Source organism: Parasteatoda tepidariorum, chromosome 4 (assembly GCF_982258835.1).
Source record: "Parasteatoda tepidariorum strain Cologne lab strain chromosome 4, Ptep-v5.0, whole genome shotgun sequence".
Classification (NCBI taxonomy): domain Eukaryota; kingdom Metazoa; phylum Arthropoda; class Arachnida; order Araneae; family Theridiidae; genus Parasteatoda; species Parasteatoda tepidariorum.
The window spans coordinates 74403503-74691860 of record NC_141758.1 but is presented as its reverse complement, the minus strand read 5'-3'; the positions used below and the strand labels follow the sequence as shown (position 1 = coordinate 74691860).

Sequence of the window (288358 nt, the reverse complement as noted above, 5' to 3'; positions counted from 1 at the left end):
AATTGTATTTAGCAACTAATAAAAAAAGTTCAATTTGAATATCTTAAAAATTTAAAAAGTTTCAAGTAATTTTCTAGGTAGTTTTTGAACTTATTAATATAAACTCAAAATGATAAGGGGTTTCCTACAAATATTGTTTTGTATCATAAGCCAAAATTAAATAAAAATGATAATACCTAAGCAATAAACGTTCTTACACTAAAATATGATTGCATTAGGTAAGAAAACTTGTGAAAGAAATGATACTTTTATAGAAGACCGTTCCCAAGAATGCTGGTGTCATTTTTAATAAATCTTATTTAATAGCACAAATAAAATTTTTGATTAATATCTCATAATTTTGAGCTTTCTTTTTAAAAATATGAAGATTATTTAAAAAATTGCCTAAAACTTCATTAATTTTTAAGCAATTCAAATTTGATTCTGTTTATTAGTTGTCAAATTTGATTCACTATAAAATTAGGAAAAAACAAAATTAAATTTTTCTCGTGTTTGCACAATATAAAATAACTACTTTAATTACTCATATCTTGTACAGTTTCAAACAACTTTTTTTCAAATTTTAAAGCAATAATTTGGCACTCAATTTTAAGCTACTCCATAAGTTTTGTTTAATTTTATTAAATATTTTAAAGTTATGGCAAAAAAAAATTTAAGACAAAAAATTATAGTTTTTTTTTAAAAATAAAAATGCCCAATGTCTAGGCAAATTTTTAAGTTACGTTTACGCAATTTTATGCAATTATTGCATAGAATAACCAAAATAATTGTTATAAGTTACAAAGTTATTGATAAATTTTTTGGCATAGGGTGTTCAAAAACACTATTTTCTGATTGTAACTTATTATTGGTCCTTCAAACCTCTAAAAGCTTTAAACTTCAACGATAAGAATGAGAAATCGCATATCCTAAACACTTCATATTATAAAATGATACTTTCAGTATTTTTTGAGGAAGATCAAAAAAGGTGTTAGCATAGATATGTTTCCATTATTTTGCCCCACCCCTGTATATAACAATAAATTAACCAGTGTATTTTTATCTAGTGACTGGTAGTATAACTTTCATTACAAAATATAAACGTAAATGATTTCCAAAATGATAGCGTATACTTTATCCTACATAGCCTAAAGTGAAAAACAATTTTAATAAAGCACAAATCAAGTTCCGAAATGGAGATACTATAATTTCACTTCCCTAAACAAGAACCTTCCTCAGTGTCTAGACAACAAATGACATTAGAAAAGTAAAGAGATTAACATGCATAAAATTGTTTAACCAAACAAGACAGAGAAACAAGTTTGAATAAGATAATAAAAAGAAGGGTAATACAGAACAGGTGTAAAGAGATTTCCCTCCAACCCCAGAAAGCTAAAGATTCCATACATTGAATATCCCATGCATTAGAATAGGTTTCCATACATTGAGAAAAGGGTGAAATACCAATGCAAGATCATTAATAAAAATACTAGAATTTTCACAATAAGGAATGACTCTTACAAATCAAGCTTGATAGATGAAGAGCAGCGTAGAATGACTTCAGCAAGAGGAAACTTAAACCAATGATTAGAATTCCAACTATGTAGGGTGATTGAAGATCGTTAATATCCCATCCATCTTTAATATCCCATCCTTTCAGAAAAATGATTTCTCCTTAATATGAATTACATGGTTTATTAATAAATGTCGTAGTTTAAAACTTTTATTACACTCATAACAAAACAGATTTTAACTCTGATGGAAGGAAGGATGAGCTTTCAATGCATCCATCGTCATGACACTAGTTTCTTTTTGCATATACTACAGAGAAAAAGCTTTTCTTTCAAGTTTTGACAAATACACGCATTTCTTAATTTGTTTCGTTATACATTTCAAAACAAAATAAATAGTTTCAAAAAAATTTCAACATATAAACTCGCTAAGTTCTTTGAAAAGGCATTTTGTAGAAAAACGCTACATTATAATATAGAATAGAACTCACTTATAATGGTCTTAGGTTTAACAAGATATAGGATTTTATGAGAAAAACAGAATCTTTTGGTGGTTTATATGTTAATTATGAGTTAAAGTGATTTCTTTTAATAAGGAATTTTTTTCCTGCTTTAATGAGGTAACTAACTTTGCAAGCATGATGCAATTTCAGAATTAATAAAAAAAAATTATTACAAAATTTAGAGCAGCTTTTTTTAAGTAATAAAAATTAAAAATGCATTAGCATTTTAAGGCAAAAATTAAATCTGCAAGCAATCTCTTTTAAATTTTTTATGCTTTATTTTTACCTATTATCTTTACATTTTTAGATTTAGATACCTTTTCCATATTATCCAGGCTCCTTGCTAAATATGGGTCCTTCATCAGGTTCACTTTCAGAATGAACAATTAATGCATAATTGCTGAATGAGCATTAGGAAACACTCCACAATTAAAGTATTATTGCTCATTTACTTTAAAATATTAATGTGTTGTGAACAGGTGAAAAAAATAAGTTTTGTTTTTAATTTTTAGTGCCGACTCTGAATTTAGATCAAGAGAACATTAATCGGGAAGCTTGTTAAATACAGATCCTACTTTCTTATGTGAACTACCAGAATAAGCAATTAAGAGTAATAATAAATGAGTAATAATGCCTTATTACTCATTCACGAAGCACACTGCAATTTATGCATCATTGCTAATTCACCTTAAAATATTAAGGCATTAGTGTTTTAAGGCAAAATTATTTCTATAAATAATTTGCAGTTAACTGTTTCTTTAATTTCTTTAACTATTTTTGAATTTTGATTAAGATTCTGTTTCCATATTACCAAGGCTCTTTGTTAAATAAGGGTCCTACTTCATTAGGTTCAGTTCTGGAAAAGGTGAATGACCAATTAAAGCATAAATGCATTGAATGTTTTAAAACAAACATTAAATCTGCAAAAACCGTTAGTTGTTTTTTGGTGCTTAATTTATTTGTTCTAACTTCAAATTTGTATCAAAAGTCCATTTGATTAAAATTCAGGTTCCTCATTAAGTGAGAGTTCTACTTTGACAGGCTTGTTTTAAGAATGAGCGATTAATGAGTGCCTTTTTAATGAGTGACTAGCAGTAAAACTCTTACCACAAAGTGTACATTCAAATGGTTTTTCCTGTGTATGAACAATGCTATGTCTTTTTAATGAATGCACTAATTTAAAACTTTTGTTGCATACATCACACGAATAAGGTCGTAGGTCTGAATGCGATAAAGAGTGAGTTTTTAATACATCCTTTGTCGCAAATCCCTTATTACATATGCTACAGAGAAAAGGTTTTACTTTGAGGTGGTGACGCATATGTATTGTCAAAATTTTTTTGCTATTATAACTTTTCTTACACACGTGACACATGTGCTTTAAGTTGGAATGACAAATAGAATGTTGTCTTAAACAACTATGTGTTTTGAAACTTTTTTTGCATGTTCCACAATAATAGGGTTTTTCTTCAGTATGGACAGTTAAATGCGCTTTTAATAGTCCCACACGTTTAAAACTTTTGCTACAAATATGACATTTATGAGGTTTTACTTCGCAATGAGCACTTTTAAAGTGTCTTATTAAAAAACTTTCAGTAGGATAACTTCTATTGCATATGTCACATGAAAATAGCCTTTCATTATGAACGTACTTATGTTCTTTGAATCTACTATATGTAGAGAAACTTTGGTCACATTGATCGCAGGGATATTTTTTAATTTCAAAATGAGTGTCTAAATGAACATTTAGACTTTCAAATCTGTTATAAGATTTACTACATACATGACAAGAAAATTGTTTCTCCTGAAAATGACAAGCATAATGTTTTTTTAGAGATCTTTCTAACGAAAAGCTTTTTTCACAGACATGACATTTATGAGGTTTTTCTTCGCTGTGAACAGAAGCATGATGTTTGTCAAAATATAGTTTATTGGAAAAAGACTTGAAGCAGATAGAACATATATGATTTTCTTTAACATGCGTAAGGGAATGCCCTTTTAAATGAGCTTGTGTAAGGAAACCTTTGTTGCACTCATTGCATCGGAAAGGTCTTATGTCAGAATGAATTGATTTAGAATGGTATCTTAATTGATCACATGTTCTGAAAGTTTTATCACATAAATTACATAAATATGGCTTTTCGAGAGTGTGAAGACGGTAGTGAACTTTTAAATCATTATAACGAGTATAACTTTTGTTACAAACAGTACAGGAAAAAACTTGTCTTTCTAAATGAGTTTTTGAATGTCTATTTAAAGAGCTCTTAAAACCAAAACATTTATCACAAATTGGACAAATAAATGATCTTTCTTTAGTGTGAACGACGTTATGCTCTCTTAAATTGGCTTGTGTTCTGAAACTTTTGTTGCACACACTACATGAATAAGGTTTTTCCCCACTGTGAATACGTGAATGCTTTATTAATTCCTTATTAGTCTTAAAACACTTATTACACGCAATACATTGATAGCTCATTTTTTTTATTTCTTAAAAATTATCTAAATTTTGCTTTCAATTGGAAATAGATTGTTGACATTGTTTTCATTTTTTGGGGAACAAAGTAAACGTCTATAACTGCTTATTTCTGTTACTTTGAATACTTCTCTGAAACACCTTGACGAGCAAATTTATATTAAAACTATTCTAAATGTATGGCAACGCTCAAACTGAAGAACGAAACTTTCGTCTGTTTTGTTTTCTTGTGGATGTTGATTAATTTAATGAGTACATGTAAATTTATGATTCAATAATGTGAAAAACTATCGTTCATATTAAAAAGTCATGACCTCTTTTGTTCCAACAGTCTTTAACTTCGAGATGTTATTTTCTAATCGCAACATTTTTCTATCAATGGAAAAATTGTATATCAATTTATATTCTTCAATAGTTATCTTTGGGTGTAGATAGTTGCCTCGTGTTTTCTGCTTATAATATACAACGATACGATAATGAGATGAATCTTTTCAACTCTGCAGATTTGTTTTTACATATTTCTCGATATGACATATTACAGTCATTTGACTTGTGATATTCACTTTGGACGATGGCTCAAGTGCGTCTTATAAACTTATAATTTTTTAATCATTTCTTTTATAAATATTTCTGTTAATTAATTTAACAAAGGAGTCTAATTAAGAGGGTAATTGTTAATGTTAAAATGTAGAAATAAATCTATATTTTGTAAGAAATACTCATATTTTTCCTTAAGACATATACTCTCTATTTTCCTCATTTTTTGATTTTATTGTAATTCACATAATTGTTACTCATTCCTATGGAATCAAATATGCCTACTTAATTCCAATATAAACGTTTTAAAATGAAAAAGCAAATTTGAAAGCTCTCCATACATAAAATCATTTTCTCAAAAGTGAAACAGTTTTTAGTTAAAGCATTTTTTATTAATTAAGATATTAAAAAAAAAGACAGAACTCTGATTTTTAATCAAAAATCTGCTATTTCAATAATTTATGAATAAAAACGATGAAATTGACTTGTCTGAATGTAATTTAAAAAAGGAAAGAAATCAGCATTGCGAAACTCATAATTCAGTATAATGTAATCTAGTGTCAATTATTCAAATTTCGCTTTTCCATGTTTTTTTCAGAACATAAGTTAACAAGTTCCAGAACTTAACAAAAATGAGTAAAAACTATTTTTAATAATGTATATAAAAAAAAATATGATTATAGATTATCCTTCATTAAATCTATTAAAATTTTCCCCATAAAGGAACTTAGCCGAAAATTTTCTTTAAAGTTTTGTTATAATTTTACCTACATATATCTGCTGATGTGTGTGTGTGTTTTTTTCTGCACTAGAAAATTATACATCCCCTGTAAGTATTTTGGTTTATGAGCCGAATCACTGAATATGGTATATCATTTTCCCCATTTCTTTTATGGAAGCAGAGATTTTGGTACTTTCACCAACATATGATATCTGCTTAGAAAATTTAAGACATTTGTTGTCCTAAATCATTTACAAACTTTAAAAAAAAGTATCTATTTAAAATTTTAAATAACATTAAGAAAAAATATGAATGATTCCTTTAGACCAATAAAGTTTGAATTTTTTTATACTAGAACAAAGCTTAAAGTACTTTTAATCGCATACAGGGAACCTCAACACTAATTGTTAATTAATTCATAGCATGTTTTTGGCAAACTAAAAAAAAAAGAAAAGAAACTTACTGTGAACAAGTTTGTTAATGAGATATATTTTTATTTAATATATTAATAAAAATACTTTAAATATTCTAGGTGAAAGTGGGCATGGTCATGGTTAGTGATGGTAAAAGTCGTCCTCAACCAATGAGATTGCAGTTAAGCAACACTATGCTAGTTTTACAAAAGGAAGAAATGGTTCCTGTAGGTTTGCCTCCAGCTTCCACTTCTGGTCCAATCTCACATGATAGTATTGATGCACAAGTACTTTGCATAATTTACCTCATTTTTTCTTCACGTTCATGCATGCCTTATTCTATACTTATCTATTCAAATCTGTAACAAATAAATTTTATCTTTTATAAATATTTGCTTAATAAATTTTGTTAGGGTATTATGGTGCAGGCAGAGTGAATAATAATGGTTGATGCTAAGGATGAGGTTAACAAAAATTAAGCCAGCCATAAATTATGTCAAAGCTTTCAGCGGAGAGAATTTTTAAAATTATAACATAGGGTAAAGAGAAGTTACCAAGAAGTGTGACCTTCACATTTTGGTTAAAATTAAAGCATTTAAAATCAGCAGATTTTAAATGTTTTAATTTTATTGTTATTATGGCATTATTGTTATTATGCTCACAAATATCATTAAAACACAAAATTTATAGATAAAAATTAAAATATTATCTACAGCTTGTAATTTGTTTTTGAACTGCTTACTTAAGTTTTCATAATATAGTACAACATGTGACAAGAGAGTAAGGTAAAGCATGACAAAAGGTAGAAGGGGTCAAAAAATTGAAAAAAAGTGTGACATCATTTATAGATAGCCTCAGTGATTAACTTAAAGAATGTATTTGACTCAGTATTAAATATTAATTCGCAATATTTAACATGTATTGTAGTACCCTAATTTTAGATTGAAAAGTTTGAGTACTTTTGGGATTATGATTCTTTCTTATGAGTTATGACAAAATTTTTGCAGCGAAAAATAATTGCTTTATCGCTAACTATGTGTTCTCTCGTTAATGAAATAATATTATTTGGCTTTCAGCATTGAGCATAGTATAGTTATTACTCAAAGAATGCATTTTAAAATATGGCTTTAAATAAAAAATTCTGAGACATGAAGCAATTTCTTTCCAACATAAATAAGTCTGGGTTAGAGATAACATAAAAATGGATTTCTCACTTCTGAAACATGTAGCTGATTCATTCACATATTGCTTAATTTGTCCACAATTTTGTCTTAAAATTCTCTGTAGTAAAATTTTATACAAGTGTTTTATTACTTAGCTATGGAAGAAATTTTGCCTCCTTGTACAAATTAATCTCTCTTCTTCTCCTTCTCAAGAAGTTTTTTCTATGCTACTTCATGAAAGTGTTCTCCAGTTATTTTACTGCACTTATAATTGATCTTTTTATAGGCTAGCTTATGAAATCAAATTCAATCAGCCTTTTCTTTAAGTATCTGTTTGTTTGTTTTTATCAACAAGAAGAAAAAAAACTTCAATTTTTTATTGAAGAACATTAGAACACAATATTTGATTCCACCAAGATAACAAAAGTTAACTGTTTAGAAAAAGTTAATAAATTTTTTTGACAGTTTCTGTATTGGAAGTGTAATATTGTTATGAAAAAAGTCTCCTTCATAAAAATATCGCAACATTTTACTGCTAAAACTTGTTGAAACATTTTTTAGGATAAATGTGTTGCTCTGTGGCATTAGTAATGTTCTCTGGAGCTAACATTCAAGAAAATGGGCAGAGTAATCTTTTTCCCCTCTGATGAAACTCCAATGGGGTTGCAAGATCAAAACAAAAAGGATAACATTTCTTGCACTTTAAAATCTGCTACAACCAGCCCTGTGTTATGGAAATATTTGCTTAATTTGGTTTCATTGTTATATTTATGATTTCTTGATTTGGATATATATTTTAATAAGTTACTGTTGTTTTGTTGCAGGAACGAATTGTTAAAGTCATAAGACAAGAAGTTGGAGGCTTAGGTCTGAGCATTAAGGTAAAGTATATGTATCAAATTGAAGTTCTTGTTTAAAAAAAAAATCTGAATTTTCTTGTAAAAATAAGTTCAGTTTTCAGAAGCGCTTCAATTTTGTACATTGTTCATTAAAATTTGTTCTGCTTGGTCAGTGTGAAAAATGTAACCATAAGGATTTATTTATTGAAATTTATAATTTAATATAAAATTCTATAAATTTATAAGGAATGGAATATGAAATGGAGTTCAAATTTTTAAGTTAAAGGAAAAGATCATAGATATATTTATGTTTGTTGCAGGGTTGGAGTTTTTGCCGGCAAAAAGGGGTTTTTGCCAGGACAGTGGCAAAAACCTGGTAAAAACCGGCAAAAACTGGAAAAAACCGGCAAAAACCAAATTATCTAAATTGCTGATTAAATATTATTACAAAATAATTTAAACAAATTTAAATCAATCATAAGGAATAATAATTTTGATATATTACATGAAAAAATTATTTTTAACATATTAATAATTAATATAAGGGTAATAATTTTTAAAAGATGGAAAGTTTTTGATCTCCTTTCATTTTAGAATCCTAAAATATGTTTTTTTACAAATAAATATTATTATTTGTATAATATTATTTATTATAAGAAATTATTATTTGTACAATAATTAACTACACATGTTGATAAGATATTTCATGCTTTAAATTATAGTTATATTAATTTAAAATAAGTTTATTTCACTGGAAAAAAGAGAATAATCACAAATTTCCCAATCAATAATGTTTTAAACTACTAAAATGTAAAATTATTACATTATCATTTAATTATGGAATAATAATTTTGTTAATTTTTTTGTAACTATTTATATTCATAAAATATATTTCAATTTTAGGAATAATTTTGTATCAAAAATGTGTTTTTGTCCTCTCATCTTGGAAAATATAGGTTTTTGCCACTTTTTGCCAATTTGCTTGGCAAAAACCTGTTTTTGCCAGGACGGTTTTTACCGGTATTTACCATGGTTTTTTCCACCTGCGGCAAAATCTTGCCAACCCTGGTTTGTTGTTAGATCTATTTTATTTTAATTTGTTTTATTAGTAATTAATGTGTGATTTTAATTTGATTGTATTTGTTAATAACGTTTGTGTGTTGATTGATATGAATTAATTATGTTATGATTACTGAATGCCCTAACCATTTTATTTATTTATTTTTTCACTATTAGAAAAATTATTACAGAAATTGTGCATATTATTACAGAATATATATAATTCTGCTTGCAGTTTTAAAAGTTACATGTACATGTTAGTGGGATTCAAATTATTTGAGAATAAGTATGCTTAATTTTTTTTATTTCAATTTTTTTTAAAAATTAATATCAAAATGTAAGAAAAACATTCATTAGTGAATTAAAATTTCATGAATTATTTTTGAAAATTTGTAACACTTAATTGCTTTATTTTTAAAAACGTTTCCATGAGTCTTAATCAAAACCATCAGTGTACCATCAGTCTTAATCAAAACCATCATCCAATGGCTATCTAATTCTTTATTCTCAGAAACATCTATTTTTTGTTTGACAGGTGGGCCTGTAACTGACTTAGTAGGAATCAACCTTTGTTAAACTGTGTTTGAATACTGACAATATGCAGCCCCAACAGGAAGTAGTTCTACTTGGGGAAATGTGTTTAAATACCCCTGTGTCATACTATCTTCCCCTACATTTGGTTAAGTCATGTCCCATGATTTATCTGGTTGTTAATTTGCTATCTTATTGAAGCACTTTTTAAATACTTCTTTTAAATGCATTGGTTCATCATCATTCATTGCCATAAAAACCTTTTAATATAAAAAGCAAATTAAACATCAATTCTAAAATATATGTATAATTTTTATAATCATTAACTAAATATTTCAAGAATTGTGTTTATTATTGAGGCTCTTATACCATTATAGGAGCAATATGTATGATTTTATTTACAGGGTGCGACAAAGAAACTTGGACTAAGTTGTATCATAGAATAGGAGTCAACTAATTACTTTTTAATTAGCGTATTCATTTCTTTTTGTGTAATGCTTTATTTATAAAATATTTTATAATATATCTCATATTGTTTTTTTATGTGGTTTTTTTATTCCAGGAATTCCCTTGTCTTCTAGATTGGTTCAAAATTACAAGGCTATGGAGTTGAACATTAGTAATCGTATACCCATAAAATTGGGTCGGCTGTTCAACGACGGTTATAAAAATGTAAAGCAAAAGATCTTCTATTTTAGAGTTGTTTAAACAGGAAAAATGACCATGTGAAATTTTTGGTTTCATCTGTGCACAATAGTTTTACATTAAAGTTTGAACTCTCTAAAGCGATCATTTTGTTGGGAATGTGATAGATTGCAGGTGGAAGATTTGGGGCTTAATGCTGAAATTTTTAATTAATTTTTTAATGAAGTCATATTAAAAATTGCTTGCTCGACCTTTTTTTTGCCATATCCTGTACAGTTACTTTATAGTATGTGATCATATGTCCACAATGTATTTTGCATTTCCTCTTTTGAAAATGTTGTTTCCTTTTTTCACTTAGGGTGGAGCAGAAAATAAACTACCAATTTTGATATCAAGAATATTTAAGGATCAAGCTGGTGAGTTATAAAAACAAAAGATTTTTGAACTTGTTTGTAGCTGCAGAAACTACATTTCTTGCAAGTTTCGAATTAAGCAGAAAAATATGTTCATGAAAAACAATTTTATTATCTAAATAACATTTAGTATTTATGTATATGACTCTTTAAACTTTATTTTAGCTGACCAGACTGGTGATCTCTTTGTTGGGGATGCTATTCTTAAAGTAAGTCATATATTGTTAGCCAAATCTTTTAAATAAAAAATCTTGAATATTTTGTTAATTAACATGATATATGATGTATATCAATTCAATAACTAGTAAATGACCCCTAATTCAAACAAGATTTGTAGCATAATGGTGAGAGTTAAGTAAATTTTTAGTGCTTTATACTATAACTATAAATTTTACTGTTTTTTACTCTTTAAATTATTTTTACGTTTTAGCAGTTTACCCACTTTTATCAATGCTTAAAAATGCCTTCATATGTTATTTAGAGAGGTATAAGGTAAACTTAGTTTCCTTAAAATATTTTTCTTACTATTAAAAACAATCCCTTTACATTTTCCAAAACTGCCCATTGTATACTATTTAAACTAGAATTGAAATTTGATATTCTGACATATCTGATTTGATATAAAGACATGAAAAATACCTAATTTTAACTTTATTTTAGTAATGAAACTGTTCAGTAATAACTAGTTTTTCATTTCTGATCGGGGCTAATCTTAAGTGAGACCATCAGTGGATGCAATAAAAATGTTTTTTTTGTTAAGCTTTAAGCACTTTACGAAATCACAAATATTTAATAATAATCTATCATTTCTTGAAATGAATATTCATTGTCACAGTCATTAAAAGTTGAAGGGTGAAGGGAAAAATTATAAAAAATAAATTCTCTCTTTTTATTCTAAACATTTTTTTCACAAATTTTTTCTTTTGGTATTCAACTTAATTTCTTTTTTTTTTTTAATTTTGAAAATGAGTACGAACAGAATCTTCCAATGAAATTTTTTTCGCCTAAAAAGGGTTAAGTAGTGACAATATTTTGAAAGTAGTTTTTAATCAATAAATTTTTTAAAAAAATAATAGCTGTAATTTTCCACAAAAGAATAGTAGTTTTTCTGATCACTGATTTCTTTTCATTAAAAACTTTTGTAGGTGAATGATATAAGTCTTGAGCATGTCAATCATGATGATGCTGTGAATGTTTTAAGAACTGCTGGAGATGAAGTGACATTACGGGTGAAACATTATAAACCAGCTCTTCCTTTCTTAGCAAAAACTTGTAAGTTATCTTTCAAATTCAAAAACTTATTTTAGCAACATGCTATTGTAACTTAAAATTGATTTCTAGCTTTTATTATATTTAAAAGCTACTGTTAATTTTAGAGCTTCAGTTTTACTTCGTATAATCTTGATTTTAAAATATTTTGTAATTAGGCAATGAATTTAAAGTTAGAAAATTTTAAAAACCGTTTTTCATGGACTGACTGAATCCCATTACTTATTCTTTCGTAAATTTAATAATACTAGTGGGCTGCGACCCCTGCTCGCTAACGCTCGCCAATCCCCGAAAATTGCTATGCAATCTTATATGGTTTGCTTCGCAAACCAAGCTCGCTTCGCTTTGCTACTAACTTAGGTACATTGCAATTGCACAAAATTCTAAAAATTCAAAATAATCATTCAAATTCATGTAAAAACTTTTTTTTAAAAAAATTACATCTTTTTAGTAAATACTAAGTCATTAAAATAAATTTGAATTTAAATAAGTGACATGTAATTCGTTAAACCTGTTAGAAATGTGCTATAGTATAATTCGTAATATAAATAAAAAATCATCAAATAAATTCGTAATACATAAATTCGTGAAAAAAAGCGCTTTCGACATAATACTAGATCTATCAACAAAGACTACTCACTTCTGCCTTAGCTTAATAGTATGAGTTTGCCGCAGCTGATGCTCTCTGGTTATTTCAGTTTCCGTTTTTAAAAGCGCTATATGTTGAGCCACCTCAGCTAGATTTGGCATGTGACAATTTTAGCGGCAATCATTTGTTGATTCGCCGTGTAAGAGAAATGGTAACATAAACAAAGCAAAGTGAACATTGCCACCGGCGGAAAAGAAATACAGCCGAAATTTGGGAGCCACATAAGAGAATTATATATATTAGATTAATCTCTATTAAGTATACATTCTTTGAAGCATAAGTTTAAAAATATATTTGTTTTCTTTTTTTTTTCAATTTTTTCAGTGCAAAAACCTAAGGAGAGGCCTGTTTCAGGAGAAGATCCAACGTATAAATTAAAGGATGATGATGATGATTGGAAAGTGGTAGGATAAATTCTGATGATTTCAATTTTCACACTTATTCATCATTGAAATATTTTGTTTTTTTAAAATTTATTTCCTTATAAGCCTTGTAGTAGGGCTTGTTGATTTAATTCGCTAAATTTAAATGAACTTATTTTGTTTTAAAAAATCATTGAGTGAATTCAAATAACTTTTTTTTAAGAACTTATTGATTCATAAACTTTCCAATTGATTTACTACAAGATAATTTAATTTTTTTAAATTTCATTGTAAGTATACGATTGCGTTATTAAGTTTCAATTATCAAAATTACATTAGTAACTTTCTGTGAATTGAGTCACGGCACTTTTAAACTAACATGTTAAAAATCATATGATTCTCGATGGTTTATCAGAATTTAAGCTAAGAACAATGGGAACATTTATTGAAGTTATTGAATCTGGATTTTTTTAAGTTTAACAACAAAATATTAGGAAAATTAAATTTTGCCTTTTTTAGCCTATTATTTAGATATAAATAATGATACATTTCTATTCATTTTTTAAAAAGATTGAATCATACATTCTCAAGCATTAAATAATTTTTAATGCAGTATTATGTTTTGAAATGCATTGTTATGATTTATTTTTAATAATATTTTAATTATATTTATAATATTTAGTTAATTATAAACTGAAGTTCTTAAAGTATCTTCCAAAGAAATAAAAAAAATTGATCTAATTTTTAAAAAATCCGATTTGAATTAAATTTTTTTATTTGTTATAAAAAATTAATTTGCTTTAAAGTCATCTATTCAAACCCCTTTTTTATTTTCATTTTCAGTTGCAATGACTTATATTTTATTGTTGATGGGTTAAAATTATATCTTCAAAAAATGTTGTTTTTAAGGGCCAGAAAAGTCCAAAAACACCTCAAGGGGCTTCCAGAATGGAAAGAAGATGGGTTGATGTTATGACTATCAACTTATTAATGGCTTATTTAACCCGATATATGCTGGATACTGATAAGCTAAGGTAATTTGATTTTAGTGTTCAATTTTAAGAACTTTTCTTTTACAAATTATGTAATATATTTTCAGTACATAAATTCTGTCTTTTTTCACTGTAAAAAGGCATTTATTATTTTTTCTGTCATTCTCTTATAAAATAAAATAAAAAGTCACAACCTCATATTTACTTATATTATAAGGTTTAATTTGTGAAATATTTTTACAATTATTTTCATTTGACAATATCAAATTAATGGTTTTTTGCTTTCTAAATCTATATTATTTAATTATTATTATTTTTATGATTCTAAAATTTAGGTTATCAAACTATACAATAAATAAATTTAATAATATAAGCCTTTAAGAGAGCAAAAAAATATATAAATTTTCTCAAAAGCTGGAATATCGATTTAAATTCTTATCTGTGCTAAGAAATAAGTTAATTAATTTAGGTGTTATACATTTATAATAATTGGAAAAAACAAGCAAATTACTATTTAGGTCAAGCACTTTGATTGACACATTTAACTTTATTCAAGGAACTCTTTCAATTTTCGTGCCAAATGGCAGAAATCTTCCCATTGGATTCTTTTGGTTTTACGGTTTCTGTTGTGTTGAATATTATTGACTGAGATAGGATCTGCCAATTTTGTTCTGCAAATTTGGCATTCTGATTCTTTATTCAAATTTGTAATATTTTTGAAGAAAAAAACTTAATTTATGAGGTGATGCATTGTATTTCTTGCCCGACAATCGCAGATGTAGTTGAAGAGGTTTGGGGGAGAAAAAACTCACCTTATGAACTTTTTTTTTCATTGCCCAATATGTACTTAATAATGTGTTTTGCGAGATTTGTTAAGAAAAACTAATCCATTGATCAGGAGGGGATTTTGAGTTAAAAAATAACTAGTCATCCTGTGTGTAAGATGTATAATGTTTTATTTTCATTTTCTTTGATAATCTATCTTCATTAATTTTGTGATCTTTTGTAGCATTTTCCTAAGAATTAATGAAATAAATTAAATTCAAAAGTGTGTAACTACTTAATATTTGTGCTTCTAGAAATAAAGTGTAACATATGACCTTTTGAATAGATATGACTAAATTTACAGAAAGTATTTGGCCATTTTTGTGTTTAGTCAATCACGCATTTGCTCTCTCTCTCCTAACACATGGCATGGATTGAAATTAAACTGGAAAAAGAATATTTTTCCTTTTTCTAAACAAATGGCTTTACATCTTATATGTAAGGCAATTTATATATTGTTGAAATTACTTTATATCCTACTTTTAAAATAAATTTTTCATTTGTTAAATAAAAGATAGTGTTTAATTTAACAAAATGTATGTTGCAATCACATGTATGCTTTCTCTCTCCTACCCTATGGCTCAGATAGGAATTAAATTAGAAAAAAAAATTCCAATTTATTTCTTATTGATATTACTTTCCATCCTACTTTTAAACTCACTCATCAACTCTCCCCTTTGTTAAATCAAAGTTTCAGAATCTACAAACTCGAATCAGCATTGATTGAAAGATTGATTTAAATGAGAGAAGCAGATCCATGAATCATTCATTAATCATACATTTCAAAATGCAAAATAAATGTTATTAATTATATAGATTGTTTAACTGAATGTGAGTACTATACTTCAAATAATTTGTAAATACCAGAACATTTTTTTCTTTAAATGCATAAAATATTTTAATCATCTTACAAATGCTTAATTCATGATGTATTGGCATAATTAATTTATGTATTTTCAGACCCAATGCCTTTGAAATTCGAAGTCAGGAGGGAAAACCATCTGCAGTTGTTCATTGTGATGATGCAAATATGTTATCAGAGTGGATAAAACATATTTCAACCAATATACTTCAATTAACCGCACAACAAGTATGTTCATAACTATGTTTGATTTTTTTAAATAAGAATTCTGAGTTACTTACTAACTGTAAAATATTAATGAGCAAATAGTTTGGAATGCATTGATAGTTCTGTAAAGTTTGAATTCTCACAGTTCATTTGCATTTTTTTTCTAAGATTTTTTGTAGGGGTGTTATTTTTTTCTGATTACAGTAAGCCTCGATTATCTGAGCTAATTGGGACCGCTAGTACCTCGGATATCGGAAATCTCGGTTAATAGAAACCATGTATAATAACCCTCCGTGTTTGCGAATTTAGCTACTTTTAAAGTAAAAAGCTATAGAACGTTTTTTAAATGATAAAAATAAACATAGATGAACTTATGTTTCACAGCTGAAAAGATTTAAAAAGGAAATCAACTCTCGTAGTAAATTTTAAAAAGTAAAATGGAATTTTTTTAACTATACTTAGTTAAATATCGAAAGACGCATTTTCAAAAATAACACAAATCTCAAGAAAATATTGTATTTTTAAAATTTACATGATTAAACTTACAGGTCACATGACCACTGTTAGCAAAGCATTCATAGATGTTGTCTTCTCAGGGTGTAATATTTCTTTAAAGTTCAGTGCTTTTGTGGGGAAGAAGTGCCTGTAACACGGACAACGAACTGAAATATGTATCATTTTTTCCAAGCTCATTTTGGAAAGGAGAAAAAAAAATTAAGACTTCACTATTGCTTCGGTTAACAGAAACCTCGGTTAATCGAGGTTCTACTGTATATATTTTACTCCTTAATGTCATGGAAATTGAAAAAGTTATTTGCAAGTAGAGGGATAAACATAATTTAAAAATGCAAAAAACAATAATCAATTTTATCATTATATTAGTTTTATTAAATTGTTGCATTAGTTCGATTAAACAGTGCTTGATTTTTTTAGCATATTATTTTTTATTGAGTAATTTATAATTCTATCATTATTGCTTAGATTGAAATAGTTTTTGCTCAATGAAAAAATATACATAGTATGTGTAATTCAAAGATGCTAGAGTATAAACATTATTTTTGTCACTATACATTTTTAATGAAACAAATAGTTCAGTTTAAAAGTTTTTGATCTTAAGCTTATTGGTGGGTTTTTTGCTAATTGTATTCAAAATGCTATGCATTATAAATGCTTAAGTGTTGAAATTATCATTGTCAAATAACTTATTATTAATTTAATTATGCATGTAAGTATATATTTTTAACTGTCTGACTTTTGCAAAAATACCCATAAATGTCAAATTATAATGTGTGTTAGTCCATTTAAAAAAAAAAAAGGTAAGGAGTGAGCAAGAAAATGACTATGAGCAGGAAAATATCTTTGTGCGGATGAGAACTTCCTTACACACTAATTTCAAAATTAACTTTTCAAAGGTTTTTTTTTATGAAAGTTTAAAGGTAGATATTCTAATTCTTTAATGAACAATTTCTTTTAAATCAGTTTTAGATTTAATGTATTAAATCAACTTTCATTTTAATTAAAAATTCGTTGTGTGTTGTATTAGATGATTAATTAATAGTAACTTATACTATATTTGCTTTGGTCTCTAAATATTTTCTGTTATTTTATATGTTTCAAGATAGTAGGAAAAAAATAGTTTACATGCATCTATACAATTTTCTATTTTGAATTTGTGTCAGTATTATTGTTTTATACTTTAACACTGAAATTGGAACTTTTTTTTTCTAGATTAAAACTTTTAATGAATCATTCCCTCAACCTGATCAGGTAATGTGATATTTTATACGCATATTCGTATATTTTTGAAATTATGATTATCACTTTGTAATATTAACCTTGATACAAATTTATAAACGCTTAACTTTTATTTTGTTTTCAAGATTTCATATATGGGTTGGGTTACTGAAGGAACTCCTGCCCCTCAGCCTTGGTACAAATGGCAACCTCGCTTCCTAGCTCTTAAAGGAGCAGAATTGTTTTTATTTGAATCTCCCCCTGTAAGTACTCTTAACTTTTGTAAAAACTATTATCTTTTTATATTTTGATTAGCGGTTATTATATTGCTGTAAACTTTGTCTAAGGTGAACAAATTATTATAAAGAATTATAATTTTTCTTATTATTTTAAAGTATTTATTTATTAATTTAAAATATGGTGTAATAATTCTTTTACTCTCTGAATCTTGAAAGAATTATTATTTTTATTAATTTAAAGTATGGCATATTAAGACTCTATTTTGCCATAATAGTTTAAGTAATGCATTGTCTGTAAGTTTTAAGTAAAATAAAGTTTAATTGTTGAGTTTTTCTGCACTTTTGCATCAGATGAGAAATATTTTATGAAGTCGAAAATTTTTGGTAGTATTTGACTTTATTTTTTAAAAAAATATATAAATTTTAATTATGTTTCAGTGCTATAACTTAAGTATTACAAACTTATAATTTTTTTTCAGTATTTAGGAAGTATTTATATTCTTTGTTATATTTCCTGTTTCTTGCTTATATTCCCTGTTATATTTCCTGTTTCTTGCTTATATTTCCTGTTATATTTTGTACCTTGTATATTTATTTTGTTTGACACTCTGCTTTATTTCAGAGTAGTGTACAGTCCTTGTCGAGTTGTCCAAATGTGTTCAAAGTTTATCAAGCTATGTTAAAAATTTTAAAAGTAAGGCACATACAGATTTTTTTAAATTAATTGATAATCAAGAGAAATACTAAACTGAATTTTTAGCATTATGTTAGTTAACCGATAACATAGCGTTAAGTCTGTAGAGTTGATCAGTAATTACTGAATTATTTGTTTGGTAATAAATAAATTAGAAGTGTAGTAATCATAATCTTTAATTTCAATATATTGTCTTGTATAATTTCTATCATTAAAACACTTAAACTAAAACAACCATTCCATTTATGACAAAGTTTAAATTAATTCCAAAAAAATAATCTGTTTGTTTTTATTTATAAACACCTTTGTTAACATCAAACAGAGATTTCATCAACTTCATATAAGTTTCAAAAAAATATCTGTAAAAGTTTTTTTGTAAATATGCATTATAAGATTTACTGTGATTCAATATACCTTTGAATTCTAACATATTTCAAAATATAGTCAAAAACCATTTTTGACTTCAACTTTAGTTTTAAGAAGAATTTGGCAATGTTAGGGTTTTTAAAGTATTATTAATATGACTTATTCAAATACTTTTAACATCCTTTTTTGTGCTACCTTAAGTAAAATTTTAACAAACGTTATCTATTAAGGTTTATATATACTGTGGTTGGATTAATTCAAGCTTCATTTTACTTATTCATCAATTTAATGTATTACTTCACTGTAACTTACTCCTTAACAATTATGCTTGATATTTTAAATTTTATATCATATATTTTAAATTTTATAGTTATATAAAATTTTTAAAAAGTAGGAATTTGATTTTTAGAGGGTTAGTACGAAATACTATTTGAAATAATTGCAGAATTTTATGTACTATTACTGTTAAATTTATCTGCCAAACTTTGCTCTGCTATTAAAATTACATTTTTATTTTGTTATTATTAAAATTTCATTTTTATTTTGTGGAGAAATTTCCCTTTGCCTTTTTCTTTATTGGTTTACAAATTTTACTTAATTTATAAATATTACTCAACAAATGCAATTCTTGTATTTTCATCAAAATAGACATTATATTTTTATTTCTAGTTTTAAAAATATATGCATTAGTTAACCTTTTAGCTTTAATGTTAAAATTCATAACAGTTTACTCAGAAAATAATATTTCAGAAATTTATTTTGTTTATAAAGTTTCACTTCCTTAAATAATAAATGGCATTGATCTGCTTAGCATCCTTCCAATTTTATCAATGGCCTAATTATTGTATTGAAGTCTTCATATAATATGAACTTTTCTTATTTTGCAGGATACTGAATACATAGATGAGCGTCAAAATTGTTTCATGCTCCACACGGGTGCATCAGATACTCATTACATGTGCTCAGAAACTAAATCAGAATTATTAAGGATAGAAAATGGATGGCATAGAGCTACTTACAATGCAGTCACTAGATTAGGAGTAAATTATTTACTTTATCTCTCTTCCTGTATTCAGTTCATCATGTCTGTATCTCCTTTTTCATATAGGAATTTGTGTGAACATTGATATTTAATTTTACAGTGTTTCCTGATTCAGATTTGAGAAAATGTTGTCTTTCCACTTTTTTTAAAATTTGTTTAGTTTTTATTTTTCAGTTATTAATTTTATCAATTATTTATTGTTTTAATAATTGTTGTCTTTACTGGGACAAATATTTTTTAAATATTTACCTTCATATTCAATTTTGGTATTTCAGAAAAAACAAACAATTTAAAAATAAAAAAAATTTCTATAATGTCCTCCAAGCAAAAATAAAAACTTCAATACTAAGTTGATATGTTATGAAATTAAGAAATAATGCAAATAGTCAATCCGAAATTGAATTTTTTTTTTTTACGTATTTTGACATTTTCATGTTATAAAACAAATTTTGTAAATACTTTAATAGATTAACAAATAAATTGTTTTTATTAATTTAAAATGAAGGCATTACTCCATGAGCTCCATTCACAACTTGTTCAGAAGTATGTTTATGGCACAAAATACTACAACATTTATGCCAACAATAAGATATTTCTCTATGTCTTGTTGTTATACTGTTGAAATTCGAGAATCTACCAAAATAAATGTCTGAAAACAATACTAAAAACCTGTTTGATATTAAAATGTCAGTTTTGAAAAACAAAAGTAGCTTATTTTTATGGGCTGCAGGTTTAAAGGCATCTTTATACTTTGTAAACAATCTGTTTAAATAGAACTGTATTTATTCACTCTTGAAGAATCATGGCACTGAGGAGATTTCTTCATGGAACCTTGTGACTCTGTGGAAGAGTTAAAGAGGTTCCGAGACTTAGAAGTTCTTTTTTTACCAGTTATAGTTTTAAAATGTTTAATTTTATTTAAATCTAATCAATAATCCACTATCTATTTAATATTTATTGTCTTTATGAAATTAATAAAAGTGGAAGCCAATGAACAAGAAATGGAGAATTTTTTTTCAATAAATAATTTCCATTGTAACAATATATTGAAATAAATATGAAAAAGACATTCATTTATAAAAAATTGCATGAATATTTCTTATTCAATTTTTCTAATCAAAATTGAATAACTGAATTTACAAATAGCAAGATGTGTTTTCCTAATAACTAACCATTTTCTTCCTTTTTAATTTTCGTTTCATAGGAAGCCTTAATTGTGCTTATTTTATTCATTTCCAGCTTTTATATATGCATTGGAGACAAATCCATTACAAAACTAGCTAAAATTCCAGGACTGCAAATTTAACTGTGGGTCCTAAAATCTAACTTAAGATATTTAAAGATAAAATGCTGAAAACAAAATCCAATCCTCTAATTAAATGTTTTTAAAATAAAATAATATTTCATTGGTTTATATATTTGCAATTATCTTCATATAATTTATTTATTTGGTTATTAAATCATTTTAGGTTCCTAATCATTTTAAGTTCCATAGCCGGAAAAAATTGGGAACCGCTGTTTTAAAGAATGTAGATTTTATTTATGACATTTTTGTGCCGTTTTAAAATTGCACAATTTCATTTCAAGCTCTAAAAATTCTTTTTTTTTAAAAAAGAAAACTTCATTCATATTAATATAATGTTCAAGATTGTTTCATTTTTGTATTTCATGTAAAAAAAAATAATGGTGCATTCTATTCTCTCTATAGTTTCTGACCTTGTATAAAAATGTGTTAATCCAAATTTATGCTAAACAACATGATGCTCAATTAAATTTATTTAAAAATTTTATCTTCAAGTTGCATTGTGATCTTGAATTTTCTTATTACTTTCGTAGGATTTAATATTAACACGTATTTTGCTTCAGTGAACCTTAGTGGCATTATTTCATATTAACCCCTCCCCTCTAAATCTGAAATTTACTTTGATATTCTAACAAACAACTGACCACCTGACCGGAACATCTGCTCCTGCACCCCAGAGCCCAAGGTCAAGAAAACTGAGATGGGCACAGTAGGCCTTGGCCCGCAAGGGCTGTCGCAATGCTGAGTTTAGTTTATTCTAACGAACAACTTTGGTTTTTTTTGGCAAAAATCTGATGGAAACCTCAGTTTTATTTAACTCTAAAATTTTTTAATTTCCATCTATTGATGTTGCTGTACTATGAAATGAGTAAAAGTTCTTGTATATCTTGTAACATTAAGCATAAGTAAAGTTTTTTTTTCTGATGGATATTAAAATTCATTATAATTGTTCTTTGTTCATAGGAAATTTACTTTCATTATTCACGGATTTTACTTTTTTTATTTTCAGAGTAAAACATTTTCTGTTGTATATAAGGGAAAAACTGGAGGTTTAACTCTAGATTGGAATATGGGATTTGCTCTCTATGATACTGAGGCAAAGGTAAATTTCTTTTTGCCATGTGTCTAATTAATTTTTGAACATTTTATAAAAATTTGAATATTTTATAAAAATATATATTGATTTTATACTTTTGATAAAATTGGGGTGGAATAATAGTTTATTTTGTAGACTGTAATTAAAATTTAATTTATAAAATACATAAATATATATAAATTAATACATAAATTAGAAATTTATAAATTTCATGCTTCATGATTAAAATTAATGAAATCTGTAATTAAGTAATTCTATAAATGCAATTGTATTGTAATCAATGTTTTTCTTTTTAATTTATCGTGAAGCTAATGAATTGTTTTTAAGTATGTGAGATAATTTTAAAATTATTGTTGAATGTTGTCATTTGACAAAGAAATTTACTAAACCTACTAAGGTTCTAAGTTATCCACGTTGCTAGAAGCTTCACAAAAAGAGAGTATTAAAATGGCCCACCCTGGCACTAGTGTTATCTAAAAAAAATTTTTTAGATTTCCCTTATCTTAATTTTTGAAGAGTGAAGTTTAAAAATACAGGAGTATGTTTCAATTAAATTATGCTTGTAAATTTCTGAATTTTTTTTAACAAAGATTACATTATAAATGAATACTTGAATGAATTACTTGAATTTTTACTTAAATATTTAATCAAATAATATTGTTTTTAATTATTAGCTCTATTTTTTGGTAAATCAAACCAAGGTTTCTAAAACACACAAAATTTATTAGTAAGATAAATGAAATTTAAATTTGTGTGAACTTTCTTTTTTATTTACACAATTTTTTGGCTTGCTCTAAATATATGCCTTTATGACTGGGTTGTTTACAAAACAATCTGGAAACGAAGCTATTTTTCAGATGTTATTTATTTTGGTTGCAAAACCTCCTTTATAAGCAATTTCCACTTGATAGATGGTTTTAGTTAATATCGACCATATTACCTGTTTTTTAAAATGAGTAGGCTTTAAACCTCACTGAGAAGCTGGTGATTGCCAGACAGTAGCTATTAGCGGTGCTAGACCAATTGCAGTTTCCTGAATTCAGGATCCATGCAGATGTCTGGACACATACTCAGGAAGAGATGTCATTATCATCCTTTCTACTCTCACTAATCTGATTGAATTTTATAGGAATTGTCTTTTTCAATAACACGTAAAAAAAAAAACTTACAATTTTAACTAAAACTTTACAAGAAGTTTCTCTTCCTGGTAAAATTTTTGAGGTGTGAAGCTTAAATCCAGTGCATGTCTAGATTTTGTATTGGTAAATTATGCCTGGCATCATGTATTCTTTTTTTTCTTTCTTTTTTTTGCCAAGTGTAACTGGAAAATGCTTACATTTTTTAGCGTTCTATTTTAATGTTGAATTGTTAACTTTATATCAAGTATTTTGCATCTAAACTTTTCAATATTTACCTATTTACTAAAAATTACGTAATTTGCTTTGTATTTACTTAATCCCATTCAGTTTTTCTGAGACTCTAATCAAATTTGAACTCTTAAGTTGTTAAATCAAACTAATTGTTAACTTAAAAATTTTCTTTTTTGAAGTTTTTGATTTTATATTTTCAGTGTTATGCATGGCGATATAAATTTTCCCAACTGAAGGGTTCATCAGATGATGGAAAAAGTAAATTGACTCTAAACTTCCAGGATCCTGAAAAAAAGGAAGTAGAATCAGAGGTATTTACCAGCTTTCATTATTCTCTACTATACATTAAAAAAACATTGAGTTTAATTATTTACATATTCAACAAACTATGCTTTTTCTAGCTACTGTATTATTTACCATTTAATCACTGTTACTATTTCATAAACTACTGGTTTGAATAAATAACTATGCTATTCCCATTTTTATTACGCTTAGTCTTAACTAAGTCTTAACTAAGTCCATGGATTGGCACCTCTTTAAAAATTTTATTTTTAAATGATTAGTTGTAGTGTGTCATTTAATGGGTTACCATCCCTCAATTTTTGTTTGATATCTTACTTCTATAGCCAAATTAGTGTTTATGACTAAGTTAGGTCAAATGATCTAGTGCAAAAGCATTGACCAAAGATCTCAGTACCTGGTGAAAGGCCAAGGCCAAAAACGTTAAAAATGAACCAGGGCCTGGTCATCCTTTTGTAACCTTTAGTATTAGCGAGAAACATTTATGCAGTCTGGAGCATGTAACCTAAGCACCTAATGGGAGAGGAGGGGTAAAAACAATGCTTACAGTAGATACTTAAATTCTTGCACTATCATAAGTTTTAAATGCAAAAAAGAATGTTACACAAAATTTCTAATTAAGAATTAAATTTCTGAAAAAAAATTTCAAAAAGCTTCAGTGTTTCCAGAGTTTTAACAACAGTATGAAAATACAAGAGATTTCTTAATATTGGACTCCAATTTATATGAAATGAATTAAAATGTAAATTTTGTTTTGTGTAAAGTTAGACCTTTTATTTAAATTTGATCCTAAAATTGGATAACTATAATAAAGGTAAATGTTAATGCAAAAAGAGGGATACTGCGATTTTCTTACATAAACATGAATGGGGTTAGTGATTTGCGAATTTTAGCTGACAATGGGGAGTCTAAAATTGCCAAAAATATTCTTATGTAAGATTTAAACGGCTTCTTTCTTCGAACATGTGTTAGTTCCTACTCCTCTTTCTGGTTTTGTAATTGACAGTTTCTCATTTATTTCATTTGCTAGAATGAACGCGTTTAGTTTATTTTCAAAAAGAGGGTGCAGGGATTAAATCTGTTAAGAAACCAAATTTATTTTCTATAAATATTTTCCAAGATATTAATATGTTATATCTTAACAACATTGCAGGAGTTAGAATGCCAATTATTGTCAGCTCTTCTATATTGTATGCATGCCTTTTTAACCGCTAAAGTTGCCTCTGTGGATCCAGCCTTTCTGCGTACTACTTGAGCATCAGTGATAAAATCGTTTGTTTTTAAATATCAGCTAGGTGACCTTGCTGCTGCCAGTATAGGGCCCAAGTTTGTTGCCTCATCATAGCATATCTCTAATAGGAATTTCTCATTGCACTCATAAAAACTCTCACAACCATTGGTATATGGTAAGTTCCATTACAAGTTGAAAGTGTTTGTGTATACATGTAATTGTATCGAAAGAAAACTTTGAGCTCTAACTTTATCTGCACTTTGTATTATTTGATGAAAGTGAGGATCAAATGTTGGAGGATATGATAATGTGTTCATCGAAATAAATATTTTATTAGAACTTTGTAATGTAATTAAATTATTGTACTTAGCCTTTATAGGATAAGTTGAGGGAAAAAAGTTCAAATTATGTAAATGTTTATTATTTCAATTGTTTTTATAAGAAAAATTATAGTTTACTCCCTATGTCATAATGTATTTTTATTTTATTAATAGTAAGTTTTTGATGTAATTAAAGAAGTGTCAAGTTTTATAAAGCATTTATTGAATTTAAGTTGTTAACAAGATCTTAGTTGAAATCATAAATTTTTTAAAAATAATATGTTTGAAATTTTTTTTTGGTCTTTAAAGTAAAAGAAGTAATTAAATTTGTATTTTAAAAGTACAATAGGTATATTTTCATATTCATTTTCTACTATGACATTGATTTTACAAACAATGATAGTGCATGCTTTTTGCTTTTAATGTGTAAAATAAAACTTCTCAGGTGCTGTTGATTAGAAAAGTTTACATTGTTCTGTAGTACTCAGTCTGATATGCTATTCAGTAAACAGAGTAAACAAGCATAGTGTTAAAAAAATTTGCATGAATATAAATTTTGAAGATTGGAAGAACCCATTTTTTAATGATTTCTTATTTTCTTGTACTTTTTTTTTCAATTTGTGAACGAGTTTTAGTACTAGTTACTTTTTTCATATTTTAGAGAAAATCATATTTTTAAGCAAATATATAAGCTCATTTATTCATTCAATAAAGAAGTTTGACGTGATATCAACAATCCTCTTCTAAACTTTTTCTTCAATTTTTATGCAAATAAATAGATTGAAACTTATTTTATTGTTTGAACAAAATATCCTTTAAATATGGTAGAATCCTGAATATCTAACATCCAATGATATGACACTTTGTATTTAAACCACCCTTTCTATTTTAATGTTCACACTAAATTAGTACTATCAGAAAAGGTCGATGATCTTTCAGATTTTAATTTATTGACTTTGAAAATCAGATCTGGAAAAAAATTTCCTTACTAATCAACCCTTATGGGTTGATATATATCATGAACAACTTAGTGACAACGAAGAACAGATATTTTTTTCTTTATATTTCACCATTATGTAGTATAAAAAACAGTAATTTGTTTATAAATTCTACTGTTCTACTTTACTTGACTCTTGACTGTGGATTCTAAAAGAGTACCGGTCCACGCAAGCGGACACTCCACTCCCTTATCTGTGATGAGCCCTAAGACAACTAGCGTGATAAACTTTTTTTAAAAAATGAAGTAACTAATTGGCAGCTGGAGTTTTTGTCAGTAAAGCTGGTTAAGTCAAGATTTAATTATTGAGAGAAGTATGTGAAAATTTAGACTAAAAATACGAAAGTTAGATGACAGAAAAAACATTGATTGTAGGGCATAATTAAGTTTATATTTAGAGCTGGAACACTCCCAAGTAGAGAATCACCTACTGTTATACTGGTAATTTTGTTCGATGTTTTAAATATTTATTCACTTAAAAAGGTGATCTAGAATAAGCCCCACAACTATGCAATGATTTTAATTTCCTGATCCAGGGTGTCAGTTACTCAGGGTTTATCTTTATTTAAGAAATACTTTATTTTGCAATTTTAATATTGCTTTAAAATGTGCTACATAAAATTATTGAGAAAAAAATAGCACTATAACTAGGACAAAACGTTTAAAAAACTATCTTTCACAAAATTTAGCACAAAAAAAATAGTTCAAAAGTGTGCTTTGATTTTTTTTTCTGTGATACTACCATGAACTTTGTTGATGTTAAGTTTTTATTTGTTTTCTTCTGTAATTAATGATTATTAACAGTGGTGATATTCAAAACTTGTCACCTAGTAAAATATATGTCTATCAGAATGCTTCAAAAATTTGGTTAGCATACCTGTGTGCTTGAAAGATTTGCTAAGCATGCTTAAAAAGTTTGATAAGAATATCAGTATTCTTTGAAAATTTGCTGAACATACAAACATTTATGAATCTCATCACTGATAGTTAGATTTCTTTTATAAAGGATTATATAATTTTCAAAATTACTATAATTATTGATTTTATGTGTCATATATTTAGCCATATTTTATAAACATATTTTTTGTGATATTTTTTCTCTTTATTATAAAGCTTCCTCTAGCCTTTTTGAAAACTATTTTTTATTTATGTTAAAGTGTAATGATTATAGATAATTTTATTATAATGGTTCTTTGTAGAGAAGATATTTTCAAATGTTATTATTTTGTATTGTAAAATTTTAACTAGCTTTATTAGTTTCATTTATTCTAAACTTAACTTAAAAATTGGTTTGATAAACTTATATATACAGAAAACACTACAACTAAGTATTATAATTTGAAGAAATTAACAATTTAGAGAGTTAGGGTTCTAATTATTAATACTTATAGGTAACTTATTAGTCAAACTTTCAAAATTAGTTAAATCATTTATCATCTAGTACTATTGTAATTTTAAATGTTTTTTTTTTTTGAAAAATAAACTAATATTTCTTTTAGAAAGCATATTGTTTTCTAAAAGTGCTTGAAATTTGGTTTGTTTCTGAATATAAAATTGCTATGGGCAGGCACTCTAGAAAGAGACCTTCTCCCTCAAGCACAGGTTTGTATCTCTCGGCATGAATGGATTAAAGATATCTTATTATTTAAATTCGAAAGTTTTAAGTTTTGTATATAGACACAATGTTATACTATATACAAAGTTAAATTAAAATATGAAATATTTGTCTTTACATTAAACTTGAAAAATGGTTTTAAATTTGTTATTTTCTCTACCAAATTATTATCAAATATGTATTGAGATTGAACTAACATTAACTGGAAATAAAGTTATTTAATTTAATTTATTATTATTTAAAAAATTAAATGTGCAATTTTTCTTTACTTTATATAGCTTTTTCTAGTCAAAAATTACTTAATGTTATGAAAATATGATGCCCCAAAATATTTTTAAGTATTTATACGTCTGTAAATAAGTAATTGCTTTTATAATGTTGAGAGGTATTATTACTAAAAAAAATGAGAGAAAATTTTAATTTGTTTGTAATGAAGTTAAGTGTTAAGAATTAAATAAAATTTTAAGATAGTAAATTATTTAAATATTTAAATAACTGAAAATTTTTATAATTTTTTTACTTATGCAACTTTTGATATTTTTAAATGAATTTTAGGCTTTTTAGAAGCAATTAATTGTTTGATTAAAACTTAATACACAAGCTTTTAATGTTTCTTTTTATTTAATCATATGTTAATTTTACTAGATAAATTTACCAAAAATTTTTTTAATTTAAAACTTAATTTTTTAATAGAGTTTATGAAGTTTATTATATTTATTTTCGAACTGCTTATTTGTGTTTTACTGTGAAATATATATATATAATTGCAAGTGTTTTTTTTAAATTTATATATTAAACTTTTATAATTTTTACTCTGTATGCAATTTATGTATGTGTATATTTTATGCATGTATATTTGTTTCTACATTTATTATTATTTTATATTTTTTAAAAGAAGTTAAGTTCTCATATGAGATTCACTTAGAAACATTAATTTTATTTAGGTACTTTTAAACTCATTATCGATATTTCCCCCCATTTTTTAGCTGATTATTAGAATATTATAATTTTATATATAAATAATTTTTACTTGTTATGGATATATATATCTGGAATGTAAAAGATTAATTTCTTCAGTTTCAGATATTGAAACTTCACTGTATATTTTCAAGTAATCAAAAATGACAAGCTAAATTACTGCCATAAATGAAATTATTTTTCTTAAAATTCAAACAATGTTAAAATTTTCTTTGTTAAGAATTTATAATCATAAATCCATTGTTGATTGTTCCATTAAACATATCAAAATGTTATACATTTTTTAATCTTATGAAAAATCAGTTGCTTTTAAGTAATACATTCAGTAAAAAATTTATTGCATAATCTGTAATTGTAATAATAACTGCATAATGTAAAAAGATAAATGTAAAAAAATAATGTTATCGTGCCAGTATTTACTATGCATAACTTGCTCATATTCATCACCTGCCTTAGATGCTATGTAGTCTTACACATGGTACACTAATTCATATTATCATCTGCTATCTTATATACGAGTTTTGTTTATTGCAAAAAATGAAGGACAGATTTCAATGTTTTTCGATTGTGACAGCAATTTTAAATTTTGGAATGTACGTCTTTTATTTACTTTTTAGATTGTTTTGCGTTTCTGTAAAGTTAAAGAAAAATACTTAAAATTATGTTATATTCAATGAGTATTTTGTATTATATGTTTCTACATCAAAATCCTTGTATACTGTCATTGAAAATACTTAATTTACAATATTTATATTTGTTGCTATCATGAACGAAATTATGATGTTTTCTCTGAATTGAAAGAATAATTTTTTTGAAATAATTAATTTTGTTTAATTTTACTGAATAATGATTTAGTAACGCTAAATTCACTTACATTAGTTTTAGAACTGCTTTCATTAGGAAAGCTATAAAAAATTTAAATACTTTTTTTATTGGTTTGTGTTCTTTTAAGTATGTTTGGTGTTTAACATTATTTACTTAAGACACTACAGTACAGTTTACTTAAGACACTACGGATATTCTGTTTTTTTTTAATTTTACTTGTGCAAAAGAATCTTATACCATACTTTTTAAGCTATTGAGATTTATTTTTAAGTATATAAAGATAGATATTAAAATTTTTGACAGTGTTACTTTAAAAAAAGACAACTTTTTAAAAGAAAACTGCAACAATTTTTTTTTTAATTTAAAGCCAAGAAATTAGGGACAAACACTTCACTTGGAGTAAGTGTTTTATGCTTTATTATCTCAGTAAAACTTTGAATATGATTTTACATTGGGTAAAAAGTATTTGACATTATTATTTTTTTTTTCATCTTATATTTTTTCTTTGCCACTCTGACTAGTTTTTTTTTTAATTTTCTTTACTATTATCAATTTCTTTAAACATATTTGTAATGTTTTGTAATGTAATTTTTTATTGTTCTAAATCAAGATTTCATAATCATGTTCTAAATCATAAATTTTAATGTGCCTTTCTAATTTTTTTTAAATGGTTATGCTTTGGAGTACATTACTATATAATTAGATTATTAATTTTTACTAGCTACATAAAAGTGCTTTAAAAATAGTTTGCTTATTTTGATTTCTTTTGTCCGTTGTTTTTTTCTTCAAAGAATACTAATAATAGAATACTTATTCTAGTTGCATTTATTTAAGAATGCATTTTCTTTAAAATTGTTTATTGATTATTTAATAATACTTTTGATAGTTCATAATTCGAAAAAAAAAATTTTGTCATAAATTTCATTCATGATAGTTTATAAAATTAGTGCCGCTTACTTTGACTTATATTTAATCTTATATAATTTTTGTGTGATATAATGTTAACAAAATCAAATGTAATTTTTGGAAAATATGTTTGAGTCAAAATGGTGCCTTTTTGTTTTCCTATCTTGTTCAATGACCTCAGTGCCTTTCCCTGTTGTCAACTTACATTTAATTTCTCTTTTTCATTGATTTTTTATTCAATCTAAGAATGTAAGTTCTATTATCTGACATCATAACTGGTGTATAATTTATTTTTATTGTTAAAACATTTTATGGTACGAAATAAAAGTTTTAGCTGTATGACTTTTTAATTGTACTAAGCAAAAATATGTTTTTTTTAGATTACATGTAAATATGTTAATTGAAAATTAACAATGTTAATATAGATGCAGAATTTTAAGCTAGGAAGTTTTACATAAGATCATTGTTTATAGTATTGTTTCTAATATTTATTAAAGCTGGTATTTTAAAAACTAATAATAACCAACCAATTTTTGAATACACTAGGCCAGAAAATCAAGTAATAAGCTTGTAACTTGTATCGATTATTTTGGTTGTTATTTGCATTAATTACATAGATTTTCGTAAAACTAGCTTTATTCAAGGAAAAATCTACATTATTTTATAAAAAAAGTTTTTTTTTTTTTGTCTTGCATGTTTTTTTTTCCATTATTTCAAAAATATTCTTTATAAATTTGAGGAAAAAAATCGTTAAAAACTGCGCAAGATGTAAGGATTTAAAGTAGTTCTGTTGTTGGCGATCGAAATGGGCTGCAGGTGGCGTGGAGAAGAACTCTCTACCTATGACAGCACCTCCCATGCTTTCCCCATTAGCGTGTAGAGAGTCATAGAGAAAAGAAGTACATTAGTTTCTCTCTTGATTTTCAATAGATTAAAATCTCTTAAGTTGGAAAACTGTATGGAACTGAAAACTGCATTAAACATAGTTCTAAAGAAAAGTATCACGGAAATTTTAAAAAATATTTTTATTAAATAAAAAGGAAAAGTATTACGAAAAGTAGATTCCTATACAACTGAAAACCTATACATAGTACATTCCGATACAACTGAAAAGAGGAGGAGAGGGAAGGGAGAAGGGCCAAAGGCATGAAACCGGTTTCTTCCCAGATGGCGTATTCGAGCATTGCGATCGCCAATACGTTGCATGCTCCAAAAAAAGAAAATTTCTTAAATATATATATATATACTAGGAGGCTCCGCCCCCTGCTCGCTCACGCTCGCCAATCCCCGAGAATTGCTACGCAATCCTATGTGGTTCACGCCGTGAACCATGGCTCGCTGCGCTCGCTCGCCAATGAACACAATGCTCTAGCACAAAGACATAGTATATTATCATCAAAGACATAGTATTTTATCATCAAAGACATAGTATTGTACTTATGTCGAAGAATTCTATCAATGTTCTTATAGAGTTTAAAAAAAGTATATTAGCTATTTAGATTGTACATGGTGAAAAAATCAAAACATTAGCTAAATGAGAAACATATTTGCAAAATAAATGATCAAATATTGCAGTTACTCACCTAAATTCAAGTAAATGTGTATAATAAATTAGTTAATGCTAGAAATTCTGAAAGTTTTAGAAAAAAATTTTATTATTTAAAATACACTGGTTATCATAAATTAAGGAAAAATCACAAAAATAGCGATAACTCTTTCAAAAGTAAGCCAAACCGTGCAAAATTTGCATATGTTGTCCACTAAGAGTAGCTGAGTAAAATTGCAATATGCAAATTAGTGGCGCTGCACTCGGCTTACGTCATCTGCCTGGAGCATAAAAGTCCAAGTTTGAGAGAAAGCACACAAATTTTACTGTGATTGCGACATTGAAAATCTGAGATAGCCAATTCGTAATAATGACCTCTAGGCATCATTTGCCTGAAGAACTACGATGGAGAGCCATCGGGAGACTAGAGGCAGGGCAGAGTCAATCAGAAGTGGCCAGATGGCTAAATGTGAGTCCATCTGTGGTTCATAGACTTTGGAGGCAATTTCAAACCACAGATTCGGCATCTAGGAGGTTCAGTCAAGGACGGCCAACTGTTACGACCAGTGCCGATGACCGATATTTGACATTAAGTGCACGCAGGAATAGAACCGCTACTCCGACACATCTTAGATCCTCTCTTGCTGCAGCCACCGGAAGGTTGGTGTCAACGTCAACTGTGCGCAGAAGGCTCCACGAAGGTGGTCTGTATGCGAGACGACCAGCCATTTGCGTGCCGCTCACATCACGCCATAGGAGAGACCGTTTGCAGTGGGCCCGACAACATGTCCACTGGACGTCAGATCAATGGAGGCCTGTTCTCTTTACGGATGAGTCCAGGTTTAGTCTAGAAAGTGACAGTAGACGTTATTTGATATGGAGAGAACCTGGGACCCGTTATCATCCATCAAACATCCGTGAAAGAGATGCATACGGAAGAGGCAGTGTCTGTGTTTGGGGAGGCATATCCTTAGGAGGGCGCACATACCTCCATGTCTTTCCAAGGGGAACCGTGAATGCTCAGGTTTATCGAGACAACATCCTTGATGCTTATGTGCGCCCATATGCCGGGGCAATTGGTGATTGCTTCCTGTTACAGGACGATAATGCAAGACCACACAGAGCTCGCATTGTTGATGATTATCTTCAACAGGAAACAATTACTCGCATGGAGTGGCCAGCTCGATCCCCGGACTTGAATCCTATCGAGCACGTTTGGGATGCTCTAGGGAGGCGTGTATCTGCCATCAATCCGCCCCCTCAGACCCTTGCCACGCTTGCAACTGCTTTACAAGAGCAATGGCTCTCACTTCCTATTGAACTGATAGACCGCATAATTGAAAGCATCACACATCGCTGTTTGTGCTGTATTGCTTCTAGAGGCAATCATATTCCATATTAAAGGTACTTTTTCTATTGCAAACCGATACTTCCAATTTGTTTATTTTATACATGTGCTAATTTCTATACTACTATTAATGTCTGATAATTTCTTTTTATGTTGTTTAATACCTTACTATGTGTTGTATATTGTGGGTAAGTTTCATAAAATTCCATGTGTAATTTCTTGAGTTATCGCGATTTTTGTGAATTTTCCTTAATTTATGATAACCAGTGTATAAACTTTAAACCCTAACTTTTCCTTGTGAGATAATAACCCTCAAAAAGTCTTTCATTTTCAAGAACACAAAAATTTGTTTTATCGCCAAATGAAATATTTTTTGGTGATCAGCATTATTGAAATCAATTTCTATATTAATTTACATTTGTGATAAAGTACATAACATTTTAGAACAAAATAAGGATGTTTTACATACAATAAATTAAAATGCATGGCTGTTAGCATTACCCGAGAAATAACACGTTGAGGTCGCCATGCTGCATTTCTAATCGGGGAGTTTTGATTTTGGCAGTTCCCCTTGCCTACTGCCAATAGAAGTTTCAATTAAATTTTCTCCAAAAAACATTTTTTTCTGCAAAGCTCTAAGAAATTAACACTAAGCAATTAGAATTTCTTTGAAAACACAATTATAGATTTGGCATCTTGGAGCAATTACTGAAAGGCTGTCAAATGACTTAACTCTTGACAGGCCAACATAAAGTTGTCCATGACTAAATACTTGTTTAGTCAATACTAAACTGATTTTCTCAAAAGTCTGACCTTGTGACATATTTATAGTCACGGAGAAGGCCAGACTAATTAATTCCTAATTGAGTTTAAATTAAATATTATCATGTTTTTAGGGCATGAATCTGAATTGAACAACCTGATAATGCTCACTCTGGTTATTGTTTCCGTTTTTAAAAGCGCTATATGTTGAGCCACCTCATGTGACATTTGCCATGTGACATTTTTAGCCGCAATGATTGGTTGATTTTCTAGCGTTGCCATTCGGGGAGTTGTAATGAGGCTTTTTTTTATCGCCGTGTAAGAGAAATATATATATAGATATATTTCTATATTTTATAGTGAATTGTAATTGATAATTAATAAAAAAAAGTCTGTTTTAAATATCTTATGACTTTCAAGTAATTTTCCAAGTAGTTTTTATACTTTTTAAAATAAATCTCAAAAATATCAAGACTTTTCCACAAATTTTATTTCGTAGCGTTGCTAATTACTTTATCCTATAATAATCTAACTGCAAGATGCTTGTATAAGAGAAGAAAACACATAACATACTTTAATAACGAGTTGGTCCTCCATGTGCTGCAATGACGCTATTAACCCTTCTAGGCATGCTCGGAACAAGATATTGGTATACAGCTGTAGATATTTGCTTCCATTCCTGCTGCAAGAGTGTGGTCAGTTCGGCTTTTGATTAAGAACGCCGTTCTTTGGCTTGTAAACGTCGCTCTAATTCGCCCAGTATATGTTCTATAGAGTTTAGGTCGGAACTCTGAGCCGGCCAGGAAAGACGTTTCACATCCATATCATAATACCACTCCTTGATAGAGCCTGCAACACGGCACGGAGAGTCGTCTCAGAAGTAACTTTGTCATTTTTATGAAATTGCCAGAGGGTATGTAGAATTCGATTATATAGAATATCGTCTATGTTGGTCTCGGTGTCCAACCTACCAGCAACATGCAAAAATCTCAGATCATACCACGAAAAATATCCCCAAACAAGTACACCACCACCTCTGAACTTCACAGTTGGAATTCTACATTCAAGTAAAAGACATTCACCTGGCATTCGCTATATCCAACTACATCCGACTGGAAGAACGCGTAGTAAGACTCATAGCTTCATAAAACAGTTTTTCAGTGGTCTACAGTTTAGTGGCGACGTTGTCTGCACCAAGGCGTCTTTGTTGGACAGATTGATATTGGTTATGAGTTAACGCTTCAATGTACAGGGTCTTTATAATTAAAGTTCCACTTTGAAATGGCTATAAAAATAAAACTACCCGACCAAGTGTCATCAAACTTGGTAAATGTCTATAAGAGGTCATGGGATTTTAGATCCCACAAAAAAAAGAAAAAAAAATAGTTCAAAAATTCACCACCAGCGGAGAATAGCGCTGTATGCAATAGTGTTAAACAGATGTGAAATATGCAAATTTGTTTTACACGTCTTTCACCGGAAATTTGCCGTAAACCTTGCGGTGCCATTGGACCTCGGCGTTTTCCTCTTACAGTACGGAACTTTTGTCAAGCCCTCCATTCATTGCTGTCGCATTCATAGTAACATTTCACAAGCAAAGCACGGTCTTGCATGGTAACAAACATTGTCGACTCAGAACACTGACAGCTCAGACAAGGCGCCTCACTTTTATAACTGCAAAGTCACATGGCGTGTAAAACAAATTTGCATATTTCACATTTGTTTAACACTATTGCATACAGCGCCATTCTCCTCTGCTGGTGAATTTTTGAACTATTTTTTTCCTTCTTTTTTTTCGTTGCGGGAACTAAAATCCCATGACTTCTTATAGACATTTATCAAGTTTGATGACATTTGGTCGGGTAGTTTTATTTTTATAGCCATTTCAAAGTGGAACTTTAATTATAAAGACCCTGTATGTTGAGGGCGTGTAGTTCGTTCCTCAAGTGCACAGTAGCGTCTGTTGAAACTCACTGTTGATAACATGAAGTGGTTTCATGCGGTTCTTGTGAACTTCCCGTATCAGAACGGAGTTTAAGGATCACAGAACGGAGTAGAACCTGATGATCCAATTAACTTACCGGGGACGGCCCACGTGCGCAGTTCGTATCCCAACACCAGTAGTTTTCTACTTTCTTACGATTTTAACAGCAGTTGCCAGTGAATAGGATAAATCAGTCGCTATTTCGCCAATAGAGTTGCCACGTATCATCCAACCCCTTTCAAAATCACTTAAGTTCCAGTCGCTGTGACATATTGTCACAACTTCAAATAGAAACGACTTAACTACTTCACATATCGTATTTATCTTTAATACAGTTGACCTGTGAACACTGGATTTAAATAAATATTGATATGCAGACGGGTTTTATGCAAATCCACTTACGTCTTGGCTGTTAATGCCGGTGTAATTTTTAATCAATCTTGTTTCATAATACGAAGTGAAATTTGTGGAAAACCCCTTATTTTTTTGTGTTTTTTTTCCCCTCATGAAGTACAAAATTGACTTTAAAAAATTGCTTGAAACTTTTTAAAGAAGCTTTTTTTATTTATCAATTTATTCAAATTATCAATCAGATATTCTTTTTTATCGTCACAAATTCTGTTCGACTTGACGTAGAAACAAAATTCAAACTGTTTTAGAAAGAAAACGACAATTTTATTTATATAAAAAACAGAAAAATGATATTTTGCTTAACCCTTTCGCACCGGACGGGACATGTGCTGTCCCAGTCCATGGGTGAAAGCCCTTCTATAGCAAGACGGAAAAGAGAAAAACCTGGAACGTAAAACAATTCATTCCAGCATTATTTTCGAAAAAAAATGAAATATCTGTAACTATCAAGATTTCTTTTATAATTTTGGCATATATATAAAACTGCTTCTTTTCCAAGATAAAGTAGATATTGTTGAAAAATTTAAAAAAAGAATAAGTAAACTCCTCCCCAAAACTAGCTATAACTGAAATGGTTTTACTACCAGCCTTTCCTCTTTTCCGTCTCGCTTTCACCCCTGCTGATTTTTCGCCGTATTGAAAGGGTTAAAGTGGTCGTGGGTACCTTTTCTGTTCTTTTTTCTTTCTTTTTTTTTAGTGATTATGTCTTCTTAAAAATATGTATGTAAACGTTAGGGGGCTATTTTTGAATGATTTTTGACGATAGAAACTAATTTTTAACTCTTAACTTTTTAATAACAGAAAAAAGTGCTGAAATGTTAGCCTACACTTTTTTATAATGGTTGTGAAAAATGTTAAGAGAGGTATTCGCTTATAAAAAGGATTCTAAATTTTTTCAATTTGTTTAAGTTAGACATGGTGGTCAGGGATCGAGCTTTCGCCTCCCAATGAGGTGGCCCAGGTTCGAATCCCTGCAATGGCCAGTCGACACGATTTCCGCACCTGGCTCGCATGGACCACAAAGCTAAAATAGAATAACTCAGTGTTAGACGAGTCATGGATTAAAGTGTCCTTGCCCGTTAGTCTAACCATGAGAGGTTTTCGTGGTTTTTCTCTCCATATAACAAAAATGCGAGTTAGCTCCTTTAAAAAATCTTCTACGAAGGCATATTTCTCGTAGAACTTGATCTAGAAGTTCCCTTGTCTTTCAGATCAGATTCAAAATAACAAGGCTACAAAGTTTATGACATCCCTGTTGATAATTCTGGTTGCAAGAATCGCAGTAGTTGCCTACGAGATATGCCTGGAGTATTGCAGAATGTTCGAATGTCCATGCGCCAGAGGTGTGAGGTGTACATTGGAGCCGGTGGCAGAAACTTCCAACACTTACTTTGGCCCATGTACCATATAATTTTTTCAATGTATTATTATAGCGATTTTTCACTTACGGTCTCTTTTCTTTATGGTGCTTCTGTGTACGTCACCGCTTCAGGAAAGCATTTCCGACCCCACATTGCTATATGATTTCGAGTCCTCAGGATGCCCCCTACCCCTCTTAGAAGTTCTGAGACACCCTGTATATATATATATATATATATATGTATGTATATATATATATATATATATATATATATATATATATATATATATATATATATATATATATATATATATATATATATATATATATATATATATATATATATATATATATAACAAACTCGAATCTTTTTTTCTAACAAGAAAAATTAAAAAAAAGTTTTTAAAAAAAAATTTTTTTTGTTTATCAAAAAAATTTTGAATTTCTATTCAGAAATGTTTATTAGCCATACACGAAGCCTCCGGAATCACGGGGGGGGGGGGCTCCCTTTTTCCGCCTTATATTAACTTCTTTGAAAAGCGGTAAATGAATGTTTTTTAAATGACTAGGGTGCTAGTTCCTAGTTCGCCACCGCTATCCAACCCCGATGATTGCTTCGCAGTAATTGTTGCTTCTTACCAGAAAACAGTTTTTCTACTAAAGTTAAAATTATTCAATTAACTTATTTGTACTAAATTCTGTTTGCTTGTGCGTTCACTTCCCACGTCTAAATATTATTTTCCATTTATATTATAAATATTTAGATCTATTGGTGAACAGAATTTTTTTTTCTAAGTAATCATTTTTTAAAATATTATTTATATTGTTACAACATTATATTGTTCAAACTAATTTGATGAGTTGACAACCGTAATTTAATATATTTGCTTACCAAACGGGCATTTTATCAAATACTAGTTTTGCTTGCATCTCATTGTGCATGAAGCTTATCGTTAAGTTCTAAATCATTTAACAGGTCTCTTTAAATTTAATTTATAACAGCTTATTAATGTTATTTGCACAAAAATACTAATTGTAAAACGGTTAGTAAGATTGAACCACCTTTCTAAATAGCTTTATCTTAAAATGTAGCTCAGAATTACATTATAATAATAAAATGAAATAAAAAACAATTCTCTCAGTTTTAAACTCTTGAATTAAAAGCGTAATTATAGCAGTACATGAAAATAACTTTACAAAAGGGATACAAAAATATTATAAAAACAATACTTTTATGCTGATGACAACCAACACAACATGGAAATGAATGAGGAAAAGCTAGATCCTACCACGTGATTTTCCGGCCAATAAAAATGCACGGTCAACAATGGAAAACTGCAGCATCATTTAATTTTTTATATATGGGTCATTCTCACAAAAACTGTCATTTTTCAGTTCATAAAATCCCAAAAAAGTAAAGTGAATAAAAAGCTCTGAAACCTTTTATATTAATAGAAATATGTAATGGCATTATAAAGAAAGTATATATCCTGTAAATTATACTTAATATTTAAATTAATTAATTTTTTAAATAATTAATTTAAATTAATTAATTTATAATAATTAATTTAATAAATAAATTAATTAATTTAATAAATTAATTTATTAATTTTTTAATTCATTTTTCAAATTAATTAATAAGTAAATTAATTATTTTCACTATTTAAAAAGTGAGGGAATGACACTAATAGTGAGGGAATGATATTTTATTTTAATACATGTTTTTATCTAAGTTACATCTACCTAAAGTTTGAAAATGATAACATACTAAGTATATCTAATATTTATTATAATTTAGTCTTATATATTTAATAGTTTTTACAGGTTTGGGAAATAAAATTTTGATAATATACTCATCTTGAATCATTCCCTCACTTCAGCGTCATTCCCTCACTTTATACACTAGTGAGGGAATGACGAATTCAATAAAATTTAAAAATACCAGTTAGGTCTAATTAATTTCTGAAGTCAATCCCATACAATTATATTCATACAAGAAAGCAGCATGTAATTATCCACTTTCTCGATGAAGTTGTATTTTATTTTACTCTAAAAAATGACATGAGGGAATGACAAATGTAAAAAATTTTACCTGGTTTGATTCATTCAAATTTATTCCACAGCAAAGCTTCTCTAAGTTGAAGATGGAAACATACTGCAATTTTGTTCTATGATGCCAGTTGTAAACTTCTGAAGTTTTTATTAAAATATTTTTATTCTAAGAAGATTGCAGGTGATAAGAACATTGTTGTGAGGGAATGACGCGAAACACTGGGGACAAAGTTTGAAATAGTGCTGTTTTAATATTTTTATCAGAAATTAAATTTAAAATTGATTTTCTGAATTCTATATTTCAGTATTCTAAAATAAAAAACACGAATTTGTAAAAAAAAAATTTTTATTTCAGAAACAATTTTTTTCTTTTTTTAAATCAGCAGTGGGGACAAGTGAGGGAATGACGAATTGGTATATTTTAATTACCTAAAATAAATAAAAAATAAAAATTTATAATTTTATTTTTATTCTATTGTTAGCTTGCATTCTGAAGGACACTTTCCCTGAATTTTTTTTTTTCGTAAGCTGTAAAACAATCATAAAATATACTGGGGACATGAAAATGACTGTTTTTGTGAGAATGACCCATATAGTAAGACTCGTCACTTGTACTTATTTGATTGTTAAACTCGCTCTCTTCATTTATGCCCAATATAGAATTGATACGAATTTGATAACTATTTCTAAAATAATCATAATTAGATTTTTTAGCAATTGGATTGTGGCGATATTTATTGAGTGAAGAGTTTTCGCTTTATTGATTATCGAACGCTATCAGTACTATTTTTTTCCTGTCAATTCTTTCTTTCAATCCTGCCCCCTCCCCCTTTTTTTTTAATTTAAGGAAGAATTCATGAAAAAATAAATCATTGTATTCCGAAGTTAATAATTTCCTGGAAGTCCCGAAAGAGCGGACCCAATATTTTTATTAAGTTCTTATTGTACTTCTCTTCACTGTATTTACTTAGTAAGTTTGAAGAACAACTTCCTCGTCTTTTTCCTTATTTTGGCAGAAATTTTGAGGAGGAAAAAAAAAGATATTCTAATCCAGTTTCTCCGACGTTTCCGATTGTTTGCAGAATTACAAGAGTAGTACGTTATGAGGAAAACATCTGTTCGCTAATACAGGAAGTTCTTTTTCTCTTAATTTTTCTTTCCTACCAGAAATTCCAAAAAGAGAAAATAAATAGAAGTTTGTAAGGGGAATCGTTATTCAGAAGAATTTATTTTTTTCTTCAACACATAGAAGTGTGAAAAATTGTTTTGTATTATTCGATTCGAATGATTTAACTCTTACTTGCAACTGCTTTTGAAATTTGTACAAAACGAAATAGAATAAATTCTTTGAGGTGGAACAAAATTATAGCATTTCATCAAAATAATGTAAAACTCAAAATGAGAAAACTTAATTTTCCTGTTTTACTTCAGAAAATATAAAGGTGACATCAAAATTATAAAATATAACTTGAGTTATAAAAAACATGAATTATAACACGAATTATGTTAATCATGAATTATAAAATGTACTAGAAGAGTTTTTGTGAATAAAAAAACACTATATTTTTCGTTTAGACGTTTCAGAATTTTATTGGCTATTGAAATCGATATCATCTCACAGTTATAAACAGAAAAGAAGAAAAAAAATGTACAAGGTCGAAGAAAATAAAATTTTGAACTTCAGAAATTAAAATTGTTAATACTTAAAAAATTCTTCCAATTTCAAAAAGAATGTATTTTTTTAATGTCATTATTCAAACAATTTATGAGTTTTAATAACAACGCCTTAATTTTAAATATTTATGAGCATATTTCCATTATTATATGCCAGGGTGCGTAGCGTTTTTAAAAAGTGCTTATTTTCAATTTTCGCTTTTTAAAAACTCTTAAAGGTGCTTTTTACATTGGGTGTTTTAAAAAGTGCTTAATTTTCTCCTTTCCAAAATGAGAAATTTTCTTTACCATATAAATTTTTGCCTCGAATTACGCAAAAAGCGTGGTTTCACATTGTTCGATTCATTCATTTTCATAAATCATTCAACCTATTTTGACATACCATCGGTCCGTAGCGTATGAAAGTGCCAATCATTTTGGAAATACTTGTGGGTTCGAATACTGAGGTGGAATCGGTGGGAAGGATTCATGCATTCTCATGAGCAACTCTGCTGAATGTTGCAAGAGAGATGAACTTTTTAAATTACTGTTAAATTAATTATTTATAATTTTGAATAATTTTTTTACATAATTGTGTAAAGTAATTGTTAATTTAAAAAATTGAATGATTCACTCAATATTGAATATATTTTAAATTTTGCTTAATTGTTTTTATGGTAGCTAATATAATCAGGAAAAGAATTCTTTGTCAGAAACTAGTTATTTTATCATAATCATGTAACTTTGAAAATTATTTTGCATTTTGTTAACATATATATATATGAAGAACTTTCAACAATAAGAAGGGGAAAAAAATTATTAGTACGCATATCCTAATTATGATATTTTTTTAAAGGGCTTAAAAATATTTTTTGAGTGCTTAAAAAGTACTTAAAAGGTGCTTATTTTTTGTTGAAAATTTGGCTACGCATCCTGTATGCACAAAAGTTATGTTTTTTTAGTAATTAGCATTTAAGGGTTCTATTTCATAGTGATAATGTAAAAAAAAACTGCTTTTATTTCTATAATATATATATATTATTATTATATATATAATATGTTTTTTCCTCGCCCCGTCTGCAAACTAGTACACTTTTTTGTCCTCAATTTTGACGATTATTTGGAAAATATAACTTAAACACATTAAGAAAAACACTACGCACACTAAAATATTTAAATACACTATATTCGAGTAATATTCGAGGTAGTCTACCGAAAAGATTTCCTTGTCAAAAATATAACTCCTCGTATATTTAAAAACAAACCACAGTCCTAGACCACATTCAATTACCGATTTCATCTGTATGGTAATGAATTCAGCTAAAGGGCTAAATCATTGATTTGAGATAATTTAATTCTTTTGAATTTCGGAGAAGGTCTTCCCTTAAGGGCGTCAATGCCATAAACGTCACCAAGTAAAATAAATTAACTCGAAACTTCAAAAGTGGGGCGAATCAAATTAGATTCCTATTTCTCTCTGTACACGAACTGTCGAAACCGAATAAATGGATTAAATGCATTGGAGGAATTGTTTCATTTCGACTTTTTAAAATACGATAAAGATTTCGGTTTCTTTCATGTATTATTTAATTGGATTTGTGATTTGGAGAAAAAAAATTTAATAAGTCCAAAAATAATATCTGACTTCTTTTCAAATTACTTTTCGTAAACATTTCTTATTCATGACACCGTAAGTTTATTTTAAAAAAAACTACCCTGCTTTTTATTTACCGAAATACGTATTTTATTTTATAACCGTCGTTGAACAGCCGCCCCAATTTTTAGGTTTACGATTGCTAATGCTCAACTCCGTAGCCATGTAATTTTGAACCCAATCCAGAAGACAAAGGAACTCCTGGATCAAGTATTGGAAGAAACTTACCTTCGTGGAGGACTTTTCGATGGAGCTCACCCGCATTTGCGTTGCATGGAGAGGAAGACCAAAAGAAACTTTCACGGTTAGTCTGACGGCAAGGGAACTCTAACCCATGATCCGTCTACCACTGAGGATATTTCACGTCAGCACTGTAGTCGGTGCAAGCCGGATGCGGAATTCGTATCGACCAGCCATCGCAGGGATTCGATCCCGGTTCGCCTCATTGGAAAGATCTATCCCCAGAGCATCGCGGCTCTGTAATACATATTACAAACTTTCGTATGCTGTATTTACATGGGGTAATCAAAACTTTTATTGATTAAAAACTTTATTTCCGTTTTGTTTTCATCATTCAGGTATAGTTTTCTTGAAAATATATATGATGTTGCAGCACTCGAAATCTGTCGACTTTTATCGATTTTCATAATTAAAGATAAGTTTTTGTTAACACTTTAATTTCCTTGAATTTTTTATTTCACTTCAATACGTTATATATATATATATATATATATATATATATATATATATATATATATATATATATATATATATATATATATATATATATATATATTACTCTTCTTAAACATTGATGAATAGATTAGAGTTCGGAATTAAGAAACATTTTCCATCATTTGTAAAATTAGTATGCACTACTTATCGGCGAAAACATCTCTTTCATTCCTAAACTACAAATATTATCATTTTTTTGCATATTTTTTTCTGTGTATTTTTTGTCTATTCTTTATATTGATTTAAAACCCTTTTTTAAAAAATTTGCTTTTACTTGCACTTCAAGAAGAAGATCATGGATCCCCACACATGTAGCTTATGACGTCAGCACCAGCTGATCGTTTATAAGCAAAATGGCGAGTTAAAATTGAGCTAAGTTTCTACACATCAGTTATTATATTAATTAACGTGAAATGAATTAAATACGGCTTCGTATAGCATATCGAAATTGATGAAACGTAATTGTTTCTCGTCTACGCCTTTTACTTAACTTAGATTTATTATTTGTTTACAGATTTTATTGTAACCGGGATATATTTTTGTTTTGTGTGTGTCCCTAGCCTAATTATTTTGTTTATGCTCTACATGGCTTCGTGGTTGTCTTTGTGTTAGGTAAGAAATATGCAGTGAAATAATTTAAATATTTGCGAAAGAATATAGAATGTGTCACTTTAAGGAATCTATACTCGTCTACTCGAAATAGAATGGAAGGAACAGTTGCTAACGTAAACAAATGCCACTTTTCAACAACCTATCAGGATCGATATATATATATATATATATATATATATATATATATATATATATATATATATATATATATATATATATATATATATATATATATATAATTTTATGAGTAAATTTCAAGCCAATTAAAACTCCAACAATACTGTTGCATTTTTATTATACTCTAGAAATTGGTTTTTTACGGCCATTTGAAGATAAAAGTTCCGTAAAATATTGCTTGATTGTGGTAAATTTTAAATATCATGAGTTGGCATCAAGCAGGAAATACTACATTACTAGTGGGCTGCGCCCCCTGTTCGCTAACACTAGCCAACCCCAGAAAATTGCTACGCAATCTTATATGGTTTGCTTCGCAAACCAAGCTCGCCTCGCTCGCTACTAACTTAGGTACATTGCAAATGCACAAAATTCTAAGAATTCAAAACAATCATTCTAATCCATATAACAACTTTAAAAAAAAAAATTACATATTTTTAGTAAATATTAAGTCATTAAAATAAATTTGAATTCAAATAAATGACATGTAATTCGTTAAACCTAATAGAAATGTGCTATAGTATAAAATCTTAAGATAAAATTTCTAAAACTGATATCTCTTTAAAAAGGTTTAAATTTTGGCTATAATCAAGTCCTTTAAAAATTGAAATAAGTGAATTGCAATGGAAAAATCTGCATAAACAAACAAATAAATTCTAGTAAAACAAATAAATTCGCGATCTAAATCAAAAATCGTCAAATAAATTCGTAATATATAAATTCATGAAAAAAAGCGCTTTCGACAAAATAATAAAATAGAGATCTATCGACAAAAACTACTCACTTCTGCCTAGCTTATGTTCACTCTGGTTATTTCAGTTTCCGTTTTTAAAAGCGTTATTATGTTGAGCCACCTCAACCTGATTTGTCATGTGACAGTTTTAGCGGGAATCATTGGTCGATTTTTTAGCGTTGCCATTCGGGGAGTTGTAATTAGGTTTTTTTATCGCCGTGTAAGTTGTTGTTGTTGTAGTTCATTTACGTCGCACTAGAGCTGCACAATGGGCTGTTGGCGACGGTCTGGGAAGCATCCCTGAGGATGATCCGAAGACATGCCATCACAATTTTGATCCTCTGCAGAGGGGATGGCACCCCCGCTTCGGAAGCCCGGTGACCTGCACGCGAAGTCGAGCACTTTACGGTAGAACAGTTTAACGAGGACCAATACCGCTCACCCTCGGTCCCTACGCAGACTGATCCGATGACGGGTGGGTGGTCACCCACCCGCACACTGACCGCAGCCAGTGATGCTCGACTTCGGTTATCTGCTGGGAACCGTGTCTTAACGATCAGTCCACTGCGGGACTGTCGCCGTGTAATAGAAATATATATATAGGTTACGGATGATGCTGAATACAGTTAATCTTTGTTTTGATATTATCAGCTACTAAAAACGTGTTTTGCTAAATTTAATAACTAATAATAATGAATGATAAAGAAAAAAACAATTGGATAATTTTTTATATTAATTGTGGCGTTTTTTGTCTTTTAGTTTCGTGCACGACTTTGTAGTGTTTTTCAGTACGGATTTTTAATATTTTTTTATTCTTTTTTTCACCCGTATGAAGAGAGGGTATTAAGCTAGTATAAAATATAAAGACTTTTCCAACAAAAAATTATCATTTTTATTCCAAATTTTGAAATCTTGCCAATTGGCGGTTTCTGAGGATGAAGTATGGGAAATGTCCCAGATGGTTTTCTAAGATTAATGTTTTCAAATGCTTCACAACTTGGGGAGTGTGATGATTAGGGAATAAAATATTCATGTTTTAAGGATTTCGTTGAAATCTCTCCCGAGAGACATTTATTTCCGCGCTCAACTTTTAAAACTAAAGATTACGAAACCTACGAAGTGATATTAACCAACTTGACGAACGATTACGACTTCAAAAATAATAAATGAAACTCCAGATATTAAATATCTTGATTCACAATTTCCTTTTTTTTTTTATCCAGAATAATGAATTTTTCAAAAATATTTTCTCGTGTCTGGAAATCGAGTAAATCATAACAATTTCCAACTTCGTAGTGTAAAAAAATGTTACTGCATACTTTTAAATGTTTTTCAGATGTGAAAATAGTTCCATTAAAATTAAAAATTTGTTTATTAATGTGTGTAACAAGTAAATAATCCAACGTGTTCTTTCGCCAATATAGCCAAGTTTTTGGTTACAAATAAGTTTTATGATCAAAACGTAATATCTATTTCACTATGCTTATCTTTTAATCTATTTCCCTATTTGTAAAAACTATTTATTTTTACAAAAATATTTTACAATTACTGTTTGCTTTTTTACCAAATGATCGGTAAAAAAATCTCTTTTATAAGATAATCTTAAAATAGTATTTTAAATGAGGTATTCAGTGAAGAAAAATTATTTGTTTTAAGAGATGATAGGTGTTTTTAGTTTACATATACATATAAATACACATATATATACATATATATATACATATATATACATATATATATACATATATATATATACATATATATATGCATATATATATATACGTATATATATATATACATATATATATATATATATATATATATATATATATATATATATATATATATATATATATATATATATATATATATATATATATATATATATATATATATATATATATATATATATATATATATATATATATATATATATATATATATATATATATATATATATATATATATATATATATATATATATATATATATATATATATATATATATATATATATATATATATATATATATATATATACAGTGGTGGCCAAAAGTGTGGACACTTTTTGAACGTTTCATGTTTTTCAACTTTGTGTGCTTGTAGAATATATTAATTTTCGCTTAAATACAAACGTTTATATATCAAATTGAAGGTAATTTAATGTAGAATTTAATAATAAGTACAGTATTACAATATTTGTATTACAAAAAAGGTTATGCAACAAATAGTCAGATCTATCTAAGATTTGCATTTTTTTAAAGTGATACTTACACAATCAATACTTAGTAGGATAACCCTTATTTTTTAAGACAGCTTCACATCGTCTTTTTATCGAGTGAACGAGGGTTTGGAGTTCATCTTTCGTAATCACATGGTGCCAAGAATCAATTATAGCTTCACTTAGTTGTCTTTTATTGGATGGACGTTTTTTTCGTACTAGAAGTTTCAAACGTCTACACAAATTTTCAATTGGATTGAGATCAGGGCTGTTTCCTGGCCATGGTAATATATCTATGACTTTGTTTTGAAAGCATGCTTTGCATTCTTTTGCTGTGTGGCATGGAGCTGAATCCTGCTGAAAAATAAATTGTGCGTTGTTGGGGAAGAGATCCCTGATGGAAGGTATCAATTTTGGTTTCAGGACAGTTTCGATGAATTTTTTGGCATTCAGGCTGCCAAATCAGGCCGAAAAAAATGCACAAGTGCTAGTACCGATAGAAAAATTAAATGGCTATGCCTTCTAGATAGAAAAATGTCATCAGATGCCATTAGATGTGAAATGAATGCAGCTGGTATTGCAGTGAGTTCAAGAACAATAAGAAGAAGGTTATCAGGATTTAGACTACAAGCTAGAATTCCAAAGAAAAAGCCATATTTAAGTCAAACGCAAAGCGAAAAACGAGTTAAGTCGGCAAAAGAACACATTAAATGGTCAGAAAATCAATGGAAGCAAGTAATCTGGAGTGATGAGAGTAAAATATCGCTCTCTGGAAGTGATGGTAGAAAATACGTGAGACGTAGAGTCGGTGATGCGCTTCATCCTGATTGCATTGAAGCAACTACAAAAAATCCAACAAATGTCATGATTTGGGCATGTATGTCTGCAGATGGTGTGGGCCGAATTCAAGTGATTTATGGCATCCTGAATGCCAAAAAATACATCGAAACTGCCCTGAAACCAAAATTGATACATTCAAACAGGAATCTCTTCTCCAACAACGCACCATTTATTTTTCAGCAGGATTCAGCTCCATGCCACAGAGCAAAAGTATGCAAAGCATGCTTTCAAAATAAAGGCATAGATATATTACCATGGCCCGGAAACAGCCCTGATCTCAATCCAATTGAAAATTTGTGGCGACGTTTGAAAATTCCTGTACGAAAAAAAACGTCTATCCAATAAAAGACAACTTATTGAAGCTATAATTGATTCTTCGCGCCATGTGATTACGAAAGATGAACTCCAAACACTCGTTCACTCGATGAAAAGACGCTGTGAAGCTGTCTTAAAATAAGGGTTATCCTACTAAGTATTGATTGTGTAAATATCACTCTAAAAAAATGCAAATCTAAGATGGATCTGACTATTTGTTGCATAACCTTTTTTGTAATACAGATATTGTAATACTGTATTTATTATTAAATTCTACATTAAATTACCTTGAATTTGATATATAAACGTTTGTATTTAAGTGAAAATTATTATATTCTACAAGCACAAAAAGTTGAAAAACATGAAACTTTCAAAAAGTGTCCACACTTTTGGCCACCACTGTATATATATATATATTTCAAAAAATCTCGAAGAATACACTGTTGAAAATTTCTGTTAAAAATGGTTAAATAACAATTTAATATACATATATATACATATATATATATATATATATATATATATATATATAAATATATATATATATATATATATATATATATATATATATATATATATATATATATATATATATATATATATATATATATACATTCACTGAAGAGCCATTTCTTTCTGACCACCCTCCATCTATAACAATGGGCTCGCCCAGGGTTTCATGGTTTCTCGCCCAGGAACAATGTTTTCATGGGACACATTAATACCCATAATCCTCATAGAACAATCCCTGACGTCTGTTAGCTACTTGAACATAGTTGCATACCAGGTTCATGGCAACAGTTTTTTCTGCGAGGGATGGTGTTTACCAACAGGGTAATGCACCGTGCCATAAGGGTCGAATCGTCGAGGAGCATTCCAGTGACTTTCAAGTCATGTCTTGGCCCCCAAATTCACCTGACCTTAATCCAATAGAGCATTTTTGATCCTATTTGGAAAACCAAATTCGTGCTGGGACACTACCCCCTCGCAATGTGAGGGAATTGCAGAACCAGTTGGTGAGAGCTTGGTACCAGATACCACCTATCAGCACCTTGTGGAATCAATGCCACGGTGGGTGCTAGCAATTTTGAGGGCTAAAGGTGGACCTACATGTTATTAGCAGGGTGGTCATAATGTAATGTAATGGCTCTTCGGTGTATATATATATATATATATATATATATATATATATATATATATATATATATATATATATATATATATATATATATATATATATATATATATATATATATATATATATATAAAATGAAACCTTTCGAGAACGACCATTCTCCGTTCCATAGTAAAACGATCGTTGATGGAGATTGGTCATTTGGTCATTCAGTTACCTTCATTATTGACTTCAAAATTTTTATCGAATTTACATGATTTTTCTCAAATTATTTCAATTTTAGTCAGTGTCATTCTTTTTTCTTTTGGTGCGTAAATGTCACTTTTGTTGGCGTCTTGAAAAGGCGAATCTATGAATAAAATTTAGAGTCTATAAAAATGACCCCAATAGATATAATTATGTGTAAAAATAAATTTACCAATTAAGAATGATAAAATTTTAAATAAATAAATAGATATGTTTTTCGTTTCAATTTGAAAATTATTAGAGCTCTCGGCTATAATATGAACCGAGCTGCGATAAAATTCTGGTTGTTTAACTGTAATCGTTGAAAGCAGTTAATAAACTGTTCTTCTCACAGTTAATAGTTTGAATACCACCTTATTTATGGTTATTGGACTGTTTTATTTAAATATGATAAAATAACAATTAAATGTATTGCTATTCAGCCATTTTTTTCCGTGAAATTTCTAACAGAGTATAGTACGATAAATTTACCAGAATTCTTTTCTCCGGGTGAATAAATGTATTTATCAATTCTCCGTAGAGAGAAAAAAAAAGACTTATAACAACCTGTATTATCATGATGAAATTTCTTCAAACATTTACAAAGAAAAACCATTTGGTTATGCGCATAAAAGCCTTATTCCTTTTCCAAAGCGCCACTGATATAAAACGCTTTAGTACTTGAATATATTATATCTTTCTGGCATTTCCAACCAAATGTTGCAGAAAAAAAAAATAGATTTAAAGCATATTTGGGGGAAAAAAGAACATTGAAAGATGCAAAGCTAAGTAAATTCTCCAAAAAAAATATATTTCATAACATCTAAAAAAAGGAAGGAAAAATATATTTCCTTCATAAAATAAAGTGATTCTTTTGGGGAATGTCACTGTTCAAAGATACTTCAACTTATATATTGGATTTGTGAGCTTCAGTTGAAGTGATGTAGTTTTGGCATTGTGGATGATATGTACTATATTAAATTTTTTAAAGCTGTCCTTCAAAAGTTAAATTCAGTGTCCAAAAAGAGGTTCTTACAGTGGAGTATTCGTAAAAGCGTGAACAAAGATTTCATTTATGAAGGCATTTCTTAAAGCTTAAATTTCATATTGCAAAAATAATTTGACTTGCAACCAAATTCATTAAATACTCTTTCAGAAAAATCAGTTTAATATTTTGCTGCAATTGTAATGAGGTGTTTAATAGAGCGCTTCAACAACAAAAATTTTTTAAATTATTACGAGGGTTGCTATTTATATTTCTGGCCTAATAATGAAAAGACTAACATGTAGGATCGAAATTGGTTTTATTGTTTTTCAAAATATTCTCCATGATGATCAATACACTTTTGCATGCGTTTGAACCAATTTTCAAAGCACTTTCTCCAGTCCGATTGAGGTGACTCCAAAACATGCATTTTGAATGCATCAACCGCTTCTTCGGGGGTCGAAAATCGTTGTCCGCGTAATTTATTTTTGATGTGTGGGAATAGGAAGAGGTCATTGGGTGCCAAATCAGGGCAGTACGGTGGATGACCCGTCAGTTCGATCTTTCGCTCCGTCAGAAATGCCTTTGTTTGAGTCGATGTGTGAGAGCTCGCATTGTCACGATGAAGAATGATTCGTCTGTTCTTCTGCTTTTTTCGAATTTCTCCGATGACTTCTGGCAAACAAATGGTCATGTACCATTCAGAATTGACCGTCCTGCATTGCTCTAACGCCACTGTTGCCACATGACCGTTAATGCCGAAGAAGCAGGCAATCATTTGTTTCGATGTGTTTCTTCCTCGAACAACTTTTGTTGGTTTTGCCTCGTCTTGGAAGACCCATACAGTTTATTGCCGTTTTTTTTCAGCTCTTATGCATAGATCCATGATTCGTCACCTGTGTAGATGTTATACACAGACTTTGATGTACCTTGAACGTATTTTTCCAACATTTCCTTGTACCAATCGACAAGAGCCTTTTTTTGAGCGTTTGTCAGATTATGCGGGATCCAACGCGAACAAATTATTTTTACGCTCAAATGCTCATGCAATATTTTATTGATGCTAGTCATACTAATTTTCAAAGACGCCTCTATCTCACGGTATGTCACATGACGATCTTGCTTTATCAGTTCACGCACAGCATCGATCTTTTCTGGCACAACAACGGATTTTGGACGACCTGCACGGGGTTCGTCCTGGATCGAACATCGACCACGATTAAATTCGTTATACCAATTTTTTACAGTGCTGTAGGATGGCGCTTTATCGCTGAATAAAGAATTAAGTTCATCGAAGCACTCTTGTTTTGACAATCCACGTCGAAAGTTATGAAAAATAATGGCACAAAAATGTTCACGATTCAATTCCATTTTTTGAAAGAGAAGAACTTTTCAATTTACTGTCAACAACACAAATGAAGCTATAATGGTAAATCGTCTGCTGAATTTAAGTTTAAAAATATCAAACTTTCGATTAAAATCGTCTGCGGTCGCCTAGCAACCCTTACTGCTGCCAAGGCCAGAAATATAAATAGCAACCCTCGTATATACACCACTTTACACGATTAGAATTTTCATTCTGACAATGCCATAAAATAACCGGCAGCAGTCAGTCCATCCGATTGACTATAAAGTTTATGGTTAGGAACATTTCTTTACATTCACGGTAATCAAACCGTTTACAACTGCTACAGTTAAAATTCCATGAATGCAAAAATATACGGTTTTGTGACCATTTACAACTAGCTTAGTTTCCAAGCAATAAAAATGAAACTTGAAACGAACATTGGAGTTCTGTGGGGTCTGAGAAATTTATGCGTGAATGATAGTTTCGTGTCTAGGATGACCGATTCAAGAGTACAGGATACTAGAAACTTTTTACGTATTGAAGGAATGGAAGAAGTATTGTGGTATCAACGCTGGGATTCGATCTCCTGTTAAGCCGGTCATTACAAATTCAGTTACAAATCTGCGGAGAGTAAGCTAAGAAAAGATGGTAATGCGGAGGATGCATATCTGTAACATCCTTGCTATGTGTGGCCGAGCATAGTCTTGTTGAAAAAAATCCTCTGAGAGACCTGTCATGAGAACATATGTGGCTGAAGGATATCATGAGCGTACCACTTTGCTGCCATGGCGTCGGGGAGTAATTGTGTGTCCTATGCGAAAGCACACAAATGCATCAAACCAGCTGTAGAAGCATAGTGCTGCTTCATAGAGTAGTCATGATTGAGGCCTTTACCAGGCAGCTTCCATACTCGTATACGATGGTCATCATACAATGATGCCCAAAGAAAATCTAGATTTATCACTGAAGAAGACCTGGTTCCATTCGGATAAAGTCCAATGAACCAGGAAATGTCGTTGAAAACGACGCCACTCAATCCTGCTACCACTTGTCAATCCTGCCTACGCAGTACGGCACCACACCGCTTCTAGAACTGGTGTGATGGTATAAGGTGTCATTACATACAACACACGATCACCCCTAATATTTATCCACGGTGCCATGACAGCCCAGCGGTACTTTCATGACATCCTTCGCCAAATGTGCTTTCTCTCTTGGCGGTGCTCCCAGGATCCAATTTTCAACAAGACAAAGCTTGACCGCTTGCAGTAATGTCTTCATCACATTTCTACCCTTTCCTTGACCTCCAGATTTTATCATTGAACGAGCATAGCTGGGACCACTTGGGATGTCAAGTTGGACAACCTCCCGTTTACTTGATTTAGCGGTGTTTATTCCACGGCAACGAGATGCCGCAAAACATCATAAGCAACAATACCTTTTTTGTTGTTGCAATAAATGATAATTTTGCTTTGATTTTACAATCACTTACTTATATAAACGATGTAATTACGTAAGTAAAGATTTGTTTCATTCAAACAGTTCTTTCTAGGTACCTTAATTTTTAAAGCAATGAGTGCATATAGAAATTTATTTACATATTTTATGCACAAAACATACATTATGCAATAAAAAAAAAACAATTATTTATTTTTTATTAATTCGAATTTAGATTTTATATTAGAATTAAAGAGAATTAAGCAATAACTAGTATAATATTAATTATAACAGTTTATTCAAGCAAAATATGCGAATAGACTAATAATGTTTTTGATTTTATGTAGCTTTGAAATCAAAACTTGTATTTTAGATTCTTTTAAGGTACCCGACTACCTTTTTTTGACCAATTTTGACTAAAATATCATATTTCTGTTTCTTATATAAAATAAAATTTTGAACTTTTCTCTTTCCAAAACCGTTTGAGTTTCGTTTTTACGTGAAATAGATCAGAAGTTATGATGGTTTAAAAAAACATTGATTTCGGTTTTGAGCAACCGGAAATGTGAAACTAAAACCGGAAGTAAGCCTTTTTCGCTAGTTTCGTTTTCTAATTTCGACCAAAACCATAAAATAAGTTTTCAAAATATAAAAAACAAATCTGGAAACCACATTTCTTTATTTGTACAATATTATATTTGTTTAAATCTGGCATCACACATGTAAACATTCCATCCTAGGTTGTTTATATTTGAATCTCGTTGATTTGAATTCGATTGCGCTCTTACTTCTTTGCTTTTTATTATCGTTATTTTCGTTGAATTTTCTTTATAATATTTTTGTTAATTTCTTACGTTTACTGTTTCTGTTATATTTTTCTTTTAAGTTGACTGTTAATTTATTGTTACGTTTGTTATTTCTGGCGTTGAAATGCCTCGAAATTCTTCACTGAAACGTAAACGTAAGTTTTATGGGAATAGATTCACGAAAGAAAAAGATGTTTCTTCGGATATAGTTTCTCCTTCAACTGCAAGTGCTTGTAAACTGAAATTGCAAAAAATGAGTGTTATTGGTTCTGAATTGGTGACTGGAAACAGAATTATTGATATAGATATAATCAAGGCTGTTTTTTCTGTGCTCTGTTGTCCCACTTGTTTTTCAACTGGCATTAGCTTAGTTGAAGATAGCAGATATGGACTTTGCTCACACTTTTCTTTAAAATGTGAAGCATGTGATTTTGTAAAGGGATTTGCCTCTTCTACTAAAGAAAATAATGTAGCAGAAATTAATTCCAGGTTTGTGTATGGCTTACGACAAATTGGAAAAGGACACGAATCAGGAAAAAAATTGTGTGCTACACTGAATATGCCTCCACCTCTGAGCAAGAAAGCTTTCAATTCGCATCAGAATAAGATATTTGATGCTGTTTCCAGTGTTTCTCAAAACTCCATGAAAAGAGCAGCTAATGAACTCATTAACACCTGTGCTTCTGTCGCTACTGACTCAGAATGTGGTGTTTCCCTAGATGGGTCCTGGCAGAAACGTGGGTATTCATCTTTGAATGGGTGTGTTGCTGCCCTTTCTATTGATACAGGAAAGGTATTGGATGTGGAAATTCTTTCGTCATATTGCAGAATATGTAGAACCATCGAACGAGAACCAAGGAATATGGTTCAGCTCTCAATGAAAGTTGAGCATGACTGTTCCAAAAACTATTCCGGGTCTGCGTCGCATATGGAAGTTGTTGGCGTCAGCAAAATTTTTGAGCGTTCCGTCAAAAAACACTCTCTGAAATATACTAAATATTTTGGAGATGGAGACTCTAAAGGTTTCAAAAAAGTTAAAGATACGTATGGAGAGGATAGTGTGGTGAAAATGGAGTGCATTGGCCATATTCAAAAGAGAGTAGGTTCTCACTTGCGTAAACTGAAAAGTAAAGTGCCGGGTCTGTCGGGAAAAGGAAAACTCACAGACACCTTTATCGACAGACTCCAAAACTACTATGGGATTGCCATTCGAAGTAATATTGGAGATTTGGAAAAAATGCAGCAGAATACAATTGCAGCATTGTATCATTGTGCCTCAACATCAAAAAAACCAATGCATGGACAATGTCCTATTGGAGAAAATAGTTGGTGCGCATACCAACGATCACTGCATTCAGGTAAACCATTCGTTGAAAAAAACGGTGGTTTATCTGATGCAGTTTTAAACAAGGTGAAGCCAACGTACTGGGCACTTTGTGATAGAGAACTGTTGTTAAAATGCCTCCACGGTAAGACCCAAAATGCAAATGAATCGTTTAATGGTGTGGTGTGGAAGCGAGCTCCCAAAGATGTTTTTATTGGGCTGAAAACATTAAAAACTGCAGCCTATGATGCAGTAATCGAATTTAATGATGGATACATGGGATGTTTGCCTGTTCTAAAAGAACTGAATGTGGAACCGGGGTATTATACCCGAAAAGCTTATGAGCTTTTGGACATGTCCCGTGTAAAAGATGCATCAAGAAAATCCAGCAATTTCGCTAAAAAGCAGCGAAAAATTCTTAAAGCATCTCGCAAAAAGAGAAATACACATTTGGAGAAAAAGGAAGGCATTACATATAAGCCTGGTGGATTTTAACAGACTTCAATTATAAATTTGACTTTTTACGAAATATAAGTTTGTCTAGTGCATTTGCATTTTATCATACCTGTAAAATCATAATATAAAAATATATGAATGTGTGTATTTAAGGTGTTTATCCTACTCTTTGAGTTAAGAGTTATTGCTTTATTGTTACATAATAATTGTTTAATTATTACATAACTAGTGTATATACAAATACAAAATACAATTATACTGTTATTTCGAGTTGATGTAAATAGTTTTATAAAAAAAAAATTTTATCATCTACAAAAATGCAAATATATTTTTTAGAAATTAGAAAGGTCAGATAATATTATTTTAATAATATTTCCTGTTGTATAATGTATTAAATATGGTTACATTGAAAATTTTGTCTTTTTTGTCCATTTTCTCAAAACTAATTTTTCCGATATTTTCCTTCATTCTAAATGCAATATCTCAAAATATATTAGTTCAAATCTCTCTAAATTTTGCATGAATATTTTCTATATATATATCTAGGAAATAGACTATGGAATAGTTAATTCAACTATTATTTTATGTTTTACAGCTAAAATAAAATTAATTAGTAGCAATTTTTGGCTCTTTTTGCCGAATAAATTACGATCTTAGCCCCAAAATTTCTAAATATCAATACTACATCTAATGCATAGTCTATTTCCTTAAAGGAGATTTTATGAGTATTTTTAAGCAAAAATGATGAAAAAATAGTAAATTTTGAGAAAGTTATGTTATTTAAAAAGTTGGTCAATTTTTGCACTTTTTTTACCAGTTTTTCCCCATATTTTCTTAAAAAAAATTTTTTTTTCATAATTTTTTGTTGTCATATTATGTTTTAATATGTAATACACACAAAAATCCAAAAAAGAATTTTCTAAATTTAAAATTTCAGAAATTTGCCACCGAAGGTATTCGGGTACCTTAAGTAAATTTATTATTTTTTACTCAAATTGAAAAAAATTCATACACAATTTTAAATTCAATTTATAACATGAATTAAATAATTATTTATAATAAATTATGAAGTTAATTTATAATCGTAAAAATATTTTATCTATCTATCATTTTAAGCTATGTAATTTTAAATTTCTGAATACGAAATTTAGACGATAAGGATTGAATATTTCTTGAGATAAAGAATTTTTAAACTCTAGCTTTTCTTGAAAGGTCTGTAACTATTTAACTGAACTCAAGTTGGGAATTTTGTCATTTAAAATTAAATAATTTAAGTAGTGTAAAAATTTGAATACTTTAAATTGTTTTATTTTTGTTAAATCTATTAAATGAATTAATATTAAATAATAATTTTTCCACGGGATTACTTTTGGATAAAAGAATATTATATTCGATTTCAGAATCTTCTCTTTTAGTTAAAGTTGTTCAATGTATATCTAAATACGCAGAAAGTAAAATTGACCTTAAGGGGCCCAAAATTTTTACAGCTATCCTATTAAAAATATGCAAAACTATCCGGACCCTTTAAAAGCCCCCCCCCCCTCTGTACTTTGATCATCAAAAATCCAAGCCCATCAACAACAAAAAAGATATGTTTGTACAGAGAAAGCACGCTTTTATGTTTGCATCTCTGACTTAATAGCTAGCACAAATTAATAAGCTTATTTATGGACAGTCTGTCATTAAAATGGGCACCTCGATTGTGAAAATCTATGTATTAGAACAAAAGTTACTTAAGATGACATCTTTTTTATTTAACGAACTGTACGTAAATATACTCACATAATTATTGATTTAGATTCTCCCTTTATTATTATTGCAACAAAAATGATATTTTAACATTTTACTTTAACCAAAATAATATTTCAATCTCTTACTTTATACATTCTTTAAACTCTTATTCAAGCTATAATTTTATACTTTATATCAATTTTTGTGCTTGTCAAGTATCTTTTATAAACGTTGACAGAAATGACATCATACAAAGTAAATGCAACTCAAAACCACTGTCTACATCTATATTTAAACTCGATGTTCATTTGACAACTATGACAGTTTGTCTGGCATTCAATTTGTAAAAAAGGCTTTGTAAGGGTGTATGAATATAACTTTTAAATGTTTTTATTATTCATACTTTTAACATTTTTTATACAAACGAAGAAATACATGCATAATCCAAGTGTTTTAATTTATATAAATACTGTTGCTGTTTTCAGATAAAATCAAGTTCTTTATTTACGCAATGTAACGATTTCATTTTTATGCAACTTAAATTTTTACCTAAAATGAGACATATATAGTTGCTGATATAGATATAACCGGTGTATATTTTGGCAAAAAAAATTAACAATGTTTTTGTTATTTTATGATAAATTTTTTTTAGAAAATAAATAAATAAAAAAGTAGTAAAAAAAAAGTAAGAACGAAAATTATTTGTTAAATTACTGGTATTTTTTTTATTAATTACCAGTATTTATTATAATTAATTACTCTTTATTTATACTAGCAAAAATTTGTTTTATAAAATAGAAATATGTAAGTTTGTAACAGTTTTACTTAAAATGGTTTTTTCAAGAAAGTTTTACGTATATTTTGTAATAACTTTTCCCATTCCATCTGTAAAACTTAAAGAAAACTGTGAAAATCGAAATGAGATTTCCCAGAGTCAAAAAGGTTGGACTTCTACCTATTAGGTCCGCTAAGGTATTTTCATTTCCCGTCTACCACCTAAAGGAAGATCCAATGGATCCCCTGTCTGCCTCCTGGGGACATGCTCTCTAGAGGTTACAGGTCCAAACACAGCACAGTGGAACAGCTCTTTTATCTTTACCAATCAATAATTGACTGTTTTCAAGAAAATCCTCACAAGAAAACTACTACGGTCTTCCTGGACCTATCTGCTGCGTACGACAGGGTTTGAAGGCAGAAACTAGTTGATATTATGATTTTATGAATAGGCATTTCAGGTACCTTATTCATTTGGATAAATAACTTTATGAGATTAAGAAACTTTAAAGTAAATGACACTTTCTCGAAAATCCATCTTACTTTGACAGAAGTACCCCAGGGCTCTGTGCTTAGCCCTCTTCCTTTCCTCCTGTACCTTAATACTATTAACCCACACATCAGCAGGGGGGGGGGTGGGTTAAAATGGCATGCTATGATGTTGACATAGCTGTCTGGCATACGCTCTCAGTCATTCATGTTTCACACGGGATTCTCAACAGCTGCATGAAGGGCATTGAGACCCGGACAAAAGATTTTATGTGCTCACTATAAATCCTAATAAAGCAAACTTCTATTTTTTTTACTGACAGAAAAAAATGGAAATTCTTTCCATCCTGTCATGAATCTATGTGGCTCTATAATTACAAAAATTACACACCCAAATTACCTTGGCTGAATTCTTGATGCAGAACTGAAATTTTCACCACCTCTCACAAATCTCAAATAAATCCTTAAGAAGTCAAAAACTTTTGAAAAGACTGCGTGGCTTACCTTGTAGATCTAGCCTAAAAACTCTCTTCATTGCATATGTCTTTCATGTTAGGCCAATTCTAAAATAAGCCGCTCCAATTTGAACATCAGCTTCTTCTGCAAAAGATGGGATAGATAATGTCCAGTACAGAGCTTTACAAAATCATTATTGGAGTTGTTTCATGTAACAACAACGCTAGAGCAGGTACTGAGTGTAGCCTAACCACCCTAGATAATAGAAGAAAATTAGCAACCATAAGATTTAGAAACAAACTTTGAAGCATAGCAAACTGTCACATTTCCAGCAACAGTTTCAGGCATGGAGAGGTAATTCTAGACTGAAACAATCCTCCACTCTACAATTTGATCATAAAATATGGAAGGATATTGATTTTCAGCATAAAGATGTAGATATTATTTGGAAACCTCTTCTCCTTATCTGTCCTTCTTCATAAGCAATAATCAGTTTAAACGGCTTACAACCTAGTAATAAAAGAAGTCCAATGTTCTGCTGTAGCAGAAATGCATCCACACCATCTAGGATCTTTCGAACTCGAACAGAACCCAAGTAATTGCTTACACGGATGCATCATTTGACCTTGACTCTGACCTTGAAAAAGGTGGTGCTGAAATCTATTTCATTCACCAAAATAGTTAACATGGATCATATAGTACTCCTACAGGAAAAATCTCCTCAAAGCTTTTAGCCATTAGAAGAGCTATGGGTGTCTACTACATCAGGACAATTGAGAGTTCCTGTAGCTTTCTACTGTTCACTGACTCTAGATCAGCTCTCTAGGTAATCCTGAGAGGCAACTTCTATCTGATCCAAGAAATAATTGCCCTTGCAATAATTGCCCTTGGTTGCAGCCCGGAGAGCACGCCTTTGCATTGGATAACGCCCACATAGACATCAACGGAAATGAGCAGGCTGATAAAATAATCAAAGAAGCTCGAAACTCTTCAATTACCTAACCCTTATTGATGCAAAAGCAATAGCCAGATGTAAACTTACCTCCCAACCACCTAAGAAGAATTTTATCAAAGTACTTAACTGCAACCTGGTAGTTTCAAGCCCCAAAGTCAGACTACACGCACGGCACTTTAAAGGAATGAAAATATATCCTGAAGGCCAAAGAAATTACAATACTTGTCCTCACTGTCCTGAAATCCAACTTTCAACAGGTCATAGTTTTTTTTGTCCTTCTACATTGGCTAAAGTCTACAACATAGATCCAAACCCCACAGATTATAAACTACTCTATTCGTCAAAGGTATTTGCAATTGCCAAGACCAAGATAACAATTATAAACGAAAGTAAACTGATTCGGTAAACTAGACTTCCTTGGCCATTAAAATTTTTTGATTATCAATTAAATTCAGGCTAATAATTAAATATACGCTTCCTTTTAGTTTGTGGAATGTTTCTATCATCAATCTGTATGATTTAAATCATTCTATATAGGAATGTTTGAATATAATAAAAATCTAAATGATCTATGTATATTTTATCTTATACAATCTTTTATCTTATACCAAGTTCAATGACAGAAATTACTGATTATAACCAATCTGCTTGAATCTCTAATTTAATTCAATTCAATATATATATATATATATATATATATATATATATATATATATATATATATATATATATATATATATATATATATATATATATATATATATATATATATATATATATATATATATATATATATATATATATATATATTACTCTGATTAAAACTCAATCTATATGAATACATGTTGTATATCAATCAATATTAAACATTGATTTCATTTCATCAGTAAAACTCAGTCATTCAGACTTGTTTCAAAATCAGGACACGAATCGAGGATTACGTACCCAACTCAACGACAAATGTTTTTCAAAAGTTCGAATATTGATAAAGACAAATTATACATGCATTTTACATTAAATTAATTTTAAAAAAAAGCAAATTAAACTGAAAATTTTGAAAAAACTTCAAGAAAATAATTGAATTTCATAGCGAAGAAACTCTTTAAAAAAGTTGTGCTAAAAAGAATAAATTTCCCATAAAATAGTAGACTTAGTTTAAATGGTATTTTCCTTTTAACTCGTAATAAAATAGCACTCCTGAGAAATGAAGGTGTTTTTTCATCTTTTCATACTATATTTCATGTTGCAGGATCTTGATAAAACAAATTTGGGATCCCATGTTGAAACTATATATAGCAGTGAAACTTAAAACAAAGGTATAAAAAGAAATGGCAGTGAATAAAAATGTTTTCCCGGAAGAACTATTCTGTAGAGTTTATTTATAGCTCTTTTATTTCATTCATCTTATTTCGAATGGTTTATTTTCTTTTATCTTTTGTTACGAAAAATCTTTAAAAAGCGGCCGAGGTTTTACATTAAAAAGATTTTACAAGGTTTTAAATGTGCGGTTTTATGGACAAGAGTGTGTTTTTAATGTTTTAGTTTGCAATGCTTTAAAGCTAAAGTAAAACAAAGTACAAAAGATTAAAAAAAATTTTAAAGTTTGTGGAGTAATTTATTTACTAATGTCTTACGCATATAGTGTGAATTTTCTTTTGAAGGAAATATTTCTACCTTAGAATATATTCTCTTCAAAAGTGTGACACCTATAAGTTAAAAAAAAATACAGACTTTCAAATAAAATAAATTATAAAAGTTCGACTATTATTTAAACAAATATGTCGTGTTAGTTCAAACCCTATATACCATAAGGTTAAGTTTTCAAAAGCATGTTATTAATATTACATTAATTTTATTGGATTACTTCATCACATTAGAATTTTTTTCTAATAAATAAATAAAATATTTAATTTATTAGTTAGAAACTAAATTACATTTTTCATAAGGAATAAAATAGAACAATTATATTAGTTATCATAAAAATTAATTAAAATTACTGAAATTTTGAAACTAAGTATCATTGAATCCAAATTTTACTTCTAATAGAAATTTAATGCACGCTTAGTTCAAATTTTTAATTGATTTATCGAAATAAGTAAAACAACTTAAAGTGTTTATGTTGGTCTATTCTTTTTAATGGCACAGAATATAGCACTCTTGTTTCAACAAGCAACATTTTATAGCTTTTTGTTTTCGTTTTCTTACATGATATTCTTGTTCCATATAACATTATATAGTTATTTGTGTACACCAAAAAATGTGGTGTTATACCCACTCGAATTTAGTGTTGAAAAACTCGAAAAATTGTGTGACTGAATACTTTATTTTCTTCCATTTAATACCGAATCGAGCGTTCTTACTCACTTCAAAGAGTGTAGTTAAATCTTAACACCAATTATTTAGTTAATAATTATTATAATATAAAGGTTATAATTAAAATAATATAAAGAAAATAATTTTATTTTTTATTTTATTACCGTCGTTGAACATCCGACCAATTTTGGGCTCACAACTTCAACTCTGTAGCCTTGTAGTTTTAAACTCAATCCAGAAGACAAGGGAACTCATGGATCAAGTATTGGGAGAAATTTGAACTCGCGGAGAACTTTTCTAAGGGAACTAACCCGCACTTGCATTAAATTTAGAGGAAAATCGCGAAAACCTCTCTCTGTCAGCCTGATTTCAAGGGGACTCTAACCCAAGATGCGTCTACCACTGAGGTTATTTTGCGTCAGCATTGTGGTCGGGGCGAGGCGGGTGGGGAAATCATATCTGCCAGGTATCGATGGGATTCGAACCCGGTTCACCTCATTATGATGTGAATGCTCTCAATAGTTCTGCAAATAATTCGGCAATTTCAAGATATTGACAATATGGCATCCAAGATGGCATTATACAAGAAGTGTATTGGTGAAATGAATACAAGCAGTAACAGTTAGGCTGAAAAGTTTGTAGGCTAAAACATAGATGGGGCTACTATTATTAAAAACATATGATTTTTAGTTAGTTCTAACCTTCGAAAGACACGTGTATAAATTTGACAGCTGTCGGACTAACAGTTTGTGAGATATAGTATTTTTAGTGAAGCAACTTTTGTTAGTTTAAAAACAATGGATAAAAAGGAATTTCCCGTGTTTATAAAGCATTGCTTTCTAGCGAAAACAATGCTCTTGAAGCCAAGGCTTGGCTTGAGAAACATTATTCGAACTCTGTACCAGGAAAATCAACCATTGAGAAGTGGTTCGCTAAGTTTAAACGAGGCGAAATGAACACTGACGAAGATGCGCACCGTGGACGCCCCAAAGAGGCTGTTAGTGATGAAAATATCAAAAAAGTCCGCAAAATAATTTTAGATCACCGTAAAGTGAAGTTGATCAAGATATCTGAGACTCTAAAGATATCAAAGGAAAGTGTTATACATATCGTGAATGAATATTTGGGTATGAGAAAGCTCTAGGCAAAGTGGGTGCCGCACGAGCTCACAATTGACCAAAAACAACAACGAATTGATGATTCTGAGCTGTGTTTGAAGCTGTTTAATCGTAATAAATCTGAATTTATGTGGCGATATATGACAATGAATGAAACATGGCTCCATAATTTCACACCGGAGTTCAATCGACAGTCAGCGAGTGAACTGCACGAGAAGAACCAACTCCAAAGCTTGGAAAGATGCAAAAGTCAGCAGGCAAAGTTATGGCGTCAGTATTTTAGAATGCTCATGGTTTAATATTCATTGACTATCTTGAAAAAGGAACAACCATCAACATCGACTATTATATAGCGTTATTGGAGCGTTTGAACTACGAAATAGCAGAAAAACGGCCCCATTTGAAGAAGAAGAAAGTGCTGTTTCATCAAGACAATGCACCATGTCACAAGTCAATGAAAACGATGGCAAAATTATATAAATTATTCTTCGAATTGCTTCCGCATCCACGGTATTCTCCAGATCTGGTCCCCAGCGACTTTTTCCTATTCTCAGACCTCAAGAGAATGCTCGCTGGAAAGAAATTTAGCGCCGATGAAGAAGTAGTCACCGAAACTAAGCCCTATTTTGAGGCTAAAGACAAATCGTAGTACAAAAATGGTTTCGAAAAATTATATGACCGCTATAATCGTTGTATCGCCCTTGAAGGAAACTATATTGAATAATAAAATGAAATTTTATCAAAAAAAAATTTTTCTATGTCAGCCTACGAACTTTTCAGCCCACCTGTTATGTATTGTATGCAAGTAGTGTATTGGGGAAATAAAGAGTTCTGCTGGCCGGATTTGACGAACTGGTCAATAAAAAATATTGATTGCGGCGGATTATTTACCAAGTTATTTCAATCTTCTTTTGGTTAATTGACAAACTACTCATATAAACTGTTATAAAATGCATGTATATTTTTAGTAGCATAATAAAGATATTTATATTCTCCTAAGATTTACATAAAACTATCGATTGTATAAGAGAATTTTATAATATTTGACTTCTATTCCCTTCGGGTTCGCTCGAATCCCTATTAATATTCTGTCTGATCTGCTTGTAGATTTGATTAACATATTTATTTTACTATCAAAATATATAAAAACAAGAAAACACGAAAAAAGTTAAGAAAAACAATAAGTTTCATTTATTGCGCATAAGCTGCAAGTAAACAGAACTCATTAGATAAGTTCAAAATGAAGATAAAACGAATGAAAATTATAGACATATGCAAAAAGGGGGGGGGAAATAATAATGAAAAAAATAACAAACAACTGATTTTAAAGAAAAAAGGATGAAATTTTTCAAACAAACCGGATTAAATCCTCTATTTACACTCAAATTTGATTTTGTTTTCATATTTTGTAATCTGGCAATCTTACTGCGAAAATATTTTTAAATCATTCTTGAAAAATTTCCCGTTCATGTAAGTACATCTGATTTCGCTACTCGCTTTATAGTTTTTGTCTTGTTTTATACTGTTTTTTCTTTTTCTTTTATTTTATTTTCTGTTTTTACGTGTTATTTTTACTTATTGTGTTCTGTTTTATTTGCTGTAATTTTTGTAAAAAAAATTTTTTGAGTGCTCCTTACGCTATTGTATTAATATATTTTGCTTTGGCTATATTGATACAATATCGGAAATCACTCTTTTTTGCGGTTATAGTCTTGTTGGCTGATGAAAAGATCATATCTTTTATTTTCCGGTTTTTTTAAAAAATTTCATCCTTTTTTTTTAAAATCAGTTGCTTGTTATTTTTTTCATTATTATCCTTTCCCTTCTTTTGAATATGTCCATAATTTTCCTTTGCATTATCTTCATTTGATAATATATATGCATATATATATATATATGCACACACATCCTAAATTTATGATTCTTGCTTTCAATTGTATCATCCAAGTAACTTTACTGATTCTTATGTGCATCTTATCTCACCGTCATTATAAATTATAGCATGGTGGCTGCTACTTTATGTCAAGTAGTGTAAAAGAACATTATAGATTTTCCATACATTATGGGTTTTTCATTACACCAGACACAATTCTTAGTTTTGGTGTAGTGGAACACCACCTTGGTGTAAAGTAGTTGCCAGTCACCATTTTTAGATACATGCAGAGTTCAGATACTTGAACATTTTTACAGTATGCTTGTGAAATTTTTAAATCTAATTATGAGTTTGGGTGGATTGTGCGAACTTTTGTGCATTATTTTACTTTTATTTTGAAGGGGCATTTGTTTTATGTCGTTCTTTATTCTGAACAGAGCTGGCCTGACTTAAATCATGATTAAAATCCAAATTTAAATCTGATTTAAATAAAGTGATAATCATTGAATTTTTATTAAAAAAATTTCATTGATTTAAGAAATTATATCAATCTTCGAAATTATCATCGATTTCGATTTTTGATTTTTTTTTAAATAAGTAAGTGGGAAATATAGTTCTAAAATTTTATTTATAAATATAATCTTAATTTGTGATTTGAATCTAATGTTATTTATAATTAAGGTTTTATCGAAAGAAATAATGAAAAGAGGATACATGTAAATTATAATGTTTCAAAATAAACTAATAAAAAAAAAGACTGAATGTGCGGCGAAACTTTTAAATTATAATTTCCCCTTTTTTGCTTTCTAAATTAAAGTAACAGCTTATAATAAACGTATTTCAATTATACCTGTTCAGTTTTAAGTTTAGTTAAATACAAGTGATTATGAAACTTATTAATATTTTATAGTATATAAATGATGAAAAATCTTCCTTTGCTAGATGATTTTTGCTAGATGATTTTTACTAATTTTCTCTTCATTGTATGTTAAACAGATAAATTTCTTCCTTTTTTCAAATTTTTCGTATACTTAGCTTGAACAAAAATAACTATGATTTTATTTATTCAGTGATTAGTTGTAATAATTCAATAATAATTAGGAGCATTTTTTAAAAAAAAATCATAGCTTTATTATTTTTAAGTTATATTTAGTATTATTAATACATTTTATATGATGATTAGGCTGGAAAATTTTAAAGAAACAAAATATCTGATTTTAATAATAAATCCCGTTTTTTAAATTCTTTTAAAAAATTTTGTTTTCTCGCAACCTTAATTATGAATAAAAATTACTATTAGTTATTTTTGAATTACGTTTTTAAAAAAGTTAAGTACTCTAGAAGTAAAAATAATTCTGTCTATAGTATGGTCTAAGTTGCCATAGCATGGGTAATGTAATGACAAAAATGCAAGCAACTATCTCGAATAATTACACATATTTTACTATAAATGAATTAATAACAATTTGCCAGCTAAACAATCCAGCTAAAATTTGTTATAATAAAATTTACATACGTTATGCCTGCATTATGTTTCGTATTATTCCCATTCAAAGTATCAAAAATAATTCATGTGACTATCAACACTTACAACCAGTGTAAGTTGTCCTTATATCTTTAGACATTTTTGTACTTTTAAAAGTTAATACAAGAACATTTTAAAGCACATGTTACTAAAATTTTAGATGTTTAAATAATGAAAATTTAAAAAATTTTATTACAATACTAGGAATGGTCGTTAGATAAAATACTAGTTTTGACAGGTATACACAGTAAACAATTCCGGTTTAAATTACGATATAAAGTACTGACATCATCCTGAGTGCATCATCCGTAACATCCTTTTTACCGTAAAATTAATTTTCATCGTAAAATATTATATCGTGATTTTTACTGTAATATTTTTTTAATTAGAGTGATTCTGTGGCTTGTCGGTAATCAGGAGTGTAAAAATTACGGTATATCAGATTTTTTTTTCTGCCATATTCCGTTAAAAATGGATTTCACGGTAAAATGAACTGACACCCGGAATGCCGGTACTTTTTACCTTAATTTGATCCAGAATTTTTACAGCGTACAACAGGAGGAAAGCGAAGTATTTAACCCATTTTTGTACACAATAAGCAATGCTCTAAAATTAAAAACAATGAAGAAGTAAAATAGATTAGTTATGCTTGTTCATGCCATAAGAACTCAGGAAAAACAGAAAGCAACAAGCGAAAAATATTATGTATTACATGAAAGGAAACACATAAAGCTACTCTTAAAGAAATGAAGTTGCTCATAGAAAATGACATATAATTGGAACTTCACGTTCAATAGTGTGTAAAAGTTACTAAAATCATAATCATCCTATATATTTTTACAGAGCCCGTGCCTAAAGCTCGAAGATAACTGCTGCACATATATATCCTTTTTTCTTTTGATTCCTAAATAGTTTAAAAATGAAACATTTCTCTGAATCAAACTAGTTCCAAGTTTCTCTTCATGTTTTTTGCAATAAAGTGGATTGAAAGGCGTAATGAAATTGAAAAAAGGTTATTAAGAGAAAACAAAATGAAAGAAAATATATTTATCTTTATTAATCATAAGTAGAGAATTTATTTTCCTTTGGAGATTCTTCAACAATCACGTTTGAACTTTCCATCGCTTCGAAAACTGCCAAAAACAAAATTTTATTTTCGCCTTAACATCGATTATCCTCTCAAGCTTCGACGACAAAAAATTGTTATTCTTAATTAATGTTACATCATTAAATCTTTGTAATCTTTAAATCTTTGGAAAAATGTATTTTTCCAAACGCAATAATATAATAAGTCAATGTATTAAAAAGTATTTGGCACATCATCTGAAACAAATGAAATGAATAATATTTATTTCTGTACATATAAGATTTAATTATGATAACTAAATTATTCACTTAAGAATTTTATTAATTTTACTTTCCAAAAGTATTTACAAAATCCAATTGATAAATTTCTACGCGAATTTATTATAAAGTGCTGTTCAAAAAGCTTTTTTTATGCAAGATGACATAATAAAACTGTTTAAAAAATATAAAAAAATCATAACTGCAGAAATACAAAAAAAAATACTACTTATGAAATTAATGCGCGAGTAAAATCAATTTCTATTTCTCAAATGACATGAAAAAACGATGATGCAAAAGAAAAGAATATATTGAAAAGAAAGATCATTTTATGTTCTCGATATTTTTATTACAAATACTTAGTTCTTGAAGTTTTAATTTTTGATGAGGAAAATGTCTCATGTCTTTGGATGACTTTTAAATGCTTTACATTAATTTTAATTAAATGCTTTATGTAACTGATTAAAATTTTAAAAATAGATTTTTTGAATCGATAGTTATTAACTAACGATTAATAAGAATAAGAAAAAATATGCAAAATTATTTAAATTTTTATTGTATCCAAATTTAAATAATTTTGGCATTCTCGCACTTGAAGCATTCTCGCAACAGCGGTAATTTGTGGAGCCTTAACCTCCATAATCCCCTTGTGAGCAAGAGTATTATGGAGCTTAAGGCTAAAGGAGGAGGTTATTTTGTCACTATGGTCAGTACTACGCACAGACCACCTTTACTTCCCAGGCAAACTCTCGTCAATCGATCTAATGGCTGGGCGGGCTCCAATTCGCCTCAGGGGTTCGAACCCCAGTTCTTCAAAATGGCAGTTTAATACCTTAACCATTGAGCATTCTGTGCTCTTTGATTGTATTAAAAGCGAAACAAATATAATTTAAAGTTAAAAAAAATTCACTTAAATTGTATGATGCGAAAAACTACGCTTTTATACAGTATTTAAAAATCCGGATACAAATTATTTTCTCTACAAATAAAATAGAGTGTTTCTTTGAATTTTAAGAGATGGTACCATTTATTTTACCATCAAATTTAAATGAAAAAATAAACAAAAATTTTACATTAACAGTCATTAGTTTATCTGGAGAAAAAAAAATTTCTTCTCCCTTTTTTCGATCACAGAATAAATGTTTTCTTATATTAAGGAATTTCAAGACTTGAATACAGAATTCTGAAATCAATATTTTTTACAACTATATTCAATATTCCTGAAGCGCTTGCATCAGTTGAACGAGATGAGTTAGAGGGATGCATAGCAATGTATACTGAATAAACTCTGCAAACATAAAAAAAAACAGTCTTGGGGTTGAATAAAAATGCAACTCTTCTTCACTCAATCCAGATGAATTTAGATTTTATTCGGATTTTTTGAAACGGTAAGACTTATTTTGAATTACTCAAGAATAAAAATTTTAAACATTGAGGTATTGTTCTCGCTTATCATGAATCAAATTCAATGTTAGATTTGAATTTTTAGTTTTCGATGTTAGATTTAACTTAGCATTTATTACAATTTTTTTGATCAGGCAACGTTTTGATGACAGTGAATTATTTCGGTTTTGATGATATATATGAAATACTAACACAAAAAAAAAGTTTCTAGTAAAATTACCACACTAAGCGATAATGACATTTCTGAAGGAAAAAGAAACATAATTTTGGTTAATAAAACCAAAATATACAATTTTATACCATTCATTCGGAAATTTTTTTGTTCAGATGGTAATGGTTTACCGGAAATTACAGTTCTTATTATCAAACATTTAGAAAAAATATGAAACTTAAAAATAAATTTAACCGAATAAATGGATTTCATGCCATGTTCTAAGGTATCATGATAAAAGTACCTAATTTTACACATTTGCTAATAAAAGCATGGTATTCAAATCAGATTTTATCGTTAATTTTACCGAAATCATTATCAAAGAAATTCGGCAAAAGTAGCCTAGCTTTCTTATGTTCCCATAGAGCCAGATATGCAGGAAATTTTACCATATGCATGTTGACTATGCTGGTAGGTTTGACTATTTAGCACTAAAATCGCGCATAAAACTTTCAAACAAACACCAAGATAAATAATAAAGCTATAATAATTGAAAGTTTTTTTTTATTTATTTATTTGCTGCTGTTATTTTGCCTTTTTTGGTGGATTTACATTACAAGATTAAGCAAATAGCATTCTTAGTAGTTCATCTTATCCAAAAAACGGCAAACTGTATTCAGTATCACCAGGCATAATGCTTTTTATTCAAGGCAATTCATGATATTTAAAATTTACTTCAGTCAAGCTACTTTCTCCCGTACTTATATATTCGAGAGGATTTCAGAAATTTATCAAGAAAATTTATTGGTGCAGCTGTAATCGGTACCAAATTTACTCTAAAATTACGTAGTACCTATATAAGAGTACACTTTGTTCCGATTAAGACTGTACCGATTACCTATTAACAAAATCAAGTATCATTCGTATCAAGAATAGTATGGCGACTTTTTACTGTTCTTTGTAATGAATAAGTATATTTTCTCCATTAAGTTTGCTTTTTTGTTCATAGCATATTTTTTTTGGAAAATTTACATAAACAGTTTTCTTTCCCATTATCTTCAATTATTTGTTCATGAATAAGGATTATAAGTTCTTGTAAAGTATTTAGAAACTTTTTTGTTGCTATAAGGAAATTTTTTACTGCATGTTTAAAACACAACTATCCTTCTTTATTATTATATATAAGAACAAAAATAAATATTTTTTTTAAGCAATTCCGATTATAATTGTCTTATTGTCTTTTGGTATTTTACAATTTAAAATATGACTTAGATCACTTTAAAAGTCTTGAAAAATGATAAATATTAGAATTACTCAAGGAAGTTTATATATTGAACAAAAGTTGACAAATAAATTTCTTAAGTTAAATTAAAATACATGAAACTCGATTTACTAAATGAAAAATTATATCTAAGTTTCTGAAGTTTTAAGAAAATGCACCAAATATTCTACAAACTTATTAGCGTAAATTTAATTTATAAACAAAAGTTCTTAGCGGCAAAGGTAATCTAACTCCTTTAATAAATGCTAAGAATTGGAACATACTTACACAAGTTATTATTTTACCAAAATTGTTTTTGTTCTTAAATATTGTCTAATGTAATTTCTAAATGTTACTTAAAATAAAAATTTATCCAAGCTAAATGAATAACTTTAAACAATGTGTCTAAATTATTTTTTCTCGTTACCCTGAGTTACGGCATACACAAATAAATAAACTACACTCTATGAAAAGAAGGGTTACAAAAACAGAAAAATAATCAACGCTCACTTTCTTTTCACAAGTTTGCTTAATATTGGGTATAATTGTGCTGTAAATGTGCAATTGAGCAATTGAAACCAATGTAATCATTAATTTTAATGATTGAAACTGCTTAATACACTTTTTTAAAGTTAACTTTAATGCCTTATTTGCAAATTGAAAATCTTTCCGATCATTAAATTTACAATTTTTTTATTTTGAAAGTTACAAAGTATTAAATACTTATTAAATAGCCTTAACTCTTTTCATTTTGAGACAATTTAATAATGACGACTATGCATAAAATTTCATTAATAGTTTAAGTAAATATGTATTAAATCTCTTATTTCTACTCTTTTCCTTAAATCTTATGATAGTTACTATTATTTTCTTCATTCATCTAACATAAGAAGCAGGGTGTATTTACATAAAGAAAAGCCATCTCATTGGCAATATCTTTTTTATCGCTATTTATTTAGGCCTTCACTGCATGACTTCTAGCTATTTTTCTTTTCTTCTTATAAAAAGGAATACGAAATCACTCTCGCTTAATATCTTTTATGCTTCTCATTGTTTGTTGTGGCAAAAAAAAGAATGTATTATATAGAAGGTGTTTATTTCATTGTGATTAATTCTTTATTAAATGTTAGATTGATTCATCATTAGGAAAAGATTGTTTTAGTCCTTAAATACAAATTGTATTAATTTTTATTAAAACTACCAATATAAAAAAATTTAATCAATCAAATTCCTTATTATTGATTTCATTAAATCAAATCTATCAAATCCATCAATCAAATTCATTCAAGCATTAGTATTCAATCAAAATGTTAATAAAAAATTAATCAGTACTTATTTCTCAAAAGTACCGAATAATTCTTTGTTAAATTTTTGATTGATTCAACACTAGGAAAAGATCGTTTTTACCCTTTAATGCCAATTATATTTTGATTAATTTTTATTGAAATTAATAATATTAATAAAATTATAATATTTATTGAATATTATAAATTTTATATATATATATATATATATATATATATATATATATATATATATATATATATATATATATATATATATATATATATATGTTTGGTTAATTTTCAGTTTTGTATTTTTCTACTAAGTGTATGATAATCAGAACTATATAATTTTGCTAAGCAGAAACCATTGCCATTTGTACGGAAAAATTATCAAATGGTTGGTTTAAATACCGTATACTTTGGTTATATTAACTAAAATTATGGTTTCTTTTAAATCAAAATTGCCATTACTGTACAATTCGGTAACACTACAGATACATTTTTTCGTGTATGCAAAAATTTGAAGAGAAAAAAAGTGTTTTTGACACTTTCAGCTCGTCCTACATTTATTCAACTTATCTTTCATTAAAGAACGCTTCTAACAATTCTTAGTTTATTTAAATAAACCCTTACTATAAAATCTACGTTGTACTGCAAAAAGATTAAAAACGTATAATTTCCTTCTGCAATAACAATTTACTGCAATAAAGATCTTATTTGATTTACCTCTTACGGTTAATTCGATTAATTCAGACTCTTAAGATTAATTCGAACGCTTCCGCATAGCATAAACTTTCTTTGATCAATTAAAGGTATTCTCAACTCTTGCATTAATTATAGCCTGGGTCACTTCACTAGAAACATGAATCTTATCTACCACAATAAATGAATCTTATCCTCAACAACGTTGGTCATCCAAATGATTCTTAGATTTAAGCTCAAAGTTATTCATAATTAAATATTGCATCAAAATTAACCATTACCACTTCTAGTAAATGTCTTTTCGGCATAATTCCCCCCATAGGTCATTCAGTCTTTATATTTTTCTTTTCATTTTTTAATCATTTTTTTATTTTATTTATGGTGTCTCCCATCTTATTTATTTACATTTTTTTTTGTTGCTTCTGTGATAAGTATTCAATAAGATACAGACTAATGACAGTATTTTTCTATTTTTGCTTCTTTAATTTCTCTTTTCCCTTTTTACACATTTAATTTGATTTCGTGGACTGTAAAAACTAATTTTGAGTCTCCTCGTTCTATTTATAACGTTATTTAAAGTACTGCTAAACTTGTGTCTCGCTTTGTCTCAAATTTGTTCAAAAAATTGTCAAATGAATAAATTAATGTACAAATTGATTAGCTGACCCTTTAAGATTAAATTATTTACAACAAAAAATTTACTCGAAGTACTTTTTGATTAAAGCCCCCTTTAAGCATTAAAGAAAAAATAATATTTTGATTTAAATTAATGTCTACTTTGCAAAAGTTAAAACCGATAGTTGACAAAACACTTGAAGACCAACTGTAAATAATTATATTCTTACAATTCAAAATGAATTTATTAATTCGTATTATTAGCCGTATATTTTTCGTAAAAAATTCATCCGCAGTTCCGCTTTAGTCTCTTCCGCATAGCAAAACCAGTTTTTCCAGGTTATTAGATAGGGAAATGGGAGAAAAAAAACATTCTCCCAATTTTGCCCATTAGCTAAACTGCCGGTGGATTAAGAAAGCGTCAACAAGTATGTTTAGCAAGAAAATATTCGTCACCTAACTATCACTTTTAAGTAATTTGTTGGTTTATGTAAAATTTTTAAAAAGAAAATTATACATTATTGGGGTAAGACCTCCATTCCCTCAAGCAGTTCATACAACTTCAAAGTAGATTTATCAATCAATTTAACGTTTACTTTTAAGATTGAATTTTTCCTTTTAACAACATAACAGGAAAATGATTAACAGTTTTAATTCATTCAACTATCTTGAATATTTATCTTTTATGTTAATATTTTTAACCTTCCAATTCATTTTCTTTAAGTGTATTTAAGTTCATACTTTTATATTCTTGGGACAGACTGCACGTAAATTTTTCAAAAATTCGATTGGACGAAAAACGACGATATAATATAAAATTTAAGCGCTTGGTAAAAATGCGACTTTTCTTATCTATCAATGAAAAAAATTTCACTAAAAGTTGAAGCAGTAACTTCCGACATTTTTTATGGAAACGCCATTGCACTTCCCTCTATCTGCAAGATAGTCTCTTTCGAATATTGGATTTCCGGACGAACATGGGTTGAAAACTAAAAGGAAACTCGTGGTTTGACAAAAGCCTGTGAATAGTGCTTTAAATATTAAGCATCTAACACTTGTTCATTCAAAAAAGAAATATCTTGACTAGTTTAAAATATCTTATTTAAATTTGTCCTAATTTTAAACAGTATAACATTGAAGAAATTAAAAAATTGAAAATTGAATTTAAATTCGTTCAAATAAGCAGATTTTTAATAGAATAATTTCCTAAAATGCTAAAGTTTTTAAGATGAAAACAGATTTAGATTGTAATGAAACTTGTTAAAATTTCTCGTACATTTTTAAACGTTAATTTTCTTTTAAACATGAATAGTAGACAAAATGTTAAACGTACTCGCATTTGCACAATGAATTTTATTATTAAAAGCTGAATTTTATAGTTAATTTTTATTTTTATTTTTCAAAAGAGGGAAAAAGTTTTATTTTAGCAGTGAAAGTGTAGAAACAGAGAAAGTCCTGCAAATATTTTTTTTAAAAAATTAATATAGGATAAGTTCTTTCTAATTGTGTTTTTAACATAAGTCTAAAACAGTTTCAACCTGACCTAAAATAGTAAAAAAAAAAATCTGCGAAACAGGCGATTCATTCGCGGCTATTTCACGAAAAAGAGACTTTACTTATTGTAATAGAAAATGCAGCTAGTATTTTTGTTGATTATAAAATTATATATTGAATCGAAATACATATATCGATTATACATCTAAAAATTATTCGAAGACGCCTGATTGATGCGAATGATGAAAACAGAATCATAATCTTAGTAAAATTTTTATTTCATTGCAGAATTTTTTTTTTCTCAAATGGCAGGCACTGAACATTATTATTCGCCTTAGAAGATGCCAGAATTATTACTCATTTCACGTTACCCAGTGGGCACCTGTGAACCAAAGTTACGGAGTTGAGCAACATTACCCACGCCACGAGCCCGTTTATAGGGTGGGCCACATTCACACATCACACACAACAGAGGACAACTCAAGAGAGAGAGAAACATCCATGCCCAGAGCGGGATTCGAACCCGCAGCCATTAGCTTCACAGTCAGGCACGCTAACCGCTCGGCCACCTGACCGGCTTCGTTGCACACTTCGAGGTGCAAAATTAAAAGAATATTGTTACGTGAGTGGCATTTCAAGTTAAATCATAAATTTTAAATAATATAAATAAGGACACACCATCCCTCACGATCTTCCTAGTTAAAAGCCAAATCAAAACTGGTAAATAATCAACTCCTTAGGAGCACAGGAAAGATCCATTACTGGCGCGTTATCGGAATAGGACACAGCCAAAAGTAAAGCCAATTCAAGCCAATCCCACCATATCTTTTGTTAATATTTGAATATTTTGGGAGAAGATTTAGGTCCAACAAGCTCGCGTTAGAAATTAGTGTAAACCTAGTAACGCATATGCTAATGTTTAATGTGGATGAAGAAAGAAAAGTTAAAAATAGATTTTGAAGCTCGGTTGTCCGGAAATTGAATAATAATTAGTTATACACTTGCATTGAAATAAAAAGTTAAGCTGTTAAATTTATAGAGAATGGATATATTTGACATAGCTCTTTGTAAAATTGAATTAAAATTAACTAAATGATTTATTTATTCATTAGGAATAATTACACTTATAAATAAAGGAAATTGAAAGCTAAAAAATATGGAATACCTATAAGGGCATTACACTTATATATTTGATCTCTTTTAGATACTACTATTTATCAATTATAGGTAATTCTCATTTGCCCTGAATAATTTGCAAACGGACTAAAGTGAAATTCATCGCTTTGCAAGTTTAAGATCAGAGAGACAGCTGATTGGTCGTAATCTCCGTATTAAGTTATCGATTTAATAACTAATTAGAGAGAAGGTGTGAAGCTGTCCACTAGTTCAGTCCAACGCAAATCGGTATTAGTTGACTGCTTTAATTTGCAATTCGCTTCACTCACTGAGTCGAAGAGAATTAGTTTAAACACTAAATTCGTAATTACGTTTAAACACACAAAAAATACAAGTTTACGAATCCTATATATTTTACTGTAACTATTTCAACTAAATTAACTGAAATAATTTAAAAAGTAACATATCATTATATATTTTTTTCGTGAATCGTCTTTCGTGAATTTAAAGATTTTTATGCTGCGTGTTCCGTTATGGAAAACTTTAATATCTATAGCTAGTCCATTAATTACATATTTTACTGTAACTATTTCAACTAAATTATCTGAAATAATTTAAAAAGTAACATATCAATATTTTTTTTTTCGTGAATCTGAATTTAAAGATTTTTATGCTACGTGTTCCGTAATGGAAAACTTTAATATCTATGGCGAGTCTATTAATTATCCTTAGTCTATTATACTCCAAAACAATATATATATTAGGTGCTGCAAACTTATATTAAAATGAGAAAATGCAAAAGCTCTACACAGATCTAAGACTGAAAGAAAAAAGAACGTCCAAAACTTCCAGAATATGTTAAAATTTACCGTATAGCTGGCTCTATGGAAAAATAACAAAGCCCGATAGTTTTTACCAGAGCACTTTGATAATGATTTTGGTAAGATTAACAATAAAATACTGATTTATAATTAAAAAGTGATACAAATGTGGTAAAATTGGACAAATTTATCCTGATAGCTTTGAGACTGGAATAAAAATCATTCATTTGGTTGAATTAACTTTTCGATTTTGTATTTTTTACTAACGGATTGGCAACGTGAATTTCAAATAAACCATTAGCATATGAATAGAAAAATTAACAAATGAATGGTTTCAATGATTTTGGTTTTATTAACCAGAAGTATGGATTTTAACAGAAATGTCATTATCATGCTATCCGATAACTTAACGCGATTTTTTTTGTTCATGAGCGAATCATAAGTTAGAGCTCGGGCTTTGAAATAACGTGCGTGTGTGTACGTTTCATTCCGTTGCTTTTAGACGTAGAATTTAGAACGTGAATCCGTTGCTTTTAGACGTTTAATTAAATACTTATATTAAATTGTATCATCTGCTTTTCCTTAATATTTATCAATTATCATCTGCTATAGAGATAAAACGTATTTTTTGTGCAATTTCAGCTATTTATAATGAATTAATTTATAAAATAACTTTGAAATTGTTTATTTTTCAGTTTAAAGGTTCATCATTAATTATGTCATAGAATAACTAGGTAAAGAATGAAAGGTTTAATCTATTATATACTTTAACTGACTTGTCCAGTTATTATTTCATGAAATATTTAGTTATTCTATGAAATAATTGAATTATTCACTTTAACATTAACATATACATATTAAATAAATGCAACCAAATTCACCATAATTTACACCCATATAGAAGTCTGTTCGCAAAATATGAACAAAAAGCACCTGGAGTTAATATCAATATTGATATTAAAGAGAAAAACTGTAATCAATAAAAAATTATTTGTCAATGAATTATAATAAATAGAATTAAACAGTTTACCATTTATATATAAAAAATTACTTAAAGATTACTTAAGGATTACAAAAGAGATTACTTGATTTTTAACATGCATACTGCAAAATCAATAGTATAGTTTTCTCGAAATTTATGATTTTTAAAGTCAAATCACATATTAACAATAAGGTTTAAATATGATTCGCAGCTCTCCTAATTATAGGACAAGCTGGATTAAAACTTGGTGCAAAACAGGCAATAAATTCTAACTTCAATGCAGTTGCTTAAACGAATTTGAATTCAATAGAGTTATTGAAGTGCTTAAGTTTCTCACTAATATTCAATTCCAAGCAACATTTGCACTAATATGAAACTTCAAACAATATTTGGATTTGATCTTTTGGCTTAAGAGCAAATATTTCACTCAAGTAAATGCAGTAATTTGAATTTCAGATTTCTAGTGTACTTGAATTTCATAATTGTGCAATAAGTTTTAGTTTGAATTCAAGTTATTTATTATGTATACAATATAAAGATAAACTTTGGATTCAATTGTTTTATTATATGATAAGTAATTTATGTATAATTTTGTACAAATTCCATCAAAATTGCTTACTGTTTTAATAGGCATGCAATGTTTGTGACAAATATTTCATTTATGCGTCTTGGAAAAAATAATTTAAAGCTTGTTGTTTCAAGTATTTTTTTTAGTTACAATTAACTTTTTGTAAAAAGATAATTTAAAAAAATCAATGACTTATAATAATTATCTATTTTTCCATAATTCTTAGACAGATCGAGAGTCGAGTATAATCATATTTTTATTCAAAAAGTGGAAGAAATTAAAGTCAGATAATGCACATATCGATCAGAATTACTTTTTATTTTAATAAAATCGAAAAGCTCGTCACAAATATTTCATTTATAAGTTTTAGAAAAGTAAATTAAAAATCTGTTAATTGTTTGAAAAATTCCTTTTTTTTTTAAATTTTCATTTTATGAAGAGATCATTTAAAAAAATTTCTTACAGCAATTAACTATTTTTTATATTAATTCTTTTTTGATCGAGATCCGAAAAAAAGATTTTATTTTTATTACAAAAGGGATAGAATCAGAGGTATATTTATTTCTAATAATTCAAAATTTTATTAGGAGCAAAATGCACCATTTTTTAAGAATTTTACAGAATTTTTAGAAATATAGTATCAGAATACAGAATATATTTACAGAATTATCAGTAAATATAGTAATATAGTAAAGTTCAAACCAAAAGCTGACTGTAATATAAAGTTCATTTACGCTTTAAAGTAGGTAAATGGATTGCCAAATAAATTATATGGCTTCTTAAATCGAAGTATAGTATTACAGTTCATTTCTATAAGTTTAATAATGTTTTCCAGTTCTTAAAAAATATTAGGATTTTTATATTCCAGTTATTTTAAACTTTGAAATACAAAATATTTTACTTTGATATCCAAGCAAAAATATTTCTGAATCTAAAAATAAATTTACGATTCCTTGAAGAAACTGAAATGTGATACAGATGAATGCAAGATAGATGTATTTTAAACTCCAAACATAAATTAAAAAGTATGATTTTGTCAATACCTGAATAGATTTTGAAAAGATTTACTTGGAACAAGAAGCATGAATACATTTTTATTCATCGATTTGCATTTTCTTTTCCGTAAGGAAAAAAGGAAATACATAAATGCAGTGCGATTTCATGGTTATAATTCATATTCAGAAATCTAGTGAATTGAGCCTAAACTAATCTTAAATCAGTATTCAGCAACCATGCTAAAATTATGAAAATTAAAATTAAAGTAATATTTCCTGAAAGTTAATATAATTTTGAAAACTCTGAAATAAAAACACATTTATGGTAAAAATTTTATTCCATTCAGAGAAAAAAAAAGGATGGTCAAAAAACTATCAGAGTATAACAAAATTTACCGTATTTTCTGGATGAAGAAGAACACCAAAAAGTACAGTAATTTTTACCCTGATACACATATTTTTGGCAATAAAATATGGTTTTATTACTACGCTGTTTGTCAGTTAATGAGGTAAAATGTGGTAATTTTACCAAAAGAATTGGTAATTCCAACAGTACTAGTATAATTTGAGGTAACCCAAAAATGTACAGATTGAAAACCTCTAGTTCATTCAGTAAACGCACTTTAACTTAATTTTTGGTCCCGCAGTGGACTGATCATTAAGACACGGTTCCCAGCAGATCACCGAAGTCAAGCATCACTGGCTACGGTCAGTGTGCGGGTGGATGACCACTTGGATCAGTTTGCGTAGGGACCGAGGGTGTGCGGTATTGGTCCTCGTTAAACTGTGCTACCGTAAAGTGCTCGACTTCGCGTGCAGGTCGTTGGGCTACCGAAGCGGGAGTGACATCCCCTCCGCAGAGGATCAAAATTGTGATGGCATGTCTTCGGATCATCCTCAGGGATGTTTCCCATACCGTTGCCAATAGCCCAATTTTTTGGGGATCGGGGGCTAAAATTTCCCTTTCCACCGACTGTCTAATTTTAAGGGTCCTGGCTGAAATTGATATGAGGTTATAAGGGATATTACAAAGGCACGCCAATTTATAGTTTTGTTTTAGTAGAATATCTCAAATTAATAATGTCTACCGATTATTTTAAAGCTGTTTTATTTTAGTAACCCTAAAAATGAAATCAGATAGAAATGTGAAAATGTAATTTCAGAAGGCAATATTATGGCGATGAGATTTAAGGTGAAACTGATTATATTATTTCTTTTGAAGTTAAAATAATGCTCGTGAAGTTAAAGCATTGTTCATACTATTCAGAAATAGAAATTTTAAAAACAAAAAAAGAATTTGCCTTATAATATATGAGTAAAAAAGGGAGTAATAAAATCAGTTCAGTTTTGCATTTTCATTAAAATGCGAAGTAATTCAGAATGAAATCATAATTAAATTAAACTCAGATAAAATATTTATCCTTGTAGCGTTTGAGATTGATATATTTTTTATTTTAATGCCAATTATTAAATGGTGATTAAATGCCAGTTATTTGTAATTATCTTAATGATATTATTTTTATTTCAGAATCCCTAGCTAAAAAACTTTGCTTTCGAAGTAGTTTATCTTACTGAAGAATTTGTATCAATTTTTGTAGCAAGTAGATGATTTCAAAGAAGAATTTGTATCAATTTTTTACACAAGAAAATAATACTGAAAAATAATTTTAATCAAATTTTGAAGTAAGAAGGTAATTTTGAAGAAGTTTTTATATCAGCTTTTGAAACAATTAGATAACCTTGAAAAATAATTTGTATCAATTTTTTAATCAAGTTTAAGTATAAATAAGAATTAGTATAAATGTTTGAAACAATTAGATAATCTTGAAAAGTTTTTTTTTATTAATTTTTGAATCAAGTTTATAATACCATTTTAAGTACATAAAGTTATTATATTTTGTTCTTAAATGACCACACAATCATCGGTATTTCGCTATCTCTGTATAAATCCCGGAAAATAATTATTATCAGTGATTTAAATTCAGTAAATAATTCATAACTTTCCGAACTAAAGAGCCATCATTCCCGAAATGCAAATTCTGTTTCAGAAATCTCTTCTGGATAGAAAGTTTAGATTATTTTGCCAATTGGTAAACACACAATACCTCATATTATACGTAGATTGTACCATTGTTTTATGCAAAAGGTTTCAATATGTGGTAAATATCTTCTTGCAATTTAAACTCAATAACTTTTAGGTTAACTGATAAATAATGCACGGAATAAAGTTTATTGTCAGTTGCATTAATAAACACGAACAAAGCAATATTTCCAAAAAGGGTTATTGTTTGAATTTTCATGAAAATAAATGATATCTATTGTTAAAAGCTACTTATAATTCTACCGTCGATTAGTAGTAATTCAATTTGATACTTAGAAAGAAGTTTCAAACTTAAGTAGTTCTTGATTATTATTTTGATAAGTTATTTCAGCATTGAAATATGTTTTGTTTAGTTACTTTTCAAAAGATTTATTTGAAAAGTTTAAACAATTTATTGTTTATATCTTTAGTTTCTGATTTTATTAATTTTTAAGGAAACTTGAAATTTTAGAAAAATGTTAGATGGATTTAGCGTCCTTCTAAAAACTTTTATTTCTTGACTCTAGAATGTTCTATTATCAGTGCAAAAATTACTCTTTTGTTTTATTTACAAAAATTACTTAAATTTTGAAACACATCGGTTCTGAAATAAAAAAATTTATATTTAAAATAGAAATATTATAAATGTAATACGGAACTAGTATTAAATACAATAAAATTAGTAAAGTTAAAACTATATATTTAAAATAAGAAACATTTTGTGATACTGCCTCTCATACTATATTTATTAAATCTTAAACTGAGCTCCGTGAAATCGTTAAGATTGCCAGGTAAATCGAAAAAATCTAAAATTTTAGGTATATTACAATATAACAATTATGGACCTATACCTCTCCAAATTTGTTGATGCTTCAAAAATTGTGTGATTATTTTATTTCAGGTTAACACCAAATCATTCCCTCATAGCGTATCAGTCTAAACACCAAGAATCGAGAATATTTGCACCAGGCTTACACATTACATCAACCTTACATTTATTTGATTTTTAAATTGTTTGGTATCAAAAGTGCCACTTTAGACTACATATAGTAATTCTAAGACATCGATTAATCGTTTACTATAGAGCATGAGAAGGTGCAATTTTATCATCGTCTCTCACGTTGCTAAACATGCGACGAAAACACAAGTTCACTGTTACAAAAGGTATAAATGTTCTAGTTGTATAATAAAAATAATTATATTTTCATTAAAAATATTTCGATTAATCTGTTAATTATGTCAAGTAATTATAATATTTAATTTCTTTCTGCTTCTATTCTGTAAAACCTAATTAGAATTGGTTTTAATCTGCGTGCACTATAATGTGCGTAAGGTTTATTTAGTAGTTTCATTTCAAACAATATTGAGTGTATGCTTTCCAAATTAATAATTCATGGTGTAAAGTGCATTGTTAAAATAACTTTGTTAACTTATATGTGAATTATATTTTATTGGCATGTTTCAAGTCTTAGAATTACTAAACACTAAAAATGGTGTCACTTTACACCCAAAGAAGTATAATCGGTGGTGTCTGTGGTGCTTATTACATTCAGAACACCCCTTGATGTTTCGTTACATTATTTTTGTTGTGATGATTTAGTGACACACAATTTTTTTATGTATTTTTGCGTATTTTGGATAGTCTCTGAAGTTATTTAGGATAATCTAAAAAAATAATAATAAATTGCTCTAAATTGCTCGGAAGATAATTCAATAAATAAAATAATTTTTTAATTTTTTATTATTTTTATTTTATAATTTAATAATGGAAGACATTTTTGAACTGTTATATATACAAATATTTGTATAATTTCAAACTAATTCTAACCTTACTTATATATGTTAATAAAATGTGCTTGTCTATTTGTGTTAGTCTCTTTATGTGTTTGTCTTTCTAACAACTCCAAAACCATTTATGTTAGCATCTTGAAACTTGGACAGTTGGTGAGAGAAACAATTTTGGAAATTGTCTATAAATTGCTCAAAATCTTAATTATCGTTCGTGAGAGACATTAAAAAATGTAGTTTTTCATAGGTTTAGAACTATCCGTTGTTTTTTAAACTATAGATTACTCTGATGTTGTTGACGCATGCCTGTTTAGGCAGAGGGGGTGCGATTATTCCTGTTTTCCAGTGGCGCCATCTATGGCCAAGAATTCGACTTCTATCATACGTCGCACCCGTTTAGAGGGCGGACTCATTCATACATCCATTCATTCATCCACAGATCGTAATTTTGACCTGAATCAGAGAACGAACGATCTCCAATCCAGTACCCCCAGAGGTTTTGGATGACTCTGATGAAATATTTTAAGGGTTAACATCAGTGATGTTAGCTAGCTTATAGCTTTTATTAATCAAAAAAAGAGTTTATTACACGTTCTTTAATATTTTATATGTTATATCAGATAAACTCAATGATCAGTACGAACGTGGTAGCATAGGTGAACTATGCCACCAACTGAGTATTTTTAAGATTAGATTAAATCTAGTGTTTATTTTATTTATATAGTTAGGTTTTTAAACTGTGTTTTTATGAAACTAAAGAATTTAAATTTATCAGAAATTTTAAAAAATATGAAGTGAAAAGAAAATTGATAGAGAAATAGTTATAGTTCATTTAGGAGAAACGTAAGAAAGTCTAACTATTATTGACACCAATGATGCTTTATTTTAGAAAAAGGTATTAATTGAAGTAAAAAAAGTAAGCTCTGGACTAAAAGGCAAAATTAACGGCTAAAAATTACTTATTCGCTTAAGAGAACTACGAAAAATCACTACACTATTATTGACGCTAATGATGCCTAATTAATTTTAGCAATAGTTACTAATTAAAACATAAAATTTCCAAAAGGCAAATTTAATGGTGAAATGTTACTAATTTGTTTTTGAAAATGCAAAATATTGTTAGACTAATTATGACGTCAATTATAATCAATTAGTTTTGGTAATAGGCACTATTGATATTATGGTAATTTGAACAGTTTCAATACAGATACAGTAGAAATATGTTCTTACGGTCCCTTGAAAGACATAAGTACCGGAGAAATTTATTTCATTTTGATCAACTTTGGCTATTATTAATTTGCCGAGAGCAACAGTATTATGCCTAATTTTACTCAATACAATAAGACTTTATTTTGATGAGATTGAATATTATAAGATCATTATTATCTAATAAAGTAAAGGTACCGGGAAAGTCAAAAATTTATAATAAATAAATAAAAATTTAAATTATTTTAGCTTTATTAATCACGTTGGTATATGTCATGAAGTTTTGTTCATAATTTTTACTGTTATTCAACACTTATTTATTGATTTTTCTCAACTCGTACGAAGAGCAGGTAGTTATCATGTAAAATATAAAATTGAAATGAAATTGGTTGAAAAGTTCTTGAGAAAATAAATTTAAAAACATAATTTCATACTGAATTTTCATTACTCAGAAATTATTCGGTCAATTTTCCTTATATTTTACAATTTCTATACCTTACATTTCAAAAACTTCTGGTAAATATAAAAAAGACCGAACTTTATATTTTTTATAAAAATATAAATATCTATTTCCAATTTTATTATCTGATTCTATTTTATTTTGAATGTATTTAGTTTTCTTTATGTTCTTTGATACCATAGCAACCCATTTTTCTTTTATAAGAGTTTTTATTTTTCAACACTAACTATTAAAATAGTTTTCTCAGACTTAACTTTCATTTTTATAAACGGAACAGAACTTATTTTATTATTGAAAGAGTTGAATATAAATAACAATACCAACGAAAGAAAGGTTAAAAAAGAAGTTTTTCATGTACTAAATAAAAAATAAAGTTGTCAGCATATTAAATGAATTAGTTCGAGGCAGTCCTTTCAAAATTCTTTCTTAACATTCTGACTTCTTTTGTTGCGTCAAAACTCCTATTATCATATTTATTGGAATGTCGTTTTGAACCAGAAAAAGAATATTTGCATTTTTTCTCACCAAATGGAGTAACTCATCCAGAGAAACTTTTAGTAGATATGAAGTTTGGGGGAAAAGTTGATTCATATTTCATACTAAATTTCTAAAGCAATATCGGAAAACAGAATATCATAAATCAAATTTCGTGCTCCCCAAAAGAAAGATGTACAAATATATATATGTATATGTATTTATAAGACTGACTTGAGAATATATTCTTGTCATACCTAGAAAGAAGTAATAAATATGTTTATTTTCCGATTGTCAAAAATTTTATTATTATGAGTCGATAAATGAAAATCCTCATATTTTATTAATAAGACAAGGTATTTTGTTCACACTTTTGAACTGATAGTTTGGTGACTATTTCTCTAAACAAAGTGACTATTTTCTGAAATTCTTAAGTGGTAAGTACTAGAAAACTTTTGCAATTATTGGGAATCATTATAATACTAAAAATTGTATGGTTAACGAGATGAAACAACGCAGAAGACCACATTGAAGTGACAACATATTTTTGAGAGATGAGTAAAATTTTTAAAACATAAAAAGAGAGTTTCTGAAAGGTATGGGTGATATTACTGGTCATTAAACGATTTATTGTTTTTCCTCCTGCAGATTTAGCATTTAGCTTTCAAAAGTTCTTAAAATGAAATATAAGACTGACTGAAGAAAATACCTTGTCATACCTAGAAATACGTAATAAATATGTTTATTTTCCGATATTATGAGTCGATAATAAAAATTATCATATTTTATTAATAAGACAAGGTCTTTTGTTTATACTTTAGAACTGATAGTTTGGGACTATTTTTTTGAAATATTAAGTACAAGAAAACTCTTACTATTATTGGAAATCATTATAATACCAAAGTTTATGGTTAACAAGACAAAACAACACAGAAGACCCCATTGAAATGACAACATATTTTTGAGAGATAAGTAAAGTTTTCAAAACATGAAAAGGAAGTTTCTGAGAGGTATGTGAGATTTTACTGCTAATTGAACAATTTTATCAATAAAATTTATTATTTTAACTTTGAAAAGTTCCTAAAGCAGAAGTACCATATTTAGTAGAATACCGTAATGTGGGGTTATTTTAAAACGCATTTTTGGGTTTTCGTTTTTTTGCAATCTTTAAATTGCGATATAGAGCTATGAATATTGTACAATATAAATATATGCACAACTCTTTTTTAGTGAAGCAAGTAAATTATTATGCTAAATGATAAGAAAAATTTGAAAAAAAATGCTTCCATGCTACCAGCTTGGGTGGAGTAACGTGGGGACACTAAATTTATCAAATTAAAATTGACAAAAACCATATTTCAGCATAGTAAACCATCTTCATTTCGAATATAAAAACTATTCATTAAATCTAAGAATTTTCCATTTTCAATTATTATCTCTTTATTTATTCTTAAAACTACATCGAGAAAAAAATTCTGTTAAATTTACCATACAGTAGATAATAACATTTCTGATAAAAAAAATTGTAGTTAAAAAATCAAAATATACGGTATTTAAACCATTTATTTGATAATTTTTCCGTTGATATGGTAATGGTTTACTGTAAATTCTGGTTCTCAATATTACAGTTTTAATAATCACACATTTATTTAAAAAATGTAAATTCTAAAAGTAGATTTGACCGATTAATAGGTTTTCATACCATGTTCTAAGGTATCATGATAAAATTACCAAATATCACATATTATAAAACCATATTTCATTGTTAATTTTACCAAAATCATTACCAAGGAACTTCAAAAAAATTACCGAGCTTTTTGGTGTTTTCACAGAGCCAGAAATTTGGTAAATTTTAACATACTCTTCACCATATATTTTGCATACTTTTTTTCTCAATTTGGCATAGTAAACTTTCTTGATTTCAATGTACGAACATTTTTTAATGATTTTAGAAATGTTTTAATTTGCAATTATTATTTTTATTTTCATTCATTTTCTGATGATTATTATTAATTGCATTTCTATTATTTAAATTTCAACATCAAGCAAATAATTTTTTTTGTTATAATTAGGAACTTTTTTTATCTAATATTTCTGGTACCGTCAAAATCGTCTGATTCTACAATCCCCAATATATTTCCTTTCACAAAAATTGACGCGTCTTCACTATAAGTAATATCTTCAATCATCCTCTAACAAGGGAAACTAGGGAAGTGTGACTCGCCAATTTTGAAATAAACTAGTGGGATGTATGCCTTATGAGGAATAATTTTAGGGGGCAACATTCGTTTCGGCCCATAGAGGGTCCTATGAGAGATAAAAAATAATTAAGTGTGTAGAAAAATCGGTAATTCATTACTTCAATGCAGACTATTAGTTATTGTAATTATCTTATACTCCAATTAATTTTATGGTACTTTCACGTACTATATAATGCATATTTATTGTCAAAATTGATTTCGAAAATTTTATATATCTGTAGTCTTTCAGAAAAAAAAATAAAAAAAATTGGCATTAAATTTTTTTTCATATTGTTAGATCTTACAAAAAAATCTGAAATAATTTATGTGATTGCATAAAATTAAATTGCATGCATAAAAATGTTTTCAAATTTGTTTGGCGGGAAATTTGAACTTAAAAAAATATTTCAGTTTTCAATGATTTTCTTTTTTTCTTGAAAGGTCAACCGTACTATGTAAACAAAATTTGTAAGTATTTGTCGCTTTAATAGACACATTTTTTTTCTTAATTTTTTTTATTGCACAACTGGTAAAAAAATGGAAAAAAAAATAAGTTTCAAAAAAATTTAAATTTTTTGCCAAAAAATTAAAATATTATTAAAAATTTTTTTCCTGTGAATTGTTCAATATTTTGTCAAAACATTGCTATTTTTGAAATATTATTCATACAATTATCTTTATACCTGATATCCTAGCTAATGCCAACTTTTAAAGTTAAATATTTCAAAAATTAGCTAGGATATCAGATATAAAAATAATATTATAAAGATAGCAATGTTTTGACAAAATATTGAACAATTCACAGGACATAGATATCAACGGATTTTCCACGACATATCACTTCAAATTTTGTGTATACAGTACAGTTGATCTTTTATGAAAAAAATCGAATTGAAATATTAAACATTTTTTAAGTTCAAATTTCCCGCCAAACAAATTTGAAAACATTTTTATAACTTGAAAACATTTTTATAAATGCAATTTAATTTTATGCAATCACATAAATTATTTCAGATTTTTTTGCAAGATCTAACAATATGAAAAAAAAAAAAAAATTTTTATAAATCACATTTTTGGATACACATTAAATATGAAAATATTCCATCAGTTTTGGAAAATGCGTATTATATTTCGACTCTCATATAAAAGAAATTTATTATTGTTTACTAGTCTTAATATTGGAAAATTTTTTGAAAAAAAAAATTTTAAAAATTTTATGCCAAATTTTTTTTTTTTAAAATGCCAATTTTTTTAATTTTTTTTTCTGAAAAACTACAGATATATAAAATTTTCGAAATCAATTTTGACAATAAATATGCATTGTATAGTACGTGAAAGGTAGCACAAAATTAATTGGAGTATGAGATAATTACAATAACTAATAGTCTGCATTGAAGTAATGAAATACCGATTTTTCTACATACTTAATTATTTTTTATCTCTCATAGGACCCTCTATGGGCCGAAACGAATGTTGCCCCCTCAAATTATTCTTCATAAGGCATACATCCTACTAGTTTATTTCAAAATTGACGAGTCACACTTCCCTAGTTTCCCTTGTAAGTGCCAAGTTTGTTGAAATACTGTGTAACAACAATGTTTATTAGTTCTTTTCATCTTTGCATCCGGGTATTTCATTTATTTCAACCCTTTTCACTGATATTGCTATACCTGAAAGAGCACTTCCCCTTTCAGTTTGAAAACTTTGTTTTTACTGTCTTCATTATTGATGCATAACCAAATATTGGCTCAAATTCATCACTCTAACTGCAGTAATATTGATTATAATAGCGTAAAAATAAAGTAAAAGGCATGAAGGTTTAAATGTTAATTTTTTTTAGAAAAAAACACGTTAATTATACTGAGAATCTGTGTGTTAACTTATTATATAGATAATAATAACGCGAATATATGCTTCAGATAAGATTTGACAAAGTTCATCGCAGTCAGAAAAAGAAATGAAAAAAGAAAGTTATAACAGAAGTGTCAGCTATTTCGCAACTTAATACTTCCTCTGAGAATTAAAAAAAAAAATCCGGAAAAAAGTTTAATTTTATTTTTGCCATCACTGGAAGTCAATTAACTCCAGAGTACTCTAGTTTTTACTCCGTTAAATATTTATATGAGATTCACCACAGTATATTTTTTTATCGGCATTTGTGATAAGCATTCAAAAAATATGCATTAAGGGTGGTCAAACTGAAATACCTTGAATATGCCATAAGGTGTAAAATACGGCTCCCCGGCCTTATAGAGGCTATTTGCCAAATATGACACCTTAAAGCCAAATTTTTATTTCTCCAATCAATCATTAAAGACTTAAAAGTATTTGTTAAAAAAAATTTCGATCTTCCAAAAAAAAAGATTAAAAAATTGCGAAAATAAAACTATTTTGAACTCTGAAGAAGAAACCAGAGGCCGAAATTTATTTTTAACAAAGGGGTAATGGGTCTCAGATTAAGCCTTTGTCATTTTTAGCATTTTTTGTATTTCAAATGTAATTGCATATTTAGTAATTTCAAACGAAAGACGTTATACAAAACTTCAAAATTAAAAAAAATCCTTTAAAAGTTATGATAAAAAAGCAAGGCTATAACATTTATTTGTTGTGGTTTTGTAATTTGTTCTATGCATTTTCTCAAAGTATTTAACCACAGTTTCAAAAAAGTGAAATTCATTGAATATAAATTTTTTTGTTGGTAGCAGTTAACAGTATATTTTATTTACTTTCTCCTCATTTCAAAATCAACATTTTTCAGAATGAAGTTTAATAACAAACATTTTTGTAAGGAAGTAAAAATATCGTTTCAACTTAAACGATAGAAGATCCAATGAAACATTTTATTGCAATCTGTTGCATACGAATTGAAAAGCACAGAGCTCTTTCGGAAATTATTTCTCCAATAAAAAATCAATTGAAAAGAACAAAAACTGAAAACATAACTTTGTATCTAAAAATTCAACAAATAATACTTCCAATCCTCGTATCTTTTTTATTAAAAGTCTTATGTACCATATCTCAAAAATGAAGCGAACCGTTCGTTTCCATAAAAAATAAAAAAACATTTTACCCCTTTTTTTAAAAAAAATTTTCAAAGAAAAAGTCTGATCAAGAAGTCAAAAAGTAAGGGAAGAAATGGTAGAAAAATGCCACCGGCTCATACAACACAAAGATAGGGGTGAATCGAATACAGAAGAGGGGGGTGTCCAAAAATCAATCGTTTGCCTCAGTCCGCCGCTTGCTGCGCTATCGTCCAACCTAATAGGAGGGATACCAACGGATTTCATCCTTAGAGAGCATCAGGCTTCGTCCACGAAATTTCCTCTTCCTCATCTTTCTTATTCAAATTTTCTTACTACAGAAAGGAGTTTTTCTAACATATTTGTTTTCCCGCCAAAAAGGGAAATTTGTTCTTCGCGCGGTTTTTTTTATTGTTTTTTCGACCAACAGCTGACGGTTTTTTGATTAGTGAGAGCTGAATGAATGACTTTTTAACAGTAGATAACTATATGATTCATTTTGCGATGAATATTCTTAAAATAGTTTTGCTTACGAAATATTTCGAGAAAAATAATTGAATAATCTGTCATTTCCAGCTTTCGTAGCCAGGTAGGTTTTCTTTCCTATTTAACCATTTATTTTATTTTTTATTGCTTTTTTTCTATTTTATTATATTGTGTTTTGTTTCACTTTATTATATTCTACTTTATTACATTTACATTGTTTTATTCTATTTTACTTCGCGGTTATTTTATTATTTTTTCTGACCAACAGCTGATGGGTTTTCGATTAGTGAGAACTGAATCTATGACTTTTTAACTATAGATAACTATGTGATTAATTTTGAGATGAATATTCTTAAAATAGCGTTGCTTCCGAAATATTTTAAGAATTAAACTATATGATATATAGTTTCTAGCTTTCGTCGTCTGGTAAGTTTTTTTTTTCCTGTGCAACCACTTTTGTTTTAAGACATAATTATTATTATATTTAATGCATTTAATATGTACAATTTTGTATAAATGAATTAAAATTTCCTTACGTTTTTCTATTCGAATTAATGTACAATAATAATTACTTATTATAAATAACAATTTATAGTAATTATCTATAATCAACACGTAGCAATTATCCATAAATAACAATATATAGATTCTTTCACAGCAAGACAAAACTATTTGCAATTGATAAACGAGCAAAAACATATTTATAAATAAACAATTTTTCGAACAATAAAGTGAAAATTGAGTTTATATTAATGAAAATCTTAACTTTTGTATGTAATATTCTCTAAAACATTAAAATATTAGCGTTCATTTAATATTGCTAGTGTATATTTTTGCAGCATTTAAAACATTCTAAGCCCCCTTATTATGTGACTAAAAATCATCTAGAAAGCTTTCAAATGTTCAATAATTTTCCATATAGAGGTAGTTGAAACTTCTTAAATTTTCCTGATCAGGAAAACTGGTGTATTCATATTATATTTATCTGATTCATCTGATTATCAGAAAATCATTAAGAAAATCTTAAAAATTTAAAACAAAAATTTTTTTTTGAGAATATTAAAATTGGGTCTTATACTCTCGTTAAATTTGAGAAAATGATTTATGTTTTTTCTAGCACCTTTCAGATAGATGTAATTGGAAAAGCACGAAAAATTAATGAATTCCAGCACGTTCTGAAACACGTTGATTAATCCTCCCAATCTTTGATTAATCTTAACCTCAAACAACATCCTCATTTCTATCGACAATCAGCAAAAAACAACCTTCGACAGTCATTTTTTATAACATCTAATAAAATGGTTTAATTATAAGCGTTTATGGGAAAACGAAGAAAAAAATTCTAATAAATTTATCGCACTGTATGGGTAATGACATTTCTGGAGAAAAAAAATTCAGTAAATATTAATAGAATCAATATCCTCGGTATTAAAACCATTCATTTGGTAGTTTCTTCCGATCAGATCACAACTGTTTACCGAAAACTCTAGTTTTTATTACCACACATTTAGCAAAAAACAAGAAATCGAAAAGGGAATTTAATTGTATAAATGGTTTTTATGCCAAGTTGTAAGGTATTATGATAAAATTATCAAATTTTACCTTATTTACCAAATTTTTATCGCGTATTATAAAACCATATTTTATTGTTGTTTTCACCAAAATCATTACCAATGCTTTACTAAGCCTTTTGATACTCCCATAGAGCCAGAAACACTCTAAATTTTACCATTTTCTGGTAATGTGGACCATACTGTTTTTCTCGGTGAGAGTTCGGTAAGTTTAGAAGACATGTGCATTTTCACTGATTTTTCGATACATAAATTATTAATAATTAAATATTTATAAGTGACGCAATTTATAAGTGACGCAAAATTTCAGTGTTAAGTATTACACACAATATTGCACACCGTAAAGAAAAACAGCACTCCAATGAAATTTTGTTAATAATCATTAACACTAAAAATTCTTAAATCTATCTTAATTATACTGTTTTAGAGTATGGTGAATTATCTGCAACCTTAATAAGGTGCTAAAATGAACCATATTATTGAGAAAAATTGATGTTTCTTAAATTCGATTACATAGCATTATTGTTCAACTTCAACGCGATTTAATTTAACATCTTATTAAGATTGTAACATATTTACATCACTTTATGATTTAACGTTGCATCAATTTTTCTGACGGTGTAGTTCATTTGTGTTGCAGAAACTATTAAAAGGGAGCCAGACAAACAATACTTTTTTTTACTTTTGCAGCTTCACAATACTTTTTTTCAGTGTGTTTCAAACAAGTTCATAAAGTATTAATCAGTAAAGCTATTCTACTTTATCTGAAAATTAAAATCTATTTTATTGAATATAGTTAAAAAGCGTTGTTATCCGTAAACTGAGAAAAACTATGGTCAAAACTACCAACATATGGTAAACTTCATCTTGTTCCTAACTCTATAGAACAAGCTCGGTAGATTTAATCGAAGCGCTTTGGTAATGATTTTGGTAAATTCACCAGAAGAATGTGGTTTTATAATTAGTGGTAACATTTGGCAAATGTGATTTAATTTGGTAATTTTATCATAATATCTTAAAACTTGGCATAAAAACTATTTATTCGGTTCAGTTTTGTATGTTCTACTCAATGTGGGGTAACAAGAACTAAAATTTCGAGAGCCTGAATTTCAAGTGAATCGTGAGCAGAAGAATTACCAAATGATAAGTTCAAATATCGTATATTTTGGTTTTTATTACCAAAAATGTCATTACCACACAGCTTGATAATTTTACCAGAATCAATTTATCCGTCTAGTCATAAAATAATTTGGGTAATGCTTCTCAAACCAGCATTATGAAAGTTATTCTACTCAATCTGAAATTTAAAATATATTTAATTACGTAATTGTTACAAAAACATTGTTATGCGTAATAAGAATTTTTAATAGTGTATATATATATATATATATATATATATATATATATATATATATATATATATATATATATATATATATATATATATATATATATATATATATATATATATATATATATATATATATATATATATATATATATATATATATATATATATATATATATATATATATATATATATATATATATATATATATATATATATATATATATACATATATATATATATATATATATATATATATATATATATATATATATATATATATATATATATATATATATATATATATATATATATATATACATATATATATATATATATATATATATATATATATATATATATATATATATATATAGGGGAGGGTGGCCTAAAGTGGGTAGGTTAACAATAAACACTCCGAAGTTGTAGTTTTTGGGCTTTTATCGCAGCGTTTTTGATTTTATTTCTTAAGAGAGATCTTGAACTTTAAAATAAAAAATGATTATTGCGTTATTTTAAATTTTATGATTATTTATTATCAAAAATAAAAAACACTGAAAAAAATCGCTTTGCCCTACAAGGGGGCCTGAAGCTGGTAAGCCGTTTGGGCAAAGCGGGTAAGCACCATAGATTTTGCAAATACAAGCGCATATTAATTTTCTTAAGCATTAATAATGAGACCTTAATCACACGTATAATAAACGTTAAAGATAACATTTAAATAACAATTTTAGACTCATTTTGTCAGTCTCAAATTATAATTTGTTATTCTTGACAAAGTTCGCAAAAATAAGACCCTCTTCCTGAATAAGTTGTGCAAGCTTCATGAGCCCAGTCTTTACAATCTCCACGTTCAATCCAAAATGCATCATTACAAAAATACAGAAAAGTTAGTATAAAAATGTATCGGGACAAAGCGGCTATCTACCCGTTTTGCCTTCCCGCTTTGCCCAAAAGCATATTTTTTACTAAAATAATTATAACCTTAAATAAAAAAAAAATTTAAAAAAAAACTTACATCGTAGTTTATAGGTGAATAGCGTTAGAATAATATAATAATATTGACAATTAAAAAAAATAAGCCGGCTTTCGAGTAGCCACAAGTTGCATACCTAGAGTCTTTTTAATAAACTTAAAAAATTTTTTATTTTGTGATTGGTTACGCCACGTCGCTTTACTTCTGCTCCGCTGAGACTGATTGAAACTCGTAAGTATTCGGGTAATCACGGCATACTTAGATATCGGCGCTTGCACTCCATGCGGCTGGATACGAATGCTTACCCGCTTTAGGCTACCCTCCCCTATATATATATATATATATATATATATATATATATATATATATATATATATATATATATATATATATATATATATATATATATATATATATATATATATATATATATATATAACTTGTTTTATTTTAATGGGATGCCTGCAAGTGGCGTAGTGTGAGTATCTCGATTCCGATTGGTTGTTGAGACATGGTATATTTGTTTATGATAGCAACTGTTCTTTCAATTCTATTTCGACCAAACCAAGCCTGTGCAGCATCAATTCTATTAAGTGACGCATTCTATATTCTTTCACAAATATCCAATACTTTCCCTATATATTTCTTACCTAACACGAAGACAAGCACAAAGTCATGTAGAGCATTAAAAAAAACTAAATATGCAGCGAAGTTGCCAGGTACACAAAACAAAAATATGTCACGTTTATAATAAAATATGTAAACAAACAAAAAGTCTAAGGTAAGTAAAAGACGTAGACAAGAAAGAATTATATTTTAGCAAATTTGACTTTGCGATACAGCACTGAATTTAATTAACTTCGCGTTAATTAGCATTCTAACTTATGTGGAGAAACGTAGCTCAACTTTAATATGACATTTTGCTTATAAACGATCAACTGGCGCTGGCGTCATAGACCACATGTGTTGGTATATGTGATCTTCTTCTCCTTGAATTTCAAGTACCCGATTGAGAGACTTTATGAAAGAATAGATGGAAATTTAAGTCGTAAGTTAATTATTGCTCAACTTTATAAATTCGCATCATATTTGAACACTTTTATAGTTTCATGCTAGCTAATTTGACAGTGAAATTTTCATGAAAGGATCCAAACTTTTGACTGATCTTCTGCTTCTGCAATTGGAAACATATTTTCCAGATTTTGACTAAACCTTATTTTGAAGATCAAGAATCCAAATCTGTCAAAAAAGGATAAGTTTATTAAAAGAAAGTACGTTTTTCCGTCTTATTGTGTAAAGAATTGTCTGCCGAAACATTTAATCACTTGCATCATAAAGATTGTATTTTAGTATTACACGGAAATCCAATCATTAAACAAAAAGTAATTAGTTTTCCGTCATTTTTTATTATTATTTTTACGCACTGCACACTACTGTATTTATATTATTATTTTTCTAAGGGATATGTTTTCAACTTATATATTGCATTGGAATTATACTTTTTATTTACTCACATTACTATGTTAACATTTTCACTTGCTTGGTATCTAAAACAAAAATATATTTCATTGTTACATTTAGTCTTCCGAAACAATTAGTCATTTGAATCATAAAGGTTGTATTTTAGTATTACACGAAAATCCAATCATTAAACAAAAAGTAATTAGTTTTCCGAGATTTTTTCATTATTATTTTTACGCACTGCACACTACTGTATTTATATTATTATTTTTTTAAGGGATATGTTTTAAACTTATGTATTGCATTGGAATTATACTTTTTATTTACTCACATTACTATGTTAAAATTTTCACTTGCTTGGTATCTAAAACAAAAATATATTTCATTGTTACATTTTGTCTGCCGAAACAATTAGTCATTTGAATCATAAAGGATGTATTTTAGTATTACGCCAAAATCCAATCATTAAACAAAAAGTTATTAGTTTTCCGAGATTTTTTCATTATTATTTTTACGCACTGCACACTACTGTATTTATATTATTATTTTTAAGGGATATGTTTTAAACTTATATATTGCATTGGAATTATACTTTTTATTTACCCACATTACTATGTTAAAATTTTCACTTGCTTGGTATCTAAAACAAAAATATATTTCATTGTTACATTTTGTCTGCCGAAACAATTAGTCATTTGAATCACGAAAATCCAATCATTAAACAAAAAGTATTTAGTCTTCCGTGATTTTTTCATTATTATTTTTATGTACTGCACACTATTGTATTTATATTAGTATTTTTTAAGGGATATGTTTTAAACTTATACAGCGCGATTCTAAAAAGATGGGCAAAATTTTAGAAAGTGATAGTACACACCCAAGAAAACAATATTTATCAAAGAATGCATGGTCCGAAACAAAACAAAAAACCGTTAGAGGGCGTAAAGAGTTACATTCGTATATGAGGCAAAAACACACAAAGAACGATGAAATTAAGCTATAAAAGCAAATTTAATGGCTTGTGATTACAATAAGTGTTCAAAACAATGGCCAGCAGTGACTATGCACGCAGTACAACGACAAAGAAAAGATTGGCGATCATTCTGAAACACACCAGTCATATCGCGAACTTCCCCTGCAGCGGCCGAAAGCTTGGCGACAAGTTCCTCTGCAGATTCAATGTGAGTTTCATACATAAGAGCCTTCAGCTGTCCCTATAAAAAGGAATCGATGCATGAAAGATCTGGCGAGCACGATGGCCAAGCTATAGGACCACCTAGCCCAATCCATTGGTTTGGAAAGGTTATGTCCAGATAGTTTCGCACTTCTCGTACGTAATGAGATGGTGCTGCGTTCGGTTGGAACAAAATGCATATCGGCTTTTTCCCTATTAGAGAAGGGCAACATCTTCAGATGCGTTACTGCCGCGATTGACAATGCACTCTCGAATCAGCAGCTTTTATGTATGAATCGTGACGAAAATTTGGTATACGAGCTCTTCTTCTTCCCATAACATGAAAATAATAACTCGCAACAGGAATGGAGCTTTCACGTTTGCATGAAACAACTTTCTAAATGCGCCAGCATCTTTGCGTTTTGTTTTCGACCATGCATTCTTTGATAAAAATTGTTTGCTTGGGTGTGTACTATTACTTCCTAAAATTTTGCCCATCTTTTTAGAATCACCCTGTATATTGCATTGGAATTATACTTTTTATTTACTCACATTACTATGTTAAAATTTTCACTTGCTTGGTATCTAAAACAAAAATATATTTCATTGTTACATTTTGTCTGCCGAAACAATTAGTCATTTGAATCATAAAGGATGTATTTTAGTATTACGCCAAAATCCAATCATTAAACAAAAAGTTATTAGTTTTCCGAGATTTTTTCATTATTATTTTTACGCACTGCACACTACTGTATTTATATTATTATTTTTTAAGGGATATGTTTTAAACTTATATATTGCATTGGAATTATACTTTTTATTTACCCACATTACTATGTTAAAATTTTCACTTGCTTGGTATCTAAAACAAAAATATATTTCATTGTTACATTTTGTCTGCCGAAACAATTAGTCATTTGAATCACGAAAATCCAATCATTAAACAAAAAGTATTTAGTCTTCCGTGATTTTTTCATTATTATTTTTATGTACTGCACACTATTGTATTTATATTAGTATTTTTTAAGGGATATGTTTTAAACTTATACAGCGCGATTCTAAAAAGATGGGCAAAATTTTAGAAAGTGATAGTACACACCCAAGAAAACAATATTTATCAAAGAATGCATGGTCCGAAACAAAACAAAAAACCGTTAGAGGGCGTAAAGAGTTACATTCGTATATGAGGCAAAAACACACAAAGAACGATGAAATTAAGCTATAAAAGCAAATTTAATGGCTTGTGATTACAATAAGTGTTCAAAACAATGGCCAGCAGTGACTATGCACGCAGTACAACGACAAAGAAAAGATTGGCGATCATTCTGAAACACACCAGTCATATCGCGAACTTCCCCTGCAGCGGCCGAAAGCTTGGCGACAAGTTCCTCTGCAGATTCAATGTGAGTTTCATACATAAGAGCCTTCAGCTGTCCCTATAAAAAGGAATCGATGCATGAAAGATCTGGCGAGCACGATGGCCAAGCTATAGGACCACCTAGCCCAATCCATTGGTTTGGAAAGGTTATGTCCAGATAGTTTCGCACTTCTCGTACGTAATGAGATGGTGCTGCGTTCGATTGGAACAAAATGCATATCGGCTTTTTCCCTATTAGAGAAGGGCAACATCTTCAGATGCGTTACTGCCGCGATTGACAATGCACTCTCGAATCAGCAGCTTTTATGTATGAATCGTGACGAAAATTTGGTATACGAGCTCTTCTTCTTCCCATAACATGAAAATAATAACTCGCAACAGGAATGGAGCTTTCACGTTTGCATGAAACAACTTTCTAAATGCGCCAGCATCTTTGCGTTTTGTTTTCGACCATGCATTCTTTGATAAAAATTGTTTGCTTGGGTGTGTACTATTACTTCCTAAAATTTTGCCCATCTTTTTAGAATCACCCTGTATATTGCATTGGAATTATACTTTTTATTTACTCACATTACTATGTTAAAATTTTCACTTGCTTGGTATCTAAAACAAAAATATATTTCATTGTTACATTTTGTCTGCCGAAACAATTAGTCATTTGAATCATAAAGGTTGTATTTTAGCATTACACGAAAATGCAATCATTAAACAAAAAGTAATTAGTTTTCCGTAATTTTTTTATTTTTATCTTTACGCACTGCACCCGAGCGTATTTATATAATTATTTTTTAAGAAATATGTTTTAAACTTATGTTGCATTGAAATTACACTTCTTATTTACTCACATTACTATGTTAACCTTTTCACTTGCTTGGTATCTAAAACAAAAATATCTTTCATTGTTACATTTATAATGTATGTACACTTAACGAATCTGAAACTCACTTAATTAAATAATCTGGTGGATTATGTTTCTCGACGTAAAAGCCTCTTGGTTGTATCGTATTTTAATTAATTAAACTTAATGAACTACTTGAAAATTCAGTAACATATAATTGGATTAATTACTTTATGCTTTAAAGATGAAGAATTCATTTCAGATTTGTGGACAGTTCAAATTCTTCTAGCAATACATTTAGAAATAAATCTAGATCTTCAATTTAATGTAACATAGTAAAATAAACAATACAATGTAATCATAATTACATTTTGTTTTTATCATGTTATATTTATAAAAATGATCGTGATCTAATCAACATTTTGTTTTTATCATTTTGTATTTATAAAGATAAATAAAATATTTGAAATATTATTTCTTATAAATTCGCAATTCACTTAATCAGCGTTTACTCAACATTTGTGAGAATAAATATTAAAATTTAAACTTTGGTGAAATTTTATTTAAAAAATATTGAAACTGCACATTTTATAAAAATAAATCACGCTTCATAAATATGTTTAAATAATAATATTGCACTAACGCTTTATTCAACTTCCTTAGTTTTTAAAATGCATATGTAGAGTAATTCAGAAAAGAGGTGTGTTTTTTATGTAACATATTTTGGAGGTATTTAAAAGTTTCCAAAAGCTTAAAATATTTAGTTCCTTTGTTACGGTTAAATGATGGACTGAAAGCAGAACTGAGGAAAAGCTTTAAACTATTGGAGGCGACCAACCAAAATATTCAAAACAGAAGAGTCGTTGCATATCTCATTACATTAATGTTTGTTGCGAGAAATGTATATTTTATTCTTATGAGGGAAATTGAGAGCAATGTAAAAATATTCTGTTATATTACAGAAAATTTTTGGCAGCAAAATTGCCTGAGATTATCCATATGCTGCGGATAATTCACATTGGCAGAAATTTCCGATAGCTAAACATTATAGAAAATACCCCTACGGATCAGATATTTTCCATAGGTCTCCGCATAGCAGTGAAATTTGTCATAAAAGTAGCTCTGAATCAGATTTCTAAGATTTTGATTCTTTTTTAATTACTCCCTTTTTCGGCTGATTTTTCGCGAATTTCGAAATACCGAAAACCATTACGTTTGTAAGAATCATCGTAGAATTTTTAAATTTTTTCCATCGTTAAATTCAGACGTTCCAAAGCAAGATTTGAACCCGGGACTTTTCTGCCTTCTTCTATTCAAGCCGAAAAGCATCGGTTTCAGTGCATCAAATTATTTGTACCAAAGTTTTTATTGATGCCTATATGTTGATATATTGATTGAAGTTTTTCGTATTCAAAGCTAAAAAATCTGACCCCAGAAGATACAATGTGTATCAATAGTTACAGATTTTATTTGTGAACAAAAATTTATCTCTTTTGACAGATTTCAATGCAGTTTAATAGCAAATTTCCGCATTTGCAGAAAATAGAAATTTTCTGAAGGGAAGTTCCAGAATCATTAAGTTCCTTTTAACAGAAATTCTTCAATCGGGTGAAACATAGAGAAAAACTGTTCTGTGAAAAGCAGCTTTATACTGGCAAATATGTGGAGAAAATCTGCAAAAAATATTGTGTTGGTAATGATTAAAAACAGAAAAATCTGTATTTATCTTTTAACAGTTTTTTCAGTAAAAATACGAGTTTTTCTTCTGTAAAACTAACAAATATTTTTTTTACGGTGTACAATAATTTCTGTAGCTTTAGTCATAAGTCAAAAATAAACATATTAATCTTTCCAAAAAAAATATTAGGCATTGGCAAAGATACCTCATCAAGTATTGACTAAATGTATTTAAGCAAATTGCATTATTTCAAACCAATGGTGACAAAACATGATTATAATATTTTGACGTAAAGTATTCATGGAGGCATTTAGGTGTTCTGGCGAAATTATTAAACTCCCAGTTCATCAATTCATTAAGCGCTAATGAAATACATCATTCAGGACAACTCATTAAGTGCAGAAAAGTTTTGGAAAGTTGCCTCCTAGAAGAGGTAATTAGGAACAATCAAAGAGGTATTCGAACGTTAAACTCATTAATTTATAAGATGCAGAGGTTTGTAAAATGAACGCCTAACCCTGTGAAGTTGTGGTATTAGCAAGTTTGTCGATAAATTATTTGTTTTGTTTTCAATGTTATTAATTGCATAAACTGACCTTTCCTCTACATCTCGATGTATACTTGCCTTTTGTTTTAAACCCAATAATCAAGTAATTTATGCCAAAATTATTATAGGCATTTCTAGTTTCTTATCTGTTTTAACACTACAAGTTAAAAAACCAACATCTGCCTCATTTTTTAAAATATATTTTTGAAAAACGTTTGAAATAATACAGAACTTTTACTTTTTTTAAAACAAAGAGAGAAAAATGCAAAAAATAAATAATAAATCTAAATATCTGTATCAGAGTTGTTAGATCCTATCACGAATTTTAATTTTTGGATCTGTAACACGAATGTTAATTCGGATGTTAATTCGATTAATTCATGAATGTTAATTCGAATCTGTAGCACGAATAATTTTTGGATCTGTAGCACGAATGTTAATTTATCAGGAAAGTAAGTTGGATGAAGTTTTACTTGTTCTCCTAGTTTTTCACCCTTGTTAATATCTTTTATTAATTTTTTAAAGTGTCTTTTTTTCGTTTCTTAACTTTTTAATAATTGAAACATTTTGGGAAAATCTCCGTACAATATGGTAATGACATTTCTTAGGAAAAAATAAATTGATTAATTAAAAAACACAGTTCGATAAAATAAAACAAAAATATGCGATATTCAAATCATACATTAGATAATTTTTCAGTTCATATGGCAACGATTAGCCGTAAATTCTGGTTTTCAAAATTATAGTTCTTATTACCACACATTTAGTGAAAAACGAAAGAGAAAAGTAAATTTTATCGAATATAGGGCTTTTAAATAGATATACCAAAGTATAATGATGAAATTACCAAATTTTACAGCATTTACCAATTTTTTTGGCATATTACAAAATTATATTTTATTTTTAACTTTACAAAAATCATTATAAAATGCCACGGCAAAGTTAACCGTGCCTTTTTGATGCGTCCATTGAGGCAGAAATACTTTAAATTTTACCATATTCTAGTAGTTTTGACCATACTTTTTTCTCTGTGTAAAATATACACGTGTACAATTGCAAAAGTAAAAGCATATACAAAGTCTACTCATGTTAGTACAGAATGTCTTTATCAACTAATTAACAACTGCTATTTTAAGGCTTATTACATGGTGCATTGTGCTTCTGGAAATGAAACAAATATTGCAATGGAAAATGTTAAAATCGTAATTGTGTAAAACTGGGACCTTAGGGTTTTATTACCCCTAATCCAAAGAATTACCCCTAATCGAAAGAATTTTTTTAAATAATCAAATTGCATGTATTTATTTTCTAACACTCTTTTTGAAATTGAAATTTTCAAAATTAAATAAGGTTTATTAAGTGCAGTTTAAAAGGAAAGATAAAAAATGAAAACGTAATAGGCACTTTAATGATAGAAAAATCAAGTACACTGTAAAAAATTCTGGATCAAATTACGATAAAATTACTGGCAGCCTGAGTGCAGTATTCGTAAAGTCTTTTTTTTTTATAAGAATTAATTTCTACCGTAAAATTTTATACCAAAATTTTAACTGTAATATTTATTTAATTGCAGTGATTCAGTGATTTTGAAGTAAATATACTGTAAAAAATAAGATATGAGATGATACTTTGAAAATAGATTTTCCGGTAAAAAGTACTGGAACCCTGAGTGTCAGTGCTTTTAATCGTTATTTGATCCGGAATTTTTTACAGTGTAGGAATGAAAAATATTGCATTAAAATCAAAGGAAATAGACTTATCTATAACTGCAACTCATTTGTAATTCTTTGACCCTAAAATAATAAATCTAGTGTAAATAAAATGATTAAGTAATGCGAAAAAGAGCAACATGCCTAAGTCTTCATCGTTTGCATTGATTTAATCTTACGCACTTTTAAGATTTCTACTTTTAAATACTTTTTTACTGAAAAGAGTAAGAATAAAAAAAATTTGGGTATTCACAACTTTCCTTTTCAAGAAAACAATACTTCACACAAAAAGACAAACTCGAAACCCAAGGAAATATTAAATTTTTCATATACAGTGTGAAAAGTTCCAGATCAAATAACGGTATAAAGTTTTTGATGCATCATCCGTTAAATCTATTGTAACGTAAAATCCATATTACCATATCGTGATACCGTAATTATACCATAATTTGTACAGCAATATTTTTTTAATTAACGTGATTCAGTACATGTACTAACATCATGTACTAATAACCATATCATGAACCATATTATGCACTAATAAAAATAGATTTTACTTAATAAAAATGGATTCCTTTTTAAAATCACCTACACCCTTAGTACTGATACTTTTTATTGAACTTTTTTTCCGAACTTTCTTACAATGTTTATATTTAAAATTTACTAAAGTATTTTCATATGCTTGCTACTATGTTTTATTTTGTATCTTTTTATTCAATCAGACAAAGAGATTTCTTTTCCTTTTTTTTTCAAAATTCATCGCCGATTTTGTCTTTTTATTTCACATAAGCCGAATTTTATCATACTTGTTTCTCAATTTTAGATAAATAATATATCTTACAATCATTTTCGTTTTGAAATTTCATTAGGATAATAATTTTTCAGATGCCTACATAATGCTTCTTATAATTTATAATTAATGAACATAATGCTTCTTATAATATATAACTATGAACATAACGCCTCGTATAGTATATAATGATAAACAAAATGCTTTGTATAATATATAATGATGAACGTAATGCTTTTTATAATATATTATAATGAAAATATGTTTAAAATATAATGAACATAATAATTCTTGTAATATATAATGATGGACATAATGCTTTCTACAAAATATAATAATGAACATAATGCTTCATATAATATATAATAATGCACATAATGCTTCTTGTAATATATTATAATGAACATATTGCTTCTTATAATATTCTGAATATATAACTACTTCTTATGCATAATAATACTTCTTATAAAGGTAATTTATTTCCTAAATCAAATTGACGGTTCATCATATTCTTCTAATTCTTAATGTGGATAGTAATATCTCCAATTATGACTACATCTGCTGGATATTATATCTGCCATCAGCTTTAGTGGAAGAAATTTTAAATTGTCTTATCGTTAAAATTTGCTGTAATCATAATATGACTCTAAATTAAGCAATATTGTCATACTGCTTAACTTCGTTATGCAATATTCTGGTTCAAGTTAAACGGAAACATAATTAAATTTAAAGTATCAAGGTTGCTACTGATCATGGTTCAAAGTACCATTATATCAAAGTATTAACGCTGCACTGTTAGAAATTTTTATTCTAAAATTACGGTAAAATTTTTTTATGGTGAAAACATTTTTCCTCAAAGATTTACGGCTAATTGGATGGACAGACTGTTGCCGGTTATTTTACCGTAGTTTTAGAATAAAAATTCGTTTTTCAATTCATTTTGGTTTTGATACCGTTTACGATTAATATGGTTAAAAAAAACTTTACAGCTAGCATGTTTTCAAAACCATAAAAAATATAATTTACGTGGATTAGCAGCTTTTTGGTGCTTTCATCTATGCATGAATGAGGGTATCGTATTCTAAAAGTTCAGGGTCACAAATAGGGGAGTGAAGGATACTGGAAACTCTTCATGTGTGGAAAGGAATGGATGATATATTGTAATGTCAACTCTGGGACTGGAATCCCAGTTCTGTTGATCATGTGATTGACAGATTAGCTCGCTTGGCTTCAATATCTACCCATTGTTAAGGAACTAAGTGGCTTTATTAGGCGGGTATAGCTGGAGCGATAAAATTCAGATTGTTTAATCGTATTAGGTGAAAGCGGTTAATGAACTGGTTTTTTCATAGGTAAGAATTTGAATGACATCTTATTTATGATTATTTGAATGTTTTGTTTAAATATGATAAAATAACAAATAAATAAATTGCTATTTGACTATTTTTCGGAGAAATTTCTCACAATGCGATTCAGGATTTCACAAAGTTTGAAGAAGAAACATGTGTGGTATAGCATACTAGTTTGATATTACGGTACAATCATAAACAAAAAGGTTTAAAATTGTAGTAGTTATATTAATATTAATCTTAGTTATTAATCTAAGTTTTATTCTATTCTTTTTTATAATTAAAAAAAGCTTAGTGAAAAATATGGTCATCACTTTAAAAACGTGCAATTTTCTAGATTTGAAAACATGTTATTGTCAATAAATATTTTACGAAGTGGTGAGCAATTGATTAAAATGGTACAATCATACGGTACGGTACAATCATAAACAAAAAGGCTTAAAATTGTAGTAGTTATATTAATATTAATCTTAGTTTTTAATCTAAGTTTTATTCTATTCTTTTTCATAATTAAAAAAAACTTAGTGAAAAATATGGTTATCACTTTAAAAACGTGCAATTTTCTAGATTTAAAAACATGTTATTGTCAATAAATATTTTACGAAGTGGTGAGCAATTGATTAAAATGGTACAATCATACGGTACGGTACAATCATAAACAAAAAGGTTTAAAATTGTAGTAGTTATATTAATATTAATCTTAGTTTTTAATCTAAGTTTTATTCTATTCTTTTTCTTAATTAAAAAAAACTTAGTGAAAAATATGGTTATCACTTTAAAAACGTGCAATTTTCTAGATTTGAAAACATGTTATTGTCAATAAATATTTTACGAAGTGGTGAGCAATTGATTAAAATGGTACAATCATACGGTACGGTACAATCATAAACAAAAAGGTTTAAAATTGTAGTAGTTATATTAATATTAATCTTAGTTTTTAATCTAAGTTTTATTCTATTCTTTTTTATAATTAAAAAAAGCTTAGTGAAAAATATGGTTATCACTTTAAAAACGTGCAATTTTCTAGATTTGAAAACATGTTATTGTCAATAAATATTTTACGAAGTGGTGAGCAATTGATTAAAATGACTATTAAATAAACGTCCTGATGTTTTCAAATGATTTTTATCAAATTGATTAAATTGCAATTGACGCTATTGCCCACTAAATATTTCACTTTGTTATCAACAATTTACTCTGAAATCTGATAAATGTAAAATTTCTTACCTAATTAAAATATTTGTAATCAAATTAAGGAATCAAATGCTTATCAAATTATAACACCTTACTATTCAAGATACATATTATTACACTCCCATCTAATTAATTTCATTCAACTTTTTCGTCTTAGTGATATTATTTTTAAATAAAAAGATAAGATTGAATCTTAATTGGTATTATTTGTTTTCAGGCAATTGCTTTATTTGAAATTAATTAGAAAGAATATGCAAAAAGGTCATTTAGTCAAGTCATCTGCACTCTAAATTCGAAACTAATTAAGAAAGGAATCAGAATAAAAAACTAATAAAACCAAGTTCCTCGAATTCCTTGATGATAATTGATCGGTGGCTTTGTAATTAAGAGACACAGTTAACATTCATCTTGTTTCTTTTTAATTTAAAAATCTTGGAATAAAAACGCAATGGGATAGTACAAGTATATATCACTATACATAAGTTATAGAGTAATAAATAAATACGAAAAAAAATATTTAGGTTATAAACGCTTGAAACGAAACTTCTTGAACTTTATGGTTGAGGTGTTTGAAAAGTCGACTTGTTTTGAGCACTCGGACATGGCGCTCATTGCAGGGATAGCATCACATGAATAATGTAAACAGAAAAAGCTTAGAAACAGGAAAAGTCTCTATTACTAACAAAAAAAAGTAAATTACAGGGAAACTTCGGTAGCCGAGGGGACAGCGAAGGCTAAAGAAGGTAAATCTGAACAGAAAAGCTTTCCTTTCGTGGAACTAAAAGCCTAATCTCAAATAAATTATCTCAATTCACTTTTTTTCGCAGAAGAGCGAAAATATCTTTATTTTTTGGATATAATATTTTTCATTATAAAGTAATAATATATCTAATGCTAATTACCTCAAATTCCCCTTGGTACTGGATGAATTCTTTACTTCTTAACTTGAACATAATAATAGTCTCTATAAAGGGATAATACCATGGAGCTGAAATAGAAGTAGAGTAAGTTCACTGTTATGTTTCCTCATCTATTTTCCCTTCAAACATCAGATTCCCCTCTGTCACGTGTTCCCTCTCTTTCGGCCATTTTGGTGAAGACAGTATGATAGCAAAGATGGGCTCCCTTTTCTGATAGATTTGTGCTTGGTTCTCAACCAGACATTAGAGAGATGTTAAAAGTTTCAGGAGTGTTAGGATTAGCAGAACAGTGATGTTTTGATTAATTTTTCGGCAAGCCTTTGCAAAATTAAAAATTATTTTAGTATTCCAATTTCTTATTCTGTATGAACAAAAATGATTGCTTACATTTTTACAAAATTAAAAAAAAATGATTAAAAAATGTGTTTTGATAACTATTTATGAGTACTTTTTAAGTTTAAAAATGGTTACAAGTTTTAAAATGTTTAACATTTACACTTGCAAAAGATGATTAGGGTAAACTAACCAGTGAAGGAACACTTAAGCTTCACTTGCCTTTTAAAAAATCTTATTAATTTCAAAATTCGTAATTTTAGTTAAACGATAGTGTCAACATATTTGTTTCTAATTGCAAATTATGTAAAAAAAAAATTAGAGAACTTACATAATATTGTTTTAAAGTTTTGGATGTTTAAATAACAAGTAGTAAGAAGACCAAGTGAAGGAACAGCCCTTACCAGTGAATGAACACCCAGTAAAGGAACACTTAATTTCGGTTATTTTTTAATGCTCTTTATGAATTTATAAGCCACACAAATATTTAAAAACAAACCTATTCTTGAAATTATAACATATAAATACTTGGAAAATGTTAACCTTTTTTTGTAATCATGAATTGAAAATTAAAGTGTCAACATATTAACACATACTGTTCATTCACTAGGAAATCTATGCCCAGTAAAGGAACATGCCTGTTCCCTCACTGGTTAGAAGTTGTTTTTGTATTTTTAGCATACTTTTGATGCGAAACATCACTAAAGGTACAGGAAAATTAAATTTTATCTTTTATTTTCGTTAACTTAGAAAAAAACCCAGTAAAGGAACACTTGTTCCTTCACTGGTTTTCCATCGTTTGGTGATCCAGTGAGTAAACCCCACCTTATCTCAGTATTTTATTATGCTATGATGCTTAAAAAAATAAAACACAAATTCAATCACTGTATTTTGAATTCTCTTTTTCACAGTGAGAAAAATAAAACTATTACATGCAATTAATTCCACTTCAAACACTTAAATACGAACACTCACCTTATAATTTCTTCAAAGAAACAAGGTGTTGCAGAGATGATAACAAATTCAAAAATTTTTCCTGAGAAGTCTATGTGACCAGGTAATCCAAAACATTGCTAGATGACTTCCTATTGTTTGGCAGTAAGCTATTGTTACCAATCAATCTTAGGAAGAACTTTAAAATTCTTATTTTTAATCAATATATATGAAATGTTCCTTCACTGGGTAGTGTTCCTTCACTGGTTGGTTTACCCTATAACAAAAGTTAAAAATAAAAGGTTTCTCCTACTAAACGTCAAAATTTAAAGCTTGACAGAAATGAGTCAATAATACGTTGCCATGTTAAAAATTAAATTAATAAAAAATTCTTCTAGTTAGGCTAACTAATAATAACTTGTTCATTTTATTAAATATTCTTTTAATACATAATTGTGTAAATATAATAGAATTTTCAAAATAATAAGAATTTTATACAAGTGCTCAATCAATGCATAAAATATTCACGCAAATTTCATTTCAATCTTATTTCAGCATGTATGAAGGAATGTAAAATAGCGAAATTTGGATTTATAATAATCATCTATCACTTCTGAATACTATCTAATATTCCTGTAATAATAATTTCCAGTTTTATTTCAAAGAGCTTTAAGGCTTCTGATAGTATTCTCATGTATTATAAAAAAAATATCAAAGGATTTCGATTGAATAAAGCTTGATGATCTTATTAAAGAATTAATAATTAAGCGCTATACATGTTTGATCTTTTTAATAAGGGCTGTAATTAAGGGCTGTACATGTTTGTGGCAATCTTCCATGAACCCTCTTTTGTCTAAGTGAATGTTATATATATATATATATATATATATATATATATATATATATATATATATATATAATTTTTATATTATAGGCTTAAAAACTACATTTGCACAAATAAACTTATTGCATTTTCTTTCGAAACAAAATTTTAGCAACGAAACAAAATTAACAAGCAACATAAATATATAAATCTATTTATGATGCTTGTTTTGAAAAATTATATAAAAAATATAAATCAATGCAATAAATGAAACTAAAACAATCCTAAATAGGAAAAAAATTTGAATATTTTTGCAATATCTATTTGTTAAGATGACATGTTAAAAGCTTCTTGGTCTTACACTTAATAATTTAGAATAAATCATTATTCCCAGAATAAATATTCTTCGTTAAGTTGTGCAATAGTTTGTCGATGGCTTTAACTTTTAGCTAGTTTTCGAAATGGATTTTGAAACAAGGCGGAAAAGAAGATAAAAGTTTCCCAACTTATTTGCATAAATGGAAGGACAAAATACTTTAATTCTATTGATCTCTTGAGCATTCTCAGATTTGCTTTATGCAGATTGTTTTGAGTCCTAGTACCTAGATTTCTATTCACTTTCCGCACTCAAAGTTTTTTTTAGCTCAAATCTTTAAGACTTTAATTCTATGCTCTTAAAAAGTGCATTATCAAATTAAAATTTATCAAGATATAAGTTAACATATCAAAAGTTACTTTTGAAGTTCGGAATACAAAAAATTAAAAGAAAAGGAACAATTACGTACCTTATTAATAATTAAGTTGCATTATTACTCAATGGAGACAACTGCAACATGTATTTATAATAATATTGTAGGAGAATATTATTATGTTTCAATACTTTATAGATACTACACTTATGTGTATTATCTAGAGAGCTGTAAAGTAAATAGTGTACGCTCATCAAGATATTTTGTCCTCGGAACAAAGCCACGCGTCTGGCTGGTGAATCGAGAGAGAAGTTATCTACTTTCCGTTTCTCCTTGTTATTTCATTAGAGGAAAATCGGTATGAGAATTTTAATAACAAAAACCAGCTGCACAGAAACATTTGTTAAATTAGGATCTTAAGCAATTCATAGGCAGGTTAATTTATCACATTTTGAAATTGCAATTGTTTCATTTACAATATAAATGGACTTATATCATGTTTTTCTTTCCCTTAAAACATCATATAAATACCAATAATTCCAATTTTATTCACTCTGAAATACAAATATAGATTTTTAAATACAAGAAAATATAAACGAATAAGAACACATTTTGTCCATAAATTAATGATTATGGGGAATTACTCATTAATAATGCAATACTTACTTTTTAATATTTTACGAAAGAAAAACTTTTCAGATATATATATATATATATATATATATATATATATATATATATATATATATATATATATATATATATATATATATATATATATATATATATATATATATATATATATATATATATATATATATATATATATATATATATATATATATATATATATATATATATATATATATATATATATATATATATATATATATATATATATATATATATATAATATATATAATATAAACTACAGATATTTTAAAAACGCTTTGATTATGAACTCCATAAATTATTAGTTGTTTAAAAATACATTTGATTTTTTAATAACCGTATATAAGTTCATTTTATATCAGTACCGCAGGATAATACTATAGGTAGGACTGAGACTGAATTAGAGATTGATCGTTCTGTGGCTCAGGTTAAAATTACGATCGGTGGATTGATGAATGTATGAATGGCCTCCCCATAAACGAGTGCTACGTATAGATGTGGCAGAAATCGAATTTTCGGCCAAAGATGGCGCCACTGATAAAACAAGAAAAATCGCACCCCTAATGCCTTAATGGCCAAAGACAACAGCAACAACCGTGGGATAGAAATCCTATTTTTTCCAGAATATTTCTAACGACTTTCATAATGTAATTGAATGGATATTTTAAAATGTATTTTCGCTAAATAATTTGATTTTTCAATTTCATTTAATGAACCGAAACTTAATTTCCCAAATGTCCTACACACAAATTTTTAATGAGAAATTTGCCAGAAAAAGCAACCCTTCTAAATTTCTTTTGATATACACTGTAAAAAATAACTGTACATACTTGAGAGAAGAAAAAAAACATTTTTGTTACTCGCGTGAAGCAAACAATTCCCGTTTTTAAAGATTTTCTTCTTATATTTGACGGTTTAAAGCAGTAATTCTCAAAACAGTTTTTTTCTGTTTTCAACCCTAATTATTTACGGATTAAAACTGTCAATTCCAGTTCTAGTTTTTACAATGCAGTTTTGCTAATGGTAAGATAACTTTATCTTTTTTCAAGTTACATACTTTTTGGAAATTATTCTATGGTTTTGAACATCTTATAAATAAAATTGTGATTTGACTTAATTGTTGAATTGATATTCTTACTAATTATTAGTCTTTAGACAGGACATTTTCAGACAATTTCATGATGGTGGGGCAATCTAGTAATAAACATTTTTACAGTTAAATATGATTTCAAGGAGTAATACTTTTAAGATAAAGGCAGTTTCAGTTTTTTAATCATAATCGAACCCTAAATCTGCCTTGGCTCAGAGGGCAAATCACTTGTTTCCCAAAGAATCGCTTAAAATCACTATTATGTGATGGATCGTGGTAGCCTAGTTGAATAGTCAGACTCCAGTCCGGAGAGGCCGGGTTCGACCCTCGACTTCACTAAGATCCACAGAGTAAGTGCTCATAAAAGCTCTGTTAGGTATAGGCATCTGAAGAAAATATCTTTCCCCCTCAGATCTACGTCTTAATTGAAAAAGTAGCCTCCCAAATGACTAGTTACGCCATCTATCCGTGGGGTTCTGAAGCAAGACGTACATTCATCTCTGCACTGCTCTCTTTTCAACCGAAAGCCTCACCATCTTAACTTAATTCGAAAATTGATAATCGGCTGGCGTGCTTGTCTTATCCAAGAGTCATAAAAAACAACAGTATGAGATTAAATCTTGAAAAAATATTTTCTGATCTAAATTGCTTTTATTTGAATTACTTTTTAATTGATACTCAGTATTCAAATTTACTTACGATTTTTCAGTTCCAATTACTTCTGCGAAAATAAATCCCCGTTTTTTGTTTACTTTTCGTTGGTAATGCTACTCAAACCAGAATACAATTTTCTTGATTCATTAAACAAATATATTTTTTCAATAGATCTCTCTTTTAATGGTGACTTTTTTTGTGACAAAGAATACAAAGAAGTTACCGAAGCCATTAGAACTTTAAACTTAACTACCTCAAAATGCAAGCTTTGATTCAAGATGCTGATTCAGAATCTTTAGGAATCCTCAAACAGCTTTTCATCATCTCTCTTCATTCATTACGATGAGGAGGGTATTCTGCTGTGAAATTTAATGAGTGGATGAAAACGCAGAACTCCGCCGAGAGGCTAACGATTGTGTATTGCTACAATGAATACTCGCTGTTCGAATAATTGTCTGAAAAGACCATCAGAGGCATTATTAGCTAACGGAATACAGAACCAAGTATTGGAATAAGTGGAGGGTGAAATGAATAGACTTACTATTTTGTTGACACAAGGCAAGAAATCGTCTTTGGGAACGTGATTGATTGTGGTATTATTTATTATGAGGGTATAGGGCTATATACAATGTGAAAAAGAAGTTTGGAAACTGTCGAATATCTCGAAAAATACGTATCGAATTAAAAAAGTGTAAAGTAGATCAATATTCTTGTAAAAGCTATCCAATTATTACAAACTTAATCTATTCCTCTAATCCCCCTCTTCCCCATGAGAGCGGGATGGGGCAGTTTAGAATTTTTATTGCAAATTTAAATATCGAGATTCAACGGACTAAGAACACAAAAATGAACAACAAACAATTTACTAAATTTTTTTTTAAAAAATTTAAACAGTTTTATTTTTAAAAAGAATACTTTTAATCTGATGCATTTTTAGCATTTTAAGTTTAGTTTAACAGTTTCCACTATTATATTTAGTTTTTCCCGATTACAGCGCCATCTATTGAGCAAAATACATATGATTGCTGTTCAAATAGAGTTACTTTTTTGGGTAGAATCAGAATCTGCAAAGAGAAATAGGGGTTCGTATTTATGATTACAAAGTAGCCCACCTCGCCCTCACTGGGCAAGGCGATTATCGTAGATAAGGTGGGGTGGTAGGTGGGGAAGATTGTTCCGTAATCACTGCTCTTAGTGTGTATTTTTTTAGTCCTAATCGAAAGTAGGAATTAAAAAAAAGCATTTATTAGATGTCTGGGGATACATAGAGGTTGCTGTTGTTGTTGCGTAACCTCTTATTCTAACATATGTCAGATAAGTTCCATTAGGTCCCTGACCGCAATAAAATTTGGTTATTAATTTTGTAATTAAAACATAGTTTAAACATGTACATTTTTACAATTGACAAATACAATTAGCTATATATATATTTATTTATATTATTAGTTATACATTAGTATTATTTCATATCATAAAGCTATGTGATATTCCTTTTTAATATATTGCCTTTTAACATGTAGTTTAAACATGTACATTTTTACAATTGACAAATACAATTAGCTATATATATATATATATATATATATATATATATATATATATATATATATATATATATATATATATATATATATATATATATATATATATATATATATATATATTTATATAGATTTATGTTATTAGTTATACATTAGTATTATTTAATATCATAAAACTATGTGATATTTCTTTTTAATATATTGCCTTTCAACATGTAGTTTAAACATGTACATTTCTACAATTGACAAACACAATTAGCTATATATATATTTATTTATATTATTAGCTATACATTGGTATTATTTAATATCATAAAGCTATGTGATATTTCTTTTTAATATATTGCCTTTCAACATGTAGTTTAAACATGTACATTTTTACAATTGACAAATACAATTAGCTATATATATATTTATTTATATTATTAGCTATACATTAGTATTATTTCATATCATAAAGCTATGTGATATTCCTTTTTAATATATATTGCCTTTTAAATTACCATTATTCCTCTATTCCTTTAACATAAAAAGCGCTATAAAAAAGCTGCTTTTACAACGTCAAAGTGATTTAAAAATATGTTATGGTTTTGGTATGATTAACAATTACATATGGTTTTATAATTTATGATTAAATATGGTAACTGTTGTAAAATTTAATAATTTTATCATGATACTTTAGATCATGGGATAAAACCCATTTATTCTGTTATACTTACTTACAGTTTTATATTTATTAAATTTAAGTTTTTTTATTTTTTACTAATTGTGTGGTAATAAGAGCTATAATTTTCAAAGCCAAACTTTCGATTAACAGTTATCATATGAACCGAAAAATTACCAAATGAATGGTTTAAATACTTTAATACTAGAATTAAGAATATTTTTTGCCAATAGTGTTATTATATATTGATTTTAACTTACTTATTTTAACTTTAATTTTGTCTTAGGCGCTGTAGATTCAAAATACAGCTCTAACTCCACTCACGTTCAGTTAGCTACACAGTAAGAAATTTTAAATTTTGGAATTAAGATAAAATTAAGATAAAAAATCCCGGCACTCTAGGTGCCGGTACTTTTTACCTTAGAATCGATTTCTACAGCAATATGCTACGTAAGAAAAAAATCTAGTATCATATAATTTTCACAGTAAAATTGCTGAATCTCTCTAAATAATTAAATATTACTGTAAAATTTGCGGAATAATATTTTATGGTAAAAATGAATATTACGATAAAATGGATTTTACGGATCATGCACTCAAAGTTTCGATAGTTTATTCGGTAATTTTTTACTTAACTACTTATTAATTGTGTACTTATTCAATACACTTGAGCTATGTGATGCTTCTATTTAACGTACTAATTTTCTGTCTTAAAATCTGTTTTTGAAGTTTACTACACATTTATAACTTTCTGGGAATTACTTTATGCAAAATAAAATTCTTTAATTTGATTCTGCATGGTTAAATTCCCATTGTGAAAAATGTTTAAATGTTATATTTCTGGATTTACAGCACATGAACGATATAAAATCCAATTAAGCTTCTTATCTTTCTGACTTAATATTTGAAAATCTTAAAAAAGAAATGAAAGCTGCATTTAATTATCTGAGCATTTAATTTACTTTCCCATAATAAAAATTCTAATTTCAGAAATTATATGTACTCATTATATATCCCTTTCTCTTAATTTTTCAACCTCATTATTTACCCTTTCTTGAACAAACAACTTTCCCCGTTTAAATATTAACTCTTTCAGCAATTTATAAGGCTTTTCATAATCTCATGAATTTAAACAGACTTATTAAGCTCAAGAGCTTAAATGTTAAAGGAACAATAGATATTTCATTTTATCACTAGAAATAAGCACACTTTAAGGAAGCACTTACAAAAACACTTTTCGAAAACAGTACTTTATTTATTTTCTTGGCCCATTGCCGACTCTTTCTGCACCCCCCTTCTATTAATCTTTCAGACACATCCTACTACCTTTTCTGAAAATCCAATAGTTTTGAGAAGACACAAACACCCATCTTAGAATCACTTAATTGAAAAAGAGAAGGAAGATAAGTCGGCGCTGCTAATAAATCCTTGTTTCACTCGAAAATATTTCTGCTACAAATTGATTTTCATGTTATCATAACTTGGGAAAATGAATGAAGACATGTTTAAGAGCATGAAATGGATAGAGCTGTTTATCTCGCAACGACATGGGATTGCTTTCGTTACTAAACACCCTTGATTGATTGGAAGGTTTAATGCAAGTTTTTCTCGCATGAAAAAAAAATTCAAAAAAAAACTTAGATAAATAAATTAACTACATAAAAGAAATAGCCAGTGTTGAATAGAAAATGTTATAGGGTGAGAATAATCCTCGCAGCGAACATCTTGGTCTATAGTTTGTCTACGCTAAGAACTCCTCCCATCACGAAGTCTGAGGCCATCTGGTGCTATGGAAACAAGAATGGCTCATTTTAGAGAGGGTAGCTTCACTCTAGGACAAACACAGTTGACCGAAAAAACGAGATTCCCTTTCTCTCTTAATATTCTGCATGTATTTTATCGTTAAATATTTTCTCAAAAATCAATGTTTTCGAGTGCCATCTTAAAGTCATTCAGTTAAAAAAAAGAAAAATAAATCAGAGTTCTTAATAAATCCTTGTACTGTTTTGGGTTATAGAATGACACACATTTTATATACAAAGTTTTAAATCACATTTGCTATTTTTTTGTATCTGCAATCTAAATCTCTCTATTAGAGCTTTTTTAATACTAATTTCCTTGTAACCAACACCAATTCTTACTTTACATCCGCGTCTTCAATTAATCTTTTACATTTTCTAAAAAACTATTTTTTATCAACCGATAGTTCCAGCAGTCACAATCAAGTATCCTAAAGTCATTTAATTAAAAATAAAGATAAGCCAGCGTTCTTAATAAATCCTTGTGCTGTTTTGTGTTATGGAATGACAAACATTTTATAGACGAAGTTTTAAATCATACTTGCTATTTCCTTATACCATCAATCCAAATCTCTCCAGTAGAGCTTTCTTAATGCTAATTTCCTTGTAACCAACACCAATTCTTACTTTACATCCACGTCTTCAATTAATCTTTTACATTTTATCAAAAACTATTTTTTATCAACCAATAGTTCCATGAGTTTCAAACACATATCTTAAAGACATTTAATTAAAAAGAAAGATAAGTCAGCCTTCTTAATAAATCCTTGTGCTGTTTTGTGTTATAGAATGACAAACACTTTATATACAAAGTTTCAAATCACATTTGCTATTTTTTTGTATCTGCAATCTAAATCTCTCCATTAGAGCTTTTTTAATACTAATTTCCTTGTAACCAACACCAATTCTTACTTTGCATCCACGTCTTCAATTAATCTTTTACATTTTATCAAAAACTATTTTTTATCAACCGATAGTTCCAGGAGTCGCAAACACATATCCTAAAGTCATTTAATTAAAAAGAAAGATAAGTCAACGTTGTTAATAAATCCGTGTTCCGTTTTGGGTCATAGAATGTTTCACCGACTAATTGATTTTTCCCAACATTACCTGGAGAATAATGGAACGAGAAAATTCGAAATTTTCAGAATGTAACTTTGTATTTGAAATTTCTCATTAAAGCTGTTTTTATTTCTTACAACTTTCGCTTGATTAATTAAATAAAACTTCTCTTGCCATTATATTTTTACTAGTTACGAATTTTATTTAATGATTTTTATACGACTTTATTTATTAATTATTCATACATAATTAAAGTTTGGATGTCTTCTAATTTGAAGAAGCATATATCTAGTTTTAGCATAAATAAATTATTTGCTTATTATCTAAACATATGGAACGTATTAGATTATAAATCCTTTCATGATAATGTGCAAGGAAACTTATATTTAAGAATAATAAGCAGCATTATAACTTGTAATTTATTTATCATTAATTCTGAATTAAATGAATAAAGTTTGTTATTTGATTATTCTATAGTTCCTGTAAATTGAATAATTTAGTTATATACTTGAGCACAATTCTATTTTTAAGAATAAAAAGTTGAGGACGTTCTCAAAGAGGAACGTTTTATTTTATCAATGTCAATGAACAGCATGCACTGTAAGAAAAGGTTTCTTAAAAGCTCCGAAACAAATATTAATAAAAATACTTCATATACTCATTATTGAGCTCACCATAAGAAATTAACATTCAAATTTTACAAAACTTTATTGGTTTTTGACGAAACAGTGTCCTGGTATGTGCTCCTAGACAACATTTTAGGAAAGTGACGAAGGAATGAATTATCGTCCCTTCTTCGAGGAAACGAATTTCGTCAAAAGTAAAGAAATATTTCGTCATTTTATTTTTTTTTCCGAAAGAAAAACACCATGCTGCCCTCTATTGCCTCATGATATCTCAACGGGGGTTATTGCTAATGATTTTACTGAGGGCACCATGCAGGTGGGTCAATATCCCCCAATGACACAAGGAGGATGAAATAGAGAGGAAAATTACATCTATGCCCGAAGTGGGATTTGAACCCGGAATCTTCCTGGTATGAGGACCAACTCTTTGATCACTGTACAGACAGTGAGCTTACTTCGTCATTCCAGCATCGATCGTTTAGTCTTCATTCTGGTTAACTGTTTATTGCAATTCACTGCGATGGTGTATAAAATTGAGGAAACATTTTCGTCATATATTTGAGAGTTCGCATTTTGTCACAAATTAGGTGATTTCGTGACGAAATGATTAGCAAAATTAGCGAAAGACAGCTCATTTACTGCTGAATCGTCAAAAATTTAATCGGTTATTTGTCCGATTTGCCGCAATATTCACTCGGAGCGATTCGTGAAATTTGACAATCCATTCTTATGAAATTGATCCATTTACAAAAAGCAATCTGTAAACATAATATGAGGAAATTCTTTTTAAAAAAAAGGCTATATTTGATAACAGAAAGTCTTACTTCAAACCAATAGAAAAAAAGATCAGCCGCTTGTCTCAACTATATAAAACTTGCTTATGTTTTTATGCCTCAACACATTCCTCGAAAAAACTGAGATATTTCTATCACGTTTGCTTGGAAATAATGAGAAACCAGGCTTAAAGAGTTTTAAAAAAAAAATTCTGAAACTCTAACTATTCACATTTGGAAGAAACTATTTGAAACTGTATATATTTTGTTCTTTTTTAAAACACTGCTGACATAGTCTTTTTTACGTCTTAGTTATCGGTTATTTTTTAAGTGTCTCCGAATGTTATAAGGAATGTGATTACGGGTTAAAAATGGTTATGGATCCATAATAAAGAGATATTTAAATAGTTTTTTTTTCTTTTTTGTTAGAACTTAAGATATCTTTCTGGTGCTTGCTTGACGAGTGGAGAATTAAGATTTTGTGATTAAAACTTTTGAAACAAGTTGAAAAGCAACTGCTTTAAAACGCGTTTAAAAAGTTGTTTTCTTAATATGCTAACAAAATACATTTCTTAAACAGCTTAGAAATATATTTTATTTCATAATCGGTGTTGAACAGCCTACCTAGTTTTGGCTTTATGGTTAGCAATGTTCAACTCCATAGTCATTAAGCTTTGAACCCATCCTAGAAATCAAAGGAACTCTTGGTTTAAGCATTGATACGAATAAGCCGTAACGAAGAACTTTTTGATGGAGAAGTAGCAGTTTCCATTAGCCGTAGCGGAGAACTAACCCGCATTTACGTTACATTCAAAGGAAAACAACGAAAATCGCTCATGATTAGTCAGACTGCAAGGATATAATTTATGATTCTCTTACCACTAAATATATTTTACGTCAGCACTATGTTTGGTTCAAGCCCGGAAGCAGAATTCGTATAAACCAGCCATCACTGGAATTCGAAACTGGGCTACTTCTTTGGAAGGGTAGCTCTATATCCCCTGAAGCACGCGGATCAGCACATAAGTATGGATGGTACTTTTTACACTAGGGAGCGCTGCGAGCTCTTGACTGTCTATACTTCCGGGTTACTGTGTTTGGTGCGTTTAGAAACCATTTGGCTCACAATGTGATTATTTTGTTTTGAGACTTTCTTGTATATATGTATTTGTTACCTGTTTTATTATTTGTTTTCAAAAGAAGAATCATTAAAAGAATCTACATTGGAAGACCTGCCATTTCACGATGCAAGAATTGTCATTTGGAAAAAGAATCGTTATAAAGCACTTCTTTCCTTGTTAACAATATAACAACTTCGAAATTTAAACCTAAGTGATAATTTGTAAAATAAACTTAATATCACTGCTCGAACAATAGGCTAACACAAAAGTATGATTGTGCAAGGCTTGCATCAAGAGCAAACAGTAATAAATAAGTAAATAGAAGTCAAATCAGATCTGCCAAAAAAGCGAGTTCCTTCTAAATATAGCAACCATGTCCCCTTTTTGAACCGTACATCTCTAAATAACTGAAAAAATTTTTCACTTCAAATTCCCAAGAATTACTTAATATCATTAACATCTTATGAAATACATCAGAATTGAGCTCAGAAATTAGATAATTTATTAATTTTATTAAAAACAAAATTATCTATTTGAAAATATCGCCTCACCGAATAAGCTTTCGTAAGCAGCTGTATACTTTCTAACCGGAAGTAGAGCAGGTCAAGAACTCAAAATTTCTGTTTACATTTATATTGAAAACACCATCCATAATGCTTTTGCAAACAGTTTTAGAAGTAAAATAAGACTAAAAAAATGAAATAGGCTGAGTGCGTCTCCTTTTAGCACTACGGAAATTTCCGCCTTAATCTTTCAAAAGTGATCGACTCAAAATTTTTGCTTTTAAATCTGACAAAAGTAAAACTATTCTATTGGGAGTACAAATTGGTTCGGTCCGTTTTCTTTTGTGGTCAAAAATTTATTTATTTCAGAGCAAAATTAATGAACAGATTAATCAAAGTATTGTCCATCGCTGGCTACTATTTTTTTCCACCTCTCGGGCAATTTTCGAATTCCATCTCGAAAAAATGTCTCGTCTTTTGAGGCGATCCACGTTAGGGGGCAATTTTCGATTTCTGCGAAAGAAGTGAACTGGTGACCTGCCAAATCGTGCTGCATCCGTCAGAACAACCAGTAATCAGATGGAGCAATGTCCAGTGAACACAGTGGTTGCCGTAAAATATCCCACTTGAGGGTTTCCAAATAATTTTTTACTACTTTTGAGACATCAGGTCGACGTTATTATGCAGGAGAATAACCTTGTCATGTCTTTGCTCGTATTCCGGCCGTTTTCCTCGTAATGCACGGCTCAAGCGAATCAATTGTAGCCTATACCGATCGCCCGTAATGGAATTACCAGGTTATAGCAGCTCATAGTATACAACACTATTCACCATTCATCATTCACCATTCTTCATTCACCATTCTTGAAACGTCGTAAACATTACCTACATGATTTATCATTTAGAGCATTGTCACCATAAATTTCAAGCATTCTATGCCCTTCAGCTGCACTTTTTTTCCAATTAAAGCAGAAACATAAAACCTCCCGCAAATGGTGCTTCGTTACCACAAAATTTGACATATTCAACAAAGTAAAAAACAGGGTTTTTGTATGAAATTCAAAGCGATATAAACTGAATATCATTGACAGATGTTTAACCTCTCTGAAACCACCGAATCCAGCTGTCACTATATAACATTCATAACAGCAGAGCCATCTCTTAAAAACGGACCGAATTAATTTGTACTCCTAATTCTGTTTTTATTCAACTTAAGAGCATAGTTTTTAAATTTTTTAAATTTTTATCAAATGTATTATATTTAATAATTTATTAATTAATTCCATTTTGTTAATTCGAAAATATTTAAATTTTAAACTACTGATCCTCCGAAGAGAATAATTTGTTCCAAAATAATAAAAATTCCGCAAACATCAGAAACTAATACAACACTTATTAAAAAAATGCATCGATAAAACTAAATAAAACACAAAAGTAAGCGTTGGAAAAAAAAACTTATGGCCTGTTTTATCAATCTGTAAACAGAAAGAGTAAAAGCTTTAAAAAAAGTCATTATTTGGTCACAAAAAATCTTACTCTATAGCATTAGATAAGAAACTCAGTCGGTTGTCTCATCCGTGTAAAACTTGTTTATTTTTTTACGCCTAGAAACATTCTTTAGAAAACTTTGATATTTCCATCACGCTTGCCTGAAGATAATGAAAAACAGGCTTAAAGAGGTTTAGGATAAAAGCTCAGTAATTATAACTATTCACAGTTGAAAGAAACTATTCGAAAATGTATATTTCGTTACTTTTTAAAATACTGTTTATTCAATCTTTTTTTTATGTCGTTCTTACTGTTTATTTTCAAAACTGTTTCTGAATGTTTATAAAAAATGACATATGTTAAAATAGTTATGAAAAACATTTTTTCGTCTTTAGTTGAGAAACATCAAAGTGCATTTTTTAAAAAATAATATATTTACATAGCATTATTTGAAGAGAGGTTTAAATCTATTTTGCATAAAAGTTCTGCAAATAGAACTATTGAAAAATGTGTTTAAATTGTTGTTTTTTAAGCAGTGTGTAAATACAGTACTTTTTAAGTAGTAAACAAATATATTTCTAATTTAAGCAGTCCAATAAAATTAAATGTTTACTTTTAAAAATTTCCTTTTTCTAAATAGATTAAAAATGCGAAAATATTTTTTTCATTACGCTTCGTGAAATAAACAGAAACTTAACCGGCATCACTTTCGAAACACGTTCAGGTGGAAGATTTCTGTGATGATTAGCTTATTTGAGAAGTGATCACACTAAGTTTTCTTTTTTTATCCCAAATTTTTTTTTTATTCTTATCATCTTTTTTTCGATTTGGAAAAACGCTAATATTAAATTTTTATTCAATTATTTTCGTTCTCGTATTTGAGTTTATGTGAAATTGCTTGAAGCGGAAAGTAATCAAAGTTTTTAATGGTTGCAAAGTTAGTTTGAAATACTTTAGAGAGCAATTGTAACTTATTTTAAAATCATGCAAAGAACTCTAATTAAAATTTGTGCACACTATCTAAGTGGAAATTAGTAGAAATTTAAATCAACAATAAATTCGCTTCGCTATAAATTCTGTTTGTATTCCGTTCTGTTTTTCTGTATAATATCTATTGTTATTTGCTATTTTGTTTGAAAATTATTGAAACTTGCATTATCACCCAGTTCACCATATCACCATATCAAAGTTTCATTTAAAATTAGAACATTGTAACTAGAACGAAAGGGGAACTCCCTTTCCCAGACGGGAAAGTTTGTTAATAATAACGTAGTAAAGCGTATAACCTTTTCATCGTATCTTGGTTACTGGTAAATTTTGAAACTGTTTCCAAATGTGTAAGGAATGCTGATTTAGAATGTAGTGCTTTAAAAATAGTTTCGAAAAATATTTAGGCACATTCCTTTAAAAATTAATGTATTTCATTAGCGCTTTCTTGAAGTAAATGAGAAAAGATTGAAATCGAACCATAGACAAAGAAAATCTATACACTACGAAACATCACAGTAACGCTTCAAATTATGTAAAAATTGTTAGAAAATGCCTCATTGTTCCACAAATATTTCTGAAATATATTCTTGTAAAAGTTACATTTTGGTTCTAAAAAAATAACTTTATAATTTTGGTTGTAATAAAATAAAGTTATAAAATAATTTTAATGTATCTCTGTTGTTTTTGAAATATTTTAGGAATGTTTGAAATATTTCTGATACTTCTTTGAACATTTTTGTACTAACAAAATTTACAAGAGTCTGAACGCAGTATTGAATTTTTGTGCCCTACTGGATACAACTGTATGAAAACGAATTTTCACTCTCTTAAAATATTGTTTCAAAACGTGACCTTTCCATTGTGTCTCATTATGTTTCATTTACTAGTTATTTTCGAAGTGTTTTTTCGAATGTCTGTATAAAGGCAGATTAAAATGCTGGTGTTTCGAAAATAGTTTGAAGAAATACTTCAACTTCAGTTTACTGATATTTACTTATACTTCAAGTAAATTTTAGAAATTCATACACCGTTTTAAAAGTTGAATCAGACAGACATTATCCCCCTCTAAATTGTTTCCGAGTGTCTGTGAAAATTCCAATTAATTAACAAAAAAAGTTCAAATAAAAATTTAGTTCAACTTCAGTGAACTGATCTTTACTACTCTCACGTTAAATAAACTTTAGAATTATACCCATTACTACTGAGATTTAATGAAACGAACATTTTTCTCCTCCAACTTGTTACTGAATGTCTGTAAAAGGGCTAATTAATTAACGAAAGCAGTTTTGATAAATATTTAGTTGAACCTGAGTACCCTGATGTCAGCTACAACTCTTACTTTTCGTAAACTTTAAAATTATATTCGCTACTACAGAGATTTAATAGAACTAACATTTTCTCCTCTCAGTTGTTATAGAATATGAGAAAAAAATGCTAATTAATTAACAAAAATAGTTTTGATAAGTATTTAGTTCAACTTGAGTACCTTGATCTTAACTGCTACTCTTACATTTAGTTAACTTTTGAATTATATTCGTTACTACAGAGATTTAACTAGCATTAACTATTAATTGAACTAGCATTTTCCTCTCTCTGTTGTTACAGAATCTCAGAAAGAATGTCAATTAATTAACGAAAATAATTTTGTGTAAGCATGTAAGTATTTAGTTCAACTTCAATAGACTGATCTTTACTACTCTTACATTTAGTAACCTTTAGAATTATATTCTTTACTACCGAGATTGAAACGAACGAACGTTTCTGATCTTAACTACAACTCTTCCTTTTCGTAAACTTTGAAATTATATTCGTTACTAAAAAGATTTAATTGAGAGAACATTTTCTCTTCTCAGTTGTTACAGAATACTAGATAAAAATGCAAATTAATTAACGAAAATAGTTATGATAAATATTTAGCGCAACTTGAATAAATTGATCATTACTACTCATACTTTTACTAAGACCTTAGAAATATGCTCACTACTACAGAGATTTAATAAATCGGACATTTTCCCTTCCAAACTATTTTAGAATTAATGTAAAAATTCCAAATAATTAACGAAAATAGCTTAAATAAATTAGTTCAACTTCATATAGAATTCCAGAAAATAGTTCAACCTCAGTTGACTGATCTTTGCTTCAAGTAGACAATTATTTCTAGAAGACTTAAGACTTTTATTCATCGCTTGCGAGCTTCAACTAGATAAACAGATTTACTCTAGACCTTATTTCTGAATATCTGTAAAAACGTCATCCATATTACGGTGTACAGGGCAAAATTTTGACTAAATTGATCTTCAGTTGACTAATCTTTGCTTCTAACAAGGCTTCGTCTAGTTCTTGTTGACATGAAAATATGTTTACTTCCACTCTTAATTTATTTATTTAATTATATGCTCATAATTAAATAAATAAATTAAGTAATCAGTTAAATAAATAAATAACTCATAATTAGCTAAATAAATAACTTATAATTAAATAAATAAATTAATCAATAATATAATTATTTAATTACATTCTTCTTTAATTATATGCTTGTTTTTTTATTTAATTATCTGCTATTATTATTTTTTTCTAAATGTGCTTCTTCATATTCGATTTATGAGTACGTATAATATATTAGATTTTCTGAGAAAAAGGTAAAGTAATTGGATTAAATTGATTCTTTATGTGTTATCATTGAAGTACTATTTTTAACTTTTTCCTCTATCTATAAATACAGCAAAAGTCGAAAGCAATTATGAAACTTTACTCAAATAGAACTTCTATCTAACTCATCTTGACATGCATTTTGTTTAGAGATAATGAAATTTTGAATAGATAGAAATGCTTTACTCTCACTTAAATTGGCTGTTGCATAGACTGAACCTGTTAGATTTATCAGTAATTTAAATTCAAATATCAAACTTTTTTCAAATTAAATTTTTTTTATTCGTCGAGTTTTTCTTCCGCAATTTTAAACTCTTAGAAAGTCTAGTCGCAAATCACCATGTAGGAATTAAAGAAGTTTTTTTTTGCATTTCGCATTTAGCATTTCGGAAAATTTAGTGGTGGTAGAATTTAGAAAAAAATATTATTACAGTAGAATTAATTTTCATTTTATGTCAAAACGTTCATTGAAAAACTATTGTATATGTAAAAGCTAATGTTTGTATTTTTACTTTCATTGCAAGCAATTAAGAAGAGAAAAGTTTCAAGTATTGTTAAAGTGTCATTACTTACATCGAAAATGTTAATAAAAATTATTACTTTTTTTACTAGGAAATTTCGGAAAAATATACCTTTACAAATTCTTCTTGGATAACAGAATTATATTTATTGGGACAGAATTATATTATAACAGCAGTTACTCTCCTTGGCATTGAATAGAACAGAGATTGCATTGCATGGACGGGTACAGCATTCCATACAGCTTCAACATTATGCCACAATTCATCGACCGTAGTGACTGACGAATGGTGGCGTGCCAGTCATTCGGCAATCATTGACCAGACATTTTCAATTGGGGAGAGATGAGGAGAACGTGCTGGCCAGGGCAACAGGCGAACATGTTCTGTGTCAATGAAGGTCAGAACAGTGCAGGCAACATATGGTTGTGCATTGTCCTGCTGAAACGTAGCGTTATGGAGACCTCGAAGATAAGGCTGAGCAACTGGCCCTAACACAGCAGAAATGTAACTGCTGCTGTTCAAAGTGCCGGCAATGCAAACAAACGGTAATCGAGACGTGTATCCAATGGCCCCCCGTACCATTACTACAGGTGATGGGCCAGTCTGACGATGTCGAATGCAAGCTGGCAATGGGCGTTCTCAACGATATCGCTAAACACGCCTGAGGCCATCAACGATGCTGTATACAGAGCCTGGATTTGTCTGAAAAGACGACGTCAAGCCATTCCTGTTTTCAGGTTCGTCGTTGATCACACCATTGGTGGCGCTCCAGCCTGTGATGCAGCGTCAAGGTCACCGTACTGACAGTCCATGATGCTGCAAACGGCGTCTAACTATTCATGCTCACACTTTTTGTCTTACAAATGACCCCGTTTGTTAACTCAGGTTTCGTGACGTAACTGTACGATCCCTTAAGGCCACGTGGATAACATGTCGGTCTTTTCGGCTGTTAGTGATGGGGGCCAACTGAAATTCTTCATGGCATTTGAGCCCATCCCATCGATGCATCGGAGCATGAACCCATCGATTCCATATCCTGCTAACAAACATGGGATCTCGACCTGCGCGAACAGCAATACTTCGGTATGCTCTGCCGCAATCCCGGTAGCTCAGACACGTGCTGGTAGGCATTTCTGCTTCTTACATGAGGCATAACAAAAACTTTTTTACCCAAGAACAAAGCTCACATTCAATTTCTGTGCGAGAAACTTACAGACAAATCTTTTCTATTATACACATTGTAGATGTCACTACCGCCACCTGCTTTGTATGAATGCGCTTATGAGCTAATCATTTGCATACCCCAACATCCAACATTTATCCGTCCTGCAAATTTCACTTTCGTGGTGTGTCGCCTTCCTGGTGAAGCAATTTATGTATGGTCAATAGTGTAGTATTATGATAATAATTGCAATTTTAATAAGTACTAAATCTACTAACATTTGCACAATGTATTATATAGTTCGATTTGATACTTATAAAACTGCATTTACTGCATATATACTGCGCAGTTTTAATATAGATACTCTAGAAAGAGGTTTTTACGACCCTTCGAAAGGGATGAGTACAGGAGAAAGTAGCTTTAATAAGATAAGCTTTGACTATCATAATTTGACCTCGATCAACAGAATCATGCCAAATAATATTAAACATAGTTAACCTTTTGCACTCTGTATACTTTGAAATGTTATTGAAATTAAAGCAAGAGCTAATTTATTTAAATTATGTTATACAATATATGAACTTATAATCACAAAATAGTGCAGTAATAAAGAATTATGATGCAAAACCGTTTCAAACACGGTTACTTTTGATGTCAGCTTAGAGGTGACAACGGAGAGCTTAAGGTTCAGCTTAATTTTTATGGAGTGAACTGCTAAAAACGTGTTTTGCTTAATCTAATAACGTAAAGTCACAGGAAGGGACGAAATATAGTAATAAAAAAATTGTTGGAATTACCAAATTATTATAGCATTATTAAATACGTTGGTCTTGCATCTTGCAGTTTTGTACATGATTTTATAATATTGTTCAGTTCGTGATTTATTGATTATTTTGCTTTTTTTCTTTCATCCCTTAAAAAGGGCGAGAATTCAGCTAGTAATTCATAAATTATAAAATATGTTTAGCCATGTACTTATAGGGCAAAGTGTTGCTTCAACTATTCAGTTTTGCAAATTGCACTTTTTATTTGTTTTTTACAATTACATGCTCGTGACTAATAAAAAAAATTATTCGGCTTTTAATTTAAAAACAGTTACTTTTTAAAAAAAATGTACAAAAGAAAATAAAAGAAAGATATTTGTTTAAAACAAATTTCTTTCTCTAACTTTCCATTGTAATTTGATGCATTATATAGTCGCATCAATGTATACTAAATTTTAAGCTACGAAGAACCAGCCGCGGCTTAATAACTCTGTTTCTCTATTATCAAAACAACTCACGTGACACTGTGAAAATCCTCTTACTTCTTTGTACTTTATTCTACCGGGAGATGTTGGATAACTATCTTGCGAGGGAGCCAACCTTTATGATGTTCCAGAGATTACCTTCTACGTGATTGTTATGAAATATTTGAAATGAAGCCTGCAGTCTATTAGATTAGACAGAATATTAGATAAAAAAAAGTTTAAGCATCTCTAAAAATAACTGAAGGCAAAACATTGAGGATGTAAAATTTAAAAAAAAAAAAAACATGATTATTATTTAGCAATATTCTTCATATTTTTTTTATATTTTAATAAACAGTCATAATCCTAGTAAACATTCATATACATCAGTGAGATTTTAAACAAATGGCACAACAAACCCATCCGAAATTGAAAAATATAATTAAAAAGTCTGCATACTTTTTCGTTTTTTCTTTTTTTTACTTTTTCTCTTTTTTAGCTTTCTTTCCGTTTTTTCCAACTTGGGCATTGGTATTACTTTCTTCTTACTACCAATGAAATCCGATCATTAGATCAAAAGTTAATCAGGATGGTCCTTTTCTTTTCCTCTTTTTTTTTCTTTTTGATGCACTGTACATCATTAAAAATTTAGATTAACAACTTACAGTAACAACACATCAATTAAATATTATCTATATTATAATTAAATATTTTCGTATTTTCCTCATTTAAGTAAATATGATTGCTACAATAAATATACTACTTTTAAAATTAAATGTTTCAATTCTGACATATAGGAACCGTAATACACTACAGTCGATTTGTTCAGATGCTTGAAGTATTATTTTTGGCAGTCACAGTTAATAAGCTACATACAGAAACTGGCACCATCTAAATCATTGAATGTTCGCCATTAATTATCAAACCATTAACAATAAATGTTAAAGTAAATTTCGTCGATTAAGAAAAAATCTCCGTTATTGAATAGTTGTAGCAATTGAATTGTAATTTGTTGTCAAAATAGCACTACGCATAATAGCACTTTCTTGGCATTTGGAAACGTCACTTTTTTCAGGTAATTATTAAATGCTTACTTTTTTCAGAACTTTTTTAAATTACTTCTTCAGGAAAACTAACAACTAAATACAAAAATTTCAATGCATTTAGTAGCTGTATCTGCAACTGAAACTATAAATAATTATTATACCGATGTAGCATTTTCTATTATAAACTTCTATTTCCTGCAACAAATAGGAACAGCCTTAACGTAGCATTATTCTTTTACTTTTCATCAAATGTATTGTTTCCAATGCATACGTTTCATTCATTCTCTTTTGATTATGTATTATGATGAACCTGCTGAACGAACGTGAAGGAATTATTCTCGGTTTTCTTTTGAAAAGAAGAAACATTTTGGCATCTATGCGTCTAATAGGCAACGGCGGTAAATCCTGGCTTATCTCAGTCACATTTCTTATTGGACAAACAAATCACATCATAAGCAAAAACAGATTCTGATATCTTCAGCTGCCGTCAGCATGAATTTAATAACAACCGATTTACTTTCTTTATGAAGATAGTTCGTTTCTTATCTTAAAAATAACAAAATATTCCTCGTACTTGCATAATGTTTCATTGTTATTGTTTTCTCAAATAATCCTTTAATATTAGATTGTTTTTGTTTTAAGTTATTATTCAAAAAAAAATTTTCATTCAAAGTTGAAGATTTGAACGTAAAATTGTTATTTTCTATATAATTGTGATGTTTCAGAAGATAATGATGACATTTTTTGAAAACGGTTTATAGACTTCTAAATTTATGGTTTTTTTTTCTCTCACAACACTTAAACTATAATTTTACTTTTTATTTTATTTTATGACTGGCATTGATCAGCCAACCCATTTATACGTTTACGTCTATAGATGTTCAAGTCCGTAGCCTTGTAATTTTGAACATAAACCAAAAGATAAGGAACTATTGGGCCAATCATTGGAACTAACCTGCTTTGTGGAAGAATTTTTGATGGAATTAACCCATATTTTGCATTACATGGAGACAAACCTCTCACTGTTAACCCGACGGCGAGGGAATTCTAACACATCATTCGTCTACCACTGCGAATTTTTTTTTCATCAGCACAGTGGTTGGTGTGAGTTGGGAACAGAATTCATATCGATCAGCCACCACCAGGATTCGAACCTGGTTCACCTCATTGGAATGTGAGCGCCCTATCCCTTGAGAAACCGTGGCTCATCTGCTATCCATAATCCTTGTCAGGATGAGTATTCTCCTTCCAATGAGGTTAAATTTTTCGAATCCCAGTGATGGCTGTTCGATACAAATTCCGCACCCGGCTCGCACCGACCTCAGTGCTAACGTAAAGATATCCTCAGTGATAGACGGATCATGGGTTAGATTTTTCTTACCGTCGGGATAATCGTGCGAGGTTTTCGTGATTTTCTCCTTGTGTAACGCAAGTGCGGGTTAGTTCCATCAAAAAGTTCTCAACGAAAACAAATTTCTCCCACTACTTGATCCAGGTGTTCCCTTGTCTTCTGGATTGGGTTTAAAATTACAACGATACGGAGTTGAACATTAGTAGTCGTAAACCCGAAATTTGGTCGGCTGTTCAACGACGCTTATAAAATAAAATAAAATCCTTGTTCACAATAACTATTAACTATTTTTTTAACAATGAACGCAGATATTATATCACTAGAACACTCTGTCCCATTAAAAGAACCTCTAAATTACGGTGTTTCTGTGCTGTTTTGGGGAACTTCATAAAGAGTATGTCACGAAAATTATATTTAATTATATTTCTAAAGTTAACCTTCAACAATAAAAAATTTTCCTGTGAATAATTAAATATGAATTGATACTTTATTCAGATTTACTTCAAGTTATCAATAATGTAATAAAAAGTTAAAATGACATACAAGGAAGATCTTTAAGCGTCAGACTATATGTGTTTTTTGCTTATACATTGTTAATAATTCTATCTGTCTATTTTCAAATTATTTGCTTATGTTTTATAATGTATAAATTATTAATTAGAAGTATTTACTTTAATATAAATTTCTGAATACTTACATCGAAAAGCAAAGATTTATTGTACATTTGTGCTCTATGTTAGAGTAAATGAAATTACATTTTATTAACAGTTTTATTAAATAAAATATTACATTTATTTTATTATGTAAATCAATAGAAATGTATTCTTTTCATTTTTTAATTCTTATTTATTTTGCTGATCAATTTTATTGAGTACTGTTCTATTATGTTAGCTTAAAATCGCGATTATTCTTAGTAGAGTTGACAAAAGAGAACAGTTCATAAAGAAACGGATTCCAGTTAAGCAATCATTCATTGTGTGAAAGATAAATCGTCTCAGACGTTTGAATATTTGTTTCAAACATTTTGTTTTTGTTGAAAAACAGCTTATTCTTTTTAAATTTTTATTTCTTTATAAATGCATTACAATAAGCCACTTAATAAGTTATTCAATTGCAAACTGCACAGGCAGGCTATTAACCATATAGCTCTAAAAAAACTATCGCTAAGCTTTTTCTCTTACTCCTTGATATCGACGCAAAGGAACTGCAATGCTTATGATCGATATCTTTCTGGAAATAAATAATTTTAAGTACATTCTAGCAGGAGGATCATTTACTATCTTTACTGACTATAAATCTATCCCCTTTGCTTTCGAGCAGAATTTAGATGAAACTTCTCAAAGACAAGTCCAGCAGTTGAGCTACGTTGCTGAATTCCCTACAGACACGTGATACATTATTGGACAAGATAATATCGTAGCAGTCACGCGATCAGAAACTGAAACCATTGCCCCACCAATTCTAATATACAGCTTTTGCAGATTACCAGGAAAATGATGATCTCAAAATTCTTAGATAAAGTTCCAGTTTCAAAATAACACAAGTTCCAATTACAGATAGCAATAAAAAAAAGTTTACTGTGATACTTCCACTAATCACAACCGGCCATACATTCCTGAAGAGCTTTGCAAAAAACTATGAATTGATGCATAATTTATCAAACCCCCGAATTCATGCAACAATGAAGCTGGTGACAAAATGAGTCATTTGGCTTGGCCTAAATAATGACTACCAATAGTGATCCGGAGTGCGCTTTGCATGCCAATGAAGATATACATGCTCTTGCTGCTGAATTTAAAATATCAAATAACCAATTAAAGCATTTTGACATCGATATTGTTGACCTTTGCCATCTTGCAAGGGTTTCTGGTACCTGCTAACTATCATCGATAGATTTAATCGGAATCCCTTTTTCTTTGGAAAATTTAACAGCGGATTTCCTTTCAAGCTCTCTTGTTGTCAATTGGATTAAAATATATATATATACACTGAGTGGCCAAATTATTATGACCACCCATTCAGTCGTCTGCTTCCATAGCCTATACGGCGCAATGTGCGTCGAACAGTACGTTCAGAGACGTTCACAGTTGCTCCTTGATTAAGATCACTTGCAATTTGTCGCACTGTTGCTCTCCTGTTGCGCTGCACAACTCTGGCCAGCCTTCTCTCTGATCGAGCATTCAGTACCCTGTGACGACCACAAGTCTGACGTTGAGATCCGGTTTTTTTGCTTGATTGTCCATTCTTTGTACACATTAACAACTGCTGCTCTAGAACACTTCACAAGTGCAGCGGTTTAACTGATGCTCATTCCGACACATCTCGCACCCACAATCATTCCGCGTTGAAATTTAGTTAAATCACTTTTTTTTCCCATATCTGAGCAAGCAACACAGTATAACTGATGACTCACTTGTGCAGCATTCCCGTGTTATGGTTATCTTGCCCTCTAGCGGCAACGCTGTGACGCAATAACTCATTTGCATAAAATTCTGAGGTGGTCATAATAATTTGGCCACTCAGTGTATATATATCATTAGAGTTTCAGAAAGAAAAACCTCTGATCAAGTCCACTAGTTTGAAATCCAATTCTATAAATCCTTGAGTTAATATTTATGTTTCACAACAACTTATTATTCGTGAGCTAATGGTTTAATTGAAAAAAAAATCCGAACTTAAAAAAACAACCTGAAATTCCATTTACCATTGTCAATTCCTGGATCGATGCTCTACCTTTAATTCTCCTTGGAAATCGATCTGCTGTTACGGAAGATTTACGTTGCTGTTCCGCTGAACTCATGTAAGTCTCACCAATCCGTTCGCCTGAGGAATTTATCAATAAATCTCCAACTGTCCTGCAATCAGATTTTTTACGAAAATTGCAAAGTCACAGCCAAAACCTGAAACTAACTCCAAAGATCATTCATAAAAAAAATAGATTTTGTTTACAAGTAACTATAAGTTAAAGGAAAAAAACTGAAATCATTATGAATTGATTATATGAATGTCTTTTAATTTATTAGAAACTGAAATACTGTTGAATTATTTTTATTACCTATCTAAAGAATCAGAAAATATAAAGAAAATACCATCTTCTTTCGATTTAAAAATTAAATGCATAACTGCTTAGTTTTCAGTTTGCGCTTTGCTATTAACTAGTCTGTGACCCTTAATAGTACGTCTTTATGCATTGAATTAAAACGGGATGTCAATTGTATAGTGCAGTGATATAAAAGGAATACAAAAGTGTGAAAATATTAATTTCATAATAAAAATGCTATTCCCATACTCGGTTCAGCGAGAATTTGTAGCGAAAGTAACTGAAGCCACCTGACACTTGGTATTAGTTTCAGAATTGCGGACTCAGCAAATTTTGGCAGAGTTAGGCAATACTGGCGAAGAACAGCAAACGTTTAGGTTTGCTCCCACTATCATGTCTCGTTAAGCATAAGTTTAGTAGTTGTAGTGTTTTATTATGATTTTAAAACTGACACACTCATACACTTTTCTTTTAAAATTATTGTATTTTGCAATCGATCACTATATATTTAAGAATACATATAATATACATATATTGCAAATGGTCATAGAAAGCTAAGTAAATGTCGGAATACATATAGTATACATGTAGTTAGAATAAGCATATTGCAGTTAGAATAAGCTGCCCTTAAGAATTATATTCACATTTTGAATGAAATTAAGAAATTATAAAGAGTTAAGCACTCAAATTTGACCTGTCTTCTCATCTAAAATGTTTCTGTGTCATTCAGTATGTTCCCAAACGTTTCGCAATGAAGACTTCTTTTTAGTAGCATTCACTTAATTGAGAAAATATTTTGTCGGTTATACACCAACTTAGACGTTTTTTGGTCTCCATTTTTAAAATACTTACGTTAAAATTAACGTACATACTATACTTGTGGGTTGCCAAACGCTATTTCTGATCAAGCGCAGTATCGCTAAGGAGCAGAAAACAAAGTTAACGTCACCGTTGGTGTAACGTAAACGTAATGCAAACGCTCTTCAATAGCAAATACAATATCACGTAATATGTCTATTTATTCGGGACTGCTAAACTATATTAATAGCTTAAATAAAAAAGATAGTATGAAATAATGTTCCAATATTTTTTTCATAGTTTTCGGTTTTTGATTTTTATTTAATTTTAGTTGGAGATAAACACTTCAGAATTTCACAATGTTACTCATTCGAGAAACTTATATACTTATAAATTAAAAAAGGTTTTTAAATATTACTGATTAAAATACTGTTATTAAAATACTCTTCGCTTGGAAGACAGTAGTTTTTATTTATTCTATTTTTATTTTTAAAAAAAGATAGATCATCAAATAAAACCTCAACTTATCAAACTTTTTATCTGAAATTAATGATATAGCTTCTTCTTCTAATGGATGACTACAAACTTTAACCATTTTTCATTTTTGAAATGTTTTATGTTTACATTCCAAAATATCACTCATATTCTTCTAGTATACTTTTTTACTTGTGAATTTGAAGCGACATTGTCTTGAAACTAATAATTTTTTTCATTCTTCACATTTTGTCTTTTATCGCATTGCAGAAATCTGTTTTTCATGCATCTTTGGGACTTACATAAATCAAGCTTTTGTGAGTTGTTTTTAGTTTATTACCATTTCTTTCTTTTCTTCATTTTTTGTATCAAAGGGTTCTTGAAAAATGTTTTTAGAATGGTTTGCAAATCTTACATAATCTCGCCTTTGCGATTCTTGAAATGAAATTTCAAACAGACCGAATTTTTTTTTTCGAAAAGGTATTCGCTTGTACATCAAAGAAAACATTTTGCATTCTAAAAAATAAGAAAATAGTAAACAAATTTTACGATTGTTTTTACAGCTCTAATAGAAAATTTAATTTTAGCCTGCTTTGAAGATATTTTTCAGATATAAAATTTATTTAGATTGTTCTTATAATTCGCTTAGAAGCATCAGTTTGAAATTAGAACTTAACAGTTCGTGATTATAGCTTTGAATTCGAAGTTTATTGCTAAGAAGAATCAATATAAATTTCCTTACACATATATTAAATATGCAAATACATATATATATATATATATATATATATAAATATATTAAATATGCAAATACATATATATATATATATATATACATATATATATATATATATATATATATATATATATATATATATATATATATATATATATATATATATATATATATATATATATATATATATATATATATATATATATATATCCATATATATTGTACTACTTATTAGAGCATAGATAAGTGTTTTAAATATTACAAGTAATGTTGTATTCAATAATAAAATAATAACACTGAAATAACTATGCATATGAATATAAACAAATATGAATGTTTTAAAAAAGACACAATGCTTCAATAATTAGATTAATTATTAGAAAAGAGAAAAATATTCCCACAACAACCTACTGTGAACCAGGGAGGGGATCAACGGGATTAATGCCTCACAATTTTGTGATCAATGGTATGATTGTGCTAATGAGGTCAGCATTATGCCCTAACTTCGCTCACAAGCTAGTAACCATCGATCTGCAGCTGGGTGGGCTTCCAACAGCCCCTAAGGATCGAACTCTGGTCCTTCGCAATGATAGTTCAATGCCTTTACTTACTGAGCTACAGCATCCGCCATTAATTTACACACACAACAAAAATTCCAGAGATAAGTAAACAGCATAAATATCTATATTTATTAAAAGTCATGTGAGGAAATATATTGTTTGAAAATAATTATGTTTAAGTGTTAAAAGTAATAAACAGGTTAAAAATAATATCAATATTTCCTATAATAGGTTTTAGAGTAGTATAAACAAATTAAAATTCATTTTAAGTAAATGCATACATGCAATAATGTACTTCAATTTTTAGGTTCGTAGGCGTAATGTTTCATAGGTGTTTACCAAGCAAAAAAAGTTGCAACTAAAACAAAAGAATTAAATAAGCCGTCAAACAAAAGAATTAAATAAGCCGTCATGAATTAAATAAGCCGTCAGTAATTTTAAACAAAATTTCTCCAAAAGCAAAAACCATATTTTTTACTAATTGACTCAATAAGTTAAGCTCACGAGAGTCGTTTTAACATTTCCTTACCGCCAGCTAACGCAAGGAGTATTTCGTGATTTTCATCTACACGTAACGCAAATGTGAATTAATTTCACTAAAAAGGTGCTTCTCGTTGGCTTGGTCCATTTGTTAAATTGTCCTCTCATTGATTTCAAAATTACAAGGATACGGGTTTTAACATTAAGAACTACCAACTCACTGTATGGATCTTTTCTTTTATGCAAAAATAATTGAAAAAAATAATTTTATAACTATTAAATCATTTAATAGCTTATATTAATGTACTTCCCATGCCGTGTTTATAGTTACTGAATAATAAAAATTTATTGAAATACTTTTCAATGTAAAATCAATAATTATACCGTACCTGAAAAATATTCTGAATTTAATAGAAGCTACATTAATAAATTCAGATGAAAAATGTTTAGTATTACAACAGTTTTTTTTCAATCATTTCGTTTCTGCAACCCTTACATAAGTAAAAAAATGAATACTTCGCGACCCTTTTCCCGAAACTATTTAGACAAAAATAGGAGAATTTATTTTTTAATTTAAATAAATTATTTATTATTCCATGTTATACTTCTCATCTGAATGAATAACTGTTTTGTGTTTAGAAAAAGAGAAGAAAAAAGTAGACGTTAAATAATAATCAGTCAATAAACTGTGCGCAACTTTAATTAAATTACGAAAAAAAAGTATTTTGTTGATTTTCAATTTAATAGAGCGTCGATAATTGTTTAAGAAGAAAATTGTCTTCGGCAGCTCTGGATTGCTCTTATATCAAGCTGTTTGCTCGGAATTATGTTTGGAAAAAGAAAGTGTAAGGGATTGTAACAGACTTTTTTAATAATAAAACTAAATTTTCTAAAATTATTGCTTTTCATTGAATTACTTTTCCTTCTTGAAGGCATGTTTCTAAAGTTCTTTTAAAATAATATGACTCGAAAAAAAATTTTCAAGGTAGAAAGGTTGAACAGCGAAAGAATTAAAAATATCTTTTATATATTTTGATTGCAAGTTAATTAAATTATTTTATAAGATTGTCATAATTTACTCTTCATCTGACGGTGTTTTAACTAGCTCAGTTACTCAAAAAAGCATTTTTTTTAAATCATGATAAGAGAGAAAACTATAAAGGAGAAAAAAGATATAGGCTTTGCTTGCCGGTTTTAATTTTTAATAGGAGTCATTGTAAAATAAATCTATTGGAGATTTAATCTCATATGTTCACATATTCAACAATTTAAAGGTAAAGTAAAGCGTTCCTACCACAGTCCGTTGTGGGTCAAAGGTTCATGGAAATTAAGGCTTCACAATTTTGTGACTAAAGGAATGTCAGTAGTTCTATGGACAGCAGTGCACTCAAGCCGCCTTTATTCAAAAATCAAGCTGCTACTCATCAATCTGAATCTGGGTGATCTTCTAGTCTCCTCTGAGGTTTGAACCCCTGTCCTCTAAAACAGCAGTTATGTCCTATTAACCATTGAGCCATCGTGGTTCATTCTGCTAGTTTCTCATGACCAAATAAACTTAATAATTGGTTGAGATAGCATTTATACATTTAAAGAGGGCAATCACCGTATGACATTTTGTTTTTTTATAAACTTGGTTTTAGTCCATGTTAAATTCTTTGTAAATGAAACGTTTTAAAATAATCCATTTTTAATTTTGGTTTAATATGAATGAATTTTATATCAATAGAAAGTTATAAAGATACTTTGAGTCCCCCTAAATACACGAGAATTGTTCTTACTAAGAGGCTCCACTCCTTGCTCGTTCCGCTCGCCAACACCTACGGATGCTTCTCATTCATTTTTTCCCCTTAAAAGTCAATATTTTCAAAAGAAAAGTTCATTTTGTAAATAAAATGTATAATTATTATAATTTTAGGTAAGACTATTACGCTGATAAGTTAATATCGTAACGAAATAAACAATAACTTATATTGGTTTATTATTTAGGTTTTTATTTATTCTGAAACAGCTTTAAGTAAAATAATTTTGCTGATCAAAACCATTTTATACAATTCCAAGTACATGATTAAAGTAGTAATATTACATTTTTGTATCATCATTTTCTTATATGACATCGATTGAACCTATGTTCAGAAAAAAAATTTTATTTTTCAGAAAATAAAATCTAACTACATTTACCTATTCATTTTTTTTCGTATTCTCTCAACAAAACTTGCTAGTATTTTAATTAAACAGTGTTCAGGTACCACTTAAAAAGGCATTTAGTTTAATGAAAAAAACTCATGCAATGACTTTTTTAATTGACTAGTTAGTGTTCATCAACGTTTACCCAAAAACCCTCTGCTGAAAAGAGCTTTATTTTTTTTAAATTGTACCCAAAGCATTAAATACCTTTTTACTATAAAAAAAACTTTTTTAAAGTTTTTAATAATTTTTTTAGTTGCTTATATTTGAAAAAAAATGCACGATAACAAAATCATTTTAGTGCATAAATATTATCATCTGGCAATACACTTTTAATTGAGAAATATTTTTTCTATACAGTATACTTCAGCCAGAATATTTTTAAAAAAAATAATAAAAAAATTTTTTTTTAAAAATTACAATTTTTAGCATTTTACTGAAAGTAGAATAGGTAGGTTTAAATGAACAAAGGGTATTACTTAAAAAAACAAGATATTAAGACCTGCGTATTCAGATTAAAAGTGAATTTCTTGGAGAGAAAAAAATGTGTTCACTTTAAATTCTCAAAACAGAATAATTTTTTTCTATATACAGTATAAATGAAATGTTAGAGGAAAAACTAGTTCTATTTTGAATTTACTGTAATAATTTTACGATGAGAAAATCTTAAATCATCATAGTAGTATAATCCAATCTGTAATCTAATAATTTACAAGTTGATACGGCGAAAAACCGTATTCCAATTACATCCTAAAAAGCAATCATTTTCTCTAAGACAACATAAGATACTTTTTATCTCGCAATCATCATAAAAACCGTTCTTTGTCAAAAGGTTTCTTTCCATTTCTAAAATTAGCTTTGGTAGTTACATACTTTTCGGGTAAATAGCAATTTTTTGTACTTTTTTACCTTTTTTTTCTACAAACATAATACTCAGATAGTAAATATAAAACAGAGATTCAAATATTAAGTTTTTCGTTGCTTTAAATGTGTGGTAGTATATTTTAAAATATCGTGTTTATTAGTCTAATGTACATTTTCTAGTTTTTTAAACTAGAAGCTTTTCTTTATTCTTTATTGTGCTAAAAACTTATCTTTAAGAAATGTTTTAAAAGTATTGAAGTGGTCGACAATACAAAGCTTAAATATTTTGAGATATGTGGTTGGTATTATTATTATTATTATATATTTTCACCCGTTATTTTTAAATTTATTAGAAGGCAAAGTAAAATATAATATAGTTTTTCTTTGTAAATAATATTCGCGAAGTAAAAACTTTGGTTGTTTGTTTATTTTTCTGTTATCATTTATTTCTCAAAATTAAAATTGTTTTTTCTCTAAACCGTTAAAAGATAACGGCATAAATTTATATTCTGTACATTTTAGATCTTTTACTTTGATTTGTATTCAAAAAATTGGAATTAAAGTTTTTACTTTAATATGCATTGAATTTATTTTCGTTAAAAATTTAAGAAAAATTAAAAAATTGCAGAAAGAAATGCTTTTTTACTGTCATAATTTATAAAGTTTTTGAGAAAAGTTATTAATATTTTTTATTCAAAATAAATAAAAAATTATTAATTTATTGGAGCTGGGATAACCTGGTCGGTAGGGTGCTGGGCCCATGTCCGAGAGTTCGTGGGTTCGAACCCCGCCTGCCAAAGACTCTCCGTGTAATGAAGTGACTGTCGTTAAATCTGTCGAGTCGAAAAGTTCTCCATGTTTCCGTAACAAATTAATACCTCTGGGGGTATTGGATTGAGGATCGATCGTTCTCTGATTCAGGTCAAAATTACGATCTGTGGATGAATGAATGGATGTCTGAATAGGTTCGCCCTATAAACGGGTGCGGCGTATGGTGTGGCAGGAGTCGAATTGTTGGCCATAGATGGCGCCACTGGAAAACAAGAACAATCGCACCCTGTTGTTGACGTATGCCTAAACAGGCATACGTCAACAACAACATTATTAATTTATTAAAGCATAATATTTTACAAAATCAGAAATTATTGACTTCTTTAATGTTTTAGATTTTTAATTTCTATAAATTATCCTAGAAATTTTGAGAGCATTTTTTATTCTCAATCATCAGACTAAATTTACAGGGGAAATTATGGGTCCTTTTTACCCAAGACTTCCATATTTCTGGAACCCTTTCTACTAAAGCGGTTCCTTATCGAAAATATAAAATTTCAATCTCTTCATTCATCTATTAATATTCACATTTATAATATTATTACATATATTATAAATCAATGTTTAAACTATCGATGGTTTTTATTAGACCTGATCAAACACCTGTATCAAGAAAAAGTCACATAATTTGAAATTCACAATTTTTCTTATTTTCTCCTTCAGCTATTAATAACTAAAGAAAGGAAATTTTTTATTTATATTTTAAGTTTGATTTTAATTTTGACTACTGAAATCTGCTGGCATGCTTTCCTTTCCTCGTGTTGGATTTCCTCGTGCTTCGAGCCATGGTGGCTCATGGAATATAGCGTTCGCCTACTAATGAGGTGAGCCAGGTTCGAATCCTAGCTGTGGTAGGTTGATACGAATTCTGCTCCCGGCTCTCACCGACCCCAGTGCTGACGAAAAATATCCTCAGTGGTAGACGAATCAGGGGTTAGAATGCCCTTTTCCTCTCCATGTAAAGCAAACTTCCTCTCCATAAAAAAAATCCTCCACGAAGGCTAGTTTACCCCCGAATCTCCCTTGTCTTCCGGGTTGGGTTCAGAATTACTAGTCAAAGCTACAAGGCTGGTCGTGTACTTAAAATAGGGTCTGCTGTCCAGTACTGGTCATAAAACAAAATAACATCCTTCTTCTAAAATGAATTCACCATATACTTATTAATTCACCATATACTTATTAATTCACCATATACGTAATCTTATAATCTTATTACTAAAAACTAAATCCAAAAGCATTAAATCGCATGATCATGGCAAGTTTTCCTAACCTGAGGTCACCATAGATTACTGTTCGAAAACATTGTACTGACCTTTTTAAACAAATTGTCAGTTAAATTTCCTGCAGAAAATAATGCAAATTTCTCAACATTGAAAATCATCTTTTTGATACAAGGAGAGGTTTCATATAGTTTCTAAACTGTATCTGTGCTATGGGTGAATGATCTGAGAAATCCTAGTCTAGACAATCCAAGCTTCAGATTATACTATTAGGCCAGCCTGAATTCACCATAAGACATTGTTATACCTTTCAGACGTGTTGCTCCACATTTAATTGCAACGAGTCTATAATAACGTAGATACACTGCGTGGATTTAAAAAATATGTTGGTATTATATGTTTTAGATTTTAAAAATTCTTTAGTAAAAGTGATTTTAACCTTGTTAAGGAGCACTTTATTTCTCCAAGGCAATAGTTGCCCAATCAATGCACTTTTTAATTGCAAAATTAATTTGAAAATATTTTATTGACTTTTACTTCGAACAATTATTTCTATTAACAAGTATTCGTTCAAGTATATTAATAAAAAAATTTAGCTAGTAAATAATAAATAAGTAATTTTAGAATTATTTATCTATTCACACTGATTTTTATTCATATCCACTATATGTAGTTAATCGATTTGTCAAGTAAGGCATTCATTTCGTATAATATTTTTGTTCCAAAGTAACAAAATAGTTTCTTACATACTGAGAAAAAAGCGTATGTTCAAAATTACCAAAATATAATAAAATTTACAGTATTTCTGGATCTATGGCAACACCAAAAAGATTTGGTAATTATTACCGTAGCTCTTTGCTCATAATTTTGGTGAAATTAATAATAAAAATATGGTTTTATAATCATAATAAAATTTGGTAAGTGTGGTAAAATTAGGTAATTTTATCAAAATACTTCAGAGCCTGGCAGGAAAACCATTTAATCGCTTGAATTTACTTTTTCAATTTTCTTCTAAACCTATGGTAGTAAGAACTATAATTTTGAAAACTGTGATTTCTGGTAAACCGTTATCATATGAACGGTATAATTCCCAAATAAATGGCTTAAATACCACATATTTTGGTTTTCTTAACCGGAATCATGGCTTTTTTTACCAGAAATATCGCTGCTATACAGTATACAAGAATTATTTTCCACCCTGTATTTATCATCGTGATTTGGCCGGTCACTTCTCGAATTGGCCGGCCAAATCGCGAAATGGCTAAGAACGTTTCAAATTAGCTGACCAACGTCCGATCTTTACTTGACTTCGGGAATTGGCCGGCCAGATCGCGAAGTGGTATGGGATGGCTGGACAATGTCCGATCTTTTCTTGATTTCGGGAAAAGGCCGGCCAGATCTCAAAGTCGCATGGGAGGATCAGCCAAAGTTGGAAGAAAAAATCAACTTCATTCTTTAAAAATTAAATTAAAATTAAATTAAAATTAAATTAAAATTAAATTAAAATTAAATTAAAATTAAATTAAAATTAAATTAAAATTAAATTGAAATTAAAATTAAATTAAAATTAAATTAAAATTAAATTAAAATTAAAATTAAAATTAAATTAAAATTAAATTAAAATTAAATTAAAATTAAATTGAAATTAAAATTAAATTAAAATTAAATTAAAATTAAATTAAAATTAAATTAAAATTAAATTAAAATTAAATTAAAATTAAATAAAATTAAATTAAAATTAAATTAAAATTAAATTTTTTAACTTTTAATTTAAAAAGTCTGTTTTTTTATATGTTTAAATTAGAAGATTTATATTTTAAATTAAAAAAGAAAACAAAAGGGGCAATATTAGCAAATTAACGTTTTAATAAAACAAATATCAAAAAATTGTGGTTCCACCGTAAAACCCGGTATGAAAAAAAACAGATCACTACATTTTTTTCCGTGAAGTAAGAGTTATTAGAAATACAAAAGACACTAAAAAAGTATTAAGATGGTCAACATAAAAAATTTACCTCTTTTCATTTAATTAAAAAATGAATTATAAATCATTTCGGCATTCTTGAATGAGCTCATCGCGTTTTGTTCGGAACATCGTGGCCACTTCACGAAATGGCCGGCCAAAGTAGAATATTCACTGATAGTTTCAATTACATCGCACTTTGGCCGAGAGGTATGGCCGAAGTGCGAAATGGCCGGCCAATTCGCGAAGCGACCGGACTTCGGACTTTGGCCGTAACATATATATATGTAAGTTCAAATTGATGATAAAACAAAGAAAAATAATAGACATATGAAAAAAGGGGGGGAAATAATGACAACAATAACATATAACAGTTTTAAAAAAAAAAAAGATATAATCTTTTCATCAGTCCACATGATTATATCCGTAAAACAGAGTGCTTTCTGATATTGTATCAATAAAGCCAAAGCAAAATATATTAATACAATAGTGTGAGGAGCACTCAAAAAATTTTTTACAAAAATTACAACAAATAAAATAGAACACAAAAAGTAAAAATAAGTAAAAATAACATGTAAAAACAGAAAATAATTACTTTTCTTAACTTTCCTCGTGTTTTCTTGTATTTATATATATATATATATATATATATATATATATATATAACAAATACTTAAAATTGTTTGACGTGCAACAATTTTACATTATAACTTATTCCTAAAATCTTTAAACAAGCACCAATCTTTTCTCTTATTTCATTGTTCTTTTTTCTCGACTGCGGAAAAAAAAAGGAAACGTTTTTCATTACACGGATTTTGGTAGTCAAGACCGAAGTGCCATTCAGAATTTTTAGTTGCCTCTTAACACAAAATATTCTCAGAAGAATTCAGGCTTCCATAAAATAAAAAAAACATTCTTCAAAAAAAAAAAGAGAAAAAGTTTCAACAAAAGAGTTCTTTTCTCCTTCATCCCAAGAGCTGAAGCTTACTATTGAATTAAGTACGACATAGTATTCTTTTAAAATTAGAATCTCTAGGAATTCAAAAAAAAAAAAAATAGAAAAACCGGATAACAAATTGAGATAAAATGTATGATTTTGATGAATCTTTCTTAACTAAAACCAAATAATAGTCTGAAATTTCATTTGAATACTAATTATTGAACACTGAGAAAAAAAAATCTTATAAAATTACCACACTGTATGGTAATTACATTTCTGCTAAGAAAAACCATAAATCTGGAAATAAAATTGAAAATATATATTTTTTTAAATTGCAAAAGCACTTGACTTTACATCATTGACCCCCATGCATCGAAGATGCTTGAGATTGGAGCATATAAAACAAAAACTGAACCATTGAACAATACAAGAACAATATAATAAGAAGAACAATAAATACTTGCAAAACGTGAACCACTTAAACATGAACAAGAATCAGTCGCTGGATACCAATCGCATCAACTCCCTAGCACGCCAATATCGACTGAATAAATCTTCTTCATTTAATGAAGAACAACTGAACAAATTATCTTTATCCATCTCAAAGTTCTGGTTGCACAAAGTGCACATAGGACTGCCAAATATATCAATTCTGTATAGATGCTTAGCAAGGCAGTCATGTCCAGTCTAGAGACGAAACGCCGCCACTGCAGTGGATCTAGGGGAGTTTAGAATTTCCAGTGTAAAACACATGACGTCTCCATAGCTGCAACAGCAACAAAAAGTAGCTCCAATCCTGCAAGAACCGTTACTCATTTAGCACTACCCAGGGAGCACGTGTAGCTTAAAGTATGCTACGGACGCGAGTAACATTACTCCCCAAATTGAAAATATATGGTGTTTAAACCATCCATTTATGATGGTTTCATTCATATGGTAAAGTCTTACCAGAAATTCTTGTTTTCAACATTATAGTCTTATTACTCCCCATTTAGTAAAAAAATACCAAACAGAAAACCGAATTCAACGGAATGAATAGTTTTTATGCCATGGTCTATGGTATCATTATAAGTTTACCAAATTTTACCAAAATTATTAAATAATACCACATATTATAAAACCATAATTTATAGTTAATTTATAGTTAATTTTACCAAAATCAATATCAATGCGCTTAGGTAAAAATTACCGTGATTTTTGGAATTTTCATAGAACCAGAAAATCGGTAAATTTAACCAAATTCTGGTATTTTTTACCATATTTTTTTCTTGAAAAAAAAATTATTAAAAGAAATTATTAGACAAATTACAAAATATTTAAAAATTAAACATTGAATGGATTTAATAATGTAATAAAGTTCAGACAATTACGATTTTGTGACAAGCAAAGTATGTATCATATAATATTGTTCAGATGCAAATGGGATTTTAGAATGCATGCAAATTAGATTCTAAAATAACTATCATGAGTTCCTGATTCGTTATTACTATGTTTTCAGCATTTACTCCTTAATTATCATATCCTAAGAGCATATAAATGTTACAAGCACATATAGATACCCGACATATAAATAAATACATAAAAGTATATAGTTAAAATAAATACACAGAAGTACACAACTACATGTAGAACTAAATATAAAATATATGGATTTCAAATGCCTTGAAAAAAATCCTTCTCAATCATATAAGCAGTATTTTCCCCTTGTAAAGCTTAATTTTGGTTTTTTATTATCTTTATTTATTGTTAGAAATCAATATTTTTACTTTTTAACTTCCGTAAAAAAATTACTTATAAACAAAATTTCAAACTTTGTGCTAGAAAATAATTACTTGCCTTGCTTTTGACTTTCAATTGTTATCTCAAATAGCATTTAAATTTTGTTGTCCTTTTTAACATATTTTTGAAGTAGTTAACAAATTTTAACTAAGCTATAATGTAAAGTTACTGTTATAATTTACTATAATTTATGTTTCCAAATTTTTTTATATATATTTGGATTTTTCAGCTAATATTTAATCAAAAGTGTTTTATTTACTTACACTTTTTAGTACCTTATTTGAAGTGTTATTAAAAGGGTTAATAGTTACTCAAAAGTTTGTTTACTAACATTTTTCAGATAATATTTTTAATTTATAAAAACAAATAGCTGTCAAAATTAAAATAAATTGCAAGTAAGAATTTTTTCGACATGAAATAAAAAGGTAAATTTATTCTTTACATCGAGAAAAAAAAAGTATAATCAAAACTAGCAGCATATGATAAAATTTACCGTGCTTCTTGCTCCATAGGAACACAAAAAAGCTCGGTCATTTTGATAAACTTAACAATAAAATATGATTTATTGCTAAGTAATTGTAGTAAGTAATTACTTGATATGTGATAAAATTTAATTAATGTGGTAAAATTTAGTAACTTTATCATAATATTTTAGATCATGACATAAAAATCAATAATTCGGTTTTGCTTGCTTTTTAGTTTCGCATTCTTTCTGTGGTAACGAGAACTATCATTTTGAAAAACAAAACTTCCGCTAAATCGTTACAATATGAACAAAACAATTACTAAATGAATGGTTTAAATTCAGTATATATTGTTTTTCTGAATCAAATTAAGTTTCCTCATCAGAAATGTCTTTGCCATTCAGTACTGTAACTTTACCAGAATTTTTCTCTCTGTGTATTTATTATCAAATGATCGCCTTACATTCCGTACATTTTGGTTTCTATTACCAGAATTATGGTTTAAACGAGAAATGTCATTGCCATACAGCATGGTAATTTCATCAAATTTTTTTTTCTCCGGGTATATATGATCAAATAAATGGTTTAAATTCCGCATGTTTTGGTTTCTGAATGGTTTAAATGCCGAACTACGGTTTTGCTGTACGGTAATTTCACCAGAATTTTTTGTTGTTGTGTAGATAGTACACATACTTGAAATTATTGCACACACCAATGTTATTAAAATTAATTTAAATAAACTTTAAGCTCCCTTGTATAACTTGCATCAAATTATACTCATGTATAGATATGCATTGATGAAAATTGGTTACAAATTTTATCAATGGTAACATTCCGATGAAATAACATTAAGTAAATAAACATTTATTCTTGCCGATTCACTACTTCTGAAAAGTGACTACTTACCATACATTATTCGGATTAGCAGAACATCCTAGTTATAACCAAAAATGATTCGTTCTTTTTCGTGACAAATAGGAATGTTTAAAGCTACAATGACACATTTAATATTCTAAATACTTTTATTTAAACAACATCTAACATCTAACGTACAGACCGGAATAGACTAAATGAGGAGGTCACGAGTTTGTTCCCCCGCTGGCCGAAGACTCCGGGTGCAGTAAATGGTGGCTGGCGCACGTTAAATCTGTCGGATTACAAAGTCTTCCATATTCCCATAACAAGTCAATACCTATGAAGGTACTGAATTGGAGATTGATTGTTCTCTGGTTTAAGTAAAAATTACGATCTGTGGATGAATGAATGGATGTATCAATGGGTTAGCTCTATAAACAAGCTGTGACGTGTGTAGGGCTTAATTCGTATTCTCTGCCATAGATAGCACCACTGAAAAACAAGTAATGCACCATCTGCGTTAAATTCGCTTAGTGTCACCAAGCAGGTTTGCTTGTATTTGGCAAGTGGAATTCGAAACAACAACAACACATCTAACTTTCGAAAATCAAACTAACTCAACGTCTGTGAACTATTTCTTTGAAATAATTCTAAAAGGAATTTTAAAAAAAGTCCTATTTACGACGATTAAATTAAATTTGAAAATTATTTCTGAAGGGGAAAAGGAATAATGATTTGCACAGAAATGTGAGAATTAAAAGTATTGGAAACGCTAGGCAGGACAAACATCCTCTAAGGATATAATAATTGTATTAAATTAAATAAATTAATTATCTTATCTTAAATTAATGTATGAGACTGAAATAAATACGAAACGTCAGGTATCCTTTTCATCACACTGACAAAAAACTATGAATTTGGAAAATTTTACCGTGTTTCTGGCTCTATGGAAACACTATAAGCTCGATAATTTTTACCGAAACACTTTGGTTAAGTTAACTTATTATTTTTATAAAATTAATAATAAAGTATTATTTTAAAATAAGTATGAAATTTTGTTATTTTATCGTGACACCTTAGAGCAAGGCATAAAAACCATTTATTCAGTGGAATTTTCTTTTCAGTTTTCTATATTTTACTAAAGGAGTGGAATTAAAAAATATAATTTTGAGAACAAGAATTTACGTTAAACCATTACCATATGGACGGAAATGACCACGTTATCATATGAACCAAATCAAATACCGTACATATCATTTTTTTACCAGAATTGTGGTTAATTTTACCGGAAATGACATTATCATACAGTACTGTAACTTCACCAGATTTATTTTTTTTTGCCGTGCACAAACGTGTGAGCTCTTTATAGTTGTAAAAACTAATTTTTGAAGTTTTATTAACGCTGTTATATACTTTATCAAGAATAAAAACCATTCTATTAACATCGTAACATGAATCTCTCAAAATAAAAGCACTGTTAGAATATAATTATTAAACTAATGCAAGAGGGAAGAAACTAAATTTAAAAATAAAGAAATCATAAGACTAAAACATACATCAATTTTATTTATTTCTTCTTTATATTCCTAAAAAACATTTTTCATTACAACTAAAAATAGTTAAAAACTTTGGACATTTCACGTTTTTTACTAAGAGAAAAAAAATTGATGAAGAATTTCGAAGTTCGTAAAAAAGACATTCTTTAAAAGAGAGAAAATGTTTTTAACACGCACCTTTCTTCTTACGTTTTTTTTTATTCTTCCGGATCTGAAGAACTGCAACTTACTATTGAAGAAAATTGGATAGAGTTTTCGTTCGTAATTAGAGGCTCAAAGAATTAAGGAAAAAAACACATAACATTTCACCGATAAGGAGAAAAAAAAAAGATAAATTCAAATCGACGTGAAAACCTATAATTCAACGATCCCTTGATCTAACATAAAAAAAGAGTAAAACAATTCGCTAAAAAATGTAATGATATTTTTTTCTCAAAAACATCTCAGACTATGGAGATTTTTTTTTATTATATACAAAGTATTCTAAAACATATTCATATAATTTTAAAGAAAAAACAGGGTTTTTTTTCGTCTTGTCCTATTTGGAAAAAGTTCTCCCAATAAGTAAAAAAATAGTTTTTCATTATTTTGTTATATCATGCAAATGTTTTAATTTTTTTATCGTACAAATAATATTTTTTAGTATAATACAAATCAATTTTGTTTCAAGTAAAAAACTTGCATTTAAGACTAATTTTGAAATTCACCAAATAAATAGCAGCTCGAAATATTTGAGAATTTGTATAAAGGTAAATATACATTTTAAATTTATTTAGAAGAAAAGTTTTCATCTTTACGCTTAAGTATCATTTAAATATCAAAATAAATAAGTGTTATTTAGTTAATATCAGAGATGGCACATTTCTTTTAAATTGGCGAAAGCCTAGATGGTAAGAAATATATTTTTCAACTCAAATGGAAGAAATCGAGGAAATTCTCTTTCGAAAAGAAATAACAATTATTAAAACATTTTTATACAGTTTGTAGGTACAGTCTGGTTTAAATAAAAGCAGCGATTTCTAAGATATCCAATACATTATTTCTAATGAAAACTAAGAAGCAAAAATTGGGCCAATCAACGAAAGTTTTATGATTACATAAAGAAGTATTAATATATCATAATAAAATTTTAATACAATTTAATTAACAAATCACTTAATAAACGTATACATTACGATACGGAAGAGAAAAATTCTAGTAAAATTACCGTACTGTACGGTATAATAACATTTGTGGTAAAAAAAGCCATAGTTCTGTGTAATAAACGCAAAATATACGGTATTTAATCCATTCATTTGGAAATTTTTGCGTTCATATGGTAACTAATTACCGGATAAATTTGGGGAAGAAAATAAAAAATATAGTTCTTATTACCACCCAATTATGAATCCAATTCAGAAGCACTCCTTCCTTAAAGATATGCTCTACCTCTATTTCGGGCAAGACTTTAGCCAAATAGTTTAATTATACATTAATTATTTGCTAAATCTATAAAGCTGCACATAACGCACAGCAACGAGCTACAGATTGGTGTAACCTAAGCTTCATCAATTATTGGTGTTAAGATTTAACTTCACTCTTTGAAGGGAGAAAGAAAGCATCACAATTTTTACAGGGCTCAATTAACCAAACAAATTTCCAAAATTGGCCCTTTTGATTAGAAAAAATATTCTTTTTTAGCAATATTCGAACATTTTTGCAATGATTTATGTTAATTCCTGTTACTGTGAATTAAATTTAAACTTAATTATTGTTGAAACTAAGAGTATATGTTTGTCCTATACTTCTATCTAACTACAAAATGGTTACACACCAATAATGGGTAAGTCAAGTGATATTTGAAGTTAATTTAAATGTATTTAATATACGAAGTTTATGAGTAGAATTTTCCTATGCTATAACACTGTGGAAACACAGTTTTAAGTTAATAGGATATACTCAATCTACGCAGGCAGAGTTTATGAATTATTCAAGTTCTAGCTTCGCGTACATTGCCGATACAAATATTAACATTTTAAGTAATCAACATTTCATTCTCAAACATCTTACTACGTTGAAAGGGTTCAGCAACCGAGCCGCATTGAAATTCTAATTGCACATTAAGGCTGTTCTGAAAGTAAACATGGAACTGACTAGGATGGCTAATGCCGGAACACTCTCGGAGAAAGGGACGCGTTTCAAATGAAGTTCACGCATTTGTATAGAATTCAAATTATGATAATCCTCTTATAACCATGAGTTTACATAAAATTAAATATGTATGCATACTTTAGCTACAAATTATTTGCTAAAGCCGTTTATACTCTATACATATATCTAAGAAAACTGCCCCGAATAGCATACCTAATTCCTCGAAGTTTACACAACACCTACTAAAGTAGCAGCTTGCTGAGCGACATGATTAATTTCGAGGTTGAAATTGGATTAAAAGATAGTTATTTCTTGCGTTATAGGTTCTTTATTTTAATGTTAAATTTTATATAAAAGTATACTAAAAATATCTCAACTATATTGGAACTTAATATGGTTGACAAATTATTGGAACTTAAGCATCACTACTATGAAATAGTTTGTTTGGTAAAAACTCCAACAAGTTCTTTTTTCTATTTGTTTTGAAATTGAAAAAAAAAATAGCTTAAATAAAAAAAAAAGAATCTATCTTTTTTAAGCAATCGATTAATAAAAAGTTAAAGATTTCCCACGGCAGCCCGTTGTGCAAATATAATTTTGTGAGCAATAAAATTTGTGATTGTGGTAATGTAGTCACCATTGATCACAATGCCACTTTTATTTCCCAGACAAGTGAGAGTCTATTGGCCTACTGGGAGGGCTTCTAGCACCTACGGAGGACCGAGCCCAGAACCATAGCTCTTTCCCACTTATCTATTAACCCAAAATCGATTGTTTTTTAATTATGTATATAGGTTGATTATTTAGTTCATTTAAACGTTGGGTTTCATGCAAACGAGAATTGAAGCAACATTATTTTGATGAAGTAGAAAGTAATCTTGATTGGCCCATAAATCCAAAATAGATCTTGTACTATATTTACGCGTCCGGGCGCCCTCTGTTTCAAACTCGAAGTACCCTAACAATTCCTCATGCTCATTGGTGGATTTAGGTACTATGCAGATTAATACTGAAACTTTTAAATGATTTAAAAGACGCCATAAACCGCGTTATTAATGATGACATCCGTAAAATCACGATGAGCTTGAGATTTGATAAGACAGTTATCGGTTATTTAAACAGTGTCTGTCAAACTAAATTCGGTTTAATTCTTTCTCCCTAATCCCCTTACGGTAAAAAGTACTGACATCTTGGGTGCATCATCCTTAAAGTTCTTTCCACCGTAAAATCCATTTTTACTCTAAAATTTAATAGCGCAAATTTTGCAGTAATATTTATTTAATTGCAGTGACTTCATTGTAAATACTACTGTGAAAATTATGGTATGCTAAATTCTTTGTTCCGTAATATTTTACTGTAAAAAGACTAGGTTCTCAGAGTGCCGGTACTACTTACGGTAAATTGATCCGGATTTTTTACAGTGCATAGCTTTAGGAATTAGAGTTTAACTACGTACTCTTTGTCTTACGCAATGTTTCCTTAAACATTACTAGGAACATGTCACATTCCAATATTCTGCAATGGATCAATCAATGAATCTTTGTAATTAAAAACTGCTTATGTGAAACATTTAACTTGATTTATGTAAAAGGAAAAAGACACTAGGTTTTGGGCAAATTATTCAAGTAGTAATAGTTAAAGCAAGTAACGGTTGCTTGCGTTTTATATCAAAGATGTTTTCCATTTTTTAAAGGACTGAAAAATTCCCAAATTACATTTTTATTAAGAACTACGTTAAAATATATGCATATTTTTGTATATTTACGCATGCGTAGTTTACATATTTGTGTATATTTATGTATGTATATTTACTTTGTATATTTATCGAATACTTACTGTTAGATAATTTAATATGTAAAAAAAGCTTTATTGTAACCATTTATCCTACATTTTATTTCAAACTAGATCAATTACCGTTATTAAAAGACAATTTTCGGACAAAAAATTCGCATTAAATTGCAATTAGAGAGTGATTGCTTTTCCTGACAAAGCTATTTTCCCCAACTATTTACTTCAAATAACATTAGAAGATAGGCTGCTCCTTATGGAAAAGCTATTTTTCTAGCTTTTATGTAATAACATTTTTTAAAAAAAGGCTATTGAAATGAAAATAATTCTACATCTATATTTTAACTTAGAACTAAGTTCAATTAGAACTCACTCACTTAGAACTATAATTCATTTAGATCTAAAACTATGTAACTTTCATACCTCATTCTAGAACTATGTACCTTTTCACTTAGAACTATGTACCTCATCTTTATTGCAACTTGCCTCTCCTTTCTTTTTTGTTTAAGATACTGCATAAAATTACTTTTATTTAAGGGTAAAACACATTTTTACTTTTTTATTTCTTTTTTCAGAATTTAGCTCTTCCATTATGAGTTCCAATGAACCAAGTAAAGGAACGGAAGAACCACCACCTAATGCTGAAGTAGGAACAAATGAGAAAGCACAATCTAAACCGCCAAATAAAGAAGCCTTGGTAAATAAAGCTTGTATATTCCCACTACTTCTAACAAGGTCTGCCAAACATTTCAAAAAATCATCCACAGAACGACTTTGATTTTCAAACTTTCTAGTTTTGAATCTTTTTAAAAGTTAAGTTATCCTTATTTCGCCAGCTTCCTGACCATAGGTGATGCCCTCGACTAGATGTTGTAAGCCTTTTTTGTTCGATGACCACATCAATGAAAGCTGAGAATTCCAATGAGACACATTTGCAAGATTTCATACACTGCAAAAAAATTCCCGATCAAATTATGGTATAATATACTGGTACTTTGGATGCATCATTCGTAAAATCCATTTTTACCCTAAAATGTTATACCGTAATTTTTACAGTAACATTTATATAATTATAGCGATTCAATGATTTTGCGGTAAAAATTGCAATATATCAGCTTTTTTTTTTTTTTTTTTTTTTTGCTCCGTTGCAAGTTCCGGCGGAAATAAATTTTGCAGTAAAAAGCACCGGCGTCGGTATTTTTTACCGTGATTTGATCTGGAATTTTTTACGATGTAAACAGAAAAATTTATCAACAGGAATGAAATAACAGTTTATTGAAAACAGTGTTCAAAGTAGCGTTTTGTTAAAAATTTAGTTAAATTAGCGTAAAATAAGCTGTTGTTATTGTTGAAAATAATACGGTTAATACATACGGTTAATAAATATATGATTATTACGATATTGACGCTGATTTGGGAAAAGAGTTTTATCTTAATCCAATTTTAACGTTTTATCTTTTTACGCAGAAAGAAATATACAAATGACTTAATTGCAAAATTTTATGAGAGAAATATTACGCGTTACTCGATTAGCCTTTTTCTCAGAATTTTCCTTAAACATATTTTTTATATTTTCTTATAAATTATTATTTTTTATTATTCATTAATTATAAATCATTATTATTTATTAATTATTAACTAATTATTATTTATTAATTAATATTTATTAAGTACTAAATTGCATGAGTTTAGATCTAAATAAGTGAAAAATATTATATTTAGCATTTTAATAATTTATGGTTATGAAATGAAGCATGAGACCAGTGTCTACTTCTGCGTTAAATATAAAATCTTCCAAACACGGCTCACTTCCAAACAATCTTTTTTTTTATCAAATTTGTGCTTATTTGCTGTTATTTAGATCTAAGAGAAACAGCAATTCATCATTGAAATTTCTTCGATTCACAAAATTAACTATTGATAAATGTTTGAATGTGAATAAAAAAATTGAAAAATATTTTTTTATATTTTGGCACAAATATAATTCTGATAATCTAAAAGATTTTTTAGTAACAATTCGACAATTTTTTTATAAATAAAATACATCGAAACATATTTTTACTTGTAATTAGCTCATCAAAAGTATATGAAAAGGACACCAATGTCCCATCTGCGTCAAGACGTTAAACCTTCACATTAAAAGTCATTTAGAAAAAAAATACTTTACTAATTATTATTTTGCAATTAAGCTAAATTATTCTTTACAACATACTTTAATGCGTCAGCACCAAAATTTCACATTTTATATTTCATCTTTATTTTACTTTAAAAGTATAATTTGATTAATGATAAAATGCATAAAATACACATTGCTTAAACAATATTTATTCATGTTCAAATAATTTAAACGACTGATTCTAACTTGGTCAAACATTTTTTATCAATATTCTATTATCGGATGATCTAAAATCTATTATTTCAAGTTTTATACCCCTTCGGCAAAATCCTATTTGGGTACTGAAAAATCTATATTCTTGAAATATTTCATGTAATTAAAAGACTTTTTATCTCCCAAATAATTTTCCTTTCTCCGTAACAATATAATGAAATATTGTTTTTAAAAGACTTAAAACAAACCCCCAAAATAACAGAGTTACGGCACATGAGGCTAAAGTAGCAACTTATCTTCATTTTTTTTTCTATTTCCTTGCCCAACCAATAATTAATTAGAAAGTGGATAGAAGAGAATTTGGGTATTGATATTAATTTCGTTAATAGGCTTATACATTTTTCAAAGTAGGTATTAAATGGAGACGCTATTACTTCATTATTTTTATTTTCTGAGTAAAAGTTGTTATCTTGTGTATTTCAAGTACAAATAAGCTGGAGAAATTATTCGAACATTTTTTAAATATTTAAGATTTAATCATGTATTAATACTATTAATCGATTTTTTTAATTTCTTCTAGCAGTAGCATATTTTTTTCTACTTATAAGTGCTTTCAGTAATCACAAAGGCAATAATGTTGATCATCGGAGATCATAAATATTTATTATCCAATTATCAATGTATATAAATGTTTTTCAATTACACTGGGGAACAAATTTTATGTTATATTTATACAAATACTTGATGGTGCAGATTCGGGTGTGGAGATTTCAAATCTAAAATTAGTTTTGCTCTTAAAGCTACAGATATTTTTTTTTGTTTACAGATATATTTTCATTCTATTTTTTGTTAAAATCTACAAGTTTAAAAACGTTATATATATAACAGAGGATAGCGTAAATGTTGCTACAAGTTTCCAGGAGAGTCATGGCAAATCATCAGCAATTGAACGTCACTGTACGCGGCTAGGGGCTCTTCCCTATACAGCCTGATCAGAACCGCATGAAGAGGCAGAGAGAGCCTCTATCGGCGTGTGATATTTCCGGGCATAAGTTAATATTTTAATCTTGACGATGTGCCTTAACTCTCCTAGATGTTTGCCATAACATTTATGCGGCCCTTTGTAATATATAACGTCTTTGAACTTGCACATTTCGACATATATCGTTAAAAAATGCAGCTTAGATAGTGCAACCAATTGCGGATATGAAATCAGTGGCGTGAAAGTATCCAAAATCGATTAAAGAATCTCATGCAGCGAAAACCAAAACAAAAATATTCTGTCCCAGTGTCATCAATATTAGGATTATTCTAATCACCAATATATATCATTCAATCGTCAGGAAGTTCCCGGAAAAAATTTTCAAAATAGTTATAAAATAATATTAGAATAAACAATTTGGCTATTAAGAAATATATAAAACTTTCTCAAGGCAATTAATCTTTTATTTAAGGATGATGTGCTAAAATTCTCTATTCCATGCGTATTGAAATACATGCTCATAAATCTTGCACAAAAAAATCATGCTTTAAAAAAAAAGAAGAAAAGAAAAACCGTAGTTTTGATAAATAAAACCAAATATACGGTATTTAAACTATTTATTTGATAATTATTCCGTTCGTATATTAACGGTTTACAAGTAATTCTGGTTCTTAAAATTATAGTTCTTATAACCACACAATTAATAAAATATACAAAACCAAAAAGTAAGTTTAACCGAATTCAAGGATCATTTGCCCAGCTCTGAAGTATCATGATAAAATTACGCAATTTCCATTTATATAATTACGGTTTAGTGGAAATTCTGTTTTTCCAAGTTATAGTCCTTATTACCACACTTTTAGTAAAAAAATACAAAACTGCAAAGTAAATTTTCCTGAATAAATGGTTTTCATGCCATGCCCTAAAGTTTTATGATAAACCATATTTATCAAATTTTATCACATATTATAAAAGTATAATTTATTGACAGTTTCTTTAAAATCATTACCAAAACGCTTCGGTAAAAATTACCGAGCTTTTGATGTTTCCATGAAACCAGAAACACGGTAAATTTTACCATATTTCGGTGATTCTTTGTTTCTCACAGTAGAAATGCTTCAGTATTTGTTTGAAACTTTTGAAAATAACCCCTAAAACCCTGAAAATTTGAGAAAAATACCAGAGCACACAATAAACCCTAAGGAAAATTCTAGAAAATTAGATTTTTCCTGAAAAATTGCTCCACAACATAATGATAAAACGTTTGCAACATAAATGCCTACTAAACATGGCTTCAATTATTTAATAAGTAGATTTATATTATAAATCCATATTGCTGTTCATTTATTTCAATTCCTACAATTAGTTCCTCTCCCTATATATATATTTATATATCTTGTTCAAATTTTAAATCATTAATAAAATACTTTTTATTCATCCACTCAAATTCAAATACATATTTTTAAACTTATAGTGGATTACACTTGATGTTAATACAGTTTTTTTCAAATACTAATTCATTAATTAAATTTAATTAATTAATTTTAGTTTCATATTTTACCACTCAATATTGTGATTCTGTCATATGTGTATACATATTAATATTAATTGCAATTATTATATTACTTGTTTTTATGTTGAGTTATTGAAGATATGAAGTGTGTCTATCGGAAGGAACAACCGTCAGGTCAACGACCGCAACCCTTTGCTGGCCAAGTCAATCTCTAAACAGATTTCAAAACATAAACTGAACACGTTCAACTAAACTTTCAACCCTTTTCATGTCATATTTTATAACGCTATATCTAGAAATGATGATAAAACACCATTTCTCCAGAGGTTAAGATTAATGAGGATATAAATCTTTGAAATCTTCAGCATCGTGAAAATCCATCAAGATCAAAGAAGACTACATTAATTTCTCTAACTAGTCAGAAGCTCAAAGAGGAAACCAGCCAAATGATAAGTTTAAACAGGAACTAACTAGATGTCAGTTACTTAAAACTCAAACTTTGTGTTTCGCTTTACTATTGATTAAACGTAAGGAGCGTAATTTTATGCCCTTAAAACGCCGCTTTAAAGTGCATAAACTGAAAGAGGCATGCAAACTTAACAATAACTCTATTCTATTATTTCTAAGAAAGCAATATATAACTATTTTCAAAGTTTCTTGCATAGAAATGCTTGAGAAAAAATATGATAAAAACTAACAGAATATGTTAAAATTTGGCTTGTTTCTGGCTCTATGGGAACACCCAAAAGCTCTGTAATTTTGGCAGAAGTGCTGTGGTAATAATTTTGGTAAATTTAACAGTGAAATATGGTTTTATAACAAATGATAATTTTATCATGATATCTTAGAACATGGCATAAAAACCTAATATTCGGTTAATTATTTTGTATTATGTGTGTCCAAAAAAGATTGTTCAAAAAAGAAAGAAAAGCACCTCCAAGTTTCCTCACATAATTAAGCTGATTTTAATTAATTTGATTCCTCTGTCGACACTAGTAATTCGACATATTTCGATAGCTTATTTACGTCTTCTTGCTTTACCCTTTATGCTACCATTTTTTTAATAGTAATATCCTGATAAAAAAATTTGGGATTGTGATTGATTTTTAAAAAGGAAATTCATTTAGTTTAGAATTTGGTTTTTAAGACTTTTTCTTTTCTTTTCCTTTTTTTTTTTTTTTTTTTTTTTTTTTTTTTGGAAGAAAGATGGGATTTTTAAAGGTGTACCTACTGTAAACATTCGGCCATAAATTTGAAGTTATGATCTCATAAATAACCGAATTTATAAATTCTGCGTTTATAGCTCGATGAAAATTGAGGAAATGAACGAATGTAATAATCGATAAGAGAAAATGACCTCCCAGTATTTGCTGCGTCTGTTGATCCCACTCTAACCTTTACTGTAACGTTTACTGTTAGTACATTTTTTGTATTTTCTGAAATTAGCAACAGATGGCAGCATAAATTACATGTGGGGAAATAACTTCCCATGGAGGTCTAAAAATTCCTGAAGTGTGCAAGAATTTTGAGCATGTATTCGAAAAATATATATCAAAGGTGGTAATTACGTAACACCCTTTCATAGTTTGTTTTCCATGATTTAGTTTTAAAAAATGGTTAGCAAACTTTATAGTAATGATCAAGATCATTGAAGGAATATTTGTTGAATAATGCTCAGCCCCTTCAACGACAATGTTCCTTTTTATAAGAAAATATATCAATAAAATTCCTTATTTATTCTGTGTAATCCATCAAACAGTTGTTAGTAGCTGGGAAAATAAGTTTTTTGACAAATGCCGCGCATCAGTTAATCAAATATTTTCAGTTCTGTCCTATTTAATATCTTCAAATTGAATTTCAAAATGATTCATGGCGTAAAATATGATAAGGAATCACTTAATGCTGTTGAAAAACTTCTACGATTTTGATTAAAATGCCGGGCAATAAAATAATTAAAAATATTAAAATCAATTTGTAATATATTACAAATGAATTGTTTTTTAACTTTCAACGTTGTGGCATCGTTTGCCATCGCAATCGAAATACTCGAATCAAAAGCAGACTGAGAAAAAAGTATGGTACAATTTAACGTGTTTCTAGCATTATTGAAACACCAAAAGGCTTGGTAATTCTTATCGAAATGATTTGGTTATGATTTTGGTGAGATTAACAATAAAATATGGCTTTGTAATGTGTGATAAAATTTGGTACATGTGGTACATTTTGATGATTTTATCAATATTAAGACGAATTCGAATAAGGCTTAACTGAAGAGAAGTGGATGGAAATTTTACGTAATCATTTAAAAATCGAAATATAGACGCCCTTATTAAGCAATCATCAATATGAAAGCGTAGTTTAATGGCGAACTTTGGTTTCTGCACTGAGAAAAAAATTACTGACAAAACTACCAAAGTATTGTAAAATTTGACGCGTTTCTGGCTCTATTAAAACCAAAAAGTAAAAAGACACGTTAATTTTTACCGAAGCACTATGCTAATGACCTTTTATAAATTAACAATGCTAGATTGTTTTGTTACCATGCTTTTCGGTAGCAAATGAGGTAAATTTGGTAATTTAGCATAATAACTCAGAGCATGGCATGAAAAATATTTATTTGGTTAAATTTACTGTTAAGTTTTTCATTGCGGTAGTAAAAACTATAATTTTAAGAACCAGAATTTTCGATAAACCGTTACCATATAAACCGAAAAATTTTCAAATAATTAGCTTAAATTTATATTTTGGTTTTATTAACCAGATAATGGTTAATAAAATATGGTTTGATTATTAATATTTTGGTTTTATTAACCAGAATTATAGGGTGTTCTTTTTACTAGAAAGGTCATTATCATACAGTCCGGTAATTTTACCAATACTTTCCGTGCACGCATAATATTTTTTTATTCTTTTTCATTTCTTTAAAAAAATAGGAGCATATAATATTTTTTTTTTGCTTTTCACTGCATGGGTTTTGCGCAACAGGAATATTACAATTTTGAAGTACTAAAAAGAAATTTTTTTTCAGAAACATTTTGCATTGGTTTCTAAAATTTTAAATATAGCAATACGTTTTTTAAATATGCTAGAAAGGAAGGATTTCCTTTATTCTACTTACATATTTAAACATGCGAATTAAGCAATAAAAAAAAACATATTTTGTTAAAAATTTATTTTAAAATTAATGTTAATACCCCCAAAAATTATTAACCCTATTTTTAAACGTAATCCTAGATGATGCAATATTCATCATATTTTCTATTTAAATAATATTAAGTGGTTATCATTTAAAACATTATAAAAATGTATAAAACACAGCGTTAGCACAACTATATAAACATTAAAACTTTATAAAAAAGACAACACAACATTTTTATCTATGATCACATTGTTATATAATTATAACAGATAATTTATGATGCAAAACAAAATTTTTAATAACTGCTTTTTTTTATTTATAACCAGATATTTTTTCTTATCCCTTAAGACTATCCCTTCACGACAAAACAATTTCTAACTTAAAAGTTTCAGACCTTTATAAATAAGGATAACAAATTCAATACTTTTTATTAGCATTTATTTTTTTTAAAGTAAAAAGTTTAACATTTAAAATAAGCACAATAGGGTCATTTTATGTTATGCTTTATCATTTTACTTTTACTTATTTAACCTTTAGCCTAATAACTTGTAGATATGTTAGTAAAGAATTATTCAATTTCCATCATTTACAACATTTTCATCAATACAGCATTTCAAGATTGATTAGCATCAAGCATATCAAAGGTAGAACATTTCAAGCCATGACAAATTAAATTAACTCTGTCTAATGCTTATTCTACTGATTTTTAGGAACGCCCAGATTTTGACATTTTTTCCCCTTAAAAGCTTTGACCTATCACCTCCTGCCGTCCATCTTACCGCTAAGTCAATAATAAAAAAGCTAAAAGTAATTATATTAATGGAATCAAAGGAAAACTACTAAACAACTCCCTGCAACAGAAATATTTGTTTAACGTACTTATTGTGACAAATTATTTAATTTTAACTTGACTTATTATGAATTCTTCATTTAATGCGAAAATACACTGGAAATAAATTTACAAGGATGCAACGGCAAAATAATTTTTTTAATTACATTTCCTTTAAAGAATAATTCCTTTAACAAAACAAAATTTCCTTTAAAGTATAAAATACAATGCATATATTTCATGTTGAGAGATGAAATACGACGTAACATAATTTGCGTTAAAGAATAAAATATAATGTATCAAAATTCATTTTGAGAGATAAAATACAGTGTAACATAATTTCCTTCAAATCATAAAATATAATGTATCAAAATTCATTTTGTGAGATAAAATACAGTGTAACATAATTTCCCTCAAGTCATAAAATATAATGTATCAAAATTCATTTTGAGAGATAAAATACAGTGTTACATAATTTCCTTCAAGTCATGAAATATAATGTATCAAAATTCATTTTGAGAGATAAAATACAGTGTAACATATTTTCCTTCAAGTCATAAAATATAATGTATTAAAATTCGTTTTGACGGATAAAATTTAATGAACCAAAATTTATTTTAACGGATAAAATAAATTTTGTCAAAATACATGGCAAAATTTATTTCGATGTATAAATAATGGTGCATTAAAATTTGTATTAACGGATAAAATATCATTTATCAAAATTCATTGTTAGGAATAACATAATGTCTCAAAATATTTTAAGGAATTATATTGCAGTAAAAGTCATTTTAAAGGATAAAAAATTTTACTTTAGTATATAAAATGTGAATCACTTGAAATTTAATTTAAAAATATTAATATAAAATGTTGGTGTGATGCTTCCGTTAATGTACATGAATCTCTACATTTATCTTTACTAATTTCCATTTTTTTTTTTTTCGCAGTGTCCCTTGGCAGAAGCCGAAGCCGATGATTGGAAAGGGTCAAACCGAAGGAGGAGTAGATGGAAGATATGCCTTCTCGTCTTAAATTTATTCTTACTCACTTTATTATTAGTTCTCTTTTTACTATGGTACCTGCAAAGTAAGTATGTGAACTTCAAAAGTATAGTTCATAAAATTAAAAAAAAAACACTTTTATAACTTTTATTGGGACATCCGGTTAATGGTTCACTTTAAGTGGTTCAAGACACGTTAATAACCGTAAATATGCTAACTAGTTTGGGCAGACGATAGTTTAAGTTACGAAATCAGGCACGAAGCGCATTTTCTCAGAACAAGCAAATATTTTTTGATGGATTTAGATTTTCGACCCACAAAATATGGAGGAAATAGTGTAAAAAATTCCGGATTAAATTACAGTATTAAATATCGGCACTTTAGATGCATCATTCTTAAAATCCATTTTTACTCTAATATGATATCACACTTTTTAATGAAATATTTTTTAATTAGAGTGATTCGGTGATTTTACGGTAATTATTACTATAAAAAGTATGGTATACCAGATTTTTTGTTCCGTACCAAGTTCCAATAAAAAATGGATTTTGTGGTAAAAAGTACCAGCACCCTGTGAGAGTAGGTACTTTTTACCAGAGTATTTTGCATTGTATTCTACAATGTTAATATCTGTTACTACGTATTTCACCAATCTCCGAAACTAATTAAGCAAATCAATAATTTTTGAGCACATAATTACAAAACTTATTCCTCCAAGGATGATTCCTCCATTTCTTTTTATAAATGTTTTTTATTAATATTTTTTACTATTAATTTTATAATAGTCAAAAAATGCAATCATCAATAAAATCTTTACAATTTCAAATGATAAAATCAAAAATATAAACAGAGAAATTCGAAAAGTTTTCGAAAAATAAATTTTTAAAAAATACATCTTAAAGAGTAAATTAAAAATGGGAAATGAAGATAAGGAGTCTAAGCATTCGACCGTCCGCTGCCTTAACTATTGGAATCAGAATTTGTTGATTTCCAGAAATTCCAGATCAGAATTTCCAGATTCCTCATATTATTAATATTCGGCTCCTCACCCAAATTCGACGAGGAAAAAAGTACACAGAGAAAAAGATTTGGCAAAATAACCCCACTGAATGATAATCACATTTCCGATTTAAAAAAAGTCATACTTCTGGTTAATAAAACAAGAGTATAAGGTATTTAAACATTTCATTTGGTAATTTTTCCTTACTTATTGTAACGGTTTAACGAAAATTCTGGTTTTCTAAATTATAGTTCTTATTACTTCACATTTAGTAGAGAATACAAAACTGCAAAAATAAAAAATTCAACTGAATAAATGGGTTTTTATGTCAAACTGAATGAATTTTGGGTGTTTTTGTGTAGTTTAATCTTGTGTGTAGTCCTTTATTCTATCACTAATTAAGCCAGCTTGGCATATTATTAACATTAATATCAGGCAATTGTTAATACATTATTTAATAAAATGTTATAGAACTATGATTGTATTTGCCTCTTAAAATTTAATTATAATAAACTAAAAAATCATCTGCTATATTTTATTTATGTATGACGTATTTTAACAAATGTGAGGAAAAAACATAAAATTCGAATTTAAAATAACTGGCATATATTTAGTTCCCATTTTGATATCAATCTTTTAAAATATATACACAGAGAAAACAGATTCTGGTGAAATTACCATACTGTATGGTTATAAAAGTTTTGATAAAAAAAATATTCTGATTAAAAAAATTAATAATAAAATAAAGAAACATAATTCTCGAAAAAAACAAAATTCTGGTTAAAATAAATAAATACATGAATGATATTTAAAGCATTCATTTGGTAACTCTTCCATTCATATGGTAACGTACAAAAAACTCTGGTTTTTCAAAATTATAGTTCTTATTACCACACATAAAAATACAAAACTGTAAATTAATTTAACCAAGTAATTTGTTTGTATGCCATGTTCTAAGGTTTCATGATAAAATTTTCAAATTTTATCATTTGTTACGAAACCATCTTTTGCTGTTAATTTTACCAATATTATTACCAAAGCACTTCGGTAAAAGTTACCGAGCTTTTTGGTGTTCCCATACAGCCAAAAGCATGGTAAATTTTACCATATTTCCTTATTCTAAGAAAGTGTATTTTTTGTGTCTGATTTCATAACATATTTTCTACATTAACAATCTTCTACGCTAATTAATTAGGTTATCGAAGGTTCGGTTCTAGAACGATTAATATTGAGTCTCATTACGTGAAAATCCAGTAGTTAAATCAAAAGTTATTAAGGTGCACACTTTACGAACTTCGCACACTATAAGTAAAGATATGCATGATATTTTATTTCAAAACTGGTAAATGAAATTTAGTTTTTAAATTGTGATCGTTCATACATATGAATCAAACTGCATTATGAATCAAACTGCATTATGAATCAATTGCAAAAACAAAATCATCCTTTCTTTAAATTAAATCTAAATTAAAAAAAATTCCTAAATACTATTTTTTTAAGACCAAAAAGAATTATAATTCTGAAGTGTAAGACAATATTAACATGTGGGTTTAAAAACTATATTTTAAATTAAATTTGTTATTTGAATATCGCGTCTAAAGTACATCTAACTAAAAAACTTATTTAGTAACTGAATTTTGAATTAAAAGAACAAATTGAAACTAATATTAAAACTAAACATTTACTGTTTATAAAGTAAATATGTATGTTATAATAAATGCTTATTTTTGTTCATATTTATTGTTTTACATCAAATTTGAAAACTAATTGAATTTGATTTTTTTCGTAAAAAGATTTATTTGTTTTTTAACTCTTAAAACAAGATAATAATTTTATTAAGATCTTGTTTTAATATTGTAATTTACACTCTAAGTTAAAATTATTTCATGAACATCAGTTTTATAAATCATGATTTATACTTTTAAATGAAATCATATCTTTTTAAAAAAGTTGATTCTTTAAATAAAATTAAAAGCTTTTTCTGACTTTAAATGGCGCAGAAACATTTTTTTACAATTTCAAAGCAAAATAAATCACATTAATGTTCACTTAATATAATTTTAAAATATTTTATTCATAAATTTAAATCAAATCATCATCAATTATAATTAAATCTCATAACAAAACCTTTTTTAAACAAAACTGAATTAAATTTAAAAAAACGTTAATGAAAAATTTCAATTCATTGTAATGGCAATTTTCTTGAAAGCTGTTTTTGTACAATTATATCTTGAATTGATCCTTTTCTTGCATGAATACAAATTTTAAAAGATACATAAGCCTCAATAAAAATGCATACATTTATATGATTGATAAATAAAACCAAAAATATACCTTACTGTAAAAGAGCATGCTTTAACACTCTATTTCAAATTAAAAATTATTTTATTTAAAAAAAACAACTTGTTAATATATTTAGATATTAGTATGTATTATTTTGAATTCACAATTATTTTCAAATAATTTCCCATCGCGGATTATTCATGGGAACAAAAGTAATGGAATTAAGAAGATGTTAATCATGGATGATGAATTATTTCCATTATTCTTTAAGCAATATTAATGATTTTCCACTCGTATTAAAATATGGAGATTTACACAAGACGCTTGTATGTATCTATGTTTAAAAAAACAGCTCTTTTAGATCATTTACATTTCAGACATGACAGTTATAATTATAAGACAACTACAAGTTACAATTCAGACAAATTGCATTCAGGTATCAAAACTGAAAAATATAGCTTATTATAAGAAAAGTATATTTTAAAACTTCATTTTAAATTAAAAATTGTATCCTATTTTGTTCAAAAAACAATTGTTTATAAATTTAAATATAATTATGCATCATAAAACACAATTGTTTTCAAATCATTTCACGTCACGGATTATTCAAAAAGACAAAAGTAATGGAATTAAGAAGTTATTAATCATGCATGATGAATACATTCCATTATTCTTAAAACAATATTAATGATTTTCCTCTCGTATTAAAATAGGGAGATGGCTTATCCAAGACACTAGTTCGTATCTACGGTTAAAAAACATTTCCTTCAGACAAATTACATTTCCGGCAAGACAGTTACAATTATATGACAACTAAAAATTTTAATTCAGCAAATTGCATTCAGACATTAAAACCGAAAAATATACCTAATTAAAAAAATTTATATTTTAAAACTTCATTTTAAATAAAAATTGTATCTTATTATGTTCAGAAAACAATTGTTTATAAATTTAAATATAATTATGCATCATAAAACACAATTGTTTTCAAATCATTTTACGTCACGGATTATTCAAAAAGACAAAAGTAATGGAATTAAGAAGTTATTAATCATACATGATGAATACATTCCATTATTCTTAAAACAATATTAATGATTTTCCTCTCGTATTAAAATAGGGAGATGGCTTATCCAAGACACTAGTTCTTATCTACGGTTTAAAAACATTTCCTTTAGACAAATTACATTTCCGGCAAGACAGTTACAATTATATGACAACTAAAAATTTTAATTCAGCAAATTGCATTCAGACATTAAAACCGAAAAATATACCTAATTAAAAAAATGTATATTTTAAAACTTCATTTTAAATTAAAAATTGTATCTTATTATGTTCAAAAAACAATTGTTTATAAACTTAAATGTAATTATGCATCATAAAACACAATTGTTTTCAAATCATATCACGTCACGGATTATTCAAAGAGACAAAAGTAATGGAATTAAGAAGTTATTAATCATACATGATGAATACATTCCATTATTCTTAAAACAATATTAATGATTTTCCTCTCGTATTAAAATATGGAGATGGCTTATCCAAGATACTAGTTCGTATCTACGGTTAAAAAACATTTCCTTTAGACAAATTACATTTCCGGTATGAAAGTTACAATTATATGACAACTAAAAATTTTAATTCAGCAAATTGCATTCAGACATTAAAACCGAAAACTATACCTAATTAAAAAAATTTATGTTTCAAAACTTCATTTTAAATTAAAAATTGTATCTTATTATGTTTAAAAAACAATTGTTTATAAATTTAAATATAAGTATGCATCATAATAGAATACACAATTGTTTTCAAATCATTTCACATCACGGATTATTCAAAGAGACAAAAGTAATGGAATTAAGAAGTTATTAATCATTTATGATGAATTAGTTTCGTTATTCTGAAAACAAAATTCCTCTCATATTAAAATATGATAATGGTTTAAACAAAACGTTTGTTCGTATCTATGGTAACAAACCTCTCCTTCTGACAAATTACATCGTTAAATTTTGAAGAACATCGAATTTGAGTTCTTCCGGAAAAACAATTGAATAATAATTTATGTTCGTCCATTTTTCTTGAGCGCGTTCTTTGATCTAGTTTCAATTCGCTGATGTACTTTAAATTGGATACAAAATACTATAAAATTCAACAAATGTAATAGTTTAACAATATATTTCAAGCATGTAAGAGAAATTTTTCTCTTCAAAATATATTGAAGGTCCGATGTTCGAAATAATAATAAGTATTCGATATAGTTTTACATTTTTAGTTTTTATAACTGAAGAGAATTGTAAACAAAGTTTTTTATTTGACTTACTATCTCCTTAAAATATGTTTTCTGAGGGGATTAAAAATATTCTTAACTATGCCTGTCTTAAACTATGCTACGTTTAACTATTCTTTAATAGATGTTATATACAACAATGTACCAAACAATCCAAAGAAAAATTATGGAAACTTTAAAATCTAAGAATTTTGTTACAAGTTTTGACTTTCAATTTTAATAATCATAGTTATTAAATTAAAAACATTGTTAAAATTTCTTTTGCTTATTAATATTCACAACTGCAACAAACTACAGCTTTTTAAAATCTTTATATATATATATATATATATATATATATATATATATATATATATATATATATATATATATATATATATATATATATATATATATATATATATATATATATATATATATATATATATATATATATATATATATATATATATATATATATATATATATATATATATTGACCAGTTTGGTCAGATCAATAGCTCACACACAATAATTGGACTGTATTTATTTTATACTCATTTATTTTGTACCAGCATTACGGACTCGCTCGTGAGCCCGTTACTCATACACATTGCACATACACATACACTTCACTGCTGCTTCCAGCACTCAGTTCTACAATTAAATTCAATTTACGCTTACAGCGCCATCTATATGTTTAATGGGAATTAACACTCCCCACGATTGAAATTGCAAATTTCAATAAATTTTACACAATTAACAATATAATGTTATACAGAAGAAAAAATATATATATATGAATCATACAAATAACATTGTGGCATAAAGCAGACATTGAGATATAAACTAAAGCTAATTTTTCATTTGCACAATTACTCTATGGGAAGAATACAAATGTCACGAATATTTCTTTGAAGTTGTTTGCCATTAGGTAAACTTAACTTCACTACTCTTATTTTTGTGTCACGGCCAGGCATCACCTCAACAATTCGTCCTACTAACCATTGCGTAGATGGTAAATTCTCTTCCTTTATCAAACACAGGGTTCCTATTTCTACATTATTCTTTTCAAATTTCCATTTATTACGTTCCTGTAAATTATTAAGGTAATCCCTTTTCCACAACTTCCATATTCTCTGACTATACTTATTAATCTTTTGCCAGTTAGAAAGCCTATTCTCAGTTATATCTATTAGTTGGGGTTCAGCGAGTGAGGTGATGGCCCTACCTATCAAGAAATGACCAGGTGATAGAGTTTCAAATTCATCAAACTACGGTGATAGTGGAGTGAGAGGTCTGGAGTTCAAAACACCTTCGATTTCAGTCAAAATTGTCAAGAATTCTTCTAAAGTTAAATTTTGATTGCCAATTACTTTTTTTAGGTGGAACTTAAACGACTTCACACCAGCCTCCCAAATTCCCCCGAAGTTTGGTGACCTTGGTGGGATAAATTTCCAATCAATCCCTTCGTTAGTAAAATAACTGGCTAACGTCTCATCTGGGCAATTTATCAATTTCCTTAACTTCTTAATCTCAATGTTAGCACCGATAAGTGTTTTTGCATTATCGGTCATAATTTTTGCACACTTGCCCCGTCTCCCAAAAAAACGTTTTAGACTGGCAATGAACGATTGAGAAGTTAAATCAGTTACAAAATCAAAGTGTATTGCCTTGGTACACAAGCAAATATAAACAGCAACGTAAACCTTATTTGTGATCCCTTTTCTCTGGTTTTTGAACTTAATAGAAAATGGGCCACAAAAATCAATTCCCGTAATGTTAAATGGATAATTAGGTCTTGTACGCTCTTTTGGTAGATCAGCCATTATTTGATTACTCATAACAGGTTTGTTTTTAAAACATGTGATACAACTATGTACAATTTTCCTACAATTATTTCTACCGTTAAGAGGCCAGAACTTTTGTCGAACTTGATATAATAATGCTTGTGGTCCCAAGTGCAAATATTTTAAATGACAATATCTCAAAATTATGGTGGTTAAAGAATTCTTACCCGGTAAAATGATGGGAAACTTAGAATTAACAGGCAAGTCAGACAGAGATAATCTTCCACCAACTCTCATCAGCTTATTTTCATCTAGAAAAACACACAATGAAGACAACTTACTGTTCCTCGGAACAGGCTTACCTTTTTCCAAGTTTTTGATTTCCTCTGGGAACTCACTTCGTTGTAAACATTTTAACAACCAAATTTCAGCTGCGTTTAATTCACTTACTAACAAGGGACCAATTTTTCTTGCATCTGGATTTTTACAATTGTAAATGAATCTGAAAAGAAAACTCAATACATGAATAATTTTAGTATAATTGTTAGATAAGGTAAGAATTTTCTCAAAAAGGGAAGCAATATCTATAGAAATTAAAGTCACTAAATGGGAATCACAGTTCTTTTTAAGTTCAACTTGGTACTCTTCTTCATGAACAGTTTGCTCCTCATAAGCGTCAGGAATGTTCTCTTTAAGGAAGTCAGGACCAGACCACCATTTTGCACTGCCAAGAAGAACGTCAACAGTCACACCTCTGCTTAACATATCAGCGGGATTGTCTCTACTAGCACAGTGGTGCCATGATGTCTGGGCTGTCAAGGCTTGAATCTCTTTGACACGGTGCGCCACAAAAGGTTTCCATCGTTTGGTTGAACTCTGAATCCAGTAAAGTACGATTTTAGCATCAGTCCAGAAAAAGCTTGTTGATTGATGTTTTTGGTCTAAGACTTTCTTCACCTCTTTAGCTAATCTTGCTGCTAGCACAGCACCCATGAGTTCCATCCTCGGTAGTGTAATCTTCTTCAAGGGTGCAACTCTGGTTTTAGAAGACACAAGATTGGTAATGATTTGATCCTTGACTCGTATTTTTATGTACACGGCGGCTCCATAGGCCTTGATACTAGCGTCTGAAAATGTGTGGATTTCGACACATAAATTCTCATCACCTGTAGGACTCATCACATGTCTAGGAATTTTAAGATCTTTTAGTTGAGAAACTTCTGTACACCACTTCTTCCACGTTTTAGCAATGTCGGGTGGCAACTCTTCATCCCAGGTGATTTTCCTCTGCCAGATCTCTTGAAATAAACATTTAAATCTGATGGTGAAGGGAGTGAGAAGACCTAAAGGGTCAAATATTCTTCCTGCAGCCATTAGCAAAAATCGTTTGGTATTTTTATCCTGTTGAAGAAATTCAAGCAAGCTATCTATCTCCACGGTGATAAAGTCACTAAGTGGATTCCAAGAAAGGCCTAGGACTCGATGCAGATTTCCTTCGAGGTCCTCTGGGTGTAGTAGATCAAATCCTTCTTCATTCAATTTTTTCATAAGATTTTCATCATTCGAAATCCACTTTCTTAGGTTCATTCCAGCATCTCCCATGATTTGTTTCGCTCTTTTAGAAATTTCAAAGGCTGCTTCTTCACTGTCTTCTCCAGCTATCAAATCGTCAACGTATAAACAGTCATCAAGTACTTGTACTGTGGATGGAAACTCTTTACGGTATTTTTCTATATGCTTTTTAATGGTAGCTGCCAACAAAAATGGACTAGAATTCACTCCAAATATTACTCGCTTGAATCTGTAGATCTCTATATGTTTTAGATCCTTTCCAAAAAGATATCTCACAGCGTCTCTGTCTCTATCACTCAAGGATATCTGGAGGAATGCTTTCTCGATATCAGCCAGAAATGCAATTCTATTTAAACGAAAATGGATCAGAAGATAAAAGATATTTGGATTCAGATTAACCCCTTGAAACAAACAATCATTCAGAGATAATTGTCCGATTCCATGTGCACTAGCATCGAACACTATTCTCATTTCGGTGGTTAACCTCTCCTTTTTATTGACAATCAAATGGGGCAAGTAAAACACAGGCTTATCGTTTGGTTTTGAATGATCCAATACTCTCTCAATTATTCCTTCTCTCAAATAAATTTTTAAAGTTTCACAGTATTCTAAGTATAGTGAATTATCACGATTCATTCTTTTAATCAGGGAGTCAAGTCTCTTCTTTGCAATGTTGAAATTATCATCTAACTCCTGCCAGTTCCTCTTCCAAGGTAAGGTTACCTCGTACCGCTTGTTTTTAAAGCTCACCGTGTCATTAAAGTTCTTAAGGGCTTCGTTTTCGTCAATGTTTTCATTCTCGTCATTAATGCCAATGGACTCTAGCTCCCAAAATCTACTAATGGACTTTTCTAATTCCGTATTATCTTTTATTAATCCGCAGTGAACCCTATCATAATTTTTTGTTGGTATGCTCCCACTTACAACGTAACCGAATACCGTATTTTGTAAAATTAACTTTGTATTAGGGGGTTGTATTTGCCCTATCCTCATAATTTCATAAAAATGTTCCGCGCCTATAAGCATATCAATAGGACCTGGTATGTTAAAACTTAAATCCGCCAATTTCACATCTCTTAATTCTGGGAAACTGCATTGAATTGGTTTAGATGGGGTAAAATCCATGACTCTTGGAACAACTAAAAAGTTTAAATCTAAATTAAAATTTCCCTCCTTATTTGTAATGGTAGTACTCACTCGTGACTTTATTTCTAATGACAATTCATTTAATCCTGACACAGAGGCATTTATTTTTTCTTTCCTTAAATTGAGTCTATCAGATAATCTTTTGCTGATAAAATTCGAATTCGCACCCACATCAAGCAAACCCCGGCAAGGAATTAAATTGTTTACATTATCTTTTATGTAACAAATAATCGTACTAAGCAAAACACATTTTGATTGTATTGAATTCGAATCGAAACTCGCAGCCGCAAAATATTCTTCGTTTTTGTTTTGATTAACTTCCGCACTTCTAGAAGGATTGGTAATAAATTCAGCTGCGGTGGGGGAAAGCACGCTTCGACTAGCAGTCGCCGATGCCTCATACGGTTTTTTCTCAGGAGAGAAATGCAAAGTCACGTGATGACGCCTTTTACAATTCTGGCAAGAATACTTAGATTTGCAATTTGATACTCTGTGGTTATTTCCTAAGCAATTAAAGCATAATTTATTAGTTTTAACAACTTCTACTCGATCATTTATGGATAAGTTTTTATAAGCAGGGCAGTTATATAATGGATGATTTTCACTACACAATAAAACACATTTAGAAATTTTAGCATCTGACAAGAATACTCGCGAAGCATTTCTTGAGTGGGGATTTTTTACGTTTTCTAAACTATTGACTAATTTTTTCCCACGCGATGTGTAGTATAGATCGATCTCTTTCGATAATTGAGAGGGTTTGAACCAATCGTCTCCCTGTTTCATACTTATATGGTATGCGGTATCTTTGTCAAGTGTTTGATAGATTTTGTCGGATACGATTAACTCTTTTAATGTTTCGAAATCCGACACCTTCCTTAATTTCAAATAATAATCATAATTTGTTATCAATCGAGACGCGTATTGTACGTGTGTTTCGTTTGGTTGTCGGAATGTATTTTTGAAATGTTCTAAACACGATTGAGGGGTGGGCTCAAATTCTCTTATTACGATTGATTTTACTTTAGAATAATCATTTAACTCGTTATCTTTTATATAAGTAATCACGTTTGTGGCCTTTTCTCCTAGTAAATTTAAAAGAATTTCTGCCTTGTATTTCTCGGGTACACTTTTAGAGTTAAATGCCCTTTCTAAGGATGAGAAAAAATAACTCCAACCTTCAGGTCTACTAGGAACTTTAACTGTTAGAGTCCGGACAATCTTGATGAGTGAATCCAGCGATTCTGTACTTTCGGAGTTCTCAGTTTTGTTTTCGTTTCGCAGTTTAGCAAGTTCTAATTCTGCTTTTGTTCTCTCAAACTTAAATTTTTCTAACTGTAACAACGATTCCTTTTCTGCTTTTCTATCATTAATTATAGTATTTGCTATGTCAGTAGCAAGTTCTGGCTCTTTAACAAATGTTTCGTTGTTTTTTATTAAGTTCGTTAGCTCAATAATAGTCATAGTCTCAGTAACATTTTCACCTAACTCAATGGCAATTTGCCTTAAATCCTCTTTTTTCGCTCCTTTAAACATAGTTTATATTTATATATAGTCAATATAAAGTCAATGCACAATTTATCTCAATCAAATTTCAAAACTGGTACATACCTTTGAAGTGATGAAATTCGTATTTTAATCTATAGGTTTTAACTCACCTCCGTTCTCGGAGGACCATTTGACCAGTTTGGTCAGATCAATAGCTCACACACAATAATTGGACTGTATTTATTTTATACTCATTTATTTTGTACCAGCATTACGGACTCGCTCGTGAGCCCGTTACTCATACACATTGCACATACACATACACTTCACTGCTGCTTCCAGCACTCAGTTCTACAATTAAATTCAATTTACGCTTACAGCGCCATCTATATGTTTAATGGGAATTAACATATATATATATATGTATATATATATATACATATATATATATATATATATATATATATATATATATATATATATATATATATATATATATATATATATATATATATATATATATATATATATATATATATATATATATATATATATATATATATATATATATATATATATATATATATATATATATATATATAGTTGCCTACTATTTATTTAGTAAAAACAATTCAGGTGTAATCTACTAAAAAAATCTAAAAAGTTATTTTAACGAACTATATTATTTTGCTTTTTAAAATTAAATGTTATTATTTTTACATACAAAATTCATGTTTATTTGACGAATTGTAAAGGAAAATTTAAAACTTTATTATTAATGTATAATTAACTTTTTTTCTTTTTTTATCTATTATACTTTAAATTTTTTTTAAATTACAAAAGCAATTTTTTTCATATTTTATTGCTTTTTTTAAAAACATTATACGTATGCTAAATTCAAAGTAAACCTGATACTTTCGGTTTCAAAGCATTAATTATAGAAACCAATTAATTAACAATAAAACAACAACACCTTAAATTTTCAAAAATTAAAATTATGTACCTCTGTTCAGTTCAAAAAAACCTTTAACATTAATCCTACCCAATTTTTAATTCAGTTTAGAACGTTTCATATTTCTAACACAAAATTTTTTGCTTTCTAACATAAAGTAAAGCATGTTTTTATCATTGTTAAGCATCTGAAAATAATTAGAGCTAATTTTGAAAATCCAATATCAATAAGTGATTGAGGATATGATAATTTATTTTTCTATATTTCACAATAATCTTGAATATAAATATATTTTCAAATAATAATTCATCAATGATAAAAATTTGTCCCCAATCTGATATAAATCCAACAAAAAATAATTTTGTTTGTCAGGTGAGATTGCTGAGAAATGTAACAAACAAATCATTGAAGAGTTTAGTGGAAGAGCTTAGAGCTTAGAGAACCAGCTAAGTGACATTTCTAAAAAAAGATAGATTTCTTATAGAAATTTCTCATTTCAGCCTATTTTAAATCTATAAAATTCATTTATATCGTTAAATCTATTAATTCCGAAGATACTCAATGGATGAACCTGAAAAGTAATATTATTTTAGTTTTCATTCGATGGAAGAACCGGATCATTTGCTTTCATATATATATATATATATATATATATATATATATATATATATATATATATATATATATATATATATATATATATATATATATATATATATATATATATATATATATATATATATATATATATATATATATATATATATATATATATATATATATATATATATATACTCGGGTTCGACTCCCAGCAATAGCTGGTCGATACGAATTCCGCATCCAGCTCGCACTGACCACAGTGCTAACGTAAAATATCCTCAGGGGTAGACAGATCATTAGGGCGACCTTGGCCAAAGAATATAAAGAGGCCTTTTCATTTCAATTCTAACCTTCAGTAAGGATAGGTTCGAAAAGGGACGAAATTGCACCTCCAAAACCCGTTCTACTGTCTCCCCTACATTTTTTGTGGGGGTGCGTGTGTGTAACCCGAAACTAATCGACTAACCACTGTCGCAGAAGGGGGATTGCAACCTGCGGGGGTCAACTAGCTTTCAAAAGATATCAGAAGAAACTCACTCTTCATCTTATATTATGCTTTTTCTCTTTCCAAGAAAAACTTAAAAAATATTTTTTTTAACTCTAAAACGACTTTATTTATTTTCAAAATAGTTTTATCATTTTATTTAACATGCACTTTTTCTAATTATATCTTGAATTGTTTATTATTTTGATTTGATTATTTAGAGAACTAATAATAACCAGAGTATTTAAATTTATAAAATTTTACTATGTAGTCATATGAAAGTAATTCATATAAAGTAACTACATTAAAAATAAATTTACATTTTCTCTATAGATCAAATAAAGTTTGTTAATTTTTTTAAAATTGATTTGCTAATTTTTAAAACTTTTTATGTTAAAGTAAAACCTTGAGTTCAAGATTTTATTTTTTTATTACGTATTTAATTTTCTTCTTTCAATTACAATACAAATACAAATATTTTTCACAATCTTTTTTTAATTTTAATTATTTTTTTTAAAGATTGTTACACCGTTTTGAAACTAATTAAATTCTACCACTTTAAAAAACTATGTTAACATTTAATCCATTGTTTAAGCAAATATGGTTGCTTACTATGTAAATTTGATTTAGACTTAAATATTTGAATTTCGCAATTTGAAAAAACTAAATTAACCTTCACTAAAAACTCACTTCATTTTAATTATTACTTTTGCTAACTACAATTATTATTGTATAAATAACTTCGAACTGGAATTATGATTCGATCTCAAAAAATAAACACCGGGGTTATTTGTCACAAACAAATTGAAACATCAAAATTGAAAATTATTCGATTTAATTATCACAAAATTTTAAATCATATTAAGACAGATCTAGTTTCCGATTATATCACTTAACTTATTCAAATAATTTAGCTCGGATACATTTAAAACTTCACCCACAAACTCATATTCATCATTTTTACTTACATTATTTCTTCTCAGTTATAGTTACTTAAAAAACTTATCGCCAGAGATATTATTTAACAATAATACAAAAGAAATTCCTTATTGATCTAAAGCAGTTATTTAGTATAAATTTATTAAACTGCATATTTTGAGAGCGCAGTTTTATATGAAGTTTATTTTAAAGGAATAAAGGAAAATATAACTTATTAAAAAGTGAATATATTTTATTTATCAGCTTTTGCTTGTTAAAAGGTATTTATATTTTATCAAATAATTTTTATCAAGTAATATCTTGCGATTACTTTATATAATAAAGGAACTTCATTTTTAATTAAATTATTATAACCCTAATAACAAAGAATAATGGTAAAAGGGGGTAATGAACGCATTTTATTTGTAAATGTCGTAAATAAAAGGACAAATAAATAACTTACAAAAGTATAACTTATTTCTAAGAGATTCCTTAAAAACTATCTTTGATAAGCTTTATAATTTTCTAAACGTAGATGTAATATTATAAGAAAATTGATGTAACTCTTTCATTTCAGTTATGAGGATTCATAAAAAAATACCATTATTTCTGTCGTAAAAATAAATTATAACATTTTCGACTAATAAGCTGAAGTAACAGTTTAAATTTATTTTTCTAATAGATCATTTCGATGGATCATTAAAAACAACAAAATAAAACAATTCTATGTTATTTTACATTTTAGTACATAGATTTGTGAGACTGCTCACTGTAATTAATATAAAGATTTATACGATAACGAAATTTTTGAAAGAAAAGGCATTTATTGGTTTTGATTAAAACTAACAACATAACAACAGATTGAGACAAGTTTACTTTACAAAATTTTATCAAATACAAAAATACAGAAAATTATGGTTATCTAGGAGATATATTCATATAGATGGCATGCTGGCTAACCCTGGGAGGTTTTCGTGTTTTTCCTCTTTATGTAATGCTAATGACGGTTAGTTTTCTTATATTTTAATTAACTATAATTACACTAATTAAAGTTTGCAGTATAGAAATTTCTACTAAAACTCTTCTCCATGAATGGCAAAAGAGGGTCAGGGAAGAGAAATTAAAATAACACATTGATTACATACTTTGTTCTAGCAAAAAGTTATGAATAAAAATTACATTATACACTTTTAATATGAATTCGAAAAATTTCTCGTTATTAAATACATAAGATATTGCATAATTACTACTCTTAATATATATTTTTAGAATATTGAGAAAAAAAGTTTTAAAAAGTGTATTAATTAGGAACTACAGATCAGGGAGTCAACTAAGGAATCAGGTCTGAAAACATCAAAACCAGTTTGACTGTCTGAAGTAACAAAGAGTAGCTTAACTCTAAGTATTACAGCTTATTTTTATTTTTTAATTTATCGTGATGAAATTTCGTGGTGTTTATAATAATCACATTTCTCATTCTTTCTATTTCATCTGGCAATCAAACTGGTTTCAATATTTTCAGTGTTGCGTTCCTAAGCATCGATTCATTATATTTTGATATCGTTTGTATTTTTCTCTCGTGAATATTAATTATGACCACTAATGTTCTGTTACTTCCTTTTTTTAAAAAAGAATTTTACAACACATGCGTGTATTTTCATATTTTTCTTCATTTGCTGATTAAAATGAAAATTTCATAATACTTTAGTGTTCTTGTGTATTTACATTAAAGCACTAAAAACAGGGTTAAGTGCTTGTTCATGTTTGGATGATGCGTGGTCTTGTGTACTAGCTATTTTTTTTCCTTACCGTGAAAAAACATATTATCCCAGCTATTGGAGTAATTAAAACTATTTACGGAATGAAAAAATTGGAACCTTTTAAATTTTTTTAATGTAAATGTTTTTTTAAACCTACAAATGAGTATACGATATATTTTTTTTAAAAAAAAAGGAAAACTGCAGTTTTGTGATGCTTTATAGTATATTGGAAGATCTTTACGTCATTTATTCGATTTTAATTAATCTCACTTTATTCAGCAGCTAATTTTTTTAATTCTGAAACATCTCTAAAAAACAAGAAACAAAGTTTAAAAAAAGGGGAATCATGTATTTAAAAAATAGATTCCATTCTCAAAATAAATAAAAACAAGAAAATTATTACTACTAAATAAATAAAATGTATATAGAATGAACGAATTATCAGCAAATATAATTTTCATAATAAATTACAAGCTTATAACTAAAAAGAAAGCTATCGGTTTTTAAAGCGTTCCCCATATCAGTTCTTCAGGAGGACAGAGAGAGAAAAAGATTTTCAAAAGGGAGCAAGACCTCCCACCCAGAAGATTAGTGAACTTGGGGGTGGAAGTTGCCTTCCTCCCTTACTCAAAGGTAGAAAGTGACTTGTGTTTCAAAGGCAATATTACAAAAAGTAATAAAGATTAAAAAAATTAACCTACATTTTCGTGGATAGGAAAGATTGAAAAAATTATTAGTATTTTTTTTTAATTGATCACTCCGATTCTTGAACAAGAAAAATGGATTCAAAGTATGACAAGCCCGCCATAGACTTTACATGTTAAAAGCAGAATTGAGGAGTCTGCTTGGTGCAACACTTTTCTCCCGGCACCCACGATTGTGGACCCGACTTTCTGATCATTTGAGCTCGCCCCTTGTTTTTTGTTCGCCAAGAGGGCGACAAACTGCTGGAGAGTCCGAGCACATCATCAGGATTGAAATTGCATAGGAACCTGTGACCGGAAATCTTCTCATACGTCGCTAGTAGCACTTCCCTATTATGAACTATTTCTTCGTGTGCTTCTGAGCACGTCATAATTGGAAAGCGTCTCTAGCTGCATGCGATGGCGTTTTAGGCATGGGTTCCGATGCAATTATAGTTCGGATGATCTGCCCTAACTACCCTGGCAGTTTATCGATACATTTACGTGACCCACTGTTACACATAATATTTTTAAACTTGCACATTTCGAGTAAAAAGGTAATTTAAAAAACATCTGTAGCTTTTTGAGCAAAGCTTATTTCCACGCCAAGATTTGCATTGACGCAACAAAAATTTGTTCCCGAGTGTTACTTATTTGTGTATTGATTTTCAATGTTTAATTGTATAAATGCACGAAAATATATGCTTTAGTTTCATATATTAATTTCACAATATAACTTAGTAAATGATTTTATTCATTGTTAATTTTTTTTTATTGTAATAAAATGTATGTTTAATTTTTGTTATTTCAGTTCTTCCACAAAATCTTTATGTAGAGCAACCAATAAAAGAAAGTAAGTTCTCTGATTACAACATTTTAATTATAGCAAATGCTTCATATTCATAAATTTTAATCAATATTTTTATACAATTTAATATTCGCCTTCACACAGAAAATTTAGATAAATGTTTGCACATCATTTTATTTATTTTAAAGACAGTAGTGAATGTAATTGAAATACGAAATAAGGCGATTCAATTTTAATTAAAAATTAAATTCATCCAATATGAAAATCTTATTTATTTATAGTTATTAAAACTATGCTTCCAGCAAGCAGATATTATAACAGGTGCATAAGACCTTTTCAACACTTTATTTCATTATTAATAAGTAAAAACCTTTCGTTAATTTAATGCAAAATTTATTATTTCATATTTCAATCTCCATAGTTATAAAAATATTCAGTATATTTTATTTAATGCAATGTTTTAGTAATAAATTTCAAAAATTCTATTGATTAAAATTCTTTTATATTAAAATAATCCTTGCATGAATATTTTATCGCCTGTGTGCAATATTAATCGAATTTTTATGCTTTGCTGATAACTTTCGAATTAATGTATCAATCTAAGTTTAATTTGGTATAAATATAGGTTGATATATATTACAAACAAAATAATGATTCAACCTTTGTAATAAATATGTGGGAAGGCTTGAGTGTTCAGGCGTCTTCGAATATGAAAATACGGAATTCTTACAAGTAAACAAAATTATATATTAACAAATAACTTTACACTAATATGAACGATTCACTTTACAAAGAAATAATACAAATAATAGATTCGAAAGAGTTCATCTTAGAATTGGATCTGTACTTCTCTTTGAAGTCTTTTTTTCTGTTCCAAACAGTTTTCTTACTGATTTTTTGTCATGTGCGCTGGAGGTGAGTCTAAAGGATTAGTCTTGCGTCTCACAACAGGGATTAGCTTTTAGCTTTCAGGGATTGACACCACATATATGATACATACACACATACTTGGGAGTTACAAAAATCGAAGGGTATTAAATAGGGATTATAGAAAGAGGAAAAAAATAAGTTAGTAATGATTTTTTTTCTCCTAGTTAATGCAGGCCTCCCTGACTTTGTTCTGGAAGTAACAGTTTATCTATTCCTATGACAATTGCTACCACTCGTTCAGCAGCATCATTTTTAGATTCTGGTTTGTTGCTGAAAGAAAAGCAAAATATCAATGCCCTCCTTAAAGCACACCATACGTAATTTGTAGGATTGAGATCTAGAGACATAGCTGGCCATTCCTTACGATCTATGTTCACTTTCCGAATATTGAAATTATGGTTATCTGCCCGCCTGAGAAAACAAGCATAGGGTTCGAAGATATCATCCATATATCGTATAACAGTCACGGTTCCCCCTTTAAAAGCTTCCCTGGTTGTCCCGTATTAACTTGTGTATATAGCAAATATTTACAATCCCGAGAAAACTCGGGCGCAGCAGAATTTGTCAGTACTTTAGTTCTATTTTACTGTACTCAATCGGAAGCACACAAAAAAGTAATCTGCTGTGAACGGAAGTTTGCCAAATTTTGTTTGAGAGTTTTGCTGATAGATTGTGGGACTGCATACGTGCTTTGTTCGATTGTATATACGATGTTTGCCGAATTTACATGGAGTAAAAATAATGACGTATTACTTCACTGGCGTTAGAAAAGTATCACTTTGAGTTGTCCCTTGCTTTAAAAACTCTCGCACAAACACTAATATTTAACTTTTTCCATTTGCCCGAGGTAACACGGAATAGTATACTGATGGTAAATTAAATGTTTTTCTCACATAAAAATTGCACTTTTAACTTAAAACTTGTGTATTAGGTTTTGTTTTAGTTTCTTGTACTTATTAATGAAATAAGAAAAATATGTTTATTTTTTGCACTTTTCTTTTTAAAAAAAAAGGATGAGGGGTAAAGGAAGAGGTTGAAGGTCGTTGGAGTTTTCAGATATCCAGCATAATGCCCATCTGGACAATTAAACTGTCACTGTCATAAAGGTCGATTTTGTGAATATTACAAGGTATTTTGGTTTCGTTCTTATCGGAGAAATAAAAAAGCAGGCAGGAGGGTGGCTGGACCAGCTACTTTAAACTTGTCGTTTCGATGTAGCATATGGTTTTCTACTTTCGCAAACTGCTCACTCCGCGACTCATTTTCGACCTAAACTGCAGTTGATAGAACAAATAGCATAAAAGTTATAGAAGTTTCAATGCATTGTTATGTTGTGGTTGTTGTTGTCTTACGCCACTTGCCCATACCAGAAAGCCTATTTTAAGGCAAAGGGGAAATCTTCTTCTTGTTTTCCAGTGGCGCCATTTATTGCCAAGAATTCGACTTCTGTCGCTCAAATACGTTACAGGCCGTTTTACAGAGAAAACTTTTTCTTCACGTGCCATTCTTCCATTCTCAGATCATAATTTTGACCTGAGAGCTATCAATTTCAGATCTAGTACTCCAAGGTGCATTGATTTATTATGGGAACTTGGAGGACTTAGTGATCCCGATAGATTAAGCGTGCACCAGAGAGATTCATTTGACACTCAGGGAGGTTTTTGCCAGCGGGATTCGAACTCATGAACTCTCGGACTTGATCCCAACACCCTACCTACCTGGCTACCCCGGCCCAATATAGCTTTATATAAAGGTTAATTTGCTTACATGAGATTCAAGCTCTGACTAAAATATTTAGACTAAATTTTCCAGTTTGCAGCTACTACCCACATTTTGATAGTCAATAATCAAGATCTGTAGAGAATAGAATATGTTGCTTTAGAGAAAATATATTTTTGGGACTGTTTCCGTTACTTAATTAATAGATAGCGTTAATTAATTAACATATTTGAGGTTAATCCTTAGAACTATTAAGATCGGCACTTCAGATTCAATTATTAAAACAAAATTTAATCATGGGGATATCTTTTTTTATTTCTTACATCATCATTTAATTGCCCCTTTTTTAATTTAAATATCATTAATTTAAATATCATGAGTCAGATCTGCTTTAATAAAACCCATCATAATACAATATTTTTGACTTTTATTAAACTAATAAGGTGTGTTTCAACATTATTAACTAAGTAGTTTTAACAAAAGAAATAAATACAACAAGATGTATAAACTCCATTCCCCTTTTACATTAAGTTGAACAAAATTATAATAGAAATAGAGAATTTTAATCATAATCCAAATTTCAGTTATAAATAATACATTTTGCATTGAATGTGTACATTTAAAAAATCCATAATAGCTTTAAGGTCGAAAAGTTAATTAGGTTCAATCTTTTAGCAATTTCTCTACATGCTTTCCAGAATTTTATCATGAATGTCGTAAACATTTCCCGAATATGAATTTCGAATTAAGCTGAAAACATGCCGTATTCCTTTTGGTTGATATTTTGAAATCATTCAGCCAAGATAGAATAATATTTCTCTCATTAAAAATATAACTTGAAGCTTCTGGGAATTGAATTTCATTTCATGAAGGTGATTTGAATTTGTAACTAATTAAAGAGCTATTTCAATAAGTTTCAGAATTTTCCGAATTTAATAAATATTTTTCAATCATTTTGGTGGAGAAAATATTCCAACTTAATTAAATGAGATCAGTGAGTTTATCTGCTGATAGCAGGCCAATAGTTAAAGAAATTATAAAAATTTCTAATTTCGGTAAGAAATTAATTCCACTAAAAGAAATAAACGATAAATTTGCATTTAAAGCAAGTTTAAAGATTTGCAGCAAGTTTCAACCTTTAAGCAGATATTTGTATTTAGAAAGGTATCTTAAAGGCTTACATCATTTTTCAACAAAAAGAAATTAGTTTTAAAATAAGAAGTTAAATTGGATATTCTTAAATATTCGTATTGCAATATTATAGAAACAATATCTAATTTCATTCTTTATTTTCTTTTAGTTTTCTCTTGAAATTATTTTTATTCTCCAACTTAAACTAAATCTTATTTCATATTGTATTAATTCGTATTGCAATATGACAGAAACAATATCTAATTTCATTCTTAATTTTTTTTTTAGCTTTCTCTTGAAATTATTTTTATTCTCCAACTTAAACTAAATCTTATTTCATATTGTATTAATTCGTATTGCAATATTATAGAAACAATATCTAATTTCATTCGTTATTTTCTTTTAGCTTTCTCTTGAAATTATTTTTATTTTCCAACTTAAACTAAATCTTATTTCATATTGCATTAATTCGTATTGCAATATTATGGAAAAAAATATCTAATTTCATTCCTTATTTTCTTTTAGCTTTCTCTTGAAATTATTTTTATTCTCCAAGTTAAACGAAATCTTATTTCATATTGTATTAATTCGTATTGCAATATTACAGAAACAATATCTAATTTCATTCTTTATTTTCTTTTAGCTTTCTCTTGAATTTATTTTTATTCTCCAACTTAAACTAAATCTTATTTCATATTATATTAACTCAAGTAAAAGTAAATAAATTTAGAATTCGCTCGAAAAATAAAGATTTATTTTGCTTCACAGTTGAAATGTAAGAAAGGTTCTCGAGTTTCGAGCACTGAACACTCCTAGTCAGAATAATATCACGTGAATTATGAAAATAGAGCAGGTACAGAATAGAAAAATCACATTTGCCAAGAAAAAATGGAAGGGAAATTAATAGAGAGAAACGAGCGAAACCACCTCAGACTATGGCATCATAATAGGGCATAATATATCTCCATGCGCAATGCAAAGTCTGGGCATAAATGAGACAATTTAGTAAAAAAAATAGGAGTGCAGTTTTGTTGTATAATTATTATATTGCTCATGGAAATACATTCTGCGATGATTTACCCCCATTCTACTGCGGCTTCTAACCTGTTCAGTTTTCACTTTCGTCAATCCCCGTTGGCGTATTGACAAAACATACCGTAGATTGTAAAGGGGTTGGCGAAAATATCTATCGGCGTTGAAGGAGCGTCTCGCAAATCGCCAAACAGCTGTGTGCTTATGTTTTTGTTTTGTTTTCGGTATCACGTATCTATCATTCACCAAGTTATATATGGGTGTCACATTTCAGAGTTTCAAATAAGCTGATCTTCATTAGATTCTTCTGCATTAAATGAAATATAAAGCGTATTTTTTTGTTATAGCTCCGACATAATCGTTTGTATTTGTTAACATAATTGTGTTTATTAGCGTTTTTTAGAAGATCGTAATAAAACTAAGATAAAAAAAATTTTATATTATTACCTCCATAGTACTCCTTCTGTATTTTCATAACTTTCATTAAATGTATCAGCGTATTTCGAGTAGTGAACTTCTTTACCTACTCATCCACTTATTAAAATTAATAATTTCACAATAACCTCTAATCCTTAATAATGAAATGATTATTACAATAAAGTTTGTTTACTTAAAAGATTAAAAAAAAAATTATTGTTCATCAGTGACTTTGTTACTAATTCTATATTCATTAATTAAACTTAATGGTTCTGCTCGATAACCATTTACAATTTTTTTTAAATTTTATTTAATTTTCAGTTATTATGGAATTCCTTAAATATTTTTCGATGTAGAGGTTATTTAGCAATAATGCGAAAAGCTGAAATGTATAAATGTATAATATTTATAAATGTTTAAGAGAATTATTAGCAGCTATTTTGTACTAATTTTTTTAGTTGAAATGTTCATTATACACAGTTTTACAAAAATAATCGTAAAATTCATTGAACGATGGATACATTGACATTCTAAAATGCAAGTAGAATTCAATAATCATTTCATTTTATAACTGTAAAACGGTAGATAAGTAACTTCGTTATCAAGTTTTACATGATACGAGAATATTATGCTATTGCTTTATAATGAAAGAACAACATTTTAAGTTCTAAACTTTTTGTGGAAAAGAAAAAAAAAAACGAAATTTTTTTCCTGTCATCGGTGTTAGCGATTAGAGAGTGTTTTATCGTATAAATGTTAAGTCAGTACCGTTCCATTTTAAATAAAAATGCATTTTGTTCCGGAAAAAAAATTACTTGAATTTGTCAATAGAAATTCCCTAATTATTGTAGCAAGAACTTTTAAATTTCTAATCAAACTTTCCTCTATTATAATTTTGTGCAAATAATTATTATTAATAATATAAATGACTATTAAAAGGAATTAATTGGGAATGTTCAATTTTAATAAATTAACTGTTTACGCAATCAGATTAATAACTTTTTTCACAATTTACAAATGGAGAAAAAGTCTTTTACAGTTTAAAAGTGAAAAGAAAAATAAACTTGAGATTAAATTTATAAAGTAAGCATAACTCGAAGGAGGTTGAAGTAAGGGCATTAGACGAAGTGATTATGTTTTTTTTAAATATTATTTAGAAAGAATTTTTCTAAAAGTATTTCTTTTCAAGTTTTTATCAAACTTTTGTTTTTTATTTATCTATAGTTATTGAAAGTTAAGTTGATGATTTTTAAGTTGAAATGAATGCCGCCCTGCTTTGCATATTTCAAATATTATTTCTAAAGAAATGTATAACTTAACGTTAAACACCCAGGACCTTACAATAGTAAATCAAACAATCACTACATTTATTTATTAAAAAACACTCTTATGACCTGATAATAAATTGATCTAAATCTTAAATGTGAGTTTTATAACATGTAATTTATTTAAACTCAGCACATACATCTAACATCTGTTGTCGCCAATGTCTCAATTTTAAAATATAGTTTTTCTTTTATAAATTTTCTGATATTTTCATATAAAAGATAGTATTAAGTTCGAGAATTAAAAATTTGTGCCCAAAAAAGTTGCTAAAAATTATAATTATTATTAATATATGACAACAGGAAGTTTTTAATTGAAGGTTGAAATTTTTTTTAATTATGTTATTTTTTAATTATATTTTTAATTACCAAACTCATATAACAGTATTTAGGAATCTATAAATTTATGTTACGTATGATAGTTGCATTATAACCTGTACGCAATGCGTGTAAATAAAATATATTTTTAAAATTGTGCATTTTCTATTAATTGCATTTATTATTCTTATATTGAAAAGGTATCAAGTTATCTATGACCTCCATAATGAATGAAGTATTTACCGACTTTTATATATATTAAGGAATTGAATCAATTCTTCACAAAGTTTAAAATCTCATCTCATTCCAAAAAAAAGTTATTTCATAAAATTATGCAAAAAAGTAATTTAATATATTTTTTTTTTTATAATGAATGCTTCTAGTAATGAAACAAACGCTTTCAAACTTTATTTTAAAAATATTGATTATTCGTTTACAAGAAACTATTACTTTAAAGCGTGATAACATTTTTGAATACTCTATTTTTTTTCTAGTAAATAATATGTCTTTGTTAATTTCTAAAAAAATAATCTTTATAAAAAAGCTTACATTATTCTTTTATAGAGAATATTGATTTCATAGAAAATATCACTAAAATAAAAATGGTTATGTTTTCTTACAATAAAAGTTAAATAGAATTAATTCTTCAAAATAGCGTTTCAATAAAACATAGTATTAAAATGTTACGTTATTTTTTGTGATTGGTTCATTAATAAATTATTTTTATTTCTTCGCAAACACAATTCTTGTAAAAAAAAATTAAAAATTGAATCTGTTTTATCGAAAAACTAGATCGTTTTATAAAATATAAATTATAGCGCTTAATAAAATATGAATACAGTGTATTTGTAAAGTGATCCTGACAATAAAAAGGTGTTATTTTCTTTTTTATTTTCTCTGCTAAAAGGAATTAATGAGTTATTTTTATTCATAATGGCTAGTCGAGGAGAAGAAGAAAATATCGAATTACACTGCTTAGGTTAATGTAATTTCGTTCTCCCACCACATTTACGCGTAATCCATCGCCAACTCCACCTGCAATCGCCACGTTTACAATCTACGGTATGTTTTGTCAATACGCTCCCCGTAGTGATGCAGTGACGAGGAGTGTCGCGTTGAAGTGCAGAAACTTGCTTGACTTTAACCTTTATTCCTTTTTAACTATAAAACAAAAATGTTTTTGTTTTCAAGTATTTACATTTTTCGCTTCTGTTTTCTTGGAATTATTCATATTAAATATGTTGCAAAATATATAAAATGTGGTGTTATTTTAATTGAAATATGCTTGCATTACATTCATTAAAAAGGAAAAAAAATTCATGTATGAAAAATTATACCTTATTTAAGAAATAAAATGGTACATATAAGCACCATTCAGTAAGTCACTAAACGAACCATTTAGCTGAACGCTTGTTTTTTTTTCATAAAAATTGTTTTATTTATTTTTTTATTTACTGACTTGCAACTTTTAATATATCATAAAAACATATGATAAATCTCAAAAGGAATAATTATACATTTTCAAAAAATTTCATTTTTCAATAATAAGCTAGAGTAGCTTAAACATTTCTCAACAGAAAGTGTTTACTCTAATTGAATTACTAATATTTCATAGATGTCTTCAGAACCATTAACAGTACCTGAAAAATAAAATTACTGAAAAATATTCGTCACAGTGTTAATAAAAAAATATTTATTGAAATGCTGCATTTGAGCACCTTTGGCCGAAAATGGGTTAATCAAATATTAAAAAACTGTTTTTAATGTTCTTCACTTTAGGTTTATTGTTATTAACCGTCAGAATGAAATGTCAAATTTAAAAAAACTCTTTTTTCGCATTTAACTTTAACTTGCAACATTTAACTTTAGGTTCTAATGACTTTCTTAAGAAGAAAGTTTCAAAAATGTGTAGCAAGATCGTGATTAGGATAAATATCTTTACAAGCATCAAAATTTTTGCATAACTTTCCTTCATATGTTTGCAGGTTTGAGACTTGATTATTACGATAACACATCGAATTTCTTTTTAAGTTTAAGATGTTTTATGCACTTTAAATTTTAAACTTGATAAATCCCGGAAGAAATTGCAAAGTGTAAAACCACCCGACCAGCGGCTATTAATAAAGTACCGCAGCAACTTTCCGAATTTCAATACTAATTTCGCAAATATTCTTACTTGGCATTTGCTATTCGGCTACCGTTAAAATTAAATTTAAAACAAAGTTTATAAGTGTCTTTCAGTCTTTTTAAAATATTTTTATTCAATTTTTGCTTGCAAACTGTTTTAGAGATCTGTTATTAAAAATATAGTTACTCTAGATGTTAATCTTTAGAAGCGTTATGTTTCTGAAAGTTTATTTAAGCAATAAACTTTCCGAATAGTTAGCAAATAGTTTGGTTCATTTTTACTCAAGCATGCAATTGTTTGGACAAAGAACAATGCCTCTAGGAAAATATTTAATGAAGCAATGTTTTCTTTTAATGAATGTTCTCTTCGTGTAAAAAAGTTGTTTGGGAAACATTTTCTTTGATCAGAAATGTGACTTAGGAATAATAATACACTGAGAAAAAAATTTGTTGTCAAAACTACCAGAATTAGAGCATGGCATTAAATCATTTATTCGATTAAATTTACTTTTCAGTTTCGTATATTTACTAAATGTGATAAGGACTATACTTTTGAAAATCAGAATTTCCGGTAATCCGTTACCACACTAACAAAAAGAACTACCTAATGAATAGTTTAAATATCGTATACTTTGGTTTCAATACCAGAATTACGGGATTTTCTTTTCTCTGCATTTCATCAAGAAACTGAATATGGTTTTCAAAATGCTCTAAAATGTAATGAGTATGTACTGACGCTGAAATGATTTCTTCTTATATGTACAGGTTACAAAAAAACGAAGTACTCTGAATAACTTTTCATCTAATGATCGAATTTTTATGTTCTAGGTCTCAATCTAATTAGTTTCAAGGGGTGACCTAAAATATGCTAATTAATTAATGTATACGTTTCTTTAAGTTACAAAATCAGACACAAAAACGTACTTTCGCTGAATAAACAGTTGTTCTACGGATTCAGATTTCAGACCCCTTAATATAGGGCATAACCGCAATCAGGACCCGTTAACTTGGTCAGGAGAGCGATCCAAAGTTTGCACCCCTTAATGTTAATCTTTTTGCATATTTTGCTCTACCTTGAGATATTTTTAAACGAATTGAAACATTTTTGCCCATAATGATGAAATTCATTTGTCTGAAGATAATTCCAGGCAAAAAGTAAATTTTAGTTAATTTTATTGTTTTTTTATTCTTTTATTTAGTTATACTCGAAAATTGTTTGATTTGTAATGCATACGCTTTTACATCATTTTGAAGTAGGTAATTTTACATAGCGAAATACAAAATTTTGACGAAAACAGTCGAATAATTCCTGAAAAACGAAATTTTTTAAAAGTCGTATATTTAAAATTCGATTTCTCAGGAAGTATTCAACCAATTTTGCACAAATTTTGTATCATGCCATGTTAAATTGCCTACATTTAGATGATGCAGGAAATTGCTTACCTTGCAATTCAAAATGATTTCGACAATCATTGAATAAAATAATAAAAAATAATTATTATTTACCATATTTTTTGCATGGAATTATCTTTGGACAGACGAATTTTATAATTTAATGTAAAAAATTTTCGCTTCGCTTGAAATGTTCTAGAAATATGGTGAAATATGCGAAAAGTAAAATTAATACTAAGTGTTCCAAGCTTTGGAGACCATTTTTCTCAGATTGCGATTTCCCCCTATGTTTTGGGGGTCAGACATCCGAATCCGTCAAAAGAAGATGTGTTTATTCAGGGAAAGTACGTTTTTGTTTCTGATTTTGCAACTTTAAATATAATCAGAAGTAATTAATTAGCATATTTGAGGTCACCCTCCGTAAACGATGAATATTAAATCCTAGAACGTGAAAATCCAATAATTAGATTAGAAGTTATTCAGGATAGTCCGTTTTTTTTTCTTTTTTTTTTTGGCGTACTGTACAATATTTATACTTTAACGCTGCAACTGCTCTTTCTTATTCATTATAATTACAAATTTAATGTTATTTTATGAACAAATAGTTTCATATACCTATGTTTTAAATACTCAAATTTTTAACTAATAAACAAAATAAATGAAAAATAACCCTTGCTTGCTTGAAAAATAAATGTTTTTATAAGCGTTTATTTAATTTTAATCACTTTTAATTCAGTTATCGCGTAATTTTCAAAATTAATAATGAAAAAATTAGTGAATTGGAATACAAGGGAGCTTCGTCTAAGCTCGCTATTTCATAGAATTGCTTACACAGTTCATTGAAGATGATTCTGAGTTCATTTCACTCACTCTTTCCAACCTTATCATACTTAATACCTAAGCTTTTATGGTTGAATATCTTTTTCACTTTATTATATTAAAATTCAGATTTCAATCGTCACCATATCACAAAATATAGCAATTTAATTTATTGTTGAAACGAAATAACAGGTCAAGTGCCTCACTTTCAACGAGGGCAGGAAGACCTTCGTCACCTGCACCAAGTGCCAAATTCATCAGGCTTCTCCTGAGCACCTCTTGGATTGCATGGGACTCTCTAAGGAGGATCTCTTTAGCAATCCTCTCCCAGTCTTCGACTTCCTTTCAGTCAACGAACTCGTGGATCTTGTCTGACTCTGTCAGACAGTGAGGATAAGCAACAACAACAGATTTACATTAACTCCGTCGTATTGCTGCTAGTATCAACACGTTTAAACCGTCATGGAAGAATCCAAGGAAAACGTCAATGTTAGCTATTGAATTACTCAAAAACTGATTCAACTTCCCAGTCAAGCTGGTGCCCATCTATCTGAAGTTAGCTATCTGAAGTTTCAATCCATCTCCGGAGATAGAACCCCGATACTTCACACTGACGGCTCAGTACTTTAATTCCTGGGTCACGGTGATCCAGTTTTATCTACTTATGCAAAATTACAGTTTCATATCTGCCTTAACTGGCAGGTGTCAGAATTGTGTGTTTGATACGTATCTCTGCTTACATAAAATTATATCAGAGATGCCAACTTGCTCCGCTTGGTAAAACAGTTTTTTCTAGTGATAACGCGATTCAAGTTACTTTTAGTTTAGTATTTTTCATTTTAAGCAATTTTGCACCACCTCATGTCAAAAATTTAAAGTGTGATATGAAATACAACTTCATTGCATGCATGTCATGGTTACTCTTTTAAGGAGTATACGTAATTATCCTTATTCTACAATTAACAATTCAACAATTTGAGTTACAATTTGATTCGCTACCAATTTATTAATTTTTTTTTGCAAAATTGCAGCAGTTAGCATCCCAGTGATGGGCTGATTAATTAATATTACAAATATTTTAATAATATATACATTAATTAATAAACATATGCGTCATATTACTAATCAATATTTGTCATGTTAATTAATAGATTTTTTTTACAGGCAAAGGTTGCAGCTCCTTGAGGCTCCCTCTATGTCACAAGTACAAAGTTCCATATTCGTATACAGTGTATCCGAACAAAATTGGTCACACTAACCAGAATGAAGCCAGCGAAGCTATGGCCCGATACGAGCCACTGGTCAGTGTGAAGTGCTACTCTTTACTCCCGCTTTTTCTCTGCACCTTATATGCACCCAAGTGCATGGGAGAGGGTACACTTATACCACCATGTCGATCATTGTGTAAAGGTATGTACATCAATTTCTAGAAAATATCACTTCATATTTAAGGAAAAAAACATTGCTGCAACCTCATTAAGGTGTTTAGCTGATACATGCTTGTTAAAACTTTAGTATTCTGTGCAAGTACGTAATTAATTAGCAATTTTTTTATTTGCATTGTATTAAGGTTTCAGCAAATTTGTACGATATATTGTCTTAATGTGCTCCAAACTTCTCAATAATTTTGTAAGAAAGGCATTTAAAATTGCAAAAAATAGTAAGTATCAAACGATGCAAAACGATACTTGTATGAAAAAGTATATTTTTTCTTAAATTTACACTTGCTTCCTTTGATGGTGGTGGTCAGTCCAATTCAGTGATTAGTGGAGGTAGTAGCATATTTTTGGCTGTATGAGATACATTTTACTTTGGTTATGAAGGAGAGATATATGAAAGAGGGATGAGGCCTGAAGCCTCCAAGCCTATTGTCCTTATGCCAAGAATTCAAAATAAAAAGTAAAGTGAATTGTTCCCAACGGACAGTTAAGAGCATGGGAAGAGATCCATGGTTGGCGTTTTATCGAAAGATAAAATAGCCAAAAACAAAGCCAACTCCCCCGTAATCAATATTAAATTTAAAATAATTTGGCTATAGCTGATCGCCAAAAAGGATCGTGAGAATAGCCATGTAACTAAAGCATTTTTGTGGTAAGAAATAAAGAATAAGGAATAAAAAGTATTTTTTGTTTTCTCGACAGAGAATTAATGAGTTTCAGATTCGTATTGAAATAAAAAGTTAACCGTTACATTGATTGTTAAGAAAAGAATAAAATATTTATATTAGCTTTTTATAAAATATAATAAAAATTAAATATTTGATTTAATTTTATTAAAATTTAATTCAGGATTAAAAAAATAAATTTAAGAAATTGAGAAATTTTAAAAGTTATGAAATATGTAATGCCTATTATGGCATCACATTCTCAATATTTTTTCGCCATTTTAAAAGATAATTTATTTTTGAATTGAGAAAAAAAGAGTAAACGAAATTCTGATATTTTCAGAAACCATCAGGAAATGCAACTTTTTCTTGGGAGTATTTTCTGTGTCTTGGCCGGAGGATCTAGACTGCGATGATCTACCGGAATCAATGGATTCCGAGATATGTGTTGGACACGAGCAGATGAGAAGCCTTAACCAGACGGCAAGAGGTAATTTAATTGTTTTTAACTAGAATTTAAATAAAAGTAATTAGTTTGTCATTAGCTATTGCAATAGTAAATTTGATAGGTTTATAGCAATAAAAATACTCATATTACAATACTTATTTAAAGCTCTAAAATAGTAGATACTTGCATCTAATTGTACTGTTATTAAGATATACGACTAGTTTCGCGAACTTTTTTTAAAAAATCTCAATATAATATTTTAAAAGACTAGTTTATGTGCTTTATTATGTGTAAAAACTTATAACACTAGCAAAAAAAAATTGATTTATTTATTTTTAAAATTAGATTAAAAAAAATAAGGCATTTTTTTGCATATACGCTAAATTCTGTAAAAGGAATTTTATCGCCCAAAACAAAAAACCCTATGAACATTTTATTTAGAAAGCTATTAACAATTTTGAACTATTATCTTAAAAGCAAGTGCATATACTACTAAGTTAGGGATCATTGTAGTTAAAAAATAGCAAATTTTTAAAATCTTTTCGTACGTGTCTTAGCGAAAATACATGCATAAAAATGAAATTCTACTTTTTTCTCTTAGTCTGTAATAATAAACACTCATGAAAAATTGTAGAGTATTATTTTTAAAAACAAAATGAGATATCGAGTTTAAGATGGTGTAAAATAGGGAAAAAAACTTTGACTTTGAGGTAAACGCATTTAAAAACTTTAAATCATTAGTCTATCCACTTTTATCGCCTTGCACAAAAACTGCTCTAACTTTGTAAATAAATGGAGTACATACATAAGTAAAGTATTTTTAAAAAGCTACTACAGGAATTCTAAATTTATAACAAACTCAATTTTGAAAATTTGGTTCAAAATCATGTTTTCGCACTAGTCAAATACCTTAAGAGTTTTACCTTTTCAGAACTGAAGATGCTGTTAGTTTCCCATATTTCCAAAACATCTGTATACATATTACTTTTTTCTTACTAGTGTTTCTTAATTTAGTTTTATTATTGAAGTTATTTCTAGTTAATGCTTTAATAATCGAAATGAACTATATACTAGAATGGGAGTGCCAAACCTTCAAGTAAAAAAATGCATATAAAATAATTAGTAACAATAACTCATGAGTTAAGATAGATATAAAAGAAACACATCAATAGGACAATAATAAGGTTAATCAGTAACCCAAGTTAAATTATTAATGTGCAATTTTTTGCAACAATTTTGATTAAATCTGGATTACTTGTGATTAAATTGTTCTTAAGTATGAAACAATGGTTAAAGTTTGTTTTTATTAATTAATTAACAAATCTAAAATTTTAAAATTTAACTACCTCGAGATTTGCAATAATTAGTAATAATTTTTATTGCAAATGACTTTTAAAGCATTTTTAAAATTACTCTCATGATTTTAAAAAAAATTGATCTACTATTGCTATTACTTGATTGAATACTTCATTTTCTTCTAAAGTATACAAATAAAAGTCGACATGCTTCAAGCATTCAAAATTAGGCGCCCATTATCAAGATGAGCTTATTTTTAATCAAGTAATATCTTACCACTTCAGTTTCTTAAGATATTTATTTATCATTGCTTATATTTCAAATGAAAGGAATTTTTCAACCACTTTTACAGCTTGCTACAATGGATTCCGATGTGACAAAACTAGATGTCTTCCTCAGTCTTGGGTCTGTGACGGATTCTCAGATTGTACAGATGAAGCTGACGAAAAGAATTGCAGTTGGTCTCTTTTTCTCTTCCTTTTTGCACTAGTTCACCATGCAAACTTAATTTCATGTTTTAAAATCTACACAATACAACTATTTTCTAAATACTCAGACCACAACAATTCAGTTTCCTTGAGGAAAAAAAATATCAATGCTTTTATTTACTAAGTATTGCCTTTAATTTACTAAGTAAGTGTACCATTGTATTGTATTGTATTATTACCAAAATTAAAAAGACAGTCGTTTTAGTTTGCAACTTAAAGGCATTATATGAGTAATATACCCGCTGTTAAGCTTCTTAGGAAGAATTTTATAGAGTACATGTGAAAAAAACAGAATTTTATAGAGTACATGTGAAAAAAACAATTAAATTTGCTTAATTTTATGGCATTTTATTCAATTTCTCAAGCATTTAAAAATATTATCCATTGATCTAGTGTGTTTTAAGTATATGGCTGCATTTTTTACATGAAGCGTACTTATTAACCCCTTAAGTTGTGCGCTTTAGCTGATTCGAGCGCGCTAAACAGGCTAAACTGTGCACACTCGAGATAATTCGAGCGGCGTTGTATTTTATGCTGCTATAATTTTTCACACTCGAATATAATCGAGAATTGAAAATAACAATGCGAAAGCTAAGAAAAAAAATCGTTTTATTGATATTTATCATTTACATAGGATTGTAAGCTATAACACTTATTTATTCAAGAATAAAATATAGCTTTTTTCCATGGAACAAAAGCGCAGTATATCAAAATTATCCACCAAAAGAAAAGTTGAACCAGGAGCGGACAATGTTCTAAAGTGTGTTTCTTTACATTAAAAAAAAAAAAAAAAATTTTGACGGATTTTTTCAAAGAATCTGAGCGTTAAGGGATTAAACAAAAAATTACGTATTTAAACATCAAATTGATCGCTCTAAGAAAAAACTTGAAAAAAAAACGTAACATAATGTTCAAGGGTAATCAACCTACTTTATATCTGCCGTTTAAATTTAGTTATAACTATCAATATTGTATATGAAGCATATTCCATTTAGCAATTACTACGTCTTGTCTACTTAGTAGTAATTAATTAATTCTGTTGCTTTTTGCTGTGGAAAAATAGCTGTTTATAAGATATTTTGCTTGAGTTTTTTACTGTTATTATTTTCTCATTTTAACGTATGATGATTTCTTTCTACTTTTGGTATCATCACTGTCGCATAATTCTGCAATAGGAGATAAAACTCATTGGGAATACCTCTATCACTCCCCTTATAAACTGGAATCGCGAACTTTGGCGGTATAGGAACTAGATTGCAAAAGATTAGTTAAGCAAAAGGCAATACTTTACCGAGATAGTCACCATTAAGTTTAAAAAGACAAAAAAGCAAATTATAAAGTTTAGTAGCTTTTGTCCGAGGTTAAACTGCTATTAGTAATCTGATTCAATTATAATCATTAGCTGGATCTTTATTTATGAATACTTGTTTGAGAAAATTTAAAAACAAGAAGAATTATTTTAGTTTATTAAAATTATCAAATTTTGATCCAGCAAATGTTTGCATACAGGGACTGCTCGAAACAAGTATGGGCGCTAGGCCCACCAAATTGTTCAGGCCTCTTGCTCATTTAAATTAACCTACTTAAGAGTACAGTCTTAACATAAGAAAAAACCGCTATTTGTAGCAGAGAGTTTTTTTTAATTTAAAAAAGAATATCAGCTGGGAAAAAGCAATAACTCTAATGACTTTTTACGAATTTTTGAGGATTCTTCAGAAATTATTAGGCCTAGTGTCATAAACCAGACCTGTTGAGCGTATGCAGCTATCAGATAATATTTCCATATCTTTTTTATTTATCTATATGCAAATCTAACCAATTAATTGGCAACAATTTATTGAAACCTCACTACAAATCTTCCGTTTAACTATTTTTCAAAAACCAGTTAAACAGACTATCTTGTGAGTAGCATTTGATTCCGTTTTTCAACTAAAAACCATTGCCATTTAAGTAAAGTGAATAAAAAGTCAAGAAGAGGAAGACAGAGGATTATGTCATGAGTGTTGCCGCTGCAATAATCTGTCATAAAATATTTCAGTTTTGTAATAAACGGGATTTTTACGCTCTGATGCCCAAGTCTAATTGTAAAACTGTTTTAACGATAAGGTTGAAAAAATATTTTCCAAAATATTTCTTACCCATATTTAGTAATTAATATTTATCTTAAACACCTAAAAGCAATAGACTTATGTTATCACAGTGTTTTTTCTTAAGATAAAACTTGGGTGCATTGCAAAGAAAACTAGAGATCAGCTGACGGGGCATCACATATTTCACCACCAATAGGTCAAGCAAACAACTGCTTGCTGACAAGCATATTTTGCATTTTTGAATTTAGGATGCAATATATATTAATTTTCAGCAATAAACGAAATTTGGGGGTCGTAAATTCGAAAAAAAATCCGACCGAGAAGGGGTTAATAGAGTAAAAATATTTTTTATTCATTTTATATTTTACCTATATAGGCGTATCAATTCCAGGTAATTGTGGACCTGATCAATTCTACTGTGGACATGGTAGTTGCATAGATAAAGGTCTAGTTTGTGACGGAATCAGAGATTGTCCAGATGGTCGTGAAGAAAGGAGATGCCGTATGTTTATTTCTAATTATCAGTTTAGTTGCATGAATTTTAAATAAATACAAAATTGCTAACGAAATCACGGTCAATGTAGAAGCTCAAAAATAATACCCTAAATTATGAAAATAATTAGCATTGTAAAACTGTTTTAAATAACAATTTTTGCAAAACGTAGGTAATGGAGGCTTATTCATATTTAATACATCCTTTAACTATGCCTTTTACTCCAATTTCAAGCGCCATAGCTCCCTACTCACATCGATCAAGGACCAGTTAAAAAAAAATTTCTTCGAGGCTCTAAATTTTTCAGGATAATTTTTATTACATCTGAGCAGGCTTCACATGGGGGGACACGCTCCCTCCTATTTAACCAAAATGCAGGAATTTACCGACAAGCCAAAACAATGTGCTAGAAGCATCTCTAAATAAATAAAAGAAAAAGTGGTGGCGTGGAACCCTGTAAGTAATGTGAAACTTGTTGAAAACTTACGAAAAGTGATAGCAAGTAATTTCCTCAATCTGTAGTTGAAGAACATGATATTTTCTTCATCCCGTCGTACAGTTCTATTCCTACTTTCAAGGGGGGAAATTCACCGGTCTCATCGTGAAGTTTTCACAATTTGGAGAAGGTTAATTCCAACTAGTATTTTTGTTACATTTTCGACAAAAAAAATTGGTCGTTGTAAGACACGGAGATTTATGAAAAAATGTTAAAACAATTTTCAATGATAAAATCTTTCTTCTGTTTTCTGATTTTGTTTCAGCTCACACCAAGTCCAAGAGAACAATGTTTGAAGCATGGAACTTTATGGATATAGGTGTTATAGAACTTGACTTTTGGCCTTGTACAACTGGTCCAATTGGCAGCTTGCTTGGTGATAAGTGAAACGTTTTGAACTGTAATTGTATAGCGGGAACAATTAATATAAAATAAATCAAAAAATTTTCCTCATCATCAGCAGTCCTGATGTGCATCAGTTCTATTTTCCTTGCCTGACAAATAATGTATTCATGTTTTGTCCTAGTTAGATTGACTCAAATTTGATGCAACGTGCTTATTCTATGATTCGAAATTCTCAGAAGAAAAAAAATAAGTAGCTGTGAGTACAGTGCCTGATGTACTTATCTTGAGCCCATACCAAATGAGAAGGGACTATTAATGGCATATATCTTTGCTGCTCTTGTCAGTGACTTTGTTCAGCTTTATTCTAAAAATAATATACTTCTTGCGTGATTGAGAACCATATATCAGTACTTTTTTATCTATATTTTATATCCGTCGTTGAGCAGCCGACCCAATTTTGGGTTTTACAACTGCTTATGCTCAACTCCGTAGCCTTGTAATTTTGAACCAATCCAGAAGACAAGGAAACTCCTGGATCAGTACCCCCAGAGATATTGATTTGTTACTGGAACATGGAAGACTATGCGATAAGACAGGTTTAACGTGCATCAATCACCATTTCCTACACGGGGAGTTTTCGGCCGTCTGGGATCGAACCCGCGAACTCTTGGACATGGGCCCAGTGTCCTACCAGCCAGGCTATCCCGGCCCGAATTTCGGTACTTACTCTGATCATTGTAATAATAATAATAATAATAAAGGCATCGCTCTAAGGTCCCATATTACTCATATCATATACCTCAAGAGGGAGCCACATTTTTCACAAAATAAGTTGAGGGATTTCAGCAATTTAAATATCAACACAAATTCAAAACAAATCGAGGTTTCACACTAATATTCTTTTCCTATATGTCAAAAATCTCATTAACTCAAAACTCATTTAAAATACCGTATATTTCAGTACGCCTAAATGGAAAAGAAGGCCAAAGTGGTGAAGGTAGACTTGAGGCATATAGTCTCATCACAGATAGCTGGCAACCAGTATGTGGTGACCAATGGGACACCGACTCTATGAGCCCAAGAGCTTGCCAGATGCTTGGATATAAGTATGATATTTTTCATATTACATCAAAAAATTCATTTACATTTTATTTTTTTCTATGAAATTTTTATAAAAAAAAACTTTTTCTACAGAGCTTAAAAATCCTATTGTTACTGAATAGTTATTAAGTTAAAAATCTTATGTAGTCTTAAAACCAGACAATATTAAATCAAGCGAAAAACTTAACCTGTATTTGATAAATGAAACTTCTAAAACTAAATTGAATCAAACCTCGAAGTCAGGTTGACCAAATTACATACAGCTAAACAGCAAAATAATTATTTTCTGTAAAATATATTCGCCACTAAATCACGGCAGTAACCAGCAAAAGTGTTCCAAGTACTGACGGTTAAAATAAATTTATGTCCGTAAAGCTATCATAACTATAAAAATACAGGTCTACCCACAAATTTTTTTCTTGTAAAATATATGGCCACTCACTATAAAATAACGTTATACTCGTAAAAGCTATAATTGTAATTTTATATTGTATTATTCTTATCTGTGTCCTCATTCTCAGAAATGTAAAGGAAACAAGATTAAGAGATGAAGTTTTACCAGCAGAAAACAGAGTTGCAACTGGAACAGCAGTTGATATAAAGAAACAAATGAAATCATTGTTTTCTAGAAGCCAGTAAGTTTTCTTTTACAAACCTATATTTTTTAACTAATTGCTTTATACAAATAGAGTACAAGAAATTGAAAATATTTTAAAAAAACACTGTAAAAAATATTGAAATTTTACGAAATTTATTTCGCTTTGACGAAACCGTGTCCTTGGAAATGCTCCGAGCGAGCATTTCGTAAATTTGAAGAAATTACTACTTTCCATTCGTTTGAGATACAAAACTCACCAAAAGAGTTGAACTATGCATCGAGCAACTCCATTTATTAGAAATGCAACAAAAAAATAGAAAAAAGAGTATGAGCGAAAAAGTCATTTAATCCTCAAAAAAGGATTGGAACCTGGAAACCAAGCTAAGACGGCTTGGTTTTCCAGGTTCCAATCCTTTTTTGAATGATAAGATAACCCTTTATCATTCCGTCATAAAGTGTAAATAGTTTTAAATTCAGGTAAAAAATTGTTTGAGAACTTTCAGAACCCATTGAGGACACAAGAGTTTGAAAGAAGTTTCGTCAAATGTATAAGGGTTCATGTTTCGACCGAAAAAATCACATCATTTCGTAACGAATTATCAAAATAACGAAACACAACTCAAAGAATGCAGATTCGTGAAAATTGAGAGTTATATCCCTGAACATTACGTAAAAAAATAATTGATTAAAAGCAAAAAAGTGGCAGCAAATTAAAGCGTTTTTTTTTTCAAAATAATTTACAAATAAAAGTCATTTTAATATCAAGCTAAACATGAAAATCTAAATAATACAAACTTGAGACATTTTATGATCTTTGTACAAAAAAAAGTAGAGCAAAACAATGTTTGTTTTGATACTTTTACTTAATAAAATTCACATAGATGTGGGATGGGACATTTTTTTTCAATTTTAATCAATCAAAACAAAAAAGTCGAAAGTTTTTTGCATTAAAGCCTACAGAGGAAAATAATTAATATCTTTCTACAAGAAAATTAGATATCATTACCTTTTAAATAACTATTAAAACAACTTTACTAGAAATAACATAAAAATAATTTTAATTGTTCTGTAATTTTTTTTAATTCCGGTATATAAATATTTAGATTTTTATTTCGTGTCCAATATTTTTTTTTAGTTCCGAAATCACCACCCTTAATATAATTAATAAGAACCCATTTAAGAAGTAAGCATGTAAAATTTCCCACATTATTATTTGAGAGGAGCAAAAGACAATATCCGAACATGGCGAATCGGTGTCAATCAAAATTATACATTTAAACACATTTCATACCCATCTAATTGTACTAATTTTGAATCTTTAATGTGAATATTACTTTTATATTTTACTAATTTTTTCAAACATATATGTATGTATTAAGTACCATTTATAATTTTCATCTCACTTGTCTCTAAAATCTATAGTGCAAAAGTTAGAAATTATGTGCGGGACAATTAAAAACTTGCCCAAAACGATGTATTTCTAGAGCTAAGTAAATAATTCCAAGAAACAGAAGCGATACGATATTATTTGATTAAAAAACTTCATTCGTTTCAGAAAAAAAAGCAGTCGACTTGTTTCAATCATTCAAAAATTGGCGCCCATTTTCTAGACTTAAGGACTCAGAAAGGAATGAGAAGTGATTTAAAATATAAAGCGCAAAGTTGCCAACGAAAAATGGAAAATAAGAATGAGAAACAAAACCAGAAAAGCCTCAATAGCCGAGAGAGAATAAAATAAAGATGAAAAAAAAACAGGCCAATAAAATAAGCAAGCAGAGCTCCTTTCAGCCACAGTAGTTTTTCTTATTCTATTTTTCAACCTTATTTTTATTCTCTCTCGGTTTCTGACGTTTTTCTAGTTTTTTTCCTCACCTTTATTTCACATTCTTTTCTGACAACTTAGCATTTTATATTTCAAATTACTTTTGTTTCTACGCATTCAAGTCTGGAAAGTCTTGAAAAGGGGAGCATATTTTTGAGTGCTTGAAGCATGTCGACTGTTACTTCCAATCTGTATAATTTAAAAGCGAATTAAGTATTTTAATCAAGTAATTTCTGGAACTATACTTTTTTAATTAATGTTTTTCGTGTAAATTAAAATGTCTCGTTTGTATTCCTCGCTGCTAATTTATTGATTTCCTTTTGTATTTTGAAGCAAAGGTTGCGGAGAAGACAATGTCTACGTATATCTCAAGTGTCAAGAATTTGGTGAGAGTTTAATTTTATAAAAATGCATTTTCATTTCATATAGTAATTCTATCTTAAAGTTCTGCTTTGTTTAATGTCAAAATGACGAGACTACAGCAAGCGAACTTTCTGGACAACTACGCGTCTGAAACAATCTAAGGTTCTAATTACTAATAAATAATTTTTCTTTAAAAATGAATGAAATTGAACTTTAAATTGCTATTTTACATATTATAACCGTCGTTGAACAGAAGGCTCAATTTTGAGTTTATGACTATTAATGTTCAACTACGTAGCCTTGTAATTTTGAACCCAATCCAGAAAACAAGAGAACTCCTGTATCAATTATTGGAAGAAATTTGACTTCGTGGAGGATTTTTTCGATGGAACTAACCAGCAAAAGTAAATTAAACTGAATAAATGATTTTTAATCATGCACTAATTTGTCATGAAAAAATTACCACATTTCTCAAATGTTATCACATATTATGAAACCATATATTACTGATAATTTTATCGAAATCATGATCAAAAAACTTTGGTAAGAATTACCGAGCATTTTGGTGCTAACATAGAGTCAAAAACACCGTAAATTATACCATATTCTCGTAGTTTTGACCATACTTTTTTTTATCGGTTCAAGTTAGTTAAAATCAATGCTGTTGTTACTTATGCCACTTGCCAATCAGCAAGCCTGCTTGAAAATAGGAACATTTTTAAGTCAGATGGTGAGTTTCTTGTCTTTTCAGTGGTGCCAGCGATTTCCAAGAATACGACTTCAACCACACATACTGCACAACCCGTTTTACATGGAGGACTAAACCATACTCCATTCCTTTATACATAGATCGTAACTTCGACCTGAACTAGAGAACGATCAATCTTCAATTCAGTACCCCCAGAGGTGTTGATTAGTTATAGGAACTAAGAGGACTTTGTGAGCTCCACAGATTTAACGTACACTAGTCACCATTTAGTTACTCCACAGATTAACGTGGACTAGTCACACGGGGATTCTTGGGCCGATGGGATTCGAACTCCAGCTCTCCCGAATATGAGTCCAACGTCCTACCAACCAGGCTATCCTGGTCCCCTATGTAAACAAATGAAAACAAATTTTAACCCAAGATGTCAACAAAATAAATCTAGTTTCAAAAGTATCTTTATTGAGAAAGAATGTCAGCTAAGAAATAAAAACTTGAAAGTAAAATCTTAAGAAGAAGAAGAAAAAAAAGTTATTGAAAACAAGAGTACAAAATAAATGCAAGCAGCGAAATTTTAGAGTCATAATTCCAAAATGTAAGCAGAAAGTAAATGTAAATGTAGAAAGATGAAATTTTAGCCTTCAAAGATTTCAAAATGTAAGCAAGAAAACAAAGAGCTCCTTTTACCCGAGGCCTTTAGTCCAAGAAAACATCAATAAAACTTTTTTGTAAATTCAGAAAATAAACAATACCGATAAAAGTTTTCTCAACTAACTGTGCTTTAATATTTATAAGGAAATCTAACTATGAATGATGTCTATATGATGAATCTATATGATGAATCTATATATGACTCTGCTATCATAGGAAATAACATTTAATTTTTCTTTTTTACTAAATTAAAATTTATTAAATTAATAGTTACCCCATAATATTTGAAAACAGATGTTATATATAAATTAAAATTTAGATAAAAATGCTACTTCAATCCAAGAATATTTCATTTAAAAAATTATTAATGTGTGTTTAAACGTCATAAAGAACGATAAGCTTATAATTGAATAGATGGGTTCGAAAACATGTTATGTCCTTTTTCAAACTAACAAAGATACTGTTTTATACATACAGGATTATCTATAATCAACACCTTTAACATATATATATTTAGTGTATTAGTTAGGAATTAAAATGAAAATGCACACATATTAGGTTCATAAAAAAAAGATAGATCAATAAAAAAGCAATAAGTTTTCATAATCTGACAAATCAATGTTGAAATAAGCTAATGTTGAGAACATCGAAATTCGTTGGCTGATATTTAAAGGTGTTTCTACTTCTCGTCTTTTATCTCTCCTCTATTTCCACGGGAAATCAATCAGGCTTTGATGTTTCATTCAGCCACCTTCTTCAATAATGATTTGTGAGATTTCGATAGCATTTTTGTTTTTTACTCACTTAAATAATAATTTACAACCCCGAGTAGACTAATCCTAAGATAAGGCTCCCAGGATCACCGAAGTCGAGAAAGCTGGCTGCGTTCAGTGAATGGATGGGTGATCACTTTGATCAACCTGCAAAGGGACCAAGGATGCGAGGGATCGGTCCTCGTTAAACTGTTCTACCATAAAGTGCTCGACTTTGCTTGCAGTTCGTCCGGCAAAATTAGGACCTCTGCACAGGATCAAAATTGTGCTCATCTGCAGAGGATCAAAATTGCGATCATTTGCAGAAGATCAAAATTCTGCTCTTCTGCAGTGGATCAAAATTGTGTTCATCTGCAGAGGATCAAAATTTTGTTCATCTGCAGAGGATCAAAATTATGATCATCTGCAGAGATTCCGATACAGTCTTCGGATCGCCCTCAAGGTTTCCAGACCATCTCAAACAAATAATTATCAGCTCTATTCTTACGTAAATAAAGTATTTTTAGTACAACGCCCAATGTTTGTACATTTTTGACAATCGATTCTATAAGTAGATGAAGGGCATTGATTACGAAATTACCTGCATAAAGAAACTTTTGACATGTGTTTCACCTACCATGAAATAATTAGCCGTCTCGTGTCAAAATAAACAGAATTTGGCTTACGTTTCTAATGAAATTAAGTGTTAATTCAAATCAATGAATTCGATAACCATTTTTCTACTACACCAAAACAATTTTCGTTCAAAAATGAAGAACTCCTATTATCAGTTTTGTTCATAGTCCAAAATAAGCAACTAATTGCAATGTATATTCAAAGCAAACCACGACTATCAACATAACAATTGTTGTTATTTCTTTTCTCAGAATGTGGCAAAACAGCTATTTCTGTTGGAGGAAATAAAGCAACATGGCGCATTGTTGGCGGTAAAGAATCCGAACCTGGTGCTTGGCCGTGGCTTGTGGCTTTGCATGGAGGTCCAGATGAAGTTTTCTTTTGTGGAGGTGTTTTGATTTCCGAGTGGTGGGTTTTATCAGCTGCTCATTGTGTTGGAAAGTAAGTAAAATTTAAAACACGGGGATGAAATCGAAACTAAATATGTGGGTGTGGAATATTTATCTTTCAAAAATATTTAAATTCTCGATTAGAAAATTTCAAACAAGTCTTTCCTTATCTTTTTACTAGTTTATGATTATTTTAAAAGAAAAACTATCTAGTCGATTATTTATTTTCAATTTTATAAAATGAGCCAGGTGCTTGATCAGATTCATTTTATAACATACTAACAGAATAGCCATTCGCCGTACTGGATAAATAAGTAAACTGTCAATAAATCAGTACGGACGCACACTACAAAATCATGCATGAAACTAAAAGACATATACCAACTTAATCTATAAAAGTTAAATAATTCCGGGTTAGTGTTTTTTTTTTTTTTTGTAATTTATTTATTATTTTTTCACATTAAATCAAAGCATGTTTCTAGTGTTTTATTCCATTATAATAAAGATTAATGTATTCAGTATGATTTGGCAATTTGTTGTTGCTTGAGGCACACTTCTGGTAGTCATAATTCACCACAAACAAGCGATTTTTATCTGATACTATCCGTTTCGAGAGCCCTTAAAAAAACCTTTCACAATATCTTTATTAAGACTACATTGTTTCAATGTAGTTTCAACAAGTACTAAACATAGTAATTGGGTTTGTATTAGAATATTTGGTGCATACTGAAACAGCACCAATTACCATAATACCAAAAATGCTTATTACCAAACTTGATTAAGCAACATTAGCATCAATAAAACTATGGCGATGTTTCTTGTTTTTTTTTTCCTTAACGAATTAGTACCAATACTTCATTAATTTGTTTCAATTAGTACCTATTGCCATAATTAATTAAGCAGCAATGGCATCTATTAGAAGTATAGTGATTTTTCACGTTTCACCTAAACGAATTAATACTATTATTAATTAATTAAACATCTAATTAATTAATATCTAATTAATTAATTATCTAATTAATTATCTAATTAATTAATCTATTAATTAATTAAACATCTAAGAATGAGTAACAAACTCGTTTTTTAATGTTAACTATAAGCTAGCACACATCACTGATGTAACTATTTAAAGCCTTTGAAGAAACAGAATTATCTCCAGTTTCAGTTTTATGAATGGCAAGATTAAAACCAATGAAAAAATTCTAACCTCCAAAGGTCTCTCCTGAAAGATTCAATAGAAATATGTGAACGATTTTTAGGATAGAGGGAAAAATTTACCCCTTTCATTTACTATCCAAATTTCAGGACGTTAGTAGAAATGGTTCTGGAATTATAAGAGATACGCACATAAAAACTCTTCATTTTATTATTGTAGAAGGGTTGCCCAAATGAAAAGTGAACATGCGTGATAAAGTCAGAAATACTGTACCGATATCAGCGCCACATTTCAGGATTTTGAACTTAGGTAATAAATTATACTACATATTTTTTTTAACTTATTCGTTATACACAATACATAAACATTTCATATAAGGAAATTTAAAGTGAATGAAAGGACTTATACTAACTTCGATGCACCTCGAACAAAACAATACACAATCGTACAATTTTCGAATTGTACAAAGCAAAATTCCATGATTACGGGAAGGTGATCGCAATGCGGATATTTATCACCTACGGTTTGTTTTTATATTAAACATTCTCTGTAATAAGCAGACCAGGAATAAATCGTTTTTAAACATATTTTATGAAAGGCAGGCTTCGTATCGAATGAGCTAAGAATCCGTCTTCCTTGAATACATTGCAACTTATTGATGAAACGATTAGAGGTAATCGAAGAGTTACGACTCGTGAATCTAAGCAACACTTTCAAAAACATCAGTAAACTAATGGTGTAATCACATATTGTCACTAAAAAATATATTAATTCGTCTTGGTTTATTCTGGGCGCATTCTTTCTTGCTAGACTTTACATTTACTTTAAATGCTCACAGATGAATTAGTTTATTGGTAATATATGATATATTACCTAAAGCTGGATATTGTTGCGACTGTATTTCTGATGATATGACAAGGTGGTCTCTTTTCATTTGGGCAATCTTATATCTTGCCATAAACTAACATAATTTTTTCAGTTTTTTACGTTAAACAAATACAGTGCATATTATATTTTAATTCAAATATCATTTCAGCCAAAGTGATCCTACAGGTTGGAGTTTGAAACTGGGTATGACGCGCAGACCGTCACATCCATCTTTCACTCAACGCAGAGGAGTGGCGCAGATCCTATCACACGAAGCTTTCAATTTTGTCAGTCAATACAGCAATGACATTGTGCTGATTCGTCTGGACAAACCTGTTGCCTTCGATTCCTTCCTGAGACCGATCTGCTTGCCGCCTCTCAACAGCTGGGACTCTGGACTGAAGTCTTGCACCGTCATTGGCTGGGGAAAACAACAGCATGATGACGGTATGACACACTTTAACTTAAAATAAAGTCTGTGCCTTTTGGAAAAATATTTTTAAAAGTTTCATCGTAAAGTAATCTTTTTTTTATATTTTTAATTTTGGAAATCTATATAAAGAGTTCTCAGTCACAATATAAATTACTGATAATTGTTATTGTTAAGGATAATTGATATTGTTAATTGTCTTGATAATTGTTAAGGAACAGTTACATTTTTTGGCATAACTAAATAATAGGCGTTGAATGATGAAATGAAACTAAGTACATATTTAGTTGAGACAATGTGCATTTATTATCATGCGAAATAGTTCGGATACCGACATATCAAAAAATAATAAAATTGAAAATAAAAGAGATGAGCAGTGGACGATTTCCAAATAGCCATGAAAAATTGGTCTTCTCGATGGAATAAAACAGAAATGGGTACCTCAGTAAGATGTGTAATTACCTCGAACACTTTGTTGCATCTGTTATTTATGCTGTCCACTAAACTATCGAGGAGTCCTAGTGGGATATGGTCCCTCTCCTCTTTCAAAGCGGGTTTCAGCTCTTGAACTGTTTGGAAATGGTGTGTTCTTTGAGAAACGCGTCTGCCATAGGCAACTTAGGATTAGAAGGATTTCTGTGATGTAGTGCGCAACACAGGCGATTTAGGTCCGAGAAATGCCATAGCATACTGTCAATATTTTCTTTTAATGGAGGGCACTTGGGATGTATTGTCCCGTTGGCCAGGAGTACCAGAACTGCTACTCTATTCTCGTTACCCAGTGGGCACCTGTGGCGAAGTCATGGCGGTGGAGCAGCGTCGCCCACGTCACACAACCACAAACCCGCTTATAGGGCGGATCACATTCACACAATCACACAAAAGAAAAAGGACATAGAACACAGAGAGAAAGAAACATCCATGCCCTGAGCGGGATTCGAACCCGCAACCATCGACTCCGCAGTCAGGCACACTAACCACTCGGCCACCTGGTCGGCCATACTGTCAATATCATTCGATAAAAATGTTTTATTTCCCCCATTTTAAACTTTATAAGTTGCCTCGTATTAAATAAATATTTCGAAATTTTAAAACTGATGTTGTTCAACGATTATTAATGTATGCATATTATTATTCTAGTATTCAATAATAGTTTCTTAGTTAAAAATTATTGTAATAAAATTGTCATACTGAAAATCGCATGGAAATTAATTACTTTCAACTTTAAACCCGCCTGGTTGCTCTGATGGTAAAATGCATAAATAAGCGTTTTAAGTGAAATCTCAGTTAGAAGGATTTCTGTGAATTTCTTTCAGAAGCAGAATACCAAAAAGTTATTCACCAAGTTGAAGTCCCAGTTGTTGATTTTAACACTTGCCAGGAATGGTACTCAGCACAGGAAGTGGTTATTTCTGACACTATGTTGTGTGCGGGTTTCGCAGAAGGACAAAAAGATGCTTGTCAGGTAAGTACAGGGTTATTCATAATTCCTTCCGGGGTTTCGAAGCGTATGATATCTGAAAGGGGCTTCAGTGGTACATGTTACTGCCATCTACCGGCAACTGCTTAAATTAAAACTTGAATACTTTCGGAATAATTTCATATGTTCTTTTTTGCCATATTCGTCTTCGTTTTTTTTTACTATAACGCTTCGAAACCCCGGAGGGAATTATGAATAACCCTGTATATGAAAGTAACATCTCTCAGCTCAGCCATAGATATAGCTGATCTCACTTTTCTCTTCTTACTCACTTTTAGTTGTAAATGGCTGTTCATAAATATCCCATTTCTTATTTTATTTTTTTCTTTATTTATTTATTTAGTTTATTTTCTTCCTTTCGCTTGGGGAGGGGGATATTTGGAACTCTCTCCTCCCGTTTGTATCAAAGTGTCACACTATACCATTCTCCCATCTTCTTGTCACGTGAATGTACACTTGCAGTTAAAAAACGAAGCAGTGAGTTTTAGATCATATTTCGAATTTTATTTTTAAACTTTAACTACTATTTGGCTATTACGAGATTAACGCGTCACCTAAATTAAAACAACCTCACTGATGAAAATATCCCGTGATTGCCAGACGTTATGTATTTCAATAACATTTGCGATTGCAACAATAATGATTACGCGCGTAATTTTAAAAAAAATGTAAGAGATGGAAGAAAAGATTAAAATGTTTAGTCTGCGTTTAAAGACAGTAATAATACATTTCGGAACAAAATTTTAAATAAAATGAATAAATAAATAATTTATCTTAATGGCACTGTTGAAGAAGTAAAACATAGCATAACGGAACGAATACGTTTTTACGTTAAAATATTAAAATAAATCTTTATATTTATTTACTTTATTATTAAAGTGAACAATTTCTAACAATGGTTCAAACTCTCAAAGTTCAATTTATAACAATGGGTTTCAACAATACATTACGATACCGGAAAGTAGCGATTGTTTACCAACCTTTCCTTGAAAAATTTCAAATGTCAGATTTAAAATAAATGTAAAATTTTACCACAGTGCAGAAGAGTATAACATTTATATAAAAAAGGTGGCAACAGAATATATACATAAATAGAACGTTTCGCTTTAAAATATTTGTAACTGATTATTATTGTTTATTAAAATGTTTTGTTTTTAAACATCTTCTCGCTTCTTAATTAGATTTCATTTAAACTAAATTCCTTGTCTTTCAACCTTACCTTAACACGATTCAAATCGGTGCTCCCACTCTTGAGTTTTTGGTGCATTCATCTATTCAGACTTTCATTTTTAGATAAAGACTCCTTTCAATTTTACATTTGTCAATCTTCACAGAACTCTTACTAGTAACCTGCTGATCATGAGATTCATTAATGAGTTAAAATTATTGTTGATTTTAAAACTTTTCATATTATGAGACTGAACTTTTTAAATTCACAATCGAAGAAAAACTTAAAATTAATTGGGTATCTGCAAGTGACGTCACACGTGAACGACGAACCTGATTGGCTGCTGAATTGTAGTATTTGTTTATGTCACGATTCAGTAGCCAACCCAAGTTCGACACACAGGCATAACATCGCTTGCTGGTATTCATTTAAATCTGATCAAAAACTTTATTCAACGTGGTAATAAACCAACCCAATAGCTGTAACGTTGTCATGTCATTTTGCTTATACACAACCAGCTAATTTCAGTGGTCTTCTTCTTCTCGATTTGCAGGTATCCAATTAGAAAAAAATAAGAAAAAAGAAAAATATTTTTCACTTTTTATACTCTTTTTTCTTTTTTACTTCGTAAATAAAAATAATTTCAATTTTTTACGAATATACTTTTTCTATGGTATTACGTAGGGAGACTTACGTATATATTCCATTTTTAATTTTCCTACACATAATAGTTCAATTTTTAAAAAAGAAAATTCATGTTAATATACCTTCTACTGCCATTACAATTTTGTATAATAATTCCCTAATATCTCAAATTACACCAGTTAAAGTTGGTACGTTTTGAAACTGAGCTTTTTCTGTCGGATCTTGATATTGAAGTATAACTTACATATTTCATATTTCAGGGCGATAGTGGAGGACCTCTCGTCTGTAAGTCAGATGACCACTGGTTTGTTGCTGGAGTAGTTAGCTGGGGTATTAAGTGTGCTCAACCCAATTTGCCAGGCATCTACACAAATGTGTCTTTATATTTCGATTGGATTCAGCAGACAACAGAAGATGCGGGCTATCCACTTTATTCTTAATTTTCAGCCAAAGATATTGCATTTAGAACTAATACAAGCAGTTTTGAACTTTACATTGCATAAAACTGGCATTCCATTATTTTAATAGTTATGCATATTGCGTGTGATATTTGCATATGTATTTCATTGTTCTCATGCTTATCAACAGGTACAATAAAGTGAATTTGTTATTAAGATAGAACAGAGATGGTGCCAGCGGGATATCATGGGACATATCCTCCTGTCGAGAGATGGTTGTTCTATAATAGAAGAAAATTATTCGTTTGTCTCGTTAAACTTAACACTTTTTTCAGGAAAACTGACAAGAAGTGCTTATTGTTTTGATTGTACCTCTATTAAAAATACTTTTTATTGGTTTTTATAGAAGTTAAAAGAAAAACTGACTGGTGTCATTCTTGTTTGAAAATGGCGTCAGTCTGAAAACTCCTGGCACCATTTCTTAATAAGAACAGTTTCCTTCATTTCATTTTACCAGATTCAAATAAATTCGGAAGAATACATTTTTAGAAATTTAAAACGACTTATTCAGTTTTATTGGTTTTAGGGTCCAAATGTTTATCAGCACAATGATGCAAAACTATTCCGATCTACATGTTGATTTAAACACACACACGCAAACAGAGATGTTTAGGGCCTTCATTACAACGTAACTACTAAATAAAATTGTCTTAACCTTTAACAAGTTTTTATTCGTCATTATGATTATAATCTGAAATTTAAATCAACAAAATTGTTTTTAGAACGTTTTAAAGAAGAAAAAAAGGAAGTTCTAATGAAAATTTTTTAATTTATTTGGAAATAATTTTAAATAAAAAATCGCAACGTTTTAGTAATCATTTAAATAATCATTGATTTTAAATAGTCATAATCATAATCTTGTTTTGCATTATATTTAAAACAGTATTCTCGAGTTTCGTTCCTTTTTCTTCGCAATTTTAATTACAATATAACTTACGCAACATCTTCATTTCTTTTTGTGCCTAGCTATTGCATAGGTGTCTATCTGAGAAAATAATATTTTGAAAGAAAAAAAAACAAACTTTATGATTATTATTTTAACTTCTCTGATATATGCAGATATGAAACTGTAAAAAAATAATAATAACAATAATTGCGTGAAAATTTATCAAATCTATCAGCTCAATTGCAAAATTTCCTTTGTTTCATCGTAAAAATTTTACTAACTTACTTTATTTTAAAATTTCGACACTTCATTGCTTTTCACAAAAATTAATTTCATTACAGTGATATAAACACTTATTTTAGAGTAAAATAATAGCACAGAAATTTATACTGACTATCTTTTCAAATTCATAACTTGATTGAAAAAAAATTTTTTAGCTCTGTAATATATTTACGTTTCGTGGAATTCTTTGAGGAAAAAAATTCTTAAACTGAGTGTATAGAATACGAAAATCATCCATACAGCTGCAAAAAATGTCTGTTTAAGTGTTTTATGACAATATTGTTTGTGATATGTCAATACACTACATACAGGGTTTTGTATCTAAACCAGTAGGTGTTTATATGTATGTGACACTACATTAAATATTCACTTTCTTTCATTAACATATGTAAATAAGCTTACACTTTAACATTCATGTAGTTTTTATTCATATAGGCGTGATAGAATCAATAGAATTTATTGTGGGTACATACTTCCGAATTTTCCCCATTTTTCTCTTTTTCCTGATATTTTTAAGAAAATCCTCATTACCAGGACTTTTTATAGGATTACTTCATCAACTCTTTCTCGAAATTAACACATTAAACCGTAATAAAGGAAAATCTATTCTTCAGGAAAATTCGAAATGAAATAAAAAAAATAAAAAAGAAAATCGGTTAAATTGTTATCAAACTGAATCACTAGAACCAATTTAATTCAAACAAGCAAAATTTTGCTTATTTTATATAGTTAAAGTATCTTGATTAATATTTTCATTGTATCAAAAACTATTTAAAAAAATGCTAAACACAAAATATTATGTACAATATTATCTTTGAATAATTGAAATTTATAAAAGTTTTAAAATCACACCATTAGCTTCAAAGGTAGAAAATTGTTCCTATTTCTTAGCTCTATATATTTAAACCAAATGTAAATATGTTTTCCTGACTATTAAAACTTATTAAGCGTATAAAATAAAACTTCAATTCGAAATTGCGTCGAAATTTCGCCAGATAACTAAATTTCTCAATATATTATTTGTGTACCACAGTGCAATTTTGACACAACTTTTCGCAACAATTTTTAATCACCTGTTCAGAGAATAGACCTCAGCATCTATTCTCAAAAAGCAAATTTTGTGGACCAAATCTTTATGTTCTACTTATGTATTCAGATGTGTAGAGAGCTTGATTTTATTATGGCGTCAGATTTTATTGATTTTAAAAACACTTCACTTTTTGTTACTATTGTTATCAAATTAGAAAATAATGATGAGGATAACTATTATTTTAACAATAAGACGACGCGAATTTGCGAAAAACTAATTTTGTCTCTACTATTTCGCTATGTGTTTTAAGAGAAAGCCAACTGTTAGGTAGGTAGGTCTTTTGTTTACGTCGCTCTAGAGCAGCACAGTGGGCTATTGGCGACCATTTGGGAAACATCCCCGGATGATCCAAAGACATGCCATCACAATTTTGATCCTCTGAGGGGATGGTAGCCCGACGACCTGTACGCGAAGTCGAGCACTTTACGGAAGAACAGTTTAACGAGAACCAATACCGTGCACGCTAGGTCCCTACGTAAGCTGATCAAAGTGGTCACCCACCAGCTTCCTGACAGCAACCAGTGATGCTTGACTTCAGTATTCTACTGGGAACCGTGTCTTTACGATCAGTCCATTGCGGGACCCAGCTGTTTTAAGAGCCTACAACAAGAAAAGCAATAATTAACGAAAAAAGTAATTATTCATGTTGATTCCCGTCAATTTTCTTGAAACAAATTTTCTAAATATGCAGAAAGGTAGACAGTATCCTCAGAAGAAAAAAACTACAAAAGACCTTAAACTTAGACTCGTTTAGTTTTATTTTGTCATTAATTTCATGGTAACAATGTAACATCCCAAATTTGGAGGAAGCTAATACAATAAATACATAAATGACCACATTACTACTGCACCGCGCATTTTTATGAATCTTCAGTAAACTCAATGGAACGGCACCAATCAATAATAAAAGGGAAGTAATTGCTCATGTTGGTTCCCATTAATTTGCTTGAACAAACTTACAAAATGTATGAGAAGCCAGGCTGACCTTTTAAAAGACCGTTTAGGACCTTTACATCTACAAAACTGAAAAAACCAACCCTCTTTTAGTAGGACATTACTTTCAACAACAGGAAAATAAAGAAGCCATCATAACATTGATTAATATTTGTAAATATTAATTTATACTTAATAGGGGAGCTAACATGATATCAACAAATGCGTGTTAATAATAAGTGATACCTAATAAAGAAGCTAACATAATATCAATTAATCATAGGTTTTAAACCTTTTATGACTAAAAGTTTCAAACGCAGTTTGGCAGTTTAAAATTTTATTAATCATATTGTTTTGTATGCGTCTATATATTGCTTAATGTTATGTGTGAAATATGTGAAATGAGCTATGTACAAAATCATTGTAATTGACGTTGCATATTAAGTTTATCAATGATGTTTACATTTCTTTATCTTGTTGTAAAATAATAAAATCTTTGAAACATCTTAGCAATAATTTATTTAAAATTAGTTTTAAGACACTTTTCATATCAATTAATTGTTTTTGGTGACTAATTTCAAAAGCAGAGAATTTTTCAAATACTTTTATTGTTTTATTTTTCTTTCACATGTTTTCCCTTTATTAGCTTTGTTAACATTATTCCTAATTTCATTATTAAAAAAAGAATTTCTTCGGCGTGGAATGGGTTTCATTATTTATCTTCCCTGTAAATAACAAATAAATAATAAAGAGAAAAAATTGAAAATTAGACTTACTGTTCATTTATGTCCAGACATTTAAACTGCTTCTTTAAAATAAGAAATTTTTCTTATATTTATTTATTTATTTATTGGCCAATAAGCTAAAAAAACGCAATTAGAAAGGCAGTTCAACCCTGACAGCTGCTCGCCAACTGCAAATTTGTTACTCAGAAGCAACACTAATTGAAAAAGGAATAAATGAGAATGGAAACTTGATGAAACTAAAAATATTTATTCAATGCAAAATAGAAAATATTAAATCTAAGTAGTTTTCGTTAAAAATTTCGAAACATGTTTCATCTATTAAGAAAGAGCGCCTTCCTCCGTGAGATTCTCTTCAAATAAAATTTTAAATTTAACGTGATTAAAATATAATTAAATGCACAAAAGGAAACTATTAAATTTCAATAGTTGATTAAAAACCATTAATTAATCAATCCCTCGTTATTTTATTCTTGTTATAAAATTCATTTCGAATAAATTTAGAAAAATTCGACGAAATTAAAAACTAATAAAATCTTAAACTTACCCCATCAATTTTGATTTAAACATTAAATCTTTTCTCAATTTCGCATTGTGTTTGAAAAAAAAAGGAAGTTTTGTTAGTGAAATGTTGGTTAAAAATTTTTCATTCAATAATCAGAGGTAAATGCATCTTCTTTCCCTAAAGCGTCATTCCCACTTAATACAGTTCACGCACTTCCAATCACCGTTGAGAGAAAATGAGACTCCATTTTTCTCTCCCGTGAGCGGAAGGGCGTTGAAGCCGCATTCAGTTAAATAGGCCCTTATAGAGCATTCACTCTGTATGCGACAGCACATCAATATGAATTGCACATACGCTATTAGTTCGTGTTACATGTTCGTCTTACATGTTAGTTCTGACATGTTCACGCGTGTGGCTAGAGCAATAGCATGCAGTGTGTTTACTCATTATCAGATCTTTCAACTACTACTTACTCATTATCACGTATGTAACTCGCACACGTGATCGCACGTTAATGCCAGCAATTTCATTTCATTTGTGCAAATGATCCACACGATAAACCTAATCTCTCGGCCACAGTGCATATCATTTTAGAATGCGGAATAATGAATAACATTCCTTTTTAAAAATCAGCAACAGTAGAAAAGTAAATATAAACAATAATGGCTTCGGCTTGTAGCCAACTCGTCCAATATGTTGTAGTTCGTGGCGATTTATTAAAAGAATGTAAATGGCCTGTAGGAGCTTTAATTGCGCAAGCTTGTCATGCGACAACTGCTGTACTTCATACTTATTACGATGATGTTCATACACAAGCATACTTTAAAGATCTAGATCGTATGCATAAAGTCATTCTAGAGGTGAAGTAATTTAATGTTCTCTGATAAATATGTAAAAAAAAACCTATGAAATGAAAGTTTGTTGTAACTTTTTAACTTACCTTTATTATTCTATCTCAGAAAAAGTGCTTATAATATTACACGAACATTCGGGTACTGTTTCGATTTCACCTATCTTCTGTTGCCGTAAAAGATTGTGTTCTAAATACTTGCTTTTAAATTCTATATTTGACTGAATAATTCCTTTTTCAAACCTTTTTTTGTAAAGATAATAAGCGTGTTATGTGATAATCATACCCCAGTCCTTAAATTTCTTATCGTGGTCAGGGGTCTGTCCAGGCCGAATTTACAACCGTTTAGCGGTACCTTCACAAATTCAACTGTAGGAAAACCGGTAGTTTCACAAATTCAATTTTAGGAAAAACGGTAGTTTCACAAAATGCTTTTTCTTATAATTTATTTTTGTATCCCTTAAGAAACGATAAATCCAAATTTTTGTGTAGATTTTTAAATATAATTTTTAATTTTTCACAAATTATGTCAAATTTTCACAAATTATTTACCTCTCAAAAAAACCTAGACAAGCCCCTCGTGATTAATAATTTTTTTAAATAATTTAACAAGAACAGACTATATTAATACTTTTCATTCATCGATTAATTTGACAATTTCAAGTTTAAAGTATATTTATTCATTAATAAAATTGTTTATTTTCACAGCGTAAACTTTTGAGCATTTTGAACTCTTTTATGAAAATTATATTGTGGGAAGAAAAGAAAATATCTTTAGTAGAATAAAAATTTTGTTGTGTAAAAAACGATCCGCTATTGTTTTCCCAAAAAACATTAAAGTGTACACCTATAAAAATGTATATCTAAACATTTAAAAGCTATTCCAAAATATTGTTAAATCTATTCAAATTCATTCCGTTCTACAAAAATAGTCTATTGTAAATGTTCTCACCTATCTTTTTTTTTCTTTTTTTTTTTTGAAGGGTGTACAACACAGACTAGCAGCACCTACAATTTTAAAATTGGATTGAAAAATAAACTTATTTTCATTTATATATTAGAATAAAGAATTGGGTCAACAGCTGCAATTTTGAACTGGGATTAAAAATTTAAAAAAATAAAAACATACTTTTTTTATTGCATCTTAAAATAACCTTTAAATTATTTCTTAAATACAGAGGTAGAAATATAGAAAATAAAGTTACTGGTCCATCAAACCAGTAACATAAAGATAATTACTAGTCTGTACATTTATCTCTGATTCGTTTACTTGTCTCTATTAGATTATTTTTTTTAAAAATTAATAAAGTGAATTTTAATGAAAAATTTTAATACAAAGAATGGGTATGAGAGATTTATGAGGGAATAAATCAGGCCTAATTATGAAAGCAAAATCCTTCACATCAGCTACTAGTGTGAAGAACAGATGATAATTATTTTATGGTAGCTCGAGTTAAATTTATAAGGTCTCAGACTAGGCTTAATTTTAGCTCTGTTATATTATTATGTATCAATTTCTTGGAATAATAGAACATTTTTAATAAATACTCAACAAAAAAGGGCTTTAAAATTATTTGCATTAAAAGCACAGTAAAATACATTGCTAATTTTTTCAAACTTATGTAAAGAATGTATTTTTAAGTAAAAAATTTAAATTTGAAATTAGACAGTGATAATTTATTCAAATTACAAATCCAATCAGCTTAAAAATTGTAGCTCTGAGTAACATGCTCTTTTAATTTTCTGAATTGAATTAGTGGATTACTTACGACTTTTGCCATTATTATTATTATTTGTTTATTGCATCAAACCATTTTTATGTGTATATTTATTTTGTATTTTTTAATTTGCTTATTAGGCACCTGATGAAACTAGCCTATGGAAACTTTCAAGTGAATTAGAAACACAAGACATATGTCACAAGATATGGATTGAACAACCTGAGAACTTTCCCACCTGTGTTGCATGCAAGCCTTATCCAAAGGACCAAATACAAAAATATTTTAAACAGTTTAAACTATTTAAATAAAATATTTGAATTTTTTTCACTTATTGCTCTCTTTATTTTCCATAAGCACTCATGATTTACAATCTGTATCAGGGGTCTGTTTAGGTTTTTCTGAAAGGTACCTTTTTTGTGAAAATTTTGACATAATTTGTGAAAAATTGAAAATTATATTAAAAAATCAATACAAAAACATGGTAAAAATATAGATTTATCGTTTCTTAAGGGATACAAAAATAAATTTTAAGAAAAAGTTTCTCCTAAAGTTGAATTTGTGAAACTACCGTTTTTCCTAAAATTGAATTTGTGAAGGTACCGCTAAACGGTAGTAAATTCGGCCTGGACAGACCCCTGTGTATGTTGTTTTAATACATTACATCCTTTTTACTGTTAACTTTTAATTCAGTATAATTAAGAAATTGTTATTTTCCTACACAATTAACTGATTTTACTATTTGTGGACAGAGTAGCACTACTGGACAGCAGAGTTGTTATAATTAAACCCAATCTGAAAGATGACTCACTTTAGACCCAGTGTGTTTCTCTTACCTTGTTATTTTGATACTCTTGTTGTACCTGCCATGAATAACTGGTTTGGGAAAAAAGTATTTGGGGACACCAATGTTTAAATTTCACTATTTTATATTATAATATTTGTTTTAATAGCTTTAGCAAATTGTGCTGTTACTGTAAAAGTTAATAGTATTACAATTCATTGGCATACATTAACAACTCATTTTCTCGGCCTGATTACCACACAGGCGAATGATACTCTGACCTCTCAAATTTTTTGTGTGTAGATACTAAATTTTATATTATTGTATTAATTTTTTTTAATATTGTTAAAGAAAGTATTTGTATTAATACACTGACTTGAAATGTAATGGTCATAATATTTATCCCGATTAAGTTACTCATCACCAGTTATTAGACTTAAACTAAATTTTAAAATAATTCATTGAAATAAAAATTTCTATCACACAATTTTGTTGGGTATGTGAAATTACTCCTTTTATAATCTGCAATTTAAAAAAAAAAATGGTTTTAAATTAACTTGCATTGTAAAATATGAATAGTGCCCTCAATTAATGCCAGCTGTAATTTTTAGGTTCTTTGTTCATCTTATAATGTTTTAGTGATTACTACCAATGATCCATTTATTTTAATTGAATATTTGAGACTGAGTTAGATGTAATTGGATATTTCAAGACTGAAACGGGCAGGAAAGTTTTGGAATTAGAATGCCTATTTATTCCTGGTGAATAATTTGTTCCAGTGTGATTTAATTACATCTCTGGATCAAAATTTTTAAACCATTTATAGAAATAATAGTGTAACTGACATTTTTTTTACTAAACATAAATATCTTATTAACAGTAAATTATTGTTTTATAATGTGTGGTAAAATTTGGTTATTTTATTATGATACCTCAGAGCATTTCATAAAAAGCATTTATTCTGTTAAATTTACTTTTCGTTTTATATTTATACTGAATGTCTGGTAATAAAAACTAAAATTTTGTAAACCAGATTTCCCGGCCAACCATTACCATCTAAATAGTTTTAAAAAAATTTCGTTTGGTTTTATTAGCAGGTTTAGGGTTTTTTTTCTACCAGAAATGTATTTACAATACGGTATAGTTATTTAACCAGAATTTTTTCTATATGCAATAGTGTAAATTTTATTTAAATAGAAAATTAAATTGCATAAATATTGAATGTTTAGTGCACATAACATTAATATCAATGGAATTCAGAATTAACTGCAGTTATCATAATTGTTACTACTTTTTAAGAAATGCCTTTAAAATAATTTCCATGTAGATTTTTTAGGGAAAAAAAATTTGCCCGGTATGAAATTTTACATCATGACCTATATTTCAAATACTTTGTTATGAGTAAAATTGTGAAGAAAATAATTTTAATTACAATATAAGACTTACTTTCTCTGAATATATAATTATTTTATGACAAGATCAGATTGAGATTTAATAAAGGACCACAATCTGTAGAAAAAAATGTCCCAACAGCTTAATCAGAGTAATATGGAAGTTTGACCCCCTTGATTTTGATTCCACTTTTTAAATATTTCATTATATCTTATCAACTATTTATGCAAATCAACAAACAAAAACATTTGTTTAATGAAATGTAATCCCACGCTGAGAAAAAATTCTAATAAAATTACCATATTGTTTTTTCTATACAGTACATTAATTTTACCAGAATCCTTTACATTATTGGTTAATAAAACCAAAATAAAAGATATTTAAACCATTCACTTGGTAACATTTTACCAGAATTCTGTTTTTCAAAACCTAATTACCACATATTTTGTAAAAAATACAAAATGGAAATGGTCGGCATAACGTAAATACTAATTGATCTGAAGGGGTAATTGATTTAAATGAAAGGCCACTTGCACAACAGTTTGACCAATGAAGGGTCACTCATATATTTAGTTATGTTGGTAGCAAATATAATAATTTTTATGAAAACATTGGTGTTCAATCACTGATTTTCTTTATTAGCAAACTTGGTAACATATTTGCAGAAAATTAAGTACTTTTTATTTTAAGAATTCATTCAAAAATGAGAAAACTAATAGTTTTTTTTTTATTTTCCCCTTTTATCAATAATTGATTATTCAAAAATATATATAATTTATATATTTAGAGGGGGAATTTAAATTCTAGCAACAACAAGAAATAATGCTCACAGAATGAAAGTATAAAAAAAAACACTTTATTTAATAGGTAATATAAACTTGAATGAAATATTTTAAATAAAGAAACTTTACAGGGTTTAAACAAAAATTAAAACAAAACCATTATAGTACAAATTAAGACTCAACATTTATTAGTATATATTTAAAGAAAAAAATTCCAAGTTTCCATAGCAGCAAAATATATATTTAATATGAAAAGGATAAGGGAGACGAAGATGGGAAAAACCTAAAAGAGTTTAATCATGTTAATTTTTTAGAGTTTAATCATGTTAATTTTTTTGTTAATAACTGCCTATTTTTTTGTTCTTTATGAGTTTTAATTTAATTGTTAATGTGCTTCATAGTGAACTGTGTAATCGGTGGCGTGCCCAAAATATTGTGTCTCGTGCCATTGGTTCGCCATCCCTGCCCTAAATGCTACAAATAATTTCTTTTTGTGTTTTTCCTTAAGATTGTCTATTAGAATTATGAGTTCACAAAAATTGAATCAATGTAGGTTTAAATTTACTGATATAATTTACTTATGTTATAATTTAAAAAACACTTTATGATTGAACAATACGTCATAGTATTCCTGACAGTTCTGCGTCTTGGGTTTCCTCATTTCTAGACGACGCTCTGTGCGTGGTACTAACTGTCAAAAAACTGACGGAAAAATATTTTATATTTACGATTAAATATGTGCAAATAAACTGTATCAAAAAGTGCTTATTTTAATGCGCGATTAGAAACTCGGGTGTTGTAAATAGTTAAAGTAACCGGATCGGATTGTCAAAATCACGTGAAGAAATATCGCAATAATTGCACCCAAGCCTAGATTTACAATGAAATCAGCATACAAAGAAAACACGTCAATAAGTAATTATATAAATACATAATTTTAAATCCGTATGTCGTAATAAAATCTTTAATTTTTAAAACCACCTAGGAATGCATCGTGAAAACTGTCGGAAAAATGATTGAAAAATAACTTGGATAAAAACAAAGCTAGTCATAAGATTATTATTTAAATGTGCGACTTTAAACTCGTGTGTCGTAATAACATCTTCGTAAAAATACGCGATATTCACTATAACGTGAAAAGGCGTAGCAATAACTTTTTTTTTTTCAAAAAGAAAATTCCATTTATGATGAAATCGGCATAAATAAAGCACGTCAAAAAGGGATTAATTAAATGCGCGATTCATAACTCCCAAGTTGTTATATCGTAATAAATGTATCGGGATCTAAAGACCACTCGTTGCTGTTGTTGTACATTTGCGTCGCACTAGAGCTGTACAATGGGTTATTGGCGACGGTCTGGAAAACATCCCTGAGGATGATCCGAAGACATGCCATATGCGAAGGCGATATTTTCAAACGGATAATTTTGTTTTCAATGAAATAAATAAATTAGATAATTTCTGAGCTCCAATCTGCTGTATTTCATAAGATATTAATGTTATTTTGTAATTCTGGTGAGTTTGAAGTGAAAATTTGTTTTAGTTATTTAATGATTTGATTTGTTCATTTACGTCGCACTAGAGCTGCACAATGGGCTATTGGCGACGGTCTGGGAAACATCCCTGAGGATGATCCGAAGACTTGCCATCACAATTTTGATCCTCTGCGGAGGGGATGGCACCCCCGCTTCGGTAGCCCGGCGACCTGCACGCGAAGTCGAGCACTTTACGGTAGAACAGTTTAACGAGGACCAATACCGCACACCCTCGGTCCCTACGCAGGCTGATCCAAGTGGTCACCCACCCGCACACTAACCGCAGACAGTGATGCTTGACTTCGGTGATCTGCTGGGAACCGTGTCTCAACGATCAGTCCACTGCGGGACTAAAGACCACTTGAAAATCAGTTGTTATATATGCAAAAAAAAAGAAGATCGAAACGTCACATGGATTTATGATAAAATCGGCAAGAGCAAAGCTAGTCAAAAAGTGATTGCTCAAATTCGTGTATCGTAATATTCTATAAAAAAAAAATAGTGGGTTTTTTTTAAAACCATACGGAGTTTCGTCCGTTGAAAAAACGATCGAGAAACAACATAGTTGTTGTTGTTGTTAATTTACGTCGCACTAGAGCTGCACAATGGGCTATTGGCGACGGTCTGGGAAACATCCCGGAGGATGATCCGAAGACATGCCATCACAATTTTGATCCTCTGCGGAGGGGATGGCACCCCCGCTTCGGTAGCTCGACGACCTGCGCGCGAAGTCGAGCACTTTACGGTAGCACAGTTTAACGAGGACCAATACCGCACACCCTCGGTCCCTACGCAGGCTGATCCAAGTGGTCACCCACCCGCACACTGACCGCAGCCAGTGATGCTTGACTTCGGTGATCTGCTGGGAACCGTGTCTTAACGATCAGTCCACTGCGGGACAGAAACAACATAGATTTACAATAGAATCTCTGCAAATTGACCGTATCAGAATGAGTCGACTCAAATGTATAATTCAAATTTTTCGCCATTTCTTTATTTTACTTTAAAAAAATTCCTTGTGATCAGAAACTTCCGCAGTTTGTGCATCCTTGTAGAATTTACAAACTACTGAAATATTCGCGAAAATCGTGCGTTTAGGATTTTATGTTTGAATTTCTCCTAAACTTGAAAATGTTTGCCACATTCTTTACAAATCAACTTAACTCTTTGCTTATGCTGATAATATGGATGGTGTTTTCAGTAGAAATGCAAACAATAACAATCTCGAGCTGTATGCCTGCTCTAGTTCCGGTTAGAAAGTTTGCTGCTGCTTACTACATGTTATTCTGCGAGGCGATATTTTCAAATGGATAATTTTGTTTTCAATAAAAGAAATAAATTAGATAATTTCTGAGCTCAAATCTGCTGTATTTCATAAGATATTAATGTTATTTTGTAATTCTGGTGAGTTTGAAGTGAAAATTTGTTTTAGTTATTTAATTTTTTGATTTGTTCATTTACGTCGCACTAGAGCTGTACAATGGGCTATTGGCGACGATCTGGGAAACATCCCTGAGGATGATCCGAAGACATGCCATCACAATTTTGATCCTCTGCAGAGGGGATGGCACCCCCGCTTCGGTAGCCCGATGACCTGCGCGTGAAGTCGAGCACTCTACGGTAGAACAGTTTAACGAGGACCAATACCGCACACCCTCAGTCCCTACTCAGACTGATCCAAGTGGTCACCCACCCGCACACTGACCGCAACCAGTGATGCCTGACTTCGGTGATCTACTGGGAACCGTGTCTTAACGATCAGTCCACTGCGGGACTTTAGTATTTAGAGATATATTGTTAATAAATGTGACATGGTTGCTAGATTTTGAATAACTCGCTTTTTTGGCAATCTCGATTTGGCCTCTTACCATTTGTTTATTACTGTTTGTTCTAGTTGCACCATCTTACGTTAGTGCTAGCACCTTTAGCATTGTAAACACAAGTAATAAGTAATCAAATGCCACGTCTGCAAGAATCTCAAAACACAATGATAACGTTGTGAGCTAAATGGCTTTGAAATGCACCGGAAACAGTAACCCGGAAGTATAGGCGGTATGAAGTTTGCAGCGTTCCCTAGGGCAGAAAACACCATCCATTAAAAACATAATTATCTGTTGGAAAATATCGCCTTGCAGATTAAGCTGTAGTAAGCAGCTGTATACTTTCTAACCGGAAGTAGAGCAGACCTAGAGCTCAAGATTGCTGTTTACATTTATATTGAAAACACCATCCATACCTGCCCTGAAAGAAGCATTCTTAACTGTAGATGTGACTGCAAATTGTACAGGATTGACAGTAAATGACTCAAAAACATTTCACAGAACAGAAAACACCATCTATTGATACACTCCATCATTTGAAAATGCATCCTCATGAGGTTGAAACTGTCCCTAGTTTTAATTTGTTCTGATCATTGGTTAACAAAAAACAGAAATTGCTTCTGAAATTCAAAATCGTATTTCATTTGCCAAGTAAAAACCCTTTGAACTTTGCACTCTGTTGGGATATCATTTTCTCTTCAGATAAACAAAGCTTCTTATCTATAAGACTTTTATTGTTAAATCTTGATGTATAGTTCAAAAACCTAGTCTATAACAACAACAAAAAGGGGGAAACATAAAATAGCAGTTTTTGAAGGAAAGGTTATCGGGTGCATCTTTGCCAGTTGTCTTTGGTGAAGATGTTTTTACTCAGAAATGTATCGAACTTTTAAAGAGCCTGATATCATCAAAAGTATTAAAATAAAAAGAATGAACTTAGCTGCTCGTTTAGCTTGAATGAATGGAGAAAAATACGGTAAAGAAATTTTTTCTGTCAAAGCTCTTCATGGCCATGTCAAACCCGAGAAAGAGGAAGGCCAAAACAACGATGGCTTGGTTTTGTAGAATCTGATTTTAAAATGCTTTGGACGAGCAACAGGTTGTCCTGGAAGAATCTTCAAGGTAAGGCATCAGCCCACTCTGGGCTATTGTGTCAAATATGATGATCCCGTTATATCTTCAAACTGATTTAAAATTGTTTATGTAAATTTTCAGAATAGCCTAACTATGTAGAGCAGGGGTCCCCAACCTTTTTGTACCCAAGAGCAAGTACCAGAATATTGGTTGAATGGCGGGCACCATTTATATTTTCAAGATAAATTTATAGTTAGTAGACATAGGCAATACGACGCACTACATAAGGGCCATTTAGGCCTCAGATGCCCAGTTCTACAACAACGATCGTTGAACGACGCACTACATACAATGCACAAAAAATTTAACTTGAAAAATTAATTTAACATATGAATATAATTAATATTCTTGTGCAAAATAAATGATTACTAAATGGTTGCAAAACATACGAAATATAAAAATTATTTATAAACATATAAAATAAAGTCAGTGTGATCTTTGGCATTGTATTTCACTGGCAAGCGCTTCATTACTGGGAGAAAATGATGAAATAAATGCTTTGTGCTTATATCTGGGGGATGGAGGTCGTTTTCCTGGCGATTTCTATTTTGGATGTGTTTATCACCAATATTGAAAAAGCAAAACAAAAAATTTGCTTAGCATTTTAGGGGAAAATGGAAAACTGAAATAATTTATCGTTGGGCACAAGCAGCGAGCGCACCTAGACCTATCGACGGGCGCCATGGTGCCCGCGGGCATAGGGTTGGAGACCCCTGAATTGTAGAGTGTCGTATGTCGTTGCTTTTGTTCTGATTAACTTTAAATCAATATTTTAATTTTTATTCCCTTTTCTTAACTTTCCTTTGGTTTCAATACATTGTATGAGAGAAATATGTGTATTATTCTGTTTTGGGAGATTGAAAAATCAATTATTTGGGAGATCTCAATTGGTTTGAGATCTGGTGATTGTGCGGGCTAACGAAGTACAGTAAAGTCACCGTCATGTTCTTCGAACCATCTGACGACAATACGAGTTGTATGACAAGGAGCATTGTCTTGCTAAATGTATCTATCTCCTGCAGAGTACACCATTAACATAATCCTTATACACCTAACCGATCCTTATGCTCTTTTGCAAACTGGAGACGTCTACACTTGCTCAAGGCTAACAGTAGAGGCTTTCAAACAGTTTGTTGGCTCCCATAGCCTATACAGAGTAATGTGCGGCGCACAGCTCGTTCAGAGACGTTCGCAGTTGCACCTTCATTATGATTCCCCGCTATTTGACGTACTGTTGCTCTTTTGTTGAACGGGACAGCTCTGGCAAGTCTCCTTTCAGCTTGAGCATTCAGTTGCCTGTGACGACGACAAGCCTGATAGTGAGACCCGGTTTTCTGCTTGATAGTCCACTCTCTGTTAACATTAATAACTGCTGTCCCGCAGTGAACTGATCGTTAAGACACAGTTCCCAGCAGAACACCGAAGTCAAGCATCACTGGCTGCGGTCAGTGTGCGGGTGATTGACTTCTTGGATCAGTTTGCGTAGGGACCGAGTGTGTGCGGTATCGGCCCTCATTAAACTGTTCTACCGTAATGTGCTCGACTTCGTGTGCAGGTAGTTGGGCTTCCGAAGCAGGGGTGCCATCCCCTCTGCAGAGGATCAAAATTTCGATGACATGTCTTCGGAACATCCTCAGGGATGCTTCCCAGATCGTCGCCAATAGCCCATTGTGCAGCTCTAGTGCGACGTAAAGGAACTACAACAACAACAATAATTGCTACTCCCGAACACTTCACAAGAGCAGCCGTTTTGCTGATACTGGTCCCGACGCTTCGAGCGTCTACAATCATCCCCCGATCAAACTTAGTTAAGTCACGATTTTTTTGCCTACGTCTCTACACGTAACGCAGCACAATTAGTGGTTCACTTGCCTTGCATGCCATTTTTGTAGCTGTCACGCCCTTTAGCGGCAACACTGTGACGCAATAGCTCATTTTGCATAAAACTGTCAGGTGGTCGTAATAATTTGGCCACTCAGTGTATGTTTCATATCTTTGGAATTTCATTTTTAAAGGAAGGTCGACATACATATAAAGCTAGACTAAAATACGCAAGTATCCAGTGAGTAAGCGAAGCCAGCTCGAATTGCAAAGCAATCCGTAAAAAACTACGAAAGTAGTTCTGGGAGTTGGTAAGCGCCGCGGCAGGATTCCTCCTGCCACCTTCCTTCCTAATTTGGTAAAAGACTGAAGTATACTTTCATATGATTCTATTTTGGTCTTTTATCAAGCTTTTTGTGGTAAAACCTAAGAGTTAAATACTAGGTCTGCATTATTTTGCCAGACTTGGGGCTTTTACAGTAATATATGTATATAAACATAGCTTTTTAGCTCCAAATATGCTGAATTTTGTACCATTAAAATATTATTTGTGTAAATCTTTACCTACCTCTCTGCTTTCATTTAAAGAAATAGAAAATCATCGGAAGCTCATGTATTGCTATGTCATTGCAGCAAGTTTGTTACCATACGCTTATTCATTTAATGCAATTAATAAAAATAAAACTTAAATTGATGAATTAATAAAGATTTCTCCATCCCCCCATTAAATAAGGTTTCTGTGAGCAGTATTGCTATCTAAGTATTACATATTTTAATTAAAACTTTATTTTGTGTAGCAATTTTTTTTATTAAACCTGCTACTAAGCCTGCCTCGATACTGACTTGTTGATATAGTAGTGATACGTTATTATGTCAATGATTTGGTTAAAAGTTTAAAAATAATTTGTCAATTATTATTTTTTAGTACAAAATCTTAAATTTTTTATTCCATAAAGCAGCATTTAAATAAAAATATATCGTTAGTTAACATGTTTGCAAAACACAAAATAGTCTTCTTAATTATTTTTCAACTGCATTATTTTTTTTTCCTTCTTCATTTTACTTATATTATCTCTTTTTCTCCTTGGTCGCAACCTCATATTTAATATGAGTTATTCAGGCTTAGAAAAAGAAGCTCATTTGTTTTTAATTCATTTTGCGAAAAACAGACGATTCAGTTTTGTAAAGGAACAAATTTAGTAATTGTAAAAGAAATACAACACAACCACACATGGCATAACTCAACCACATAACCTTATAATTCCGATATCATTGATTTTTTTCTCACTCCCGAAAATCAACAATTATCTCTTTTTCTCGCATCAAAATTAACTTTAATGAAAATATCTTTTACATTATAAAACTTGTTTCAATTTTTTTTCCCTTCATTTTATTTCACATGTATTACCTCTTTTTCTCCTTGATCGTAATCTCCTGTTTAACATCAGTAATTCTAGTTTAAAAACAAGAATCTCATTTGTTTTTATCACGTTTTGCGAAGAATAGAAGATTCACTTTTATAAAAGAGCAAATTTAGGATTTGTAAAAGAAATACAACTCAACCATGCATGGCATAACTCAACTACATAATTTTAGAATGCAGATACCATTGATTTTTTTTCCTCACTCCCGAAAATAGACAAATTTTTTTCTCGCATCAAAATTAACTTTAATTAAAATATCTTTTAAATTCCCATAAAAACAAAACTGTTTTTGATTACCTTTAGTTTCTTTTTAAACCTAATGCTCAATTTTCAGTCTGTTTTCTAAATAATTTACTTAGATTAAAATCGAATTAAAAAAAAAAGTTTTCTTGCAAGCACACAACTAAGACGCTTTTGCCCTAGTATTTTTACGTTTAACTGATGTAAGAATTTTTAATGATAATAACACAAAGAATATCCAGTTTTCGTCATTTTTGACGTAAATTCAGCAGCAGAACTTCAAAATATTGTCTAATTTATAGAAACAAAAATTTAGTAATTAAAAATTTCAAAATCCAGTGCAATCAGATATTCGTAACATAGCTACAAACACTTTTGAACGGAAATTAGAAATAAAAAAAAAATGCTATTAGCATTTTCAGATTAAAAGGTTTGCGAAAATAGTTCTGTGTATTTAATATTGTAAAAATATTTACTGTAATTCTAAAATTTCATAGATTAAATTTTTAAGAAAAATATTGAAACAGGAAACTTTTAATATTTTGCTTATCACTGACATTCTATAATAAAAACACATAACTATTTCCTTTAATCTTTCATTGATGACATTAGACGCTGCGCTTCATAATTATAGTTTTTTTTTTTTTTTAAATAGTTGTAGAAATTCATATTATCTCGTAAAAGTTGTAGTTTATTATAGTAAAAATAAGAAAGGCGAAGAAATTCTTTCTCGAATTCTAAATAGAAGTCAAACGATATTTTTTTTTCCTTTTGAGAAAATAGAAATTTATGCACATATTTTATCTTAGTGTGATTATTCATTAGAACAATAGACGTAAAGAAAACTAGAATTAAACGTATAAAATCCAGGATAGATCAGATTTTCTTCACGAATTCTAAACTGAAAATTAAACACTATTTGTTTCTTCTATTGTGGAAAAGAAATTGATGCACAAATTTGCATGGTCATTCCTTAGAACAAAAGGTATCGAGAAAACTCATATCAGAAATAAAATTTAAAATTCAAGACAAATAGGATGAATGTAATCAACAGTTAAAGTCCATAAATTTTTTATCCTGCAACGAGTATTCTTATCAACTTATCATTATTTGTCTTAATTTAACCGAAACTCTTGAGAAAAATAAAAAGAAAAGTTGTGACTCAACACTAAATCAATAATGCATCGATTTCAATACATTTCTATTTAAAAGTTTATTTTGCAAAATAAAATAAAAAAATTAAACCCATTATAAAATATATTGCAAATGTATTATTCTAAATGTGAACAAATAAATTTTTCGGTCTAATTTTTGAACCTCATTAATGTAAAAAAATTAGCGTGCATTTTTTATAAATGATAATAACATATAGATTAATTATAAAAGAAACCTTCACCATTTTTACCATTTAATTCAGCTTTATTAACTTCCTGCAACAGATTCTTGTGTTTGTATAGTACACTTATCCATCAATATTTTCTGTTTTTAATTAACGTTCTGAATTATTAGAATCCATTAAGAACAGTTTTCAAAGTTTGAAATAGGAACAATCATTTTTCTTATCTGTATTTTCAATCATCACTGTTTACACTTTAAAAAGTCTTATTCGAAAGGAAATAAATTTGTATTCAAATCAATCTTCAACTGCAGCGGCATCTGCGAATTTGGAAATAAAAAAAAACTTCTTTAAGTGGCACAAGATATCTATTGCATGTACTCGTTTCCCAGATTATCTTCTTAAATAAGTCATATCACCACCCCACCTTAATGAAGAAGGTCTTGCTGCTGCTGACAACGGAGGAAGATACGGTCTTCTGAAAGGGGTATATGGAAGATCGTAGTCGAAGAAAGGGTTATACATTCGATCCGCTCCTCTCCAACCACTCCTTGGTAAGGGAAACATTCTGGGTGCACCTGGGCGCCATGGACCACTACGAGTTGATACAGAATCTCGGATTCCTACCTCTGTTCCACCATATGGGTAGTCTCGAACATAGTTTTCTCTAGCTACTTCGTTCGTCTTAGGATATCCATTAAATCCATAATCCAACGATCTTGGATAGAATTCTGAGTAGTAAGGATCCAGTAAGTCGTTGCCCAATCCATATCGGTCAAATGGCCAAGAGGCTTTCAGCCCTGCACCTGAGTATCTGCCCCCTCTCAAGTAATCGAGACTCCATGGGCCATAGTAGCTATCCGCATAATCACTTGTTAAATCGTAAGCCAAGGCTGTATCAGCATAGGCTGGTATCGGCCAGGCACTTACAGCCTTCACCACTAAAATAATACAACACACAATAGCCCATATCATGGTGGAATGTTAAATGTTGTCTACTTTCCTGTCACTGAGTTGTTGTTAATTGATAGAAAGGCAGTCTAAGGAAATGTCTAATACCTGAGCTTGAGATCTTATTAATAATTAGTGTTATTTATTTAGAGAACATGTGAAAGGTTCGTGTCATTAAAACGTGTAATTCAATCGTAAGTTTTTTGGCTCTTTGTTGATTGAGCTGTAATTTAGCGTGGCATTTAGAGATTAAATTCCTTAATAGCACTTGCATAGTTCATCATTATGAGGATAAAATAGAGATTGTGTCTTTCATTAAGTCACGCTGTTTTTTATTGCGTTTTTCGCGACCATTTAACGAGCATGCTAATGAAGGTTATATACACGCTCGTCTGCTCTCATTTTTAGTTTCGACCCGGCAAACAGCTTTTATTTTATTTATTTCTAATGTTTTTATTGTTTGTGCAAAAGTGTGAGTTGTCACTGAGCACGACACGATTTTTTCACATTATCATGCATTGTTATGTAATTTTCATTTTCATTGCTATTTTGGACATTTATAACAAATTATTGAATAGATATAACTAATTTAACTTACATGTAATGAGCTAGATTTATCGTTTCTTATAAATTAGCCATTTTCACTTATTTAATGAAAGCATGTTCATGAAAGTTTCATTGGGGTACTGAATATGCTTTTAAAGATATAGAAAGTGTTCCGTAACTGCCTGGCAAGAAAGTATCCTCATTCGTGATGGCAATTTACTATTTAATTGATAGAACGGCACTGTAAGTAAAATCTAATCATTAGTAATTAGACACATTTCGAGAGCGTTTTTTTTTTCTCCGTTAAAGAATAAATTAATAGTCCTTAATGCGTATTTTTTTGTTAAGGATTCTAAAAATTTAGCGGCTAAGCAAATTTTGAGAATATTTTTCAGCCAGACAACAAATTTAAAAGAAAATCTTTTTTTTTTTTTTGTTTAATATATACATAAATCAATTTCTCCATAAATCAATGCAAAACAAAATGGCGTTAGTGCAGTTTTTTATTCTACTTATTTTTTTAACTTTCTGAAAGGCGCACGGCTAAGTGAACACGTGCTTTTCTTTAAAAAATAATAAAAATGATAAAAAGCAAATCTTTTTTTTAATATTTAGTCTTATATTCCATGGAGATAATTCTTTTTTCGGTAGCAATATCGCCTAAAAATAAAATGAACAATTGAACGGGATCTAGATAATGAAGCCATTCCATTGCAACTTCAAGTTCAGTAAATGCTTCCATGTTTGTTGACCTTCTAGATTCTTCTATTTTATCATCCTCACAGTGTTCTTCACAATCAGTTTCCTGAATTACGAATTTTTTGAAGATCTCTTCTACACTGAATTTAAAGAATTTTAAGTCTTCCTTAAAACTTTCACTACGTGTTTCTCCATTGCTTTCTTGCCTGGATGTTCTACTTAAAATCTTGTTCCATGACCTTTTTAATTTGGAAACATTCTTTTAAATCAATTTTTAGTTTTAAGTTATCTTTTCCACCATGTAATTTAGTTTAGCGATAATTGTAAGTGTTATGGTAGGTATTAGGTATTTTATTTATGTCACACTAGAGCGGCACAATGGGCTATTGGCGACGGTCTGGGAAGCATCCCTGAGAATGATCCGAGGACATTCCATCACAATTTAGATTCTCTGCAGAAGGGATGGTTCCTTCACTTTGGTAGCCCAACAACCTGCGCGTGAAGCCGAGCACTTTACAGCTGAACAATTTAACGAGGACCGATACCGCACACCCTCGGTCCCTACGTAGGCTGATTAAAGTGGTCAGCCATCCGTTTACTGACCGCAACATGTGATGCTTGATTTGGGTGTTCAAATGGGAACCGTGTCTTTATCAGCCCACTGCGGGACATTAGAATTATGACCTTTTGCAGATAAACTGAATATAAACAACACGTTTTATTTTAGTTCAATTTGTTATTAGTTTTGTAGTAATTGTAATTCGCTTTTTGTAATTGTAATTTTTTACGAACGAAAATTAATTAACTTCAATATTTTGATACTTTATTGGTATTCCGGAAAGAACTGAAAGAAAATCGAGCGATAGTGAAGAAGGGGTATAGTTTCTAAAATAATGAAAAAACGTTAGGTTTTGAGATGCTTTAGATTCAAATTTATAGCTTTTTTAGCACTGCCAAATTTAGTATAGCAAAAACAAATAAAAGTAGAATTATAATTTTTTATCGATGAACTTGATTTAAAAATAAACAAGCCATAGCCAATAGCTCATTGTGCAGCTATAGTGTGACGTAAATAAAGTGCTGCAACCAATTATAAATTTGTGATTTTTTTAAACAAAAGAGCATCAATTTACTCCAATATTGTCTTCTTTCTTTATTAGTAATTCATCCCAGATTGTGACTTTTAAAGAATTGAGGGTTGGCAATGCAATAGTGAACACCAAGTTTACATTTATAAAATTAATTAATGTTAAGTATAAAAGATATTGTTGCATAAAAAGTGGGGTATTAAGCAGAATTAATGTAGAAATAGCGGATTCGCACTTTAGTTGTCTAGCAAGCAAAAGGTAAAGCCTCCAAGTTTATCAAAAAAGTTGTAATCAAGAAAAGTGGTTAAGTTTGAGGTTCAAGTAAAATAGTTTGGCTTTTGGGGAAACAAAAAAGGTTGATGTTGCAATAATGGAAGTTGGTAAAAAAAAGCAAATGATGGAATAATGTTTGCTTTCGCTTAGCAACATTTTTGCTAAGTAATAGATTATATATCTTTTGCAACAAAAGTGTTGGAAATTAAAATTATCTGCATATTTAAAGATTTGGGTAAGCAATTCATAGAATTTTATAATAAGTAGTTTTGTATTGTGATTGGAGTACAGTACAGCATGCGGAAGGAAAAGGGATCACCCTTATCATAAGCATCATTTTTAGGTCAATTTTTAGGTATTAAGATGTAATCTAATAACGACTGAAAAAATATTGAGTTATAAATATTAAGACGGATACTCCAGATATGAAAATGTAAAAATGTGATTTCTTCACAAATTTTTTTGTTTGAAAATATTGCTCATACTTTTCTTTGACATTTTTTCAAATAAAATTACTTAGTTTGAAATAATGCAAAAAAATATGCTTTAAAATTCTTTTTTTTTTTAAATTTGAACAATGTATAATTTATAAAAAATTATTCTTACATGGAAATACCTTAGTACAAACAAGTTTTATAATAGAGTGAAAACAACTTTTAATTCACTTAAATAATCTAAAAATGGCGAATTTCACTAAAAGTAAAATAAACATTAAGGAATTCAAATTTTCAGTCACACTCCTGGAGCCATATTATAGTTTGAACCCGTCAAACACATGAATTGCATATTAGTATGCTGAAATCTGATTGTTAGATCAAAAGTTACTAAGAATGATCCTATTGTTTTCAGACTTATGTGATGCAGCGTCTACTTTCTTCATAATTATAATTTTAGTCATGTGTTTTCTTAATAACTTAAATCATTTCCACCACTTTGAATTGCATACTCATATCGATAATCATTGTTCTAAAAATTCATACAAAATACCTATATATAGAGACCAAAGAAAAATAGTATAAGTTGAATAAATTTGCAAATATTTTGTTGACATTTTCTAAACTTCGAATGTGCATGTATTTTTACAGTAACTAAAATTGACCATACTAAGTGAACTATACAAAAGAAAAATTATAATAAATTAACAGAGTAAATAAAAACGAACATCCTATGTATGTTCACCTTAAAAATGATTCGTAATCTGAACTATCACAGTTATAAGTGCTCCATATTGGAGCCATTACTAAGAAGTGATAAATTAAGATACACAATTATAATTTTACCTCGATTTCAAAGTTTACTTGTTCAGTTTAACGATACATGCATGTAGAGGTGAAGGCATACTTTTTTAAATATGTAAGTTAAGAAAGTTCATCGTCAGTAGAAAAACAAAAAAATTAGCAGTTATAACAGTAAATAAATATTAAGGAATATTGAAAGAATTTACCTATTATTACACACACTACTTACTTGCAAATACAATATATCCGAAAATTTTAAAGAAAAATGATAAGATAAATTATAATATTTTCAAGATAAAAAAAAAAAAAGAAAAATTAAGACTTAAAACGCAATCAAGACTTAAGGTGAAGAAACTGCTGTGGAATATTTCTGTATTGAATCCTCATTAAAATAAAGAGGAACTGCCTGGTACTTTTCCAAGCAAAAATAATAATAAAAATTTAAAAAAATTAAATAAAAGACATATTGTAGGTTATGAGCTCAATCCTACAAATTCGCTACTTTTTTCTTTTATTAAGATGTTAATTTTTTTTTCTTGCATACCACTGCCCACTTGTTGCCAAAAGCAGACAACCACTTGGGCACATGATCCTGAACCCAATTCTTCCTAACTGATTTTGTTGATAAGCTATGCCATATTCAGCCAGAAATAGCAAAGTAAAGCTATTTTTATTTTATTTAAAATCAAGATTAGATCAACAGAAAAGGTAAATTCTCTATCAATAACTGTCCATGCTAGCTGAACTTACTATGGCAGAAAATGCCACTGTCATGGGGATCAGCAAGAGGGGTAAGGAAAGTGTACTTCCTCACAGAAAATTCAACAAATTAAAAAATATATTTTGAATCTAAATGTTTTATAAGTAATTAAAAATAATTAGTGTCATATTGATAACACTTTAATTCATACACTGCGAATGTAAAAATTGCATTCATTTTTCAAAAAATTGTTCAGTTCATCAGGGATTCTGGACATAGTAAGTTGTAATTTTTTTAATTTTCCAAATGGTCATAGAAGTTAAAAGCCTCTTTCTATTTTCCAACTACAAAAGGTTCTGACCAAAGAAAAATTTTTTACACTGAAATATCCCTCTTGAATTAGATCAGATAAAAATGATCCTTCATACCATAATTTTCTGGTTATAAGAAAAGTATTAATCTGAAACACAATTATAAAAAATAAAAAAAACAGTTTGAACATTTGATTTGGAAACAATAAAAATATAAACTATTTGCTAAGAAAAAACTTTAATAAAAAGTTGCAAATTTTTTGTGCTGATACCTTAATTAAAAAATTTGTACAAATACAAACACTATTTTCATTAATTTTGTATTGAAATCTCTTATTTAATTTTTCTTTGGTTATACAGATTAATAAATAAAATTATTTAAATTTCCAATTCACACTTGTAATAATAACTTTAAATAATAAAAAAAAAATATTTGTCCATGATCTTTTAAAGTATTTTATGACTATTATTTCTGGTTGCGATCTCCCAAGAAAGTTTTCAGAGGAACCCAATTCTTATATTAATAAAACAGGGTTGGAGTTTTTGCCGGCAAAAAGGGGTTTTTGCCGGCAAAAAGGGGTTTTTGCCAGGACAGTGGCAAAAACCTGGTAAAAACCTGCAAAAACTGGTAAAAACCGGCAAAAACCAAATTATCTAAATTGCTGATTAAATATTATTACAAAATACTTGAAACAAATTTAAATCAATCATAAGGAATAATAATTTTGATACATTACATGAAAAAATTATTTTTAACATATTAATAATTAATATAATGGTAATAATTTTTAAAAGATTGAAAGTTTGTGATCTCTTTTCATTTTAGAATCCTAAAATAAATGTTTTTTTACAAATAAATAAATATTATTATTTGTATAATATTATTATTTATTATAAAAAATTATTATTTGTACAATAATTAACTACATATATTGATAGATATTTTATGCTTTAAATTATAGTTATATTAATTTAAAATAAGCTCATTTCACTGGGAAAAAAAGAATAATCACAAATTTTCCAATCAATAATGTTTTAAACTACTAAAATGATATATTATTACATTATCATTTAATTATGGAATAATAATTTTGTTAATTTTTTTGTAATTATTTATATTTATAGTATATATTTCAATTTTAGGAATAATGTTGTATCAAAAATGTGTTTTTGTCCTCTCATCTTGGAAAATATAGGTTTTTGCCACTTTTTGCCAATTTGCTTGGCAAAAACCTGTTTTTGCCAGGACGGTTTTTACCGGTATTTACCATGGTTTTTTCCACCTGCGGCAAAATCTTGCCAACCCTGTAATAAAATAATACATGTATAATAAAATAATAAATATGTAATTAATTAAAAATATAATAAACAAAAATATAATAAACAAAAATTCAATGAAATAAAATCTTAACTATTAAAATAAACTTATAACACAAAATAAAAACTAACACATAAATAGTTGAGTGGAGATAGGGGTTGAAATTCGCTTTAAAACTAACAAGTTACTACTTCTATTTGATTTTTATGCTTAAAAGCCAGAAAAAGCGTGTTACCCAATATTATTATACTGTTGTTGTTGTTTCTAATACCACTTGACAACCAGTAAGCCTTCCTGGTCAAGGCTTGTTTTTTAGTGGTGGAATCTAAGGCCAAGAATAGAACTACAGCTACACAAACCTCACAGCTCGTTTATAGAGTGGACCCAATCATAAGTCCATTTATTCATCCACAGATCGTAATTTTGACCTGAACTAGAGAAAGATGAATCTCCGATTCAATATCCCCAGAAGAATAATTTATTATGGGAACGTGGAGAACTTAGTGACTAGACAGATTTAATGTGCACCAATCACCATTTACTATGTGGGAAGTCTTTGGCCAGCAGGATAGAACTCACAGCCTCTTGGACATGGGCCCAATGTCCTACCAACTAGGTTATCCTGGCTATATCATAATACAGTAGAGAACCGATTATCTGGAACGATCGGGACCATCGCTATTCCGGATAACTGATTTTCCCGGTTTTCGGAATGGCTACAAAATGCCGTTTTTTTATTGTTAAACCCAACTAAAAAAAAATAAATACATTTTGGAAATAATCTTAAAAAGAAGAAAAAACAATGAAGTAATACACTAATGATTATTTCCAAAATGATGGTAAGGTGAACATCTTTCAAAAAAGAAAGAAAAATCCTAAAATCCTATGAGGAAAAAAAAAAAATTTTTTTTTAAATGGAGGGAAAATTAATCGAATTTCATTCCGGTTTTCTGATTTCCGGATAACGGGTTCTGTACTGTACTAGTTGTGTTGATAACATGTTCCTTCAATTTAAATGAAACAACAAATCAATTAGGAAGAATCCGTAAGCATGCTATAATGCTACCCAATATATAACAAATTGGGAACGTTTACATAAAAATATAGATAAACAATGGATAACACTCAAAACATGACAAACTTTACACTTTAGTTATGTTATATTAATTTTCTTAAATTTGTTTTAAGCTCACAATCTGTTAGAATTTATAAATTACTGAAAACTCTCTTAAATGGGAAAATTACACGTCGATTTAAACACAAATCACAATAATAAAACTTTCTAGTATATTAAGCCTTTCATTTATTGCTTTCTAAACATAACATAATCGGCAGGATATACTGAGAGTTTTCTAAAATTTCTTTATGTTTCAGAAAACTTGTTATTGTTTACATTCAGTCAGTCCACCACAGCAATTTACCCAAGTTAGGTTTTACCCTTCGAATTTGCCAAATTCTGAGACACTTCATTTTTTAAAAAATTTTCTGCATGTTGCCATCAATACTTCGCAATGGTTTTGGTACATGTACTGATATGGAAATCTTTCCCAACATATAGCACAAATAAAATAAACAAAAAATGTATTCTAGCTATATTAGTAATTTATTAAAGAAATTATTTTCGTTCGTAATTAATGATCTTGAACTACATTACTCAAATGAGTATTTAAATGCTTATATAAGCTGCTTTTGTTTATAAAACTTTTATTACACACACTACAAGTGTAAGAAATCTTATCATGCACAGCGTAATGCCTTTTCAAATGAGGTTTAGTAGTAAAACCTTTATTGCATACATCGCATGAAAAAGGTTTAATTTCAAAATGAGTTTTAGAATGATACTGAAAAAGAGTATTGTTTCTGAATGTTTTACTACATATCTCACATGAATAAGGCCTTTCTTCTGTGTGGAAGCGATAGTGTTCCTTAAGATAAGATTTAGTTGAGTAACTCTTTCCACAAACACTACAAGTACATCTGTTTTCTTCAGAATGAATTTTGTAATGTCTCCGTAATGACCCTTTACGGCTGAAAGTCTTACTACAGATGGAGCAGGCATGTGGTTTTTCTTCGGTATGAACAACAATGTGATCTCTTAAACCACTAACTTGAGTAAAACTTTTGTTGCATACATCACATAAGTAAGGTTTTTCACCACTGTGTACACGAAAATGTATGCCAAGTGCTTTTTTAGTTTTAAATCTCTTCTCACACTCACAGCAAACATGACACTTTTCGTTCGACGTCATATTAAACATCAAATTTAAATTTACGTGGCAAAAAAAAAGGTTCATTTAGTTGTACTATTACAAGAGCGACATGCTGACGGTTTGTTTATTTTGAGTGCAGATTGTAGAAGAGTGCGACGAGCTCCTTGTATTAGCTTATAGCTTTGTGTTTCCGTTAATGTTGTTGCTGTTGTTGTTGTAGCTCATTTACGTTGCACTAGAGCTGCACAATGGGCTATTGGCGACGGTCTGGGAAACATCCCTGAGGATGATCCGATCACATACCATCACAATTTTGATCCTCTGCAAAGGGGATGACACCCCCTCTTCGGTAGGCACGATCTGCACGCGAAGTCAAGCACTTTACGGTAGAACAGTATAAAGAGAACCCATACCGCACACTCTCGGTCCCTACTCAGACTGATCCAAGTGGTCACCCACACACACACTGACCGCAGTCAGTGATGCCTGACTTCGGTGATCTGCTGTTAACCGTGTCTTAACGATCAATCCACTAGCTGGAGGTTGTAGTAATAAGTTAGAAGCGGTTTGTGGTTTGAAGGGATTTGTGTTTGGTCCGAGGATTAAAAAACGATATCCAAGGGCGGATTAAGCTTATGCGGGGCCCTAGGCCGTTCAACTTTTTGGGGCTCTTAGATTAAATTTTTTTCTCGTATATTTTTTATTTATTCAAATATAAAAGTATTTATATATCCTTTCATTTAAGAAAGCATATTTAAAATTAAAATAAATAATAATAAATTAAATTTTACTTTATTTTATTAAATTAGAACTAAAAAATAATCATAAAATTTTGAAAAATCATTGTTTTTCTTAATTCATTTTCAAAAAATCCATTTTAAGGGGGTCCCTAATCATTGGGGGCCCCAGGCCATGGCCTAGTCTGGCCTTATGGGTAATCCGGCCCTGACGATATCGGTATTCACGATATCGGTATATGCTGCATTCAGAAGCGATAAAGACTGGTAAAGTTCTTTCCGAGCGTTCAGGAATGAGGAAGTGATCATTTGTGTCGATAGCTCCGCAGTACGGACAGTTTGGGTTTTGTATCAATTTACACTTGTGTAAAATCGCAATTGTCGGGAGAGATTTAGTTCTGAGCCTGGCTATTGGTACATCGAAGTTTCGGAAGCTGATTAGTGGACGGTGATCTTGAGATCCATCAAGGTAAGGGGAGGTAAGGAAGTATTTGCAGCCCTTCTATACACAAGCTTGACTGTGTTCTTGAGGTGATGAAAGATGAGAAATGAAATTTTGGTTTAGGGCTTGTATTGCAAGCTGGTCTGCTTGTTCATTTTCTCTTATTCCAATGTGAGCTGGAAACCAAATAAATGAGAGAGATCTCACTGCCTGACTTGATTTGACAATTTGGTTGCGAAGACGAAGGGAAATTCTGGGAGATTTCCGGGTGCCTTTTTTGAGAGACAGAGGATCGAACGGCTATCCGTCAGACAGATATAGTGGCCGTTGCTTGTAGAGCAATTTAGTTTGAGGGCTAAGAAAAGGATCAATCCTTCGGCTGTAAAGATCGATGTATGAGAAGGAAGACGACCTGAGATCGCGTACCCTTTAGAGTTATATATTCCCACGCCAATTTTGTCTTTTAATCCCTGGAGCTTCTCCTGGGTAGAGATCCTCGTCATGCATAATTTCTGCTTCACTGTCTTCCATTTAATACGGACGTGAGAGGTTCTCGTGGTCTTCCTCTCCATGTAACGCAAACTCGGGTTAGTTCCATCAAAAAGTCCTCCACGAAGGCAAATTTATCCTAATACTTAATACAGAAGTTCCCTTGTCTTCTGGATTAGGTTCAAAGTTACAAGGCTACGTAGTTGAGTATTAGTAGTCGTAAACAATCGTGCACCTTAGAATTCGAACGAGCTATAAAATATTTCGAGAACAAATACTCTTGGTGGAACAAAGGCCTAGAATCTATTTCCCACGTCGAATTCTTAAAGCGTCTACCAACTACCATCCTTTACCTGCAATTAATATCCTGTTCTGCATCTCAACGTGGTACGAGGGTGTAACACCAGTCCATCAGGTGGCTAACGCAGACAGAGGCTGCGGTAGACAGAAGACAGCCTTTTGTGCTGACTATAGCACTAATCAACAAACTTTTTTAAATCATTGTGGGCTCTAGGTCAGAAGTTCATACATGAGTGAAAGTGAGGAAGGGGATTCTATCTCGGAGGACTTCGACGAGTCTTTCGATTTGCCACAGAAAGAATGGTCGAGGGCATCAGAAGAGTTGAACGAACGTTTTCTAAACTTTATTAAGGAGAACTTAAATTAAAGAAATTGGAAGTTATGAAATTATATGAACTAACAAAAATCGCCCTCACGTACAACGATCTTGTTAGCAAGCAAAAGAAAGTCTTCGCCTACACGAAAGGGCTCCTAGATGAAGCACAAAATGCCTTAAAACAAATAATCCAAAAAAGGGCTGAAAAAGCGCAAAAATCATATGCGGACATCGCAAAGAGCACCACATAAGTTGGAGTCCCTAAAGTGGGGTCAGACCACGTCTTCGTTGTGCGAAAGGCAGCGTCTTGAATATCAGAAGAGATGGAAAGGTCACTGAAAGCACGCATTCAATCTAACAGAATTACAAGTTGGTGTCAAAGGCATTAGAAGAATTAAAGAAGATGGAGCAATAATCAAAGTGGTATCCAAAAGAAACGCGAAAATCATTAAAGAGTAAATCGAAGACTAAGGTCTCGATAATACATTCAAGTGCTCAATACCATCAAAAAAGCTACCGAGAACTGTCATATTTGACGTAGAAAAAGAAATAAACAAAAAAAGAATTTGCAGAAAAATTAGTTGAACAAAATTATAAGCTGGAGAATAGACAATTTGAAATCTGCTTCCCAATTAAGAGCAAAAAGGTTAAGCACTGGGTCATTCAAACCGACCCAAAAATTTTCAAGAAAGTCAGGAGGAAGGCAAGTCTAAAACTTGGCTGGACTATCCACAAAATTCAAAAAATACTTGAGACCTTTGAGATGCTATAAGTGCAACATACTCGGACATATGGTGAAGGACTGCCTAAACCATAAAGTCTGTGCAAATTGTGGCGTGGAAGGAGACAAGATGAGTGAATTGCAAAGAAAGAGCAAGTGCGTCAATTGTGGTGCCAACAACAACTATAACTTAAAACTTAATACCAACCATCCTGCTAAAAAAAGAACCTGACCCTCCAACCAACGTGCAATATTTGAACTTCAATTGATGTAGGTTATTTGGCGACCGCCACCCCCTTCCAAGATAGCCATTCTTTCATTGTACATATCATCTTTTTGTGAGACCATCAAGTCGATGGTCGTTATATTTTGTTACTTGTTAAATCAATAAAGTTCATAATGGTTTCTGGAACTTTCTGGTCGGAGGATGTCTCGATGGGTCACGGGGTGGTGGTGGCCTCCTCTGCTGTCGACCTTGATTGTTTCGAGTGTCTACAGCGGGTTTAGCACCCCCCTCGATCTTCTGGGGTCTCCTTTGCCTATCGGTGCGACGCATGATGCAGATCATGTGTGACTCGGGGCCATGGCCCTCGTTTTCACGCACCACCATTCTTCCGTTCTAGCTCTTAAGCTCTCGCAATGCCGATCACCGTTTCTCCTGAATGCCCCCTGCGCAGGTGGGTCAGGGTTAAGCAAGTTTATTAGTTGTCGTAAACCCCAAAAATTGGGTCGGCTGTTTAACAACAGTTTAAAAAAAATTAAAAATAACCATGCCTAAGCACCATCATGCCTGATATCTCATTGACAGACATTAAACGCTAAGTCAAAAAGAAAATTCAAAAAAAGAAGAAAAAAAATCATGCAATTGAATCCGTTACGAAAATCAAATTACCAATTATCAATACAATTAATTTCCTCTATGGAATGAAACTTAATGAAACTTATTTTTGTTATGGAATGAAACAAAAATAGATAGTTGGAATGGAAAGTGGAATCTGGCAGAGAAAATGGAAAGTGGTCGAAATTTTAATATCCAGATTCCAACCACACAAACACAACAAGTTAATAAATATTTCGTGAAAAAGTTAAACTCAATTCGAGACGATTGAATTTGAGTAATAACTAAATCTACAATTGTCAACCATGTAAATAACTCAAATTTAAACTGGAGTGTTGTGTTTTCTAGCAAAACAAGCAACAAAGCAAACAAAACTTACCCGTCATTTTATCTTTAAACGAGATTTCGACAAACTTCTGTAAACAAACTTAAGAAAAGAAAGTAATACAAATTTAAATAACTATGTTTTGAAAATCGACAAAATAGTTCTATTCTTGTCACATTTTAAACGAAAAACGCTGAGTGAATCATCATTTTCGAAGTAAATTTATCACCACCTAAAGTTTTCTCCACGCCTTTCGAAACCGATGAGCTGAATTTTTCATTTTATGTGTGAAAAAAATTTTAACTATTTTTACCTCCCAATGAAACGTTATTTTTAAGATGAAACTTTCCATATGTGGATTCTATTTGTGTTAATTTGAATTTTAAAAAGAATCTGATTGATGAATAGAATCTGATTGATCAGAATCTGACTGAGAATCTATATGCAGAGATTATGGATACCAATGCACAGTTTTTAATTCATAAAATTGCGCAAAAAAACATTGCTCAGTATTTAATAGCTTGAGTTGTTGAAATCTCAACTAAGGCGCTTATTTATTCACTTCAGGTGTTAAGACAGTAAAATCTTTACCTATATAACCTTCAAGAAAACGTTTCATCCGTTAAGATCATTAAAGGTATTTAATGATGATATTTTGCAGTAAAATGACGCGAGTTAAATGCACTGTAGAAAGAGGTAAAAAATTTACATGTTGGCATTCTGTTTTGCAGGTGCAATTCTAACTCATTACTAAGCAGTCTGGACATTAAGTACACAACATTGAGACTGCCTATTGGGTGAAAATTTTGTTCAGCGTTATGATATTCTTTTTGTTGCTTATTATTTTCGTATTACGACTTAATTTTTAGTTCTTTTCGTAGTATTGGATTTTGTTGCTACAAGACAAGTTTTAAACATTTATAGCTTTATTTTAAAATATTGCGCATTTTTCTATTTTATCACAGTTATACTAAAGTTTTCATTTACTATTTTATTTTTAAAGTTTACGCATTTTTCTATTGTAACATTTTACAGAGCCCTTTTTTCTGATCAATAGTACGTTAAAATATTTTCGGGAATTGTTGGTACGAGGCAAGTTTTAAAAATTTCCTACTCTATTTTTAAACTTTTGCTCATTTTTCTACTTTAATTCTTTATAGAACTTTTTTTCCTAGCAATGTTACGTTACAGTATTTGTAAGAGCGAGATGGGTTTATTAAGAAAAACTCATTTAGCTATTATCTAAAATTAAACTGATTTTTAAGACCATTTTCTTTTTTTTCTTTCTTTTCTTTTGAGTGAAAAGGTGAATGGGAATTTCAAAATTCTACCTAATGTAAAGAATTGTCCATAAACTTAAAATTATTTTATTATTAATAACCAAATTTTTGACTGAAATAAACTCGACGAGAAATGATAAAATGAATGAACGCGGAACGCTATAGATCTTTAGAGTTGGTCTCTCTTCTTTACTCTACGCAGGGCCGGATTTGAGCTTAGCGGGGCCCTAAGCTACTGAAAATGATGGGGCCCTTTTAAGTTCATTTCTATTTCTATACACCTAAAGTAAACTGTCGTATTTTTTATTGCTGAATATTAACATTATATTATTAAAAATTTGATAATATTGCTTGATTGTTAAATATATTGATTGTGATGGGACTATAATGTACAGCCTTTCTATTATTACACATATTTTTTGAACGAGAAAAAAAACAGAAACTCATTTTAAGAACATCATAAGCACAGAGTAAAGATTTGGCATGTTAGAAGAACCATTATATGTTTAACAGAGTTTTTTTTCTTGAAATTCTGAATCTATTTATTTGGAATTTTAAATATTTTTTTTTCTTTCTTTTTTTTGCGAATTTTTTTTTTCTAAATTGTTTCTTTTTTAAACGCTACATTTCGCTTTGCTGCTCTATGACTTAGAAACATGAAATTATGAAGGTGTGTCAAAAATAAGCAAGGAGTTAGAAAGAGCATAAGAAAATACAATTTGATTATTATTTTTATTTTTTTTTTTAATAACCGCCGTTGAACAACCGACTTAATTTGAGTTTACGACTACAAATTTTTAACTCCGTATAATATTGAATAATCACCTTATAATTTTGAACTCAATCCAGAAGACAAGAGAATTGGATCAGTACCCAGAGGTATTGATTTGTTGTGAGAACTTAGAGGACTTTGTGACTACGGCAGATTTAACATGCACCAGTCACCATTTTATACATGGGTATTCTTCATGGTATTTTTATTCATGGGTATTTAATTAAAGAAAAACCCGTATTGAAATCTAACGAATTGTCCCTGATAAATTTTGTGGCAGTAAGAAAAATATTGAAGCCTGATCCATGTCCAGATTTTTGAAACACTTTCTAGTTTTACTATTTAATCAAATTGGTGTCGATGTCTTTCATCCCGCCTGTCTCATTAGTGATTCAGCATATTTCGATATCATTTTTGATTCGTTCTTACTTATTAATTTGTTTGCGACAATTAATTTGTATAACTTTTTTACTACATTTTTGCGAGGAGTTTAAAAATATAATATCGAGGGCATTAACTGAAGTTAAATTGGCTTTTTTGTATGCTTCTTTTACTTACATCATCCACACACCCACACGCGACCGACTGCTTCTTAGAAACAGATATTAAATAGTCTCTTGATCAAATGATGGGACAAAATTTGCTTTTTAAGCAAATCAAAAAACTTTTCTACATTTTAAAATTGTTTATTTTTAAATAATTTATTAATACTCAAATTGTTTAAAAGATATGTTCCTTTTCATTGACAACAGTTTTATATTTAATATAGCCATTTATTTATATTTTTTAAACTTATTTTTTATTTGTTTTTATTTTATTAAGTTAAATGCACAGATTTAAAATAAAAACAAATCTGCCAAAATTTTATAAATAGTTTCAATTTGCAATTTTAAGAAGTTATTTCAACTTTGCTTTAAAAATTTGAAATCCTTATAAATTAAAAAATTTAGATGCCTCATTAACTGTAAACACATAATAACAACAAAAATCAGGGAGTTAAAAATAGAAACAAGTATGATCAATAAACAATAAAAGCATAAGCTAACTAAATAAATGAATTTTGTGTACGAAATATCATATTTTACAAATTAAACATAATTCATATTTCGGGGATACATGGAAAATTTGGTCAGACAGGAGGTTTGAACAATATTTTTTACATATATATTAAAGCATTTGTTTAGCTGATGATCACTTGATTTCAATGCTCTATCAAGCAATATCACATGTTGCTTATGTCTATTAGCAGTAAGTAAAATTAAAGTTAAATCACATCTGTTATCTCAATTTCATCCAAAATAAACCAAATCAAGAATTTTGGCAGATGGGCCTGTCAAAGAGGGAAGTGAATGGTGGCCCACCATTTAAATAAATAAAGAAAGGAGTTCACGGATTCATGCACGATTAATTTGGAAAATAACAAATTAAAATCAATTATAATAATTAAGTAAATTAAACAATTAAGCTAGTTAAAACATTTAGGATAATTAAAAGGAAAAAAAGCTTTTGTAATAAATTGGAAAATATATATTTTGCAAAAGAGAAAAACAGCCGTAGAAATTTTTTGCCCAGAAATCAGACAAAAGGGTGTTTCTGTGGACAAAAAAGCCCACAGCAATTTAAAGAAGCTGAAAACATTTCCCACAGTGTAAATTGAGGCGGCTATTTGACTACTCCATGGAGTACCGCTTTTTAGGATCCATGGACTACTCCCGTCACTGGTAGCTACGAAAGCTACAGGATATTTTCATCAGTCAAAAGGCCTTTTTATTGCTCTTTTGGTTAAAAAAGTGAAGAGTAACAATTATTTTATACTTGTAAACACTTCTATTAGATTTTGAAAAGCGTTCGCCCATGCAAAAAAGAAAAAAAAAATTATTTTATGCTTCAGAGGGCTCCAACTCCGAATAAAACTTTAAAAAAAGAAGGAAAAAGTTGGATCTGGGGGCCTTTGCCATCTCGGGGCCCCAAGCTACAGCTTATTTAGCTTATACGTAAATCCGGCCCTGACTCTACGCTAACCTTTACTGTTACCATCACAACGTAAACAAAGCCCTTTATTATTATTTTTTTTTTCTGAAATTATCAGCAGCTTGTGGGAGTAATCATAGGACTGCACAAAATTTATTTTTGTTGCAATGTTTAAACGCTTAGCTCTTTTAATAATCTTGATGTGTAGCAACGTGATAAATATTTAAACATTTAAGTATCTATTTTCAAACTTAACCCCTTTTAATCGCAGTCTTATTTTTTTATTTTATTTATTTATTTATTTTTTTACTGATTCTTTCCCCACAACTGTTTCGACAGAGTTGAGCGTATCGCTTAATTTCAATGCTCTTCTTTCAGAACTTACTATTATTTTAATTGTCTTGTCTAGTTTCTATGCAGCAATTTTTAGTTTTCTTTTATAATTTTAATTTAATTTTTAATTTTTCATTGATGCGCATTCTTTAGAAATTATTTAAGTCCAAATTTACTATTTTTTATTCACCTACTATCGTCTTCTCTGTATTCTATGCATAGGTGTTCCGTATAAACCGCCCTAATATTTATTTTTAGAAGCCTCGCTTAATATGAAATAAAAAAAATATTCACATTAGAAGTCAAAAAACGCTACTGAAATCTGTCGAATCACTAGTGAGGAAAAAGAGTGACAAACATCAAAAACTAATTTGATTGCCTGATGAAATTTAAAGGCGTTTCCTTTTAACTCCTCTCTGTTTCCTATACAATATGTTCTTTTTGATCCCGCTTTTGTTTCCTTTCTTAGTTGTGATTCGTTAGATTTTGATAACGTTTTTGTTTCCTAAAGATTTAATTTGTGACACCTTATATGTTTACATTTTGATTTCTATTATTACAGAGGTTCTAAAAATGTATATTAAAAGTGGTCATTGCAAAACACCTTGCACATATGCTTTAGCCTCCTTCTATATTTTGAAATTTTATACATTTTTCTCGTTCTCATATATATATATATATATATATATATATATATATATATATATATATATATATATATATATATATATATATATATATATATATATATATATATATATATATATATATATATATATATATATATATATATATATATATAAATGAATGAAATTTTATTTAAAAAACCGGAAAAAAAAAGATATAATCTTTTCTTCAGCCCATACGATTATATCCGCAAATTGTATTTGTATTTATTTATGTATATATATATATATATATATATATATATATATATATATATATATATATATATATATATATATATATATATATATATATATATATATATATATATATATATATATATATATATATATATATATATATATATATATATATATATATATATATATATATATATATATATATATATATATATATTAATTTCTCAGGTCAAGAAGAGAAAAGAAAATATGGATGGGAAGAATCAGTGAAATTTTCAAATGATTTTCAAATGATTTTTATTTCTGAACAAAAGTAGACTGAGTTATCCTAAAAAAAAATCGAAATTTACCCACCGAGATAGCGCGTTTTATTATTTTCTTACAACTCATTTGAATCTTGTTTAAATTTCCTAAGAAAAAGCGTACTCTCAGCTTAGTATATATAGATATACAGATGTGCTTATATTCTGAATTGTACAGTTTATAATGTTATAACATGAAGGAAATAGGTTGTTCTGCAATGCTAATTCTTAATGTATATTTTTATCTTTAGCATTCTTATCAAAACCGAAGAATAAAAAGGATGCGCTTCAGGTTTCTAGCATTATAGGTTGCAATTAGATATTTAAACTAAATAGAAACTGAAACGATATCGAAATCTAAGGAATCTCCTAACCAGTTTAACTGTAAGAGGAAACAGAGAGGAGTTGAAAGGTCATTAGTAAAAACATCTTCAAGTTTCATCAGGCAATCAAACGGGTTTCAATGTTCAACTTATTCATCTTACTTTCATAAAAAAGGCTTCATAGATTTTGATTGGATTTTTTCGTCTTCCTCGTTTAAATATCGATTTGCAGCACCCAATGTTTACATTATGAATGGTTAATTGAGTGAACAATAATGAGATTCTGAAACCGGAACGGAATTCCAATATATGTCAACGAGACGGTTTTGCCATGTTAATGAGGGGATGCGTTAGTATATATATATAGGCTAGATATTCAAAAACGCTGTATTATTCAGATTATTTAATTTTGTACATAATGTAGCGATTCATAAGACTTTTTTGTATTTTGTAAATTTTAAAAGATCTTGAGCCATAAATCAATTTTTAGTGTGTCTACCACTGCAAAAATACAATTCCAATTCACTAATATTTAAGCCATGTCAACTCGGTTCTATGTTGAGGTACCTTTTCATAAATGAGGGTTGACATTGTCAGTAACTTACGCCCCACATTGGTGACCTTCGGACCTGATGATAACGCGCCTACCTTGAACAGAAACTCCCACTTCGATTTGAACACGCCCACTAAAATGGATAGTTTACATTGAATAGTTGACTTGCTACTTGTAACTGCGACATTATCCACCTCATTCCGCTTTTGCTACTCAGTCTCGATCACACACAACGTCGGCAAACATAAAAAGTGACCACGATTGTGAACTTAATACAGCTCTCATGATCAGCATCTAAAAGTACAGTGATCTTAATACAACTCTCCTGGTTTCTCACAATATAGCAATGAATAAACTAGTGGTATCCGTTCATTGAATTCTATCACAGATAAAAATTCTGGTGGGGGAGTACTGTAGTTTGTCTATCACTACAAAAATACAATTCCGATTCACTAATATATAAGCCTTGTTAACTCGATTCGATGTTGGGGTACCTTTCCATAAATAAAGGTTGACATTGTCGATAACATACGCCCCACAAATTTAAGCAAATTAATTTCCCAACATAAATAAAATTTATATGTTGCCATGTGCTGAGTGTTATCTTAAGTTTTTTTTTATGTTTCGTTGCGATTTAACAAATCAAGAAGTTATTTATTCTGGAGAAACTTCAAGGAATACTGGAAATGTAGTAAAAAGTATTTCTCAAAGTAATGATGGAAAAAACGGCTTTAATTAGCCTCAAAAAAACATGACATTCATTAAAATAATATTCTTCAACTCCTAACAAGAAATTTCACAAAATTCCTCTTCGAAATTCTGATTCTGGAGATAACTATTGTCTGAGGAAAAAAAACTGAAATTTCTTTTCCTTATTCTTTTTGTAACAACACTAAACAGCTGAAGTTGCATATGCTTATTCATACTAACGGAAAACCTCATACATGTGATGTGTGTATGAATGGTTTTCGAACAAAACTTCAATTTAAAAAAAAAAAAACACATTTGTTCATACCAAAGAAATTCACTTGTCAAATCATTCACTTGTACTGTGTGCAATAAAAATTTGATTTATTGTTTTCTTGAAGAATATATTGTAATATTTAAGAATAAGTAGTACTTGTAGCAACTGTGAAATTTTTTTAAGATGGAGCTTGCTTAAAAACTCATGTTTGTTACACTAAAGATAGAAGAAAATCTTACTCTTGCAATGTATGTAAGGCTTTCAACGCTTATACTTGAGGAAAAGATGTTACTTCTCAAATTATCTCAAAAGGTAATTCTCGTTTGCGCAACAAAGAAAAACCTTTCTATTTGGAAAGTATGTTATAAGGTTTTTCAAGGAAATATATTTCAAAGAAGTACTACTTAGTTCATAAAAATGATAAATATGCATGCACTCTCTGTACTATAGGTTTTTCCAATAAAGATGATTTAATTAGCCGACAAATTGTTCTATTTGGAGAAAAAACAAGGGTTGAAGTAAATATAACTCTAAGCAATCCTGCGAGAAAAAATTGTGAATGCCAAGAAAATGTGACTCCTATGATGTCGTCTTCTTATTTGCCAGAAAACAAGAGATTTCAAAAATCCTCTCGAAGAAACTAATGTTTAAGATAGCTTATTTTAGTATATTGTAAAAACAGAACTTCCTTTTTCTTGCCCTTTGTGTAGTAAAACTTTTAAAAATAATATGGGGTTAAAATTACATTTGTCTGTTCATACAGGTGAAAAACCTCTTGCATGTGAAGTGTGTTTGTAAGTTTTTCGAACAAACATCAGTTAAATAAACACGACATTGTTCATACCAAAGAAAAATCCTATACTTGTACTGTTTGTAATAAAACGTTAGGTAGGAAGTTTTTTTATTTTTTAAACGACATTATAGTAGCCATTTAAGTTGCAAATATGGGGGGAGGGAACTTATGAAGCTCACTTAAAAATTCATGATTGTTATCGTACTAAAGATAGATAAAAACCTTACATTTGAAAGATGCGTCAGAAAACTTTTAAATTCATGCTGTGATTTAAAATATTACTTTGCAGTTCATTTTGGGGAAGAAGAAAAAACCCTTTTGTTTGTGATATATGCAACAAATGTTTTTCTAAACACCATGCCTTAATCAGGCATTCTTCGATTCATCAACATATTAGCGCCATTTGTAATAAAAGTTTTGCCATTGAAGACTCTTTAAAGAAGCATATTGTTGTTCGCTGTGGAGAAAAACCATATACATGTAATATATGTGAAAAACGTTTTCAGCGAAATAAGTATTTAAAACTCCAGTATAAAATTCATGCGAAAGATAGCAGTGACTGCAGATTTAGTCGACACCAATTTTGATAATTATTTAGCTTTCATTTGTAGATTGACAGCTGAAAACTAATGGCAGATTGGCAAATGATTTATCATGCTCATAATGAAATTTTTAGTCTTGGAACGGAATAAGTACCCATACTCAAGAAACTCTTCAGTTATACTCAAGAAACTCTTCATTTCATATTTAATATTTTATTTATTGTTACTTACTTCCTTGTTGTAAATATGGTGTTTCCAAAGACTGTTATTTAATTACATGCTTTTAAAATTTCTATCAATTATGGAAAAAAAATGAATGTACATTATGGTCTCTACGTTAATATTCAAAAAACAAGCAAATCATAAGTAGAAGAAGTTAGTGTACGATACAGAAAAGCTTGTTTATTTACAAGACAGAACAGAAAATAATTGAATGACAGTTATTATAAAAGGAAAGAAATAGGTGTGAGGAGCCCAATCTGCAACAGATTAAACAAGAATAGACTGTCAAGTATTGGAAAATGGGGAAATACTATAGAAAGATCAATAGCTAAATTATTAGAATTTTTAAAAATGTGGAATGACTCCAAAAAATTAAGTTTGGTAGAAGAAGAAAATTGTTGAATAATTTTATCAGAAGAAAACTTAAACGTGTGACTAGAATTCCAATATCCAACTATGTAGAGAGCGAGGGAAGATCGGATCTGGTTTTGGACTCATCTTTCGTGATTTTTAAGTAGAAGTTTAAGGTTACGTTTAGTTAGGTAAGGAGGTTAGGTAGGTTAATAAGGTTAAGTTACATTGTCCAATATACTCACGAGCACATTGACCTGAAATTCGATAAATGCCTCAGCTATTAATATTAGCAATTGTGTCTAAGTCTGGTAAAGTTTTGTTTATTTACAGGGAAAAAATGATTTTAAATTCAAATTTATTCAATATTTGAAAATTTGGGTAAACATAATAACTTAAAACAATCAAATTATTGAAGTTTTATTTTATAAAGTGGAAACTTTTGTAAAGTGGTAGCGAAAGTGATTTATATCTAGATGTTCTAAGCTGTCAATAAATATTTAATTTAAAGAAAAAATATATATATGGGTACAAAAATAACTCGTGAATAATTTCGCAATATAGAAATAAAAGATAAATTCAGGCATTTTTCAGTAGTCTTGAAAAATATTAGCTACTATACTCATTTAATTTTCCAGATTTTGAGAACCTTGTATTAGAAAGAAAACCGCTGTCTACAGCGATATCTTTAAGATAAAGGAACTCTTCATCGAGGTATTAACTATTTGAACAAGTGTTAGAAGCCTAGTAAACTAGAGCATCTAAAGCAACTATCTTTTGACTGGGAAATGTTATAAAAAGTTATGAAGGGGAGTAAAACCGTAAATGGTTTCCGATAAATAATAGTGAGAAATTTATTTTAACTACTAGTTGTAAGAATGTCAACGAAAAGTAATCACTTATTTTTCTGTTCAAACGTGAATTGTATGCAGAGATCTATAAAATTCGTAATATTGGAAGCACGATCGATGACAGCATCATTTACCAATGTGAAACAATCATCGATATATTGTCTATAAAAAGGGACTTGTAATAAATCAAAGAGTTTTACTGCAAAGTAGAACATGTACAGGTCACTTAAGAAGTGATTAAGAGGATTACCTAGTTGAAAAAGAAATCATGTAAATTCCTTAACCATGGTTAAGGAATTTACATGATTTCAATTCCCACAGTTCTAGATTAATTTTCAAACTGATGAAAAACTTTAAAGTTAGAAAACTACATGGAACTAAAAACTGCACTAAACATAGTGCTAAAAGGAAGCGTCTTTGAAAATTTAGAAAGTATTTTTAACGATTAATTACCGAAAATTATATGGAAAGGGAAAATATCGTAATCATACAATTCAGAAGAGAAGGGAAGGAAAGGGTGAAGCCATGGAACCGATCTTCTCCCTAGATGGCGCATTCGAGCGTTACGACTGCGAATAATTTAAGTTTGAAATTAATTTAATTTATTGGTTTGTGATCATCAGTGATTAATCTTTTTTTTAATATGATCCTAGTGGTTTAAGTTTAATTCCATATTTGTTATTTTTTTCACTTAGTTGGTTTCGCAAATTTGAATTTTCTACTCTCAAACCCTATAATATATTACAGCGTTCTCTAATAAATTTGCTTTTAGCTTACATAGAATAAATAAAAAGGAACTTTCAAAATTAACCAATCAGAGAATGCCTTGATGACATCACAACTACTTGCGACCAAGTTCAGCCAAGACCTTGAGCCTTGAATTTGCTAATGAAAGGATAACAGATATTTGCTGCGTGGAAATAAGCAACCGGATACGTGAAGCCTAAATGTAATTTTCTTTCAAAAATCAAAACATCAGCATGACTTCTTTATTAAAAAAAGAGGTAGTTGAGGAGGCAGAACCACAACAAGAAGAAAGAATACTAATATATGAAGTGCATGAAGTAGAACAGTGCGAAAATGAGGAAAGTTGCGACGCAGATGTAGATCAACCAAGCCAAGATGAAGCAGGCCAAGCAAGTTCTTCGCGGTATATTCATCTCGATGAGAATATATACTTCTGCAAATCATGCAACAAAACTTTCTCCAACCTAACTGAGCTTGAAAAACATGCTGAATTCCATAACGGAACAGAGAAATTTCATTCGTGTGTTCTTTGTCTGAAAGAATTCAAAGAAAAGAGGTATTTATACAATCACTACTATATATGCCATCCTGATATGAAACCGTTTTCTTGCGATTCTTGTAATGAAAGTTTCTATAGTAAAAGTGAACTGAACATTCACAGTAGATGCCACAGAGAAAGAAAGATTTTTCAATGCGATGTATGTGGTAAAGTTTTCCGGCGTAAATCAAATCTTGTTGCTCATCATGTTACCCACTCTCAAGAAAAGATTTTCCCATGCGAGTATTGTGATAAAAGTTTCTCTCGTAAGGGTTCGCTTACGGTTCATGTCCGTATTCACACTCAAGAAAAATCGTATATTTGTTCTGTTTGCGAGGAAGCTTTCTACCAAAAAGGCCACTTAGATCGACATTCTCTCACTCATACTAAAGAAAGGCCTTTTGAATGTGAAGTTTGTTTGATGGATTTCTTTACTAAAAGAGATCTCCAAAGACACTTATACTCTCACACTAAAGAAAAACCATTTAGATGTGGCCAGTGTAATAAGGGATTTATGCGTAAACAATCTTTGAAGAAGCATGAAGAATTACATCAGAGAACTGAGACATGTGTGTTGATCGTTACTGATAATGCTTCTAACAGTGAATCTAATTAAGCAGCAGCTACTTGTTGTACATAAGAACGCTTCTTGACTTCATACTATCAATTGTTTATGCATAATTTGTAATTAGCAGAATTAATAGTCAAAAGGAAGAATGTAGAACTGCATAATTTAATTTGACGTATATAGTTCGAAAATTTACCTTTAAATGTATAACATGTCCGTAAATTCTCACAGTATCCATAAAATTTATCATTCATTATTATTGTGTACTTTTTTTTTTCTTCAGAAAATACAGTTATGTTTAAATTTTGCTGAAAGAACATCAATACAATCATTAATGATTAATATAGTTATTGTATCAGTTAAAGTGATTGAAATTTTTTTTCTCTTTATGTTGATTGTTACTTAAGATTAACATGGTTTATAATGTTACATTCCTATTTTATGAAAAGATTTTAATAATTATTCTGATAATATTAGTCATTTATTCGTGTAAATTTTTGTTTGTTCAATAACTTTGACTGAAATTCTTTCAGTGGGTAGTCTATAATTCATTTCTGTTATTACTTTGTTTCGTTACGTATTTGTCAGCAGATTCCACTGCTAAGAATTGTTGATATAAAAAATTTATCATGTAGTATTTCAGATAAAGTAATTAAAAACTTTTCATTGTGTTATCTCTTATTTTTCTTTTTTATTAAATATTTTCTAGGTTTGGAAAGTTTTATAACATCATGTTTTTAATTTTTAAAATATGTGAGTCATTATTCTGATAATTTTATTTGTGTATCAATTTTGATAAATATAAAAAAAAGCATCCAATTTTGGAATTTTTTATACTTTATAGGAAGAAGCAAAATTAAATTGCAAAAGTATGTTTATTGCTAGCAAAACCTATGATTTAAAGAGGATTAATTTTTAATAAGTAAGTAAGTTGTTTATTTAAATAAATAGTTTTGTAAAATTTCATTTAATGTTATAATACCCGTTGTTTCAATACATCTACTAAAAGTGATCTGTGTACCTACAAGTTTCAAACATTAACGAATTTTACTGCATGGATATCGTCAATGTAGGGTGTGATATCGGATATGTTGATAAAAATTTTAACTTTGTTTTTTCAAAGGTTTGAGAATTATGTTGCCTGACATATCCAGGGAGAGTAAAAAATCTTATTGGGTGTCGGTTTCTTATATGCCCTGCTAGGAATTAAATATCTAATTAGACATACCTCTTCAATATCCTTTCAAAATTTGTCAACATTTCACCAAGATGCCTAGTAGAAAGAAAAAAAAAAGGTACTAAAAGAGGTGAAAAAATAGCGAATTGGTAATGTCTGTTAAAACCTAAGTGTTAGGGACTTAAGAATAGATTAAATTTCTTAGACGTTTGGGCATATTTGCCAATATTACTTCTGATAATGTGGGTATCATGTTAGTTATATACAATGCCCTACATCAATGCTTATTTGTAGTAGTTACAAATTTTTTGAATAAGCTTTATATTTTAATTGAGGATTTTTTCATTAAAAAAAATAATAATTGTATTCATCTTTATGATTAAGAACTATGAATATACTGTTTTTCAGATATAATTTGAGTTTGCACTGTTACAATATAAGTTTAAAAATAATTTTTTTGAGTGCTTAAAAATTTTAATTTTTTCTACTTACCTTATAAATAGGAAAAAAAATTTTCTTAAAAAGAAAAAAAGAGACTGGCTTTAAATGACAATGCAGTGTTTTCACTACAGCGCGAGAATCTCGCATATTTTTTTCTTTTCTCGCATTAAAAAATGATTACCACGAGAAATTCGCGCATTCTATAAATCAATTTCAAAATTCGCCAATCTCTCGCATTTTGGAAAAAGCTTCGAGTTACGCCATTTAGAATAAAATCCGTTTCACTTTTCTTCCTGGATCTTTCATTATTTTCAACATCTGCCCCATTATCTAGCCTCCCTATTTACCAGTATTGTTCAAAAACTTTTTGAACACAACCACGGAAACCCCTTTCAGAACGCATTTCTCTGCAACCACCGTGTTTACCGTAGGTAAGGTTTCTTCATGTAGGACGTTCAAATTTTTTATGCACTTATGTGCGATTATTATGCGATGGACAAATACCTTGTAAAGGCCAAATCTTCTATTATGATGCACCAAAAATATTCAATGCTTTAAAAAATAGAAGACGTTAAAAATGTATTATAATTAAAGAAATGATTTTTTTTTCAAGAGTTTTTGTTTTTTTAGTTCTTAGAAATCTCACTTAACTTTTTGAAATCTCACCCTGTTTTTGAGAAAGGGTGAGAAATTCTCACCCATTTTTTTTTCTATGATGAAAACACTGCAATGATCAATCAAAAACTAGAGATTTTTTCTCTCATTACACTATAATTCATATACTATTAACTAATTTCCAATTCTGTATAATATTTATAATAATTTTAATTACTTATTGATGTTTATCAAATGTTTAATACAAAAATAATGAAGCATTTATTATTTGGAAAATTATTTTATTTACAATATATTTAACAACAAAATTATGTACAACATACACAGGAGTCAGTCCAGGATAAATTTACTACCGTTTAGCGGTACGTTCACAAATTCAACTTAAAAACGGTAGTTTCACAAAATATTTTTTCTTAAAATTTTATTTTTGTATCCCGTAGGAAACGATAAATCCATATTTTTGAGTTGATTTTTTAATATAATTTTTCATTTTCACAAATTATGTCTAAATTTTCACAAAATAGGTACCTCTCATAAAAACCTAGATAGACCCCTGATACATGAGACAAAAGTTTTTCATGAGTAATCCATGGTTACAAAATGAAATAATGAAAACAACTCTGCAAAAAAAAAAAAAAAAAACTTCACAATATTGGGAAACAGAGAAATTTATGTATTCTCTGCATCAAATAATTCAATCAAAACAAAAGAGTACAATATTATTAACATTACAAATAGAGTAAAACTAGGGAATTTTGCTACTGGTAAATTTTTATCACTTTGAACAGTGCTTACCTTCTAAAATAAATGGCAAACTTTTAAAAAATTGAAAATTTTGAAACATTAAAAAATTGTTGATATTGATAATGTAAGGCATTTAATTTGATGCATTTCTTTAAGTGTAGCAAATGTTGCAAGATTCTTTTCTAAAATGGAAAAAAAAAAAAAAAATGCTAAGTACGGAATAAAATAATTTTTAGAATATTTTAAAATATTCATATTTATTAAAAAAAATATATTAAAATAAATGCATGTATGGTGCATTTCCGATGAAAAAAAGTTGCGAATGGCTGACAATTTTTTGTCGTTTGTTATATTTAATTGATTGGTGGCAATAGCAACTGTTAATTTTGCCCTCTAGCAATATAATTTTTTTTAAAATGTATATTTATACATATATATTGCACACATGAGCAGTTGGTGATTCAGATAAAAGACAAGAAATACAATACATAAATACAACAAAGTAAACTCTTGGGAAAAATCCCCGAAAAATAAGTTACACAGAAGTGAAGTTTAGCAGGTAGTTAAAAGATTTAAAAAAAATTTTAGTTACAAAGTTAATAAAACATTTGTCAATTTTAATTTTTTTAAAGAGGAGTTTCCAAAATAGATGTCGCTGAAATAAATGATTGAAAAACTAAATTATTTGTAAACATCAAATTAACTTATTTTCATGTAAATTTCATTTATGGTTTGCCATGATAATGATTTTTACGGAACACTTTAAAGCATGCATAAAATAGCTTTGACACAATCAATTTATTTACAAGATTATAATGCAACCAATGAACTTTTTACATTTCCAGGGTTCCCACGCGTCAGGGAATTTTATTTTGACTCCAAAAATCAAAGTATAGTCAGGGAAAGTTGCAATTCCTCTACAAAAACCTAGAATATTTCTATATCATACCTGGAAAATAACCAATCTTAAAATTGTCAGTAACAGTAATCAGTTATTGAGATTCGACTTAAATAATTCTCACATCTGTTACAATTATTTGTTATAAAAATTTCACATTTTAGTCAAACTGAAATATTTCCTTCCTCATTTAGTGATATTTTTTTACACAGAAAATCAAATATTTCACATTACAAATAAAAGGATCAAAATTTTCTGATGAAAATATGGCCTCGACTTTCATTGAAATTTACCTGGAAAAGTCAGGAATTTTTTTTCTTCTGAAATTGAGTGGGAACCCTGCATCTCATAATTTTGAATAATAATGTACCCAATATGGGAAATTAATTTTTAAAATATAATAGAAAAATCTATAGCCTAATATTCATTTTAACACTAAAATTTGATTGAAACATCCAATGCTAGAGTATTAAATTTTAAATTAATAAAATTAACTTTTTTAAGTCCCTAGACAAAATTATACAAACTTTTTCTTCGCTTGTTTTTTCCACTTAAAAAAAATAATAAATAAAGATAAATTGACACTTAGTTTTATTTTAAGAATTCTTCCTTTAAGAAGAATTTCCAAATGTTAAGGTTTTTCATATTTTAACAAACGGTGAGGATATAATGACACTATTAAGTGGGCGGTTATGGGGAATGAAATTACAATTAAATTATTTTAACCGAAAATTTATTCTCAAAAAATGCTTCTCGTTTCCGCATTAATATAAAAACAGTTTGCGAATTTAAGTTCAGTTACACTGATGAAAGCAATTAAAGGATATTGTAAGTCTTGTGTAAAATAACAGTATAAGAAATTTTTTTTACATAAAATGGAAGAAGAAAGTCACAAATGCAAATTTTTCTTATTTTTAAACTTTGCACTACGTAAATTTTCAGTTTGATGTAGCTTCAGCCGCTGAAAATTTCAACTTAATGTTAGGCAAAGCGGAAAAGAACAATGGGCATTCAATAAACATGTTGCTTGGATGAGTGTGATGTCTCACTGAAGTCATTTAGCCAAATCAAAAGCTTGAAGAGTTGTTGAGAGGGGGCCAAAGTAGCAGAAGCCATTGGAGTTTCACAAAGTGTGATTTCCAGCATCTGGAACGATTTTTTGGAGACTGGACATGCAGGTTGAAGATCAGGGTGTAGACGTGCAACAATGCCAATTAAGACCGTTATTTAACGGTAATGGCTCGGAGAAACCGAAATATGAATGCCAATCTTCTTGGCATCTCTATTGATGGACGCACTGATCTCCATACCATTCGAAATGGAGCTCTGACCGGTCGCAGATATAGGTAAAAGATACTGAGACCAGGGTGCGTAGCCAAATTATTCAACAAAAAATAAGCACTTTTCAAGCACTTTAAAAGAATATCATAATTAGGCAGGGTTAGAAAATTTTTGACAATTGACAGTTTTATTTGGTTTTAACAGTCATGGCAACAAAAAAAATAAATTCTTTTGGCATTGTGTTTGACAATTGTCAAGATTTTTGAATCATGTAAATCGAATGTCGTTTTCATAAGCTACGGTCTGGCGATTCACCGAAATAGATTGGGGATGAATTAATTGTGAAAACATTGAATAGAACAATGTCTTTCTGCATAATTCATAGCGAAAAATCATCATGGTAAAGGAAAAATCTCAATTTGGAAAAGGAAACATTAAGCACTTTTTAAAAATACCCAATGAAAAAAAGCACCTTAAGGGCTTTTAAAAAACGAAAATAAAAAATAATCACTTTTTAAAAACGCTACACACCCTGTGAGACATATTGTAGTCCCTTACACTGCAGCAATTGGAGATGACTTCATGTTAATGGACAACAATTGCAGACACATTGTGCTAACTTAAGGAATGATTTCCTTCTGGAGTAAGGAATCATAAGAATGGATTGGGCAGGGTGTTCTCTGGACATGAACCCAATCTAGCATGCTTGAAATATTAAGCAGACGAATTGCTAGACTCCTACCACCCCCACAAACTCTCCAAAAACTGGGAAGAGCTCTTCTGGAGGAGTGAGACAGAATACCCCAGCCTCTCATTGACTTGATGCCTCAAAGGTGTTCAATGTTGCTGGCGGTTCGGGGAAACCATACCCCCGACTAAAAATGATTTCTTTTAAAGAAATGCTTTTTTTACTTGTTTTTTCTCATATGCACAAATTGTGTTTTTTTCCTTTTGTACCCAAATGCTCAACAAAACACTTTTTTTCCCCTGCCGAACAAATTTAATTTTTATCTCATATAGCCTACATTGTCTGTCGATAATATATCTATCTTTCAAACAATTTTCCAGCTGCAAGATCGACCTGCAACCTCAATATCCTTTAATTGCTTTGAGCAGTGTATTTTGCTCTATTTGAATAACTTTGAAGCCAAAAACAAAATATTTCTTAACTTTTATGAGGCCAAAAAGAAGACAAATTATAATACTTTTATTCAATATTTCATGTTTCTTTACAGCTATTTATTAATTATTTACAAATAAAAGCTACTATACAAGCAACATTGACTGGGTAAAAGACAACTTTGTACTGGACAAAAAATAACACGGAAAATTAATAAGATGTAATGTTTAAAAAATTTGAACACCTAAAAAATATTTAATAGTATTCTAATATTATTCAAGTACATCTTTCATACACAATCTTTTTGAACAATTAATTAAAATTAAATAAGAATTTTATAGCTAAAACTTTTTTTTTTTAACTTTATCGCTCAAGGAGAAAACTATCCAACTTAATCTAAACAATTAAAACAACAATGAAAGATATGCATGACATACACAAAAGTAGTCAATTTATGAGTAAATATATTGGGCTGACAAGAAAGTAATTTTGTCTTTAATGTGAAATAAAGCTTAATTTATGGTATGCAAAAAATTAATAGTAATCAGTCAAATATCTTTAATTCTGTCCGATGGCTTTTCGTCATTTTTCTAGGAACTTCTTGATCCAACACTCATACATCTGGTCCTTATCATCAAAAAACTCAACCAAGTGCAATTTGTGGTTATTGAAATTCTTAGAATTTAAACAATTTTGTCATCTTTAAAACAGTAATCTGAAGTTACAAGTTTGGAGTACAGTAAAAGAACAGTGTTTCACCATAACATTTTTGGGCGGGATGTGAGTTACACCTCACCCCAAATAACCCTGACTTTGCATTGTTGGATAATCCTTTATTTTGAAGTTTGAAAATTTCTTTAAATTTAAATAATAACAATGATCTCAAATTGCACTTGGTTCTGATTTTTGCTGATTAGGACTCGAAGTTCTCTGAGCATGGGATCATGGTTGCCAGAAAAATGGTAAAAAATAATTGAACAGAGAGAGAGAGAGATTTGACTGATTAAAGCTTTATTTTTGTATAGAAAGAATTGTTTTATTTTACACTTTCCTGCTAACCCAATAAATACTTTAACAATAAATATCTTTGAAACAATTTATTTATTAATAAATAAAAAAATGCGGAAATTTATACGCTTAGCTAAGAAGAAAGTTTCTAGAGAATCAGTATTATACCAAAGAACTAAATTATTAGAAGGGCTTTCAGATGCTTTATCTGTAAATGTAAAATGACGTAATTGAGGTTTTATCTCCATATCACTGTAAGGACCCTTTACTAAGAGGTAATGTAAGCTTAAAGGCCTGGAAGTAAAAGAATAAAAATATTATGTATTAAATCAGTAGAGCAAGTGCACAAAGTAAAAAAAGGAATACCTTAATAACTTTAGATCTAATGATCTGATTTTTACATACTAAAATACAATCTTAATAGTTCAAAGATCTATTTCTATTTTTAATTAGAAAAGCAGATACTTTTCATGAATAACCCTCAAAATATAAGGGGCAATCACAGTTTGAAAAATATGGTCCCAAAAGTGTAGTCACAATACCAGTCAAAAGTTTCAATCATTATGTGTTTATGTTTTGCGTAAACTGCTTATAGGGTTCTTTTTAATTTAATATGAAGAAATGATGGTGAATAAAAAACAAAACGAGTTTATTAAGAATGAAACAACATAAAACACATACACTAAAAACTAAATCGTTGTAATAAACCAGAGCGTTAGCTTTCGTCGGCTCTCATCCGTATCTATCGTTAAACTAACTGAGGATGGGGCAATGCGCAGGCGAGCAGAAGGTTGCTATGGTTACCTGACACTGTTTTTCATAAACACTAATAATGTGAATCAAAAATAAATAAAATGCACATAATTGTAAAACCTGTTTATCCGACAAATTATAATTATTTTTTATAACTTAATTAATAATGAAAAAAATAGAATAATATGTTTATGTATGACACAAATGTTTGCATCAATTTAAACTAAGCAATTTTTCAAGAGCAAAGAGTGTGCATGAGTTGTCATAGCGTGCGTTGCTATGGCGACTGCTGTTTATTTAATAATTCTTTTTTCATTAAGTTTATTATGCATTGATATTTTTTTTGTGGAGAATTTACTCTTGAATTGAGGAACCTGAGAGATCCTATAAATATCAATGAAATTGTCGATAACGAAAATCTCGTCCCTTGACTATTGTTTTCCTTGTTTAATTAAGAATCAGAAAATTTAGTCTACAGTTCTGTAGCTTTAAATGACAAAATCAAAAATTTAATCAGAGTTAGTCAAATAATTTTAAAAAAAAATTGAAAATCTGACTTTTATAAAACTTCATTACACAGAAATTATTATACTAATCTCATTCGTATTATGGATTTTTTTTCTCTCTCACAAATACATAATTTGTAACTATAAAAATAATTGTATGCCTCAGCAATAAACAAATATTAAATTAAATAATAAATTATCTAAAAAAATATATTTTGCATGAAATTAATTTTGGGTAAACGATTTTCACATTTGTTTGTGATTCTTAATGATTTGTATAAATGGTTCAAGAGATATTACAAAAAATGAAATTAAGTGGTCTAAATTTTAACCAATTTCCTGACTAATTTATAAAGATAATATTTTCCTGATAATGGTCCTCTCTCTCTATCTTTTTTTTTTTTTATAAGGGCATTTCAGTTGTAATTTAAGTAAATAACAGGTTTTCACAAGTTTGGACTAATTTTAACAAACATTTCACAATTTAAAATTAATTCCCAATTTGCCTGCAATAAAGAAAATAATTCATAAATTTGGCATGTAGATACCAAAGTTATTCTATGGACTACAATTATTGAATCACTATAGAGTTCCCTATTGATGATATAATCATGTTTTTAGAAAAATATTTACAATACTTGATAAATATTAAGTGGTAATGATTTGTTTCCCAGAATTTAATCTTTTAAAAATCATTTTCCATCAATCTAAAACAAATATTTTTTATTAATAAGAAAATACTGGAAATATATTTTAATCATAACACACTGGGAAAAAAAGTGTTTTTTCCTACACCCCATAGGCTGTTACCAAGTTTAAGAAAAATTTTTAAAACACAGTTTAATAGGAAATATATTTTTAAAAAAAATCAAATAAATAACTAATAGATATTTTTTTTAACAAACAAGCTTAATATAAACAGGTCTAATATTTTTACTGTAGAGTTTATGTTTTTAAAGAAATATAATTAAAAAACATTTAAATATTTCATATCATAAGCTATTTAAGTATTTGAACTCTTTATTAAATAAAACATGATTTAACCTGTTAATTCAAATCAGAATTCTCAGATTTTTTCTGTAGAAATTATATTTCTTAATTAAACAAATTTAGTCATTAATTAGATATTTGAATGCTCAACATATATCAAAATTTTTCACATGAAAATAAATTTCCACAACTTATTTCTAAATAAGAAAAAGATTATTTAGTAAAATTAATTATTTTATAATTTAGTACATGTATTGTACAATAAATATATCAGGGATGATTGAATTCTGGGTTTTTAATATTATCCTCCCGATTCTAAAAATTAGGAGCCGGGCATACGATTTTTCTGGGAATATCGCGAAATTCAGCATTTCTTAAGACCAATGTTTCTCAGAGTTTTACTAATCAAAGACTTATACTATGACAAAATTTTCACTTAATTCCTCAATCTAAAACCCTTTCCCCTAACAAGACGCTTACATACACATGATTTCTCCGTAAATGGGCAGAAATCCGCCAGTTTGATTCTTTTGACTTGACGAATTTTCGCCATTTTGAATAGTTGGAACTTCGCCGGAATCCACTTATATAGCCGTTTTTATTCACGCGGTTTGAATAACCAACATTGATTTTTTATTTATCTAAATTAAAAGTTGCATTTTGTGATTCATAATCACATGATTTAAAAATCCAATGTTATGATTTGTATTTACGCCTTTGAAAAATCATATTTGCGATTCGTATTCACATGAATTTAAAATCTAATGCCACAATTCGAGTTCTAGCTTTTTCAAAGCCCAATAATGCGTTTGTAATATCAAACACCGATTCTCATTTTTTTAGTGATTTAAAAGCTGCACATTGCGATCCATATTTATGTGTTTTTAAATCGTATTCATATTCAAGTGATTTTAAATTCCAATATCGCGATTCATATTAACGCGATTTTAAAATTCAATATCACGATTCCTATTCATGCAATTTTTTAAAATCTGACATCGCGATTTTTGTAAGAACTAAGTTTTTTCTGAAATTAGTTACTATAAAAATGTGATATTCTTCATTGGTAGGTAATTTAATTATAAATCTTATTTCAAAAAGCTATGTTAAATATGAAATATGTATGATAGGTAAATTGCTATCGTGATATAAATTTTTTGCACATAAAATTTTCAGGTTTTTTTTTACCTTGTGTCACAGTCACCCCTGATATATATATGTATTAAAAATTGGATGCTTACCCTGATAATTTTGTTTTCAAAATCAACTTATATTGAAATTCAAAAGGTTCTTCTTTAATATTTCCACTCACAAGCCACAAATTATCAAATGCAGAAAACTTGGATGTTTCATACGTAACAGCTTTATTTTCACATGTGCATGTTGAAGCTTTGAACTGCAAATCTAAAAGCATAAGAGGAAAAAAATTTAATTTGATCAGCCAATTATCCACACACAATAGAACAAGTAGACACACCCAAATATTAAGTACCCAGAATTCATAAATAAAATTAGATATTTAGCAAATACTCTACCTACTTTATATTTACTAATAATATAGAATGAAATAAATTTTCCTAAATATTTTTAAATATTAAACAAATACTTTACCAAAATAAGAAAACTTTTCAACAGAAAGAAGTTCAAATATTCTTTCATAAAGATGAACTTCTTCTTTGTTTTCCTGATCCATTGCAGTTAAGGCCTTCAATATTTCATAACCATTAGCATAAAGCTGTTTACATTGCTCTTGATGCTTGTATTTTTCAAGGTAAGGTCCTTCCCATGGGCAGCCAATTAAATGATTGCAACATATGGCAGGCCTACAATTTACAAAAGTAAAAGCACATTAATAAATAAATAAAAAGAATAATAAGGTAAAATATCCAACAGTAAATAATGTATCTGTTATTTGGTAACCTATATTCACTTGTTATTATTAAATACTTAATATTATTTTGTATTAAAAATTGATGGAATTATTCTGATAATAACAAGAAATTTATAAAAATTCTAAGAAATATTAATCACTTTGAAAAAAACATAAAACATTTTTCTTATAATATTTTTACAAAGTAAACAGGACCTGCACTAAGGATTTCAAATTATTAGCCAGACATGAGGAGTATTCTCCAATTTTAGAAAGTCTTCGCCAAACACAAATCTTAAAAAATTTTAAGATCAATTTTTTTCCCCATAGAAAACTATTCTACAGTACTTTTGCTTCAGACTTATATTATTTTGACCAAATTTTAATTGGTCATGCTGCGACGCATGTACCAAAAATTACTGAAATAGAATAAAAAAGACTGATTTGTTTTTTTAAAAAATTCATTCTGGGCGAAATTTTGAATCAAGTTAACTATTCTTTTTTCAGTAGAAAAAATCATTACCCAAAACACAATTTTATTCACCAAATTTATAATTTTATCGCATTTGGCAAGGTGGCGAATGATTAGCATGGGACCTGAGTTTGCAGTAAACAAACAATACAATTTTAAAAAGCAAAATATTTCAGAATGCAAAAATGAAAAGCTGCAAATAAAAGTTAAAATTACAATATTTGATGACAATGCAACTAATGACAGTTCAAATATTACACAAGCACCCATCACGGGTTTGTGATTTGATTATTTTTACTAAAAAAGAGTGGAGGAGCAGAGCAATGCATATGTGAGACATTTAAAATCCCCTTATTCTAAAAACTTCCTTTAAAATCAAAAAGAAAAAAAAAATTAACATAAAAATTACAGCAGGAAACATTTTAAATTTCAAACAGAAGTTGAATTTTTTGAAGAAAATATTGGAAAAAAAAAACTTTGTTAAAGTTTATTTCAGAAGACAAGAGTTTTTAACACGAAAGATTCTTAAAGAATATTCAACTAAAAATGTTATAAAATGTATTAAAACGTAAATTCAAAGTAATTTATTTAAATTTAATCCCAAAATTAGATTACTACATTAAAAATCTAAAGTAAAGTTAAAAATAATGGTCAGGTAATTTATTTACTTTTGCTGACAAGGGGGAAAAGAGACTTCAAACTGCCAAAAATATGCTTACGTCATATTTGAATGCCTCCTTATGGTTACTTGTTAAAATACATTATAAGTTAAAAAACAAACAAAAAATAATTCAGAAACTGTAATAATAAGCTAAAATGTTAAAACTAATATTTAATAACAATGTTAACTATGATTAATTAATGAAATATTGTAAGTTGAAGAGAAAAACAAGGAATCACAATTAAACATTCTTAATTAAAGCGAAAATTCAATATTAATTATTCATTGCAATATACAAATTAAAAATTTTCTTCATTTGATTATTGATCTTGACAGTGAAATTATGAGTTTTCATTATGTGGATAGATTTGTGATAAGAGTTTAAACTAGCATTTTCATTAATTTTATAGTTTATATCCTTTAATAACCTTTTGATAATCTCAATACATTTTTTGTTTGATAATAAATGTACATTAATGTATATCAATACCACAAAATTAATATACTACATACTTTTCAATCACATGGACTATAAGTTAGCAACTACTTTCCAAATTTTCACACCAACAACAGTCCAAATAACTGATAATTGCAGAATTTTAATATTATGTAATATAAGTGTAGTAAAAAAATTTCTTTTACGTTGAACAGTAACTTACGCATTATTTTCCCAGTAGTTAGCAACATGAACAATTCAAATAACTGATAATGCTTAATTTTAATATCAACTAAATGTTTAGTTAAAAAAAAAATGATATTTAACAGAAACATTATACATTATTTTTGCAATTTACATTATTTTTACATAGCTTGAAATTTTGTAACCCAAATAAAATATATCATACTTACACATGTATTCAATAATATTGGCAATATTAACTTTTTGATATATTATTTTATATTGATTGGTATATTAATGTATTCAATAATTATAATTACCAATGATTATTGGGATAATTTCCCACTTACTATTTTGATATCATCAATAATTGTTATATTTGATACATTTATCTGAATTATCAGTAGCAGTTACCTGTGTAAACCAGTCCCTGTAACCAATAGGCAGAGTTCTCTCTAGGGACAAAAAAGCACAGGGCACTCGAAATTTGAAAGGGCATTCACTTAACATTGTAAAAATTTATCAAATTGTGTACTGTTACACAATAACTGAATTTGAGTCTCAACAATTTTTAAAAAACCCTCTTATACTATTTTAATTATCTTTTTCAAAAAGTCATTCTCACACATAATCAAAACAAGAGAAAAATTTGCAGTTTATAAAAAATAATTAAAGGCATGCTAAACGACAATCTCTGAGCTAAATTGTTTCAAAAAAATTTAAACTAAAAAAAATTATTAATTGATAAACAACTTGAAAGATTTTCTCTATAATTTAAACTAAAAACTATAAAAAAAATATACATTTAATGGTGCATTTTTTTTGAAAACATATTTACTTAAAAAATAATTTTAAAATCACTTAAAAAATTCATTAATATACCTGATAAAAAGAGAAACTTTAACAAGTTGAGAATAATCCTAACAAAGTAAATATATGTAATAGTAATAAAAATTAAACCTATAAACACAAATAATTTTACCGGTGTGTAATTTTTATTTAAATGGGGAGTTATTTATTTTTTTAAATGGAATATGAGTAAAATGGCAGTGTTTTTAAAGGGATAGTAGCTTATTGCTTAGTTTTACAAAAAGAGCAAAGAAAGCACATTTATAGGGATTAAAAAGCAGATAAAGGGTGGACCGCCTCTATAAAAATGCTTAAGGGGAACACTGCGATAAGTACCATACATTATTATGCTCATATAAAGGTGATGATGTTTTATATCTACCTCTTTTATCTATTTTTCCTTTTTACACAAATAAATTTTTTTTAAAAATACGAACCTTTTATCACACAAACTCTTTTTATGAACTTTATAAATTTCTGGAACAATCTCAAGTGAACAGTGTGGGCAAGTCATTGGAAGTTCTGATATGGTTCGTTCAACAGCTATGTTTCGAGAACATAAATCTTTGCTAATAGTGGTTTGGCAAGTAGGGCAAGATGCAATCTCATTTTGCAGACGACTTTCATTTAGGATTTCTCCAAAACAACCAGCACAAATCAAATGACCATATTTGCACTGTAAATAAAAATCATTAGTAATAACAAATTTCATTGCTGAAAATACTTCGATAGCATTTACAAAACAGATTAACATTGAGAATGTAAAAAATAAAACAGTATTGTATAAAAAAAGCCTTTATTTTTTTAATTTTATGATCCCAATGATTAAAGATAATGATTCAGTTGAGTTCAGGCTAGAGATGGGATGAACGACATTATTTATGCAAATACAATGAGCTCAGGTTCAAGGCAAAGTTTGAATATGCTTTCTTACTATTTACAATTTAAACAAACATATAAACATCTTTTTGGTTCAGTTATTAAAAATAAAAATTTTTAAAAAAAATTTATAAATTTGCTACGTTTGTAAATACAGATGTATTATATTTGTAAGTTCCGACAATTTATCTTTCTAAGTTTTGATCTTTATCTGTCACATTAATTGTTTGTGTTGGGCTAAGTCAGGAGAAAAAAATATTCAATCAATGTTTCACCTTAATGTCATTGGAATTTGCCAAGCCTAAACCTAGAAAAACAAGCATGAACTTATCTTTCAACTAATGCTTACTCAAGGGAAAGAACACTGCTGCTCGTAGGCAGATTCATTTAAAAAAATGTTTCTTAGCTGAAACTTAGGAAAGTTACTAATTTACTCTGAGACAGGGATGGGCAAACTTTTTTGGTCGAGGGCAAAAAATCAAGAATAAAAAGTTAGGTGGGCAAAGTTTTTTTTATTCTAAAAGTTATTTTACATCTCAAATATCAGTTCAAAGTTATTTTACATCTAAAATATAAAAAATACTATATACAATTCTTAACATAAATATTTAATGAGATGAATAAAATTGCAATTTCATTTTTAAAAGTTCCTTATATTGAAGTTCCAAGTAAGATGTACTTATTTTAAGGAACAATGGTAAATGTTTGTCTGTTATTCTATTTCTAAAATATTTTTTTTTTTCTAAGGTTCATAGATGAAAGCACTTGTTCACATAAATAAAATGAAGCAAACATAGCACTGATTTTCTAGGCATTAAATATTTGGGAAACTAGCTTTTGGTAATGATTTTGTAGAACTCAATTTTTGGCATATTCAGAAACAACTGCTTCAGATGGCACCAATCTACAGCTATTCTATAAAGAACTTCTGCTTTCAACATTTTACCAATTGAAGCTGTCTGTGCTAACTATTTCCACCAATTTATGTTTTGTAGAACAAAAATAGAGAAAGTTAAAAGGTCAGCAGTACTTAGTTAAAAATGAAAGTAAAATAACTTTAAAAAAGTAGGCAAGAAAGTGGATGTATATTGTTTATATTCGCCACAGATCAGCAAGTTAAAATTATATCCGCGGGCCAGATAAAACCTTTCGGCGAGCCACAGTTGCCCCCCCCCCCAGCTCTGGGGCATTGATTAAGGGAAAAAAAACAACTTAATACTAAGATTTCATACTAAGAAACCTAGAAAAATGAGCGTGAACTTATCTTTGAAGTAATGCTCACTTAAGGGAAAGGACATTGCTGTTCGGGAAGATTCATTTAAAAAATAATGTTTCTTAACTGAAACTTAGAAAAATGACTAATTTACTCTGGGGCATAGATTACAGGGAAAAAAGAACTCAATAGTAAGATTTCATACTAAGAAACCTAGAAAAATGAGCATGAACTTATCTTTGAACTAATGCTCACTCAAGGGAAAGGACACTGCTGTTCGGGAAGATTCATTTAAAAAAATTTTTTCTTCTGAAACTTAGAAAAATGACTAATTTACTCTGGGGCATAGATTAAAGGGAAAAAAGAACTCAATAGTAAGATTTCATACTAAGAAACCTAGAAAAATGAGCATGAACTTATCTTTGAACTAATGCTCACTCAAGGGAAAGGATACTGCTGTTCGGGAAGATTAATTTAAATTTTTTTTTTTTAACTGAAACTTAGAAAAATTACCAATTTACTCTGGAGCATTGATTAACATGTTCACGCCGGGAAAAGTGAAAATACTGGTACGGGAAAAGAGAAAATACTGGTAGCAGAACTATTTCAATATTAGATAATATTCGGGAGGAGTTACTCTATTCTCAACAATAACAATTCACTATAAGGAAATTTATCACTGTAAGGAAATTATTAATATTATTTTCGGCAAAGAAGCAATTCAATATAAAAATTGCATCCGTTACAAACAATTGGCAGTTATGGATTTTTATTATTCCCGGAAAAAAACTAAAAAATGAAGTTTATTGTTACCAGTTTTTACTCGGGTGCGCTGCCAAGATGAGACAATCTAGCGTGACCCACCGGTGGGTCACCCCGGCCTGAATGCATTAAAGGGGAAAAAATCCAATTTACTACTAAGATTTCATTTATGGCGGCAAACTGAAAGTATTTAAACATTCAAAATCTTCAGTGAAATCTAGTAAAACAGAGATTATTTGATTGTTAAACCACTATGAAGATAGAGAAGTTTTATAAAATCGATTTTTGTAATCTATATCAATGTACTATTACTTTATAATTTAATATTTTTCTTAATTAATTTTAAATTAGTTCATAATAACATATATTTGGTATATTATTACCCATAATTTTATAAGCATAATAACTAATAATTTTTTTCTTCTTTAACTAGCGGTTATTTCCCGATATTATTACTTACAAATTTTTTTAAGCACAGTAATATTTTTCTTAATAGATTTTAAGTAAATATGTTGTAACAAATATTTATAGATATCAATGATAATATAATTTTTTATAAGTATAATAACTAACATATTTATTATTTGATGTTATGTAGGCTCGTGATAACATATATTTACTATGATTGAACTGTGATATATTTACTGTGATTGTTATTAGAAATTTTCGAATAAAAATTGTGATTTTAATGTTAATTTTAACATTCTCGAACCTAAAAATGTATTCTACATGCTTTCTAACAGACTATGTATAGGTCAACTTAGTATATTTCTTTACATTTTACTTTTCATTATGGTGTATACCAAAGCTAAAAAAAATAATTAGAAAATTAAAAAAATACATATAATTTTTTAACTTTGAAAACGAAAATGAATATGGACATTCATTGTAACCTTCATGAATTTCATAACAAGTTTTGTTTCAGTTATGAAAGAAAGAAAAAAAAGATTTTAAATAACCTGGAATATCGCTGATCTTCGAAGTTCTAAACAAACAGCACAACGGAGAATTTCTTTCAACTTAAATTTCAAAGTTGATTTATCTTCATTTTTAAAAATTGAGCTAATTTCTATACTAGCTACAGAAACGGGATTTTCAAATGTAATATTTGCTTGAAATTGAGAATCTGATGGAGATGTTCCACCTTCCGTCATGATAAATTGAAGTAAATATATTGAATAATAAAAAAAAATAAGTCTTTGACTTCCCAAAGTCGTTATAAAATCTATCACATTAGTTTCATTTTTTTACACAAGATTTATGCCTTGCTAAGAGGAATTATACTATTAATTATATTTCTTTCTTTTTGAAGTTAGATTAGGTTAAGTTAATAATTTCAGATGATTTATGCAGTTTTTATTTGAAATTAATAAAAATAGAAATAAAGCATCACAAAGCAAAACTTCAATAGACAGACAACAAAATTTAACTTCACTTCAATTATATGAAACAAAGTAACAAACGAGCCGAGAGAAAAAAATCTTTCATGCACACGCTATCAGAGAGATTGCCGTAATTGTGTAGTGTGGGCGCTGCAATCGGAATCATGGCCAATTAGTACAGTCGATCATATCACCTTTGCTTGCTAATAGGGTGATAATTAAATTTTGAAAAAATTGGGTTCTTTTTTAAATGATATGTGATCCTGGGAATAAATAAGAGTAAATAAAAGTATGACAAATATTAAATAAAAGTTAAATGCACGCTTTATGTTAAAATATTAAGGGGCTCACTATAGCATGAGGAGAAAGAAATTTCGGAATATACGTCGTTGTGACATTCCAATGAAACATCTTTAATGCTAGTTTATATCTATGGATATAGATGAATTGAATACTTAATGTAAGCAAATTGTGTAAGTTAAAAGGAACATCTGAGTTAATTCTTGAGTATACTAGCTAATAGCTGATACAGTGCACAGCAGCAAAAAAAAAAAAAAAAAAAAAAAAAAGTGGTTCTATTTAATAGATTTTGATCCCCTTAATTATCGACTTTCAAGAACAAGGGCTCAATCATTTTGGTTCGAAAGCCTTCCCTTCATAAATCTGAATACTAGTTTGTTGCGCAGACATTATTTTGGGTTTAGAATTCTGACACAGTAGAATAATAATATTGAATAAGCATATCTTTCTCCCAACCGATTCGGATTTTTGACTATTAAAATCAGTGGTTAAAAGTGACTCGCTGTAAATAGTGAAACTACTGTAGCTTCTACTCTTGTAGCGTAGCATATATATATATATATATATATATATATATATATATATATATATATAGAGAGAGAGAGAGAGAGAGAGAGAGAGAGAGAGAGACTAAATTTTAAAAAAAATGTATCAAAATTTAGGGCACTATGAAGTTTTATGTATCTGGCGGTGACCCCAAAAGAGGCCAAAAATTGACAAGAGAGAAATACTGCGTTACTAAGCAACCAAGTTGAGAGAATAAAAAGGAATGAAATAAAAACTGAAGCTCTTCTTCGTTTTTATGTTAGTTCTGGTCGGAAAGGCCTTTTTTAAAAATAGTTTTAAAAAATATCTTGAAGTGTCTCGTCAACAGATTTGTTTTCAGTTGATTACAGCCCAAAAAGCAAAGATTGCTCTCATTTTCATCTCCTTTAAAAATAAAATTTGAATCGATTTATAAATTTTAATAATAAGATTTTAATAATTGATCACATGAACTTTTAATAAGGCATTATTTGTATTTAAATTGTTTTAATACATGAAAATTTTATACTAAAACCTTTATTTTAATTATATACAAGGTTGTAGGACAAATCACAGAAAGATTCCCTAAAAATTGTAAACATTTATTTTATTTTATTTTTTTTATTTCCAATGGCCAAGATTACAAAAGACCACTCACCACAAAGGGAGGAACAACAAAATAACCAAACACGAATAACCTAAATAAACCTAAGTAATTGAACTTGTCAACATTCGGAATGGCCTGGCCTTAATACGACAGATCGATCTGTAAAGGTTGGTGTGTCAGTGAGTAAGTGACTGAGACTGTTTTGTCCAGGTTTACCCTCATATTATTTTCATCACACCATAACTCTAAGACCTCTAAGGCTAAATTCAAGCGTGACCTACGAGATGAGAAGGCCTTCCAACTGCGTCATCAACTCCTCGTGACGTCACCATACTTCGATCATTCCCCGCGACATGTGACACTTTCTTCATCGTTTGTTTTAGCCAGGCGTACTAGTATTTTGATTTGGATATTTGTAATCGAAACACATTCTTATGTAATTAATTATTACAAAATTTTAAACAAGGTTTGCCTTATCCATGTTGTGTACCAGCATGTCGAGGGAATTTCAAAAATGGCCCTAAAGTCAGTGTTTTTAGCTTCCCTAAAAATGACGCATTGAGAGAAAAATGGATTCGCGCCATTAAAAGAGAGCATTTCAGTCCTACAAAACACAGCAAGGTAAGCATTATGCTAGTATTTTTCTTTTTTTTTTCCTTTTCTTTCTCCCATATATTCTCTTGGCATTTGAAATTTTGGAATTTCTTCAAAGATTTAAACATGATTTAACCTATTCTTAATTGTTTTTAGGTGTGTGAAAAACATTTTAGTGAAGAAGACCTCCTTACAACTACATCTGCCTATGATAAGAAAACGGGCCTACTCATAGAAGCCGAACTAAAGATTAAGAAGTAAAATTTATTTTAAAATCAAGTATTAGTGTCTCTGGTTATATATTATATTCTAATTTTCTTTTTACTTATAGATTAAAGCCTAATGCAGTACCATCTCTTCATCCAAATTTACCGAAGCACTTCTCTTCCACAGCTGTTAGTAATCGAGAATCTTCGGATGACCGAAAATTAAGAAAGGAAATGGAAAGTATTCAAGCTGCAACAGCTGAAAATGTAAAGCGTCAAGAATTGTATGATGCAACACAAAAATTTTCCTCTTTTTCTGACCTAAAGTCTAAGCTGCCAGATACGAAGAACTCCTGGAATATTATAAAAAGTGAGAGTTACATTCTTTTCATGTTATTAGATGTTCAGCCAGTACCAGAAGTAACTATCTCTTTATATATAGATTCTAATTGTGAAGTAAAAGCTTATGTTAAAAAAACAAAAATAAAAGTTTTAAAAAACTTTAAATTTCCACATCAGCTTGTTGCTATTGATACAATAGATGATATTTTGAATGAATTAAAAAAATTAGCTTTGGATACACCACCAACGGATAAAGATGTAAAAATAATTATAAATACTGTTAAAGAATTTTTAAAATCCCTTTTAAATGTAACAAGTGTATGCAACGATGTAATTTTATTCATTATCGATCAACTTTCTTACATAGGCGATGATAAACATGCATACAGGTATTCTGCCGAAACTTTAATTTTTGCTTCCTTAATTTATACAATATCCCCTAATGCATATAGATTTGTACGTAAAAGTGGCAATATTATTTTACCACATCCAAACACAATAAGAAACATCTGCTTAAAATCAAATATTAGTCCGCAGTTCGAACAATCCGATGAATACTTTTTAAAGTATATCCAACAAAATTTTAAATTTTTAAATGAAGACGATAAAACTGCCCTTATAATGCTAGATGAAATACACATAAAAGAATATTTTGATTATAAAAGTGGCAACATTGTAGGAACTTCTTATGATGGTAACTGTACTTCCAGTGCCCAAGTATTTATGTTGAAAAGTGTTCTCTCTTCTTATAAAGATGTAGTGCACGTCTTACCCGTAAAAAAAATAACTGGGGAAATACTCCACGAATTCCTAAATAAAGTAATACCGGGATTAGAAGAGTTAGGATTCTTTGTTATTTCTGTAACAACAGATAATAATTCCATAAACAGAAAAGCTATGTCCCTATTTGTTAATCCTCCTAAACTGCAATTTGTTTATCCTCACCCCATTGACAATAATAGACCTCTTTTTTTCTTAATTGATTTTGTGCACCTGTTAAAATGTATACGCAATAATTGGCTTAACCAAAAAAATCCCGATAAATGTTTTTTTTTATCCTATGTTTGGTGAAAAATCAGGTAATGACGTAGGGCACAATTTTTACACTGCATCATTTTCAGCATTAAAAACGCTTTATGATATTGAACTCAATAGCCTTGCAAAATTTGGTTTTAAATTAAGTCTAAAATCTCTTAATCCTCCAAGTTTTGAAAGACAAAATGTTAAGTTAGTTTTGCAGATTTTTAATGAATTTGTCCCTCAAGGATTGCTTGAATTAGGTAAAAACCATAATATTGTTCATTATGAAAATACTGCCAATTTTATAAAAATTATTAATAACTGGTGGAATATAGTAAATGTAAAAACTCCAACTAAAGGTTTTCACTTAAAAAATGAGTTTCAATATCCCCTTTCCTATAAGAACGAAAGAAGCATAAACTTTTTAAACAAATTTTTAGACTGGTTGGATGCCTGGGAATCAATGAAATGTGATACAGGAATGTTTAGTAGAGAAACGCATGGAGCTCTAAAATTAAGTACTGCAACTTATGGATTATTGTGTCAATGAATTGAATTTTAAATATATTATGCCTGGGAAATTTCAAACCGATGATTTGGAAAGTAGATTTGGTTGTTATCGACAATTAGCTGGATGCCAATACAATATCTCAACTAGGCAGTTATTTGAATGTGAGGCAAAGCTTAGATTAAAGTCCCTTTTGTATTTAAACATCCCCACAAAATCATTTGGCCTTGTCCAAGTCACAGAGTTGCGAAACAATGAACATTTTGCAGAAGAGTAAAGAGAAATAAGAGAAAAATTGAAACATTAAGCAAGAATAAATAATACTAAGCATTAGTTAATCCTCAGACATAATAAACACTAAATTTTCAATAAGCAACTTTTTGCATGTCAATTTTTAGTTAAAACATTATTATACATAATTTTTGAGTTGTTAGGTTTTTATTTTTATTATCCAGAAGAAAATTATTTTATATCATTAAATACATTTTTATTAGTTTTTTTATTTTCACTTTAATTTATTAAATAAAAAATAAACTAAAATAAATTAAACACTTCTGGAAAAACGTTAAACTCTCTACAAAATTAAAATAATTAAATAATGAAACAAAATAATTATTTTGTAATGTTTGATCACTGTTTCTCTGCAATATCAAATTTGTTATAAATACACTTCAGTAATATTGTTATGTTAAAATCCATATTATATTTCAACAATTGTATTAAAATTTTAATCACTCTTAGTTTAAAACTTGGAATTTTTTCTAATTGTACTTCAATAATTGTATTATTGAAATTCTTATATATTTTTCTAAGCATTTATTGCAATTTTTAACACTCATTTTTAATGATTTTTATAATGATTTACAATATATTTCAATGTTTATTTTTAAGTAGGTAAGAAATGGAATCTAATTTTTTTTTCATTTGTTGTGATAGAAATAATGTCAAAATAAGCATTAAAAGTTTGTTGTTACTTTTTTGTGTAATAAAATATTCCTTTTTTGTGATTTACCATGTTTCTTTTTTTATTTTGTATTTGATATGAAATTTTTATTCTGTTCACAAATAAAATATTCAAAAATGATATCTAAGCTCCAAAAATCACTTTTTTTTAAGGACTGTGATTCATATATTTGTACGGATAACATATTTTTTGATTATCACGAATTTTTTAGTTTTCAAATTTTTCTATTAACAGTTTTATTAATTAAATTTAAAGAGAAAAAAAGAAAGGTTTCAGACCTTGTTCCCAACTATTTTTGCGGCATTTTAATGAGTGTCTAATATTATATGAAGAGACAAAGTAGAAATAATTATATTAGGAAATCTTTCCCCATGTTAAAAGCTCGCAACAAGCGGAGAGGAATGATCGAAGTACAGTGACGTCACGAAAGAGTTGTAAGGCCTTCTCATTCTCGAAGGTCACGATTCAAGCCGTGAGTAATCCTTTGCGCAGCTTGTTTTTTGGGAGATTCCATCCAGACCACAAGGTTGTCAGAGTAGAGCAGACATCTAATCCTAGGAATCGTTTTGAGTTGGTGGACAAGATCATTAATGTAAATATTGAACAGGGTGCAACTGGGTACTGAACCCTGAGGTAATCCAGTTTTTAGAACACCGTATTTGGAAAATCCCCTACAGTATCTTACCCTACACATACGTTGGCAGAGAAAACCACGAAACCATCTAAACATGTTGTTCTCGATACCAACATCAGCAAGTTTCAGCAAGAGTTTATCAGTCCAAACTGTGTCATAGGCAGACTTGAGGTCAATGAAAATCGCTGAAAGTATTCGGCCTTTATCCAGGATATCTTTGATAGCCTGGCTGAGTAATGCTACTTGTTGATTGGTAGATCTGAATTGTCTGAATCCAGCTTGTTCTTCTGCAAGGAGACTATTGGTTTCAAGGAACCAACTAAGCCTTTTAGCTACAATTCCTTCCATAGTTTTTCCCATAATGCATGTAAGTGTGATAGGTCTGTAACTTAGCAAATTCTTTGGATCTTTATATTTTTTATGAATTGGTATAACTATGGATCTTCGCCACTGAGAGGGAACAATTCCGGAGTCCCAAATTATATGGAAGAACTGCAGAAGAGTGTTTAACTTACAGGTGCCCAGATGTTAAAGAAGTTCAGAAAGTATGCCATCTTCACCCGGAGATTTTCCACTTTTCAGGCAATTTATAGCCTGAATAAGCTCTTCCACAGAGAGAAAGGAATTAAAAATGGAGTGCGCAGATGGCCGTGCATCATAGCCAGTAAGAAGGGATGTTAATTTGTGTTTTAGAAGCCTTGACGATACTCTAGCGTGGGTATTCTTTTGATGAGCGTTCGTAAAGTGTTTGACGAATGCATTGGCAATTTCTGTATCTGTAGTGATAGTTTTATTAGTAACTTGGGAAGGCTGCCTAGGAGCTCGTCTACCTTCATTTTTGATTCTAGAAAGAAATTAAAATACTTTCTTTCCATCTCTCTGATAATTGGCGCCAGCTATGAAGTCGTTAAAGGAATTTCGTTTCTCAACGAGCACAGCTCTTCTAAACAATGCAGATTGCTTTCTCCAGGCCTGAACATCCGAGGGTCTGTGTGTTAGTTCGGATTTTCCTCTTAGTCTATTGCGCTTGGTTTTCATATATTGGAGCTGTTCCGACCAGAAGCAACGATATTTCATTACTCTTCCCTTGAGTATGCACTTTTTTGCACAAAACAGTATCCTATCATTGATAAGTTCACAAGTTCTACTAGAACGCAGGGTAAAATCAATAGAGTCGGGGTAGATTTCTTGTTCCAGCATAGCGGTAAATAGACTCCAATTTGCTTTCTTGAAATTCCATGAAATTTTTGAGAGTGACGCTGGCTGTCGGCATTGAGAGCCAAAAGAGATTTCTGCAATGACTTGACGATGACCAGAATCCGGATCGGCAACGACAAGACGTCTTATATTTTCACTAATATCTGAGGTGACCAATAGGAGATCAGGGGAGGTGCACGTTCCATTATAATGTAGGAAGGTATGTGGGTCGTTGTGGTTATAAATTAGCTCGAAAGGGGTGGAGTTCAAAAGACGCTTTTTCCAGAAAAAAAAATTAAACTAACTAACATAGTAAACTAACAGGAAGAAATTATAATGCACATTGACAAAGTTTCATATATATTTATTTTACTTATTTTTTTTCGATATTTCTTTTATTTCTTAAACAGCTATATTTCCTTCTTTTATAATTGAAGAAATTATTGAATGTTATGTGACATTTTAAAAAGATTAAAAAATATATGTTTACGAATATTGTATAATTCATTTTTTTTTAAAATCGTTTCATTCAACTAAATATGTCAGTTACGTGGCTTTCTTTAGATAAAGATACTTTGCAAATAGCATCCTGATGTTTTTATACATTGAAGCGGATTCTCCTTTTAAACAGAATTCCGTTAAGTCCTTAAGAAACTGTAATAGTGGCAGCAAAACTAAGAGGTTAAATGTATTTTTTATTACGGTTATATTCACCACAGTATTAGATAATTAGTTTAAATTTATAACTTCAAATATCTGGTAACAAAATCTTAAATTTTGAAACTTTAATTTTAAAGATAAAAATAACTTCTTTATTTCAATATAGGTGCCAAGGTTTTCTAAATGTTTTAAGGACCACTTGAACTCTGATGAAATGATAATTTACAGATGTTTGCTTGGTTCAGCATAAATTTTTGATCAAATTAATGATCAAGAAAGATTCATTATACTTGATGGTAAAAACTTCATAGACTTCAAGAAATATGAAGAAAATAAACACCCATTTTTAAGACTCGCATGAATTAAATGAAGAAAAAAAGTGATATAAAACAGAAACGTGAAGTTGCAACGAGAAAACAAATAAAAGGGGGAAATAAAACTGGAAAAACCGTAGTACCCCAAGAGGGAAAGGAAAAATAAAAAAATAAATAAAAACAAAACTAGATTACCCGCAATAGCCGGGAAGGGCAAAGTGCATTTCCACATTCCATGGAGAGATGATGTGAAACTAATATCGTTAACAAGATAATTAGCATTCATATGAACAAAACAAGATTCCCGGGTATCAAGATGACCTGATGTGGCAAGGTGGTTAGAATATCGACACAATAGAGATTAAATTTATCCCCAAAATGCAAAGAATGCGTAGCAATTTATTTATCGTATTCTTGAAAAGGGATTTATCTACAGTGTTCCTTTGGTCTAAATGAGTCCTTCCGTCTTTTGAGAGCTCTAAACATTTGCTTCAAACATTTCTTTATTTGCTTCAAACATTTCATTCTCAGAGCTCGCTAGACGTTAATAACTCGTGACGCAAATTTTTGAATCCTCAGAACATGTCGACTTTTATTTATAATTTCATATTTTTTGAAGAGAATGAAATTTTTATCTTTAGTATCTTTTAGTTTCTGAGGATTATTCATTTAATGACACAGTATATTAAATTTAAATATTTAATGCGATACTAAAATTAGTTTTACGTAAGTTAATGGTTATGGCTCTTAGATAGAAAAAAAAACATAATATATAATTTATCAAACTTTCTAAAAAATTCAAAGCAGTACATTTTTATTTATTTATTTATTTGTTTTCTTATTTTTTGACTGCTGCTCTGAAAAACGTTTTGTAGAATGTTAAACAATTCCGTCTACAAGGGAAATTTCTAAAGTCGAATGAAACAATGGAATAGAATAGAATGAAGTAGTTGTAAGTCAATTATTTCGAATAAGTTAGCGTCTTCACCCTATTCAAAATTTCGGGAAAATATATTTTGTATACATTGATCGGAAATATATTCTAGATATGTTTTAGTGTATACTTAAGGACATATTTCAATATAATTTATATTTTACCCTTTATTTTATTTTTGTTTTGTTTAAATAACTCAAGTTATATGATTAAATGTATGAATGGTAAGTATGATGGTAAGTTTCACTACTTTTCTTCATTTATCCTGCCGCTCTTAACAAAATAAAAGAATAAGTTTAATTTCAAATAATTTTAAAAAGTTTAATTGTTTCTAACTGTTCAAGCAATTAAATGTTACGTCCAAACAGATTTCAGTTATGGGGTTAATTAAATCATTGTCATGACTCAATTGAGCATAAAAGAAACTTTAACGTTCTTGTTTTCTTACGGCTGAATAAAAAAAAGCAATTTTTGTTCATAATTTATAAAAAAAAAGTTTATTAAAACTATTGGCTAAACATATTAATTACATAGCTTCTTGAATCGAGCCACGAGATGATTGACCTCACATACTGTTACTCTTCATTGCATATCTATATATAATTATATACTATATAAAATTATATACTATATTATGTACTATATATAATATACTATATATAATTTTCGAAAATTTTGATCTAAAGGGGATTTTTAAGCGCT

At 29.2% G+C, this 288358-nt stretch overlaps 6 protein-coding genes across 7 annotated transcripts; 5 read left to right on the top strand and 1 right to left on the bottom strand.

Moving 5' to 3' along the window:
• The first annotated feature begins 4643 nt into the window (after positions 1-4643).
• Positions 4644-27148, top strand: Syn2 (Syntrophin-like 2). The gene is made up of 16 exons (XM_087161370.1): positions 4644-5046; positions 6257-6424; positions 8125-8181; positions 10733-10790; positions 10953-10996; positions 11933-12059; positions 13030-13109; positions 13977-14101; positions 15845-15974; positions 17682-17720; positions 17834-17950; positions 18549-18620; positions 19874-20026; positions 22341-22433; positions 23998-24108; positions 25251-27148. The coding sequence occupies exons 1-16, from the start codon at positions 5038-5040 to the stop codon at positions 25350-25352; spliced, it is 1485 nt and encodes a 494-aa protein (XP_087017496.1). The 5' UTR covers positions 4644-5037; the 3' UTR covers positions 25353-27148.
• A 27855-nt stretch (positions 27149-55003) lies between these two features.
• On the top strand, positions 55004-57497 carry LOC147811063 (uncharacterized). Its single transcript, XM_087161369.1, has one exon. It carries the CDS (start codon positions 55429-55431, stop codon positions 57121-57123), a length of 1695 nt encoding a protein of 564 aa, XP_087017495.1. The 5' UTR covers positions 55004-55428; the 3' UTR covers positions 57124-57497.
• Positions 57498-92538: 35041 nt separating this feature from the next.
• On the top strand, positions 92539-219556 carry LOC107457174 (atrial natriuretic peptide-converting enzyme). Of its 2 annotated transcripts, none has more exons than XM_043040207.3 (15): positions 92539-92914; positions 156700-156821; positions 165864-166002; positions 183671-183712; positions 196042-196287; positions 197325-197471; positions 199078-199182; positions 201695-201805; positions 203599-203743; positions 204260-204373; positions 206492-206544; positions 209518-209707; positions 211848-212125; positions 213425-213573; positions 215662-219556. In XM_043040207.3, exons 2-15 carry the CDS (start codon positions 156717-156719, stop codon positions 215839-215841), a joined length of 2004 nt encoding a protein of 667 aa, XP_042896141.1. In that variant the 5' UTR covers positions 92539-92914; positions 156700-156716; the 3' UTR covers positions 215842-219556. The 2 variants fall into 2 exon arrangements, with proteins under 2 accessions (XP_042896141.1, XP_071038535.1); XM_071182434.2 differs by having other exon boundaries at positions 92542-92914; positions 213428-213573; positions 215662-217600.
• Positions 219557-220634: 1078 nt separating this feature from the next.
• Positions 220635-223196, top strand: LOC107457177 (putative peptidyl-tRNA hydrolase PTRHD1). Its single transcript, XM_016075275.5, has 2 exons — positions 220635-221158; positions 223007-223196. Exons 1-2 carry the CDS (start codon positions 220961-220963, stop codon positions 223175-223177), a joined length of 369 nt encoding a protein of 122 aa, XP_015930761.1. The 5' UTR covers positions 220635-220960; the 3' UTR covers positions 223178-223196.
• A 36396-nt stretch (positions 223197-259592) lies between these two features.
• Positions 259593-261285, top strand: LOC107457183 (uncharacterized). The gene has a single exon (XM_016075283.4). The coding sequence runs from the start codon at positions 259739-259741 to the stop codon at positions 260657-260659; it is 921 nt and encodes a 306-aa protein (XP_015930769.1). The 5' UTR covers positions 259593-259738; the 3' UTR covers positions 260660-261285.
• A 5672-nt stretch (positions 261286-266957) lies between these two features.
• Positions 266958-278928, bottom strand: LOC107457184 (zinc finger TRAF-type-containing protein 1-A). Its single transcript, XM_016075284.3, has 5 exons — positions 278429-278928; positions 275053-275291; positions 271756-271967; positions 271386-271548; positions 266958-268189 (listed from the first exon to the last, which is right to left on the bottom strand). The coding sequence occupies exons 1-5, from the start codon at positions 278621-278623 to the stop codon at positions 267985-267987; spliced, it is 1014 nt and encodes a 337-aa protein (XP_015930770.1). The 5' UTR covers positions 278624-278928; the 3' UTR covers positions 266958-267984.
• Between the last annotated feature and the right edge of the window lie 9430 nt (positions 278929-288358).

Coding starts and splice junctions, on each gene's coding strand:
- LOC147811063 (XM_087161369.1), top strand. CDS start 55,429: ATGCCTCGAAATTCTTCACTGAAACGTAAACGTAAGTTTTATGGGAAT.
- LOC107457177 (XM_016075275.5), top strand. CDS start 220,961: ATGGCTTCGGCTTGTAGCCAACTCGTCCAATATGTTGTAGTTCGTGGC. Junction 221,159..223,006: donor TGCATAAAGTCATTCTAGAG/GTGAAGTAATTT, acceptor TTTGCTTATTAG/GCACCTGATGAAACTAGCCT.
- LOC107457183 (XM_016075283.4), top strand. CDS start 259,739: ATGACTTCTTTATTAAAAAAAGAGGTAGTTGAGGAGGCAGAACCACAA.
- LOC107457184 (XM_016075284.3), bottom strand. CDS start 278,623: ATGACGGAAGGTGGAACATCTCCATCAGATTCTCAATTTCAAGCAAAT. Junction 275,292..278,428: donor GAAGATCAGCGATATTCCAG/GTTATTTAAAAT, acceptor TTTTATTTACAG/TGCAAATATGGTCATTTGAT. Junction 268,190..271,385: donor TTGAAAACAAAATTATCAGG/GTAAGCATCCAA, acceptor TTTTACTTCCAG/GCCTTTAAGCTTACATTACC.
- Syn2 (XM_087161370.1), top strand. Junction 12,060..13,029: donor TCCTTTCTTAGCAAAAACTT/GTAAGTTATCTT, acceptor CAATTTTTTCAG/TGCAAAAACCTAAGGAGAGG. Junction 15,975..17,681: donor TTCAATTAACCGCACAACAA/GTATGTTCATAA, acceptor TTTTTTTTCTAG/ATTAAAACTTTTAATGAATC.
- LOC107457174 (XM_043040207.3), top strand. CDS start 156,717: ATGAGTTCCAATGAACCAAGTAAAGGAACGGAAGAACCACCACCTAAT. Junction 196,288..197,324: donor ATGTCGATCATTGTGTAAAG/GTATGTACATCA, acceptor TGATATTTTCAG/AAACCATCAGGAAATGCAAC. Junction 213,574..215,661: donor GACAAAAAGATGCTTGTCAG/GTAAGTACAGGG, acceptor TTCATATTTCAG/GGCGATAGTGGAGGACCTCT.